Here is a 259,876-nt window from a genome sequence, read left to right as displayed (position 1 = left end):
ACTTGTCTGAACTTATGCCTTAGACTTGTTCCAGTTGTCAATAACTAGGAATTTGAATTGGTCAGGAATGAATATAAGAGCATAAGAATGGCCATACTGGGTCAGACCAAGGGTCCATCCAGGCCAGTATCCTGTCTGCCAACAGTGGCCAATGCCAGGTGCCCCAGAGGGAGTGAACTGAACAGGTAATAATGAAATGATCTCTCGCCTGCCACCGATCTCCAACCTCTGACAAACAGAGGCGAGGGCACCATTCCTTCCCCATCCTGGCTAATAACCATTGATGGCCCTAACCTCCATGAAGAACTGGGTCTCCCTATGTAGAATAGGTAAGAAAAATTTACATGACCAAAAATTTGGTGTCTATAGTCAGGTCCCTAATCCAATATTTAGTCAATTTAAGAGGGAGGGTTTCAAAGGTTCAGATGGGAGTTAGGCACCCCACTTCCACTGACATTCAATTATAATCCTCTATTTTCATACATGTGGAGCACCCAGCAGCTTCTCCTTGCAACAGAGGCAGATTATAGGTGCTCAGCCATTTTGGAGAGAAATATTTGGGCCCAAATATGAATTTAGCAACCAAATTCGAGATGTCCATTTTTGAAGATCTCACCAATATGATCCGGGTTTCAAAGAGGAGTTGCACATTTGAAAATCAGGCCAGCAGTGTTATACATATATGGCCAAAGCCTACTTACGCCTGAGAAAATATTGTATGACAATACAGACTGAAGCAAATAGAAAAAAAGAGTACCCATCCTGTGCGAAATTCTCAAATTTCTATGTTTTCCTCCTGATTTTTAGTATTTGGAAATTATTGTTCAAAATGTGACATTTTGGCATTCCTGGCTAGAAAAGTTTTATCATAGATTGTTGAAATACGTGAAACGTTTCCTTGAGGTCCTTCATCTGCATCCGCCTGAGAAGCTGCAATGCCTTCTGGGAATTGTTGTAAGTATGGATAGGATGAATGGACTGTAAGGTGGATAGAAAGCTGGCTAGATCCTTGGGCTCAATGGACTGTGATCAATGGCTCAATGTCTAGTTGGCAGCCTAAATATCAAGCAGAGTGCCCCAGGGGTTGGTCCTGGGAAATGTTTTGTTCAACATTTTCATTAATAATCTGGATCAGGGGATGGATTGCACCCTCAGCCAATTTGTGGATAACACTAAACTAGGGGAAGAGGTAGATATGCTGGAGTGTAGGGCTAAGGTCCAGAGTGACGTAGATAAACTGGAGGATTGGGGGAAAAATCTGATAAGGTTTAAGAAGGACATGTACAGAGGCCTGCATTTAGGACAGAAAAATCTCATGCACTGTTGCAGGCTGAGGATCAACAGCCTAAACTGTGGTTCTGCAGAAAAGGACCCGGGGATTACAGTAGATGCAAAACTGGATATGAGTCACCAGTGAGCCCTTGTTGCCCAAAAGACTAACCACATATTGGGCTGCATTACCAATAACATTGCCAGCAGATCAAGGGACACAATTATTGCCCTCTATTCAGCATGGGTGAGGCCACATCTGGAGTACTGCATCCAGTTTTGGGGGTTCCATAACAGAAAGGATGTGAATAAACTGAGTTCAGCGGAGGAAAACAAAAATGATTAGGGAGCCACCATACATGCCTTATGAGGAGAAGCTGAGGGAACTGGGCTAATTTAAACTGCAGAAAAGAATTCTGAAGGGGGATTTGATAGAAGCCTTCCACTACCTGAAGGGAGGTTCCAAAGAGGATGTAGACAGGCTGTTCTCAGTGGTGCCAGATGACAGAATGAAGAGCAATGATCTCAAGTTGCAGAGTGGGTGGTCTAAGTTGGATTGTAGGAAAAACTATTTTCCAAGGATGGTGGTGAAGCCCTGGAATGGGTTATTTAGGGACCTGGTAGAATCCATCCTTAGAGGATTTTAAGACCCTGCTTGACAAAATCCTTCCTAGGATGACTTAAGTTGGGGTTGGTCCTGCTTCAAGCAGAAAGTTGGACTGGATAACCTCCTGAGGTCTCTTCCAACCCTAATCTTGTGTGATTCTATGATTCATCCCAAAATGCTGGTGCTCTTCTTAGCTGTGAGGAAAACAATTTCCTTTCTTGGATTCCTCCTACTGTCTGTGATGGTGTATGACCACTACGTGATTATTTGTAGCTCATTGATATTCATACTCAATATACCCCAGAGGGTCTGTGCCCAGCTGCAATCTGGATCCTTCATAAGTTCGTTTGTGCACTCACTGATACACTTAAGTGTCACAATGAGATTGTCATTCCACGATTCCAATAAAAAGACGAGTCCTGTGACACCTAAAGACTAACAAATTAATTTGGACATAAGTTTTCACGGGTGAAACCCATGTCATCAGACACATTGGAGTGGAAACAGAGGCAAGAAGATGTCTCTAAAGAAGGGACATACATATCAAGTGTAGGACCAGTGTTAATATCCCCAGTTCTGTCAGGGTGGAGGTGAATTTCTCCCAGCAGAAGAGGTAGAGGTGTGAATACCAAGAGAGGGCAAATTCCCTTTGTAGTGAGACAACCATTCTAAATCCTTGTTCAGATCTAATGTAATTATGTTAAATTTGCAAATGAATTGCACAGTAATGAGAACTAACGCAAAGAGTTTGGCAGTGAGGGAGACTAACCAGGAAACAAATTACACACTGAGGTAGAGTCTCTGTTTCCTGAGGTCCTCACATCACAACTTGTTGTCCTTCTGGAGGATGCATGTTAGTGAATTACAAGACAGTGGGCTAAATATGGGGGTGCGTGTGCAAAATTCAGTGACCAGAGAAGTAAAGACCAAGTTAGGAGATCTAATGGTTTAATAAAATCTGCCTGTATGAGTTACTCAGTGTGAGGCCAGGAACAGACTCTGGTGTTTTACTGGGTAACCTGCTTGCTCCCCAATATTCAGGTGAGCAGGCTGTGACCTCACAGAGCTCCCTTGACATCAGCCTGGCAGGACAGGTGGCATGGCAGGGGAAACCTCAGAGACTCCTGTAGCCTTGCTGCCAGAAGCCTCCCTCTTGGGGCCTCTCTTTGAGAACCAAAAGAAAATTGGAGTAGAGGATCTTCTTTTCAAGATTTTGCCAATCTGTGTGGATTCTGTGGAAAGCAGACACCAGCTGTGTAGAAGGTAAGACTCCTGGCAAGGTTGGGAACCTGTTAGTCTGATCCATGAATTGCCAGCTGAGCTCTAGGATCGGAAAATACAAGGTAAATTGGCAGAAAATTGTGCCATCTAGGAATGTGCCCCATAGTAACTGGTTAAGTAATAGGTCTCCAAAAGTAACTGTAATGGATGAATCGTTTTCAGAGGAATGTCTGTCTCATAGGATCCTGCAGGGATTAGTTCTTGGTGCTGTGCTATTTAACATTTTGATTGATGACTCAGAAGCAAATACACAAATATAGCAGTAAAGTCTGCAGGTGGCAGGAAGATTGGGGGAGTGGTAAATAATGAAAAAGACCTGTCACACACACAGCCATAGGAGTTGTTTAGTAAACTGAGCACAGCAAACAACATGCATTTTAGTATGTCCCAATGTAAAGGGTAATAGCGGAAGGGACACAATACAGAGGTTCTCTGTAGAAGGTGGGGGACTCTACCCTGGGAAGCAGTGACCTCGGAAAACATTTGGGGTCATGGAGGATAATTCAATGACCATGGGCTCCCAGTGGGACACTGTGGCCAAAGAGGAAATGTGACCCTTGCCCCATCCATAGCAGAATGTCTGGCAGAAGTAGAGAGGTTCTAGATCTCAGTACTGGGCATGGGGGCAACCACTCCTGAAAGGTTGCGTCCAGTTCTGGGGCCCATGATTTGAGACAGATGCTGATAAATTGGAGAGAGTTCTGAGAAGAGCCATGTGAATGATTAAAAGATTAGAAAACCTGCCATGCGGGGACAGAGTGCAGCAGCTCAATCAATTTAGCTGAACTGAGAGTAGGCTAAGGGAACGAATATTTAGTAGTAGGCTCTTCACTTCAGCAGGTGAAGCTTAGCAAACAGTGGCTGCAACTTGAAGCTAGAGCAATTCACACCAGACATAAGGGAACATTCTTAGCAGTCAGGGTTTGAAACAGTTTCCCCAGAGCTGTGATGGATCCTCCACAATTGGCATTTTGTAAAATAAAGATGGGGGTGGATCCTAAAAGGTCCAATTCCTAGAGGAATTGTTTTGAGATAAATGCAATGGCCCGTATTACACAGAAACTTGGCCTAACTGGCCAGAGTGGTTCATTCTGGCCTTGGACTGTAGGAATCTGTGACTCGCTGAGGAAATTGGAATTGTCCCTTTCCCTTTCCTTCCTCCACCTGCCCTCCTGTCTCCTTCTTCTCGTCCCATTTCTCTCCGCTGCTCTCCTGAGGATGTGGTGCAGGGAGTGAGCCCTCACAAAGAGGTGAAAGTGGAACAGTGGGCTGACAGGGCTCTCCTGTGATGATTAGCCTCCAGCTGTGATTGTCTACACTGATTGGCTGAGTTTGGGGCTATTGCTGAGTTCATAGAGAAGAGGGCCAGGTCACTGCTGGCTGAGCGCAGTGAGGCCTCACACTCAGTTCAATGGCATTTCTTTGTCTGTCTGTAATGTGATAATTTTTGAAGACTGCCTCCTGCCAATTCAAAAGTTTCAGGGGATTTCTAAGTATCAGTGGGAGGAACCCTGTTGATTTTGGTGAGGGTTGGAAAAGAACACGCACCAGAAAAGTCCAATTTCCATCCTGCGCCCCTTCAGTTGGTATGTAAGGTGAAGGGCATTGTGACTTTAGAGTTAACACAGCCAATCAATGCTAACTCTCTTTTGGTGATTTGCATAATTCAACCCCATTAGTCAAAGGACTCAGCAAATGAACTTGCTGGTTTCAGTGGAAGGGATGACCAAGGTGGCAGGCAGGCTTAGAGTGTCTGCTCAGGCTCATTGGCGTGAGCGAGGGATGGGTGGCTAAGCGGCCTCTGATGTCCCAACGTCACTGCTCCTGCTGCTCGCTCTGCAGCACCACGTGGGCAGTGACTGGCAAGGGGACAGTTAGGTTTGAAACTGATAAAACAGGAAGAGCAGAGGAGAAACAGCTTAGTTGTCATGTCAATAAAATGGAGGATTTGTGGCAGTATCTGTGCATTTGCTATTGGTTCAGGAATGAAGGCAGGTTTCCTGCCCATCCTCCCACCCGTTACCTGCACCAATATCAACTAGTGTCCAGAACTTCATCAGACTCATGCATCTGATGAAGCAGGTCTTTGCCCACATAAGCTTAAGCTCCAAAATATCTGTTAGTCTATAAGGTGCCACAAGACTTCCTGTTGTTCTCAAAGCTACAGACTAACACGGCGACCTCTCTGATACTCGTGTGCAAAAGTGTCTCTTTGAAAACCAAGCAAATAACTCACAACAAATTATTGATAGGATGAATTTTGTTGCCTTCTTTCCTTTCACTGAGCATGAGCAGTGTATGATTCTCTTGCATGAAGGAGTTCTAAGCTCAAGGTGAATAAAAATCAATGGCAGTTACAAAACAAAACAAGCAGCCCTGTACTGCCTTAAAGACTAGCAACTTTAGTAGTTAGGTAATGAGCTTTTGTGGGTAAGAAATCTGAAGAAGCTGGTCTTACCCACAAAAGCTCATTACCGAAAAAATAGAATTGTTAATATTTAAGGTGGTACAGGACTGGTTGTTTTTTGTTTTTGTTTTCTCTTTTTGGTTTTGGTTTTTGAAGCTACAGACTAACATGTTATAGAATAAAAATTCCACCCCCCCCCAAAAGGAATTTTAAAACATTTTGATAGGATGTTTAAAATGGAACTTGAAATACAGATTATTTTGAAAAATCACATCCAGTGGGGGTAAAATTTGAAATGATGATAAGTTACGTTAAGGCTTATTGTTGCTATAACATCTGAAACTAATTTAAATGAAAATAAAATATTAAGTCCATGTTTGCTACCAAATTCCAGAGGAAGTCAAACCCCTGAATTGCTGAAAGTCACTGACTAAGCTCCAGGGTCCAGACTTTGTTGAAATATTAAGCCAGGTTTTGTCAGCAATAACTTCTGCAGGTGCATAAAAAATATTTTCTTCATGTCATTTGATGCAGCTAGTTCATTCAGATTTAAAAACCTGATTAGAAGCTGAAAAAGCATGAACTTGTCTTTTCCTCTTCTACTCTACACATAAACACTAGATAGGAGGAGATCTGACCTTTTAGTTCTAAATAAAAAATGTCTTGTGTATCCTGCAAAACCAGCAAGCCACACATTTTAATGGTTACCTATTCGGGAGAATCAATCTTTCCACAAGAAAATAACTAAAAAATAAAAATGAAAAACTTTAAAAATGAAATATATCCACCGTGATCTCACATGTATTGGGATCTGGGCCTTGTGTCTTGGGCTCTAGACTCATTGGTTGGGAACAACCAGGGAAATACTTAACATTCCAGCCCAAGCCTCACTAATCCAAGGAACAACTGATGGCAATGAGAGAAAGAGGGGTGCTGAGAATTTCTAACCCCTGACTGCAAACACAACAATGGGTTATTGGCTTTGTATGAGGGACAAGTAGCACATCAGTAGGGATACTTGCCCTCAACTCAAGGGCTGTAACACTGCTGACCTACTCAAATTTCTGTTCTGCCCAAAGTAAGAGAATTTTCTCCATCCCCATCATACAGAGGGAAAAAGAAAGGGAGTGACCTACCCAGGCTCACACAGTGAGGTCGTGCCACAGCTGGAAAGAGAAACATCAGGAAAAAAAAGTTTTGTTGCAAATGTTTTGCATTCAAAAGTACCTGATTTCTTAGACAAAGGAAATGCGATGTGCAGCTAGTGACCTGAAATGATACATTCGGGTCACCATGTGCTTCTAGATTTAGGAACTAGTAGATCTCATTCTCTCACACCCAGTTTTTATCCATGGATTGAAGGAGGAAAGCAAGCTTGCCTGTGACATGAGCTCCCAATGGCTGTCTTACATTTAAACAAACTAGTCAATTGGACTGAACTCACAACTCTGCATATCGTAATATGTAGCACCCTGAGCTATCCCATTTCTGTCTGACCGAGTGGCTTGGCTAAGTCACCTTGATCCTGAAATCAGCCTATGGAGGTTTCTGCACAACTCTGACAATACATCTAGTTTCACCCATTGTGCACCCTTTCCATTCCACCTGGGAACTGGCCATCAAATTCCTAACCCTGCGCCCTCACTACCAGTGTCATGAATGGTACAAGCCTTATTTTTTCAGCAGGTAGAACAAGTAGCAATAAATGTATTTTCAATTATGTTTCTGAGTGTATTTGTGACTGGATGTGCTCAGGAGGATTTTCAGATTTATGGACCGCATAAAACAGAGGGGAAAGATAAAGGGACTCACCAGCACATCCAAGACCATGGACACTGTTTGAAGAGCACATATGGGTTTCTAACTACCTCCTGGTTCAGGCAACATATCTGGTATTTTAATGACCTCCCCCCCACCCCCGCAACACGCACACATGCTTTGTACTTGATTTGAGGTTCAGAGTTCTGAGGAATTTCTATCCTCATATATTTGCAGTAAAGTTAGCCCTTAACCTGGGTTGTCAATTTGAAATTTAATTTAAGATTAATTTAATTACAAATCCAGCTGATATTTTGAAAATCATCTTTTTCTATCCACCCAGCAAGGGATGGAAAGGCTCCTTAAATCATTTCCCAACCCCAGAAGGGCTGTTCCTTTTCCATATTTTCTTGAGGGCGAGCCCTGCTCTCTGTACTGGATTGCACTGAAAGCCAGGATCCAAACACTCCTCTCTCTGGGATCACAGAATCATGGAAGATTAGGGATGGAAGAGACCTCAGGGGGCCATCCAATCCAACCCCCTGCCCGAAGCAGGACCAACTGCCACAAAATCATCCCAGCCAGGGCTTTCTCATGCTGGGTATTAAATGGTCCCTCTAATCTTTTCCATCCATGAGCAGAATAAATCTTTACATGCACCAAGGCACGTGCAACTCTGCACCACCTGTAGAAACAGAAAACCTGGTTGTGGGAGCTCTGCTAATAAACTGGGTGACATATGAATTACTCTGTAGCAGCCGCACAAGTGCACAGCTTACAGAGAGCCCTGCTAAAGATGGAAATTCTACCGTCCTCCAAGGAAACCCATTGCAGTGCAGGACGTGGGATCTGACCTCCGACGGCCCAATAGTGCAGAGCGCTCACAAGTGTCTTTACCTGGATAAATCTCACAGGGCTTTACAAGAATGGGTAAGACTTCGAGCCTCATTTCACTGCTGGGACTGAGCTGTAAAGAGAGGGAATGACTTGCCCAGTGTCCCTTAAGTCAATAGGAAAACCACCAGCGAAAGCCAGGAGTCCTGACACACAGTCCCCTGCCTCAGTCACTACAACAGTGGCTCTCACTCAGAGCCAGGAGACTGGGAACAGGGTCCTGCTTGCACTTGCCTGCTCTGGAAGGGAGCACTCCTCTAGCGCATGGTTTCCCAGACTGGGGGGTGTGCCCATGAAGAAATTCCGGGGTGGGGGGTGAGGCAACCCAGCACCCCCCCCCGAGTCATTCCCTCCACCCAAAGAAAAAGCCGGCCCTTGCTTCTGGCTCTCAGCTCCTGCCATTGCACGTGGGTGACCCAGCACAAACCACTATAAAAAGCAGGCAGCTGGCGAAGGCCCACGTGGAGCTAGCTGCCTCCTGCAAAGGTGAGTTACTGTGGTTTGCGGGGAGGATGGGGTTAGCTGAGGCCCTGGTGGTACCTGGCTTTGGGGGAGGGGAGGGGAAGGGAGGGGCTCGGACAGGCGGTTCACAGGCGGCTGGGGTGGCTAGCCCATGGTAAAAAGAGGTGGGGGGGTAAGAGGGTTTCTCAAAAATCAAAAGGGGGGGCATGATGCCAAAAAGTTTGGGAACCCCTGCATCTAGTGGTTAATGTCAGGGCCTGGACCCAGAACTCCTGGCTCCACACCTGGCTCTGTCACTGACTCCTAGGGCCACCCTGAGGCAGCGGCTGCTCCAGCTCAGGCTACTGCTTCCAGCAATGGGGTTGGGATCCCTCCCCTACAGCCCAAGCCCCAGGAATGTGCCTGAGGCACTAGGAGGCATTGAGATAGGAGGCGTCCTGCCTGCAGGCAGCAGGTCAGTGGTCTGGACCCCCTGTCTGCCACCTGAGCTCATCCAGCCCTTGGCAATAAAACAGTCTTGTTTTCATGGCTGCTGCCAGTCTCCAGCTTCTACACCAGCCCTGCTGGCAGGGCCTTGCGCAACACCTTCCAGCCCACCGTGCTCTGGGAGACTGAGGAAGAGTGCAAGGGACAGAGCGGAGCTGGGCATCTGCCCCCCAGCTGTAACCATCTACAGCCTGTGAGTGGACATGAGCGTCCCCTCCGTGGTCTCCTTGTTCTGTCTGGCTCTCCACACAAGCTCCATCTCCTGCCCAGGGTCTGTTCGGCCTCAGGCCTGGGAGGGGGTGTAGCCTGGTGGGGAGGAGGAAGCTGCTTGTCCAAACTCACTCAGACTCATGGCTGCTCCCCACTCAGTTCCAGGATGGAGGCCTGAAACCGATGCTGAGGTGGAAGGCTGGGCAGGTGGTCCAGGAGCCCAATGCCAGCACCTGCTGCTGTCCCTAGAAGAGAGCGGCTCCTCTGTCCTTGCTGGCAGGGAAAAGCTTTGCGGCTGCACACAGAGCTGGAGGTGCCTGGTGTTCTGGGGATGGAAGACACCAGCTCCCCGAGCAGGCCCCGAGGCATCTTCTGGGCCAAAAAGGAGGTGGCCAAAAATGCAGCTCTGCAGGAGAGACCCATCAGAGGGCAGGCGCCAGGCGACGTGGCTTGGGGGCTTCCTCTCCAGGAAGCAGAGGAGCCAGGAGGCTGGCTAGGAGCCATACGTCTTCCTGGCTACTCAAGAGCTGCCAGCCTGCCCGGAGCAGGAGAAGGGCAACCCCTGCTCCTCCATGAGCAGCTCCGCCAGCTCCAGAGGGGACAGCAGCACCTGGTGGGGTGTGAGAGCCCAAAGGCTGCTGGCGTCCCCTTTGCAGGTGAGGGGAGACCCCAGGGAAAGGGAGGAGGGCCTGGGGCAGTGGGGAGCTAATAACACCCTGAGCCCATTGGTTGACAAGGCATCAGGCCTGAGCCACCTGAGCCCCTGACATCAGTGGGACTGGCACAGCCACGTCCTGCAGGAGGGGATTCTGGGAGGTCACCAAAGAAGGGTTAATTGGGAAGGGGACCTCCCCACCCCCGAGGCCCTCTGACCTCCAGGCCACTGAAAGTCACTTGCAGCCTATCCCCACTGGCTGACCTGGAAGCAAGGAGATGGAGGAGCCTTGGCAGGTGCCATTGGTAGGTGCCAGCCTGTCCCCTGAGGCACTCAAAACAGCTCAACCCCAGCTCTCCAGCAAGGCTGTTTCCTAACAGGCATCACATTGACTGGGCAAACCACCAGCCCTCAGGCTAGGAGCTGCAAACTCCCCCCGGGGCCTCTGCCAGCCTCTCTTCCCCACAGGGTCTCAGGCTGGTTCCTAGAGCTCCAGTGTCCTTGTCATCCCGGTCCCTAACAGAACTGCCCCCTCACTGGCAGCTCTGCAAGCCCAGGATTGAAAGGGCCACACAGACTAACCCAGCTGGGCTGAGGCACGTGGGCCGCTGAAGCTTGCCCTGCAGCTGGCCAGGAGGGGCCTGCTCTGTGAGAACAGGAGGCTTCAGTAGGTAGAGGTGTCCCCAGGGCCCCATTCGCCAGAGACAGTGGCTGGGGGGTCACCATAGGGAAAGGGGGGTCCTTAGGGACACAGTGGCTCAGGGCTCCTCTCCCCAGCATTTGGCCCACAGTGGGTTTGCGACTGCAGAGCGCTGAGCCTCGTGAGCCAGATCCCGTGAGCCAGGGCCGGATCCAGCCCACGGGCTCTGCCAGGGCTGAGTAGAGCAGGACGTGGCTCCAGCCTCCACCACTGCTCACCACTGTTCCCCCCGCCAAGGAAAGGGGACGGGGGCTGACAGCTGCAGCACTTCCCAGAGGCTTCATTCCAACTGGCCAAAATTCCAGCAAGCTGCACCCCCATCACCCTGACCCCACCCCCTCAACTGCTCCTGCACCCCTCCCATCCGGACCCCAGCTCCAACCCCTCCCCTACACCCCCATCCTACCCCCACTCCCCACCCACACCCTGCTCCTGCCCCCTGCCTCCCAGCTGCCTTATCTCCACCCATGAACCCCAAACCTTCCTGCACCCCCCTCCCACCCAGGCCCCGTATCCCACTCCCGCATGGAAACGCTGCGGGCTCCAAGAGCCATTAATACCCTTGGTTACCAGGACTGTTGGAGTCTGACTGACTCCTTGTTCCCTTGCACAGGAGGATAAAACACTGAAAGTGATGGCCAACCTGTTCTATATCCAGTACTTGTGCCAGGAGCCCAAGGCACTGCAGGGCAGCTGTGACATGGGATGCCCCTGAAGGCTTCCCACCCATTCACAGCAGCTCGCACTCCTTGCAGCAGGTATGGCTCTGTCACACTGTGCATGTAGCAGCAGGGGTGGGGGTGTGGAGATAGAGCCCATGGCACTGAGAGAAACCTTCTCCCTGCTGGATGGGATGGAGTGGGGTGGGGCCTTCCCTCTGCTCCCAGATCTCCTTGGTCTGGGCATGAGGTTCTCCCCTTGGCTCCTTTTTCTTGGCCTTCCCTTGTCTCCCATCCCCCTGCTCTCAGACTGAGCTCTCTCTGCCTGGCCTCATGCAGAAGTGCCTGAATGTCAGGGCCAGGACTCCTGTCCCCAAGTGCAGTTCAAAAAGTTCTGCATTAGAGCAGGGGAATGGCTGAGCAGCTCACCTGCAGCACTCCATGACCGGCAGCCCCACCCGCAGGCTAAGGGGGCACAGGAGAAATGCACTGTCAGAGAGAGGGAGAGTGGTACCTTGATCTCCCCACCACACCCCAACCAACCCCCAGGAGGTCAGATATGGTCCCTGCCCCCATGCCTGGGGCCAAGCTAGGGAGACTAGATCTGGGAACTAGATTGGGTCCCTGGCTGTGGCCTTTCCCCCAGGGACTGCTTCACTTTCTGCCCTTTATTCTCTCCTCCTGCTAGAGGGGGTCTCTGACTGTGACAGTAACAGGCACTAGGGAAGAGGATGAAGTCCTGACACGTGGCCTGGTTGGGAGTTCCCCTTGGCCTGGATCCCACCCTAACACCAGTGACACCATTCTCACCCTACTGTCCTTTTATTCCTAGGAAATGAGTGTCCAGCACTCCCACACCTCATCTGTGCACTAAGGAAGACCTCTGCCCTGCTGCTGAGACAGTGTCCAGCTGGATTCTCATTCCTGCTGGCATGGACCACCTTGCTTTGCCCTCCTGTTCCTACTAACTGACTTCTGGCTTGACCTCCAGCTCCATTCTCTGTCTCCTGACTTTGGCACGTCCCTTGGATCTCGACACTGGCTCCTGATCCCAGCTCACTATTGTCCTTGTCCTACTCCAGCCTTGCTCCAGGCCCACCACCGACCTGCTCCAGCCTCACCTCCTCCTCCTCCTGATCCTCCCCAAGCCCTTAAACTTTGGCTACTCAGCTTTGACCTTCCGCCTGTATCTGGACTCTGGCTTGACATCGACTTGGCTGATCTCTCTCTGACCACCTGGCTTCGACCTCTGGCTCTGGATCTGATTCTGCTTTGTCCATGGACTCTGATCTCAGTTTTGATCCTACTGCATTCCTGGATTTCAATTCTAGCACTGTTAGCGTAGGTGCAGTCCCACACTCCAATGTCTCTCTGTAGACTGCCAGTCCCAGAACAAGGCGGCAGTTGGGAAACATTACCCCATGCTCTTCCTCACAATTGTCAGCTCACAAGACATCTGCACAGGTATTCCTCAAACTACATCTGCAAGGATTTACAATCTAATACTTATCCGAGCTGCAGATAAAAGAAAGAGCAATTTCTTTATGGACACTATCAGACAGTGAACATGTCCTTATGCCATTTGGATTGACAGATGGTCCTGCCCTGACCTTGCAGTAATGTATTTTGGGGCACTCTGGATAATGCACTGGCACCTATTTGAACGCAGACTTCTCTTTTTGGGGAACCTGGAGGCTGCACACACACCACACCAGAACCTGGAGAGGCTGCGGTAGCCTGGGCTCTATACAGAAATGGACAAGTGCACCTTCAGCCAACTCTCCACAGCGGGTTTTGGGATACTTCTTCACCCCAGCAGGTGTTAGGTGTAGTCCAAATAAGGTGGAAGCTGGTCACATCTGGGAGGAAGCTTGAAGTACTCAAGAAGATCAGCGCATCCTAGGGTTCACCAGTGTTCTGCTACCGCAGCCCAGGGTTCTCAGAACAAATAGCCCCCGCGATAGTTCTCTTCCACAAGTTCTCTGTTTGGTCGCCCAAGGCCCATCAAGCCTTCACACAGCTCAACTTCACTGCACCTCTTCTGATGCACCCAAGGCAATTGGAGCCTTCCTCATGGCGGTCGACACATTTATGATGACCATTCGGGCAATGCTTTCTCGGGCACGGGCCCCAGCGCCCTACCACACCCCTGTGCACACAACTCCTGCTGGGTCCTCCACAGATCACAGCTGTAGGATCCTTGATAATGAGTCAGTTCTGATGGAATCCTCATTTGAAGACTGGTGTCAAAAGCCGAAGGGGATTCATCCAAATTTTTACTGATCCCAAAAGCTGGCAGTATCTTGGTAAAGTCAAAGGACTGGGTCAGGGACTATGCAGCTACCCCTTCTTCTCCTCCTGCTCAGTTTCAAGATGACTTCATGGCCCACCTGAAACAAAGACTGGCCAGGCTGATTCCTCATCCCCTCATGGAGAATAGTACCAAGAAGGGGAGAAAGCATGTCAGGAACAGGCCTTCCTCCTGTGGCCTGCTTAGTGCTACCATGCCTCAAGCTCTACTCATGCTAATTTAAGCAGCCTCCTACAATGGCCTGCTGGCTAGGAAGTGGGGAACCCCTCGGGACAATCAGGAACCAAGAACGAGAAGCAATATGGCATCTGGGAGGCAATAACATTTACTGAGGGCCCAGGACAGGACAACTCCCTGGTAAGGCACTTTGGGTGCCTGAAAACCTCCTGCCTGACCTCCTGCTTCATTTGGTGGTGCTGGGTGTGTGCTGAAATTCAGACAGAGATCATCTCCTGTCACTTCTGCCCTTTTGACAAAGCACCATGTACTAAACCTCTTGGCATCTCCTCCCTCTGGAGCTCCCTGCCCCGGCCCTGGGCAGCCTTTGCCATGCATTTCACTGTAGAACCCCTGGAATCAAAGGGCGGAACTATGAAATGAACTGACCAAGATGACACCTTCACCCCCTGTGAACATGCACCCTCCGTGGAGAGGGAAGATCGGCTTCACCTTTCCAAACCCACATGCCAGTGAGAACTGTGCTTTTGCTAACTATCAATTGCCTGTGATTTCATCCCACACTACCCATGGCTATTCTGAACGGCACAGCTAGTAGTAGGCACCCTTCAGTCTATGTAGACTATGGATCACGCCCTTCGTAGTTCCATTTGGGATCATCATTTGCAGCATTGACTGTGACTGTGAAGGCCCACATGACAGTGACAGTCCTTGCTGCATCTGTTGCACATGTAATGGGTGTCTGGCAGGTCCTTACTGTGCTTTCTGTGGGCTCACTTCTCCTCTGCTAGCTGTCTGATCCTCATCTCACCCTTCTGAAGGCCCTTGTGTAGTTCCTGCCTCCGTCTGCTGTGATCGTCTGCCAGCTCCTCCCAGCTGTCCAGCTCGATATCTTCCTCCCTGAGGTCCCTCTTGCAAACATCTTTGTAGAGCAACTGGGGGTGTCCAGGAGGTCTTTTGCCAGAGGCTAGCTCGCCATACAGGATGTCTTTCATCCTGTGGACGTGGCCAAGCCAGCAGAGCCACCGCTGCCTGAGGCGGGTGTGCATGGTTGGGATTCCAGTTTGCTCAAGGACGGCAATGTTGGTCACTCTGTCCTTCCATGATATTCCAAGGATGCGCCTGAGGCAGTGCAAGTGGAAGACTTTCAGCCTCTTTTCCTGGTGGGCGTACAGGGTCCAAGACTCAGTGCCATAAAGGAGGGTGCTGAGGATGCAGGCTCTGTAGACTTGCATTTTGGTGTGAGTGTACAGCTTGTTGTTATTCCACACTCTCTTGCTGAGTCTGGACAGAGTTGTGGCTGCTTTTCCGATCCTCCTATTTAGCTCAGTCTCCAAGGACAGGGTGTCAGTGACGGTGGACCGGAGGTAAACGAACTCGTGGATGACCTCTAACGTATAGTTGTCAATGCTGATTGATGGAGGTTCAGCAACATCCTGACGAAGTATGTTTGTCTTCTTTAGGCTGATGGAAAGCCCGAAGTCCTTGCATGCACAGCTAATGACCTGATTTAAGACATCACTCATGTTAAAAAAAAACTAGGGGGCACCTCAAGGACAGTGGGAAGGGCTCTAACTAGTGTGCAGCCTGTCATTGAAAGGAGGAGTCAGGCGTTTCAGTCAGGAAGCTATTTTCTGAAGGGAAGTACCATGCCCCTGTCACTGACCAAATTCCTAAGCCCAGTCTGTGGCAGCAGTTCCTGACTCTTTGCCCTTCACTGACCTTATGATCCCATCCACCTCCTCATCTCCATGGCAATGTTCCCTACAATCTATGCCATCCCTGTGTGGATTTTTTTTCCACCCACATGTGGAATAAATTTTGTTCTGTGCATTAAGGCATGTGCAAATGTGTACCACCAGGAAAAATGCAAACCCAGCTGTGGCTGCTCTTCTAATCAGCTGGGCCTGGGGAGCAGTGACCTCACCCTGTGACATTGAGAAGTGATGGCTCTAAGAGATGCTTAGATGGGAAACTCCCCCTGCTCCACTGGTTGCAGAGGTAAGAACTATTTAGCTGGGTGATTGTGGCTCTTGGTCCCTAGTGCAGGGCCTGGCTAGGCACATCCCTTGCCCCTGGGACCAGGACATTGCTCTTACCATGCTGTGTTGATTTGATTCCTAGGAAAGCATCGATTAAGGATCTGTAAGAATCTGGTTCCCTATGGGCTGCAAGAAGCCTCACTCACCTTGACAGGTAAGTCACATCACATAGAGCTGAAAGGGACCTCAGGAGATCATCAGTTCCAGTCCCCTGCCCTCTTGGCAGGACCAAGCACCATTCCTGACAGATTTTTTTTTTTTTAACTCTATTTACCCCAGACCTCTAAATGGCCTCCTCAAGGACTGAACTCACAACCCCAGATTTAGCAAGCTAATACTGAAACCACCGTACTATCCTTCCCCTGTTATCTTTCACACCGTGTCACTAATGCCCGTTCTGCTCGCTGGGTCTTCTCCTTCCAGCCAGACACCCCTGAACTCCCAAAGTCCTGATTTTCTGCCATTCATGTGGCTGAGGGCTTGTACTGGCCTCAGCCCCACCATCGGATAGCACGGGAATCTCCATACAACAGGGGAGAAATCTCTTCCTCTTTTAAAATCCTTAGTGGGCGTTGGGAGACAGGAGAGGTTGGGCAGGAGAGACTGGACCCATTCCTTGCATCGCAAGGCCAAACCTCCTCCCATTAAGAGAGCTGTAGAAAGGACCATATGCAAAGACCCATCTACACCACCACTATCAGAGACCATTGCCATGGGTGAGAAGTGAATGTGCAGAGAACTTCCTGTGGGAATCCTAAGGGCTGCACACTTGGCAGTGTGTTCCCCTGGGGACATCTTCCTTCACTAACAAAGCGTTTCTGTTCTCCCAGGTCATCCACAGGTGAGCAGAACGTGAGAGAGCCGAGTGCCGATGGTGTACCAGAGACCAGGCTGTGCAGCAGATGCAGTCTCTGCACTCACCATAGGCCAACCCTGCACTCCAGACAACCCAGAATAAGGCTCGGTCTACACTAGGATTTTAGATCAAACTTAACCACATTGGGTTGATTTTCTTAAGAATGAGTCCACACCTCTGGGGCCATTCTGCCAACCTGAAGGGCTCTGAAGGTTGATTTTGATACTCCTGCTTTTCAGGGTTGACTTTAGGTTAGTGCACATGGAACACTGTGAAATTCAACATTCTTGGCCTCTCGGAGGTATCCCACAGTGCCCTGATGTGCCCACTCTGGCCAGAACTTTCAGCTCTGCTGCTCTCCAGGGGTGCAGGAAATGGCCCAGGAATGTTTGAATTCCGTTTCCTGTTTGGGCAGCGTTGTGGCAAGTGGAGCAGGCAGCACACCTCAGCCGCACATCTGCCCATGAATGCCCAGGGTCGCAGATGAACTCCAGCATGGGGCATGCAGCAGATCCAGGACCTTATTGCTGTGGAATGGGGGGATGAAGCTGTGCTGGAAAAACGACAAAGCAGCAAAAGAAACACTGATATCTATGCCCAGGTCTCACAGGGCACGGTGGAAAAAGGACACCAGGGACACTCAGCAGTGCAGCGTGAAAGTAAAAGAGCTGAGGCAGGTGTACGAGAAGACAAAGCAGACAGACATTCTAGGTCATCACTGCAAACATCCCGCTTCTTTGAGCAGCTGCATGGGATTCTGGAGGGGACCCACCACTGTCTCCAAGTTGTCCATGGATACCTCCCAAGAGATTCTTCCGAGTACCTCTGGCAGCAGTGGGGAGGACATAGTTGAGGAGGAAGAAGAGGAGGAAAATGATGGGTAGGTGAACAGAGCAGCTGATCTCACCAACAGCCAAGACCTGTTTTTAACTTTGGAAGCAATTTCCCCTGCATCCCCACCCCAGGACATATTGCTACTGGACCCAGATGGCAGGCAAGCCTTCGAATCAAAAGCACTGGATGTCTCCAAGAATGAAAGGCAGACATTCACACTCCTGCGACTGCAAAACACCCCGTGGCCTTGCTCACCCACCTCTGAAGCTCCTGCCCCTTTACTCCTTTACTCTGTGCTTCCTTTTGCTCCGTAAATAAAAATAAACGAGTTCTCAACAAAAGTATCTTTTTTGGCTGAGTTGCACACTTCATGGTGGTGGTGGTAGTTTACAGGGTTTAAAGGCCAACACACATAATACAGGGGGCACCTTATTACCAGCAACAGGGACGACTGTCATTTCACTGCCTGGTCATTCACAAAGCTGTTTTTTTCCAAAGCCACTCTGATTAGCAGTGCCCCGCGCTGCGCTCTCCTTATTCCCCTGGTGTCTGGCTGCTCATAATTAGTGGCCAGGCAATCTGCCTCAACTCTCCACCTTGGTATGAAATTTTCCACCTTTCTCTCACAGATATTATGGAGCACACCGCACACTGCTACAATGAGAATGTTACTTTCACAGAGTTCTGAGTCAGTGCTTATGATCCACCAACACCTGCAATACCACTGAGCAGTACCCCTTGCAGTTTATGTTCTCTGTGGCAAGGTGATCAGGTGCCGAGATGAGCATGTGTGTTCCATGTATCACCCCACCATAATCAGCAAACCCCATCACAGCAAAACTATCTACTATGTCTTGCATATTTCCCAGAGTCACTGTCCTTCATAACAGAAGGGTACTGATTGTCTTGGCAACCTGGATCACAGAAGTCCCCGCTGTAGATTTACCCACTCCAAATTGGTTTCTCATGGACTGGTACCTGTGCAAGCTTCCACAGAGCTATTGCCACTCTCTTCTAAACTCTTGGAGCAGGTCGCATTCTAGTATTGCTGTGCTTCAGAGCAGGAGGAAGCAGTTCACAAAGTTCCAGCAGAGCGGCCTTATGCAATGTGAAAGTTTTGTAGCCAGTACTGATCATCCCATACCTGCATAACTATGCGGTCCCACCAGCTCCAGCTCCTTCCTATGCTCCTTGTCAATTGCTCCCTTTTGCTCCCCAGCTGCAGTGCCTCCCCTGGGCTAGCTGGAGGCAGAGGAGTTGCTCAGAGGACAGTCTGCGTGGAAGTGCTGTAGCTGGAAGCAGCAGAGGCTAAAGCTGCCAAGAGCAAAGCCCTCAGCAGATCTAGTGCTGGGGAGCAGGATGCAGCAGCTGATGCCCAGCAGGCCAAAGAGAAGGTCCTATGGGCCAGATCTGGCCAACAGGCAGCGAGTTGAAGAACACGAACAAAAAATATTCAAGCAGTGTATCCAGTTGGTTTGAAACAGGTATTCAGTTTAGGCCTTAATATAACCTGATTTCACTGAACATTTCATTATAAACATATTTCCCTTAAACATGGAGTATAAAAATAAAAAAGTAATCAGTTTTATTAATCCTGCCTGTTAGTCATGACTCCAGACGTTAACTGCTGCATTTGCTTACATGAATAGCTATCCCACAATCCTCAAATGGATCTGATTTTGAAATCGCTTACTCCTGTTGGAATTGCAGAAAACTGCTTTCACTAATCCTGATCTTTAGATTGCGCCGGTGACATTTCAGCTCCTTATAAAAATGAGTAAGGAGAGGAACCTGCAGGTGGTTATACCGTAGATCCAGCTCTTTCAGGCAGTGGTTTGTATGAAAAACAGGCACTAAGTCTTTCTTAGAAGCATCTGAGAAATAGCAGCTACTCAACCTAGAGAAGACAACAACATTATTGCCTAGCGCGGGGGTCAGCAACCCCCAGCACAGGTGCCAAGAGCAGCACACAAGTTGATTTTCATTGGCAGGCAAGGCCCCGCCCCTCCTCCCCATGCAGCTGGGAGCTTGCTCAAAGCCAGGCTGCCTGTGGATTAACAGAGGAACCCCCCACCCCCCCCAAAAAAAAAAAAGAAAAGAAAGAAAGAATTTACCCCCAACTGCCAGATCTTCCACTGCCTGGACAGTCGCTGCTGCTGGAGCCACCATGCGCTTCTCCCACCAGGGGTGGGGTGCATACGTGGGCAGATGGCACTCAGGTACGTCCCCGCCCCCATGGGAGGAGTGCGTGGTGGCTCCAGTGGTGGCAGCGGCAGCTCCTGCAGCCACGTGGTGGGCTCTGAAAGCTCCAGCTGCACGGCTTGGAGCCCCCTACAGTCATGTGGCACAGGGGCAGCTCCAGCCATGGCGGGCAGCTTCTGCAGCTCTGGCTCCTGCCGCCACTTCTGGCTCTGGCCACGGCAGGTGGCTCCTTTAGCCACAGCTCCTCCAGTGGCAGTGGCTCTAGCCATTCTGGTGAGTGGCCCTTTCGGGGGGTGGGTGGGGCACGAGGAAGCCTGACTCAGGGGGACACTAGTGCAAATACAGTAAACCCCTGCATATAACGGACTTTTGGCATCAGTGGACAACTCTCTCCCCCATTAGTCCATTATTCAGAGGGCTTCCGGTACTTATCTGGGGCACAAAAATCCTCTAGTCTTTTGGGTAGCAGAAAAAAGCTGTCTACTCTCATGTCCCCACTGCAGCACTGGGGCCTCACCTGGGGAAGAGGAACAAGTTTTCTATAAGGGCAGCATGTGCGTTACATTATACAAGTACAGGAAGCCTGTAACAAAGCAGAGTCTGCTGTCAAGCACAGTATCTTGGGGAAAGTGCCCTGCCCTGAAAGACAAGCTCCTCTGCCAGTAGGCAGGGGCTTTAAAAAGATCTTGGCTTTTGTGAAAGTGAGGACAGCTGGGCTGGAGACTTTCAGAACCTCGAAACACTGGAACATGAATCCATCACAGTTGCACTAAACATGAAGTATGTTGCAGAAAAGCAAAGAAATGAAAAGCTAAGGCATTTGACAGATGTGCCTTCCAGACAGAACCGCAGAAAACACACACACAGCTTTAGTTCAGCCCTGAGGAGGACAGCAACCTTTCAGGCATTCCACATTCCCAAACATTAGAAAGTGTGTCCTTCCAAGAGCTGAACAATAGAAAGAGGGCTATGTGTGATCTGAGTCCCATGGTGGGGAGGTTAGGATGGAGTTTTGGAAGGCTGGCATCCTTTCTACGGCACAGTTGTGCTGTAATGGATGTAAGCAACATATCTTGAAAAGCAACCATTATGAAAGGGCAACAACCCTTGTATCTTTCAGTCCTTCACAAATCCATTCGCCCCTGAATACCCAGTTCACTTCTGTCCAGGCAAGATTCCCAAACTAGCAGCTGGGAGTGTGCAGTAAGACAATCTCTAGCAGTTTGAAATTTAAAACAGCATTAGGGTCTGAAATCAACTTTTTTTTATTACCTAAATGTCTGGTTTATTGTCTGGGTTGCTCCTGATGTGCTGAACCACTTAAAGGACTTGACTGGGCAATATATTAGACAATTCCCATGTCAAATCCTATAATCCTCTAGTTTGGAGCTGTTCACATGTATCTAATGCTCCTTACAAACAGGAGACTCTGGTGTGTGAATGGTGGAGGAGGAGGCATCCAACGCACATTCTGAATACCCCCAGATGAGGATTGTTGGAAGAAATTTTGCTCCTGCTTCAGCCACTGACACTATTAAAACTTCAACTTTGGCAACATTTGTATAGCTGAACCCATCGGGAAAACCCTTACAAGACTCTTACAAGTTGATACAACATGTGTCTGGACTGTTGCTTTTGCATAAAGCAGGTTAATTTCTGGTTCTGACCATGGAAATTTCTATGTCTTCCCTCTAGCTGTTCTTGGCAGGTCACTTAGGCCTAGCCTACACAATGCCACCCTGTTAATCGAAGATACACAGCTTCAGTTGTGTGAATAGCATAGCTGAAGTTGACATACTCACCACTGTCTTTCCTGCAGTAAGGTCAGCGGATAACGCTATCCCATTGACTTTGCCTACTCTCCTCATCATCTGGTAGCAGAGTCAATGGGAGAGCACTCGGAGGTTGATTTATCGCATCTAAGCAGATACGATAAATCAACCGTCAGTGGATCAAGCATTGCAGCATCGATCCACTGTATAGTAGAGATAAGGCTTTACATGCTTCGTATGGAGAGGAAAAGGAAGCGAAGTCTGGCCATGTTCCAGGAAATTCTACTGGATTTGACCTTGATCCTCATTGGCCATTTCTTTTATTTACTTACAATGTCAGAACAATGACATATTTTAAGTTACTGGTGTGCCCCCTCAGCTGTGCAACAAGACAAGAAGTATAATATGATGCCACAACCTCAATTTATCAGGGATTTCGGCACTGAGTGTTTCAGCCGCAAGAGGACTTATTTCCACAACTACACTTTCTGCACTTTTCTCAGTTTTTTAGCACCATTTATCAAATGGAACCCTTACCAAAGCGCAATATTCCACATGCTGTCTGTCGTGAGCCACAGATACAGAAACTGGAGAGCAAAGCAGAACTGCACTTACTGGAAAAGAGAACCGGCAATTAGCGACTACTCACCCCAGTCTCTGCAGTTTGCAGTTTGGATGTTTCAGTTCTTCGCACAGCAGCTGCAATCCTGAATTTATTTGCTTGTTGCCTGCCAGATCCAGCTCTTCCAAAGTTTGATTTGTACTGAGAACTGAGGCAAGATACTTGCAATCAGAGGCCGTGACACCACAGTATCCCAACCTGTAAAAGACAGAGGGAATCATTAGCTCGATTCTCAAATATCACTGTGTCTGTAGGATGTTCTTACAGGTAAGTTGTCTTTTCCAGAATTCTTGTGCTATAGTAATGCTATGAAGGTAGAGTTGGGGTGCTCCTTGCATTGTTGTTATAACCGTGTTGGCCCTGAGATACAAAGACAGACAAGGTAGATGAGGTAATATCTTTTATTGGATCAACTATTGTTGGTTGAAGGTACAAGCTTTCCAGCTACACCGAGCTCTTTTTCAGATGGGAGGAAGAAAACAGAAGTGTCTGAGGTAAATACGGGTGGGGTCAGATTGTTAAGCATAAGGGGTAACGCATGTGGTAGGAGGCCACATGAAATGGCTGAGGCCAATAAGGGTTGGATTCAGAGGTGAAAGTAGGGTGACGTACTGCTGTAAGAAAGGGGCCCACATGGCCGGGGGTGGTCTGCTGCAACCAGGCTCCTGCCAGCTCCTGGGTTTCCCACTATCCTGAGGCAGGCTCCGCTGTGCTGGGTTTGTGCTGTAGGTGGAGGCATGCGTGTTCCCAACCAGACACCTGTTGGGGCGTCCACATCCCAGCCTGCTCTACTGCCCCTCATGTGCTGTCCTGGGTGTGTGCATTGGTGCAGCTCCGAGGGGGAGGCGGGGAAGGGAGTGGTAGGTCAGGGGACCTATGCGCTGCAGCTGCCTGTTTGCCTGCATGCAGTGAGTGTCCTCACAAAGCCGCAGCTCCCTTGGCAGGAACAGGAGCGAAGTAGGACAGGAGCCACCAGGTAACCATGACCAGACTGCCACAGACCAGTCCCAGACCCAAACTCCCCACTGCCTCCACTCCTCCCTACACACACACACACACACGCTCTCTCTCTCTCTCTCTCTCTCTCTCTCTCTCCAACCCCTGGCCCTGAGATCCCACACACCGCAACCCCCTGCCTGCCCTAAGCCCCCTCCACCACCACCAGTGTTTCCACTAATTTGTTACGTCCATGTGAGGAATGACTTGTGTTATGTGAACCAGTGTGGACATGAAGGGTCATGTAACAAAAGTCAACCTGCACACAGACAGGATGGGATGGGATGGGGCTAAGAGGTTGGGGTGCAGGAGGGGGCTCAGGGCTGTGGCAGAGGCTCAGGGTGCAGGAGAGTGAGGGCTCCCAAGGAAGGCGCAGGCCCCGGTGTAGGACCAGGGATGAGGGGCTCAGGATGCAGGAGGGGTCACAGAGCTGGGGTGCCAAGTGAGGGCTGCGGCTGAGGATGTGGGCTCCAGGGTGCAGCAGCTTGGGGTGAGGTGAGAGAGACCTCTTTACAGCTTTCAACAGCTCTGGCAGGCAGGCTGGATGAGGGGCGCCTCATCCCCCAGCCAGGGCAGGATGAGGACCAGAGAAGGGGTACCTCTCCTCAGGCTGCAGCAGCTCCACTCTGGGGCCAGCTGGGAAGGCCCCTTGCACCCAGGCTGCAGGAGGTCCATTCTGGGCTTAGCGGGCAGAGGCGCCTCTCTCCCAGTCATGGCTGCTCTGTGCTGGGGCTGACAGGGAGGGACACTTCTCTCCCATCCATGGCATCTTTGAGGATTGGGGAAGACGCAGCTCTCCCTGCCCCAGCCCTGAGCCCCTGTGCGGGGCTTAATAGCTAGTGTGCAGGGCTGAAGAGGAAACTTACTAGTTAGCAGGTGTGTGTGTGTGTGTGTATGTGTTACAAATTGTTGTAATCAGGGCTGTCCCAAAGGCCGGGGTGAGGGGCGGGGGGCTGTGGCTGAACCCCAATAGGCCAGGTGTGGAGGCTTTAGACAACCCGCACCACAGGCCCCTCATCTTCCCCGCTTCACCCCCACCCTGACCAACCAGGCCAGGGATTACCTGAGGCATGCGGCAGGCAGGGAACTGCAGCAGCTGCAGTAGGAGGTTGCCTCCCTCCCTGTCCCCCACACTCACTACGTGGTGCTCTGACGCACTCCCCCAGCCTGTTAAGCCCCACTTCTCCATGGGTGGCCAGGAACAGGGGCCTCCCAGTTGCCCACAGAAAAGTGGAGCTCAGTGAACCGGGAGGGCACAGCTCAGTACAGCAGAACAGGCTGCCACGTGCTCCATGGGGCAAGTGGTGGGGAGGCCGAGGGGACGCATCCCCCTGTGGCTGCTGCTGCCGCCTGCTCCCGCTACTCCTCCTCCTTCAATCCACAAGACGGCTGGGGCGGCTGCCACCGGACCGAAAGCACAGGGCCTAGGGCAGCCACCCCAGTTTGTCCTATGGATAGGACGGCTCTGCTTGCAATAATCCATGAAACCACGTCACCTCCATGATTTTAGTGCCTAGCGGTGCTACAAATGCAAGTTCCTGGGCTCACCTTCTGAAGGAGTTGTATGGTTTCCTTTTGAAGCAAAGTACTGAAAGATCAGAGGAGAAATGATCGCTATTGTCCCATGGTAATACAGTGTTATTCGCCTGTCATTCATCTGTGTGAATTCACTCAACAGAGAGAGAGAGTGCACACGCGTTTTCTTATGCTGGGAAGTTGGGGATGGGGGATTGGAAAAGAGGCATCCTTCACAGGACAGAATGGAGACTGTGATGTAAAGAACTAGAATAATTGAAATGACTTGCCTGAGTATCTTCAGTTTGCAGGTTTTGTGTTTCAGTCCTTCACAAAGCTGCTGTACCCCTGAATCTCCCAATTCACACCTCTTCAGGTTCAGCTCTCTCAGAGTCTGATTGGTGCTGAGGACGGAGGAAAGATCCCCACAGTAAACAGCTGTGAATTTGCAACAAGACAACCTGTAGCAGTCAGATTTAGAAGAAAGTTAGGCTTTAAAATAACAATTTTTATTACCTAATTTGTGGGATAAAGGAAAATGAGAATTGTCCTGTGTTAACCAGACAAAAGAGACAAGCAGCAATCACTTCTGAATGGTTGATGCACAAAAGGAAAAGAAAATGGAATTCAATACATAAAATTTAGACAAAATAAACCAAGCATCTGCCACTGGGAACATAAAACATATTACAGGGAAAGCTTTCACAAAAATCACGTAAATAAATGTCCAAGTGGTGACTGTGACCGGTTGTGTCACAGAGATGACCCTTAGACTGTCACCTAATCTGCTGATCATACCTCTGAGCCTGCTGAAATGCCTTCTGGAGTACTCCACCACACTCATGGGCTGGGCCAGAAGCTCTTTTCTGACCCAGGAAAGGCACGCAGGAGCTCAGCATGCAAAGCGAGCAAACCCCCAAATAAATCTGTCTTATCTGTATAAAAATTTTACTCAGAGAAAACTCATAAAGTTTGCTCTCTTTATCAAAGGAAGAAATATGCAGAGCTGTTGTCCTCCCCCCGCCCGCCCCGCCCGCCCCTCCAGGTAACAAATAATTACAATGGGTCTGATAATAAAGCAAAGAACAAAACGTAGGATTTAAATGGTTGCAAGTGATGACAGATAGATCAAAGTTATTAAGCTAAAATAAACAAAACATTCCAGGTAAGCGTAATACACTAAGAGAAATGGTTACAAATCATAATTTCTCACTCTAATCCTTATTTCAGGTAAAGTGTCTCAGGCCAGAGCTGATCTGATCTCTGTCCTGGGCCCACTAGCTTTTGTTCTGCCCCCCCACACCGCCGCTCCCCCACTTAGAGTTCTTTGTTTCCAGATCTCTTCATGTCTTCTCTTGTGGTGAGGAGCAGTCTGTGAAGCCAGCTGGAAACAATCACTGTCTGTGCCCCATTGCTTAAATAGAATTTCCCCAAGCCAGGAAGTCTTTGCTTCTTTCTCCACTCTCCCGTGGAAAAGTACAAAGTTCAGGACGGATTCCTGTACTAGGTAGCATGGTCACCTGCCTTTGAATGACCAGCCACCATCCAAGGTTACCAGAAAAACAAGACTATTCATAACAGCAACAAAGGGTCCTGTGGCACCTTATAGACTAACAGAAAAGTTTTGAGCATGAGCTTTCGTGAGCACAGACTCACTTCATCAGATGATATCTTGACCTAGAGCACTGAACCATTAGTTCCATAACAAGAAGTCCTGAGGCACCTTATAGACTAACATGTATTTTGGGGCATCAGCTTTCGTGGGCAAAGACCCGCTTCATCAGATGCATGACTGGGGGTCGGGGGGAGGTTCAGAGGAGTATTTAAAGAGTGGGATCCCAGTAAAAGGGAGGGCCAGAGCTGACAAGGTCTACTCAGTCAGGGTGGAAATGGCGCATTATCAGGAGTACACAATGGACAATGGACCACATCCCCCTGACTGATCTGAACTGTTTTTTCTCTTCTCTTGATGTATACTACTGATAATGGGCCATTTGCACTCTGACTGAATAGACCTTGCCAGCTCTGGCCCCCTCTTTTGCTAGGACCCCACTCTTTAAATACTCCTCTCACCCCCGCCCATGCATCTGATAAAGCAGGTCTTTGCCCACAAAAGCTTATGCCCCAAAATATCTGTTAGTCTATAAGGTGCCACAGGACTTCTTGTTGCTCTTGAAGATACAGACTAACATGGCTACCTCTCTGATACTAAGTTTCATAAGTACCACTAATGGTTTCATTAGAAGACATAGATTAATAAACAAATTTACACTTCATATTTCTAACTTCATATAAAAGAATGATACAGACACCCACATAGAATATACACATTTTGAAGATTACAGGCTCTTGAAAGATGGTTGTCCTATGTTCTATAATGCAAATTTGAGTTATACATATTCATTTTCATATTCAAAAACATATTTCCTTAAAAAATATGGGCGCACAATGATGTTTCCCCAGCAGGTCCTGGGGACTGAAGATGAAAGTGATTCAGGTTAACATATTTGACCTTTCAAAAAAGAGGACATCCCTGTGAGGGAACGTATCTGTAACAGTATTTACAAACTCACTCTGTATTAAAACAAAAAGCAGTCAAGTAGCACTTTAAAGACTAGCAAAATAGTTTATTAGGTGAGCTTTCGTGGGACAGACCCACTTCTTCAGACCATAGCCAGACCAGAACAGACTCAATATTTAAGGCACAGAGAACCAAAAACAGTAAGCAAGGAAGACAAATCAGAAAAAGATAATCATAAGAACATAAGAATGGCCATACTGGGTCAGACCAAAGGTCCATCCAGCCCAGTATCCCGTCTGCTGACAGTGGCCAATGCCAGGTGCCCCAGAGAAGGAGAACAGAAGACAATGATCAAGTCATTTATCTCCTGCCATCCATCTCCTGCCCTTGTACTGAAGGCTAGGGCACCATACTTTACCCCTGGCTAATAGCCATTTATGGACCTAACCTGCAAAAATTTATCGAGTTCTTTTTTAATCAAGGTGAGCAAATCAGAGAGTGGAGGGGTGGGGGGGAAGATCGAGAATTAGACTGAGCCAAGTATGCAGACGCGCCCCTATAGTGACTCAGAAGGTTCCCATCATGATTTAAACCATGTGTTAATGTGCCAAATTTGAATATAAATGTCAGCTCGTCCACTTCTCTCTCTAAAACGGTGCGATAATTTCTCTTCAGTAACACACATATCTTGAGGTCATTGACAGAATGCCCCATTCCATTAAAATGTTGACTAACTGGTTTGTGGATCTGGAGTGTTTTGATGTCTGTTTTGTGCCCGTTGACCCTTTGTCTAAGGGAGTTAGAAGTCTGTCCAATACACAAAGCATCTGGGCATTGTTGGCACATGATGGCATATATGATGTTAGTAGAGGAGCATGAGAAAGTGCCCGTGATTCTGTGAGTAACCTGGTTAGGTCCAGTGATGGTATTTCCAGAGAAGATATGTGGACAAAACTGGCAGAGACAGACAACTCTCCAACACCACACTTTACAGACCTCTCTCTGCTGATCCCACTTTGGAATTCCAAAGGAAATTACAACTACTGAAGGAACTCCCTGCTGCTACTTGGGACCTCATTAACTCAGACACACCATCTGAGCCGCAGCCTAGATTATTCTATTTACTTCCCAAAATCCACAAACCTGGAAACCCTGGACGCCCTATCATTTCAGGTATTGGCACCCTTACCACCGGACTATCCAGTTATGTGGACTCCATCCTCAAACCCTATGCCACCAATGCTCCCAGCTATATCCGAGATACCACCGACTTCCTGAGGAAATTACAAAACATCGGAAAAGTTCCTGATAACGCCATCCTTGCCACAATGGATGTAGAGGCTCTGTACACTAATATTCCTCATAAAGACGGATTACAAGCAATCAGGAACACCATCCCTGATGCCACCACAGCCAATCTGGTGTCTGACCTCTGTAACTTTGTTCTCACACACAATCATTTCCGTTTTGGGGACGATTTATACCTCCAGATTAGTGGAACTGCTATGGGCACCGCATGGCCCCACAATATGCTAATATATTTATGGCTGACCTGGAACAATGATTCCTCAGCTCTCATCCCCTGTTACCACTCCTCTGCTTAAGATACATTGATGACATCTTTATGATTTGGACCCATGGTACAGAGGCTCTAGAAGAATTCCACAGAGACTTTAACAATCTACACCCCACCATCAACTTATGCCTCGATTACAACATGCAAGAGATACATTTCCTGGATGCTACAGTACTAATCAAGGATGGCCTGATCAGTACCACACTGTACCAAAAACCTACTGATCGCTATACTTATCTACACCTTCTAGTTTCCATCCTGCACACGTGACTAGATCCATTGTTTACAGTCAAGCTCTTAGGTACAATCGCATGTGCTCTGATCCAACTGACAGAGACCAAAAACTACAAGAACTTTACCAAATATTCATAAACCTGAATTACCCACCAGGAGAAGTAAAAAAACAAATCGACAGGGCCAGACACTTACCAAGAGACGAGCTACTCCAAGATCGGCCCAAAAAAGCCAAGAACAGAACACCACTGGTCATCACCTACAGCCCCCAACTCAGACCACTGCAACGAATTATTAAAGACCTACAACCTATTCTTAATCAGGATGCTACACTCCAGAAGGCCCTGGGTGACATGCCTGTTCTCTCCTACAGACAACCTCCCAACCTCATGAGGATCCTTACTAACAGCCACAGTCTATACCCCAGGAACACCAGTCCTGGAAACTTTCCCTGCAACAAAGCCCGCTGCCAGCTTTGTCCATATATCTTCTCCAGAAATACCATCACTGGACCTAACCAGGTTACTCACAGAATCATGGGCACTTTCTCATGCTCCTCTACTAACATCATATATGCCATCATGTGCCAACAATGCTCAGATGCTTTGTATATTGGACAGACTTCTAACTCCCTTAGACAAAGGGTCAACGGGCACAAAACAGACATCAAAACACTCCAGATCCACAAACCAGTTAGTCAACATTTTAATGGAATGGGGCATTCTGTCAATGACCTCAAGATATGTGTGTTACTGAAGAGAAATTATCGCACCGTTTTAGAGAGAGAAGTGGACGAGCTGACATTTATATTCAAATTCGGCACGTTAACACGTGGTTTAAATCGTGATGGGAACTTTCTGAGTCACTATAGGGGCTCGTCTGCATACTCGGCTTAATCTAATTCTTGATCTTCCCCCGCACCCCTCCACTCTCTGATTTGCTCACCTTGATTATCTTTTTCTGATTTGTCTTCCTTGCTTACTGTTTTTGGTTCTCTGTGCCTTAAATATTGAGTCTGTTCTGGTCTGGCTATGGTCTGAAGAAGTGGGTCTGTCCCATGAAAGCTCACCTAATAAACTATTTTGCTAGTCTTTAAAGTGCTACTTGACTGCTTTTTGTTTTGATAGTGTATAGACTAGCACGGCTTCCTCTCTGTTACTATTCACTCTGTATTAATGTATTATATATGCTATAACACATTAATACAACGTAAGCTGGAAGATACTGATACAGATACACACCCTCTCAGGGATGCTTGCTGATGGGATTGTTTCTCTCTTTGCATGGCTCCTTCTTGTCACACCCACAAGAGTGAGAATGGTGGGAGAAGACAGAGAATTTGCCTTCTCTTTCCTGCATGCAATATGGTATGGAATGTCCTAGCAATACTTCGGATCCTGGTGATCACACAAAGCAAAAGGTCTGGATTAGTGCTGTTGGATCTGGCCTAACTCTTCATTGGCTATTTCCATCATTTACTGAAGATTTTAGAAGAGTTACACATTTTGGGCTACTGGCACGCCCTTCAGGTGTGTGGTGAGAAAATAAATCTCTCTGTTGTCACCACAATTCTAAAGTACCAGGGATCATGTGCTTCAGACTCAAAAGCCACTTATTTCCATAATTACCCGTTCTATAACTTTCTCAGTTCTTTCTCATTTATCAAATGGAACCCAGAACAAAGCACAATATTCCACACGTCACCTATAATGAGCCACAGAAATTGGGGAGTGGAGCAGAACTGCACTTAGTGGAAAACAGAAAAGAGAACTGGCAACTACTTACACCAGTTTTTTCAGTTTGCAGTCGGGATGTTTCAGTCCTTCGCACAGGAGCTGCAATCCTGAATTTATCTGCTGGTTGCCTGTCAGATGCAGCTCTTCCAAAGTTTGATTTGTACTGAGAACTGAGGCAAGATATTTGCAAACAGAGGCCGTGACACCACAGTATCCCAACCTGCCAAAGACAAGAGAAAAACCAGAGGGAATTATTTGCTTGATTCTTCTAAATTAACTGTATTCATTAGTGTATTTCAGTGGGTTCTCTTATCCAGAATCCTAGCCCTATGGTAATGCTATGAGAATAGTGACAGATACACTTCAGCTATTTGCTGAGTTACACAATTCAGTTTAATAAAAAATACTTTTTTAAACTCAATGAAATTTTCTGCAGTAGAACCCCAAAAGAGCTCTAATCTGAATTAACACAAAGATAGCATGCACAGAGTTTACTGTAGCTGAAAGAAGACTAAACCACTCTTAATTTGTGCCATGATCCCACCCAGGCTCCACCCAGAGGCCCTGCCCTTACTTCTGCTCTCTCTGTAGCCAGTGGATGCATAATTTGGGCAGCCACCTGGAGGTCAGTGTGGTAAGGACCAGTGAGTGGCAGCCAGGGCTTGTGTCAGCCTGGGTATCAAGCCATTCCTCAGGGCAGCCAGTGAGCCAGGATTTGGAGCAGCTAGGCTGGTGCTTGGGGCAGGTTGTCTGCGACTGCACCATATGGGGAGGCAGAAGGGGAAAGGAAGGGCCAGGGTCTTCGGTGGGGCCGGGGGACTAGCCTCCCCAAGGTGAAGGTTCACTTGCTGCCCATGCGTGGAAGATCAACAAGATCAATAGTTAATGAATTGAACACATTGGCTGTGGCCACCCTGTTCTTGCAAGATTTCAGAATTAGTAAATCTCATCTTGACACATCTCACTTCTGTTTACAGAATCAAAGAGGAAAACAAACTTTCTCCTTTGAGTGCTTGCTCTTATCTACTCGAGTTAGGTGCATGGTTGTCACAGTTTTCTGTAGCAACTACTGGCTGCATGGACAGGGAAGCCCCTTGAAGTGGCACCTACGTAAAACCTGTACATAACCCAGCTGACCCAGAAACCCTCAGTTCTCTTCTTACTGCCCAGGGTGGCTGTTCCACTGTGTGAAGTACCTGTTGCTATGCCACAGCTCTCTAGCTCTTTCTGCACAAATAGTTGTAAATAGCTGTGTCTAGTACAACCATTGGTTTTGGTTCAGTTAGACTTCACTGTTCGTCGGGTAGGGAAGGCCTCTCCCCTTCTCCTGATGTTTCCCCTCTGGGGGTTAAGGGAATGAAAAAAATCCCAGGACTTTAAGCAATGCCCTGACTGCTTCAAGTCTGTGCCAGTGAGCGACCCTCACAACTCCTGCATTCATTGCTTGGGTGAAACTCATACAGAGAAGTGCTGTATCTGCAGGGGTTTCAAGCCTCAGACTCGTAAGGAGTGTGACTTTCAGCTCCAGTAACTCCTCATGGGGTCGGAACTCCCACCATCACAGCCAGGCTGCACACCTCCCTCCTTGGAGTGCAGCGCGCCGCCCTTGGCTCCAGGGTCTGCACCCAGAAGGCATTCCACCGGCCCAGAACCATCGGTGTGGCACCGGTCCCTCTCTGCTGCACGCTGTCACATGACTGGATTGTTATATTGAGTCTGGAAGCCATTTTAATGCCCATTGTGTCTATTGGCCCCTGTGATGGGATGCACCAACCCCGCTGCAGCCCAGGTATAAAGGCTGGGGAAGCCTGGCAGTTGGGGCTGGCCAGCAGTGGAAAAGGAGCTCCCGCTGGGGCCTGGGAGCAACAGCAACCCAAGGAGCAGCCACAGCAACCACCCTAGCAGCAGCAGCAGCATTGTGGCAGCCACTGCTGCAGTAGCAGTCCGCAGCAGGAGCGACAGGAGGAAGCACGGCCAGAGCAGAGATGACGGACCACCTCAGGAACGGAGTAGGAAGCAGCCCAGGCTGGGGAACTGGGAAGGTTTCCAGTGAGCTCAGCATGTTGCAGTGAGGATGCCTGTTGAGCTGGTGGCTGAGGCCATACACCCACCACCAACAGGGCCCTGGGCTGGACCCCGGTGGAGTGGGAGAGCTCAAGCTCCCTTACCCCAGCAACCTCCCTGTGAGCCTAAGGCAGGGAGAACCTAGGCCGCTGAAGCCTGACTAGGCTGTGAGGCCTGTGAACTGGGACTAGGCTGCTGAGGCCAGTGCAGGAGCCCTCAGGATCAGGGCAGGGCAGAAGACCCCACCACAGCCCCAAATATTTTGCTGGAGGGCTGTGTGGGGTGTCTAATGAAAGCTGATGATACCCTGAATCTGTAGCTACTTGTATGACCATCTCGTGCATGCAGGTAAAGTTATAGATTTTAGCTGTGTAGCTGTATTAGAAAACGTTCCAGTGCTAAGCTTCAGAATGGGGGTGTGAACTCAGCCCCAGCCAGGACATTGGGCTGAACAATAGGGTGGAAGCCAGGTGCTCAGACACTGAATCCACATTCCAGATGCTTGGGGCGTGTCAATGGGAAGTAGCCCAATGGTCAAGTGACCTGAACTGAAACAAAGGAACTGGTCCATTTCAGAAATTGGAGACTGTCTCCTGGCATTCATCCAAAGGCAGTTTGCCACATCAGCCCACCTGAGTCAGTGGGGGCAGACCCTCAAAGGACTATGGGAAGAAGAAGGGGCTTTGTCCCTAAACTCAAGGGACAACAACAGGTGAGAAAAATAGCGTGGACTTAGCAGTGTCTATCTTGGATCCTTTGTCTTTTGGTTTCCGGGGGTCCATGTGCTAGGATGTGGACCTTAGTGAGCCGGATCTACAATGCTTTGATAACTAAATCTATATAACTTGAAATGAACTTTCAAAGACATTTAAGAATCAGCAAATAACATCACTGTCCTGCGTCAGTAGTTATGACTGATGCATGTAAAGTATTGCTTTAACAATTCTTCTCTCTACCCCATTCTTTCTTTTATATTAATAAATCTCTCGATATTTAGATCTAAATAACTGGTTAGTGCATTGCTTGAGTAAGATCCAGGTATATATTGACTGGGGCAGGCTCTGGGCCCTTTGGGGTGTGGAAGAATCTGTGCGGTGTCAGGTAAAACAGGCTTAAGAACCTCTCTCCTTAAGCTCGGGGTTGTTGGTCTGGGCTGGTAAAGCAGCTAAAAAGTATATGGGTTTGATTGTGTGGCTTCTGGCTGGCCAGTAGGGCTGGCAGAGGTGCTGTTGTGGCTGATTGGATTTGCCTTGGTGAGAAGGAAATCCCAGATTCTTCCATTTTCCCTTGTGCACAAGGTGCTTCTAAAAGTTCTCAGGGACAAGGCAGACATAATCCTCATAGCCTGCTCATGGGCTCACCAACACTCATGGGCTCACCAACTCATGGGCTCACCAACACTTAGGCTGATGGAGCTCTCTGCACTTCCACCCATTTGACTTCCCCTGGTTCCAGACCTCATCAAGCAGAACTACAGTCACCTCCACCACCCAGACCTCCGGTCTCTTCACCTCATGGCATGGCAACTTCCTTGGAGCCAGTTTAGTGAGTACTCTTTGGGTGCTGCAAACTGTCTATGTGGTGGTCCTCCCCGGCCAAATGGATATGCTTCTCCTGTTGGTACAGTCAGTGCAATCTCATGCCTGTGTCCACCTCTGTCCCTCAGGTGCTAGACTACCTTGTTTCCTTGAAGCAGCAAGACATTGCATCTTTATCCGTCAAGGTGCACCTGGCAGCCATATTGGCCTTCCATCCTGGGGAAGGTGGGTGTTCCATTTTTGTACACCCCCGAGTGGGATGCTTCCTTGTGAGCATGGACCAACTTCACCCACTGATTTGCTGGCCAATCCCAGCCTGAGATCTTAACCTGGTGCTCCAGGTGCTCATTCCTCACCCCCTCTTGGAACCTCAGGCCACTTGTTCTCTCCTTTACCTCTCCTGGAAAGTGGCCTTCCTGGTGGCTAGTACCTCCGCCAGAAGGACATCTGAACTCCTGTCAGATGCGTCCACTATAATACTGGGGTAGGGGGCTAACCCGGTGAAGAGATGCAGGTTATACTATAAGGGCAGCATTTGTGCTGCTTTGTACAGGAAGGCTCTTGATAAAGCCATGTCTACTATCATGAAGACAAAGTATCTTCCTGAAAGGGCCTTTTCCTGAAAAAGGAGCATCTGCTTCAATGGAGATAGTTTCACAAAAATCCTCTTCAGTAGCCACTCATCAGCTAGAGATCCTTATTCCTTTCTGAACCTAAATGTACTGGCAATTGAATCCAAATCACTGCCCTGTGTGTATGTCAATTCAAGCTGCACTACATACAAAATACCTAGCAGAAAACCAATGGAATGAAAAGCTAAGGCATTTGAAAGAATGTACCTCCCAGCATCAGACCCACTGAAAATACACATTAAGCTGTAGCTCTGCCCTCGTGGGGATGGCAGACTTCAAGGAATCCCATTTCCAAACAACCATGAGCACGAGTTCCAAGAATTGTGTAGAAAGGATGTGTGTGTGCACGCAGACATGTGTTTGTGTATGCATCCTGTTTCTCACAGCAGGGACAGGGAATTGGAAGACTGGCAGCTCTACAGGAGCAGAGCTGAGGATGGGATGTAATGAACTAAAGAGTCATTAGCCTTACTTGCCTGAGTATCCCCAGTTTGCAGGTTGCATGTTTCAATCCTTCACAAAGCTGATGTATCCCTGAATCTCCCAGCTTATTTGCCGTTATGTCCAGTTCTCTCAGGGTCTGATTGGTGCAGAGGACAGCTGAGAGATCCCCACAACAAGCAGCTGTGAGTGTGCAGCAAGACAACCTGCAGCCGTCAGAGATTTAAAAGAGAATTAGGGTTTGAAATCTTTCCTTTCATTACCTAATTCCTAGCACAGTAACGGAAAATGAGAACTGTCCTATGCGGAGGTGCCGGAACTGGAGATGTTTGAGGTGCTGCAGTATCCTGCTTTATCCTCCAGCTTGATACGGTTTCTATTATATAAAAGGTTGACAGTTTGTATCAATGGATCTCAGCGATCACCTTGTAAAAATTGTTCCAAACCTCTCCCCAGGTCTATGTCACATAGACAAGAGAGAAATCAAGTGACCACTTGTGAATGTCAGAGTACCATTCAGTATGAGCAAAAAATGTTCCGTGTGTAGCAACATGAATTCAAGCAATGAGAACTAAGTAAGTATCACTGACATTACAAACACATTATATGCAAAATAATTATGAAAATCACATGAATAAATCTTCTTTGGCACCGGTGAGGCTGCATCTGAAGTACTGCATCCAATTCTGGGCCCCCTGTTACAGGAAGCATGGAGACGCATCCTTCCCAGAGTCCAGTAGAGGGCAATAGAAATGATTAGGGGGATGGCGCACATGACTTTTGTGGAGATGATGAGGGATTTGGGCTTATTTAGTCTGTACAAGAGAAGAGGGGGGGATTTGATAGCATCCTTCAACTACATGAAGCGAGGGCTTCCGAAGAGGAAGGAGAGAGGCTTTTTTCAGTGGAGGCACATGACAGAACAAGGAGCAATGGTCTTGAGTTGTGATCTCAGGTTGGATATTGAGAAAAACTATTTCACTAGGCGAGTGGTGAAGTGGTGGAATGAGTTTCCTAGAGAGGTGATAGAATTTTCTTCCCTAGAGGTTTTTAAGTCCCAGATTGACAAAGCCCCGGCTGGGATGATTTAGTTGGGATTGGCCCTGCTTTCTGCTGGGGGTGGGATTCAATAACCACCTGAGGTCTCTTCCAGCCCTATTATTCTATGATTCCATGTGGTCATGCCTCTCCTCGGGTTTTGGACACTGAAGATGGAAGTGATGCACATACAGGTGTTGTGAACTATTCACAGGTGGAGTGGATTAAAACTAAATAGTGCCCAGAATAACACTGAGACACCAAAACTACACGTCTACTTCACCTCCCAGCTATTATAAGGGAACAGTCTCAAATGCTGGATTTTGGCTCATTGGAAGATGTCTCTCCCCTTCAGGGGCTCCTCTGTTCCTGAAGAAACTCCTCCACTACTCCTAGAGCTAGAAGCAACTGCACTTCCTGGATATGGAGTTGCTTGTGAGAAGGGTTCCTGGAGAGGGACAGGGAAGGGGGCTGGGAGGGCACAGAATTGCATGTAATATCCCCTCTACAGTAGGGAGCACCCTGTTGTCTGAGGTGATATGGGACTATGAGCAATAAAAAGGGAATACTCTGGAGGAGAAGGTAAGATGGGGTATATCCAGTTGGTGACCCATCCTTAACTGCACCTCCAAAAGGTGTTTTAGACTGGCCAGACCCCCAGCTCGATGTTGTGTGTGCCCTCTTCCTGCCACTCCTGTTCCTCCTCCAGGAGCTGTCCTGTCAGTGCTGTTGGTAGAACCACAGAGGAGGTTAAGGCCTGAAGTGCCTGTTGAGTCATGGATATGAAGGTGGCTCTTGAATCCTTGAGGCTATGTAGCCTCTTGTTAGTTTCCTCCCTCCTGTCCCCCGAGAACAGAGTCACATCTTCAAAGGAGATGTCCTGTATGGCCCGCTGTAATTCATGGGGAAGACTGGAGATCAGGAGCCCCTCTTCATGGTCATACCTGTAACCATGACCATAGCGGCAGCATTGCCAGTGTCCAAGGCAGCCTCTTGAGCAGCTTGGGAAATTAACTTCTCTTCCTCGGCCAAGGCTGGGACTGGGTGAACAGAGCTGTGTTGCTCTGCTTCCCCCAATGCTGCTGGTAAGTATGGGATGGCGGTGCCCCCTGCTGTGGGTGCCAGCCGCTCACCCTGCTACTCTTCCCGGCCACCCAGAGGCTCTGGCCCCTCCCACCCACAGCATTTGGAGGGGTCATATGCCCTCTCACTTGTCGCCCACGTCCAGTGCGGTCTTCTGTCCTGTCTCCACCTCGACCGGTGGGTTGAACTCCTCCTGGGACGGTGGGAGTTGGACTCCAAGGTCTCTGAACTAGCAGACCACAGAAGCTCCTGGGCACTCAGTGATGGGATCATGGAGAACGAATGGACCCTCTGCCCAGGTGCTTAAGAGACAGGGAATGCCTGGCCTTCATTGCTGGCTTTCCTCTAGACTGCTTCCGGGGACGTTATGGAGCCTCCGGTGCTGAAGGATCTTTACTTGGCTGCATGAGGGGCAGTGGGGCAAAACGACGCCGTAAGATGCAGCACATCCTGAGTGGCGTCAAAGGTTTCTGGTGTTGAGGGAAGCAGAGACTGTTGGTCTGATGGAATGGGCAAACAAGGGAGACCTAGACTCACCTGCTTCCTCTGTGCAGCAGCAGACACAGGCCTTTCCAAGACTCTAACGCAGTGGCCCAAATGGAGTCTGACTTCTTTAAACTTAGTCAGGGTCTGCCCCTCTGGCTTCTTTCTGTTCTGAGGCACTGGCAAGTGGGATCAACATTCTCTCTGAACCAGGTCTTGAGACATCCCATGTTGGTGCTGGGAGGAGTTGTTCTTTGGCGCTGAACTAGAGGATGGTGCTGGGGCACTCTGTGCTGATGAAGAGGCACTCAGTGCCAGGTTCCCCAAGCCCGAGTCTGAATCGGGGCATAAAGCTGTCTTCATAAGGAGGACTATGTGCCACTGTTCTGTCTCTTTACCCATTCCAGGACAGAACTTGCGACAAATCTAATAGGGACTCCTTTGGTGACCCTCCCAGGAAGAGTGATGATCAAGCTTCAGCACGTGCTTAATGCAGACCAAACAGCTTTTGAAAGACTGCAGCATGCCACAGCTCCAGGGAATCAGAAGAAAATAAAGGGGAGGGGTTCCCCGATAAGTACACTAATTATACTTTTATAAACTACAACTGGGATTAAGCACATACAGATAGAATACAACAATAGAAGATGAACATACTTGTTAACGCAAGGGCTAAGGAAAGTTCCATTCTGCTGTCTCTGGTAAGAAGGAAATGACAGGGTGGAGGATCAGCAAGGCCCTATACTGGGGGTCATGAAGGTGCTACTGCAGGGGGGAACTGGACTGACTCTACGGATGTTGCGAAAGGGAAAATCTTCCAGCCACTATGTGCATGCACACACCTGATTGGAATCAACTCACACTCAATTACTCACCCGAGTTTCTGCAGTTTGCAGTCTGGGTGTTTCAGCCCCTTACACAACATCTGCACTCCAGAATCACCCAGTTCATTGCCAGACAGGTCCAGCTCTTTCAAGTTTTGACTTGTACTCAGAACTGAGGCAAGATACTTGCAATCATAGGCCATGATATGACAGTATCCCAGTCTGCAAAAGACAAAGAGACAGTGCTGGTATCTTGATGCCAACAATTCACTGCATTAATTCATGTGTTTCAAGTCAAAAGGTTCTGTTTTCCAGAATCCTAGCCTTAGGGTTATTCTATAAAGATGGTGTGGTAACTGCCCCACGGTTAAGATTGCATTACTCAATTCTTTTCAAACAAATAAATTACTGCTGAGCCTGAAGAGAATTCTAGTCTGCATGAACAGGTATGACAGTATGCAAGTCAGGAAGACAGAAACAGGAAATGAAAGCATGCTTGCATAGAATAGATAAATGTGGGTTTAATATTAATTCCACACACCTTAGTGTTCAGTATTTTTTGCGTAGGTCGGTGGTTTTCGACCAGTGTCCCATGACAACTGTTCAAGTGTGCTGTGAAATTTCATCAATTTTCTCTCACTATGGCTCTTTGCAACACTGCTACTTAGGACCCTCTGCCAGCTGGGGCTCAAGCAGTAAGGCTGCCTGAGTCCCAACAGTGGTGGGGTTTGTCAATTTCCTGCTCACCCATGGGGCTCTTTGCAGAGCCACCAAGAGCAAAAATGCTGACCCCACAGGTCCCCATGCATGCTGAAATGCTGCTTCCCAGCTTGAATGAGCTTGTGGGGAGTCTTCCCCTACTCCCTGCTTTGGCAAGAGGGAGGAAGGGCAGAAGTACCCCCGTGCACCCCGGACTCTGCACTTTGGGGGCTCAGGGTGGCCTGGGTGTCCTGACAGTGGCAGCAGGGGATGGGCCCATCCCTGTACTCACCAACAGCAGCAGCAGTGGGAGTTGCAGGAAGGGGAGAGACTATGCCCCAACCTGCTCTGATCCCCCCCAAAGCAATGCAATTGGAAGCCAGGCTCAGCAAAGCAGAGTGGACTGGGTCTGGGTTGCTCTGCCTCCCGCTTCTGTGGTGTATGCCATGGTCATCAATTCCTGCTGTTGGCACTAGGCCCAATCTCCCAGTTCATGTTGTTCACAGGAGGGGGTTGGGGGAAGAGTTTCATTGAGGGTAGGAGGGGGCAGAATGGGGGTGAAGTTTGGGGAAGAGGTAGAGTGGCGCTGGGTGAGGACATAATGGGGTGGGAAGAGTCAGGGTAGGGGCAGTATCTGGGGCAGAGAAGGGAGTTGTTCCAGGCCCTGCACCCCCCTAAGGATGGTGCTGCCAGCAAGTCACCCATCTGTAACACAAATTGCTGTGAAACTGCAGCCATTCTATGTGAAGGAGACAGAAGATTATTGCCAAGTCTCCACAATTATCTCCTTCTTAATATAGATTAAAGTACACTTTGAAAAAATAGTTCTCTCACACACAAAAGTACTCTAGTTGTTCAGAGAGCAGAACAATGATGCCTACTGTCACGTGCCTTCCCTGAAAAACTGGAGCCTCAGACACAAAAAGGAACACATTGAACTTATAGGACAGCATTTGTGCTGCTTTTTAGAAGAAGGCCTTTCACAAAGCAGTGTCTACTTTCATGAAGAAAGGGCCCTGCCTGGAGAGAGGAGATTCTGCACTAAGAGGGTAATTTCATAAAAGTTATTTTTCTTTTTCGGGGTGTTCTTTCACTACTACAGGTTGAAGCTGTCTCATCCAGCACCCTTGGGACCTGACCAGTGCTGGACGAGAGAATTTGCTGGACACACGAGGTCAAAATTGTCTAGCACACCACCAACAGTTCCACTGCTTATGGGGTCTTAGGAGACATTGGCTACGTCTACACGTGCAGCCAACATCGAAATAGTCTATTTCGATGAATAATGTCTACACGTCCTCCAGGGCCGGCAACGTCGATGTTCAACTTCGACGTTGCTCAGCCCAACATCGAAATAGGCGCAGCGAGGGAACGTCTACACGTCAAAGTAGCACACATCGAAATAGGGATGCCAGGCACAGCTGCAGACAGGGTCACAGGGCGGACTCAACAGCCAGCCGCTCCCTTAAAGGGCCCCTCCCAGACACAGTTGCACTAAACAACACAAGATCCACAGAGCTGACAACTGGTTGCAGACCCTGTGCCTGCAGCATAGATCCCCAGCTGCCGCAGAAGCAGCCAGAAGCCCTGGGCTAAGGGCTGCTGCCCACGGTGACCATAGAGCCCCACAGGGGCTGGAGAGAGAGCATCTCTCAACCCCCCAGCTGATGGCCGCCATGGAGGACCCAGCAATTTCGACGTTGCGGGACGCGTATCGTCTACACGGTCCCTACTTCGACGTTGAACGTCAAAGTAGGGCGCTATTCCTATCTCCTCATGAGGTTAGCGACTTCGACGTCTTGCCGCCTAACGTCGAAGTTAACTTCGAAATAGCGCCTGACGCGTGTAGACGCGACGGGCGCTATTTCGAAGTTGGTGCCGCTACTTCGAAGTAGCGTGCACGTGTAGACGCAGCTATTAAGGGGTAAATTACAGCTAAATAACAGCACAGAACACTGAGTACCAGGACTGGTGGCTGGAAACAAACTTTACAGGACTGCAGGGAAACTTGGCCACACCCATGATAAGTGATCATTCGGCTAACTCAAATCATGCTGGATTACGGAGTTTGCCAGATGAGAGTTCTGGATTAGAGATGTTCATCCTCTACATGCCTGGAGATCCTTTCTGAGCCCCAAAATACTTGGAAAATGAATCCAGCACCATTCCCCTGTGTGTATCAGTTCAGGAAATACTTCACAGAAAAGCAAGGAAATGAAAAGCTAATGCAATTGACATGACCTATCTTCCAGACAAAAAGCCACAGAAAATACACACATACACACAGCTTTAGTTCTGCCCTACTGAGAATGTCAGTCCAAGTGTCCTGTTTTCCAAAGAGCTGTGCAAAAGTGCACCAAAAGGACAGAGAGATAGAGAGAGAGAAAGCGTGTTCATATGTCCTGCTCCTCATGGCAGGGATTTGGGGATGGGACATTGGAAGGGGAGGGTAATGAACTAAAGAGTCATTAGTGTTACTTGCCGGAGTATCTCCAGTTTGCAGGATGAATGTTTCAATCCTTCAGAAAGTTGTTGCACCCCCGAATATTTCATCAGTAGCAATTTTATGATTCCAAGTTCATTTCTCTCCAGGTCCAGCTCTCTCAGAGCCTGGTTAGTGCTGAGAACATCAGATATATCCTTACAACAAGCCTCTGTGAGTGAGCAGTAAGACAACCTGCAGCAACCACAAATATAGAAGAGAGTTAGAGTTTAAAATCATCCTTTTCTTTAGTTAATTCATTACTGCAACCTCCTGGTAAAGGAAAATGAGAACTGTTGGGTGTTAAATGGTCAAGAGAGAAAACCCGTGATCACTTATGAATGGCAGAAACACACTTTAAAAACAGGCAAAGAAAATGCACCTTAACGAGGGACATGAGTTCAAACAAACAAAAAACCCCTAAGTATCTATCATTGCAAATATCAAACATACTATAAGCAAAATCTTTATAAAATCACTCAAAATATCCAGGTGGTAATGCATCTCATCAGGTTCTGAACACTGAACATGGAAGTGAGACTATTACAGGTGTTTGGAACTGTTTACAGATAGGGTAGATTAAATCAAAACAGTGACCAGAATTACCCTGAAACCCCAAAACTATATCTCTATTTTACCTCCCAGATGCTGTAAGGGAACAGTCCCAGATGTTCCTTTGCTGGTAATGGGAGGGTGTCCCGCCTTCTGTGGCTCCTTATCATCACACCCACAAGGGTGAGAAAGATGTGGGAGGGCATAGAATTGTCTCCTCTCTTTCCTACATGCCATATGGTGTGGGATGTCTTAGCAATATCTCCCACCCAGGTGCTCATGCATAGCACAAAGCCTAGATTAGTTCTCTTGGATTTGGCCTTAACCCTATTTCTATCATTTATTCAGGATGAAATAAACAACCGCTTACTAATTTTGGGCCACCAGTGTGCCCCTCAGACTTGCAGTGAGGAAAAAGACCTATCAAGTCAGCTCTTGATTGTTACCACAGTCTTCCATGACCAAGAAGTTCTGTGCTCAGAGCTTCAACTTGCAAAACCTCCAATTTCCATAATCACCATTTGGACCAAAACATCCTCTTTTAATCACACCCTACACTTTATTGTAATTATCTTTGTACGTAAGATATGTGGCTCCAGAATCGGGCTGGTCCGCCATCAATGGACTCACAAATAGGAGGGTGACATGAAGATGTCCTACGCCGTGTCTACACGTGCACGCTACTTCAAAGTAGCGGCACTAACTTCGAAATAGCGCCCGTCATGGCTACACGTGTTGGGCGCTATTTCGATGTTAACATCGACGTTAGGCGGCGAGACGTTGAAGCCGCTAACCCATGAGGGGATGGGAATAGCGCCCTACTTCGACGTTCAACGTCGAAGTAGGGAACGTGTAGTCGTTGCGCGTCCCGCAACTTTGAAATTGCGGGGTCCGCCATGGCGGCCATCAGCTGAGGGGTTGAGAGACGCTCTCTCTCCAGCCCCTGCGGGGCTCTATGGTCACCATGTGCAGCAGCCCTTAGCCCAGGGCTTCTGGCTGCTGCTGTGGCAGCTGGAGATCCATGCTGCATGCACAGGGTCTGCAACCAGTTGTCGGCTCTGTGGATCTTATGTTGTTTAGTGCAACTGTGTCTGGGAGGGGCCCTTTAAGGGAGCGGCTTGCTGTTGAGTCCGCCCTGTGACCCTGTCTGCAGCTGTGCCTGGCACCCTTATTTCGATGTGTGTTACTTTGGCGTGTAGATGTTCCCTCACAGCGCCTATTTCGATGTGGTGCTGCGCAACGTCGATGTTGAACATCGACGTTGCCAGCCCTGGAGGACGTGTAGACGTTATTCATCGAAATAGCCTATTTCGATTTCGCCACATCGAAATAGGCTACTTCGATGTAGGCTTCACATGTAGACGTAGCCCTAATCATTATCGAGTGACTGCCAAGAAGGGTCATGGAAGGTATAATTTGAAAACTCAGTTTGCTGGTCAGTATTTTCCTGGTGATGTGTGTGACAAATCATACATAAAGTTGTAAGATTTCCCTGTATGGTTTCATTAACCCACATGCCAAATCTAACAGACCTGCCCAAACAGAAGTTGGGAAATAGGTCTGTCTTAAACAATGTACTGTGTGCTCTACCTAATTTGCCTTAAAGCAAAAAAAAAACCTCATCAAGCAGAAAGGAAAGGCAAATAAAATGAAAAACAGCAAGGAGCATCCTTCCACAGAGACTGTTTGTTCCTTAGTGCCTAGCTGGAAATGTTTTCCAAGAGATGGACTGAACACGTGAAAAAAAGGGACAACCAGACTGAGATACTCTCTCCATCTCCCTGCCCATCTGATCCACTGCACCTGAAGTGTAGAAGGAAACATTCACTGAACTCTGGGACAAGGTGTCCTGATCAACAGCGTTTGGGCAGTTAGACTGCTGAAAGCATGTGTGGTGAGAAATTTTGCTTGAATCTGATATATAGGATAACCACATCTCGCTGTCCCAAATACAGGATAGGGAGATAAGGGGGGAAAGGAGAGATGGCTCCTCCTGGCTCCACCAAGCCCCAGGGAGCTGGGGAGGTCGTGACAGCCAGTGGTGCTCCCAGGAGGCCTCGGGGAAACAGCAGCCACCAGTACTCCCCCGAGCCCCAGGGAAGCGGCAGGGATGTGGCAGCTGCCGGCCCTCCCCCAGAACCTCAGGGAAGCCGCATGAACATGGAAGCAGCCCATGCTCCCCCGAGGTCAGTGGGGGACGGCCCAAATATGGGACAATTCATCCCTTTCAAAAAATAAGTCAGGATGCCTTTTTGGCATCCCAAATAGGGGGCTGTCCCGCCTAATACGGGACGGATGGTCACGTGACTGATATAGTTTGTTAACTTAGGTAAGAGTAAATCTCTTTTAGTTTCTTATAACCGTTTCTTTTATGCCTCACTGCTTGTACTCACTTAAAATCTCTTTTTGTACTTAATAAAGTTATTTTATTGTTTGATTTAAATAGAAGTTCCTGGGTAACTCCATATGTGGTGACAAATTGTGTCCATGTTATTCTACTAGAGGAATGACTTAACATAACTTGAATTGTCCAGGAAAGGGCTGGGCAATACAAGGGCATATTTTTCTGGAGGAAAATCGAAGACTGGGAGTGTGTTGAGGTCACCCAGTCACAAAGGCTGGTGCAAGCCAGAGGGTACCCGAAGTGTGTAAGCAGTTACACACAGACTCCCAGGGTACGGCTTACATGATGGAAAATAGTTTGTGAGCAGCCTACATGGTAGCTGGTTCAGCATGTAAGTCACCCAGTGCTGTAGAGCTGGGCGTGACACCTCCTTATTAGTTTGGATTGTATCCTGGTATGTCACACCCTTTCTGCAACTTTTTTTTTTCAGTTCTTTATCATTGTTTACAAATTGAAACCCAGAAAACGAACATTTTCCATGTGCTGTCTGGAATGGGTCACATATAAACTAACCGGAGAGCAACGTGGACTAGCATTCATTGGAAGACTGTAAAGGGACCAGCAACTACTTACACCAGTTTCTGCAGTTTGCAGTCTGGATGTTTCAGTCCTTCACACAGCAGCTGCACTCCTGAGTCTCCCTGTTCATTGCCTCTTAGGTCCAGCTCCTTCAAGTATTGATTGGTATGAAGAACTGAGGCAAGATGCTTGCAATCAGCACTACTGATACAACAATTTGTCAGCCTGCAAGAAACAGGGAAAAACAGAGAATTGTTTGTTTAATTCTCAAAATCACACTGAATTCAGTAGTGTCTCTCTTTCTGAATTCCAGTGCTATGGTAGTGCTATCAGAGTGCTAGCAGCTGCCCAAAGGAAAATTTCTTTCCAGCTCCAAATACAGCAATCAATTAGACAAGCGTTTCCCAATTTTATTTGGCCACAGATAGCTTTTAAATTTGAAAGAATTTTGCGGAACTCCTAGTAACAGTCTTGCACATGGAACTGAAAAAGCAGACAACAAACAAGTAAGGATAATAAAAAACCAAATGCTAAACTAGGTCATGAAATTAACATTTAGCTTAACTGCTCAAATTTAAAAATAAAAGTCACATTTCATGTGTTCAAAGAATAAAACTCGAAAACTAATATGCATTATTAGTAGCCCATCTGTCGCCCTGACATTTCATCTCAGGAGGTATGCTGCATGCCGGGGGCCCGTATCCGAGATGTTACGGAGGTGTTGTCGAGGATTATCAGGCCCTCTGACTACTATCCCATGCTTCTTATCCATGTGGGCACTAATGATACTGTGAGGTATGATGCTGAGCCGGTCAAGAGTAACTTCAGGGCTCTGGGGGCATGGGTGAAGGAGTTTGGGGCACAGGTGGTACTCTCCTCAATCCTGCCTGTCAGTAGTAGGGGCCCAGGCAGAGACAGGTGCATCCTAGAGGTGAATGCCTGGCTTCGAAGATGGTGTCGCCAGGAAGGCTTTGGCTTCCTTGACCATGGGATGCTATTCCAGGAAGGAGTGCTGGGCAGGGATGGTGTTCACCTTTCGAGGAGGGGAAAGACCGTATTTGGACACAGACTGGCTAACCTAGTGAGGAGGGCTTTAAACTAGGTTCGACGGGGGCAGGGGAGCCAAGCCCATAGATAAGAGGAGAACATGGAAATCTGGGTGATGGGTCAGAAATGGGAGGCAGCATGGGCAACAATGTCAGAGTAAAAAGAGGGTCAGAGCAAAACAGGGAGGCAAGATCAAATCACTATCTTAGATACCTGTATACAAATGCAAGAAGTATGGGTAATAAGCAGGAAGTACTGGAAGTGCTAGTAAATAAATATAACTAGGACATCGTTGGCATCACAGAAACTTGGTGGGATAATACACAAGATTGCAATGTTGGTACTGAAGGGTACAGCCTGCTTAGGAAGGACAGACAGGGAAGAAAGGGGGGAGGTGTTGCCTTATATATTAAAAATGTATACACTTGGACTGAGGTGCAGATGGACATAGGAGATGAACATGTTGAGAGTCTCTGGGTTAGACTAAGAGGGGTAAAAAACAAGGGCGATGTCCTGATAGGCATCTACTACAGGCCGCCTAGCCAGGTGGAAGAGGTGGATGAGACTTTTTTTAAACAACTAACAAATTCAAGCAGAGCCCCAGATTTGGTGGTGATGAGGGACTTCAACTATCCAGATATATGTTGGAAAACTAAAACAGCGGGGCACAGACTATCCAGTAAGTTCTTGGATTGTATTGGAGACAATTTTTTATTCCACAATGTTGAAAAAGCTACCGGGGGGGAAGCTATTTTAGATTTGATTTTAACAAATAGGGAGGTAGAGAACTTGAAGGTGGAAGACAGCTTGGGTGAAAGTGGTCACGAAATCATAGAGTTCACAATCCTAAGGAAGGGTAGAACAGAAAACAGCAAAATAGAGATAATGGATTTCAGGAGGGCAGATTTTGGTAAACTCAGACAGCTGGTAGGTAATGTCCCATGGGAAGCAAAGCTGAGGGGAAAAACAGCTGAGGAGAGTTGGCAGTTTTTCAAAGGAACATTATTAAGGGCCCAAAAGCAAGCTGTCCCGCTGCGTAGAAAAGATGGAAAATATGGAAAAAGACCGCCTTGGCTTAACCAGGAAATCTTGCACGATCTCAAAATAAAAAAGGAATTGTATAAAAAATGGAAACAAGGAAAAATTCCAAAGGATGAATATAGGCAAATAACACAAGAATGCAGGAGAAAGATTAGAAAGGCTAAGGCACAAAATGAGCTCAAACTAGCTACAGGCGTAAAGGGAAACAAGAAGGCTTTTTATAAATATATTAGAAACAAGCGGAAGACCAGGGACAGGGTAGGGCCATTGCTCAGTGAGGAGAGAGAAATAGTAACAGGGAACTTGGAAATGGCAGAGATGCTCAATGACTTCTTTGTTTCGGTCTTCACTGAGAAGTCTGATGAAGGAATGCCCAACATAGTGAGTGCTAGTGGGAAAGGGGTAGGGTTAGAAGTTGAAATAAAAAAAGAGAAAGTTAAGAATCACTTAGGAAAATTAGATGTCTGCAGGTCACCAGGGCCTGATGAAATGCACCCTAGAATACTCAAGGAGCTGATAGAGGAGGTATCTGAGCCTTTATCTATCATCTTTGGAAAATCATGGGAGACAGGAGAGATTCCAGAAGACTGGAAAAGGGCAAATATAGTGCCCATCTATAAAAAGGGAAATAAGAATAACCCAGGAAACTACAGGCCAGTCAGCTTAACTTCAGTGCCAGGAAAGATAATGGAGCAGGTAATTAAAGAAATCATCTGCAAGCACTTGGAAGGTGGTCAGGTAATAGGAAACAGCCAGCATGGATTTCTAAAGAATAAATCTTGTCAAACTAATATGATAGCTTTCTTTGATAGGATAACGAGCCTTGTGGATAGGGGAGAAGCGGTAGATGTGGTCTACCTAGACTTTAGTAAAGCATTTGATACCGTCTCTCATGATATTCTTATCAAAAAACTAGGCAAATACAATTTAGATGAGGCTACTATAAGGTGGGTGCATAACTGGCTGGATAGCCATACTCAGAGAATAGTTCTTAATGGTTCTCAATCCTGCTGGAAAAGTATAACAAATGGGGTTCCGCAGGGGTCTGTGTTGGGACCGGTTCTGTTCAATGTCTTCATCAACGATTTAGATATTGGCATAGAAAGTACGCTTATTAAGTTTGCAGAGGATACCAAGTTGGGAGGGGTTGCAACTGCTTTGGAGGAGAGGGTCATAATTCAAAATTATCTGGATAAATTGGAGAAACGGTCTGAGGTAAACAGGATGAAGTTTAATAAGGACAAATGCAAAGTGCTCCACTTAGGAAGGAACAATCCGTTTCACACATACAGAATGGGGAGAGACTGTCTAGGAACAACTACAGCAGAAAGGGATCTAGGGGTTATAGTGGACCACAAGCTAAATATGAGTCAACAGCGTGATGCTGTTGCAAAAAAAAGCAAACATGATTCTGGGATGCATTAACAGGTGTGCTGTGAACAAGACACGAGAAGTCATTCTTCCGCTCTACTCTGCGCTGTTTAGGCCTCAGCTGGAATACTGTGTCTAGTTCTGGGCACCACAGTTCAAAAAAGATGAGGAGAAACTAGAGAGGGTCCAGAGAAGAGCGACAAGAATGATTAAAGGTCTAGAGAATGTGACCTATGAAAAAAGGTTGAAAGACTTGGGCTTGTTTAGTTTGGAAAAGAGAAGATTGAGGGGGGACATGATAGCAGTTTTCAGGTATCTAAAAGGGAGTCATAAGGAGGAAGGAGAAAACTTGTTCTTCTTGGCGTCTGAGGATAGAACAAGAAGCAATGGGCTTAAACTGCAGCAAGGGAGGTTTAGGTTGGACATTAGGAAAAAGTTCCTAACTGTCAGAGCGATCAAACAGTGGAATAAATTGCCAAGGGAGGTTGTGGAATCTCCATCGCTGGAGATATTTAAGAACAGGCTAGATAGATGTCTATCAGGGATGGTTTAGATAGTACTTGGTCCTACTATTGGGGCAGGGGGCTGGACTCAATGGCCTCTCGAGGTCCCTTCCAGTCCTAGTGTTCTATGATTCTATGATTATATTGGAAGTTTTCAATGCAAAGAGTGGGTCTTCTTCTTTCCTGGGCAAATTCTTTTTGTATTTGGTTTAATACTGGAAAGTTGGATTCCCATATCCGGTGTAGCATTCAGTCCATTTCTGCATTTCGTTTTCGTTGCTGAGTAATTCAAGAACCCCGTATCGCACAGATACGTGCTGGCGAAGGTAACAACTGATGAACTGCATGTCTTGATGAAGCTGAATATGCTTGACGTAAGCCATCCCCAAAGTGATCCACACTCCCTGCGAGTGAGTACGGGGACTTATGGTGGTATCTAACAAGTGATCCCACCACTGACCGTGTGTGCAGCGCTGAGGAGCAACATCATCATCCCTGCTCTCTGGCTAAGCTGGCATGATAGACAGGGACACTATTGCAGCAAACACAAATTAAAACTGTATTTAATAAAATTCATAAATGCTTACCTATTTATTATTATTTTAATCATAAAATGTTATTGTAATGGAATTTTCTTGCAGAACCCTTGTTTTCACTTCACGGAACCCCGCGGTTCTGCAGAACATCAACTGGGAAACACTGAATTAGACACGGAGCTTGTGGGCAAGACCCACCAGGAAGACATGAGGGAAAGAATTCTCTGTAAGCACTCGGATACCTCCCCATCTAATGTCCCACATACAACAGTTGGGAATTTTTGCCACTGGCAGTTGTTGACGGGCCGCATGCTATTGCAAGTAGTTCCATGGTGCCATTCCCTTCATAAGCTTATCAAGCTCAGTCTTGGAGCCATTTAGATTTTTTTTACCCCCATAACTCCTCTCAGCCTTCTTGGTAAAGCTAAACAAGCCAAGTTCTTTGGGTCTCCACTCGTAGGTTTTCCATTCCCTGGATTTTCCTAACTGCCCTTCTGTTTCTGTTCCAGTTTGAATTCATCTTTCGTCAACATGGGAGACCAGAACTATGCACCATATTCCAGGTGAGATCTCACCAGTGCCTTTCTAACGATACTGACATTCGCAGTCTCTTTTGAAAATACCTCACCTCGTGCATCTTAGGACTACCTTAGCCTTTTTCACAGCTGCATCACTTTCACAGCTCATAATCCTTCTGTGATCAAGTACTATATCCAAGTCTTTCTCCTCCTCTGTCTCTTCCAGCTGATAGGTGTTCATAGCAAAAATTGTTGCTGTCAGTCCCTAAATGCATCACTTTTCACTTTGCCTATTAAATATAATCTCATTTGTATTACTCCAGTTTGGTCATGCAGATCTTCTTATATGATATTCTGGTCCTTCTCCACATTGACAATACCACTCAATTTTGTTTCATCTGCAAATTTTATTAGTACGTTCTCTTCATGAGCCAAAGTCAGTAATAAAAACATTATGGAGATATACCTATACATATCTTATAGAACTGGAAGGGACCTTGAGAGGTCAAGTCCAGTCCCTGCACTCACAGCAGCACCAATCACCATCCCTTACAATTTTTTTTTAATCTATTTGCCCCAGATCCCTAAATGGCCCCCTCAAGGACTGAACTCACAACCCTGGATTTAGCAGGCCAATGCTCTTAAGTTCCTCATTAACCTCTTTAAAACTTTAGCAAAGTATTTGTTTACATTTTGGAGTACACGTAGATGATTTTCAAGCTCCTTGCCATCGTCAGTTCTTAATGGTCCCCCTTCGTGGTTCCCTTTTCTCTTCTTATTTATATGGCTGTAGAACCTTTTACTATTTATTTTAATTCCCTTTGCAATATCCAACTCTGCTTCGCTTTTCGCAGTTCTCATTTTACCCTTACACTTTCTGACCTCCAAGAAGTAGCTTTCCCTGCTGATCCTTCCTATTCCTTGTAGGCTTCCTATTTTTATCACTTTTTTGAAAGGCTTGCTCATTTAGTTTGGTCTGCAATCCCACCCTATGAAGTTTTCCCCTTGTAGAATGTCTTATGCCATGCGTTGTCTAACAATAATTTAGATAATATGAAGAGGGGAAAATGTACCCATACTTCCCCTTATTTTTATTCTTTCAATGTTTGATTGATTACCATGTGTCCTACTGTAATCTTTGCTTGTCATAATTATACTTTCTGTTATTTTGAAGGATCAGATGGTCAGATGAATGCACACAGATTTGTTGTTTTGTTTTGTTTTTTTAAACACTTACAGCATTTTAAAGTTTTTGTCTTTTCAAAAAATCAGTAAAGCCTTAAAGAGAAAAATAACTCTATTAATGAAATGCTATACTTGAGAATTTAATTCCTTAAGTCTGGAAATTCAAGCATATAGTAAACTATCCCCAGTTCCGCCTTTGTATATCAACGTTGCAATCATGCTTTCTTTATATTGCTCATATAATACTGGGGAAGTTTGTCCCAAAATCTATCGGGGACAACTGAGAAGGAAGAAATGAGCACATGATAGCCAAAAACTTCCCGAGGGCACCTTTTCTTCCTTTCAGGATGCTCACTGGACATACCACCCCTTAACCACCATTTGATTATGAGCAGTTTTTAGGCTCTTTTGGGACGCATTGAGGCAGCAATAGTCTAGGAAAATCCCAGCTGTTTGCTACCTGGAAACTGCCCCAGGATAGGAGGGTGGTTGTCCCCATTAACTAACTTGGTGGTGGAAGTCAGCTGGGAGTCTTTCCACTTCAATGGGTACTGGCTTGAAGCCTAAAGAAATTAATTATCACACATGGCCACAGTTGCGGCAGAGCTCTGCCTCAGGAAGCAGGTCTTTTGTGGAACTCATGATATTTCCAGGAGCAAGCTGAGAGGAGAGAGGGAACCTGATCACATTCTGGACTTTTCCAGAATATTCCAGCATGTACATGACTACAGTGAGACAGACGGATGGATACTGTATAATATAACAGCATAGATAGCTCTATCTCTATTCATCCGTATATTATATATCTGTATAGCTAGGTAGACATATGTACAAATAAATATATAACACGCAGCCCTATGCACTCTGTCAACAGCTATTTTGGTTCTTAGTCTCTAACTGGTTCGCCACCAGGATCTAGTCCATGCAGGACAATTTTGACTTTGAGCTGCCTCTTGACTTCTGGGTTTGCCTTGTACAAGCAAGAGCAGCCTCTGAGCACTGCAGGCAGCTCTGCTGGCTTCCAGGATGCAGCGCACTATGATGATGCATTTTCCCCTCCATGCCTCAGAACAACCCCTCAGGTTAGAGTAAGCTATACTTCTATCCCTCCTAGGGATTTCCTATGCCAGAAAGAGCTACAACTGCCCTGTTAGAGCATCATTATGGCCCATTTATGCCACTGCAATTAATACAAAGGTACAAAACCAACGGCCAAAGATCTGGCTTCATAATTTTTAATATTTTATGTCTGCTGTGTGTGAATTCCCACTATAATGTTGCCATAGTGGTGTTTTGCGTTGAATATAAACCTGATTTTTTCAAACTGCAGTTTGTAAAGCATAATCATCTTTCTTCCTCCAGTGTAATGGTAGTAGATTCTAGGACCCCATATATAGCGGGAAGGCAGATCTCTTCTGCTGCATCCCTCCTATGTCATCTGCTAGCCTTCTGAATAAAGATGCAGCGTAATCTGTGTTGACAGGTGGCTTCTATTCACTCCAGAAAGGAAAAGAGGCCAGAATGTTTCCCTGAGGCAAAGGGGCCAGGGCCAAAGGGTCCTGTGGGAAAAAACCCTGGGAAAAACCAAAGTCAGGAAAAAGCTTAAACTGAAATTTTGTTTGCTGTTTTGTAAGACAGTAACAAAGGCAAACACCAGGAGAGTAATACATTTGGAATATGTACTTTGGTCCAAATTCTCTGCTGCTGTAAATGGGCGAAGCACTACTGACTTCACAGTTTTGCTCATTTGCTCTAGCAGAGAATTTGGCCCAGTGTGCATATGCGCTGCTCATGACGGGTGAGGAATTCTACTGACCTACCCGCGTCATCTCTCCTTCCAGTTCTACAGCAGTGATTCTTAAACTATGTTCCGCAGAACACTGGTGTTCTGTGAACAACTCGCAGGAGCGCCATGAGCATTTGGAAAAATAATTCCAGGTTTTCCAACAAATAACCCTTTGAGACAATACTGAAACAATTCTACTTCTCCGTCTCACAAGCGCGGTCGTAGTCTGGCAACGCAGCAAGGGTGACCCACACTGCTAGCCTCCGCTCTCCTCTAATCTTCTCCTATCTATAGGGTGCTGTAGCACCCAGCAATGATGTGTGCAGCACATGCTGTTTGTTTGGGTGGGGGCGGTAGTTTGTTTCTGTTTTTTGTTTTTTTAAGAAAATGTCTGTAGGTGCTCTGCATAATAATATTATTGTTTGGTGTTCCGCGGTCTCAAAAAGTTTAAGAAACATTGTTCGACAGCAGTGGCCACCAACCCCTCCCCAGAGTCTGGCACCTCTTCCTCCCTGAGATTATTCACTGGAGCCGCACAACCCACCGTAGGCTGAAGCCACACTGAGCAAGCCATGCCGCAGCTAGAGCCACTGCCACATGAGCCACCCCGTGGCTGGAGCCCACTGGGAGTCAGAGAAGCCACTTCTGCCACTGCCGCCACATGCTAGTCCCACCTTGTGGTGCGGCACATGCGTGGTCCAGCCAGAGGAATGCCCCACAGGTGTGGCTCTCCTGAGCTGCGTTTCACCACACTCCACCGCCCTGTTTGCCAGCATATAGGACAGCACAGTTCTAGAGGATTCTTGATGTTACGTGGCACCTCTAACATCAGGCAATATTTTGAGTGTGGCATTCAGAATATCGGGCAATATTTTGACCACTTGCTGGAGAACTATAAAGGGAAATAGCAGTTACTTACACCAGCTTCTGTACCATGCAGTTGGAATGTTTCAGGCCTTCACACAGGAGTCTCAGTCCTTCCCCAGAGGGTTTCATGGAAAAACTTCGAAAACTATTACCTCTCAGATCCAGCTCTGTTACCACCCGGTTTGCACGAAGAATTGAGGAGAGATTCCTATAATCCTCATAACTGAGTCCGCACCATAGAAACCTGGAGGAGATTCAAAAACCAGAGAGGTGATTGGCTAGTTTTAAACAATCTGGAAAGTTCGCTTTCAGGACTGAAGGTGAAAAACCCACTGAAATCAACATACTGCACAGATTATAGTTAGAGATTGTACCACACACTCTCTAAGAAACTGAGGAACCACCTGATCAGCATCCTCTGGACTCTCCACTTAGACCCTATGCTACCAGCACTCCTAGCGTTCTTTGAGATACCACCAACTTCCTCAGGAAACTACAGTTCACTGGTGACCTTCCTGAAAACACCATCTGGCCACCATGGATGTAGAGGCCCTTTACACCAATATCCCACATGAAGATGGATTTCAAGCTGCTAGGAACATTATTCCTGATGACACCAAGGCACAAATGGTGGCGGAGCTTTGTGACTTTGTCCTCACCCACAGCTATTTCAGATTTGAGGACAATTTATACCTTCAAACCAGTGGCACTGCTATGGGCACCTACATGGCCCCACAGCTGCTTGTGGTACCGTTTCTCCCACCATGGCACAAGCAGGTGTGTGCCCCCCAGCTGGGAGAAGCTAGGGGCTGTATAGCTGTCCCCCACTTCCCACAGCTGCATGCTCCCCCAGCCAGGGCGATTCTAGGAATCTCCCCAACCCCCGCCCCCCCCCCCCCCCCCCCCGCAATTTACCCAAAATTCGATTTATGCAGAGGTTGCCCAGGATATCACCTCCACATAAATCCAGCTACCACTGTGCCTATCTCTCAATGATAAAATGGGCTTATCTAATGAGCCTTCCCTGTGAAAATCTTTTGCAGAGGGGCGGAGAGAGAGATTTATGTGGGATTTTGATCTCTTCTGGGGACTGAGTTCCTGGATGCTGTGCCCTAGAGCTGCACCTACCCAAAAATGCTTAATTAGCACCTGCAGTGCTCTGCAGAGGGGTGGTAACTCCAACTCTGTACCTTCACTGGGGGAGACCAGAGCTTCTGGCTCAGCAGCACAGAATGTTGGGGAGACCCAGAGAACAGGAAGGGGGACATCAGTGACATGATCAGCACATCCAATGACAACTCCAGCATGATTTCTATGATCTAATCCATCACAGTCTTCTAACAGAGAATTCAGCTATTTGGATGTTTCCGTTTCTTGTTAATGTGTTTCAGAGAACCTAAGGTATTTGAAACTACTGAATGAACTTGTGGCACAGTATTTGAATATATAAGGGAATTGGGAGTAACTGGGCACCAAATTTTTGATTTTGTGAGTTGCCTCCATGTGTGTCTGCATGCAGAGGAAACCAACTGTCTGTTTTTTATGACAGGACAAATTCATAAGTAAAGGTAAATCTTTCACACTACTCACCCTAGTTTCTGCACTTTGCAGTTTGGATGTGTCAATCCACCCACCAGCCCTTTTATTATTGAATTACTGTGGTGGTCGTCTTCAGCCTTATCCAGCTGTGCCATAGTCTGATTTCTACTGAAAACAGAAGAGAGATCTTCATAGAAAATAGTAGTTTTGAGTCAGATTTGGGTTAATTAAAACAGAATATCAAGGAACCTGTTCATGTTGGAAGTTTCTCCTAACCTCAAGCAGTTTGTGGTTGATTCAAGACTGGAACCAAGTTTATATGAGGTGCTAGTAGTGACCCCTTTATTTAGGATATCAAACACTTTCCATCTCAAATATTTCTTCAACCTTTATTTGAGAAGATCTTAACTCCTTTGTTGTTTGCAGCAGCCTTTTGAAATCCACTAGGGAACCCTTAGCTTCGAGAAGGGCCTTCCCTTTATCTGATTAAATTCCATTCACTTGTAACTAGGCCAGTATCACTACTAAAGTAGAAGTACCATTACCATTAACGGTACTGAGAATGCCTGAAAGTGAGAGTTCCTCATTATGGAAGAGAGAAGACTGAGAAACAGTCCTATAAGGAAAACTATGGCAGCCCCAATCCAGGACACATTTTAAACAGGGATTATCATGGAAAATATATTGTGAGGGGGAAAAATGGAAAAGCCTCTTTGGTCTGAACTAATTTGGATTTAACAGTTATCATTCACTGTCTTCTATTGTTGTAGCTAATGATGACACAAGATTATCCAATATGACATAAGTCTTGCTATAGCTAAATGCAAGATAAGAACTGATTATCCATCTTTTCATAATGGTTGTTCTTCAAGATGTGTTGCTTATGTCCTTTCCATTACAGGTGTGTGTGCACCCACATGCATGGTCATTGGAGATTTCTTTCTAAGTGGTACTTGTAGCATGGGCTGCGATGGCTCCTTTAGTGGCAAGCCCAGGCATCAGTATATCAGGTGACATCAGCTCTACCCCTCAGTACCCCTCATTTCCTTCTTGCTGGCAACTCCAACAGAGGGTCAGGAGCGTGGCTAAAGGAATGGGCACGTGCAACACATCTCAAAGAACAAATAGCTACGAAAAGGTAGGGACCTGTTTTTTTCTTTGGTGAGTGCTTGCTCATGCCATTTCCATTCTAGGTAGCTCACAAGCAGAGCCCACGAAGGTGGGCTTGCAGTTCATGGCTGTGCAGTTTGCAAGACTCCTCTGCCAAAGCCATCGTCACCTCGAGCTCACCGGGGAAGTGCATAACATGATGAGAACATGTGGACAGATGACCAGGTAGTAGCTCTACAAATCCTTTGGGTTTATTCCTGAACCAGAAAGGCTGCTGCTGCTTGGGCTCCTCATCAAGTGTGCTGTACAAATGCTGGCAGAGGCACAGTTGCTAGCTCATAGCAATAGCAGATGTGCTTAGTGATCCAGGACAAAACCCTCTGAAAGCACACCAGGCCATCTTTTGTTCTGTCTGCCCCCACAACAAACAACTGCTTTGACTTACAGAACAGTTTTGTCCAGTCTATGCAGAAGGCCAACGCCTTCCCGTCTTGACAAGGTCCTGGCTGGGATGACTTAGTGGGGATTGATCCTGCTTGAAGCAGGGGGCTGGACAAGATGACCTCCTGAGGTCCCTTCCAGCCCGTGATTCTATGATTCTCCTGACATGCACCCTGTGCTCCTCATCAGCTGTACAAGGCTTTGGGAAGAAGACAGGTAAGTGCATGTCCTTGTCATTATGAAACTGGGAAATTACCTTGGAGAGGAATGCAGAGTGTGGGCAAGATACTACATTTGCTGGCACTCTTCAAGATAGGCCCAACAAGAAAAATAATGGAACACCACTTGTCACTACCTACAGCCCCCATCTTAAACCCCGCCAGTGCATGATTGACTATCAACTATGCATCCTAGAAAACAAACCCTCACCCTCCTAGACCTTTAGTGGCAGGACAGTCCTCCCCTACCGACAGCCGCCCAACCTCAAGAAAATACTCAATCTCAGCCACACATCTCACCACAGAAACACAAACCGAGGAACCTCTCCCTGCAACAAATCCCACTGACAACTCTTTCCACATATTTGTAAGTGACACCAACACAGGACTTAGCCCACATTAGCCACTCTATCTAGGGCTCACACACCTGCACATCCACTAATGGGATATACACCATCATGTACCAGCAATGCTCCCTACCATGTACATTGGACAAACAGGACAGTCTCTGCACCAAAGGATGAATGGACATAAATGCAACATCAGGAATGAGAACACATATAAGCCTGTAGGGGAACACTTTAGCCTTTCTGGGCATTCAGCAATGGATTGAAAAGTAGCCATCCTCCTACAAAAGACCATTACTACAAGATTACGGGGAAGACATCTGAATTGGAATTCATTTGCAAATTGGACATCTTTAGCCTTGGTCTGAACAGAGCTCCTAACTATCTTATGCATTACAAAGGCAATTTCCCCACCTATGATAGTCACAGGAATGAGACACATCTGACTTAATTCGCTTCATTAACTGGTCCTACTAGTGACAGGTAACTTCCTCCTCTCACCTTCCATTTTCCCCTCCCTGCTACATCAACTCTGGATTCTGTTTTTAGTCTCCATTTTTCAGCTGAGGACATGGGTTTTTACCCACGAAAGCGCATGGCCTAATAAATGTGTTAGTCTCTAAGGTGCCGTGGGACTGCTAGTTGTTTGCGAAGCCACAGGCTAACACAGCTACTCCTCTGAGACTACTGACCACAGTGAGGCTGTCAATGCCTGCGTTTGCTCGCTGACTGTTGCCACTGGAGGCTGGCACTTCAAACAGGAGGACTCATACCAGGGCGAAGGGGACTGACACACAAAGGAGACTGTTCCCCATGAGCAGGGAACAGGGGTCTGTGAGAAGATAAATGGAAGAAGGTTGAGTGATGTGGGTGATATGGTTATCAATGCCTTCCACTAAGTGATCCGCATGGAAAGGCCAGAGACTGCAAACAATGTGTTGGTGATCTAGTGTGAGACCCAGAGGATCTGGGCTGCAAATCCAGAGCTGTGTCCTAGATTCAGAAAGTGCTGCCTCAGTTCAGGGGATTAGTGATACTCTACTGCCTGGTAGGGGTCCTGATGGATGTCTTGCCTTCACAGGGAGCCTTTGCTGCTTGCAGTCTCAGCAGCACTGGTGGAAGCCTCTGCTCTCTAGGTGCCTGGAGGACTTGGGAAGGCATCAACCCCTCCAAAAGTCTAGGTCCTTTACTGCTCCTGGGACGCAGTGGCAGATTCTTGGGGGGCGGGGCACATTCATGTGGCTACAATGTGAATCTGTGGCCCAAACTGGGACCTTCACTTGATACCCCAAGGCCTTTCTTGCCCAGTACCAGGTAACTAAATGTTTGGGCCTTTTGAGGCACTAGCAATGGTGAGCAGTGCCAGAATGTGGTCAGTGCCAGAGGTGCTATGCACTGAGGCCAATGTAGTAGAGGGTAAAATCTAGCTGGGAAGGCTCAGAACAACAACAGAGAGAAATCTGCAAACCTGCACATGGATGTCATGCTCCTTCTGAGTCCTACGTTGAAAGTTTTTACAAATATGGCACTTTTCCTTCAAATACGATTCCCTCAAGCACCTCAGGCAGCTGTCATGGGGATCAGTAGTCAGCACAAGCCTGTTGCCATCTGAGCGGTGCTTAAACCCCAGAGACTCCCTGTGGTGAAACCCACAATGGGAATCTAATTTCTACATGCACCCAACAAATGATTTACATGACCTTAAGGGTCAAAGTGAAAAGAGACAAACCACTGGCCCTTGCCAGGCCAGGAAAGTCACTGCAAGTAAACATCACGGGAGATAAGAAGGAACTGAGATAGTGCAGGGCCAGATATTATAAAGCATGAGCACAGCACTCAAGGGGGTGTCACAGCCAATTCTACAGGCACTGCTCAGGTGAAAATTCTCTGACGACTATGCACAGGAGTACACACATCCACAGAATGGAATCAACATAAGCAAGCTCTTGAAGAAGAGCTAATTGTCATAAGAAAGTTATAATTGCTTTCTAAATAATTATTTCCCTACCTTCTGCGTTCTCTTGCAGTGATTTGAGATGAACAAAAAGACAAAACAAGCGACTGCATTCTCCGACAGTTCTTCAAACAGAAGGACAGAGTTGCAACCATCATTTTTGAAAAACCAGTCCGTGACACTTGAACACACGTGAAACAATCCATTGCACGTGTCACAATTTCTTCTTCTTGAATCTCAAACAAACAGTGGAACAATTCAAGGTGGAACCGCATTTCTGCAAGATCTTTGTTGGACTGAGCTGCCAGTGCTACACTTACTTCTTCAATCCAGTTCAGTAGTTTGCTCTTTGTTTCAAGTGAAGCTGTATAGCCTAACCTTTTTTCAATCTCCTTCATTCTATCTATATTTAAGAGACCAAATAGGAAACGTACCGTTAACATTAAATAGCCACTTCCAGGTTCTTCATAACTTTGTAATAATTTAGACACATCTTCCACAACTAACTCTTTGACTGTTTCTTCCCTTCCCTCCAATACATAAAACAAAGCAGCAAAAAACTCTTGAAAACTTAGATGAATGAAGCTGTAGGCATGTTCACAGTAAATATTTTTATGAAAAATGCTCTTGTTGAGAAAGAGGGACTGAATATTGGATACATCTAAACCATGTTTCTGGATATCATCTTCTTCAAACAGTATTATCTTTTGCCAGACTCCGTCTCTGGCTAAGGAGCACAACTTTCTGAGACTAATTTCTCTTGAGAGCTTTGACATGCAGCTATGATCCTTTAATAAACTGGAGAGAAAATACATATACACTGCAGTGGTAGTTTCTGAAATTTGTGTGAGCGATTCACCTCTTTCCATCTGTTGTTTCATCACAGTGCAGATAATCCAACATACAATTGGAACAAAACACATTGTAAAGAGAATTTCATTCTCCATTACAAATCCAAAAGCTTGTGCTGCTTGTTTTTTATCATCAAAGAACTTGTGGAAATACTCCTCCCGGTCTTCCTCAGAAAACCCCAAGATCTCTGCATAACGTGGAAATTTTAGACAGTGGTGGAGCTTCTCCAAAGCAGTTGGTCTTGTTGTGATTAGTAAGAATGATTTTGAAAGAACTTTTTTCCTTAATAAATTGCCCAATATGAGTTCCACTGGCTGCTTCTCAGAGGGATCAGTGCACCCGCAAGAGGTTTGTTGATCAAGTGAAAATTTCAATTCATCAAAACCATCAATTATAAAAAGGAGTTTTTCTGGATCCATCAAAATATCTTTAATTGGTGCATTTCTATCAGGGCAACTGTTTACAATCAAATCAGCAACACTTGTCTGCCTGGTACACAGGTTCATTTCTCTGCAGCTTATGTAGAAAACATAATCAAATCTGCCAGGGTACATTTTTCCAGAAGCCCAGTCCAACATGATCTTTCTTACTGTCATTGTTTTTCCAATCCCAGCAGCTCCCTGTAGCACAATGGTTTGAACTGGTTGTTTGCTCACCAATGGTGTAGTGTTTGTTTGTTCATCAATGTCAAATAATGTTTCTATTGTAATTGAAGTAGCTGTCTTAGCGAGGATCTCTGCATGTCTCCTTCCTGTTGCCATAATTTCATGTTGTTTGGCCTCCCAGTGACGATATTCTTTTACAATGAGCAGCTGTGTGTATCTGCTGTTTAGACTCACCCACTCACCCAGACGGGCATTCCTGTCTTCCATAAATTGGTATTCTTCCTGTATATGTTCTCTGTATGTCATCCTGTAATCTAATTCAGTGACAGGAAGCATGAGAAACATGGAGTATACAATACAAAAAACATTCAACAAAAGGAAAGGCAGTTTGCCATTACTTTGCTACAATGAAACCATTTAGGTGGACATGAAATCCCCAAAACAGTAAGCAACTGACATTGCTGACATCCTGTGTGACCACAGCACATTGTGGGGGATGAATAACCAGGTGGTTCTCACACCACGAAGTCGCTCCCTCGCTCACACAATTCCACTGTTGCTCAATCCTTACGGATTAGGCGACATCTAAACGGAATAACACCTACCATGTCCTGCTGTCCCAGATAATTTTGGATTAGGGTCCAGATCTGAAAAAGAAATCAGATGCTTAGAGAAAGTCACACAGTCAGCTGTCAACAAATGAATAGTTCCAGACTGTACTAATGAACTTTTAAGAAGAATCAAAAGAATGAGAACGAGACACGTGCTAAAAAAAGATTATTAACACAGAGGACAAAGGTGCATGGTGTGAACTGTGAGGCCCTGCTCAAGAGAACCAAATTTATGAACCACTGTATACTTCCTTGCCTTAGCATGAGAGAGAGTTTTTCTATTGCTAAGCTGTGTGTCAGCTCCCTGTGCGTCTGTCTGCCTTGTCAGAACACTTTTCAAGATTCCCAGTTTCCCTGGCCTTGCAGACAACAACCAGTGAACTCCAGCTCCTGCATTCCCCGTGGATGTTTCCTATCAGCACCCAGTACCTCCCACTGGACACACTCACAGAAATTGTTAAACTTTATTGCTGCCTCCCAAGAGACAGAGCACATACAACTTGTTATGTTAGCTGAACACTCACTTTATTTGCATCCACAACACTGAGATGGTTTGGTAATAAAACAAGAAAAAGTTGATTAACAAAGAACAGAAGTTGAAGAGATACTAAACAAGATACCCATAACAAGGAGGTCCCTCTTTACTGGGCCACCCGTATTTTCAAGAGAGACCCCACAAATCAGACAGACATGCTGCGAGAATTGTATTAAAATTGCCTCTAAAACAACTGCATGGACATGATTGTAAAGAAAAAAAAATATTGTTGGCAGGAAAAATCTCTCAGTCAGTTGAATGCCTAAGGATATGTCCCACACTTTCACCTTCAAGTGCTTCTTTGGGTTTGACGCTGTGATGTGCATTGTTTTTATCTCAGAGTGGCACGGTCAGCACCAAAGTGACATAGAAGATCATCAGGCAATCAGTAGATCTATAGCACCATAGTTTCCTGACTGGAGCTTCATCCATTCAAACTGTTTTAGTTTTGGTGGTTTCACTCCACGTGCACGCTAATGATGGGATACACGTTTCGTCTAAGGGCCCCCTCCTCCAAAGACAGCAGTGGCCTCCAGCTGTTTGGCCGTGTCTACACTTACAAAAAACTTCAAAATGGCCAGGCTAATGGCCAAATTGAAGAATACTAATGAGGCACGGAAATGAATATTCAGCACTTCATTAGCATGCCGCCAGCCACGACACTTCAAAAGCGCCGCTTTCAAACACGAGTGGCTCGGCTACACAGGGGTGCTTTTCGAAAGGACCCTGCACATTTCAAAATCCCCTTATTCCTATCAGCTGGAGCATGTCTATCATAGAGCATGCAGTCTCCATCCCCACCAGGCTGGGCACTCTGCTCGCTGTGTGCTGGGCTCTACAGAGTCCAGCATCCCCCAGTGGTGGCCAGAAATTCTGCAAAATTCTGCAGTGACACAAAATTCCCCAAGTGTGCAGTTGAAGATTCAATCAAATAATGCCAGGGGCATGACCAAGCTGCTCCATTAACAATCAGTTGAGAAGTTGGCAGAAATCAACGTTTTTTATGTGAGTTATAAGAAGCGTACGTGAGAAAGCAGGACAGCCCCAGGGCCGAGTGGAGTCTGGGCACCCCCCACTCACCCACACACACACACACTGTAGGCCCCTCCCTTCCTTCACTTCATCCCCACCCTTATCCCATCCCCAGCCAACCAGGCTGGGGATTACCTAGGGCAGTAGCAGCAGGAGGGGGTCACCTCCTCTCAGCCCTCCCCACACTGGCACTCATGTAGTTCAAGCTTCCCTCCACCGCGCCCTCCCAGTCCATTGGGCCCCACTTCTCCATGGGTGGCAGCAAGCGGATACCACTTTCTGCTGCTGCAGAGAAGTGGGGCTCAGTGGGCCAGGAGGGTGCAGGGAAGCCAATGGAAGCAGGCTGCCACTGGCACCACATGGCGAGTGGGGGGTGGGGTTGAGGGGAAATTGAACCCCTGCTGCTGCTGCTGCTGCTGCTGCCTCCTGCCACTGCCACTGCCACCCACACCCTGCCCTGAGTAATCCTCCCCCATCCCCTGGCTGTGGCTGCTGCTGTGGGGGCCCCAAAAGCATGAGGCCTGGTGCGGCTGCCACACTCCATCCTATGGACGGGATGGCTCTGTTAGAAAAGTTCTACTGTAGGCAGCACTCTGATGGACTGATAGGGTATATTTATTTACAGGAGTTGTAGCTCAGATTAAATTAACTGGTTAATTAACTGAGTTAACATGATTAATTTGTGCAGTATTTTTACATATTTAACTATTTTCAGAATATAGGTTTGCTAGCTTTGAGATGCTTATTTTGTCAAGGTAAAATTTAAAAACGGTGGGGGAGTTTTTTGAATTAAAACTTTCAAGACTCATAAAAATCCTACAACTTAATTACTTCAAACATTAAAAAAAATGTTAGTTCAAAGTCCAGGCATACAAATATGGACCTTCTGGAATGAGTTTTACCCTTTTATTGTTGGCATAAAATGCCCTGCTTCAGTTCATTGTGTGGTTCCTACATGGATTGTAATCCAGAAATACCTTAAACTTTTAATGAAGTTTGCAGTTTCCCCATACAATCGATCAGTACTGTCACAACGCCTTACTCTCTTGGGGAACACGGGAAAGTATAGGAGTTCATGGACACTTTGGACTTGTGTTTTACAGGCTTTGTTACTTCTGCATTAACATTTGTTGTTGCCTAAATTTGTCATTTCAGCATTAACATGTCTTGTAAAAGAAGTTCCTGCCTGGGACTTTTTAAAAAAATGTTAGAAAAGATGTTTGTTCATTTTGCTATTTTTGGTAACAATGACATGTGTACATCTTGGTTTTTAGGCCTATTGCTTTGGAATTTCTGATTGATGTCAAAAGCCTATTGCTATTGCAACTTCTTTTACCGCATGTAATCTGTGGACATTTAAGGGGAAAATATTTAAATGAGTTACAGAAATTGCACATAGTTTACCTTTTCTTTTTCCTTCTGTGAGTTTAGCCGCAAAATCTCTCAGATTGATCTGGTTGAATACAGCTATTGCTACATCTAATACAATGTCGTCACCATAGAATTTCATCAAGAGATTCTTCGTATCGATTTTGTCGGCATTCTCTAGTGGACCATGTGGGATGTTATCTCTTCCATCAAAATCAACAAAGGATAATTTATCTTTAAATCTTTTAAAATTTTCCTGAGAGAGTTCATCCAGTGAACGTAAGAGAAGGTCACTAATCTTGCTACTCGTGTTTGCCATCATCTGAAGACAGAAGAAAATAAAAATACAACAGTAGGACTGAGGATTAGAATCCATTTATCAGCATACAGTCACAGTCAGCATACAATCACATTTTTCCCAGAGAAAAGGAGGGCTAGACTAGCTCTCAAGACTCCAGGGTTCATTTTGCCAGTTCAGATGGTGACTGGCTACATAACCATGCTTACTGATTTCTCTGGGTCTTGATTATGTGCAAAATGGGCATAGCAACAGCTTCTGTGCCTAAATCACAGGTGTTTTTAAACTCAGTTAACATTTGTAGAGGGCTTGGAGAGCCACAAGTAAAAGGCAAACACAATATTATTATGTAATGGGTTGGAAATAATAAATTCAAAAGATTCATTAAATTTTACCACTCAGATACTTTGGGTTTCACACAATTTGTGCTACCAGGAAAGAATTTTAAACTGAATTTCTCACCTTAAGGGGAATTTGTTTATTACTATTATGTGCACTTGAGTCTATTGCAAGAAAGGGTGAATTGCATCTGGAGAGTAGCACATGACTTAATTTGAAACACACTGTGCCAATAATGTTCATACTTAATAATCGAAGGGGGACAAATTTTGATCAGTTTTGTATAAGGGGACAACAGTTACTTAGTGCCTGAGATCTTTCCACTGGCTGATCTCTACAAACATAGGATTATAGTAGCAACAGGGTAACTAAAAGTATCACTAGAAGACTATTGATCTCACAAAACTAAAGCAGAATGCGGGGATTGGGATAAGGGCTGTAAATCAGCTTCCCACCCACAAACAGGATTCTTCTCAAGCCATTCAACATCACTAGCATTATCATCTGTTGCAGAAGTGGTTTAGGAATATTTGTTCAGATGAGAGAAATGTGCCAATCAGGATATCACCAGAAATTGACATGTTCTGAAATCAATGTTTCCCCCGTTGGAATTAAATATCTACCTCATTTCCATGCATAAGCGAACTCAGTGCACGTGTGAGGCAGTGGAGGGGGATTAGATATAAGCCTCTATTAAAAATGATGATATCCTCAGTAATGCTCATTAATTCAGTTCTCAGAGTGCATGTGTTTCTCAAGGTGGGACAATTCAACACAAATCTACTATCCTCTTATGTCAGCAGAACTTGTAATTCTTATGCAGACTACCAAATTCCCTCTTTCAAATTTTGATAATGCATGGGCACTTTTAGACCCCAGAGACAAGAAAAATTCTTTAAAAGTCAGTAAACAGACTTTTTTCGTACATTGAGATTGCCTAGAATTTATTTTTTCTCTCCTCACTGTTTTAGCATTTTCACACAAAAATTAGACACTAGCCTTTCAAAGGCTACATGCATTTTCTAAAAGCTGGGCCTAATTCAAAACTCAGTTAAGTAAGTCAGTGAGACTCTTTCTACTGTCTTCAGTGGCCTTTGCAGCAGGCCTCTAAGGGCCACCCCATACTTTGCAGTCTGCCCAGCATAAGAACAGCCTCACTGGGTCAGAGCAAAGGTCCATTTAGCCCAGTATCCTGCCTTCCAACAGAGGCCAATGCTGGATGCCCCAGAGGACGTGAACAGAACTGGTAATCATCTAGTAATCCCTCTCCAGTCATCCATGTCCAGCCTCTGACAAACAGAGGCTAGAGACGCCATTCCTACCCATCCTGGCTAATATCCCTTGATGGGCCTAGCATCCATGAATGTATCTAGTTCTTTTTTGAACCCTGTTAGAGTTTTGGTCTTCACAACCTCCTCTGGCCAGGAGTTCCACAGGCCTGCTATGCACTGTGTGAAGGAGAACTTCCTTGTGTTAGTTTTAAACCTGCCACCCATTGTTTTCATTGGGTGACCTCTAGTTCTTATATTATGGGAACAAGTAAATAACTTTTTCCTTATTTACTTTTTCTACCCCAATGATGATTTTATATCTCTATCATATCTCCCCTTAGGCCCCTTTTTTCTAAGCTGAAAAGTGCCAGTCTTTTTCATCTTTCTTCATATGGCACCCATTCCAAACCCCTAATCATTTTTGCTGCCCTCTTACGAACCTTTTCCAGTGCCAGGATGTCTTTTCTGAGATGAGGTGACCACACCTGTACACAATATTCAAGATGTGGGCGTACCATGGATACATATAGAGGCAATGAGATATTCTCTGTCTTATTCTCTATCCCTTTTTTCGTGATTCCTAGCATTCTGTTTGCCTTTTTGACTGTTGTAATACATTGAGTGGATGTTTTCAGAGAACTATCCACAATGACTCCAAGATCTCTATCTTGAGTGGTTATGACTAAGTCAGTCCCCATCATTTTGTATATATAGTTGGGATTATTTTTTTCAAAGTGCATTACTTTACTTGTATCAACATTAAAATCCATTCACAATTTTCTTGCCCAATCACTTAGGCTATGTCTACACTAGTGTGATCTGTGGAGAGAAATTACTGTTGGAAGATAACAGCAACGAAGGGTCCTGTGGCACCTTATAGACTAACAGAAAAGTTTTGAGCATGAGCTTTCGTGAGCACAGACTCACTTCATCAGATGAGTCTGTGCTCACGAAAGCTCATGCTCAAAACTTTTCTGTTAGTCTATAACGTGCCACAGGACCCTTCGTTGCTGTTACAGATCCAGACTAACACGGCTACCCCTCCGATGTTGGAAGATAGCTTCTGATAAAACTTTTGTTGATGGATCATGGCCACATATGAAAGCAGATCACTCTGTCAACAGAGGTGGGCGGACTGCCCATCCACTCTTTTGACAAAATGTCCAAATGGAAGCTCAGCAAACAGGGCTGCCTGATGAAGTGGAAGCCCTGTCTGTCAACAGAGGGCCTCCTGGAGCATCCATATGGCTTTTTTGTCAACAGAATCTGTCAGCAAAGGAATTCTGCCTCAGGAGAAGAGGCAGAAGGCTGTTGATAAAAGTGCTGACTTTTAATGAAAGTATGTCAACAGAACACATTTTATGTGTGGATGCTATGGGGGTTTTGTCTACAAAACTCCACTTTTGTCAAGAAAACTCTCCAGTGTAGACACAGCCTTAGTTTTGTGAGATCGTTTTGAAGCTCTTCACAGTCTAGTGTGTTCTTAACTATTTTGAACAGTTTACTATCATCAGCAAATTTTACCACCACTCTGTTTACCCCCTTCTACAGATATTTTATAAATAAGTTGAACAGGATTGGTCTCAAAACAGACCCTTTGGGTATACTACTAGTTACCTCTCTCCATTCTGAAAACCTACCATTTATTCCCACTCTTTGTTTCCTGTCTTTTAACCTGTCTCTCAGTCCATGAGAGGACCTTCCCCTCTTATCCCAGGACAACTTATTTTACTTAACAGCCTTTTTTGAAGGCCCTTATCAAAGGCTTTCTGGAAAACAAATTAAACTATATTCACTGGATCCCTCTTCTCCACATGCTTATTTACCACCTTAAAGAATTCTAGTAGGTTAGTAAGGCATGATTTCCCTTTACAGAAACCATGTTGACTTTTCCCCAACAAGTCATGTTCATCTACATATCTGACAATTTTATTCTTTACTACATCTTCAACTAATTTGTGCAGTATGGACATTAGACTTATTGGTCTGTAATTGCCAGGATCACCTCTAGAGCCCTTTTTAACTCCTGGAGTCACATTAGCTATCTTCCCGTCAACACGTACAGAAGCTGATTTAAAGGACAGGTTACAAACCACAGTTAGTAGTTCTGCAATTTCACATTTGACTTCTTTCAGAACTCTTGGGCGAATGCCATGCCATAAGAATGAGCATGAAGCCACATCACAGCAGGAGCCACCCAGAGAATACATTTTGTCGCGCCATTATTAGTGACTCCCATTCCCTGCCTCTATCTATCTCCTGCTTGCCCATTAGTTCACAGTAGGGAGTATTGGACAAATAGCCCCTACTCTACCTTTTGTGAAGAAAGTCACAATATGAGTAGAACTGAGAAAGGAGAATCACCCTCCCTCTTACTCTCTGCGTGTGCAAGCTGGGCGTGCTAGCCCCTACTGACTACATGAACATTTTTGTTATGACATCCTGCTTGTACATGGCCTGGGGTGACCTGTAAGTTAGATATAATCAGTAACTTAATAATGTTAAAGATTAAGATCCAATAAAGCTTCTCTTCCCCTCTCCAACTCATGAAGTTTCAAACTTCAGTTTGCAGCTTACATACCATAAAGGATGAATCCAAAGCCCTAGTCCAACAAGGCTGCAATTTCCAAGAGACAAATTTACTAAAATGTAATGAGTTACAATAACAACGCACCCACATGGAAGTATCAAGTGTACATGCTGTTAGCCAGGAAGACGTTATACACAAGATGTAGTCAGTCTTGTGTACCTCCTTTCTTTTTCAATCTTCTCAGTGTTCAGACTCGTGCATAAAAAAGGCAAAAAGTGATAGTTGCAATACCGTCACCAAAAAGCTACATCAGCACCGCAATAAAAGCAAATTCTGTCCATAAAAGTAGCATGGGTAGCAATACCGCAGTGGTAGACAGCTCAGCAATAGCTGTTTTTCCTTTACGCATAACTGGCTTTAAGATAATGTTGGGAATTTGGACTCTTTTACCATTTTAACAATGGTAACATAATTATTCATCTTTATGGTATAACAGTTACCTCTGTATTTCTCTTAACGTCACACATCCGTCAAAAAGTACAATTGTCACTCAGCATACTGGTCTTTAAAATGAACAAGACTCACTCTGACCAGCTAGACTGCATTTCTTTGGAGGAAAACTTATTTGGAGAGCACCTAATGGAAGCCTTAAAAATTAGGAAATGAAATATTTGTAGTGAAGCTAGCTGCAAAGGAAAGTAAACAAAGAAGGGTTTTAAATTCCTGATGCCTGTAGCTTCCGAGTTCTTAGTGGTCCCTTCTCATCCCCCCTTCCCTGCTAAAAACAGAAATGCGACAGCTTTTTCTTCCAGCTCTTGAGAAAGACCACTGACTAGGTCTCTGAAACACTGCAGAGCTAGAATGGTACTGGGTTTGGCTCTGGCTCCAAAGTTTGTCTCTGTTTTGGGGGATTGCTGGGGCATGGATCTGATTTTCCATTGCCTTGTGGCAGCCGTGAGGGGAGAAGCTTGACAAAGTGACGTGGGGTGCTCGTATCCCTGGGACTCAGTTTCCCAGGAGGTTGCTGCAAAGCCAGAGCTGAGCTTGTTCTTTGCTGGTAGGCTCTGACCAAGTTTGTTTTTTTAGGGAGATTTTTTTACTACAGAGGAAAAAGTCATTAGGAGAGTTTTGTTTCAGTGCTTCTCCTCATCCTTGCACCTTCTGTCTCTGTCCTTTCGCTCTCACGCAGCCACTGCATTGCAATCTGCCTCTGGCACACCCCCATCTCTGCTTCCATCCATGCAGGGTGCAGTGCAGCAGGTGCCTGGCTGCAGAGGATGGTGTCAGCCAAGCATAGGTGAAAACAAAGCGATCCCAGCAGGGGGTGCTGATTGCTATTATTCCTGAGGATGGCGGCAAAGGGGCTGCATGACTGGCATTGCAAACCCCAAGCATTCAAAAACCAGGAGATCTGATTTGCAAACCAAGAGATTTGTAGAAAAATAAAACTTGGATTCTATTGGCTTTCTGGGCCCTGGTCCTTAGGGTTCCCATATTCAAGTTTTTTCTCTACAATCATAAAGGCTAATTTTTTTTTAAAAAGTAAATTATTATTTAACAGAGTGATTAATCATGATTCATTTTTAATCATGTGTTTAATTGTGATTAATTTTAATCACTTGACGGCCGTAGAGATTACAGAAAATTATGCCTCAAACAACATTAGCTCTGATTTTACCTCTGTGTGTCTCTTCCTGTCCATGCCAAAGATTCCAGCTTTCTTCTTATCATGTGAATATAAATACGATCTTACTAAATTAATAATTTATACAATGAATACTCACCTTCCTATTCATCTAGTTGGAGAGAGCTTATTTAGATTGAATTTTCATCATTTTCCCACCCAGTAAGTGAAGGAGAATGGTCTCGGAAACCTTTTGAGAGCTCAAAACACTTTCACTTTCATTTGGCTGGCTCAGGCCCTATTGCAGCAAGGCGTGGGAGAGCAGGGGAAAGTCAGGAAATGGCTGTGAATATGCACCATACAATTCAAACACACAAACTGGCTTTAAAAAACAGGTAAAATGGCGTAGCCCAGGGGTGAGGAAATCTTTTTTGGGTCAGAGGCTACCGACGTGGAGAAAAATCAGTCTGGGGCCACACAAGTGCGTAGCCAAAAATAAAACACACTAAAAAAACCCCACAAAAAACAAAAAACCACACACACACACACACTAACATGGTCCAGGACTAAGGTGACCATCCATCCTGTTTTGGGCAGGACAGCCCTGTATTTCAGGCGCCATCCTGGCATCCTGATTTATTTTGCCAAAGGGGCCAATTGCTGTGTATTCTACATTTCCCCCAGTGGCTGGCTCCCCCGTGGCTTCAGAAGCTGAGAGCTGGATGGGTGCAGCTGTGTGGCTGCCATCTGTCTTCCCACAGCTAGGGGAGCTGGGAGCCAGACCAGCACAGCTGCCGCTGGTTCCCAGCTCCCTGAAGCTGGGGGAAGCCAGGAGCTTTGTTGGCAAGGCAGCAGTCCTGTTCCCAGAGCCCCAAGTCATGGGGCAGCCGAAAGCCATAGCTGCCCCCTACAGCCAGTGAGCAACCCCCGTCAACAAGGTGGCCACCCCCACAGAGCAGCCACCGCCTGACTCAGACTTTACGTGACCATCTGTCCCATTTTAACCAGGACGGTGTCACTCCTCCATATCCCATGTCTGGCTGGGGGAGATATGGTCACCTTACTGACCAGTATCACCTGAAGAGATGGACAGGCACTGACAACAGAGAAGCCAGCAGAAAGACTTGTCAGTGGGGCTTCAAATGGACTACTCTGTGCACACAAGTCCTTGTGCAGATTCGAAGGCCCTGTTGCCTCACTTTGAGCTCTTCAGAAACTATCACCAATGTTGCCAAGCTGATTCATGAAACACACACACCATGGGCTAGAACCCTGAGAATGCATGGTGTTCTAGAACATACTGAGCCACTGTACAAGTGATTATGAGTTTCTATGACAGTTTCATGAAAGTTCTTCCCAAGTCCACATGGAGGGAGAAACCTAAGCCTGCCCTGCCAGCATTCCACCTTCTGCTAAGACTCTACAGTTCTATCACTGAAAGAAAAGTGGGAAGACAGCAGAGGACAGAGTTTATTTGCATATAATTAGGCTTCAAAGGACAAGAAAGGTGAATTATTTCCTATTTATCTAGTTGGATATTTCACAGCATCTTCATATCTGTACAGCTTTTAGTACTGTAGTTATCAATATTGAGCCCAATTTAATTCAGTGACAAAATAGGAGTTTCTAAAGGAGCAGGATTGAGTCCAGTCTTCGCACTTTACCGCAAGCCGATTGTAACAGGGTCATTCAAACAAATCATATACGGTTTAATATTTCTAAGCTGCTATATTTAAAACTGTTTTTTAAAATTATGCATTGGTATAAAATAGTAACTACAACAAGGTGTGGCAGAAGGTAGAAGTCATGGAAAGGGTGTAAAACTGCTATACCGTAAGAACTGTCATCTGTCCTCTTGTAACCAGCTGTAATTTGCTAGGAAGGGTAATCTAAAAAAGCATAATTAAGTCTGCATTCACTAAATTCAAACCACAACCTTGCTAACTTCTCATGTTTCATTGTGCAGACTAGCATTATTATCCCGGACATTGTCTGCATCACAAAAGTAGCTCTATAACAGCTGTAAAGTATTTGTGGTCCACAAAAACCTCTTCGCTGGTCTTCAGTGCTCCACCTGAAAAGCAAGCATTGCACTTGACATATTGAGATCTTTTGTGGATTGCTGGTGCTTCAACAGCAGTGAGACAGCATTAAATAGAATTTGGAACAGTCCTAGGCTACGTCTACACGTGCACGCTACATCGAAATAGCTTATTTCGATGTAGCAACATCAAAATAGTCTATTTCGATGAATAACGTCTACACGTCCTCCAGAGCTGGCAACGTCGACGTTCAACTTCGACGTTGGGCAGCACCACATCAAAATAGGCGTTGCGAGGGAACGTCTACACGCCAAAGTAGCACACATCGAAATAAGGGTGCCAGGAACAGCTGCAGACAGGGTCACAGGGCGGACTCAACAGCAAGCCGCTCCCTTAAAGGGCCCCTCCCAGACACAGTTGCACTAAACAACACAAGATCCACAGAGCCGACAACTGGTTGCAGACCCTGTGCATGCAGCATGGATCCCCAGCTGCCGCAGCAGCAGCCGGAAGCCCTGGGCTAAGGGCTGCTGCACACGGTGACCATAGAGCCCTGCAGGAGCTGGAGAGAGAGCGTCTCTCAACCCCTCAGCTGATGGCCGCCATGGCGGACCCCGCTATTTCGATGTTGCGGGATGCGGATCGTCTACACGTGCCCTACTTCGATGTTCAACTTCGAAGTAGGGCGCTATGCCCATCCCCTCATGGGGTTAGCGACTTCGACGTCTCACCGCCTAACGTCGATTTCAACTTCGAAATAGCGCCCAACACGTGTAGCCGTGACGGGCGCTATTTCGAAGTTGGCGCCGCTACTTCGAAGTAGCGTGCACGTGTAGACACGGCCCTAGAGGGGCATGTGCTTCTCTCAGACTCTTCCTGTTGAGCATTCCCTACAGTTACATTAAACCGGAAGTAGCAGAGGGGTAGCTGAGTTAGTCTGTATCTTCAAAAACAACAGAAGTCCTGTGGCCCTGTATCAATTAACAGGTATCTTGCAGAATAAGCTTTCGTGGGCAAGGACTCATGCATCTAACAAAGTGGGTCTTTGCCCACGAAATCTTATGCTCCAAATACCTGGTAGTCTATAAGGTGCCACAGGGCTCCTTCATAAGCTGGAAATAGCTTTTTGCCTCTTACATATTGAATTTCAGTGGTTGTGACATCAGGATGAGAGATTAGCATGTACTATTTTAGTATGTTCTATTCTGAAAAGTGAATGGAAAATAGCACGAGAGTCTTCTTTGTTTAAGGCCTCATCCTTCAATCACTCTCCACGCAGGAGGAGTTCTATTGAAATCAGTGGGAGTTATAAGAGAACTGCAATGGCAGAATGAGGCCATTATAGCCAGTGGCTTTCACAGCAGATTGACTCAGCTTACCACCCCAAAGAAGAATAACTTTATTAACATTCAGTGCTGCCTCCTCCTGTACAGCATGGCCAGTATCACAAGATTCTGCAGTGGGCATGTAGCTAAGTTGGAGAGGCAGGATAACCTTCAGCGCCTTCCTCTGTAACTGCACTGGCTCCAAGATGCTAACTGTAGCAGACTTGGAGATAAAAATCAAAAATGGACAATTAGCAATGGTTGTCATTCTTACATGTTCATATTCTCTTTGTAACCACATTTTAAGGTGTGTAATGCATGCACAATGTATGGGAGGCGTATTTAATCCTCTTCAACCTATGGAGAAGAGGAAAACTGGACTTCTTATAGAACAGCTGAATCCCCATTTGAACATAAGAATGGCCATAGTGGATCAGACCAAAGGTCCATCCAGTCCAGTATCCTGTCTGCCAACAGTGGCCAATACCAGGTGCCCCAGAGGGAGTGGACTGAACAGGTAGCAATCAAGTGATCTCTCTCCTGCCATCCATCTTCAGCTTCTGACAAACAGAGGCTAGGGACACCATTCCTTACCCATCCTGGCTAATAGCTATTAATGGACCTAACCTACATGAATTTATCTAGCTCTTTTTTAAACCCTGTAATAGTCCTAGCCTTCACAGCCTCATCTGGCAAGGAGTTCCACAGGTTGACTGTGCGCTGTGTGAAGGCGAACTTCATTTTATTTGATTTAAACCCACTGCCCATTAATTTCATTTGGTGTCCTCTAGTTCTGATATTCTGGGAACAAATAAATAATTCTTCCTTGTTCACTTTCTCCACACCACTCATAATTTTATGTACCTCTGTCATATCCTCCTTAGTCTCCTCTTTTCTAAGCTGAAGAGTCCTAGTCTCTTTAACATGTCTTCATATGGGACCCATTCCAAACCCCTAATAATTTTAGTTGCCCTTTTTTTAACCTTTTCTAACGCCAGGATTTGTCCGGTTAATTCCTTATTTTAAGGCTGCAAGTACATTGTTATGCTAATGCTATTGATATATTTTTCATTCTTGTATCCAGCTGGGTTGCAGACACCTGTGTCAGTCCAGACAAGGAACTGTTTTAAAATACATTTCCTGAGTCGTAGCATATTTTAAAAGGAAGAGCAATAGACCAGTGGTTCATGACTCAAAGCACAGCAAGTTTTGCTGCTGATACAGAGGAAAAAGAGCCACACAGCTGATGCTTGAAGCACCAAAGCAGCAAGTAAAGGTGAAATTCAGGTAAGCACAGTGTCCAAGAAGTGAATACAAGCAAGTCTAGTAACTACTCTGCAGAAAAAAGAGGTGCAGCAAGTTCTTTCCTAGAAATTCCTTCTTAGTGCCGAGGAGCCCAGGACCCTATTGTGCTAGAAATTGTACAGAGAACAAAAAGAAAAGAAATAACCAGAAAGCTGCTGACACAATTGCCAGGGCCCTAGGCAAAGTGGGGTGAGACAGCGCCGAGCCCCTACAAGAGGCAGAGCCTCAGGCAGGAGGGGGATGGCTGGGGACAAGCCTCCCCATCAGCCCTTCAGGATGGAAGAAGAGGCTTAAGTGCACATAGCAGTGAATGGCTGAAATACTGGCCCATTGAAGACAATGGCAAAAATCCCCCTGACGTCAAAGACGAGAGGATTTCACCCCAAATTTAGGGAGAGGCCTATAGCATGAATCATTTCCTATGATTCTAGAACAGAACTGCAGCCAGAGTGATTCTGGGCTCTGCTGAGACACTAGCTAATGAGCAAGGAGGTGGTTTTTATTAAGCCCAAATCTTGACAAGACACTCTCAGTGGCAAAGATAGAGTTGGGGATGGGTCCCACAGTTGCTGTGGATGCAGAATGTGATGGTCACAAGCAGTAACCCAGTAAAACCAAGGAACTGCTTTGCAAAACTTCTCTGATAGTATAGAAAAGCAGACCCCTATGAAATGTCAGAGAGGTACTTGTTCAGGATTCAGGGATTTGTCCTGGCTACCGCAATGAAAAGATCCTTAATACCACAGGAGTCAGCTGTCCTGTGGCTATTCCCAAGAGGAGGCACCCTCTGATAAATACAAGTCACACATCTACCATGTCCTTTCAAACAGGAGTTTTATTGCTTCAGTAACACCATGCTACGGGTAGTGGCAGACACCAGACACCAAGAGGTTTCCCAGATACTTCTAGCACATCACTGACATGCCAATAACTTTGTCAACATTTGCATTAATATCTCCTGCCCCCTATCTATTGCTTAAGGTATTGTTTTTACTCATTGAACCTCTCTAGTCTGGGACCTGACCGGTGCCGGATGAGAGAATTCTCTGAACCACAGGAGGTCAGTATTGTCTAGCAGCGTTAACAACACTTCCACTGCTTACTGGATTGGGGTAAATTACAGCTAAATAACAGCCCAGAACACTGAGAGCCAGGGCTGGTGGCTGTCAACAAAACTTTATGGGACCACAAGAAACTTGGCCACACACATGATAAGTGGCCATCTGGCCAACGCAGATCATGCCAGATTACAGATGTTGCTGGATGACAGAGTGCTGGACTAGAGAAGTTCGACCGGTACATTAGAGGTGACACGCTGGGTCACATTGTTGATCTAGTGCATTTAGCTGAGTACATGTGGAGGTGTGTACATGCACCTCCCCACCCCACCCCGCATATTAGCATATTTCACCCGCCACTGTGCAACGCTGCAGATGGAAGAGGTACTGACCTGAAGGACTGCTTTGCATCCAGATGTCTCCCTGGTCCTCATTTAACCATAAACAGGAGAACAAGAAAATGCAAATTAGCAAACAAGCAGACCAGCGAATTTGAATGCTTCAGTATCAAAGGCCTAAAGAAGCAGATTTTATACTAGCTACGTACCATAGGAGCAGGGTCCTTTATTCCTGGCACAATGCAAGTCTTAAAGTCACAGGCAGAGACGGACAGCTTTTATCAACAAGCATCTATAAAACATCATGGCTGTGTCTACACGTGCCCCAGACTTCGAAATGGCCATGCAAATGGCCATTTCGAAGTTTACTAATGAAGCGCTGAAATGCATATTCAGCGCTTCATTAGCATGCGGGCGGCAGCGGCGCTTCGAAATTGATGAGCCTTGCCGCCGCGTGGCGCATCCCGACGGGGCTCCTTTTCGAAAGGGCGTCCTTTCGAAAAGGAGCCCCGTTGGGACGCGCCGCGCGGCGGCAAGGCTCGTCAATTTCGAAGCGCCGCTGCCGCCCGCATGCTAATGAAGCGCTGAATATGCATTTCAGTGCTTCATTAGTAAACTTCGAAATGGCCATTTGCATGGCCATTTCGAAGTCTGGGGCACGTGTAGACACAGCCCATGTCTCACTGCCATTAATGTGAAAGCTGGATCCAGCCCATGAGGCTGGGGGTGTAATGTAATCACAGGGCCAGACTGAGAATTTTTCATAGAAATGCGAACAAGGAGTAGAATTCTGCTTCTTTAAAAGACTCCACTATTAACCCTTTTACTTTCCATTTAGGCTTTGTAACCAGCTCCAGCCATGGGTGACCGCGCTTGGGTGGGGACCTGGAGGCCTCATCATCCAAGAGGCCCAATAATGGCCCAGTTTACCAGTCCAGGACCGAAGTACTCAATACAGGGAACAACAGGTAAAAGGGCAAAGCTACAGCTTTTCAAGCAACACAGCCAATAACATGAACTTAACACACTATAAACATAAATCATCTCAAAACAATTCGGTACAAACTCCATATTCCATTCAAACACCTCCAGCAGTTTCACACAGGAAAATCAATGTTTTCAGTCCTACTGAGAATTACATTTACGAGACAGCATTTCTGTGTTTGTCCACAAATTATTTAAAAATAGTATTTCAAAACAGATTTTTATTTAGGAGTTAGTCTTCTGTGTAATTGGTAGTGATTTTTAGAATCTCTTAGATTACAAAGGCCTTAGAGTGTGTCTTTGCTTAGAAATGTATCATAATAGCGATTTCAGAGATTGTTATTTCAGTATAAACTCCAGAATAAGAGCATCCACGTGAGGATGTATAGTGAAAGAACTACTAGAATAATTATTACCAGAATAGCTGTTTGGTAAGTTTTTGATGTAGACAAGCCTGAGTCACAGTCATAAGAACAGGATAGTACAGCTGACTTTTGCAATCCTAGGGTAAAATCCTGGCCCCTCTGAAATCAGCAGAAGTGTTGCCATTAATTAGTGTTTCAGATTTTTTGTCCAGTGACAGAACTGCTCCGAAAACCTCAGTTTAGGCTTAATTATTACAAGAGAAACCTCTGACGTACCTGTAAATGGAGATGGATGTGCAATCATGGCAACCATTTGTCCGTCCCAGAAACCAAAAGTAAAGCCACTGTCTTGGAAAGAACCTCATGGCCCAACAGCTCTCAAACAACTTTAGCAACAAGACCCAAAGGGGGTGTAAAATAAAACCTGACACATGCATATGAAATGTGGCCCTTCTTCTCAGGTTACATGAAGCACAACCCCACCAAAAGGAAAGCCCCTGCCTACACATTTAAGGGAGCAAAGTCCTTGCTTCATGAAGCCTGTTCTCCGGGGCCTTGTTACTATGTGAAACCTTCAATGACCAGGAGTGGAAAGGAAACGGCGCCAGCTTATACCATGTGTGGGCGCCCAAAGGTGAAAACTGAGGTCACACCTGGCCCAAGTGAGTAACATTTCTCTCAGCAGTTTATTTAAGGTGAAGATAATATGCTATTGTTATCCTGTGTTAAGGGAATATAAACCTATTAACGCACACCAGAATGAGATATTCTCCTTAACCTCTGATGACAGGATAAGAAACAGTGGGCTTAAATTGCAGCAAGGATGGTTTAGATTGGACGATAGGAAAAACTTCCTGTCAGGGTGGTTAATTACTGAGATAAATTGACTAGGTCGGTTGTAGAATCTCCATCATTGGAGATATTTAAGAATAGGTTAGATAAATATCTGACAGGGATAATATAGATGGTGCTTGGTGCTGCAGGCAGGGGACTGGACTCAATGACCTTTTGAGTTCCCTTCGAGGTCTAGTATTTGATGGTTCTATGTTTTCAAATGGGGGTCAAAAAACAGCTCGTGCATTTGGGGATAGGATGTGGGAGGAACAGTAACATGGCTCTTTGGCTCAAGAGTCAAGAAAGGGCAGTGTAGGACCACAGGGCTGGAAGAAGGAAACGGCTGTGCAGGGTGTAAGGGGATGGATGGATGGAGAACTGGCAAAATAGGATGATGGGGCTGGGATGTGGGTGAAATGGCAGTACAGCCTGGTTGAAGCACTGCAACTTTGCACACACTGACCCTACAGACCCAGACACATTTTTGGCATGAAAAGGGAACATCCAAAACATTCATTGTTGTTGCTTTGCTCACCTCTTGGCTAGGCGATTATTCACCAGAGAAGTCAAAAAAGCATGTTTATCGAACCGCTCCTGCGCATACCATGTCATTCAGGACCAGCAGCTTCAGAGTCGACAGCTCTCCAGGTACAATCCAGCCGCGAGGAATCCAGTCTGATCTGTGTGTCCTGTAGTTGCCACTTGGCCTAAAGAAAGTGGAAGTCCTGAGCCTAACTCAACAGCAAACTACAGTAGGGTTGCAACATTCATGAGGGTTCCATTTGAGAACCCTTGTGAGTGTTGAATTTTGCAAATATCATTTTATCCTGGCTGGGGGACAGAAACTCCATGGGCTCCTAGACAGACAGTGGGGAGACAGAGAACGGCTGGGTGGCGGGGAGCCACTCAGTGGCCGTGCCGTAGCCCTGGCTCAGAGCCCTGGAGAAGCAGCCGCTGGCACTCCTCCCGAGGAGCCCCGGGGAAGCAGCAGCCGCCAGCACTTCCCGCCCCAGAGCCCTGGAAAAGCAGCAGCCACTGGTGCTGCCTGCCCAGAGCCACGGGGAATTGGCAGCTGCTTGCAAATAATTGAATTCACGAGCATTAAACTCATGAATGTTGCAACCTTGCTGTATTCAAATGAAGGAAGAACGTCTCATGTGCAGTTTGAACTTGGGACTTGTAAAAGCAGTGAACTAGATAGGGTACTCAGTTTAATATGGTTGTCCTCTGTGCTGGTTATAATAAGGTTCCATTCACACTACAAATTGGAACTACAAGTGTGTCCTGTAGCTGGGCTTAAGCCTTGCTCACAACCAAGGCTTTAGCTCAGTGGTTAAGGACAGTCTTGTCTACACTAAAATGGAAATCGAGTCTTAAATGCATCAATATCCATCCCCTTTGTATTTGTAGTGGAGATGGGCTTTTCGAGACAGTGCCAAAAGGGATTCAGTGTCAAAAGAAGCGAAAGCTGACGAAAACCAAATTCTTCCTTTCAATTCACAAGGGGTAATGGACCTATATGAATATTTCCAGGGGAGAAGGAATACTGAAATGCTCATGCACGTACGACAAGACTCAGAGTCACTAGACATTGGTTCCATTGCCAGGTAGCTTGTGTCTCAGAAATGAGAGGCACTCCTTTGGCACAGAGGTATAAAAGCTCGCAAAGTCATGGAGATATACCAAAGGCCTTGACAAAAGCCAGTGCTACATACAGATATACTATCATCAAGATCAGGAGGCCAAAATATGACCTAACTATCTTCTTAGGTCTGTTTGAAATGCATATGCAATACCTTTTAACAACAGTTTACAAGTCAGCAAATAATTAGCAGCACAACTATAAAAAAAATCAATAGGGGCCATCAATATGAAAAACTCCACAACGTGTCTTCAAAAATGAGCATAGATTTAGAAAAGAATTGTAGTATTCTTTTATGAATGACTGTCTGGAAAACCCAGGCCCCTACAGAGGAGTTAGGTTTACACTATTAGCAAGAAAAATATCAAATATGCAGAGACAAGACAGAAGAGATAAAGATTGATCAAAAATAATGGGTCTGGAAACAATCTCTCAGACAGATTCAAAACAATATAATGCTTATTGTTGTATAGCTTTCAGAGCAATATCTACATCATATCACTGTGCAACTGTTTCTCTTCTCCTTCTGGTTCTGCCAGATAAACACCCTGTCTACCATCACAACAGCGTTTGTGTGTTAGCTGTAAAATAGATGTGCCCAAATCTTGTAAAATACAGTTTGATTTTCTTTGTATAGACGGAACCAAATCATTCCTGGGATAGCAGCTAAGAGCCCAGTCATGGACATTCTATTGGGTTAAATACTGTACAAACATAGAACAAAAAGATTGTCAGCTTTTTAGGCAAGTGACAATCTAAGTATAAGACAAGAGACAACAAGCGGAGAGACAGAATGAGGAGCACAAGCAAACATTAGCGGGCGTAACAGTTATCACCTCAGTGTACCAGCTGCCCATCCATTATCACACTTTTTGTGGGCATAAAAGTAAAGGAGAGTTTTCTGGATGGATCTGAAGAAGGAGAAAGAGAAGGAGTTGGCTTTGTAGAAATTCACAGACATCTCCTCATGCTTGATGAGCAGACTGGTAGAAAACACGAAAGTGCTTGTTTGGAAATGCTACAAGTGAGCAATAAAGACTCGTATAATTGGCAGAGCAGAAGCAGGCATTATTAGATAATCTCAGTAGTGTACAAGAAATTACAGGGAGCATGGAGAAAAGCCACAAACAGCCTTGAAACTGAAGCAAGACGTTTGTGTTTCACATGATGGACAAGGGGGAGCGAGCAGACAGGTGGAAAAGAGAGAGGTGGCAGGCACAAAGCAGTAAGTCAGAAAAAATATCTGTGCAATGGCAAACATATTATGATCACGCTATTTGAACTATGCTACAGACTTGAAAAGATAGAGGTAAGTTCTGTTCACAGAAGCAAAAACCAAACCATGTTACAGCTTCATGAAAGCATAGTAGGTTTGTCATTTGCTGCCCCAACACAGTTCTGACATTTGTGTAGATGGGACCTGAGATTTGTGGTGGAACATTTAATAATGATTGCCTAACATTTGTAATACTTTCTCCTTAAACTATGTACTCATTTTTCAAATGAGTACATCCTTTTATACCCAGATAGTTATTGGAGCAGCCTTAAAGTACCACACTGCTCTCAAAAGCCACTATAATGTCCCAGGGATGCCAGTATAAATTAAATTAAAAAGAATTAAAATGTGTTTTTTTAAATTTGTTTCTTTTTTTTTTTTTAATGTTTGTTTTAACTGCTAGTCATACACTCACCTGAGGTCTGAACTTTGAGTTGGACCCTTGTCTGGAACAGAAATTTTTTCTCCTCCATTATTCTCCTTGGATTTTATTCTTATTGCACTTGCACTCTATGCACATGAGAGCAGATTATTTCCCCACCCCCCCGGGCCATTTTTGTTAAAGCTGCACATGTGCATTGAGTTCCCTTGTATCCCTAGCTGCAGGGCATGAATCTTAAGTGGTAGATCAGGTCAAACAATCACTTCCTTCTTATCTGTGGCAGTGAAAATAAATGCCCTGCAGCTTCCACTTGTGTCACTGCAGCTTTGTGTTTGTTTTATTGCACATTGACAACATACATAAAAGTTGTGATTTCCATCGGGTTCTGTCTTTTCGGCACCGCTGTACTGACTGCTAAGACAGCACCAATATTAGCCATTAAACCTGCAGGGAGCATTTCTCTTAGTAATGATCCTTGCTTCTGTACAGGCATTCTTGGAATCGCATTCCTCGGTGCCCAGCACTGGCACCTAGTATTCAAGGCATTTATAGTACTGAGTGATTTTTTTTTCTTCATCTGGCTTGGTACCCATCTCTTCTCCTTGAACTGTTGAGGATTCACCAGCCACTGACGCATCAGCACAGCAGGTGAAAGAGAAATTTGCAGTACTGACTTCACCCCTATCTAGCTAAAGAGAGCACAACAGAACCTGATGCTCCTGCCAGTAGAGCCCCTCCTTTGGAAGAAATTTACTCTTCTTCTTCATCCCCATCATGGCATAACATTAAATACTCTATGTACTCTCCTTCCCCTGTGTAAGAAATGCAATGGGAGCCATGAAGAAACTTTAAGAAAACATGTGTAAGAGTCAGCAGGAAATGACAATATTCCTGGTGCCATGTTCTCCAGAATCTATATGCATATCAGGATTAGTTCTACTGGACGCTCCTTCAGGATACATGATTTAGTTTGCCACATTTCACTTGTGCTCCATGCAAGAGTATCCATCCAATAGATACTACATGATTCCACAAGAAGACCTCTCCTCATTAAACTGGTGAAAAGACTCAATATAGCTATGCAAGGGAGTACTCTGTTCTGCACCTCTACCTACCAGGACATTAGCAAAAAAATATCTTCACTTGGGGATGGAGGACTCATCTAAATCATTCTCAAACTGAAGGCCTATGAGATGCCCCCAAGAAGCTCATCTTCAGATAAATATCCTAGAGCTATCTGCCTGGCATACAAAATACATCTACCACTGCTCCATGAATCCATGATCTGAACACTAACAGACAACACACCATATAAGGGGGAGCAAGACTGTCCTACTCTAGATGTTGGTGCATTCTGGATCAAATCACACCAGAGATAGTGCACCTTCCTGGCCCTTAAAACACCTTGGCAGATTGACTTATCAGGCTGTTCTTAAACAACCAGGAGTGGTCTGTCAAAGACTCACTTCTTCAGAACATCTTTTGCATGTGGCAATTCCCAAAAATGGGCATATTTGCCATGGACCAGAATAACAAAACATCAGGCACTTTGCTCCTGAGCACATTCAAGTCCAGGTTCCGTGGCCTTGGGATGAGAATGTACCTTTCCATCCATTCCTAAGATACTGAGGGCTCTGAGAAAATTGCGGCGAGATTTGTCGTTAATTATGACAGCATCTTGAAGAAACACAGTTAGTGTAAGGTAAATAATCTCCTTTTCTGTTTGTTTCATTCCCCATGCCAGGCTCACCACGCATGAGCACCAGCAGTTCAGAACCTGGATGCCCATTCTAATTCCAGCACAGAAAAAGGACAGGAGATTTGAAAAAGAACTATCCCTCCTCCTCCTCCCTCTCAGCCTCTGTTGAAAGTCTCTCTCCATTATGATATTCCTTCTAATCCCTGCAGATTCAGTGTCCATAACTATGATGGGTTTTTTTCCCCCAAGGTCCTGGCGCGTACACTGTCCCTGGGGTGATGGGACCCAACACAGTGGACAAAACTGCTAGCCCGTGTTATTCCATGAAATGGAAGAGTAAGCTTGGGCGTTTTGATGAGGATCTCCATCAGGTAAGCTGCTTTTCTATTTCTTCCCCAGCTGGTCTCCTTGACAGTCAGTGATCAGTCATTGCTTCCAAGACTGAGGGAGCATTGGTGGGTCTTTCCCAGTACAACAACAGACACAAGTGTTCTGCAACATGAAAAGATACATATGCTGCAGCTGAAGACTGGCTGTAAATAGGGCTCTTCTTAGTAACTGCACCATTGGCTAGGGAGGACACTAACTATATGTACAGCTAGTACCTGTCTAAGGGCTTGATCCAAAATCCATAAGAATCAGTGGGAATCTTTCCAGTGACTATCATAGTTTTCAGCTTAGGCCTTCTGTGCCTAAGCACCATGTTGCCTGAATGCCATCTGGAAAAGGATTTGGAACTGGAATGTGGCATAGAAATGCGTTAAGTAACATGTTATACGAAATTTCACATAAGGACACAACTATTGCAACATATCTTTTACATTCTAGAGAAAAAATCTTTTACTCCAGTGTTAGCGTAGAAAAGCAATATAAGATGTCATGGGAGAAGAGGGAAAGTCCTCTCATGGGCTGATAACGAGTTCAAAGACAAGAAACAAAGGGTAGGAATAAATGGTCAGTTTTCAGACTGGAAAGGGTAACTAGTAGTGTCCCCAGGGGTGCATACTGGGACCAATCCTATTCAACCTACGTATAAATGTTTTGAAGAAAGGAGTAAGCAGTGAGGTGACAAAATTTGCAAATGATATAAAACTGTTCAAGATAGTTAAGTCCAAAGCAGACTGTGAAGAGCTTCAAAAGGATCTCACAAAACTTGATTGCCAGGCAATAAAACAGCAGATGAAATTCAATGTTGATAAATGCAAAGTAATGTATATTGGAAACCAGAATCCCACCTACGCATATGTATATAAAATGATGGGAACTAAAGAGAGAGAGCTCTGCATCATTGTGGATAGTTTTCTGAAAACATCCATTCAATGTGCAGCAACAGTCAAAATGTTAGGAATCATTAAGAGAGGAATAAATAGAGCCCAGCACAGATATAAGGTTTGTATTCACATCTGTATCTTTTAAAATGAACTATGAATATCCACATTCACACCTGCAGGTGCAGATAACTGCAGATATCTGCAGACATCTGCAGGGCTCTAGGGGTAGAGAATAAGACAGAATATCTTATTGCCTTGATATAAATCCGTGGTATGCCCACATCTTTAATATTGCATGCAGATGGGGTCACTTCACCTAAAAAAAGATGCCTTAGCATTGGGGAAAGTTCAGAAAATGGCAACCAAAATTAAAGTGGTATGGAACAACTGTCATATTAGGTGAGATTAATAAGGCTGGGACTTTTTCGTGTCGGAATAGGGATGACTAACGGGGATATGATAGAAGTCTATAAAATCATACTGGTGTGGGGGCAGTAAATAAGGAAAAGCTGTTTACTTGTTCCCATAACACAAGAACCAAGGTTCACCAAATGAAATTAATAGGCAGCAGGTTTAAAACACGCAGAAGGAACTACAGTACTTCTTCACGCAATGCACAGTCAGTCTGTGGAACTCCTTGCCAGAGGGTATTGTGAAGACCAGGACTTTAACAGGGTTTTAAAAAGGATGAAATAAATCCATGGAGGATGGGTCCATCAATGGCTGTTAGCCAGGATCAGCAGGCCTGGTATCACTAGCCTCTGTTCCAGGCCAGACTGTGGGGTGGGCTGTGAGGGCCCCTGCTTAGGACACCCTGCCAAAGAGGGTGCTGTGAGCAGGAGCAGGATTCCCACCTGGCCTGTGGAGAGGACCTGGGGCTGAGCAGGTGGCAGGCAGGCAGACAAGCAGCAGCACTGAGGGGTTTGGGGGGAAGACCAAGCTGCAGGGCACAGCTGGACAGCCAGCCACCCAAGTCAAGTGACTCATCCGGAGCACGGACACCTCTCCTTCCTCTGCTCCATGCGTGCAGCTCCTGCTGTTCCTGACCTCCCACTTCAAGCCCCCACCCCTAGCTGTCCCTGAACACTCTAGACGGGACCATTTCCCCACTGCTCCTGTCTGCTGCGGTGGGGTGTGGCGGGGGGGGCATGATCTCCTTCTCAGTCCCTCCAAGCTGTGCAGATGATATAGGGGAGGTCTGGGTGTGCTGCTGCCTTGCTCCAGCTGAGGCTGCTCTCTCTCTCGTCTGTGGCCGAACACAAGCCTGCAGGTTTCTGCCCTCCCTGAGTGCCCCCAGACAACACACTCATATATCTATTTAGTCATTCCTGCTTTCTCACCCTCTCCCACCACACAACCACCAGGCTCAGGGGCGGCAGGTTTGTGAACATGTTGGTGGTGCCCAGAATGCCCACGTCCTTCCCTGGCCCCTGCCTAAGGCTCTGAGAAAGGAGTTTGAGTGGGGGGAAAGGCGTGGGCTCTGGGAGGGAGTCTGGGTGCAGGCTTTGGACTGGAGCAGGGGATTGGGAAACAGGAGGGAGACAGGCTCTGAAAGGGGTTTGGGTGCAGGAAGGGTGGAGCTCTGGGGGTCTGGGGTGCAGGATCTGGGAGGCAGTTTGGGGGTGGGGGGAACGCATGGGGCTGGAGGGAGAGGAGTGCACTCAGGGGTGTTAGGGGAGTGGCTGGGGATGCCACATCCCCCCCGTCCTGGGGCCCCACCTGCCATCCCAGGGGCACTGCCAGCAATACAGCAGGGTTAGAGCAGCTTCCAGATACTTGCTCACACCAGCTGCCAACATGTACATCTCTGCTGCGGGGGTGGGGAGGAGGGGCACAGGTCTCTGTGCCAGGTGCTGCTCCACATCCTACCACAGCCCCTCCCCCGCAAGATCTGCCCCTCCTTGATAAACCCTCTGGCCCAGCTGCCCACGTCCTACCCCATCCATCCCCTGAAGGATCTGCTTGGGTGAAGGAGCAGCAGTCCCATGTGGGAGCTAGCACTGAGGCCAGCTGCTTTGTGCATCCCAGTGGGTCAGTTTCCCAACATGGATGCAGGAGGAAGATGCAGGGGTTAGGGGCACAGGAGGAAGTGTGGGGGTAGGAGTGAAGACGGCACAGTGCAGGGGTTGGGGCCACAGGAGGTGCAGGCATTAATGTGGGGCAAAGAGAGCTCAAGAGATGCAGGGGGTAGGAGTGCACAAGATAGGGGCACTGGGGACACAGTGCAAGCTAATTCTCCTGAGAGAAAATGATCCCTCACGGGAGAAAGTTGTAGCAACATTCCTAGTGCCACCTACCAAACTAAGCATCAGCTTTCATGCTTATTATAACGTCATACTAAATGGAATAAGACTGTAGCTGAATACCATGTAACATGTTACATACTTACAACATGATTACATATGATAAAAACGATCATGTACTTATCTAAAACCTACTGAAAATGCTGGGCTTTTAAACAAGTCTTATATTAAAAAGTATTGAAGAGCATCAGTGCCTAAAGCATGCAGAGACCAACCAAGGGCACTTTCATTTCCTTGTGAACCACTGTCCCTTTGCGGTCTGTCAAAAGTGAAGTGGTGCAGGCTAATAAGACGTCACACATCTATCTAGAGCAAATTCCTAGAGCGGAGGTTCCCAAACTTTTCAGTATCATGCCCCCCTTTGGATGCTTGAGAAACCCTCACGCCTCTCCATCTCTTCTTTAGCATCGCCCATCCCCCTTTTAACAAAAAATTCAATTCGTAGTTTAAAATAAATACAAAAATTGATTAGAATGTTATTTAAAAATAAAAATAAGCACAAGTAGTTTTTACTGGCCCAAAAATTTAATAAAAATGTAATTTAATATCAGAAACATCAGAAACAAAATGAATTTAACATGAAGGAAAATGAGCCCTGGCCACCCACCCGAGCTGTGGGACCAGTGGCCCGAATGCCACCAGCCACAGGCCCAAGCCCCACGTGCCAGCTGTGGGCCTGAGGCACCAGAGCCCCTCAGGCCACAGGCCTGAGCCACCCTAGCTATGGGCCCACCACTGGAGTCCCAGTCAGCCACCTGAGCCACAGCCCTGCCAGCCCGAGCCCCACCAGCCACTGGCCTGAGCCACTGGAGCCCCAAGAGCCACAGGCCAGCCTCCCAAGCCGTGGGCCAGTAACCCACCTGAGCCACGGGCCATCCCCTGCTGGGGCCAGCTCCCTGAGCTGCGTGAGCTGCCCAGGCCAGAAGCTTCCCCCATGTGAGCTGCCTAAGCCAGAGCCCCCCGGCCATATGTGAGCTGCCAGCGTCCTCTCCCTCCACCTCCACCATGCGAGCTGCCTGCCTGCCAGCCTGCTCCATGGTCCAGCGGCCAGAGCCCCTGCCCTCTTCCCAAGCCAGGCACTCCCAGACACCTCTCTTACCCCAGCCACCCCACCCTCCTCTCCTCTCCTCTGTCCCTTCCCCTTCCCCCAACCCTCACTCACTCACGTTTGCCGGAGGGCACTCCCCGTGGCTCTTTGCAGCTGCTTCCTTTTTATAGTGGCTCCAGGGTCACCCACATAAAACGGCAGGGGCTGCTCACAGCACCCCTGCATGCTGAAAGGACGACGACTCAACTGGTAGTTAACCAACTGAGTCCATGTTTGAAAGCAGGCTCTCTCTTGGGTGGGTGCAGGGGTGAATGGTGGGGAAGGCTGAGTCACCTTGTGCCCCCCTAGAATTTCTGCATGCCCCCCCAGTTTGGGAACCCATGTCCTAAAGGGTATGACATTGTTCAGAGGGAACCTAGCCCTTCTGCAATAAAATAAAGTTTAAAAAAAAATAAAATTGAGCGTTGCTGATAGTGTTTTTTCAGTCCCTCATGATAAACCTTTGCAGTTCTCATAGCAAACTGATTATATTAAATATTGCCAGTCTTAACTGAAAGTTCCATTGACTCTATTCCAGACGCCAGGCCCAGCTGCATATAAAAAGGTAGATGTTGATGTGTACAAAAAGAGAGCCCCCAAGTACAGCATGGGCACCCGGACTAAGGCTACAGGAAATGTAATAAATCCCGGACCTGGACACTATTATCCTGGAAAGGTAAGGCAGAGAGACATCCTACTTACCTTCTCCTCATTTCAGCAACTGTCTTCCTGGATCACCCAATTGCTTTTTGAGATCTAGAGGAAAACTGGCTGAGACAGAGGACAAACAGTTGCAAATCACAGGGCTGGTTTGTATTTAGACTCCTTGAATTGAAAAGTCTTGATTTAGATCTATTGCAAAATCTAGTTTTTTCCTTGAGAATTCAGCATATAAAAATCCAGATTCAAATAGCCAGGACAAGATCTTTCAATACAGGTTGAACCCCTCTAACCCAGAACTCTCTCATCTGGCAACATCCATAATCTGACATGATTTTAGTCAGCTGGATGACCATTTACTATGGATGTGGCCAAGTTTCCCATGGTCCCATAACATTTGTTTAGTGCTGGCTTTCAGTGTTCAGTGCTGTTATTTAGCTCTAAGTTACACATAATTTTCTTCTAAGAGCCCAGTAAGCAGGGGAAGTGCTGGTGATGCTGCTAGACAAAATTGGCCTCCTATGGTCCAGTAAATTTCTTAGTCTGGCACTCATCAGGCCCCAGCGGTGCTAGACTGGAGAGATTCAACCTGTTATTCAATTAGTTAAGAGGACTATTGGTAAGAGAGGATATCAATTGGCATGGAAGAGCTACTATTACTGTTTAGTATTACTACTCAGAAGAGGCGACATTTGAACAAATCCAAATAAAGTTTTTTAAAAAAACCTACATCCTACAATATTAATGCATTATTGAGTCTGAATAATTGCTGGAGATCAAGAAATTGGACTTTTTTATTTAAAAAATCCTTGTGGATGTCAGTTCCAGCAAGACTGTTCATTCCATCCATCTAGGTATGTATTTATGGCCCTTACTGTTCCATCCCAGCTCTGAGATGCCACATATTTCGTGTATCTTTCCAGTTCTTTGGTCACCACAAAGAGATTCCCTTCAACAATAGTCCTCACATTCCATGTTTCTACTCTGATCATTCATTTACAAAGGCTGAAGTCACTCTTCCGTGGTGCAAATTCATCCTCCTGAAGGATTTGGTACAGTACCATTATAGCAGCAACCAGTACTCTTAATTGCCAGAACCTCTTCCCCAGTGTAGTTTGTGGTGTCTTCTGACCTCAGAGTCTTGCCATCCAGCCCCACAAGAAGTCAATGTTTCACCTTTGTTCTAGCATGAAAGTACAGAAGATGGCTCTCTGCCGACTCCCCAAAACACTGGCACTTCCTGAGGTGTGCCACATTACTTGAATGGCACTCTGCACCCAGCTTCAGTTAGCTGGATTGTTTTTTGTCTGGTCCCTACCCTCCAACTTGTCCATCTTGAGTGGCTCTATCAGGAGATAAACCTGGCCATGTTGTTGGAAATCAACAATTGTAAATTGATGTCCTTTGGTCACAACAGGTATAGAGATGGAAATAACCTGTATAAAGTTATCACACACAGAAGGAACGGTGGCAAGTCCTCATAGAGAGGATGACTGGGAAAGGGATGGATGGATGGGATGTGGTAGATTAGTGGTGGGAAGACAGCTCTGAGTGTTCCAAGCCAATGATGGATTGAGAAGGCTTCTGAAAAATCTGCTGTGATGTCACCAGTATTCAGACATTAATAAATGGACTTTATTTTTTAAATAAGTTTATTTACACAAGCATATTTAAAGTGCCCAAATTAGCACAGCTTCTTTTGCCTGTATTGATTTTTTACAATTAGAAACACACTTGCTTATATACAGAAGGTGCCTGACGTTCCCTAAAATGACAGCATTAGAAATCAACAAATTAGTTTGGGGATCAGTTTAATCCACCACTGCTGTCCCCTCTATGATGAAATGTTGCAGCTATTTTTACAGCATTTAGTACTGTATCGATGCACAGGAGTCAGGAATACCGTAGCCTATTGAAACAGCAAGGAGGAAGGCAGAATTACCCCACTGCATATTAGCCAACAGACTACAAATTGCAACTTGTTTCACAGAGCACCATGGGATTTTCAATAACCACACCGAGAAGAGTGCTAGTTCAAGTTTCACCTGATAGATGCAGTTGGGCAATTACTGTGTTACCCTGCCTTGCGTTGTGTCATCACCACCACCACCACCCACCCACCGTCCTGAGTCACACAAGTTGTATGTACAGAAGGACATAATTAAGAATAATTTAAAATATTTCCGTTAGAAGCAAGCTTGAGATGGCATACAGAATTGGAAGCATTTTGAGATTTGGGGAAGCACCTACATAGACTAGAACTTCACAGCTCATCTCTAGTGCAAATTGTGGGGGTAAGGGGATTAAATTAAAAAAAAAAAGCTGTTTTTAAAGGGGCGGTTGAAGTAAAAAGAATAGATTTTACACCAGTATTCCTAAAATACTCATCGCTGGTCTAAGGAAAAAGCACAGGTGCGCTTATCCCAAATGGTAGTGATGTCGGAAGATACTACAGAAACAACAGATTAGGGCTTGGAACAATAGGAACAGTTAAATGCATTCTAGAAACAGTGACAGCTGAGGAGCATAAGGTGGACAAGGTGGAATGCAGAGGAGTATCAGTGTAAGTAAACCTTGCAAACTATTATCATTTACAAGAAATCTATTTCACCAAGAAACTGATGCAGGCTGTGTTGCATTCAGAAGCAACTGAACTACTTATCTAAGGTAAGTCTGTCTCAGACTGCCAACATCCAAGTTTAAACAACCAATTCCCCTCATCTATTAGGAAATTTTGCAACTTTTCTCCCAGAGTTCAGAGAAGTTGACTACTCCTCAATCATTTTAATGTGGCTCTATTTACTCATTCTGTGCACCCACCTGCTTCTTGAGTTACAAACTCTTGTTACAGAGAGGAAGCTAGTAAAAGGGGAGCATGAGTTACAATAGGGGACCTGGACAGTTCAGATCTTGTACATGATTGGGGAGGCATATAGAATAGTAAGTTTAAACTAAAAATCCTGACAGTGAATATTGTAATTTGTTGTATTTACTTTTCCATCTCCAGATAACACTGACCAAACCGTGTGCCCCTGTTGTTACCTTTGGAATCCGACACTCTGAGTATACAATGCCTTTGATAGTGGACGTCTGTTGACCATCACACAAGCTGCCTGACTGAAACTAAGTTTGTTTTCCTATATCATGTTGCTTTATATTTTAAAGCTGCCAGTTTTTATACAAACTATCTTATAATTAATGATCTATCATCAGACAAGTAGTAAGTTTCTACAAGGTCTATCACTAAAGGATGACATTCAGAAAATCACTCAATATTTTAACTTGCCACCGGCGGGGAAGGAATTTTCCACATCTCCCCTTAATGAAGAGGACATGCTGAAGCTAGCAGTATTACCCTACCATGTGGATCTTCTTGTAACCACCAGCTGAGAATATGAACCCTGGCACTAGTGCATTAGCTCATCTGTTCTGTTGTTTACTCCGTGATGCCCCTCACTGCGTATGTCATTTATCCCTTCTATTATGTTCTATTGGAGAATCAGAACATAAAGAAAATGAACCAGGGAGTCAATATTTATTATGTTAAACTAGCTGAATACACAACCTACCTTTAGCTGGTGCTATAGACAAATGTCAAGGGACATGGTGTGGTTAAAAGAAGTTCTTACACATTACACCTTCAGATTATTAAAACAAAACATGAAAAATTTAAGTTGGCTTTATATCACTCATCCTTAGTTTACATCTTCCTCTACGCTATTCTTGGGTAATGGGAGAAAGAGGGATGATTAGTGAATTTCTGCTTCTGATTCTCATGCCTTTGCAATTCTAACATAGTAATATTTTGCTAGAAAATGTTTAAATCCAAAATTAAATAAACCTTTTATTAGATTGAAGAACAAAGTTGCATTAGACTTTTTAACAATAAAGTAATCCTACAGAGGGGGTTCCCAACCTTTTCAGTAACATAGCACACTTCAATGAGACAATTCCATGGCACATCCACTTTTTTTTAGCTGAATTGATTGCTCATAAATGTCACCCCTCCCCGTCAGCCTGTTAGAACTGGGACACAACTTTTAAACCAGATCCCAGTTCCAATAGTCTCCTGCCGTTCCCTTCTCCCTCATTGTCACAGCAGGGAAGGAGGCAGGTTCTCTGCCACCCTGTAAGGCAGCATTTCAGCTGCTCCCTGGCATGAATGGGCTCCTGTGGGGTCCACAATCTGCAAAGAGCCACTGTGTGGGAAAAGTGAATAACCCTGCACCTGTTGGGACTCAAGCAGCCTTACTGCTTGAAGTCCCAGCTGGCATGAGGTCAACAATTTCTCTGCCACGGTAGCTCTGTCAAGAGCCACTGCAAGGAGAAATTGACAAAATCTCATGGCACACTTGGACAGTTCTCATGGAACACCAGTTGAAAACCTCTGGTCTAGGTTGCCGAACACCATCCCGTTAACCCAAGGCCATATACTGGCCAACCATAGCTTTAGGCTGCACTCACGTAGCACAGAACTATTCCCTTCATATGCCCCCAGAGAAACATACTGCCCCAAAGAGGTGGTGAGGCAATGGAAACACTGCTGCTACACATCACCCCTTGAAGAAGGCCTGACAAACAGGGAAAAGTCTCCTGTTGAAATGGTATAGAAGTGGCTATTCTCCTCCAAAATTAGAAGGTGGAGTTCTGTCTCTGGGAGGCTTCCTCCCCCCAGCTCCATGCAAAAATGATGCAACTCTGTACCAGCTTTTGCTAAGAGTGATGCCCCACTGCTACAACTGAGCCCAAAGAAGGCTACCACCCACAGTCTCCCCAGTCATTGTGCTCCAAGTTTTACTTAGCTTTACTCAGTGTGAAGATGATGGGGAAGTGAACAGCGGGACTCCAAAGGACAATGCTGACCTTTATTTTAAAAAATAATTAAGCTAAAATTTCAAAACAAGAAGTCATTTTGAACCAAAATTCAAAGAACTTCATTCCACAAATGAAAAAAATTGGAACAAATGTGTAAATCTGCTGGAACCCATGGGAAGTTTTGGTTTTGACAAATTGGCATTTTCCAACAAAAATTGTTTCAAAATTCTTAACCAGCTGTATTATTGACTCCTGAGCAAGAGGTGGGGGGACTTGTTCTTCGGTGGTCATTCTTCCTCTTCATCCCATAAGTGGGGGGACTGTTTCTTTTATGCTATAAGGACAGGTGCAGCTCTCATAGGGCTCTGTCCTGTTACCCCTTCCGGTCTAATGCGTATTAGTGCTTGGCTGTAATTGCTGCACTTTTAATTGTAATGAGTGTTCTATCACTGATACATTTAATGTTGTGCACCCATGCCAGTCCCAAGGCAACAGGATCTATCCAAAGTGACAATGTACTATTTGGAAACTAGCAGGTATAAATAATACAGCTTTAGACTATAAGGTTATATATACATATATACAGTATTACATAAATATATTGATGCAGCATATTAAGACATTACAACTTTATTCACACCATAAAAAGCAAAATAAAGAGATAATTGCACTAACAAGAATTCGAGTGCTTTGGAGGTCTTTGGTCAGCAATGATTTGCTTGAGGAAAGCAGACAGGAGACAAGCGAGCCACGCAAGCTTTTACAGAATATAAATGGTGCTTGGAACAGCCAAGCGTCACCAAAGACAAAAAATCAAACAGGACTGAGTCCACTGAACCAAACACAGATCATCTCTCCATCTTTCTCCCCACATCCGTATTGCACATTCACCTCTGGAACATGATAAGGACATAAATTAAAACACATAAACTAGTGCATTAGAAGAAAAAAATTAAAGGCAAGAAGCAGATTAAGGAAACCGGATCTAAACCTGCAAAAGGATCAATGTTCTGTGCTTGTACAAGGAATCCTTCACTTTTACACTGTCATTTGTCAGGGCCAGAAAACACACAGAGAGATTAGGAAATATGGGTTTGTCTGGGGAGAAGAATCAACTGTAAAAAGGATATGGTCTTTGGTTCTAGAGAGGTGGTTATATCAAGAGGAGTAAGAGACAGCCAATCATCAAGCAAAGGAATTCTTACAGGAAAATCCAAAACAGAGAAGCCCTGGAGACAAAAAAACAGATGCTACATAACAATTATGATAGAGTTGTTTTGTACCATAAAAGTCTTTTAAAATAATGTATGGAGTTGGGGTTTTTAAAACAATAATATTTTTAGAATTGTTTATTATAGTGAAGGCAAATATAAATAACTCGGATAGGGCAACATACCTTGGTTGGAATGGAATGGAAACCAACAAATTGAATGAAAGGAGAGAAGGGTGATTTGGGATAAGCACTCCTAACCAATGTACTGTACAGGATAAAGATGCAGTGCTGAAAGACCACAAACATCCTTTATCCACACAACATTTTAATGCATAAAATTAAGTAGAATAGGGTACACACCGTATATCTCAAAGAGCTGCAAGCTCTGGAGGGATGGCTTCACAAACAATAGATAATACTTGCTCAGGTATGTATTCCAAACCATAACACAGTGACATGCAGCCTATCTACCGATGTAATACTGTAGAAGGGACAAAGAATTGAAAATTCTAAGGTTTCCTCCTGTTTAAAATTATGCCTCTGATCAGACCACTGAAGATGAGATCCGAACTCCATCTTCACCCATGGAATGGAAATGTCTTCCCAACAATACCAATGCGCCATATTACAGGAATACTTAGTATCAGTTGTACAAAAAACTTTCTGTTCTGAATCCTTTTAAACACCAAGGCTGTGTCCACACTAGCCCCTCCTTTTGGAGGGGCTATGGTAATGTGGCACTTTGGGATATGCTAATGAGGTGATGTCATGAATATGCAGTGCCTCATTAGCATGATGGTGGCCACACATACTTCCAAATTGCCAGTTTCAAAGCATGTGTGGTGGTTATTATGCTAATAAGGTACTGCATATTCATGATAGCACCTCGTTAGCATATCCAAAAGTGCCACATTGCCATAGCCTCTCCAAAAGGAGGGGCTAGTGTGGCCACAGCCCAAGAGTTTCCAAGCTGTTGTAAAGTAACTTTTGAACTCCTCTTCAGTTTTCCAGCATTCTCAGGTCTCTAACAGCTGCAATTGGGCACGTGGGTACTCGCTATAAAACTCATGATATTTGAGCTACAGATAAATTACTGCCACCAGACATCTGTTTTCTACGTTCCCCAGCCTCTGCTATGAGACTTGCAGAGTCAACAGAACTGAGCTATCCCAGTAGTAACACCCTGCTCTCATACAATGAACGTCTGATGTATTTTAGTAATAAGCAGCAACTACTCAACTCAGTACCTACCACACAGTTTAGTTCTTCAGAGCAGCATAAACAATTCTAGCCTCATGAGATGCTGTTTATATTAATGTATTTCCAAACAGAACGAGATTAACTGACTTCCCAAGGCCACAAAGACAGCCAATGACAGAGCTGGATTAGAATGCAACAAGTCTCTGCCTCCCAGTCCCACACTCAGACTTCAAAACTGTGCAGCCTGCGCACCTCTGTTCATTTATGAATAGAGCACAGGCACGTTTCTATCATGGGACAGCTCAGACATCTTCACATTAACAGCGCAGCATGGCACTGAGGTGCACATCACATGGTTATGAGCCAGGCAACAGAGGAAAGCTAAAGGTCATGGACGACAAAGCAGTAAATGAAAGCTAAGCGCTAGGAAGAAGATCAAGTTGTGGTATATACATTTTAAAAGGTCAGAATGAATTATATTCATTTTGTGAAAAAAGGATGAATATATCCAAAACTGACTAGAAACATGACAGTAACTTGGAGTCTAGAGATATTATGTGGTCCTCCAGGAATATTCCAACAATCCTTAACAGGGTAGACTAAGGATACCTTTGAGCAAGTCTCTCTCAATCTTGACCACAGCTTTTCTCCTTCCATAAAAATTCCAGCCTGAGAACCACACTCAAGTCCGTGCTTTTGACACCAAATAATAGAGGATGAAAAAGACAACCACCAGTCCACCAGAAACATAACAAAGCAGTCTGCGATTATCCCTTCCCGATCGTGTCATGGTGGAGAAACGCTTCACACTTCCAGTCAGCAGGCCTGTTACGCTCATGAAATCTGTGTCCTGAGGGAGACAGAAAGGTGAATGGAAAAATCATAAAACAAATGGAGCATTCCCTAGAAAGTGCCCTTCTCTCCCCCCCACCCTGCCCCCAATAAGCAGAACCATTTCAGTCTCCAGTTGCCTGGGGAATTAACTCCTAAATCTAAAACGATAACATCACAAAAGCAGCAAGCAGACTGAGAAATCAGTGTCTGCTACTCAACGCTCAAGCTCTAAGGACAGATTATCACCGTCACTTCATTCAACACAGTCAGATATTTGAAGAGCAAGTAAAGTTCTATTAAATGTTATGCACACCCTCAAAATATAATGATAACCTATGTCTCTGTAACTTTACATACGTTCATTGCAGAGAAACCAGAAAATGAAAAATTACGGGTCCTCAGCAAAACCGTAGCATAGTCCTATTCTATCTATGTTTTACAACAGGATCCTCATTTATGTTACTTTACACACCATATACAGAATAGCTAGTGATAAAAATACTGTTTATTCTATCTTTAAGGGCTTATTTGTACATGGAATTAATCTAACGCCAGGTGTGGAAATTCTTATTCTGGAGTAAGACATTCCACACATGCAGTTAACCAGGGAAAACTCCAAGCACAGGCAAGTTCTAATGTTTTAAAAAAAGATGCAGTTTCTTTACTTTAGATTGGTGTTTCCCAAACTTAAAACATTGCCATACCCCTTTCAGGACTTTGGCCTTATAGGCGTACCCCCTCTCCCAGTGCCATCCCAATGATTATCTCCTAATTTTTAGTAACTTATTTTCTGCGGTGTACCCCTTGAAATCCTTTTGCATACCATCAGTGGTACATGTACTGCACTGCGAGAAACACTGGTTTAGACTATGTTATTTGAAGAACAGAACAACATGTTGCTCAGTGCTGTGTCATCAGATAAAGACAGACCCTACAGTAATGCAAATTCTCTCCTCTCAAGCTCTCCCTTGTTCTAGCTTTTGTTTCTGTCTTCCCACATCATTACCATTGTTAGCAGTTCATTTTCCTTACCCAAATCTCTAAAATCTTCCGCTGTTCACTTGCCCAAGTAAAGCCTCTCCTAACCTCCAACGTTGCTTTTATCTAAGTGTTGGAGAAAAGGCTATTCTCCTCAGTTACCTCTCAGAGAACCTTACTCCTGTAGTCTAGACTGCAACTATGGATAGAACACAGAACGTACCTTCCCTTGATTAGCTCAATGGCTGTCTCCTTTCTCATTATAGCTACCTCTTTTTTCCTCTTCACCTATGACTTTGATGTAGACTTTGGACAGGCCTTTCTTGCTATACCACCTCCCTAGATGTGTAGGCATCTCCAAGTTCCTTGTTTACCCAACTGCAGTTCATCTCTAGTAGTGGTTTCACTTTTGCATCAAGAACTTAACAGGGCTCAGTTACCAGCCATGTTTTCTTCCATCTACTTGCTCCCTTGCCATGATGATCTTAGTGCTATAATGTTTACTGTTTGCTACATCTTTTTCAGCCACACTCACCTGAAAGTGTTATTCAACACTTAAATGCTGCAGTCTTCCATAATTGTATAAAATCTGCGGCTTTCAAGTTTCTTTCAAGATATTTGAGACACTTAGATAAAAATACAAATTCATCTCCTGAACGTACCTTCCTGATTTAATAAAAAGGCCCATAATCTTGTTGCTCATCTTCACCAAGCTCCATTCTCCTCTCCTTCCCCATTCTAACTTTGTATGTGACTGTACAGATCCCACCTCCGTTGAAGTATTTAAATACACCTTCATCTTATCTTGCTTTCAGTCCTGCAGTTACCTTTCTTATGGCCTCCATGTTCTAGCTTCAACACATGCAGAAAAGCTACTGCCTAATCCTTTTCATCAAATAACAAGCATGACAACCTCAGTCCCATCCTCAGACACTTGCCTTGGATTCTCTTCCTTTCAGAATTTCTCCAAAAAATGCAGTAAGCACTAAGTTACAGATTTTCTCTCTGTGTTTCTACTATACAATATGTATATCAATTTAAGACAGCAATGAGTGTCTGAAATTAGTAGAAAATTAAGGTCTTTTTTCCTAGACTGATAAACGTGGGCATTGCACTGCACAGAAATGTCAGCCTTTCCTCAATTCCCAAATCATCCATCAGCAGCCAGAATTTAGAAAGCATAACCAGACTGTACTTTCAGTTTACAAATGACATTTGTTTTTCACAATATCTGCAGAAGTTAAGGTGGGAAGTGGAAGGTGTAGGATATTTGAGAACATGAGCAAAGGCCCATTTGCACAGAATCCCAGCCTCAGCACTTTCAAAGAGTGGTGAATACAAAAACCCTGATTAATTCCACGTGCTCCAAAAATTATAGGAAGTAATCCTGACATATTTATAAATACTTGCAAAGTTATAAACAAAAGTGACCAAGAAAGGCCTATATGTAAGTATTAGCTTTAGAGACAGAGCTTTTAACCCCAAAAGTAAATAATTTCCACCTGTATGTCTAATGGTTCCTGTTACTAGTTGCTGCCTGTGCTAGTCTGATTAGATGCAATGATATTAACAGCAGATAGGTATCCTTTGGATTATGTACCAAAAAAACCCTGCACAAAATAGCTTCACATTTCTTACCCAACATTTGGGGACCACTGCGAGGCCTAACTTCTACAGTTTTATTTGGGACTCTTTACTGGGCTGCTCCGAAACTCAAACAAGTACAACTGTGCTCATTCTCAAGACGTAAGGGATGAAAACTTCATGGGCTTCTATCAACTTCTTACCGTGCCATCCAGGTAGCGGGTTTGATCCTCAGCATCTTTGTCAATATCCAGCGCCAGCTACTCAAGACAGAGGAAAGCAAGTGTCAGTGTCTCCAAGTGAAATGATCAACTCCTAACATAATAGAAGCTGGTGAAATTCCAAGCACACAACCACAAATCCATCACTCCTACCATCTCCCACACATACACAAGCAATGTGTTTGTTCAGTCCAATGAAAAATTTGAATGTCAGTTACATGGTAGTAGCTGCAGTAGAAATTCCTGAGATTCTAGCATCAGAAGAAATTCAGTTCCACAATCAACTACAGAAAAACTTTTGTATCTGAAGTGACTGTGCAAATACTGGGAAAATGAAAATGGAAAAACAGATTCCAATATTCTGTTAGCACCATGGTCTCTGCATTAAGAAATCTACATAAACGTTTTTCAAACCAATGGAACTAATTTAGTCTTGGGAATATTACCCTGAGGAAATACAGTACACACAATTTTTTCCCCCTGAATATTTTTAATATGGCTTTATTGAGACTTTGCACAGAAGGCATCCTTAGCAATATGTCTTTGCATATCCTTGCTACTGCCCTCTGCCATCACTTAACAAAACTAGTTCCTTCTCTGGATTCCACAAAACCCACATTATTTTGTACCCTGCAACACGGTTAAATCCCAAACAGGGGATGGGGATTTCAATAAATTCCCCAGGCCAGTCTAATAGCATTGACAGTGTTCTACTCAAAAGAACCTGAAAAGCTGAATAAATAAGCCAGTCTCATGTAATCTACCACATGCTCTCAACATCCAGGGTCCAAGACAGTAAAGAAAATGAATGATGTGAAGTTAGCAACTAACCGATTTCAGCCTGGTGACCTTGGTGGCTAGATTGTCTGCCATGCGCTTGTTCTCCACATCTAGCATATCATCCACAGCACTTGGACTCTGACCTAAAAAAGTCCTATTGGTTATGATACAACAAGTGGCAGTGTATTTATTGGTTAAAACTGATGAATGAATTCAGGATTACTAATTTCTATTTCCAGTCCTACCACAGACTTGCTGTGATACGTTGGACAAGTCACTTAGCTTCTCTAGCCTACATCTGAACATTAGTTTTTAAAATGGGAATAATAATGCTTATCTACCTCATGTGGGTATTGTAAAGATCAATGTCTGTGAAAAGCTTTGCAATCCTTTAATGAAAAGCTATAACAGAATGCAAAATGTTACTACTAAAAACCTTATCAGTGAAGCTTGCAAGAGTCAGTTGCAAGGAAGTTCTGAAAACACCACCAAAGCTTTTGAGAAAATGTCCTTTTTAAGGCTGCTTTTCAAATGAAGACTAAATGGAAGGTTATGCAACTATGAACAACAGTATTTCAGGAAACTGTTTCTTTTGCCCCTGAACTACTGTGCCAGGTATCATTGGTATGAAGTGAACAGCAAACTCATCAGGCACTTGACAGACAAAGACATTTTTGACATCTGAGTTCCTGCTCTAAAAATATGTAACTCTGCTCTCAGCTGCATAGATGTATCACTTGGGAAAACCTGGGCATATGTGCACGTGTATATACGCAATAATGGATAATAGTTTGTTTTTCTGTAATAACTTCCATATGAGGATGGCTAAGAACTTTTTGATGATTTCAACCCCAAAACCTGCATAGAAAAAAAACCGCATGCTAGCTTACCTAACAAGATAGCATAAACCACTGCAAATATTTATGCCAAATAAGTCATCTCTTAAAAGGAGTATTACAGTGCTCAAATGGAGGAACCACTGTGTGAAATCTTGACGTGGCAGGAAGCTTGTACTTCACGATCATACTGTCATATGCACGTCCCAAACATCCCCACCATCCCTCAGTCTTTCACACAGCTACACTTCAAACTATGGGGATCCAGGTAGTATCTGTCTAGCATTAAGTAGCCTGAACCCCTTACATCCAGATGGAAGGAAGCAGAATGAACAACAGGCATCTGCAGTTACAGGAGACGGATGGACCATTGTGTGTCCTCACAAGATGACAAAATTTAGGGAGAAGAAACACTGGGGCAATCTCCATGGCAGTGGTTGCAGAAGAGAGGGAGATGAAGGAGTAACCAATTTCCCAATATACTAACTTTAAATTTGTTTTACAAAATAACTATTTTGAAAACCTCACGTGCACAAGATGCTAAAACAAAAAAACAAAATTACTACCACATCCTAGAGTTTTATGCATTTTTCAAAACTACCAGCAAATCAAACCAACCCAACCATGCATATTATATACTGCCTTGCAAACCTTGCTGCTCCGCAGACCCAAACCAACCACCCATCCCATATTTACTGACATGGGCCTTGCGGTCCTCCCAACTCACTATGCTGCTGCTAAGTCCCTCCCCACACCTTACTGTCCCATACATTGTTGTCCCCCCAGCCTCCCCAAAAAACACATCAACACACTTCTCCTAGTTGTAGTGCCAGGCCACTCCCAGCCCGATTCCCCCTCAAACCACTGCCGGCCCCCCACACCACAGCCTCTGTGCCATCCAGCTCACTGCTAAGCTGCCAACCACAGCTCCCCACCCCACAGCTCAGCGCCAACCCCCCAAGCACAGCTCCCTGCCCTACAACTCACTGCCAACCCCCCACAACTACAGCCCCTGGCCCACAGCTCCCTGCCCACCCCCCCCCAAAGCACAGCTCCCTGCCCCACAACTCACTGCCAACTCCCCACAATTACAGTCCCCCTGCCCCACAGCACCCCACAGCTCCCTGCCCACCCCCCAAAGCACAGCTCCCTGCCCACCCCCCCCCAAAGCACAGCTCCCTGCCCCACAACTCACTGCCAACTCCCCACAATTACAGTCCCCCTGCCCCACAGCACCCCACAGCTCCCTGCCCACCCCCCAGAGCACAGCTCCCTGCCCCACAACTCACTGCCAATCCCCCACAATTACAGTCCCCCTGCCCCACAGCCCCCCACAGCTCGCTGCCAACCCCCCAAGCACAGCTCCCTGCCCCACAGCCCCCCACAGCTCGCTGCCAACCCCCCAAGCACAGCTCCCTGCCCCACAGCTCCCTGCCCACCCCCCAAAGCACAGCTCCCTGCCCCACAACTCACTGCCAACCCCCCACAATTACAGTCCCCCTGCCCCACAGCCCCCCACAGCTCGCTGCCAACCCCCCAAGCACAGCCCCCTGCCCCACAGCCCGCCGCCAACCCCCCAAGCACAGCCCCCCACCCCACGGCTCGCTGCCAACCCCCTCACAGTCCGCCGCCCCACAGCTCCCAGCCAGCCCCCCTGCACCTAAACCACCGCTCCCTCTGCCCAGGCCCGGCGAGGCGGGGGCAGCGCGAAGCCCGGCCGCGCTCACCTCGGCCCCAGTCCGCCATGGCTGCGTCCTCCCTGCGCCGGGAGCCGCCGCACCTCCCTCTGCGGGGCGGGGCCTCGGGCTGCTGGGGGCGGGACCAGCGGGGACGCCGGCCGGATGTCCCGCCCCCTCCCCGCGCGCTCGGGAGCAGCGGGCGGGTCAGACACGGCCGGGGGTCTGGGCCACGCAGGGGCTGCGGGGGCTCGGGTCAGGGAGGGCACAGCCCCTTCCCCGCCTTGGGGCTTAACACTGAGCGCTGCTGCGGTGCGTTTGGCAGGGCCGGGCCGGACCCGACCCCAGCACGAGGGCGGCGGCTGCCCCGGGCCGGGCGCTTTTGCGGGGCCCCACGGGGGCGGCCGTGAGTGGCAGGCGGGGAGCGGAGCAGCAGGAGGTCACCTCCCCCGATTTCCCCGCTACCCGCGCGGCCTGCGCGTCTAGTTACTGTGCTGCGCTCTGCTGGGCCCGGTTGCTCGGGAGCGGCCTCCGCTCTCCGCAGCTCCCGGGGAAGCGGGGCTGGGAGTAGGACCCGACAGTCCCAGGGCTGGAAGTTCGGGACCCCAGGAGGTCATCGAGTCCAGCCCCCTGCCCAAGGCAGGGCCAGTCCCCCACTAAATCATCCCAGACCGGGCTTTGTCCAGCCGGGACTTGAAAACCTCCAGGGATGGAGATTCCACCTCCTGTCTCAGTAACACACATCCCAGTGCTTCACCAGCCTCCTGGTGAAATAGCTCTTGCTAATATCCAACCTGCACTTCCCCCACCACCACTTGAGACCATTGGTCCTGGTTCTGCCATCCGTTACTACAGAAAACAAACCAGCAGTCAGCTAGCGCTTTAGAGACTAACACAATCGTTTATAACAACAAATTCTTGTGTCAGTCTCTAAAGTGCTGCCTGGCTGCTGGTTTGTTTTGATAGAATACAGACTGACACGGCCACCTCTCTGTTACCACTGAGAACAGCGTCTTGCCACCCTCTTTACAGGCTCCCTTCAGCAAGTTGAAGGCTGCTGTCAAATCACTCCTCGCTCTTGTCTTCTGCAAACTTAAGTCCAAATCCCTCAGCCTGTCCTCCCAGCTCATGTTCCCCAGCCGCCTAATCATTTTGGTTGCCCTCTGCTGAACGCAGATTGCCAGTCACGCTGCATGGCGAGAACAGTGCAGAGGCAGAGGGAGGGAGAGTGGAAGTGACCCCCTGCTACTGCCAACATCACCCACCACCCTGCTCCAAATAATCTCCAGCCTGTTTGGTACGGGAGGGAGTAAGGGACGGAATGGGGGATGAGGGGGAGTTGGCTGAGGTGCAGTACTTGGGGCATGGGGGAGGATTTTCTGGGGTCTCATTCTGCCCTTGGGACAGCCCTGGGGTTTGGTTTGGGGTTGTAACATCTGAGGAAAAACAGGAATGTTTACTAGGGCTGTCAATCAATTGCAGTTAATGCATGTGATTAACTCAAGACTTAATCATGATTAAAATAATTGTGCTTAATCACAGTTTTTATCTCACTGTTAATCAGTGGAACACCAATGGAAATTTATTAAATGTTTGTGGATGCCTTTCTACATTTTCAGCTACAATAAAGTCTTTCATATCCAGCATTTTATTATCCAGAACTCTCAAATAACCATCATCTTACACATTAGTAATTTTTAGTTATGTTTTCCTTAAGTACACTATACTGAAAGTAAATACAAATAAATACAGCAAATGCAGTATAAGTTTACAGTGTACAGTACTACTGTTGTTGGTAAATAAAGTACTCTGCATATGATTTTGTTTTTCTTAATATCTAATTTTGTTTTTCTTTAGTGTTATGCATTGCTAGCCATACCTCTCTATTATCCAGAATATTTGAATATGTTGCAACCTCCTGGTCCCCGGGCAGCCGGATATGAAAGAGTTTACTGTATATTGGTTTTGCTTGCAACACAAAACAAGTACACAATGCTCGTTTTATATTAATTATGACAAATATTTACATTGTAAAAATGACCCAGCACATTGTTTGTTTTAAGAACTTTTTCCCTGCAGATTTGACAAGCCACAAAGAAGACACTAATGTGAGATTTCTAATGATCACTCTAACACGCAGTCTGAGCTTTAAGAATCTGAAGTGTCTTCCAAAATCTGAAAGGGACCAGGTGTGGAACATACTTTGAGCAGTCTTAAGAAAGCTATGCTCTAGTGTGGGAACTATAGAACCCAGACCACCAAGAAAGAAAATCAATGTTCTGCTGTTGGCCTTTGACTCAAATGAAGAAAGTGAACATGCCAATGCAGCAGAAATGTAGCACTTTATAACAAAATTATTTATTCGGTGATGAGCTTTCAGGGGACAGAGCCACTTCTTCAGATCAATTTCATTTCCAGTGCAGACTGTCAGTCTACACTACTTGGTATCATTATGGAGCAGAGCCTGTCATCAGTGTGGACGCATGGACTCTAGACTGGTAGTTCAAGCATAAAGGGACATGAAATCTGGCACAGTGACTATTAGAGTGCTACTTGAGTGTCTTTTCTCATTTTCAGGTGACCTGAACAAGACATGGACAGCATTTCTCATGCAAATGTGAACAAACTTGATTGAATGATTGGCTGAGTAAGAAGTAGGGCTGAGTGAATTTGTAGCCTTTAACGTTTTACATTTGTTTTTATCATAATTTTTGCTGTTTTTTCCCTCATAGCTTAAATATTACATAACAAATATTGTTAAAAACTAATATGAGAAAAACATAGGCAAGGAATAGGTTTGCCCAGCCCAGCTGGATTATTTTACTTTAGGATTTTTTTCCTCTGCTTTTCACTCTCAAACAATGGGGGAGGAGAAGGTTTATTATTGTTTCTTATTAACCCTGCCAGAGAAGTAACAGAAAGGTAGCCGTGTTAGGCTGTAAAAGGACGTTCAGCATCTCTACGATATTTCTAGGCAGCATCCATTGTTTGATCGTCTGGTGCCTGATTCCCGGAAGTTAACTCTGCCCCTCCCCCGATCTCCAGTAATACAGCTTTTCTTTTGTCTGTCCTGTATCTTCTCCCCTGCTCTCCCTGCAGCTGCCCCCCTTCTGAATCGGCTGTCGGGTACGGAGTTAACAGCGGGGGATCCTAACTTCTGCGTGTTACATACACCCTTTCCCGGCAGCCTTGGACCCTGACCAGGGGGAAGAGACATGAAGACCTTCCTCAGCTGGTGCCCCTGCCCTGCACCGTAGGAAGAGCTGCCCAGCAGAGGAAATGAGATCACATTCCACCCTGCCTCACGTTCCAGCTTGAAAAAACAGGGAGCTTTACAAAACAAAACAAAGCAGCTGCTTGCATTGGAGGGATGGGGGAGGGACAGCTGCAGTGTTCAGGAAACGAAGCAGGAAACCTGAGCAAGGAAAATTGAAGGTAACATGCTTAATATATATATATATTACCAGGCATATATTCGACCACTCTGTTTGCTTATACTCTTTTGCATTAACCTGGAAGGTAGAGGTGTTTCAACTGCTTTAACAACATTTTATCATTTTAAAATAAAGTGAAACATAATTATTATAGCGATTAGTGTCAATTGTAGCAGCACATTTTGCTTCTGTGACCATCTGTCTATATACCGAGGAGGTACAGTCTCTACTTTTAGTAAAATCAGTAATTACCATTGCTCCCATTCTGTCCCTCCAAAGTGATGAGGATTTCTGGAAAGGCTGATTTGTTGTGAAAGATAAAAGACGCGTGTAATTTGCTTAAACGAAGACTAAGAAAGGCCCTGAGTCTGCAGAGACATTACCCCCATGCTAGGCTTTAGGAATAGTTCCATTAATTTCAAAACACAGCTCACAACTGAAGTTAAGCTCAGGCCTATGTCTTTGCAGAATTGGAACCAGCAGGAGCAGCACAAAGCCATACATTTTGTTGGTTGTGTATAGCAAGGGGAGAAGGCCCTGAGTGGCATAAGTTCCTCATGAGCTGAATGCGAGATGAAAAAACAGGGCGAGAATTCCAGATAGTGAGGTCTAAGGGAAAAGTTCTAGTCCCAAGGGAAGTGGTGGTAACTCCAGCACACTGGCCTGGAGGGAGAACCTGCACTGGCCCAAAGGACGTGGGTTAGATGAGCTGCCTTTTTCAGCTTTAATGTCTACAGCTCTGGGGCACGTGTTATGGGGTTTGGGTCTTCGGGGGAGGGAGAGGCAGGGCTTTTTGAGAGCTGTGTTCCTCTCTGTCTTCCCCAATGGCCCTAGTAGTAGCTTTCAAATTTCGGGGTGCACCTCATGCCAGCTTGGTCAGCAGGCACCCTTCAACTTTATTGTGGTGATGCCATAGAATTGATGCCTGCTGTGCAATGAGCTCCAGGAGGAGTCTCACTAGATTTGGGGGGAGGGTGGAACTGGGGGTGTGTGTGGGACCCATCACAAGATCATGGCCTGATAGTATAATTTTGCACAACTAATATTCAGTGCCCAGTCGAAATCAGACTATAAAATATATAAATGTATGCAAACTTTATGGAATCATGTTCAATAATTTATTATTATAATAAGCTCTCTTGGTGGTGTGCCTCAACGTAGTGGTTTGCAAACACCCTTAACCACATAGCTAGCCCCAAAGAATCTATGAGAATTATTTGCATATAAATGCACATCTAATTATTTAATATAATTGTCTCGTGGTAGGGGGTAGCCATGTTAGTCTGTAGCTTCGCCAGAAAAACAAAACCAAAAAAACCAAGCCGTCCAGCACCTTAAATACTAACAATTTATTAGGTAATGAGCTTTTTTGGGCCAGACCAGTTGTCACTATTTTGGCCGACAGAGGCCTTGTATCCATCCTCAAGACATTCATATTTATATTGCATTTGCAATATCCTCCCACCTCCCCTAGTTACAGACCCACACAAGTGCCTCATTGTGCTGGATTCCTTCATGAACAAAACCAAATCCAAGTGACAGAGAGATAGCTGTGCTAGTCTATATACTATCAAAACAATGAAGGACTTCTTCGTGCTACCTTAAGGGGCAGCTCCACCTTAACCCAGCCAGGACAGTGCTTGTCTGTCTGTCTGTCTCGCTCTCTTGTGCATCTCTTTTATTCCACAAGGACATTTCTGGGGTTTTGCTGTGCAATACCAGAAATCAGGACAGTGGGTGGAGGAAGGCTGCCTGGAGCTGCATTTGTCTGTTCCGTGTTAATCTTCCAGCTGAGGAAGGGAGGGAGAGTTTCTATGTGCGTTAGTGGGAGGGTATTTATTAAACATTGGAAAGCAGAGCGAGAGAGAGAGGAGGAAGAGGATTAAAGGGAGAGTGAAAGAGAGGGAGTTAGCGCCTGCTTTTACTGGGGTCTTCCATCTGACCTGCCCTTTGGATGTACTAGAGTGAGCCATTTCACTTGCTTTTCTCAGTTTTCCTCCTGTCTCTCTCCCAGTGGTCTGTGTGTCACGGTCCAGGGCATCAGTAGTTATCTGCGTAATTATCCTGCAAGGCTGCCCCCTGTGCCCCATACGTCTTCAGTCCTTATCCAAGCTGCCAGGGCAATGGAACTCAAGAACGTGGTAGAGACCGTGGAAAATGGGGAACAAGACACTATACTCAAGGTGCTGCAGATCTACAATCAGGAGGTGAGTGTTGTGTTTGTGTTAGGCCTGTGACAGTCTTCAGCTTCCATGTTTACGTGTCTGGCAGCAGGTTGGCTGGAGAAGCCATGCTGTGGGATTTCTTGCCATCCAGCTGGCCCTGTCTGTCTCTCCTCTATCTACATCTGTCTGTCACTTCAATAAAAATGCCATTAACCTGCTTTTGTTTGTAGCATCAGTGGTTCCTGCATGTAGGTTTTGATAGTGACTGTTTGTGAGCATATAATAAACACCACGCCTTTCTGCTTCCCTTGTGTATGGGAAGTAAAGCACTTGGGCCGGATTTTCAGCATCAAGGGTAACATTGCAAGGAAATGAACATCTGTTGAGGGGATAAATAGTGAGAGATAGGAAGAACCCTTTATGGGAAAAGAAGATTTGGAGGTAATATGTGAGGCCTAAGGAGGAAGCTATGGAGGGAGTAGAATTACTATTGCCACATATGCTTCATCTGAAATTTGATGGTAAAAGGAATCAAAAACAGAATGTGCAAAGAACAAACCAGTAGGAATGAGTGATTGCTGCTACCAGCTTGGAAATGTTCCAGACATTATACAAAGTGATTGCCCTTCACACAAGACATTTTCGTCTCTGGAACCAATAAGCAAGGGCAGGTGAAATTCACTTCAAAGAACTTACCTTAGGAATGAGTTTGGCCCAGCACATCTACATGACTCATTCTGCATCATGCTGAAGTAGGTGGAAAACGAGCAAAAAAAGCTGCGAGTCTAGCTGCACATGTGTCATTTTCAAGGAAAAAAAATGGTGCGTGCCACGTGTTCCCACCAGGCAATTTTAGTACAATGAAAGTCTCAACTAAGACAGCAAAACTTCATAAAAGTGACATACAGCAGAAATAACACAAACTATGGTAGATGAAATATGAGAGGAATTAAGACACTAAGAGGAAATTTGAAGAGCAAATAGCTAAATATAGCAGAGCAAATACCACAAATTTATTTGTGATTATATTGGACACAGGAAGCATGAGAGATAGTTGGCAAACCAGCTAGACACCCAGGGAGCAAAATGAGCAATCGAGGAGGATAAGTTATTGCAAAGATGCTAAGGCAATGTCTTTGTGTCCATCATAACCACAGAAGATGATGGGAGATTCCTGCCCCAGACGTATTCTTTTAATAAAAGGGAGTTACCATTAGGGTGCTGGAAGAATTCATATTGGACTGTTTCATGTATTTATAAAGGACCTGGAAGATGTTGTGGACAATGGAGGAGGCCAAATTTACAGATGACAGAAAATTATGTGGTCTCTCAAGACTTCCCGAAAACATTAGGAATTCCTGCGGGACCCTACACAGACCAGATTCCCCAATGGCAAAAATGTCACTGACTTCAGTGGATATTGAATTGGGTGTCATTAGGCGATTGAGAAACACAAGGCAGTAGAAGTTCCCTATGGACTGGTGCAAGAAGATGTACATTGGAAGGAACTATTTGAGCTATTCATACACATTGACAGGGGCTAAATTAAGTATAATCACTCTGGAAAAAATCTTAGGCCCCCTCTGTAGGCAACACAATCAAAACATCCAGGCAATACACAATATTGGTCAAAATATTTGGGAGTATTAAGAATGTAATGGAGATTATTAACAAAAATATGATAATGCTGTTATGCAAGCTGGTGAGGCATCCTCAATTTGAGTAGTGGGTCAAACTCTGGCGTAAATTGGAACTGGTCCATTAACTGCAATGGAGCTGTGCCAGTTTATACCAGCAGAGAGTTCAGGGACTATTATAATCTGTGCTGGTTGCTGTATTGCCAAAGAACATAACAGACAAGTGATTACAGGCATGAAAGTGGTTCCATATGAAAAGAGGATAGGACTATTTAGCTGAGATGTGACAAAGGTCCTATGTATAAAATAATGAGTGTTATAGGAAATAGGGATGTTAATGGTTAACCAGTAGGTGCTGTAGCAGCCCTCCGCCTGCTGCAGGCAGGGGACTGCTCTACCCCTGTGGGGCCTGTCACGAGTGGGAGCGCTCCAGCCAGCATGGAGCAGCGCTTTTCCATGGCAGGCTGCAGGGGGTGTTACAACCAGGCTATATACATTCACATATTGTAACATTAAATTGATATGTTACATGAGGTATTTTGTTTAAAGCATCTTTGAGTTATTCATAAGCCAATTTGCCTAAAGCAAGGGGGGTGGGGCATGACAGTCATAATAGTCCCTTCTGACCTTAACATATATGATTCTGTAACCCAGTGAAATTAAAAGGGAATACGTTTAAAACTGGTAACAAGAAATGCCTCTCTCTCTCTCTGTATAATTAACCTGTGGAACTCACTGCCACAAGGTATAATTGAGACAAGTAGTTGAGGGTACAAAAGAGGATTGGACAACTATACACCAAATGAGGTATTTGATATTATATTACATAGGATAAAACTTAACAAAGATTTTAAATCCTCATCTACTGGTGCATAAATTGTAATTTCCCCCATGGGAATATTAGTGCACAATTATCCATTATACCCCTGCCTCTGAAGCATCTGGCATTGGCCACTGTTGGAAGCAGGAAGGCAGAGCGCAGGTCTGATCCATGATGGATCTGGTGGAGGGGCTTCTCACTGCTCTCCAGCCTTTGCTCACTTGCATAGGGTGCAGCTTGCCGTAGTTCAGGTCTGTAGTGTTTTCCTTTAGCTATTTCTACAAGCCCTGCCTGATTTTAATAGGACATGGATTGAGCTCATCTTAGTATCTGGTATGAATCTGTGAAAGATCACGTTGGGGTATGAACATTGTTTCATTCTTTAAAAGATTGGATTTGAAATCCCGTACTTCGGACATTCAAGAGAGGAATCCCTCTAATCTGTCTGCCCTGGTGAGCAGTGAGCCAAGCCCTTTGATCCTTCCTCTGTTACTTCTTTCTTGCGTATGTAACACTCCTATGTATTTCAGCAGAACTTGGCTGCAAAATGACTGAGAAAAATCTGAATAAAACCTTTAGATTTGGCCCTGTCTTATGGAGCGACTATGTGAACAATACCAAAGACTAGATGAAAACGTTTGCTGGACAATGCACCCAAAAACTCTGCCGTGTATTGTAAAGCTGATGTGATATCCCTGTTGATAGTTGATGTGTAATTTAAAATGAGTCGAGGTAGTAAATACACAGCTGCAAGAAGCTGTAGAGTGAGGGAGTGTTTTCACATTCTAATCATTTGTGTTTAAAGAACATGTGGTAAATAACCGACGAGCTCAGATACTATTGTAATGAGAACCATGTAATACTGAGATAAGTAGACTAGAGAGTAAATGGGTGAAATAGTACAGTAGTGAGCACTGAACATCAAGAAGAAGAAAGTCTGTGAATAAGATGTGCATGATTTGGGGCGTAACTGAATACTGCTATGGCTGGACATACAGTATACCTGGATCACAAATATTGACTTCTCTGCTATCGTATAGTGTAATGCTGACAGACCCAGGTTGCTGGCACCAGGGATAGAACCTGTGAGCATAGGGTCTAAAGCCCTGCACTCTACCACATGAGCTAAATGTCAGGTGGCACTCAGCTGAGGCTGTAGAGCAGAGACTTCACTCACCCCAGTGGAGGTCTCAGTGCCTCTGGGTACTACAATAGCAATCTTTTAAAATAAGTCAACTGTTCAGATGCGCAGTTAGATATGTGTTCTACACGGTACTAGGATGAAATGACTAACCCATAGTTTGAAAATCAAACAGACATATAGACATATATGGGCAATAAGCAAAACTAATAAATCAGAATTTTATGGCATTATTATTCTGTAGCACCCCCCCCATGCATCTGATGAAGCGGGTCTTTGCCCACGAAAGCTTATGCTCCAAAATATCTGTTAGTCTATAAGGTGCCACAGGACATCTTGTTCTTGGATGACATAGAGTCAACTCGGGCAGCAGTGCTGCTTCACATGTTCGTGGTAACACCTTCCAGAGCAGAGGAGTCTTGACAATCTTAGACTGACTGAACTGTCATTAGAGAAGCTCTGGACCTGCTCTAATTTGCACCAGAGACCAGAACAGTCCCCTGCTGCCTCCAGGAGTAGGGACAGATGTGGAAAGCCACATGTTACACCCACCCACCCACTCATCACCCCTTTCAGAATACTCTGGAATCTGGTTCAGGCCCCAGCTTCAAAGAATTGGAACAAAAATAGATAGTTTTGAGTAGGGCTTAACTGGAGTTACATGGTACATGCACAAAAATTGGATATACAGATTCAACAGATTATAACTTTCAAAATTATATGTTGCATTACCTGTTTTGCGTAAAGCATCTTTGAGTTATGCATATTTATAAGTCAGTTTTCATAAAGCATGGGGGTGGGCCATGACAGGGAAGTTCCCTTGATCGTAGCATTGGGAACCAAGACTGAGACACAGATCTATAAGCTTTATTGATCATATCTGAATTGTGTGGACTCCAAGGGAAGATGATGACACACTGAAGGAGTGGCTTGGTGATCTAATTACTGCATTTTGAAGTCCTAGACATTGCCAAGCCTCCTCCCACTTTTGTGCTGTGTACTGTATGATGATGATTTGCCTGGAATTCTTCTTTTACCCAGCTGTGGTGCTGCAAATTTTGTCAAGACTTTGGAGTGAAGGATATGTATTAAATTATACTGAAACTCAAGATCACGTCCAGAGTAGCTAATCAGGAATTAGACCGTATGAAAGCTCAGCAAACCAAAGGATATGGACAGGATCAAAATGAGGATAACAATGGAAGTGAGGCAGGGAAATCTATGGTTCTATATTTTAAAACTTTTGAAAATAAAGGGGCTGGAGAGAAGTTAGTATAACAGTTGTATTAAGGAAACCAGAGCAGATAGAGGAAACTGTCAGATGTGGCTTTGGAGGAGATAATGAAAATAGTAATCATGGAAAGGGAGTAGGGCCAATACCAAGAATATTTAAGCTGAAACAAGGTGTGTAAATTCCTAAGTGACTGGTGCTTGCCTTGGCTGCCTTATTAAGACCCAAAGCTTCCACCTCGCTGCCAAGCAGCCTCTGCATTAGGTGTGGAAGGTGTTTCTACCTTTCCCAGCTTGGGAAGATGACCCTTCACACCTTACATGTTTTTAAACATTGTAGACATAGGCTTCTTCTCAGTCTCTGCAAAGACATATGTGCAAAAGAAGAGCCTGCTCAGCTCCTGGCATGTGTTACAGCCAGTCCACATGCATCAATGGGGCTTACTTAGAGAGCTGGAAGAACAGAGCAGAGTAAGGCCATGTCTACGTTACAGTTTTCTGCTGGCTTAGCTAAATTGATTGAGGCAGGTGAGGAAGTTTGCTACCTGACTGACATAGCAAAAGCCTCTAGCATAGATGAAGCTAAGCCAGGAAAACTGCACTTCTACTGGTGTTTTTCTCATGGAGAGTGTTTTTACTGTTTGTGTAAAGTGCAGCTTTGCCAGTATAAGTGGTGTCCATACTAGTAGCACTTTGTCAGCGTAGTGTACTGGCATTTCTGTCCTGGTCTCTGAGAGACATTGGTATAGCACTTCTAGGGCAGACACAGGCTAAATGCCCATGTCCCTTGCAATGTTAAAAATGCCCTTTCAGACAGACCTCTGACATTTCGGATCCAGTGTAAAATGGGCTTGTGAAGAGGGGAGGTGCTGTGCTGTCCGGGTGTGGTTTTTGTTCAGGGTTGCAAATCAGAGCGGGTCTGCACTTAGGGAGAAAGTGGAGACTAGTGCAGCTGGAGTAAACGTACCTTAACACCTTGTAAAGAAGACACAATACAGGAGCCACCTGCATATACAGATTGCTAAGCTCAGCAGTCTGCAGAGAACAAAAAAAAAAGAAATCTCCGTCCCGAGATGTCATCCTACAAAGGTATTTACAAAGCAGTGACCTAAAAGAAGGAACATGCAGTGAAGGGATGAAACTTGTTAATGCTCCAAAACTAGAGCAGCTGTAGGAGACCAGGGGCTGATCGGTACAATGGGGCCTGCAACTAAATCTCAGAATGATTTGAATAGATGAAGAGCAGGATCAGGGCACAGGGTAAAAGAGCGAAATGCAAAACAGTGAGGTGGAATTAATGAGATGGATCACAGACACTGCCCCCATATGTGCTCCAGGACTGGAGCAGCCACCATGAAACATTAGTGGGTGTTCTGCAACTACCAGCACCCAAGCTTTTCCTTCCTCCCAGTGCCCCTGACTTGCTGTTGGCCCTGTCACTTCTCAACTCCCACTCCTTCTCAGCCCCTCCCAGCAGCTGCAAACAGCTGTTTCAAGTTGTTTGGGACATTCCAGGAGGGAGGAGGAGGCAGAGAAGAGGCAGGGAGGAGGATGGAGCTTGGAGGAGTGAGGGGGAGTGGAGATCAGTGGGGCAGGAGTTTGAGGAAAGGGATACAGTGTGGCTGGAGGCCAGGGGTCAAGTATCCCCTCAGCTAGAGCAGAAGTTGGCTCCTATGGGACATATGGCAGAAAGCAGGATGGCCAATGACAGGGAACAGAGTGTCTGAAGAACAGTTTGAGAGTGTAAATGGCCATTTGAAATGCAACACAAACGGCAGGAAGTAGGGGCCACAGCCAAAGTGCACTGAAGTCAATGGGAGTCTTTCTATTTACATCAGCAGCCTTTGGATCTGACACTAACTCTGAATTAAAGGGCTTGTAAAGTTGCATCCAGTTCTTGTGACTCCTGCTTCACCTCCATTGTTTTTAATTGGAGAGGAAACAGACCATGTGGACTGCATGTGTGTTGGCTCCTTGAACCCCAGGTAGCTTTGTTTTGCAACACACCTGGGTTTGGATACACACACGACCATGCTCCTGCCACCACTCCCCCAGGTAGACCACCGTGTGCAGGCCTGTACACACTGGCGCACAAACATCACCGAAACACACATGCCATACAAGAAAATGCTAGCGGAATTGTCTCCTAGGCATATAAGAACAAAAGACCATCATAATGGATAAGACCACTGACCCATCTAGCTCAGTGTCTTACCCCTTTCAATGGCTCCTACATGATACATCAGAGGAAGGTGAAACTCTCCATAATGCATCTGGTCAACTGTGTTATAGCCTGAGGAGAAATGATTTTTCTGAGCTCTTCAGGCAATCCTGAATTCTCTGTTTGCTTTTTGCTTGGTTTCTTAGTGACTTCAGCTACTTATGCTCTACTTGTTATGTAAATATTGTAAACCCTTCTAATAATCTCTGATAAACATTGCTATACTGATTTCCTGCAGCAGTGAGTTCCAGGGGATGGCTATATGCTGCAAGAAGAGTGACTTCCTTTCTCATTGCTGCATTTCACTTCAGTTACTGGCCTTTAGCTCTTGTATTATGTGGATGGCTAGGCAGAAGCAGCCCAATGGCTGTCCCTGAACTATTCCTTGTGTACCGTAGAATAGATTTATTTTCTCAGTTTGTTTTTTGCCTCTTGCAGCTGATAATTTCTGGCTTGTTTTTGCAGAAGTCTCAGTGTTTCACCTTCGAAGATGAGGAGCGAGAGGAGAGGAAAGTACGTCTTTTGTTTCTTACTGTGGCCTTGCAGAGGCACCTGAAAGCAGAACCATGAATGCCAAAGGGCTCGGAGAGAGATGGCAAACCCCAGGGAGAAGCTGGTGCTCTCTCACTGGGACTGGGCCACAGATGGAGGAGCACTGGTTTAGAACAGATTGTCAGTAGAGTCCATGCCTGATCCAGGGGCAGGTTCTACACAGCACGAGACCATGTCTGCTGTCACTCTCCTTGCTCCCCAAGCCAGGCATGTTATTGCTCAGTGCTTTTTCGTAACATGTCTTTTATGGTTTGTGATAATTTGAGGAAACATCTTTTTCATACTCTTGTATTTCAGCCATTGAACTAGAAAATCACTGTCTATCTCAGAGCCTCCTCTGTCACATCGCCTGCATGTTCTCTATTCTGGGTTTGGGTACGCACACAGCCATGTTCCTGCCACCATCCCTACAGGTAGACAAAATGTCTATCATGTGCATGCATGTAAACACAGCCACACAAATATCACATACACAGACCTACCATACGAGAAGATGCTAGCCACCTGCACGACCAAACTCGTGCCTCCTTTCATTCCACTGTAGTCTTATGCCAGAGTTGAATGTAGCTTACAGAATCTGACATACACAGAGGCGCCTCTCTGCTGCCACCTCGATAGCCAAAAACATAATCCACATCTGCATAGACACACTGATGCCTTTATCTACAGAGGAGAAAAGTATTAATGCAAAATGATTGTACTCTCTCAACTGATGGAAATGTCTTTTGTGTCTGCACATATGTGTTCCATAGATAGTCAGGGGTCAAGAAATATATAGCAAATACACTTGGGTTTGGTAGCATTAAGCAAGAATAAGTCCTGTGGCAAAGAGCTTTTAAAGGCACAGTCAGATGAGCCAGAGACAGCCCCTTAGATATATCACCCAGTCTTTTGAAAGGCCAGACCATTGGACCCAATGGAGAGTCAAGCTGCCTGCAAGAGCAGTTACTCCATCTGAGAGGCCCAGCTGTCCTCTGTGGCATTTTTGATACTAAATTATTTTTTGGGAGGTGGAGAGGGGCATTTTTTACACTAATTTGTTTTTATATCCTTAAAAATATAAAATATAAAAAACGCCAGTGCTTCAAGAACATTGCCTTTTCTTGGGTGGTGGGAGGATCTTGACTTTGGAGTTTGTGACTTGCCATAACGCATGAAGTAATCATTATTCTTCAGAGACGTTCTCTGCAAGGTGCCCTTCTCATTCAGTTCTCTTTGGATCATCCCCAGAAAGGCTTAAGATTTACAGCAAAACCCCACTGATTCGTGCTCCACTGATCCACAGTCTCCCAAATTCACTCCCACAGCAGCTGGCTGTCTCACCCTCCCCTCTCATTGCAGATTGAATGGCAGTGAGCAAGCAGTAGTCAAATCTTCTCTTTCTGTGACACCCACTACTTACGTAACACAGACGGAACATTAACTAGGGTCATATGAAGTGCTGTTATGCATTGAAACTACACTGGGCACGGTTGTGCGATGCATTACCTTGGCTCTTACCATTGTTTGTTTTCTTACTTGCTGATCTGCAAGAGATCAGCAGATCACTATGGGACTGATCCTCACCTGATGTAAATCAGTATTGATGGAGCCATCCCAGTTTACCACAGCAGGGAGCCTGGGCCTATGATTTCCCTAGTCATTAGTGGGAATTAGTGACATTCTACTACATACCTTCTCAGATCTTTTCCCTTCTATCCAACCACTTCTCAACCCAGCTCAATTCCTCCACCACCCACCCTTCCCTTAACCTTGTATCATCCTTCCCTCGGTTCTTCAGCCTGCTCTCCCATCCCCAGTGCCATCTCCTCTCTGACCTTGAGCCTCTCATTACACCTATTTCCACTTAGTTCTGTACTCCTTCCAAGGCATTATTGCTAGAAGTGGGTTGATATCCTGAGTATAATGATACCCTGAGTTATACTGAGCAGTTGCCATATGCTGCGCAATTGAGAGTTTTTAGAAAGCTGCGTGATCTGCCAAAATCAGACCTGTTTGACCTTTGCTTACATGCCCTCTGATTACTTTGGCTGTAGAAGAGTCCACTTGCAGGTCCCCCCAAATGATGGTTTTCAGTCTTAATGCTCCAGCTCCTCATATTGCTAGAAGTGGGTCAGAACCCACGCTCTGGAGCCAGACACCCACGAGCTTTGGAAAACTCACTTTTCGATCAAGGCCTATCTCTAGAAAACTGCTTAGCTGTTTCAGTGCCATGCTGTTGAAATGTAAGAGGTAAGGCATTTTGCTGTGTCTTTGTTTTTCCCTTCCAACTCCCCAGAAAATGGCCCAGCTGCTGATCAAATTCCTGGAGAGAGAGCTCCAGCCTTCATGCCAAGTCACATGTTTGGAAAGTATCCGCATCCTGTCCCGGGACAAAAACTGCCTAGACCCCTTTACCACCAGGGAAAGTTTGCAGACCCTGGCCAGACATGCTGGCATTGATTACTCAGAGGAGCTCATTCGAGAGGTCCCAGACCTGGATGTAATCCTAGAGGCTCTGAAATGCCTCTGCAACATTGTCTTCAGCAGTCCCACAGCACAGGAGCTGACAGCTGAGGCCCGGCTTGTGGTGGGTCTGACAGAGCGCATCAAACTCTACAATGAGAAGAACCTACCCCATGAGGTCAAGTTTTTTGACCTGCGTCTTCTGTTCCTGCTGACGGCTCTGAGGGTGGACATCCGGCAGCAGCTGGCCCAGGAGCTGAGGGGCATCAGCCTGATGACAGACACCTTGGAGCTGACACTAGGGATAAAATGGCTGGATCCCCATGAAGTAGCCAGTGAGGGGAGCCCTCCCTTACCCCTGCCACGCCAGGAGACAGAGCGTGCCATGGAGATCCTTAAGGTGCTCTTCAACATCACATTTGACTCCAGCAAGAGAGAGGTGGATGAGGTAAGTTTCCCAGAAGTCACTGCCCAGGCTTTGATTGTTCAGCACCTCCATTTAGCAATTCCTCCCTGTTGTCTCTGTGGAGGGTGCATCCTCCAGTCTGTGAACTAAGTTCCATACACACATGTAGGAAGAGAAGCAGACCATGGGGCCTTGGCTTCTAGAAAAGTTTGACGACAACTCTGGTGTCTTTGCCCTATACAGTGTTAACACATAACAAATGGTAGCATTTTAAAACCTCTTAATTTTTTGTAAACTTTCTTATGACTTTCAGAATAATTTTTCTATGCTAGAGGAGAGAGGAACTCCCATGTAACTTTCCTTTGGGGATGGCCAAGACATGGCCCTTTTCTGCCTTCTATATTAGCTAATGGGTATGATGGAGGTTGCAGATGGCTAACTCTTGGGCATGTCTGTGGCCTCTGCTGACTCCTGGATTAACCCTGTAGTGTGATGGAGGACTCAGGAGGGATATGGAACAAGATAAAGAATGATAAAATGTGTGGTGGGGCAGGAAGGAGAAAATTCTGGGGACATTTTAGTGATTTGAATGTCGCTCTTCTTACTCCACTTTACTAAGATTTGGATGTTCCTGGTATCCATGTCCATAGGTGTTCTGTTCCCCCAACAGCAGCTGAGAGGCAGAGCAGCAGCCAGACTCTGGGATTTCACAGGCCGCAGACAAGCGATTCCCTTTCATAATCAGATCTTTTGTTTTCTGTTTTGGGGCTAGGAAGATGCTGCTCTGTACCGACGACTGGGTGCTCTTCTGCGTCACTGCCTGATGATTTCAGCTGATGGAGAGGACCGGACAGAAGAATTTCACAGGTGAAGATCACTGTCCCTAGCATAAGATCTGAACTCACACAACCTTCTTACCAAGAGAAGAAGGTGCTACCCCTCAAGCCCTCCTGTACCAAGGACCAGATCTGATACCCTGACTCCTGCTGAATGGCACTTTTCCCCAGAAGTGGTCCTGTGAAGTGAAAGGGACTCATTGTTGGAGCAAAAATCACTCACTAACTTGAGAGAGATCTTCACAAACTGGCCTTAACTAACGATATCCTGAGTTATACTGAGCAGTTGCCGTATGCTGTGCAATTGACAGTTGTTAGAAAGCTGCGCGATCTGCCCAAATCAGGCCTGTTTGACCTTTGCTTACATGCCCTCTGATTACTTTGGCTGTAGAAGAGTCCAGTTGCAGGTCCCACCAAATGATGGTTTTCAATCTTAACGCTCCAGCTCCTCATATTGCTAGAATTTAGAAATTAATTTACTCCTGGGGAGGTAAAAGGATCTACACTAACACAGAGCCTTGGATGTCTCTTGGTTCTCCCTCTCCCTGTCTTTTCAGCCACACAGTTAACCTCTTGGGCAACCTCCCTCTCATGTGTCTGGATGTCCTGCTAACCCCAAAGGTACGGCCAGGCTCACTTGAGTACATGGGCGTCAACATGGATGCAGTCAGCGTCCTTCTGGATTTCCTTGAGCGAAGACTTGACAGGGTAGGTAGAGGACATGCTGTTTAGCTGGTCTATCATTCTGTGAAGGACATTTCCATCTCACTGGAGGGCAGATTGGCTCTCACCTCCTGCTGAGCAGTGCTAATTGCTCCATGAGAAATCCCCAAGCACACCTGACCAGGAGACCACAGGAATGTCAGAAAGTGACAGTTGGCTTGGCGTTCACCAGAGTTGTTTGTAGCTATGTCTTTAATAGAAGTGGCAGATAATTTCCTGACGAAGGCAAAAATAGTATGGTTGGTGTTCGAGTAGGTTCACTGGTTGACTGGCTGGTAGGGTAGTTAACTTGTTGATTACCATGTTTGCATGGTAAGATTCATTGGATGGGCATAAGTTAACTGACTGATTGGGAGAGGGAGAAGGCTGGTTGAATTGGAAGGCCTGGAACTGGTTAGTTACCATGTATGATGGACAATTGTGTGAATTGTGTGGCTATGACAGTGTATGCTGCTGTATGGTAGTCTGTTGAAAGACTGGGTCCCTGTTTCTTTCCCAGGACTAACACCGCAGGTCTGAGGACTGATTGTCACTGCTCCCACTTTGGGGTCATGAGTTGGTGGTGGCTTTTTGTGAGCTTCATGAAGGCAAATCAAGGGGATTAACACCAAACCCACTCCCCTCAAATTCCTGCACTTTCTATGCCAGCAGCTTAAACTGTACTTTTCCTGAATCCAATTTGTTTGTAAGTCCTCACTCCATTTTTGACACAAAGGTGTTACATGGAGGAAACCTCTTAACAAGTCACTAACTCAAAGGAAGGTTGAGTGTGGTCTTCGGTCTCCAGATATAGTCTGAGATTTTCTCTCAGGGCGACTGCATGACTTCCCAGCTCTTTCTTCTGTCGCTCCTGAGTTCTGGTGTGTTTCTGGCAGTCCTGTGCCACGCAGAGAGGCTTCCAGCTCTAAGCACTGACACAGTGAGAAAACTGCTGTGGTGCAGAACTGGAATCCTCCATCCTCATCACTTTCCACACCTGGGCCTGTGCTCTCATGATCAGTCTGTGCTAGGAATGGGACAATGAGAACTAGATGAGTTTGTGATGACCTATTGTTGTTTCTTGTGGGCTCTTTCACAGGGTCACAAGCTGAAGGAGACCCTGACCCCTGTGCTGAACCTGCTGACAGAGAGTGCCCGTGTCCACCGCCAGACGAGGAAGTTCCTCAAAGCTAAGGTACCATATTGGTGTAAGGAGAATCCAGATGGTACTCATTCCTGAGGTGGGAGAAGAGTAACACACACTTTATAAATACCACCAGCTTCCAGATAGACACACCTTCCGTATAGGTTCTGCTCTCCAAGGCCACGAGCACCACAGGATCTGCCTACACACTTGCTGCTTTCTCAGTAGTTCATTCATTTAATTGATTTGTAAAGCACATTGCGACACAAAGGTATTCTGTATATCCCAGCGGGGTTCCATCCCTCTTGCTGTGGCTCTGCAGGTGCTGCCTCCACTGCGGGACGTGAGGAATCGCCCCGAGGTAGGGAACTTGCTGCGGAACAAGCTCGTGCGTCTGATGACGCACATTGACACCGATGTGAAGCACTGTGCGGCTGAGTTCCTCTTTGTGCTCTGCAAGGAGAGTGGTGAGTAATGGAAACCTCATGGGATGGATGGGAGTCTCTGGGATCTTATCGGAGGGGGACCCATATTAGTCTGTATCTGCAAAAACAATGAGAAGTCCTGTGGCGCCTTATAGACTAACCGATTTTTTGGAGCGTAAGCTTTCGTGGGCAAAGACCCATGTTGTCAGATACATGTAGTCTGGGACCTTAGCGCCAGGACAGCAGGACATGGAATCCAGTGTCTGGTACAAGTCCATTAGAGCTTAATCCACACCAGACTCTCTGAGGCTAGAGGGTGGTACCTTGCCACCCTCAGATGTGCTGCCCGGACATCAGCGCTTGAGGGAGGGAGTACAGGAATGCACTATGGGAAGATAGAGATGACTTTACACCTCACAGACACACCATATAAATGAGCAGTGCCAGCAGCGAGAGAAACACGGTGAAAGGAGACTGCTGCTTCCCACCTCGCAGACACAGTAGGCCACATTCAGACACGCCATCAGCAGATGCAGATCCACTGATCCATTGTCCAGCCTGGCCCACCCCCCAGCCCGGGGAGACAGCTGATAAATCCGGTATTGTTGCTCACACATTCCAGGGGCAGGGTTGGTGCCTGGGGATTCTGTCAGGGGGAACTGGACCTGGAGCTGAACTTGCTGCTCAAGCCCTCAGGAGCAGTGTAATGATTATCAATGCCACCGGCTGCATTTCCCGCTTTCCTCTTTCCTGTGAGGATTTAGCCAGTGGATGTCTGTGCTGGCTGGTGCCTCTTGTTTGCTTTCTCTCAGCCAGCCCAGCCTTTCCCCAAGAAGGCTGGTTGGCAGGTGGGCAGCCCAGGGATAGGCTGACTCTCCTGTCTCTCTCACCATCAGTATCTCGCTTTGTGAAGTACACGGGCTATGGCAACGCAGCCGGGCTCCTGGCCGCACGAGGCCTCATGGCAGGAGGACGAGCAGAGGGAGAGTATTCTGAGGATGAGGACACTGACACAGAGGAATACAAAGAAGCTAAGCCCAAGTAAGGACCCCTCCCACCTCCCTGCACAGTCCCTCTGTCCCTACACACTCACAAATCCCTTTCCCCATGCCCAGCCTTTGCTCAAAAGATCCCTTCCCCCTCCTGACCCTGTACCCCATTACCCACTTTTTTCACGCTGCTCCTTTCTGCTCTTCCCCATCCTCTCCCTGTGTCCCCTTGCCACGTCTTCAACTGCTCCCTCCTCTTCACCACTCAACTCACTTGATGGCATTGCATCCAAAAATTACCTGCTTCCTACTCCTGTGCCCCTGCCCACCAGGAATGGCTCCCCTGCTAGCCTGCCCATATCCAGTCACTGGCAGCAGGGCGCATCCTCGGCAGAGAAACAGATTCCTTTGTTGCACCTCTCAGGAGAGGCGTGGAGAATGGGAGCGTGTGCAGTGAGGGCATCCCTGCTTCCAGCTGCTGAGTCCCAGTCTGCAGCCAAAGTGAACGGTTCCTCCCTCTCCTTAGCAGTGCCCCTGTGACGTGCTGCGAGGAGGGGATTCACCAGCCCCGCTGAACTCTGACTGAATGTAGGATTGGCTGTGTCAAATCAGGCCACTAGTGAGCCAGTTCTGGAATCACGGGGACCACGTGTATGTGGAAGAGGAGGGAGGTGAGGTCTGTACAGATGGAGGCCACTGGAAGGAAGCGATGAGGAGGAGTATGGTTTCACTGCTGTGGCCAGAGAAGGAGGGGAGGGCATGGCAGGAGAGCCCTGCCTAGAGAGTTTGGAGTGATCAGTGGAGCACGGGCAAGTGCCATGAGCACATGGCTGTCCCCTGTGATACCATGACTGCTCGTATCCCAGGGAGAGGAGAGAGCATTTGCTCCGTGGCCAGCTCTGCCCTCCGGCTATTGTAGTCATAGGTGCAGCCTGATTTTTCAGTGAACCTGTTTCTCTCTTCTGTCTCCCTCTTTTTCTCTCTCTACCTCCTGCTCCCATAATTGTATTTAGCATTAACCCAGTGACAGGTCGTGTGGAGGAGAAGCTCCCCAACCCCATGGAAGGGATGACAGAGGAGCAGAAAGAGTATGAAGCCATGAAGTTGGTTAACATGTTTGACAAGCTGTCCAGGTACCGGAATAGATAATGGAGTGTGCATGTGTGTAGTTTGGGGATGTAGTGAGTATGCACTAAGAGAAAAAGCCCTGGCTAATATAACTCAGACGCTGAGGAGACCCAGGTTTATCGCAGAGTTGTGACAATGGGTATGTCTACACTTATCAGCAGATTGACCCGTTCAGGGTTGATCTTCCAGAGTTCAATTTCGCGTGTCTGGTAAAGACGCATGAAATTGATCTCTCTGGGGTCCACGGTTGACCCCCTATACTCCTGCTCTCACAACTGCCGTAGCTACAATTGCGTATCTGCAGTTGACTGTAATGTCTAGTGCAGACCAACCCTCTGGCAGGTCAGTAGTGTAGGATGGTTTCAGTGGGCACACAACACATGCCTTGAGGAGGAGGGAATCCGAGCACAGTGCAGTGAGCATTTAACAGCAGTCCAGGGCCATGGAAGGCCACAGGGGATAGATTCAGGGTGGTGGGTGGGAAAATTAAATATATGAATAAATTTAAGAGCTGAATTCTCTTATCCCAGAGAAAGGAATTCAGGGGCCTTAGCTAAGTCTTGGTGAGACTGCAGCAGATGAAGAATCTGCCACATAGACGTGTTCTCTGTCTCCCAGTGCATCGGGAGGTTGTCCCTTCACCAAAGCTGGCCTGGGAGCTCTCAAGCAGATGGTAGCATTGCCCTGGCTGTCTGCTGGTTGGAAGTAGCATTTCAGACACAGATGGCAGCCAAGGGCATCAATTCTCTTTCCCCACAGGAGAGCTTTCTCCAGTGGGCACTCATCCATCATTCAGAGGCACTGGAGACAGAGATCCAGGATCTACCTAGAGAGTTCAAAAGGCACCAAGCTGGGAAGGAAAAGGGCAGCAGGGCAGCCCATTTAATGCATGTGTGTGTCAAAAGGAGAGAGAAATTCAACCTGGTGCTAGTACTGACATTACATTACATTCAGCTAGCTCTCCCTGCCTCTGCCCAGTGCTACTCCACATGGGGTCAGGAATGCCCAGGAGAATCTAGAATCCAACCAATGTAGCAGGAGCCAAAAATGGGGGCTTCTGGGGCCTTCAGTGCTAATTCCAACACAACTGGGGCTTTGGGCCCTGGACACCCTGCTGCAGGGGTGGCGCTCTTCAGGTTCCTTGAAAAGAGGAATCAAGCTGTTCCTCGGACTTGATATGCTGGGCTGTAGGATCTCTGCTGCTGCCTTTTGCAGGGTTGCAAATGGAAGTGCAGGACCTGCTCGTCAGAGATAAGTTCAGTGTAAGTTCTGAATGCCCAGAACTTCTGAAAATCAGCCCCTCGTCTTTTCCACGGGTTTATTCCTTCCATAGGAGCAAGGGAATGTTATTGCTGGAATCGGGCCTGTTCCTTTAACTAGGGTACCTCTCCTGCACAGGTATCCCACACAATATGCTCCCTAGCAGTGATCGGAGGTGCCCACACATCACTCAGGAAGGACATGAGTATGCAGGAATATAAGCATTCACCAGTCTCTGAGTTCCATAGCCTCTCCAGTAACATTATAGCTACGTCTACACGTGAAGCCTACATCGAAGTAGCTTATTTCGATGTAGCGACATCGAAATAGGCTATTTCGATGAATAACGTCTACACGTCCTCCAGGGCTGGCAACGTCGACGTTCAACATCGACGTTGCTCAGGACCACATCGAAATAGGCGCTGCGAGGGAACGTCTACACGCCAAAGTAGCACACATCGAAATAAGGGTGCCAGGCACAGCTGCAGACAGGGCCACAGGGCAGACTCAACACCAAGCCGCTCCCTTAAAGGGCCCCTCCCAGACACAGTTGCACTAAACAACGCAAGATCCACAGAGCCAACAACTGGTTGCAGACCCTGTGCATGCAGCATGGATCCCCAGCTGCCGCAGCAGCAGCCAGAAGCCCTGGGCTAAGGGCTGCTGCACACGGTGACCATAGAGCCCCGCAGGGGCTGGAGACAGCGTCTCTCAACCCCTCAGCTGATGGCCACCATGGCGGACCCCGCTATTTCGATGTTGCGGGACGCGGATCGTCTACACGTGCCCTACTTCAACGTTCAGCTTCGAAGTAGGGCGCTATTCCCATCCCCTGATGGGGTTAGCGGCTTCGACGTCTCGCCGCTTAACGTCGATGTTAACATCGAAATAGCGCCCAACACGTGCAGCTGTGACGGGCGCTATTTCGAAGTTAGTGCCGCTACTTCAAAGTAGCGTGCACGTGTAGACATGGCTTATGTGGTTTCTGCTGGGAATGCCCTTTGCCAGACTAATTCTGCTCTTTCCCTCCATTTTGTAGACAGCAAGTCATCCAGCCCATGGGGATGACTCCAGGTGGCATGCTCACCTCTCTGGAGCATGCTGTGCAAGAGATGGTGGAGGAGAGGTCATCGTCTGACTCTGACTTGGGGTTGGACTGATTCACAGCTCTCCAGCCTCCCAAGGACTGTGGGCTCTCCACTCTCCCTCCAGAACTGGTGCTGCATCCAGAGAATAGTACTGTTTGAGGACACTCCCAGTGAGATCTGAAGTAGGGCTGGAGTCCACTGCCCAGATGGATAGAAAATATCTGCCTCCTCCGGTCCCATAGCCAGATCTCCTTTCCCAAAGAGCTTGCCACAGCTTGGTCTCTTTCCCTCAGTGTCCCTAAGGATCTCAGACGCCAACCCAAGCCTAAGGTTGTCCAGTAGGATTTTTATAAAGGAAGATTGGGAAGCGGGAGGAGGGACTATCTTATTACACCAACCAGGTCCAGTAGCATGTGGAACATTGTGTGCTCACTCCTGTGTGGGCAAATGACTGTGTGTGTATGTATCGGGGTGAACAGTTATGGGGTGTGAGTGTGTTTGTGCACGTGAGGCACTTTTAAGAGCACATGAGGGTGTGCCTATGTGACAGAACGTGTGGGACTTTGGGACTATAAGATAGCTGTGTGTGTGTACAAGTGGAGCGCAACCCTGTGACATATGTGTAGTGATTAGAAGAGCATAGGCATTACATAGCTGCATACGGATGGTATGTGGTCGTATGGTGTATATGCAGTTGTGTGTACACAGATGGGCACATGCCCACATGTAATATTTTGGGTACAAATCTAGGTAATTGTGGGCACGTGAGTGGCTGTGCCATTTACAGGTAGGGATCTGAGTGATATTTAAGCAGGTGTGCCTGTGGTGACTCATGTTGGTCATACGTGTTCATTCTGTGTGGGGGACACACATGGCAGTATAGGTGTATAGCTCTTGGGAGGACCTATCAGCACTCCCTCTGACTGTGGGAGTGACGTTTGCAGGTGACTGTTTGCCCACAAGGCTCTGATTTGTCATCTGTAGCACTGTGCAGTGTTCCTAGTTCCACCGCATTCAGTTTTCTCGACTAACTTCTCCCATGCTGCTTTCAGAAGGAAAGGCAGAGACCCTTGCATGGTTCCTTGCTAAATCATCTGCTACAACTCCGACAGATCCCTAGCTCTTTGTGCTCCCAGGCTGGTATCAAATCCCACCCTGCACTTTGGCATTAACTTTCCTGTTTAAAGAAGAAAATCTCCTTTCCAGTTTGTCTCGTCCATCAAGAGTTTCAGAACACATTAGCACAAATAGAAATAATGTCACTAGAATAAAGGACACATTGACAGACAAGCGCATGTCTATGATTTGTCTGACTGATGCACAACTCAGGCAAATTAGAAAATGGCCATTGTTTCTGTAGACTCCATCATATAGCCATGATCATTCCGAACATTAATTTTATTCCCAAATAAAATGCTATATTAAGAAATCATTAAGGCTGAAACTATCTCTAGACTTATCCAAAAAGCCCAAACACATCACCAAATGTTTCAGATTAAAACATCTGAGCATCTCACATTCAGGAAATTCTAAACAAAGATTCCATTAACCCCTTACCCCTGTTCTCTGTACCTCACTGCACCTACTGTAACTACAGGAGCATAATGAATATTCCAGTAACTCTACAAAGGGGTGTAATTACTAAAAATAAGCGATACATTATCCACATGTTAGTTCCCTTTTCTGCTCTGTGTAGAAGATCTAAGGGCATATCCTGAATTGCAGAATGAGGTTCTCAGCCAGTGTTTATAGAATAGATCTGGGCTCAGTGTAGGCAGACAGTGGGGGTTCTGACCCATACTGAATGAATAGGTCAAACATAGCCGTGGTTTTTTCCTACACAGAGAGGATGGAAAGGAAGGGATGGGATCTGTGGCTAATCACTGAACAGTTGTGGTTCAGGAGATCAAGGTGTGGTGGGAACACAGGTGGTCAAAAGTGCAGCTGTGGAGGGTGGTTGAGGGGACTGGAGAATCTGGAATTGTTCCTAAAAATGCCACCACCTGTGAATTTTTAAGGGAAGAAAAAAATTCTAAATATTTTTAGCAATTGGCTTACATGAATGTGGCTGTCTTTGCAAGGGACAAAAGCTGGAGGATTGCTTCTTTAAAATGCACGTTTAGTTCTTCACCTAATGATTGGCCAAAAAAAAAAAAAGTAAACTTTCCATTCATGATTTCCAGTGCACACCTCTGATCTTTTCTAAAAGTGGCAGACACCTCGCCCAATCAAGAAGTTAAAGCAAAGCATGGTGTATTTAACTCACCTCTTGGCCATTTCTTTGTCTTCAAATTCCTCAGAAATAGGCCATGTTTAAAACACAAGCTTGCAGTGGACCTAAGCACTGATGCTACAAAAGCCACACATGTGTGCTTACCCTTTAACACAAGCGTGGTCCCACTGACTAATAGGGCTGCTTACATATGTAAATCCTGTGCATAAGGGTTTGCAGAACTGAGGCTCAAGTCAGGACAAGTACCCTTGATGTGTATAATGAAATATGGCTGAGAAGCAACATTTGCTGCTTTGTAGTAAAATATTAACTGTGTGCAAATAGGCAGAGCTCCAGGTATGTTAAGTGGTGCAAAGTGAAATAAACAAGTCTGCCTTTATTTAGGCTATAAATTCAAATGACATTTATTTGAGTGGCTGATCCCACAGCCATGAAGGAACAAATACATTTGAATCACACATTCAGATAAACAAGTCTGTTCATCTAAATGTAAGTTCCATCACAGTCCTCATTAAAAAGAAGTGCAAGGGCAAAAAGCTCTGTTACTGCAATGGTAGGAACGACAAGGCCAGATCCTCAGCTCGTGTAAATCAACATACGTCCACTGAAGTTAATGGAGCTCTCTTGAGTTAAGCCAGCAGAGGATTTGGCCTGAACTTTCTAAATGCACAGAAGACAGATAATACAAAGCTTGGTTTCATCCAGGAACCATAAATTAGCCACATTGCACATACATATTGGGGTAACACAATATAAGGCAATACCAACGTACGAAGATGCAGAGTTGCAGAAGCTCTGGAACCCTTAACATTCAAATTCCTTTTGTGCATTTCAAAATGTTAACCATAAACACAAGGATGCAAGATGTTTTGCATCTCCTCTTCGTTGGTTTTTTTTTCAGTCCTGATATTGGCCAACGATCACATTCAGAAAAATCATTGTAATAGACAAGCTAATTATGGCTGCTTTTTTATCTGTAGGCCAAAAGAGTGTGATTTCAAATCCTACACTGGAATTAGGCTCAGCTGCAAGGATGGCATTAGTGTGAGGGAAAGGAAGACATTAAACATTTCCCATTTAACTGTTTGTGATGTGCAAATTAAATACCCCCTGGCACCTTTTGAAAAGAGCAGGAAATAGTCCCACTGTCCTGGCCAACATATTCTCTTTAGGAACATCAGTGAACAGACGGTCCTGCTCCATCTAAGTGGAGCATTTGGGGAGCTATAAATCTGTGCAAGGATCTAAGCCAGAATTTCAAGGATGAATAAGTAAATAAGAGAAATGAGGAATAACAAAGGGCAGATGAACAGAACTGGGGAGGTGTAATCAAAGCCCTGACAGCTAGAAATGTGTAAAACGAGACATTGAAATACCATGTGTAGACAACACCAGCAAAAAATATTAACACTTATTAGTATTGTTGTTATTGCTGTGCAGATATCAAACCATGTTCATTCAAACAGCAGCTGAAACTGGCCCACAGATTTATTTGCTCAACAGGAGTGCGGTTTCCAGGCATCATCTCTAGACTGATTGATGTCTTCCACTTCTCAATTAGCAGTGATTTCATCCACATAACAAACACTACACATTTGCAACAAATAAATTAAAAAGAAAAACCTGTTTGCATCCAAACCCTGTTCTTTCGAAGAGCTAGATCAGGAGGATGGACAATTTCCTTGAACCTGTCTGCTGGACCTCAATACTTATCCCAGTAGCATTAGAATGAGAGAGATGAACTACCATTTTCAAAAGTGGACTAGTGACTTTGGCTGGCCAACGTGAAGTACTACAAATACAACGGGCAAGATGTTCAGGACATTCTGAGACGTCTGACAGTCAAGCTGCTCCAGGGTACTTCAGGATTGGCACCTAAAACTTAAGACACCCAGACTCACAAGACTCTTAAGAAAATTTGATCCTGAATTTCTGGTGTGAGTCCAGAATGCCTGGTGAGAGGGAAATGAGTGAGCCTTACAAAGTTGGATGATAGTTTATAAAGAGGTTCAAGGATCTATGGGACAAAAAAGGAGAGGCAAAGTCTCCCCTAAACGTGTGATACGGAAGACAGGAAAGGTGGAGATCACAGCGTTCATTTGGCACATATGTCATGCTGAGGTGTCAGATTTGGAAAGTCTCCTGCAATAGCCAGGCCACAGCCTGACATTCAGTTTTCACTTGCTAAGAGTCTTTTTTATATTGGGGCAGGGCACTCAGACACAACAAAAAGGTTTCTCAGAGAGCCCAAAGTTCTTAGTTCCAGTCCATCTGCAAAGCTGGAAAGCATCTTCCCCAGCTCTCTTCTGTCTCTTTTCCACAGCTTGCTGGGATGACACCTACCTCTTTTCAAGGTTGCTATCATTTCCCAGAAGCTGGAGGGCAGCTGTCCTATTTGTTTTTTGCATCCAGCTAAAAATAGAAAGAACATTTATGGCTCATGTGTGCCAGCACCTATCTGCTCAGCTGGTAACACTTAGGCCAAAAGTCTAGGGTGAAGAGGATGCATGCCACAATGAACTGGATTTGCTTCACTGAGTTACAGCAACACTGCACCCTAATAGGAATGGCTGTGCGTGCTCATGTTACCCTCTAACAACAACGAAAAAGCCTGACAAATGACTAATTGTCCTTTCTGTAGACAACCCATAACAGGATAGTGAAAAATGAAATAGCAATATTAAATGGGGTCTGGGTTCTCCATACTACATCGTGCTCTCTGACAGCACTATGCTTAAAAATACAGGACAAATGCTCTGCTGGTGCAAATGTGCAAAGCTATGTTGACATCAATAGCACTTTATCCATTTATTCTACCAGTGTGACTAAAATAAAATATTACTACTAATGATCCCTGTTTTATGTTAGTGTCAAATAATAACTTGCTCTTTCATGATACCTCTTCTAAAGATCTCAAAGGACAACCTGTGTCAATGGGACTTCTCTGAGGAGTACAGGTTTGCAGGATTTGGCACTTAGCATTTCCTCACTACTGGACTTGGTGAATGCTTTCCTCCTGCTAGGAATAGGGAGGACTGCAGAACCTCACTATTTCATATGAATGACTGAGAGAGCCATTGCAAATGAACTGATTTGATAAATCAGCAAATAAGAGAGCAAACCCATCAAATGCAAAGATAAAACATTATTCTGGCAATTCTAGATTTAATTGTAGCACTTCAGAAGGAATCAGTACAATCCCAGAGCCAAATCCTCAGCTGGCACAAAGCAACTTTAGCTCTACTGAATCCCCACTGAAACCAAGAAAGCAATGTTGGTTCATACCAGCTGAGGATCTCACCCACAGTGAATACTCTAAAATTAATGAAGTTTAATACTATGAGACCCTCTGCTCTGAAAACTAAGAAGAGGAAAAAGGCCACCACTTCTTTGTATTTATAATGTGCCCAGATTAGTTTGGCACAGGTAAGATGTATTTCTCTTGGCATGGAGAGTAATCCTGGTAACTTTCCAGTCCTTCGGACTCTCTCTGTGGAACTTTTGTAGTCTCCACCGAGAGTACATGTTATCCTGGACTCGAGATCTGATCAAAAGTATATTGAAATCTAGCCTTTGGATCTGGCCTGTGTTGATTTGTCTTTTAAATGCATCTAATCCTAAACCTTTCTGGGTTTTTTGTACACTTCCTAGCTGCACATGTCTTGTCAATGTAAACTGATCTCTGACTTAGACAAGTTGGCATCGCCCTCTTCACTTCTTTAAGGTTGAGAAGTCGATCTGAATACACATCAGTAAATAAACAGAACAGACCAAGGGGTCAAACGATTGCATCTTTATGGGGGTTGATACCCCACTGTCTCAGCTTTCTCTTTGGTTGGTAGGAACAAGTCTGGAGCTGACTGAAAGTGTATTTAACAACCCTAGCTAACTCCTTATCTCATGATATACACTCCCTGTGTTTGGAATTTGTTCTCCCTCCTTCCCTGGAGGTACAGACTGGTGACATGAAGATGGCTTCTCTATGACTTTCTGGTCTCCAGAATTCCTATTAACTGTTAGCACTGGGACATTTTTTGACACAGAATGATGAAGTTCAGAGAGGGAGGCTTCTATGAGCCTTTTGTACCTTTTCTGTTTCTCTCCAAATTAGCTCCTGCATCTCTTCCTTCCAGCCCATCAGCTCCACAAACTTCTCAACCCCACTGACCACGTCTTCCAGCAAGGCCACATCGTTGTTCTGTGGCTGATACGCAAATGGTCCCACCAAGTCTCGATTGATGAGCACACGAGGAATAGAGCTGCGGACTGCATCGGCCAGACTGGCAAAGGGCTGCACCTAAAACAATCACCCAGTGCCCACGAAGGAAAAAAGAGAAACAGCTTCATCCCAGAAGAGATCAGCAGGGGAGTCCACACCGCTCACAAAATGAATTCAATGCACCCCACAAACTGACCCTCAGGGACTCAAAATGCAAGGTCTCAGAAGGCTCTACCACACCAAGGGCCCCAAACCTTGCAGTCTTATTCTTCCATATTACACAAACCCTATTTTTAGTAATACTGCATCTCATAGCCTGGACAAACTGGCCAACAGGAATATCCCTAACAAAAGGAATTATCTACTGTATCCCCTGATGACCCATCACTGAATTGGCAGGGGCATCTCTCCAGCACAGTCCACCCCGGTTATTAATGTTACCTCCTCAAGTGGCCACAAAACAAATCTCTGCACCCCAGACGTCCATCCACACACACTTATACTGAGCTCCATGGATCTTATCTATCTTCCTTCCATTCCCAAGTACCCACACACAGAGTCTGAGCTCTCCGCTTCTCACCCAACATGCTCAAATTCCTCTTCATTTTCCTGCCCCTGAATCAGACCCTCACAATTTCACCCAATGGCCTGTTCAGTTTTACGCTGCCCCCACATTTTATTCGATTTTGCACTGTCCCCAACATTCCTCCAACATCTGGTTCAATTCTGAACTACTTCCCCAAGTCCCACCGTGCGTTGTCCCTGTACCCCTCTCATGAGCTGTGTCACCGACCTCAAGGGAGGTTCCAATGATAAACAGTACATCTGCCAGGGGGAAATCTGTCACGTGCAGAAAAAAACGGTGTGGGAGCTCCTCTCCAAAGAACACAATGTCAGGTTTGATGAGTCCAGTGCAGACTGGGCAGTGGGGGATCTTATCTGCCATCACATCTCCCTGAAACAAGAAAACCCATCAGCAGCCAGGTGCTTTCCAGGCAGCACACCACCACCACCATATCTTCTAGGCATCCCACAAGCACACATGGATTTGTCCTTGTCTTCTCTTGGCCATGAGGACAAGGTCATTGACTTGCAGCTGCCCTTTGAATGTACTTCTGTTGTCTCCTGCAATTACCACTCACCCTGAAGTCCTCCCCTGGGTAGGATCGCCGACAGACAGTACATGTGGCAGTGGCGAAGGTGCCATGAGCTTCCACCAACTTGTCAGGAGGGATCCCAGCAACTTGAACACAAGACGGAGAGAAGAGTAACTCAGTACAGGGAAATTGAACCTACTGGCCTCAAATTCATCTGACGTATCAACAGTCACAATCTCATATTCCACCCCACCTGGTGTTTTTGCTGTACTTCATCAATCAGAGTCAGGAAAGGGACACTCACCTCTTTCCAGCCCGTCAATGTTCTGGGTGTACAGACGCAGAAGGAGCCCCTTGTTGTGCAGGAGTCGCAAGAAGTAATGGGCATAGTTTGGCCTGTAATTGCCAGGATACAGCTCCTTGGCCAAAGTGAAAAAGGGCTTAGGATTGTGGAAGAAATAGGCAATTTCAAAGATGGCTTCCGGATAGGGAATGTTGTACTGTTGAAGGTTACTGTACAGGCCACTCCCAGGGGACCTGCAGAGGACACAAAGGGAGCTTTATCAGTCAGAATACCACGGGAAAATAAACTCGGCACAGATGCTTCTAAAGACACTGACCCCTAGCATGACACATGACACCTCTAAGAGAGAGAAGGACCAGATTCTTGGGCCCTCTTTCTGGTTACATTCTGCATCTGAGGCAGATCAAAAGAGCCTTAGCTGGACAGCTGAGGATTTCCTTTGCACGTTCAGAGAAACCCCTCAGGTGATGTCAAACTGGCACAACTGGGTCTACAAAACCAAATTCCAGACCCACGATGTAAGAGGCATCTTCAGAATCTCCTGGCAATGAGAAGGACCACAGCAAGCGCATGGTGCTCCAGTGATCCTGGGCTGGCAGAATATGGCCCCTGTTCCAACTCTAGCTTACGCGCAGCCTAGACTGGCTTCTGGGGTGCTGCTGGCATGCCACAAACTAGCACTGATTGGAAGGAGTGCTGCTGCAGCTGGGATCAATACCCTAATACAAGCTAGAGAGAGAGGACTGGTGAGTGGCAGACCCCTGGTGTTATTAGATTTGGAATATCACCAAGTGCAGCTCCGGCATAGCTCCAATACACCTCTGTGAGAGGGGCGAGGTCTTACCTAAAATCTGGGATGCCACTGGGAGTACTGATCCCAGCTCCAGCCATCACAACTATCCGGTGACACTCCTTCCTCTGAATTAATTCTGCCACGTCCTGCAGAGTGAGCTTCTGGTTCCCACTGCCGTCTCCTCCTCTGCCCAGCCCAAAGATACCTGTGGCAGCCGTGGATAAGGAGACAGGTCTGGCCCCTTGGATCCTTCTAGAAGCAGAAAGGAAACACAGCAGATAACAAAAAGACTCAAGCAGCTCAGATAAACATCCCAAGTGTTTCTTAGAAAGCCAGGAGCTGATCTTTTAATTGTACATTTGTGTACTTCTGTCTAGTAATAAAGGGGAGAAAACATATCAGCAATTAGTACAAAGCCCCCAGGAGCACAATGTATTCCTTTGCACTTATAGCCCCTTTCACCCGAGGATATCAAAGCACTCAATGGTCAGTTATTTATTGTTTTATTGTAGTACATCCAGGAACCGCAGTCCTGGATTAGGAGCCTGTTGCACTTGGTACTGTAACAACACAGAACAAAAGGCCAGTTTCTACCCCAGAGATGTTTTCAATCTAAATAAAACAGTAAGTATCACAGCACCACTATGTGTGTGGGTGGGTGGATTACAGACAAGGCACTGGAGCTAACGAAGCTTTGAATCTCCAAATTAGTATTCAATTCCCCTTGGCTAATGCACAGAGAAGCCCCTTTTTGCATCCTGGACAGCCATCAAAAAGCATTTAGAATCTTGTTTCCATGCTGTTCTGATGCAACTGGACAGTTCAAGAATTGAAGAAAACTCAGCCCCGCTCCAAATCCCATCCGGGATTCCCCTTTAGCAGAGTCCTTGTGCGGATGGCAGACTCCTAATCAAATCACAGCTCAGCCTTATGTGCAGATGAGCAAATGAGAATCCACAATTCACCATGGAAGAATACTGCCCCAAACAACCTAAGCAATGTTTGCTCATCCAGGGCACTGACACTGATTGAGGCAAAACCCAGACATGAGAGCAGAGCCCCAAAGTTCTTGGTGATTCATGGTAATGATTCTCCACATGAGCATGGGTTTTTGCAGCACAAGACCAGACGTCTCATAATTAGCAGTGACCAGTGTTTCTTTTCACAAGCCTCTTTGCTGTTTGATGCAGCAGATACTGCCCCTGCATGGCTCACAGACAATGTTCCCTCTACTTTTTCTATCCATATGTGGATTTTGTTCATCCATGTGCAGAATATTTTTATGCGCACCAACGCATGTGCGAATGTGCACCACCAGCAGAAACACAAAACCTAGCTGTGGGTGCTCTGCTGATCAGCTGAGTAGCATCTGAATTTCTCCTGAGTGGCCGCACTAGCACACAGCTTCCAGGGATTACTGCTCACAGAGATCACAGGGATACTGCACACAGAGCCTGTGTATTTTCATGGTCTCTCTGTTCTCAGCTCCAAGCTCTCAGCATTTTGTACAGTATCTGGTGAATGATAACAGCCTGATTATCTCCATTCTTGAGATGTGTGTTTCTGATAGAGTGAGTCTGACAGTCCATAAAACAACAGAGCCCTGGTTTGGGGAGAATTATCAGGACTGGGAATAACAGGGAACAGCAGGAAATGAGAACACAGCTGTACCTCGGTCCACGGAACTGCAGTGGCTCCCTGGAGGAAGGGATGATGCCAGATTCCAAGGAAGCTAAGGGAAGATATCCTCCCCCAATGGAGCCAACAGGTCTCTTGGGATGATCTCTCTGACTGCATATCCAGGAATTCCTCCAGGCTGAAACAAATGATAACCTGGACCGGCTGACAGTGGTCCCTTATAAAACACAAGGCCAGAGGTGACTGATTAAAAGGAAACTATCCAGAGCCGTGGAAAGAAAAGCCAACTCCATGCATTTACCAGGAATTATGACATTAGCAGTGACATCCCTCATACATGCTGTAGCCATGTTAGTTCCAGGATATTAGAGATACATGGTGGGTGAAGTGATATGAACTTCTGTTGGTGAGAAAGACCTGAAGAAGAGCTCAATGTGGCTCATAAACTTGTCTTTCTCACCAACAGAAGTTGGTCCAGTAACAGAAATTACCTCCCCCACCATGTTTTTCCATCACTCTTACATCTCATCCAAACAATAGCACTTCCAAATTCAGTCTCCTAAAACCACATTTAGTACAAAAGAAACTAGCAGTTTGGCATGCTATGCAGACTTAGCAACTCAGTGCCTGACCCCTATCTCCTAAAAATCCTGAGTCTCAGGTAAAAAGCCTAAAACCAGACAGGTGTGGCTCCACATTTAATATATATAAGCCCAACAGAGATACAAAATATGTATCCACATCCACATTTGCATCCACAAAAATGAGCCACAGATATCTGCACTGACATCTGCAGATGCAGATATCCAGGCATATAAAGTGGAAATCTGTAAATTTCTAGATACAAAATTTGTATGTCTATCTGCAAAAAAGAGCCATGGATATCGGCATTTATATTGGCAGATACCTGCAGATATAAAGCGAGTATCTGCAGATTTGCAGGGCACTAAACATTCACTCTGCTGTATACAGAATATCACTGACCTCCCCCAGCCCTACTTTCAAACTGCAAGTAAGCTCTTCCCCACATTCCACAAGCTCATTTCCTGGATATTGCTCTCCCCAACCCCTCTGAAAAACTGCTGCCCAATCCACTCTCCCTCCCGTCAACTCCGAACTTTGCCAGCCAACTCACCCTACCGTTCCCCTCCCTCTCATGGAAAGTCTTCCCAAATCCACCTGTCCCTCATCCTCTGATTATTTTCAATCCCCTGGATATGCTGTTTACCTGTGAATCCCTGAAGATTTGCAGCAGGAACCACATTTCTAAGAGCAGGGACTCTGAACCATAAACCCAGGCTCATTCTTCCCCTTCACTTGCCCTGCAGCAGAAAGGGAAGACTATTAAACTGCAGAAGAGAACCAGTGAGGTTGCTGTACCTGCTTTTCCCTTCACAGACCCTGATGACTAAATGCCTTTCTAACTGCAGAGATCATGGCAAGGAGCTGTCACTATCTTTCGTACCCTCTTGCACTTGCTGCACTAAAGACCAAAGTTGGAGAAGAGGAATCTAGGGCACAAGGCAAAGCACCAGTCTGTTTGCTTATGATCCTCAACCAGCAGAACAGCTGAAAGACTTTTACCACAATGTACATAATAGACGAGTCCATTTTCTTACACAAATTGTGCAGGGAGCCACCATGCATCTAACCACTGAAACTGAGCACAGCACAGCAGCCTTCATTTCTAGCTATAGTACATAATATTTTTAGCTCAAAGAATGACCATCGTCACAACTCCTATGATTTTGTTGCAAGTCTCATGATATCTGAGCAGCTCCAGCTGTTAGAGACAAGTGATGAGGTGAAAATTCATTTTTTAAGTCTGTTTCTGGCCCTTATGGTAGTGGAGAAAGGCTTGAAAGACAGACCTGAGAGCACCTTAAAGGCCCCAAAAGCAGATGGCAATTAAAAAGAAACCAAAATGGTTTGGTTTTAATCTTATGATTTTGGTGTCCAAGTTTATGATTTTTTGAACATGTACTGAATATAGGATCTGAAAGAGGCAATGTTCTGGGTGAGAAAATGGCCAGGACATTGTAACTAGCAAAAATTTTTTCAAAATTTGCCACAGATCTTTCATGACCAGCCTGTTCTGAATCTTTGTTATCTAAGAGGTGACAGCTCCAGCAATTTAAGTGCCCTCATACTGCAGCATTCGTTCCTCTCATCCAGATACTGGTGTTACAATTCCTAATTCAGCTCTGTAACTGGGCAGCCCATTGACCCATTTATCAGTGCACCAATAGCTCCCCTCGCATTGATTCCTATCCATTTTATCATCTAAAATCACTCTGAGATCCCCGCTTATAATTCTACTGATGAGCCCTTATTTTCCCACTGTAAACCTGTGTAGCTGATAATTCCTTTCCACGTGAAATTGCTGAATCTCTTTTTACTGATTTGATGCCGTTTTTCAAATTTGTTTAGCCCTTCCTCTATTTTGTCTCACAATGCTATTTGCTGCCCTTTCAAGCGTCTTTGTATTTGCCCACTGATGTCACTCGTGTGCTCTCCCCTGTTCCCTCTGAGTGGTTAATCGATGCGACAGGCTGGAAAGCAAATCAGTTACCTCTGGGTGATCACCCCCAAAAGTTTGGGAACTGTGAAGATTCAAATCAGAACACTGCAGGTGGTTTTTGTTCTTCTTTCCCTTATCTCCCAGGCGGCCTCTAGCCTGCAGAGCAGAGGGGTGGGGAGAATAGGGTACTCCGGGAGTGCCTGGAGCTTGCATGCACCTGACGAAGGGTCTCCGCCCACCGAAGGTTACGCTCCAATCTAGCTGTTAGGCTACAAGGTGCCGCAGGACTTCTCATGGTTTTTGAGCTGAAAGAGGTCTGAAGAAACCGGGGTTCTCATTGGCTGGAAGCATCAGCTCAGGTAAAGCAGCCTGTGAAGCGCCGCCCTGTCACCCCCTGCCCCCACTGCGTCACAGTTTGCACGGGGGGCGCTGAGGCGGCTGGCACTGGGACACGCGCCCCCCGCGCTATGGCGCTGCCCTGCACCGCGCCGCCTGACGGGCTCCGGCGCTGGGAGGAGAGATGGGCTAGAGGGAGCCCCCTGAACCGCCCCCTCGCCGGCTGGCTTGTGGGGCCCGCGCCCCCTGCACCCAGGACACGTGCTGTGGGGTCAATGCCTCCCCGCGCTGGAGGGACTAGGCTGTTACCATGGTTACCAGGGAGCTGCCTGGATCCCCTCCCCTCCGGCCGCGCGGGGCGGAAGGCTTCTCTCTCTCAGGGGCGGGCTTTCGGGGCTGCGCTACGCGAAGGTCCATACGGTAACCGGCATGCTCCGCGCGCGCACGCAGGTAGTTACCGGAAGTGAGAGTGCATTTCCGGCGGCAGCGGCGGCGGGGTGGCCTGGCCTGGCCTTTAGGTCCTTGGGGGTCTCCGTGTCTCGTTCCCCGCCCGTCGTCATCATGAAGGACGTGCCGGGCTTCCTGCAGCAGAGCCAGAGCTCGGGGCCGGGCCAGGCCGCCGTGTGGCACCGCCTGGAGGAGCTCTACACGAAGAAGTGAGCGGGCCGGGCGGCGGGGGCTGCCCCGTGGGATGGGGATGAGGGCGGCGAGGCTCTTCCGCGGGCGGCCGCCGGGAGCAGGGGCTGCGCTGTGCTCCGGGCTGGGTGACCCGAGCACTTTGTTTGAGGGCTGGGGCTCTGCTCCTCCCCAGCCCGCCGGTGGAGACTCCGTTCCCCAGCGCCACCCCGGGGGCGAATTCTGCACCTCTGTAAACAGACCGCGTCCCCGCGCCGTGCGCTTACCGCCGGGGTTCGGTACAGCGTCAGAAACGCGCCTTTGCTCTGGCATCTCCGCTGTCAACGGATTACACAGGCGTTCTCCAGGTCGGGACCCCGAAGTGGTGGCAGTCCCACTTTAATGGGGTTGCCAGGTCTGGTGTTAGGCTTCTTGGGCACCAGAGCTGGGACCAAAGGGCAGGGGTTCCACTTTTGCCCCCCACTCCATAGCCCGGGGTGGCGGGGCTGTGGGTGGGTTTGAGCTCCAATCCCCTCTCTGTTGTCATTGCAGTGAAGTTAGAGTATCGCTGACAGTAGTGCTCAAGATGGGAAATCCCTCTTGTAGTAATGTGATGCAGTGTTCTTCAAAACAGAGCAAAGAAGTGGGTCTATCGCACAAAAGTCTTTAAAGGGCTACCTGACTGCTGTTTTGTTATCTTAGCATACAGACTAACATGACTACCTCTTCGTCCCCTGTGCTCTTCAGTTTATTTCATGATGAAAAGATATCTTTAACTTAAGTCCCCCTATTTAGCTGGTGTCTTTTTACTTACAATAGCTATAAGAAACAGCTGTGATGATACCAAATTTAAAATGTTTTTCAGAGACAGTAGTTGTAAAATATAAGAAAATGCAATTGTTGAAATCACAAATGTCACGGACTGATGAATAAATACATAAAAACCCTGAAACCATACTGCAGTTTGAAAAAAAATAATTTACAGGATTTTTAAATAGGCTAAGTGCTGCTGTTTTCCCTGTGATTTCTTGCTGCTTGTTTCTTCACATCTGTAAGATGAGGAAAATTAATTGCAGTGTTGTTATGAGGGTTGATTTATATGGCAAATATGGTTTGAGATTTTTTTTCATAATGTAGCACTTCCTTTTTATTATTTCTTGAGGAAAAGGTTTTTAAACTGAAGTGTGATCTAGAATAGTTTTAAGGTCCATGGTACTGGCTTTGGCCAGTTGAGGTCTAACTTTTTCAAAACCAGAGCTGAATTGAGTCCTAAATGATCCTTTTGTAGTGGTCCTTACAGATTACCTGAAATTAGTGTTATAAAGTTTGCCTCTGTTTCAGTAGTTGTCCATTTTATAATTTTACTTACTACATTGATTCTTACTAATGCCAGGGTCCTCTTTGTTTTTTGGGTTTTTTTCAGACTCTGGCACCAGCTGACTCTGCAGGTGTTGGACTTTGTGCAGGACCCCTGCTTTGCTAAAGGAGATGGACTCATCAAGGTGAATTGGTTGATTCTGAAACAAAAGTCAGTGCAAGGATGAAAGTGTGTATGTCCTTGGGCTGATCTAAAATGTGTGCAAAGGCCTGCCAAAGCATTGTGAAGTTGGAAAAGGTGCTTTAAGACATTAGTACTTCATCCCATTTACATCTGGCAGGTTCAGAATGTTTATCAAAAATGTCAAGAAATCGATAGTTTATCAGTAACGGAAGTTTGTGGACTAGATCTTATGCAGGTTTAGGGCATAATATGCCAATGTTTTATAAAAATTCTAAAGCTTGAAATGGATTAAATAAAATGAGGGTGCTGTAATCTGAGGGATGAAATGAGATGAGTTTCAGGTCTTCACAGGTCTGGGTGACTTATTTTTTAAAAAGGCCAATCTTCAGTCTGGTCAACAAAGCTTAACTGTATGTGCACCCAGAGTGGTTCTCCTGAGCGTTCACAAACTCGGGTATCGGTGCAGATTTAATTTCTCTCTCCCAATTTGGGCTCATTATCACCAGTGCAACACACAAATAGCTGAACTTTTGTTAATCTAGGTACTCTTGTGATTGATGTCTGTTTATTTCCCTCTCCTTCGCTTTTTTATATCCGGTTATGATTCACCAAAAAGACAATGAAATAAGTGAGGAAAGCCCTGGGCTTTTGTACATGCTATTTATGTGTACAGAGGGCTGTATAGAGAAGACAGAAAGAGCTAGGTATTTATTAATTATATGGATGCTTAGTGGAAGGGTGGCCTCATAACAAAGAGTAATAAACACGCTAAAGTAGTCCACTCTTGATTAGAGTTTAGTCTTGAGGTAACTTGTCATTCAGGAATCTATTAACTAGTGAATCACTCTTCACAGTTGTTGAGAGGAGGTCCGGGGGATTGCTGCATATAAGACAAGCAGTTTTTAAACGTCTGTAGTCTGCTGTCAATATGTTTTAGACTTATTCACCTCTGGGTACAAAATTACTTTGTTTGAGGGAGGGGTTTATATGTGATGATGGGGGCAAGTGGAATAAAATATTCTCCTGTCCCTAATTGGCTGTTGCAATTTTTTTAATGTCTGCAGCTTTATGAGAACTTCATCAGTGAGTTTGAACACAGGTGAGATTGACCGCTTGTATGTAAGTTTGTCGCTTATGCCTTCTTAATTTTAATTTTTCTGATACCATGTTGTTTGTTTCAGGGTAAACCCTTTGTCCTTGGTAGAGATCATTCTTCATGTAGTTAGACAGATGACAGGTGAGTAACGTTTCTAGTATTGAGGGTGACTTTTTTTTTAGGGGTGGTAGGTGTAGGTTTTTAAAAGGCTGATGACAACAGCTAAGACTTCAATGTGAAAATGAAGCAACTGGTTTGCACAGTATTGAAAGTAAAAAAATAAACTCATAGCATTTTACTAGTGGTCAAATTACTGCTGCAGAAGGGACCTTGCTGGAGAGATGGCCGATGTCTATGGAACCAGAATTTCAGCTGGTCTGAATCGCCATAATGTGTTTACTTCAGTGGTGGTATGATGGCTTTTACCAATTGAGAATCTGGTACTGATTTCTGTCGAGCAAGATAAGGTATATTTTTTTTTCAGTATGTTCAGATATTCTGCTGTTTAGATCCTTAATATGATTTTGTTCTTGCTCCATGTTAGATCCCAATGTGGCCCTTACTTTCCTGGAAAAGACTCGAGAAAAGGTATTTGGGAAATCCAAGGTGGTTTTTTGTTGGAACAGTTAAGTGAAATGGTTGATGAATTTTCCATGTATATGTACGTCTTTGTAGACCGACACATTTACATCTTTGTTTATATTGGAGAAGGCATATTTTCAGTTCATACAATTCTCTGTGAACAAGCCAAAATGTATTTGGATGTGGGAACACAGCAAGAAACAACCTCACTAAATTAAAACAAATAGTCCTTTAAGTGTCGGTAATTGCCTGCATAGCTGGAACACTTATGTTTCTCTGATGTGTAACTATGTTGTGGTTGCAGGTGAAAAGCAGTGATGAGGCTGTGATTCTATGTAAAACAGCCATTGGTGCTTTGAAGTTAAACATTGGGGACCTACAGGTCACAAAGGTGAGATTATGTTGACATTTAGGTTTTGTCTGAGCACTCGCAAGTCATCTGGATGCTTGTATATTTCAGCACTTGCTTAACTTCTAGAGGCAGCCCCTTTTTTTGTGTGTCTGTTCTCAATTTAAGTACCTCTGTAACTTCTCTTAGTTAGTATGATCGGGTCTCCTGGAAACCTAGCTCCGTTTGGAAGACTGGAAAGCATTTGCTTAGTTCTGATAACACTGGCTGGTACTTCTAGGCCATGTCTACACTGGTATAAATCTTCAAAATAGCCATGCTAATGGCCATTTTGCAGATTACTAATGAGGTGCTGAATTGAATATTCAGCACCTCATTAGCATGAGCACACTTCCATCCACAGCGCAGCATGGCTAAATCCCCTTATTCCCTTCAGCTGAAGGGAATAAGGGAGTTTTGAAAAGGACTCCCGTGTAGCCGCGCTGTGCCGCGGGCGTTGGAAAGCAGTGCTTTCAAAGCACTGCAGCCAGAAGCATGCTAATGCTAATGAAGTGCTGAATATTCAATTCAGCATGTCATTAGTAATCTTTGAAATGGCCATGCTAATGGCCATTTCGAAGATTTGTGCCAGTGTAGACACAGCCTTAGTATTATTCCTTTAGCTGAGATGCTAGTGGCATACACATGCCTATCACCACTAGTGACGAATAGCCAGTCATTGATTTTGTCTGTGTAAAAGGCTTGACAAACTCTTGAATCAGCCCATCTTAGTGTTTCTCTGTCTCAGACTGTAACTTCTTGGTGATTCTATGAATTTAGCGTTATGTATATTGTTTGGCATGTAGCTCGGAGTATTGTCTATCTCTTTAATTGCTTTCTTGGTTTAACTTCATTATAACTGGGAGTAGGCACATTTGAGTAAGATAAACCCACTTTGACAGATGATTTTTCCAAGGGAAGTTTTTAAGAATAGGCTGCACACAAATGCTGTCAGGGATGGTTGAAATTTACTTGATCTTGCCTCAGCACGGAGGTCTGGATTTGATGACTTCTAAAGGGCCCTGCCAGCCCTACATTTCTATGATTATTAGGCAAAGTTACAAGTCATTATCTTCATCAAGGTGAGCTGAGTGGGGTGCCTTATTTGTTCATGTTCTAGTATTAATGGATATAATAAAGTTTCAAGGGTCATGAGGTGCACTCACCAATGTTTGTAAATATGCATGAGACGTTTAGGATAGAAGGGGTTTTGCTTTGTTTCAAAGGCTTATTAATGTTCTCACTACACACTCTGACACATCCTGGATACAATTTCTGTACCAAGCATGTTAATGTAATTTGTGATAAGCTTTAAATTTCAAAATGGGCTAAAATTGTACATGATGCAGGTGTAAAGTGTGGTTGCATATAAAATGTCTGTGCGCCAAGAGTTGGAATTCCACCTTTTTTTTTTTTTTTTAAGGAGACCATAGAGGAAGTTGAGGAAATGCTCAACAATCTCCCTGGGGTGACATCTGTTCACAGCCGTTTCTATGACCTTTCCAGCAAGTACTACCAGACAATTGGGAACCATGCTTCTTACTATAAGGATGCACTGCGGTTCCTGGGCTGCATTGATGTCAAGGATCTGCCAGGTGAGGCTTCCTCCTTCTGCCAGATATTGGGAACTGCAGTTCTTTGTTTATTCAGTCCAGGTTTGTTTGTGTTGTCCATCTGTAGGCAATGAAGGAAGCCTATGTTTCAGCATTGTATTATATAACTCTCCCATTATTCTGGTAGAGTCCACCTGAAAAACCATGGCAGGTATGAAAAGGTGAATAAGGAAAAGTTATTTGCCTGTTCCCATAACATAAGAACTAGGGGTCACCACATGAAATTAGTAGGTAACGGATATAAAACAAACAAAAGGAAGGCTTTCTTCACAAAGCGCATTGTCAGCCTGTAGAACTCTTTGCCAGAGGATGTTGTGAAGGCCAGGACTTTATCAGGGTTCAAAAAAAGACTTAGATAATTTCATGGGGGTTAGGTCTGTCAATACTTATTGGCCAGGGTAAGTAGGAATGGGATCCCTAGATCTGTCAGAGGTGGGAAATGGATGACCGGAGAGGGATCAGTGACTGACTGTTCTGTTTACTCCCTCTGGGGCATCTGCCATTGGTCACTCTTCGAAGACAGAATAGTGGGCTTAGATGGGCCTTTGTTCTGACCCAGTATGGCTGTGCTTATATTATTTGTTTGGCCTTGCAGCTGGAGTTGTATTCCAGGCAAGTGTGTTCCATTAAGTTTTAGAATTTATTTGGGGAGAGGTATTGGAGACTGTTAAAGCCAGGTTTTTGCTATCTGGTATAGTTCTAACTCTTCAGAGTATGCCTATTAACTCATAAGTAGTAGGTGCGGTGCGAGGTGTTTTGTAGAATGAAGATCTTACTTGCAAGCTGATCTGTCTGCAAACTCCCAAGTGTGTTAATGTGCTCCAGGGTGTCCATTCTGGATTTTTCAGTTGGTGACTCTCAGTCTCAGTGTGAAACTTTCAATCCAGAGCTTTGCCTTTTTCTACAAGGATCTGTTGCACTTACTCAGCTTGGGTCTTAAAACACTCATTTGAAATACTCATAACCAACCATTTGATGTTTTATTTCCCTTCCTATTTTCAGTGTTGTCAGTTGTCTGTGACTTTGTATGCTGTCTGTGTCGCTTTATTTTTACTTCTCTGTGTGTGAATTATTAACCAGATTAATAGTTGACATCCCAGAGAAATTGTATGTCTGATTGAATGCCTTTTATTCTCTTTTCCAGTATCCAAAGATATTGTATTAGTACATGCAATGAAAGCCTGAATATTTCTAATTGTCTCATAAATTTAGTATCTTAACTGATCTATGGGCATACCTAATATGCGTACAAGAGGGGTAGCCTGTAGTATGCTAGTGTTTTGGTGAATGCTTCATTTTTGGAGAGCAGCTTTCCCTGAAGGTTTAGTGGTCAGACTCTGATAGAAATTGGCTATTAAACTGGGATTTTGCTGCATATTTTTTATGCTTTTACTTCATGGTCAGTTTTCAGTTTGCATCATTTTGGTATGTCTGGGAGCTTGAAGCTGTTAGAAAGGATGATAAAATACATGTACTTCAAGAGTAGTGTTAATCTTTTTATTTGATTGCATATTAAACATCTTAAGCAGTGCACTTTAATTATCCCTTCTTTTAATGTTTTTTTTTTTTTTATTTTTCCATACTTAAGAATTGCTTAAAGTATGCATTATACTTAGGGGTTTTTTGGTTATATTGTGGACATCTACACATGACCTTGATTTTGATGCTGCACTTGAACACAAAATATTAGCGAGAACATTGCTTGGGGCTACTGTACCCAAGGTGTTTGGAGGTGTGGAGATGCTGTCATAAGGTAGAGTAAATGACTATTTTCCAACTTCTTGTGGTCTCCTTTGTATAGCTGCTGTGGTTGAAGAGAAATGAAGTCTTGAGTTAAAGTGGAGGTGGTGATGACAAAATCTGAAAGGGATCAGATACATGTGCTGAAAGAGGAAGGAGCAAAAAGGTTGAAGCTGTTGCGTTACCCACACTATTTTTCATTGCAGTGTCAGAGCAACAGGAGAGAGCTTTTACATTGGGGCTGGCAGGACTCCTTGGAGAAGGAGTCTATAACTTTGGGGAGCTGGTAAGTAAACTCTGGCTTGTCTCAACTGTTGAATGATGAAAATTGTTTATAACTTGTCAGTAACACTGTCCTGCCTGATTTTATCACAGCTCATGCACCCTGTACTGGAGTCTTTGAGAAACACTGACAGACAGTGGCTGATCGACACACTTTATGCCTTCAACAGTGGCAATGTAGAGAAATTCCAGGCACTGAAAACAGCCTGGGGCCAGCAGGTGTGTGAGGTGTGAAACGCAGCACAACTTCATAGTGCTCTGATAGATGGACGGACATGTGCCAGAATAATAAAATACTGTGGGAAGTACAAAGGGACAGAGTTCAGGATAGCATGGAACCCATAATGCTGGTTTTCCAGAGTTCAGTCCATATAAAATCTTAACTATGCCATTTCTAGCACCACCTGCTAGATTGATTAGAATAAGTACATGAAAGTAAATATGACGGTTGGAAGAAAGAGAAGTCATCTTGTAAGCAAGAAAATGACAGCAGATTTCATAGGTCTGCTGGGGCTCTTGCTGCACCATTCCAACTTACCCAGGATATACTGGAATATCCTTCGGAACGCGCTATGGAAAACACTAAATAGAGTGCCTCTCACATTTCTGAAACACTTGCACAGTAATGATTGTTATGCTAATACTTTAGTGATGATGCAGGAAGCCATCAATACATAATTAGCTCCCAGAGATCGTTATTGTTCATCTAGTTAGCCCTCAGTTAAGGATCTTGATTTTGCATATCATACAGAATATGGCATTTAACAGTACACCACCTCTTAGCAGTATGTGGAGTGATCAGGCAGTATTGGGTTTGAATGTAGGGCTTTTTGGCACAGTAGAAAGACAGATGAGAGGCTATCTACACTAGCACTGCACTTTCAAAAGAGGAATGCAAATGAGGTGCATATTTACATATCTGGTGCCTCATGTGCATATTCTCCTTTGGAAAGAGCTTCTTTCAAAAGAAAAAGAGCCGTGTCTACACTGCATTTGCTAATGTAAACCCTGTTTTCAAAAGAACCTTATTCCTAAAAAAATTTAGGAATAAGCTTCTTTTGGAAATGGGGTTTACTATTGAAAGAGCCATGTCTATGCTGCTGCTTTTTCTTTTAAAAGAAGGTATTTAGAAAGGAGAGCATGCAAATGAGTTGCCAAATATGTAAATCTGCACCTCATTTGCATTTTCAGTTTCCCTCCTTTGCATGCCTCTTTTGAAAACGCAATGCTAGTGTAGACACAGCCAGAGGCTATTTACTCTGTGTAGCTTGTTTCTAGTGCACAGAATATAACTTAAAAAAAGTGACTGGATTAAAAATAACTTTATTCATATACAGCTACTTACGGTTTTTGTTATCTCACAGCCAGACCTGGCTGCAAATGAAGCACTTCTCCTGCAGAAGATCCAGCTGCTGTGCCTCATGGAGGTAAGCTGCTAGTTGAGACCCCAATAGTTGAAACATCGCTTGATGCTTGTATGGGTTTGGAAACTGTCACCATGATTAACTTCCCTGTAATGTCCAAGTAGCTTCTGTTTCTGAGTTGAGTCACGTGCATGGTGCTTTCAGTGTACTGCTATTTTGTATAGTTGCTCTTTAGATGCAAATGGTGGCATTACATGATTTAGCCTATTGATAATGCTCAGAGACAATTGCTGCTGGAAATGTCAGTGGAGACAGCAAGCACTGAATTAGATGTTTCCAAAGACTGCATCTGAAGGGATGATAGTTGAAGTGTGTCTTAACATAATGCTAGAACTGCCTAAGACTAGCCCAGATTCTATTCTCGAATGGACAAGGGTTGAAAACCCACCCCATGTAAAGAAATTCTTCGTCATAAGACATGGAAATGCTTGCTATGTGTATGAGGCTTGGTTTCATTGTCACTACTGGGTATGCAGAGTCTTATCACACTAACAGTCTGACTCTTCTCTCAAAAGCTGCAGTTTAAGTGTAAGCTGACTTAAACTTCAGACAGATGGAGCTTAGTTAATTGTTTTACACGTGAAGCGCTTTAATCGTGAGATGCTCTTGCGGCCTTTAAGCTCTTGCAGTTGTGCCAATAACATGGCATGGGGAAATTCAGTCTTCAGAATTAGAACTCCCTTTGCCATTGGGCGATTGTTTCCCAGGGAGCCTACTGTTTGGAGAGCTAGGGAAGGGAGATGAATCTTCTTCTTCCATTAGCATCTTCAGTAAAACTCTTTTTCTTTAAAAGTAGAGGGAGAGCTAGCTGCTATTGGTTCTATTGTCGGAGCCTTTTTTTTTTTCCACGGGTAGAGATGAGGTTTGAGGCTGCGGATCTGTCTATACTGGAACAAAAGACCTGTAGCATGATTGTGACTGGCCCAGGTCAGCCAACTTGGGCTGTGGCGCTAAACATTGCTGTGTAGACATTTTGGCTTAGGTTGGAGTCTGGGCTCTGTGACCTTTCTCCCTCACAGGGTCCCAGATCTTGGGCCCCAGTCTGAATGTCTGCGTAAGATTTTGCAGCATGGGCCCCTGGAACTAACACCAGTTTGCCCGGGCCAGTCACAGTGTTTAATTGCTGTGTTAGTGTCCTGTAGCTTCTGTAGGACAGTACTAAGGAGACTCCATACACCTTGGGAGAAGAAATCTTAAGAACACTAACTTTCTGCTTGCCTTTTAGATGACTTTCACCCGACCAGCCAATCACAGACAGCTCACTTTTGAAGAGATTGCTAAAAGTGCCAAAGTCACTGTGAATGAGGTTTGTTGTATGACTGTTTTAATTAAACTAACAGTGACGATAGGTAACTTGAATGTGAGATTTTTAACAGCATTTGCTGAACAGGTTCATTTCTATATGTTATAAAATAGTGATGGGGGGAAGTTTGACTAATGTTCTCAAATTAACTGTGAAGAATTCTCTGGTGTAGAAGAAGAATGAATTGCCATCTCCTGTCATCGGTGTCTGATACAGGGGACTTCTGTTTTCCTTAGTAGAACAAGCTCACACAATATTAATTCCTGTGGATCCAAATATTTGTGCAGTGTAATCTCTGGTTGAGATAGTTGTCTTGTGCCACTCTTGAGTTCTGATTTGTGATGTGCTGCACTGAAATATGACTGGGCTGTAAAATGACTCAATTTAAAAGAACCTGGGAGTCTTTGGAAAAAGTGAGTGGAGGCTGATCCCTTTTTTCCTATCTTCAGGTGGAACTGCTGGTGATGAAGGCTCTGTCAGTAGGCTTAGTAAAAGGCAGTATTGATGAAGTGGATAAGAGAGTGCACATGACCTGGGTCCAACCGCGTGTGCTGGATTTACAGCAGGTAAGGTCAGCCGGTGTACTTAACTAAGGGTAATTCAACTTCCTTTCTGTGATTGGCCTGAATACTGACATGAGCTGTCAAGACGCTTGTAACTCTTAGACTTTGGCTCTGCCTATTTCTTGCAGTGGTTTGGGGAAGACGGAGCAATGATTCCCCCACTACAGGAAAGTCCTATTTGAAAAGTTCTCCCATAGGGTTAAACCCTCACAGAGTAGCAAGACCTTGTTTCAACACAAATAATCATAACAAAGCTTTGCAGTCGTATTCGCAAGCCTTCCTTGGGAGCATGATGGATGGACTAAGTGTCCAAGATTCTGAGAATAGGGCCACGCAAATAGGCATCTAAAACACATGCACACACACGAGTGTGTACATGTTGTATGTCTATAAATTTATAAAAACTTGAGTTAAGGTAACAATGAAATATAAGTTTAATGAAATGACAGCTTAAGGTTTCAGGTAAATAACTATGGCTGTTACATGTCATGTGTATCTGAGACCTTGCATCTAACAGATCAACTTTGGAAGACAGGTTAAGAGCTGAATAGTCTTTCAGTTTTGGAACCTCATCAGCTGGGGGGCCTATGAGATGATAGCACAAGCTATAGAAAATAATCTTGCTTTAATAGAGGGATGGGGTAGAAGACCATATGTCTGTACAGTCTCTCCCATCGATGACTACTAAATTAGTTTTTCCCATAACAAATGTGTTTACAATAAAGTAAGAATTCCTTGAATAGCTTCTCCCAGGTATAAGACCTTTAAACCAGTGGTCTCCAACTTTTTTAAACACAAGATCACATTTTGACTGTAAGTGCACTCCATGATCTATCTCAAACCCAAACACCCTTGCCCACCTCCTTCCCTGAGGCCCAGCACCTGCACCACCCCTTTTAAGAGGCCTCGTGCTACTCACTCCATCATCCTTTCCCCATCATCATGCACTTTCATGAGGTGGTTGGGATACTGAGGGCAGTGCAGGCTCTGGTCTTCGGTCTGGGGGTTCGGAGTGAGGAAAGGGCTATGGTTTGAGGCTGGGGCAGAGGGTTGAGGTGCCGAAGGAGGTTTTAGGGTGCAGGCCCTGAGGGAGAGATTGGGTGCAGGAGGGACTCGGGGATTTGATAAGGAGATAGGAGTGCAGGAGGAGGTTCAGGCTCTGGGAGGGAGATGGGGTGTGAAGGGACTCAGGGATGTAGCAGGAGTGTTGGGGTGCAGTCTCTGGGAGGGAGTTTGAGTGGAGGAGCTCAGGATTGGGGTTCATGTAGGGTTCAGGACAGGGGCAGGGGTTCTGAATATGGGCTCTTGCTGGGCACCACTTAATTTAGGCAATTCCTGGACAGTGGAACAGCAAGGCTCAGTGAGGCTTACCCTGGCTCTGTGCCCCTCCCAAAAGCGACTGGCATGGTGACCAGGGCTTTAAACCATGAAAAACACTTGGTCGGGAAGGGGGAAATAATACTGGACTTTGCTTTGAGTGAAGCTGAAATGCATCTTGCTGTCATAGTGACACTTTATTGCAGCTGATAGAGTTAAAATGATTCTCCCTTTAAAGTTTGCTCCCTCATGCTCTTTGTTTTCTCAAATCTTTCTCAGAAACCAGTGTGCATAGAATCTTGGGGTCCTATCGCATCATGACTTGGTTTCACTCTTGGTAATGCTTTTCCTGGGAATCTGCCTCTAATTAGCCATGTTGGCTTTCATGTTCCACCTTCAAATACCAAGGTTGTGGTGAGAAATCTAATCCAGATTATTTGAGTTCAGTGTTCATCATGCCCAGTCTCACTCCAGTGCCCATTCCTGGGAAGGTGCAACTGCTTGTCCCTTTCCATGACTTGGCTCATAAAGCTGTTGTGTGTTTTCTTTTCAGATCAAGGGGATGAAGGACCGTCTGGAGTTCTGGTGCACAGATGTGAGGAGCATGGAAATGCTGGTGGAACATCAAGCCCACGATATCCTAACATAGAAGACCTTGTGCTGCCTGAGTGAATAACTCTTGCTGCTGCTGAAACTAGTGGTGCTCAGACCACTGACTCTGTACAGAATTATATTAAAAGGGGGCTAGGGGAGGTGAGGCAGAACTACTTTTTGATGCTTGTACAGAGGAGTATGTGGCCTTTACCGTGTAACCCTTTGGTGCTTAAATCAGGAATTCCCTGTGCACCGACAGTCTCTGAGCACTGACCACAGAAGCTCCAGTCCTACTGTCACCAAGGGGGATAAGGGCTCCAAAATGGTGGTTGAATGTCTTAGTGTCAAACTATTGAACTGTACACCGCTGGTGGTGGCTACATGGTAGAGTCATTAGCCCAATTGTCCTAAATTGTGCTAGAGAGAGGGTGAATATGGCATCTCTCAGGCATTGCTGATGTGATAATTGGACTTCGGAGAACACAATGTTCTCCCCTGTAGCCTTTCCTTCCAACAGCCCAAAGGCAGCGTTACCAAGCCTCTCCTCTCCTCCCCCCAGCTGGCAGTAGAGGGAGCTGCTCACTTCCACAATGGGTTTCCCAGGAATAAAATCATTACTTTAGTGCATCTAGGGAATTTTGGGTTTTATTCTTGGCTTTCACGAAACACCTTTATTGTGAAGTATGGTACAGCAGTATTGCTGGAATAAACTTCTCTGCCTTCCCTCTTCTGCAGTTCTGTCCACGTGCTCTCTTGGGCTAACTCTTGGGTCATATCCTGTTTAAAGGGAAACTGAAATACTCTTTAAAATTTAACCAAGTGGCTTACACCCTTACACATCATGCCACATAGTCTTCATTACAGGTAATACAACTTAACAATGAAGTAAAATATCCACTGCCAAGAGCCAGCATTCATTTCTTGACATCTGTCTCTGTCACCCTTACTTTTGTGACAAGTATTGGAAGGGTAGCTGTGTTAGTCTGTTATGAGAAGTCTTGTGGCACCTTCTAGACTAACAGATTTATTAGAGCATAAGCTTTTGTGGGAAAAGATCCACTTCATCAGATGCAGGCCGGTTCCACATTAAGGAGGTGGCAGCTTGCTGCCTTAGGCTATAACGATGCATGTTCCAGGGGATGCATGGTCTGTGAATATAAACATTTGTTAGGATGACACTTAAGCAGGTCTGTAATCTTTGCTAGGTGGCTGGGGCTCTTTTGAATGTTGCACTGATTTCTGTGATTGCTGTTTCAGACAGCAGATGAACCTCTTTCTCACCCATAAGTTAGGCAGATGTTGTCAAATAAGAAACAAGTTATAGGGACAAAGTTTTATAAAGTTAGCTTTAAACAGTAAGGTCCAGTATTTTATTCTTGCCCCATATGTTTGGGTCAGCATCCCAGCATTGGCTTATTCGAAAAGCTGACATGCTGTTCACCAATCTTTATACACATAGTTTGTCAAAGTCTGATTTCTTCTCTAAGGAAAAGGCTCCAGTCAACACAGTGGGATTTCTGTGTCACTTTGCATATGCTCTTTCAGTGTTTTCCTTATACTTGGGCCAAGCACACCACAACAGACCTCATGCTGTCAGTGTAACAATGGGGAGCAGAGGTAGACATGATCAGAAGGTGAGAGACTTGGTTAGATGTAGTCAGCCTTCACCAGCTTCACCTGTGGAATTTGGTTATAAAATGATTTAACTCTTTTTACTCTTACTTCCGTGCTTGCTTCATTGACCTTGCAGGGCAGGGACTGCTGTCATAAATAGTATGTCCTTTATAGGTTAAATTTCAGCAAGTGGCTCCTTGTTTTCACATTTATAAGCTTGTTTCCTAGCCACCCCACTCTGTTGAATGCTATTTGAAGAGTCTCTGAATCCTCCCTTGTTTTAGCAACTGAAATAATTCTGTGAGTCTGCAAATTTCATGGTCCATTTCCCACTCCCAACCTTGTGCAAGCTGAGAATTTCCCTGTTTATGCTCCGTGACTTTGTCCAAGTTAGTAATTTACAGAAGGCTGCACCCAAACCTCATGCCTAAGACACCCTCACTACGTACTACCTCTTCTCATGATTTAGTCTATGATGCAGAGGCAAGGAGCAAATAACCATGGTTAGGAGTACAGTAGGGTCTCAGCATTTGCAAGGGGTCTGAGTTCAGGAGATTGACTGAATGTTGATTTTTCGTAAATGGGTGGGGGTGGGAGCCCTGGGAAGCTGCAGCATGGGCACTCCCAGACCCAGTGCCCCAGAGAAACAAGGCCACTCACAAATAATTGAATTTGTGAATGCGGCACTTGCAGATGTTGAGACCCTACTAGATATTTTTCATCATATTTCAGGGTTGAGGTAAGCAGAGGACTTTTAAAAATAAGGCGGGACCTCACTAGTTCAGGCTGGCAAAGCCACTGCAGGTTATAGAGTAATGTAATAAACACAGTAAAGCAGAGTTAATGTATCACTTGGCAGTTTAGTTTTAATTGCAATACTTAATAGTTTCCTAATTTTCTTTTGGGGCAGTGGAGCCCAGGAGACCTCATTACAGCCCATTCAGTAGTATAGAGGAAGTGCTATGTTTTGTGTGAGATAGGGGTCACGGAGCTACATACATGAATTAGAGTATTTCCACTGGCCTAGTGAACTGAAGGCCTTTATTGTATTAATGTTAATTCTGGAAGGCTTCATAGACATTATATTCACTAAAGAAAGTAATCGGTTTGAATGTGATTGGGTTACAATGATGGAAGCTGTGTAACTATCCTCTTTTTGAATTACCCTTGCATCTGTCTTTCCTGGAACAACTTTGGCTGTGTTTGCCTGGCACTAATTGGTTGTTTTCTTTGAAAACTCATAACTATTGGAGGAGGTCCCAGATGACTGGAAAAAAGGCAAATGGTAGTGCCCATCTTTAAAGAAAGGGAAGGAGGAGAATCTGGGGAACTACAGACTGGTCAGCCTCACCTCACTCCCAGAAAAATCATGCAGGGGATCCTCAAGGAATCCATTTTGAAGCACTTGGAGAGGAAAATGATTAGAAATGGTCAATATGGATTCACTAAAGGCAAGTCATGCCTGACCTACCAGGTTGCCTTCTGTGACGAGATAACTGGCTCTGTGGATCCAGGGAAGCCAATGGACATAACCTGGACTTTAGCCAAGTTTTTCATAGGGTCTCCCATAATATCCTTGCCAGCAAGTTAGAGAAATATGGCTTGGATAAATGGACTGTTGGATGGATGGATGGATGGATGGATAGATAGAAAGCTGGATAGATTATTTCCCTGGAGGGCTCAATGGGTAGTGATTAGTGGCTGTATGAGTGGCAGCCAGTATCAAGTGCAGTATCTCTAGGGTCATTTCTGGGTGGGTTTTGTTTAACATCTTGATTGAGGAGCTGGGTGGGTTGCACCCTCAGCAAGTTTGCAGATGACCCTAAACTATGGGGAGAGGTTGAGATGCTGTAGTATGGGGATGGGGTCCAGGGGAACAGACAGCTTTGGAGGACTGGTCCAAAAGGTATCTGATGAGGTTCAACAAGGCCAAGTGCAGAGAACTGCACTTAGACCAAAGAAATCCCAAGCATCATTAGAGGCTGGGAACTGACTGGCTAAGTAGCAGTTCAGAAGAAAAGGACTTGGGGAATTATAGCGGATGAGAAACTGGATATGAGCCAACAGTGTGCTTTGTAGCCAAGAAGGCTAATGGCATACTGGGGTGTTTTATTAGAAGCATTGCTATCAAATCTAAGTAAGTGATTATTTCCCTTTAGTTGGCACGTGTGTGGCTGCATTTGAAGTATTGTTTCCAATTTTTGGCAGTGGTCTCAAATTGTGATGAGGAACATCCTAGGTTGGATATCAGGAAAAACTTTCACTAGGAGGGTGGTGAAGCTCCGGAATGGGTTACCTAGGGAAGTGGTAGAATCTCCTTCCCTAGAGGTCTTAAGTCCCAGCTTGACAAAGCCTTGGCTGGGGTGATTGGTCCTGTTTTCAGCACAGGTTTGGAATCAATGATCTCCTGAGGTCTCTTCCAACCCTATGATTCTATAATTCACCTGGTTCCTCTTCAGCTATGTTGTGCAGGTGGGTGGGACAGAAACTAGATGTGAATCTAGAGTCACAAAAGTATTTAGGTTCCTAACTTAATGTATTTCAGTGCTGGTTAGGAGCCTGTATAACTGGGGATCTGGCCCAATAGGCCTGTTTTTTCACAAATGCTAAGGACCTACAACACCAGCTAGAGTCAGTGTGAACTGTAGATATGCAGCATCCCTAGTAAGGAGCCCCTACTTAATGACTTACTAGTCCCGATCTACAGTTAATGGCCAAATAGCATATTCTTCCCGGTATCTGTGCTCTAGTGCAATTTACTGACTGGGCCGCCATATTGAATGTGCTTGAGTGTGTTTAGTTGCTCCCTAACCTTGATCTGGGTGGACTTAAGTCTGCATTGTGAAGTTGGTGAGCTGAAGTATGCCCCAAACCTCGTGCTTAGGGGGAAAATCAAAAATGCCCTAGTCAGAGCTGTGAGAGATGGGTGTTTGTTTTGCAATAGCATCGAGAGCACTGGATCCTATTGTGCTGGGAGTGGTGCAGATCAGGTTCTACCCTAACCAGCATACACAATACACTTAATATCCCTCAGCAAAAACCTGCTCATCCCATTGGCTTTTAAATGGTGTTTTAATTATAAAATCCTTAGAAGGCTGGTGGCCATGAAGGAACTTGTTCAGTAGTGTCCTCTTCCCATTCTCCTAAACTAGGCTGGATGCTGCTCCCTCCTGTCTCACTCGCTAGGCTTGCGCTTGTAGTCCTCCAGGTGCGCCAGAATCCAGCCCGGGGGGATCAGGAAGGTTGCAAGCAACACAGTCAGCGCAATGGCTTGATCCTGCCAATAGGAGAGAAATGAGATCATGTAGGGTCTCCAGCAGCCTTGTGTGTGTCAGGACGTCTGTATCGTGGTGGGACATCTTATTGGGAAGTCTAGCTGGAGCTTACAGGTCTCCATTCTGCACTGTGTGTGAATGCCAGACTCCTACTGAGGTCAGTCAGAAGTGTGGGAGTGCAGGGAATGCAGGAATAGGTTCACAGTGAGTACAGGAGCTTAGGCCAGCTAGAGGTGGGGGGTTGGGGAAGGAGGAAGGAAAGAGCGAGGGTAAATGCACTGATCCTACTTGTTCTGGACTAAATGTGGTTTGATCTGTCAGCTGATTTGTCACTGCCTGTTTTGCGTTTGTCTGCATCTGAATTTGGGTACAGAAATCAAAGTTGCCCAGATCCTGCCTTTAGCTGAAGCCTAGTTTGGCACAACATGGCTCACAAGCACCTGCTTTCAAAAACGGGACTCTTCCTAGCCCCACCTGTTGGCATGGAGCAAGCTCTCCTCTTCCAGTTGGGTTAGTTCCCATAGTTCAAGATTTCCCAGGCCAAAAAATTCAATCCCACGCATGCAAGACTCGCCCTAATGTATCAAGGTTCCAGATGTAGGACATACGCAACAGAGCCCAGCAATGACTGCTCGTTCACTGCCCTCCAAGGTCACCGATCGCTGCCTGTGCATAATGTGTTCCAGAAAGACACAGTGACAATCAATGTGACTTTCAAATCACTTGGAGGTGTCAAGAACAGCAGCAAGGGCCTGGATAAAGTTTTACCTATTAAGTTATCTGCGCTGGCTGCAAACAGTGTTAAGTTCACTTTGCGTATGGCTGCATTACATTCACTCTTTGTATTCTGTTCCTGAGAGCAAAGCGTATTAATAGAGTCAGACTTTGGACCAAAGTGTGAGGTGCTTACTGAGTTTCTATTTAGATCTTAGGAAATATTTTGAGACTCCTGAGTAAGGAACAGGGCCCTGAGTAACAAGACAGCAGCTCACATTAGGCGCCTGTGTCTCAGGTCACACTCAGTCTCTTGGAAGAGGAGAGGAAAGCCGGAATACAAGGAATTTGGCACAGCCACACATTTCAGTTGAGCAAATTCCCCTTTTAAAGGCTTGATTAAAATAAGGGATTGTTTGGAGGTGAGGTGTCTGTGATCTGACACAGAGGGAGGGGTTGGAAGGGGTCTGTACAGAACTGCACGCCAAGCCAAGAGTAGAGAGTTGCAAACTGCGACACATCACCTGGTGAGGTGCCCTGATGCCCAGGCACTAGATCTCAGGGCTAGAGCTACGTGTACTACTGGACTCAATGGAGTGGTGCACAGAGGCAGGGAGCTTACTGGGGAATGGGAGTTGCAAGCATTGCCTGGCTCGGCCCCCATGGCAAGGGGAATGTTTTTTAGAGCCAAACTGAGACAGTGTCTTATTTCCATATGATTTGTTCAAAATGTCTTTAATTGGCCCACTGGGAAAGAGGCACCCCTGTTCATGTCTGAACACAGCTCTCCTGGCAGGCTCCACCAAACGGGGCTGGGTTATTTCAACAAGAGGAATGGAGTGTAATTTCTGCCACTGGTTGTTTATAGTTACACCATAAGTCAGCCTGCAGGTGACTGATCACCGCTGTTTCCTGGTACGTGTAACAGCTCAGAGCAGTGATGGCTTCTGACTTAACCACTGTCCTAGCCACCCGAGAGACTTCTTTTGTTAACCTGGCAGATGCCAAACATCTTAACTGAAAAGTCGCTCGTGATTTTTGTCTCTGTTCATGGAGTTTGTTCATGGAGGGAGCTCGCTGTAGGCAGCTCCCTTCATCTGTGCAGTGCTCCATTGGTTCCAATATCACACATGACGATCTCTTCAGGATCCAGAGGTCTTCGGATGGGGGCTTCACCTTACCAACTATGCAAAGCTGCTCACAAAGCAGGGGCTTGTCTTTGCAGGGAAAGAACGTTCCCTGTCAAAATCAGGAGCAGCGTTAGAGTCAATGGCCCTGAGTGGAGCAAAGATGGGTTCAAACCACATTAGAGTCTGGGTCCCACTCTTCCTGGGATTGGAAATAGGAGTGCGGTTTGGCCCGTCTCCCCCACAGCTGAAAGGGGAACAACACAAGGCTGTCTGCCCTGCGCAAGGTGAAAAAAGGCCTCTTTCCGTCATTGGACGGGAGAAGAAAATAGCGTATTAAAAGTAGCCCTGGGGAATCACAATGAGGGAACCACTGTTGCAGCCCTGCAGTCCCACGGCTTTCAGGGGAGTCACTGAGAGCACAAGCAGAGCCATCATGTGACCTAACGGGCAATTTCCCAGACAAGGGTAAGTTTTACTCCTGAGCCTAACTCGCCATTTCCCTCCTCTTTATACTTCTACTTTCACACCCCAATGAAATTCAACAAGTGGAAGAACAGGAGTCACAGTTTCCTCAACCTGCACCCCAAGGAAAATTTACCTAAACTGCTACTTTTTTCGAACAGTGTCAGTATTCGCATTTTCCCCTGTATTATTTATATCCTCCATGAGAGCCCCTTTTTGCTGTCTCACACAAGAAATACTTGTCATGTTAGGAGATTCCGGTATTCTCAGCTATATTTAAATCATTTTTGATTTTAAATCATTTTTGAGTGCCCAGAAGACAAACTGCTACATTTACAATAACAGATTATCACTTTTCTCCCAAACAAAAGGTTACTCACAGCTGGCGTGACAATCTCCTCAGGCGCTCCAGAAGCAATTCTTGCTCTGGGAACAATCTGATTCCTGAAGGTTGCATTGAGCAACCTGAATGCACGCTGAAAACCCAACATGGCCCTTTTGCTGTGTTCACTTCCAATCCCAGCACTGTACCCTTAGCAAGGAGTGTGACTTGTCCTGGTCTGTGGGCTGAGGCTACAGCTGTCGGTCACAAGTTCCTTCTCTGCAAGCTGTTTGCAAGTTTTTGCTCTGGTGCCAAATGTCAAAGTGATAAACAAGTTCAGTTGCTTCATGCCTGACAAATTAATTTAGCACTACTTGTTTCCAATTGGCTGGGGAGTTGGTTGCTCACGCCCTCTGATAAGAACAGACTGCCACATATGGTTTCATTAGTTTAGCACAGGGGGACTTATGGATGACATTGTCTGAGCTTGTTTCTCTTGTGAGTTTGCCTGTGCGAGGTTAGGGCTATATCACAGCTGAAAAGGAGACAATGCCACATGATGGAAACTTTCAGATGCATCAGAGCAGCGTATTGAAAAGTCCTCTGTGAGGGAGAGAGCTGCTGAAGGAAACATTTCACTGACAGCAATCAAGGCCTTTTAAAGAAGCATCAGAAAAGAAAATTAATGTTTCTGAAGTAAGAGAGCATTGCCTAGCATGGGGTCAGCAACCTTTCTGAGGCGGAGTGCCAAAATGTGACCTTTTGACCTCTATGTAGGGGCTGAGTGTTTAAAGCCACTAATAGTCCTACTTATAACAACTTCATTAATAAATAAATTAAGATGCAGAGCTTCACCATTTAGGTGGAGGTTGGCAGCAGAGGGAGAAAAAGGACCCAGAAAGTTACTTGAGTAAAAGTGCAGCTGCTTTCACTTCTAGATACTTGAATACAATTTAGATGTGACAAGTGTGTTTGTACTTTTTCTCAAATCGTTTGCCAGAGGAACACCAGTGACTTGTACTTAAGTACGTGGGCCCCCCCCACACCCAACGCAGCTGTACTTTTACTTAAGTAACTTTTGGGGTACTTTTTCCACCTCTGGTTGGTAGCATTAGCTGGTCTTTTGTTCATCCACAGGCGGCAAGGCTTTGAGGAAGCTCCTGGTTGCATGGGGGAGGAGGAGTGGGGCTCAGCTCCTGCCTCGTGTGCTGATGTGCTATCCTTGGCACCCATGCTTGGGGTTGCTGACCCCTGGTCTAGTGATTAAAGTGGGGAGACTCAGAGTCAGGAACCCTGAGTAATGGTGTGTTGCAGGCCTTTGGGTATCTGAGTCTCATTTTTTCCCACTTGTGAGATGGGTATAATCCTATCTGGCTTATGGGGTGATGTGATGGTTAACTAATGTTTGTGAACTCCTTGGAGCTCCCTAGATGAGGGTACCAGAAACAAGCCACACCTGAGCCTGTTTCAGATGGAAAAAGGCAAAAGAAAACTGGCCAGACCTATGGATTTACTACGTTGCTTCTGTGCCATGCCCAAATGTAGCCCACAGCACAGTGGAGCTCTCTGAAACAAACCCCTCTGTTAGGGGCACGTCACACAGGCATGCGTCTGAAGCATGACTTCCGTAAACGACTCACCAGGGACGCACATGGCAGGTGCTGCTTTGGGGAGCGGGGAGCAGATTCGGGGAAATAAGGGCTTAGATGTTGCCCACAGCACGTGCTGAACCAGAAGCTATTCTCCTCCTGCCCGTGCTGCTGGGCAAGCCGCGGACTGCAGGGGCTTTGGAAACTCCAGTGCTGCTGGCGTGGAGCCTCTCCCCACGGAGCACAGTGGGAAGAGCGCTGCTGTCTGTCTAACACACTGACCGGAGGTGGAATAAAGCAGTGCACCTGATGTGCAGCTCTGGCAAGAGCCGGCTGGGGGGCTCTGCTGAGACCCAGTTGGCTGGCAGTGCAGCTTGTGGTGTGCTCTCCTAGCCGGGCTCCTGCTGCGGGCTAGCGCTGGGGACCTGGCACCCTGCAGCCAGGTGAAGGCAGGCAGGTGTGAAAGGGCCCAGCTGGGGGTGCACGAGAGGGAAGGTGGACACGCTTCCAGCAGGCGCTGGGAGTGTCTGCGCCTGTCCTGCTGCCCCTCTCAGTGGACGCCAGGCAGTGTACATGCAGTCTGGGGCGCACACACTGCTGCTGGTGACCTCTGGGAAGACACCAGGGAATGCATAGCAGGCCAGGGCCTCTTGCACCCCTACCAGTTTCCCTGCACCAATGCCCCCACACAGCCAGCCAACAGCTCCCTTACAGCAGTGCACCAAGGGGGAGCAGCAAGGCTGGGATCCCTCCACCAGACAGGAAAAGGTAACCTGGCAGCAACCGGGACTGCCCAAGGCCCCCACCTCCCTTTTACACACACCTCCAACCCTTGCCCTGAGCCTTCCTGCACATTCCTGCTCCCTGCCCTGACTCCTGCAGCCCCCGCACCCCAGGCCCCTACCCTGAGCCCTTCACACTCCCCAACCCTGACTCCTGCAGCCCCCAAATCCCTGACCTGACTCCTGCACTCCCCACCCTCTGTCTTGAGCTCCCTCATGCTCCCAGCCCCTGCCATGTGTCCTGCATGCCCCAGACACCCCAACCCCCTTCCCTGAGCCCATCATACTTCCCAGCCCTAGCTCCTGTAGCCCCCATGTTCCCATGCACCTGCCCTGATTCCTTTACCCCCAGCCCCACTGCCCTGAGCCTCCGCTCACATTCCCAACCCCCTGCCCTGACTCCCGCACTCCTACCCTTTATCCTGAGCCCACCCACCCACACTCCCAGCCCCCTGCCATGTGTCCTGCACTCCCCCCACACCCAAACCCCCTGCCCTGAGCCCCTCATGCATCCCAACCCTGACTTCTGCAGCCCCCAGGTCTCCAACCTCCTGCCCAGACTCCTGTATCACACCAACCCTCTTCCCTGAGGCCCCTGCACTCTTAAATGTCTTACAGTTTTGTTGTATGGCAAATCCCTCCCCCGCCCAGAGTCCCCTCTGGGTGCGGGGGCAGGTTGTGACCGGACAGTATCTGTAAGAAATGTAAGTTACTTTTGCCCCTGATGCTGACACAATAGCCTGGCAAATGGCACTGCAACCCTGGCTGGGCTGTCGTGAATGTGCACTGTCAGGGGCCATTCAGCAGTTTTAAATGTGGCTGGGAGGAGGCTGTGATTTCTGGCCAGCCCCAGTTTCTATGTCCAGCAGCATGTGGAGACCCAGCCTTTGGGAAGTGGTGGACTCCCCCTGCCATTTCCCTTCCCACCCTGCCACAGAGGAGAAACGTGTTCTCTAACCTGGCCCGCTGCCCGGGGAGCAGCCGTACCACCCTTCCTCCCACATTCCCTGCTGCTGAACTTTGCTTCCCCGATGCCTGGCCAGCACGCTCAGTGTTTATCCATTGAGCAGGTGCTTCCAGAACTGGAGGTGGGTAAACAAGGAGTAGTCGGAAATCCAGAGTCCAAGGCCAACCCTGTAGTCGCAGGAAAGCAAGTGGCTGTCGCTCCCCCGGTGCACCCAGAATGGCTTCCTTTTCCAGGTGTCCTCTTGTAAAAAGTGAGATTTGTGCTGGACCGGAGAAATCACCGAGAGGCCACAGCACCGAGGTAGCTGCAGTCTGGGCTCCAAGCCCGCTGCTCTGTAATGCCCCTTGCCGCTGACCTGCAGAACCACTGGGTGGGCGGAGAGGGTAGTTCTGTTTCCAGGCTCGTTGTGCTTTTATAACAAGGGAGCGTGGGAGTGCCAGCGGGGCTGGGTGTTACTGACCTGGCACAAACGTCTCCATGAGTTAAAAATGACCCTGTTAACTCTTTGCTAATGGCCAAAAACCAACCACGGGCTGGTAACAGACCTAGAGGCTTTCCTCGTGGTCAGACCCATCTCTCCAGGAATTGCTTCCAGCAGGGACAGGTTCCCCTGAGCAGCCGTGCTGGCCACCAGTAACCATTCCACAGACCAGGTGCTTCCCCTTGTGTGTGCTTGTCAGGCGTGACACTCACGGTTATCATATAAAAAAGAAGACGCCCCTGAGAGGGCGTGTATCTGTTGTCTACCCACTCATGTTGTATCCATGTGTTATAGTATATGTAGTCCATTAATACAGTGTGGGTTGGTAGATACTGTTATAGGTACGCTGCCTCTTAGAAACAACAAGAAGTCCTGTGGTGCCTTATAGACTAAGAGATATTGTTGAGCATAAACTTTCATGGGTAAAGACCCACGTTGTCAGATGCATGAGTAGGGGTTTTCAGAGGAGGATTTAAAGAGGGACTCTCAGTAAAGGAGAGGGCTGGGGCTGACAAGGTCTATTCAGTCAGGGTGGAAATGGTCCATCATCGGCACTTAATGTGGAGTTGTGAACATCAAGAGAGGAGAAAACAAGTCAGTTCATCGGGGGTGGGGAGGAGATGTGGCCCATTATCAGTAGCTTCTTTGGAGGTGTGAACATCAAGGGCAGGGAAACTGCTTTTGTAATGGGCCAACCACTCCTAGTCTCTGTTCAGTCCTTGGTTGATGGAACCAAATTTGCAGATGAATTGCAGCTTAGAAATTTCTCTTTGTAGTTTATTTTTGAAGTTTTTTTTGTTGGAGGAGTGCTACCTTCAAATCTGTTACTGACTGTCCAGGCAGACTGAAGTGTTCTCCTACAGGTTTTTGCATGTTACCATTCCTGATAGTGCTTCTTAGGGGTGTCCTCCAATTTGAAAGGTCAAATATGGTAACCCCCAGCTCACTGATGGCTCCCTGTGTGTATGAGGCATTGCTCAGTGCTCCTGTCATCACCACCCTGCTGGCACCAGCCCCCTTCAGACCCCTGTGTAATGAGAGCTCAGACTGGACAGGAACACAGGCTGCTAACCTGGCAAAGCCTGCTCTGGGAATCACGTTTAGCCTGGCAGTGGGGTGATTGCAGGGTCAACCCCACTCTGCTCCCCAACCTACCTGCAGAGGTCCCCCATGCTCAAGCCCAGTCCCTGGGCAATGTTTGGATTAACAGAAAAAGCTCTACACTTAGAAATGACCCCTGGGAAACAAGAAGAGCAGCTCTGTAACTTTCAAAAGCCAGATGTGTGCATGATTATCCAGAGCCGTCCTCAAGATTTATGGGAGAGGTGCTCTGGGAGGGACTGCGCTCAGGGCTGCAGAAGCAGCAGTGGGAACAGGGTCGGGGTGGTGCTGCAATACCTCTACATTTTATATGTGTTCTCAGCTGCCACTGGCCCCGTGCCCAGGGTCCTGGCTGTTTTCTGGGGCTGCACTCTCAGCCCCATGCTTGCTCCCAGTCTCAGCCCTCCTCTCTTCCTCCACCCCTGACTCCCACAGCCCTGCATAGGTCCACTCTTGGAGACATGGCCTTGTTCTGGGCTCCTGCAAGGCAGAGTGGGTGAGCGTCGGCCGGGTGCAGCCCATGGGAGCTCCGGGTGATGGGGCAGGCTTCTGGAGCCAGCCCTGCCTGTGCCTTCCTGGCAGTGGTGGCCCTACACATATGCAGGACCCAGGTGCCCCACACTTAGTGCTGCCTTATGCAGTGTCTCCTCCTCCCCCCCCAGTTCCCTCCATAAAGCCGGTGTTAAAGCTGCCCTTTCTGTTTAGCTCTGCAGAGGGGTGAAGGCATTTATACTGACAATCCACAAGGAGCTGTCCCCTCTGGGTTCAGGAGCGCAGCTGGTTTTCCACTTTGCACAGCTCTTCCATCTAGCAGCTGCTAGGAGTCCAGTTCTGATATAGCATCTAGCAGATTGCATACAGCTCTGTCTCTGCAGCGTGTGGGACATGTATGCACGTTGTCTTTGGGGGAGAGAAAGAGCTGCTTTCATAGAGCTGTCACTGGGAGGCTCAGCTGCCCCCCCAATAACCCCCACAGACAAATTAGAACAGAGAGCTGGTGAAAATTATTTTTCATTGAAAAATGCAGATTCACCTGGGCTCTCATCTCTCTAGCATGTGGGTAAACACAGTGAGACTGAGCCAAAGTCTATAGAAATATCTCTTTAGTTCTCATTTGCATCATGTTCCCATTACATATGTGGCCTTTAAGGCTGTGATGAAGCTCCTTCCCTCATGTCTGTTTTTGGCAAGGCTTTCAATTGTCTTCCAGCTGCGACCCAGCTTTTCCAGCTTGGCTTCCACAACTCTTCTCAGTGTTGTACTTGAGTTGCCTTGTTTTCACTTTCCTTCAGCTGCCCATCTTATCACTACTTTGGTGATGGAATCTGTTTCCATCTGAAGCACATGGGCAATCCATCTCCGGTGTCTCCTGGCAATGATGGTGCTCATATCTTCTTAGCTTCACTCTGTAAATAGATCTTGATTCGAATTGCTGTGGGCCAAAAGATACAGAGGATTTTTCAGAGGCAGGTTGTATGGAGTAAAGACAATTTGGCTATGTCACACTTTCTCACTCCCCAAACACATCTCACTATATAGTAGCGTTGGAAGTACACAGCTCTGAGAAACATTGAGTTTGGTTTTTGATGGTTTCCAGACTGCACTTAAGCTTTTAAAAGGACCTCTGCCTTTAGTGACTTGATTCCAGATGTCCTGGCTTGTTTCATGACCCTGGAGAATGCTGCTGCCCAAGTATGTGACTGTTTCTGCATTGGTGGAGAAGTACAAGCTGGTTTTTGGAAAGGGTGTGGATGCACGGACCAGACCTTCACTCTACAAAACATAATAGAACAATACTCAAAATAGCAATAGCAACTCTGTACACTCATCATAGGTTTGGAGAAGGCCTTTGATAGCAATCACAGGACCAGATTGTGGTGCACTGTGCAAGCAAGTGGAATCCCTCTTTGCATAAGCAACATCAAAAGCTTCTATTTCAACTTCACCTGCAGTGTTAATCACAGTGAGCTCAGTTTTGAAGTTAACACAGGAGTACATCAGGGTGTGTCACGTCTGCAGCCCTCTTCGCCATTGCCTGGGTAAGGCAGTGTACAACAGAAGAAACATCAGGTGGCAATAAATGAACACCCTTCTCATCCCTTGAAGACCTTGCAGGTGACCCCACTCTCCTATCACAGACCCAACAGCATACATCAGAAAAAAACAACGTGGCTCAGCACCTTCCATCAGCAAATGGGGCTGAAATTCAACCATAGTAAGACAAAATCATAAGCTTTGATATTGTGCCCCTGTCACCAGGATGTATGGATACAGATTAGTTTTACTTTGGAAAAAAAAAGACGGGGGGGGTTCCCTAACAGTGGCAGAGCAGATGATTGTCCATCTCCCTTGCTATATGATTCCTCAATGGGAGATGGTTACACTTTTCTTACAGCCGCTCCATACAGTGCTGAGCCCTGGTGATGGAAGGAACATGGCTTACAGTTATAGGAGGATGGCTGTTCATTTCAGCTTCCATGAAATGAGTGAGTTGGGTCTCAGTCCAGTGGCCAGCAGACTGATGGCCATGCTGAAGGTACAATTATTGCAGCTGGCATCAGCTATCCCCCTATTTTAATGCTCTTCACAGAAAGAGCAGGTGTCATGGGGAATTGTAGGGTCAGTTCTGGTATAATGTTAATTCTGTAAATTAACTACAGGTCTTCAGTCGCTGGCAACTGTTCATCACCACCGAACTCCCTTCCATGGCTTATTGTTCTCCTCCCCTGCAGTTAAAGCTCAGGTGGCAATCTGACCATGACTCAAGTCCTAGTTCATCCATATCTGTAAGGAGCAGACACTTTCATTTGCTGTATGTTTGCAATGTGCTCGGCACAATGGGGCCCAGGCCTGTCTGGCTTCTAGGTGTGACCATACTATAGATGTAAAATAATAAAAGCAGGTTCCTCATGATTTAGCCATAGGATTTTTTATTTATCCATTTTTTGTGGTACTTAATCAATTGGTTGTTCCATCTGAGATGCAATACAAAGGGCAAATTGCACCTGGCAGGAGAGCAGGTGTGCATACACTGATCAGTCATTATTATCTGTTGCTGCCGGAGTTCCTTTGTAGAAAAGACTCTGAAATGATGATATTTCCTGGCAGTGTAAGACTCAGAGTACCAGGCACACTTAAGAGTAAGCCAGACTGTGCTTGTCCCTATGTATGTGCCTGGCCCCTTGGGCGACAGAAGCACCTCACTGAATGAATTCCAGGTAACTCTTTGTGATTGTTTTAAGGGTATGTCTATACTTACCCTGCATTTGATGTGCCATGACTGATCTTTCGGAGTTCGATCACAGATGTGCAAAATCGATCTCTCTGGGCTCAGCCATTTGACCCTGGTACTACACGCTATCCACGCATTGACGCCAGAAAGACGGCAAACTCAGAGAAAGCTGAAAAGTTCAGAGAGACCCTCCAGGAAAATCTGCGCAGTGGCCCTGGGGGGAGCTGATGCAACATCCAAATGGCAACATCTGAGGGATACAGTTTACAACACGGCCTTGTCGGTGTTTGGAAGAGCTAGAAACATGAATGACTGATTCGAAGCTAACTCCGATGAGATGATTCCAGTCATTGAACAGAAGAGCGCTGCACTCCTGGAGTACAAACGCTCACCAAGCCAGAGTACCCAGCAAGCACTTAGAGAGCCCAGAAGAACAGTACAGCAGACAGCCAGGCGCTGTGCCAACAACCACTGGCTCCAGCTATGCAGCAGCATCCAGACCTGTGCCGACTTTGGTAATCTCAGAGGAATGTACGAGGGTATGAGGAAGGCATTAGGACCCACCCAGAACAAGATGGCACCTCGGAAATCCAAATCTGGTGAAGTCATTGCTGACAAAGCCAAACAGATGGAGCGCTGGGTTGAGCACTACTCCGAGCTGTACTCATGCGAGAACGTTGTGGTTGACGCAGCCCTCGATGCCGTCGAGCTCCTTCCAGTAATGGACGAACTGGATCAAGAACTGACTGTGGATGAACTGAAGAGAGCCATCAACAGCATTGCAGCAGGAAAGGCCCCTGGTCAGGATGGTATACCACCAGAGGTAATCAAATGTGCCACGGACACACTCCTGGAACCCCTACATGAGCTACTGTGCCTGTGCTGGAAAGAGGGCGAGGTTCCACAGGATATGCATTTTGCTAACATTGTAACGTTGTATAAGGAGACAGAAGCGACTGCAACAACTACCGTGGAACCTCCCTCCTAAGCATCACTGGTAAACTGTTCGCTCGCGTCATCCTTGGCAGACTCCAGAAGACTGCTGAGAGGGTGTACCCCGAAGCGCAGTGCGGATTCCGCGCAGAGAGGTCTACCGTTGACATGGTCTTCTCTCTAAGGCAGCTGCAGGAGAAGTGCAGGGAGCAGAGAAAGCCACTCTACATAGCCTTCATCGACCTGACCGAGGCCTTTGACTTGGTCAGCAGGGATGGTCTGTTCAAACTGCTCCGCAAGATAGGCTGTCCTCCACGGTTACTCAAGATGATCCAGCCGTTCCACGAAGACATGAGAGGAACCATCCAATATGACGGCGCATTATCGGATGCTTTCAGAATCAGGAGCGGCGTCAAACAAGGATGCGTGCTTGCTCCGACATTGTTCAGGATCTTCTTCGCACTCCTCCTGAAGCATGCCTTTGGATCTTCAACAGAGGGCATCTTGCTGCACACAAGATCTGATGGGAAACTGTTTAACCTTGCAAGGCTGAAAGCTAAGTCTAAGGTGTGGGAAGTCCTCATCAGAGACATGCTGTTCACAGACGATGCTGCTGTAGTGTCTCACACAGAGGACCAGCTTCAAAAACTGCTGGATTAGTTCTCCAAAGCGTGCAAGGACTTTGGGCTTACCATCAGCCTAAAGAAGACAAACGTACTCGGTCAGGATGTTGCTGAATCCCCGTCAATCAGCATTGACAACTACACATCAGAGGTTGTCCACAAGTTCGTTAACCTCGGGTCCACCACCACTGACACCCTGTCATTGGACACTGAGCTAAATAGGAGGATCGGAAAAGCGGCCACAACTCTGTCCAGACTCAGCAAGAGAGTGTGGAATAACAAGCTGTACACTCACACCAAAATGCAAGTCTACAGAGCCTGCATCCTCAGCACCCTCCTTTATGGCAGCAAGACTTGGACCCTGTATGCCCGCCAGGAAAAGAAGCTGAATGTCTTCCACTTGCGCTGCCTCAGGCGCATCCTTGGAATATCATGGAAGGACAGAGTGACCAACACCGCCGTCCTCGAGCAAGCTGGAATCCCAACCATGCACACCCTCCTCAGGCAGCGTCCGCTCCGCTGGCTTGGCCACGTCCACAGGATGAATGATGGAAGGATTCCAAAAGACATCCTGTATGGTGAGCTAGCCTCTGGCAAAAGACCTCCCGGATGCCCCCAGTTGCGCTACAGAGATGTCTGCAAGAGAGACCTCAGAGAGGTAGACATCGAGCTGGACAACTGGGAAGAACTAGCAGACGACCGCAGCAGATGGAGGCAGGGGTTACACAAGGGCCTTCAGAAGGGTGAGATGAAGATCAGACAGCTAGCAGAGGAGAAGCGAGCGCACAGAAAGCACAATAAGGACTTGCCAGACACCCACTACATCTGCAAGAGATGCAGCAAGGACTGTCACTCTCGTGTGGGTCTTCATAGTCACAATAGACGCTGTAAATGAAGTCCTCAATTGAAACTTTAAAGGGCGCGATCCATAGTCTATGCAGACTGAAGGACGCCTACTACTACTACTACTACATGCGGAATAAGGGATGACAATCGAGCCTGGCGATCCCCAATTGGCACAAGGGCAGGAAGATGATCCTGATTTGTTGATTCTAGCTATGCTAATAGCGTAGCTAGAATTGCGTATCTGGGATTGACTTTTTGCCCTTGGGTAGACCAGGCCTTGGAGGGGTAGCCATGCTAGTCTGTTTCAGAAAAACACAACAAGGAGCCCTGTGGCACCTTAAAGCAGAGAGAAGTGGGGAACCTTTTTTGGATCAAAAAAATCAGTCAGGGGCTACACACAAGTGAGAAGGGGACGAAAAACCCTGTAAACCTCACTGACCTGGCACCAAGTGAGGGGGTGGAGGGAACCCTTCACAAAGATGGTGCCCAACTGAGAAGCGGGAAAAAATTATGTTCACCTCACACCCCTTGAGCTCTGCCTCTGAGCCCGGGAGAACCAGGGCTAGTAGATTTTGTGGGGCCACTCTCAGATTTGGGATGGGGCTGGAAATGAGGGGTTCAGTGCACAGGAGGGGGCTGTTGGGGCCCAGGCTGGGCTGGGGATGTGAGGTCTAAGCAGGAGGTAGGGTGCAGGGGTGCCATGGGGGTGGGGAGCTCAGGGTGGGAAGGAGGACGTGGGAGTACACTGGAGGTGCAAGGTCTGGAAGAAGGTGCAGGAATGGTGGGTGGATGCAGGGTCTGCTGAGTAGGGATGGGGGCGCCTACCTGGTGCAGCTCCCAGGGGAGGGGCACACATGGCTGTGTGCTGCAGGGAAGTGCTTTCTGCAGGAACCACCGCCCAACACTCCCATTGGCTGCAGTGCTCAGCCAACTGGAACGATGTGTGTGGGCAGTGCCTCCACTGACTAGTGCCCTGAAGGAGCTGCTTTCTCCTCCTGCCAGACAGCTCATGGCTCATGGATCCAGTCCTGGCCTGCTTGGATCAGGCCCATGCAGCTCAGAGTTCCACCCCACCACTCTTCACAGTGGGGAGCTCCCATGTGGCTGTAGTGCCAGTGCTGGCTCCCTCCCCTGGGGGGGGATAAGCCCTGAGCCTCACAGGCTGGGTCCGGCCTATGGGCTTTGGGTTCCCCACTCCTGCCTTAAACACTAACCTATTTATCTGGGCATGAGATTTCACGGCCTGGAACCAAAGATTGTTTGAATTACTTCTTATTAAACCAACCCTTCATGAGGGGGCCACAAGAGAGGACCGCTGGAGAGCCCTGTGAGATGGGCTAACAGAGGCAGAATGCCTGCACAGCATTGCTGAGCCACAAGGGGGTGCTCAGTCAACACGTCATTACTGTCATGGTATACTGTATTGCCACATTGCGTGTGAACGTGTAAAACTTCTGAGACATGTTCCCAGTTTAGAAAAGATATAGTTATCTCACAGAGCTGGAAGGGACCTCCAGAGGTCATCAAGTGCAGACCCCTGCCCTCACAGCAGGACCTATCGCCACCCCTGACAGATTGGGTTTTTTTTAAAAATCTATTTGCTCCAGATCCCCCTCCAGGATTGAACTTACAACCCTGGGTTTAGCAAGCCAGTGCTCAAATGGGTAGAAAAAACAGCCACAGACTGGGTCTTCAGAGACATAGGGCAAAATGACACCTCAGCCAGGTATCAACAAAATCAAATGGACAAGTGGCCATTCTTTGGCAGGAAAAGGAGGGGTAGTAAGAAATCTGTATCTGAGCAAATTTCTTGATGTATTACTAGCTGATCTACACCCCGGATTGGGTTAGTTTAGCTATGTCTCTCAGAGGAATGGATTTTACACATTCCTGTGAGGTATATCCAGTAGGGCATCTCGCCTTCCTCCCAGCCCAGCTGGGTTCAGCAGGTGAGGCTGCTGAGGGGGTGCTTTGCTGTGGGGCTTGGGGTCTGTGGGTCCCAGTCCTGCTCTGCTGCAGGGCACAAGAGCTCCAGCCACACGCTGCTGTAGAGCTCTCAGCTCCACTTTGCCATGTTCCTGTGATGCGACGGGGGCTCCAGGTCTACCCTGGGAAGAGGTGACGGTAGGCCATACCAGCACGTATTGTCAGAAAATTTAAAAAAGCCCTGGCTATAATGAAATGAATTCCTAAGGCAGATCAGCAGCTGTTTGTGTATCACAGTTTTAAAAGTGCTAACCAAACATCCATTTGTTGCCGCACATCCTGGGATTTTTAATAGCTGCAAGATCAGTAGATCCCAAGTTCAACATTCCCTAACTGCTGGGCACCCACCCAGTTAACCCTGTGGGAAGAAACACATTCTGGTGGTGGTTGATTTTGCCACTCACTACCCTGAGGTGGTGGCTGTGTCCTCTGTTGAAGCTGACACCATGGCAGACGCACTTCTGTCCATTTTCAGCAGTGTCTGGGTTGAGCCGTGCCAGGGGGCTCTCTGTGCGCTGAAGGAGGAATTGGTCAGGGCCCCAGTGCTGGTAAACGCAGACTTTGACAAGCCGTCAGACATGGAGCTGGGTGCAGTGCTAATGCAGGTGGATGAAAAGAGGGAGAGACACCGCATTGCACACTTGAGCAACAAGCTGCTGCCCTGGGAGCAGAACTACACAGCCATGGAGAAGGAGCGTCTGGCCACAGTGTGCTGAAGTCATATCTCTTTGGGTCATGCTTCACTGCGTACACTGACCACTATCCCTTGATGTGGCTGTACCAAATGAAAGGGGCCAATGCCAAGTTCCTGAGATGGCATCTGCCCCTGCAGGATTATGACATGGAGGACGTGGTCCATCTCCTCACCATGGACCACCTCCTCCACGTCATAATCCTGCAGGGGCAGATGCCACCTCAGAGGTTAGTAGCTAAGTAACCCCGCTCAGTACACTCTTGAAGGTGGGTGGTTCCTTGGTACCTGCAGCTCTCCAGGTTACTCTGGGCACTGGTTAACACCACATAAGTAAAGTATTAATTCCACTTTAAGAACGTTTCTTTTTCTCACTAACCTTCCTGTTCACTAGTAACAGAGAGGAAGCCATGCTAGTCTATACACTATCAAAACAAAAAGCAGTCAAGTAGCACTTTAAAGACTAGCAAAATAGTTTATTAGGTGAGCTTTCGTGGGACAGACCCACTTCTTCAGACCATAGCCAGACCATGTTCTGGTCTGGCTATGGTCTGAAGAAGTGGGTCTGTCCCACGAAAGCTCACCTAATAAACTATTTTGCTAGTCTTTAAAGTGCTACTTGACTGCTTTTTGTTTCTTCCTGTTCACTGTTAGAGAAAGGGGCAGAGCTAGTCCTAACCATGATTGCTTTCAAAGAGAGCAGGAATTGCAACAGTCTCCTGAAAGTGAAACTGTTTTTTCTGTTCATTGCATGTTGCAGAAATGACTTTCCTGATCATTAGGCCGAAGAAACATTCTTAAAATTCAGTGTAAAGAAGCTCTCCTTAGAGCCTCGAGGTGAGTCCATAATGTGTAATTATGTTTATGATGATAATGATGATCGTAATGATTGCAATCAATAAAGTGCTGTGAAGAAAGCTAATATCTGCCGAGCAGATAGAAAAGGGAACATAAAGTACTCTGCTTCCACTGGAAATTGAGCGTGTATGTTCTAAGGATCATGTATTTGCATAGTTTATATATTTGTAGCAAAATGAGAAGGGAGAGTAACATTTATTTGCTCTAGTTTCAAAATGTCTTGCAACTCTCTGGATCTGCATAGTGAAAAATGAGAATAAGTCACTGGGTCAGGTTGGTGCTGTAATATGAGCCTAGGACGTTAGGCAGATAGGAGCTTGGAACACTTCCAGTGTGGGCCTGAAGACTTTTGGGACACTTCAGACCATCTCCTGACCAAGCCGGGATCTACCAAGGCAGTTTTGCTCATCACATTTTTCCTCCTTGCTCCTCTTCCCTTGCACAGCTGCTGCTGTAGTCTGACCGCACCACTTCATGGAACTGCAAGCACAAATGCTTCTGCTAGCACTCAAACAACCAACCCCAAAGTAGCATTCCGAAAGCAAGTCTGCACAGCAGGTGGGAGGTGCAAATCCCCACACAAGTGGTCAGATGGACACTAGCTCTGCTTGAGCTACTACCGTAGTGCAATCCTGCCCAACAGTCTGGATGGCTGTTCAGGTGGCCAGCTCTAGCTGCTGCTCATGGCCAAGCTGGTATTTCTGCCTGCTAGCTTGAGCAGAGCTTGCGCGTGTCTGTCTATCTGCCCTGGGAAACATCTTGAATCAGACTCTAATTATCCCCTTCCTCCCTACATTTCCATAATCCAAAAGGATTGCGGCCATGAAAATCCTCCCATTCCTCTGCATAAGGAGCACCACGTGGAAAATATGAAAGAGGAACAGAGCACCGGGAATGTTTCTCTTTCACAAGTTATCAACTAAAACTGAGGTGGGTTTATGTCAAGCTGAGTGAACAAACAGGAAACGGACTGCTTGTGAACATGTTTTCCACTGCAATAGTTCTGAGCCACAAGCTCCCTTCTGGCAGTGAGTTTAGAAGCCTAATTCAGCCTAAACCAGCTCTCTTCAGTGACTCAGAGACTGTATTATATTTCAGTTGAAATAGATTGTATTAGCTGTGGCTTTATGAAGGGATTCTAAATTTTGTATTATGGCAGAAGAGCAGGTCTGAGTCATTCATTTTTTCCTAGAAATAGAGTGGCTGCAATTTCCTAACAGTATATTTATTTCATCACCAGGTCTTGTATATAAATCTTAAGGGAAACATTTGCTTTCGTTTGCAGATCTATGTGTGTGAAAGAGACCACTGGAGTCCTAGTGTAAACATATGGAAGAAGTTGGCATTGAGATAATAACTTACAAGAGTACTTCAGTCCCTCCACTATGCACTTTATTGTCTGAATTCCCTCTTCAGACAGAAGTCAATGACTGTCCTTAAGCAGTTGAAATTTTCCATATTTGTTTTTTCCTAAACTATTTAGTACAGGTTGACCCTCTCTAATCCAGCACTTTCTTGTTCAGCAACATAGGTAATCTGGCATGATTTTAGTTAGCCAGATGTCTGCTTACCGTGTGTGTGGCCAAGTTTCTGATGGTCTCATGAAGTTTGTTTACAGCCGCCAGTCCTGGCTCTCAGTGTTCTGTGCTGTTATTTAGCTGTAATTTACCCCTACCTGTCTTCTAAGAGCCCAGTAAGTGGTGGAAGCAGTGATAACGCTGCTAGACAATGTTGACCTCCTATAGTCTGGCAAATTCTCTCGTTCAGCACTGGTCAGGTCACAAGGGTGCCGGACTAGAGAGGTTCAACCTGTAACATGTTCAGGGAAGCATTTAAAAAAGTTATTTTCATAAGTTTTGATGCAACCTTTGTTTTACCTCTCTGGCTTCAGAACTGCAGACACCACAAAGGCCCAACTTTCACCCACATTTACAGGAATCTGTCAGCCATGGGCCACTGTCAAATTTAAAGCAAAGGAATTGTAAAGTGATTTCCCATTGTTAGTCATAAATGAATATTTATGTTCCAACAAAGATGGTGAATAACCTCTCAGCAGCAGCTTTTCTAGGGTATAGGGATTTATTCCAACTCAGCCAAGGAACTCGTCTGCACTAGGTTCCCTGGGTGCCTTGAAGGCAGTGGAGGTGGGGTTCATGTGATTGTTGACAGGGCTGCCTGCCAGTGACCAAGCTATTCTCGACCATACACCCCCGGTCAACTTAACCCCTGGGTCAGCACTGTCATTTGTATCCTCACTGTGCCCATGTGGCTGCTTTGTCTTGTCACTACTGGGTAAGGTGAAAAAGAGGCAACCTGGACCGGCCTCTGTCCAGTGAGTTATGCCAAAGCTTGTCTAAAAAGCTGCTGAGTGTCAGCCCAGAAAGCTGGGGCACTAGTTAACACTTCTCCTCCCCAGAAATGGAAAGATTTACACAGACCTGACACAATTTTCACCAACCCTGGGTTTTCCCAGCTCTGCTGTCTGCCAGCTTTGCTCACAGGCCACTCAGCCAAACCTTTTCCCCTGTTCTAAGTCCTAGGCTGGCACCATCTGCTTTCCATTTTCCCTGTGTCCCCATCCTTTGTCTATTGCTCACTGCCCACTGACTGGACCAGGTTCTTCATTAATTAGAACCCCTCCATTTGTTTGTCTTCTCCACTTTCCTGTGGGGGTAGGAGCCTGAACAGCATGTAGGGGTCACAAGAGCAGATGGAATCTCTCCATGATGCACCTGAGATATGAAGAGAGAGCATGAGTGGGGCAGACGTTCAGAGGGAACGTGAGAATCTGTGCTGCCTTAAAACCACCTAAAATGCATACTCATGCATGTGGTATTTCAAACATTTCCAGGAGAGAGTCTCTGAAAACCAGTTATATGTTTATAGTCTCCCCACAGCAGCTTCCTCTTCACGGCCTACAGTCCTGAAATCCTCTGAACAGAGCCCATTTAACTGGTTACATGCAAATCTTTTTTTGATTTTATAATTGCTGGATGTTTCCCTGTAGCTGGTCCTGGAACTTCATTATTCCAGTAGCTGCACAGAGCTATGCCCCTGTATTGCTCTCTGTGTGCTACAGGGCTGCATATGACATTAATTTTTCAACAAAGAATAACTAAAATAAATTGTCTCCATCTTATTTTAAATCCTCCAAGTTGCCATTTGAGATCTTTCTGAGTATCCATCATGAGCAAAGGGAAGTCCCTATCTGATGTCTTCTTGTAGCGACTTGGCAATATGTTCAGAGGCGGAGCCTTGTTAGTCTGTAGCCACATACACTCTCTCTCTCTCTCTTACAGACTAATAATTTTATTAGGTAATAAGCTTTTGTGGGTGATAGAATGATAGAATCCTAGGGCTGGAAGGGACATCAGGAGGTCATCGAGGCCAGCCCTCTGCCTAAAGCAGGATCAACCCTGACTAAATCATCCCAGCCAGGACTATGTCAAGCCGGGACTTAAAAATCTCTAGGGATGGAGATTCTACAACCACTCTTGGTAACACATTCCAGTGCTTCACCACCTCCTGATGAAATACTTTTTCCTAATATCCAACCTACACCTCCCCTTCTGTAACTTGAGACCATTGCTCCTTCTTATGCCATCCATCGCTGCTGAGATCAGCCTCTCTCCATCCTCTTTAGAGCCCCTGCTTCACGAGTTGAAGGCTGCTATAAAATCACCCTCAGTCTTCTCTTCTGCAAACTAAATAAGCCCATGTCCCTCAGACTCTCCTCATGTGCTCCAACCCCCAATCATTTTTATTTCCCTCTGCTGGACCCACTCCAATGCATCCACATCCTTTTTGTATTGGGGGGCCCAGAATTGGACACAGTACTCCAGATGTGGCCTGATCAGTGCCAAATAGAGGGGAATAATAACTTCTCTAGATCTCCTGGAAATGCTCCTCCTAATGCACTCTTAGCCGATGGCCGGGGGTGAGGTACCACGTGTGCCCTTATTTCATCTGAGTCTTTAACTGCTAGGACAAACAGTCCCTTTGGTGGGCAGCCAGGGGTGGTTGACAGATGCCCCAAGGATTTATCACCCGAGTCTTTAACTGCTAGGACGGAAAGTCCCTTCGCAGCGGGCAGCCAGGAAGGCTGACGGGTGCCCCAAAAGTTGCACTGAGAGCCTCCTTCACCCAAGTCTTTGACTGCTAGGACAGAGAAGTCCCTTCACAGCCGGCAGCCAGGGAGGCTGACAGGTGCCCCAAGCGTCTGCCCCGTGGAGGCGGCACAACTCAGCACTCAGCTCTCAGTACGCCTCACCAGTGGCCACACTAATACAGCCGAAAAACCAGCTGGGTTCTTTTATTTGTGTTCGGTTTGCACAGTAACAGGAGGAGTCAGGTTAAAACTTAAACAGTTACTATTTAATTGATAAGAAAAAGCTTAACTTTTATGGTTACGAGGCTTATTTTTTACTTCTTTAGTTACAAGCAGCTAGCATACAACAAAAGTACTTTAATTCATAGATCTATTATTAAATGCGCGCAAAAGCAAAACACGTAGCAGGTCTTATTCTCACCCCTGCGTTACCCAACATGGTGTGGCCAGCGTCTGTCACTCAATCCCTCCGGAAGAAGAGTATGAGGAGGGTGTCCCCTGGGACCTCGGGAGGCAAAGACCTTCCTAACCGACAGTAGAGGTAATTGGAGCTCAATTAGAGGGGAGTGCTGGGTCCTACTTTATACCCATTGGGTCATGTACACTCTTCCTTATCTTTAAAGATGCCAATTGTGTTAGATCGTCTCGTGATGCTAGTTCTCACAGGGAGTTTCAAAGGCTTAATTCACACCTGCGAGGTGGAGATAATTTAGACATTCTTTTCTTATGGGCGGGAGATTCCTCTCCTGGGACAATGTGTAGGCGTATCAATCACCAGTATTAGCCAAGGGCAGCCTGAGGCCCTGGTCATCAGCTAGCCCGTTTGTCTTTTGTGGTCTGGTTTTGGTCCGTTCAGGGTCATGATGAGACAGTCCATCTGTGCTCTGAGGCATCAAAGACTGTGCTTGAGATGAGCGTGTCTGTGCTCTCAGGCATTCCAAGACTGGGCTGTTTCTTTTGTGCTCTGAAGTACCTAAGAGAGGCAAGATGGAGTAGAGCAGGGGGGATTCTGTCTGGCTACATGCACCCCAATATGCAGTTAGCCTTTTTGGCTACAAAGGCACACTGACTCATATCCAGCCTCTCATCCACTGTAATCCCCAGGTCCTTTTCGGCTGCACTGTTTAGCCAGTCGGTCCCCAGCCTGTAACAATGCTTGGGATTCTTCTGTCCCAAGTGCAGGACTCTGCACTTATCCTTGCTGAACCTCATCACATTACTTTGGGCCCAATCTTCTAGTTTATCTAGGTCACTCTGGACCCTATTCTTACCCTCCAATGTATCGACCTGTCCCCCTAGCTTAGTGTCAGACGCAAATTTGCTGAGGCTGCAATCTATCCCCTCACCCTGGTCATTAATGAAGATATTGATCAACACTGGCCCTAGAAAGCGGTCCTTGGGGCACTGCACTTGAAACTGACTGCCAACCAGACACTGAGCCATTGATCACTACCCTTTGGGCCTGACCATCTAGCCAGCTTTCTATCCACCTTACAGTCCATGTATCCAATCCATACTTCCTTAACTTATGGGCAAGAATATTGTAGGAGATTGTATCAAAACCTTTGTTAAAGTCAAGGTATAATCACATCCATTGACTTGCCCATGTCCACAGAGCCAGTGACCTCATCATAGAAGCTAATTAGATTGGTAAGGCATGATTTGTCCTTCGAGAATCCATGTTGATGGTACTTGATCAGATTCATGGGAGGGCTGTTAAAAAAAATCAAGAAAGCATTGAAGATCAGCCTTAAATGGGGTGTTTTAATTTCTTTGTTGAGGAAACAGTCATTTGCTAAATCTTTCCCATTCTCTCTCCTAGATGTTTATGGTGTGCGTCTGTGTTTTGATCACTAAGAAAACTGAGGAAACAAATCAAAGGCAGGCCACCAGCACTAGTTTGAAGCTTTCTGGCTAATGGTGAATTCATCACTCTCCACATTTTGTGCATTTAGCCTTGGGAAGGGCTAACTTCAACCTGCAGTAGTTATAGTTTATCCATTCAGCTTATGGGAGCTGATCACTGAGAGAAACTAGCCTTCTCTTGCTACACTGATGTTCCAAATGTCCTTTGGATTTTCTAGGTAACCCTGGTTCTCAGAACACAAGCCCTAACACTCCAGGACTCTGATGCATAGATTCCAGACTGTGCTAAAATATTTTCTGAATCAGGTATCCCCCCAACCCACAATGTCTGAAAATACCGTGTATGCTAAAGACACTATTTAATGGCTTTCATCCTAAAATGGCATCTGGCTTTACAAACAGTAACTAAGCTGTATGACATCTCTATGAGTTGGATGAGCACGATTGTCCCCATTTGAAAGGTAAGGAAACTGAGGCACCAGAAGACAAAATTATCTAAGCTATCCAATGAGTAACTTGTGAGGAAAAGCACTGAGGAGTTATAAGCCTTGGTGACCTGTCACCACTGGACTACATTTCCTCCCTCTGCGTAGGGCTAATATGTTATTCCATATTAACTAGTAACGGTGGGACTTTTCACTGTATTTTAGTTTTTCCCTCTGACATCTGATGATGGAAAACAAGCTCGATAACCTGCTTTACCATGCCTTGAAGAACCTTCTCCAAGAAGAATTCAAAAGATTTAAAGACAAACTATCCCATTGTAGCTTTAAGGGGAAAAGGCCCATACCCCGAGGTCAGCTGGAGAACGCTGACTGCATAGACACAAAGAACATCCTGATGCAATTCTATGGTGGAGAAGTAGACGCAGTAGAGGTAACCATCAAAGTTTTCGCTCATATCAATCTCCAAGATTCTGCTGCAAAACTCAAAGACAACAAAGAGAAAGGTAAGACATCTAAAGCTGCTCGACAGCCTGGGAGTCTCCTCCAGGGCACCAACAACAGGCTAATGGTAGCTGGAATGGCAAATTCTAAACCCCAGCAGGAAGCCAGGGGGACTCAGACAGAGATGCCCCCACCACATGTTCTTACTTGCTCCACATCTTTTCTCCCCCCCTACTCAACTGGCAGAAGGGGCATAGAGCCAGCCTGTAATTCTCCATCTGAGCAAATCTTTAGAGGTCATAGACACCAGTGGCTCCTCTGTAAGGCATGACAGTTGCTTTCCCATACAAGTGCTGTTGTGCTATCATAGAGAGGCTTAGTCTGGGATTTGAACCCAGATCCTCTTGTACCCCCAAATGAAACACCTCCCCCTAGACTAACAAGCCACCCTTTACTGCAGAGTCTCCTGCTGGTTCCCTGCTCTTATGTTTCTATTGTGGGTCGGGCAGGTCCTGGAGCAGTGGGGAAGGCTGCGTAGCAAGATCTTCCTCAGCTGTCTGCCCCAGAATCTGCACGGAACATATGAAATCATATTTCATGCAGGAGGGCCCCAGAGTGCTTCCTGCTGGGCCCTAGTGCCTGATGTTTGGCTCTTCTGTGCTTGGAGCGGGCCCTCCTGTTTTCTGGGCCTGCAGTGGATCTGGGTAGGGCAGTGGGAATGGGGGAAATTAGGGAGGCGAGGTGAGAGGAAGAGGTAGTGGGAAAGGATGGGGAATGAGGCCAGGGGTATGGAGGAGAAAAGGGGATGAGGGAAGCAGAAGTCTGGCATGCAGTGTTCCCTCAGCAGCAACTGGGGCTCCCTTTTCCAGAGGGTGGGGGCAGAAATTCTGTCCAGCTCCAATAATCTCCCATGTGTGCTGCTCCTGCTCAGCAGTTGGGTGTGGAGGAGAACAGGGTCAGGGTTCTACCACCTCTCTGCTTTTCACAGACCCTTTGGGGTGCTGGGTTCCCCAAGGATATGCTACCTCGGCTTCTCTCAGAGCAGGTTCTCCAAATATCCCTGGTTCTTGTGTGTGAATTACAAGGGTGTGTGATTAGGACCAGGCCTTATCCTTATGCATGGGCATAAACATCAGGTACACTCTACCCCTATTCTAGCAATAGAATCAGTGACTCTGTAGTTATGGGTGAGGTGTCATGATACGACCCAGGGTAGGACTTTCTAATATGTGCCTGTAAAACAGAAGGTCAGTCTGGTAGTGACTTTGGTTTTATTTTATCCCCTCTGCAGTGTGTGGATCACTTGCCAGGATCATGTTGAGTGATCGCTGTCCGTTCTCTGCCATTGCTGGTGCCTCGATCACTGGTGCATCTCAATCTTTCCTATGCTCTGCCTGTGGGTTGTAATACTCTGGTCTCCTTTTGGTTGTGGGGTTTCATATGCAGGCATTGGGGGTGTTGGTTGCCTGTGATGTATGGCTTGTACATGATCTGATGGTTCCCCTCTGGCCTTAAACTCTGGTGTTGTTGCAGTTAATCTCCCTTGTTAGTTCTTTCAGAGGAAAAGGAGCAAGCAGCGAAAGCGAAACACTATGCCCAAGAGCAGAGAGAAGATCATTCCGTTCTGAAAGGCTCAGGTAAGACTGCACTTGGAATGCTGCAAACACTTCTTTTCTCAGTTATGCCAGAAAGAAGCATCTCAAAAGCGGGGAGCTCAGAGAACAACAATAAATACAACTAATGGACAGCACTGTTGACTATGAAGAAAGACTAGATATATTAAATTTTTATGCCCAAAATATAGGGGGAAATTCCACACAGACACCTGTAGGGTCACTTCCTCTGAAGAAGCCATTTGCTGTGCACTGATTGGGTCAATTTCAGTGGAGCCAACAGCTACCCCGGGTTCTGGGGCAAAGCAGGAGTGGGGTCTGGAATCCCTAGAAGGGGCAGGGCCTACAGCGGTCAGCCCTTAGCACTGTCTGGACCACAGCAACCCCCTAACCCTCTGCCCAACACACACACCCACACAGCTGCATGCAATGGTGTTGTCATGGCTGTTCAAAGGGGTCTGGAGCTCCAGGCCTCTGGAATGCCCTTCCCCCCAGCAATTGTGTAATGACTATTTGTAGAGAGGCTTCACTTGTGAATACTGCTGAGGTACTGTTCTGAGGAAGGCCAGACCTACAGGTCTGAGAGTTCCTATTCTGTGTTCAGTGCTGAATAAACCCTTCTGTTTTATGCTGGCTGGGAATCGCTCCAGTTCAAAATGGTCTGGCTGAGAGTTGCTCCCGTCAGAAGAAGAAGGCTGCATTATTCCCTCTGGGAAAGGAGGCCCTGGGGGTCCAGAGTGAGTGGACTCCTTCAGAGGGCCCATAACTGAGACAGGCAGGTTTATGGCTCTGGGAGAGACAGTCCTGGAGGCTGAGAGGCTACCCTAGTGAGAGCAGACTCCCTGAAAAGAGGCTGTCATACTAGCATGGACTTCCCGAGCAAGGGCTGTTGCACCGAAGGTGGGTACCCCCCTGAGACCATACAGGCCAAGTCTGGACATGACCTATGAGTCTGTGACAACCTCATACAAGCACTTTTTTGTTCAAATTTGAGTATAAAAGAGAGTTCAGCAGCCTCTCTTTCCAAACTGCTGTGAAAATTCCTCTTCAGTAAAATGCAGACTTTCAGGTCATTAACAGAATGGCCCACTCCATTAAAGTGCTGGCTGACAGGTTTGTGAATCAGGATTCTGATATTCAATTTGACACATTAACATGTGGTTTGAACCAGGATGGGCATTTTCTAGCTCATTGTAGGGGCTCTTTTGCATACTTTGCTTTATCTAATTCTTGACTCCCCCTCTCCCCCTTCTGCCCCACTGATCTCTGATTTGCTCACCTTGATAATATTTTTCTGATTTGTCAATCTTGATTAATATTTTTGGTTCTCTGTGCCTTAAATATTGAGTCTGTTCTGGTGTGACTATGGTCTGAAGAAGTGGGTCTGTCCCACGAAAGCTCATCACCTAATAAATTATTTTGTTAGTCTTTAAAGTGCTGCTGGACTGCTTTTTTGTTTTAATAGTATATAGACTAGCATGGCTGTCTCTCTGTTACTTTAGTCGAACGGATTAATGAGTAAAGGCTATCCTTTTCCTGAAATGTCCAGTTAAATATTTATAATGCCTTATGCCACTAATTTAGATTAGAGGGGGAAGTATAAAGATTTTAAATATAGTATGGTCATAAAATATATTAACATACTGGTGAGAATATGATTCTAAAAATACACAAAGTTGATTATTTCAAACAATTGACATACAAAGGAGAGAGAACATAAACTTTTGCATGTGGCATTCTCCTCCATTTCATGTCCTCATTTGTTATGTGGTGTTATGTCCAATGTTAGATAGTTAAAAATTTTTGCCTTAAAAATAGCTGCATTTCAGTGGTGGGTGGAGTGATTACCACAGATTTTACTCACAAGTATAATTTCAGTATTGGCATCAGGATTAGGCCTAATGAACCAGAAATTTAAGGCACTATCATTTTATAAATGTATAGTTTTACTGTAACAGTTTAATTTATATTCACGACTTCTGGTGCTTCAATATTTCTAACACTTGATGTCACTGACTTAGATTTCAGGGTGAAGTACAGAGAATATGTACAGAAAAAGTATTGCAAAATAAAAGACAGGAACGCTCGTCTTGGTGATGATGTGAGACTAAACATCAGATACACAAAACTGATTATTGTTAAAAATTCTGCCAATGAAAAAAACCGAGAACATGAAATAATGGCCACAGGATGGAAACATGCAGAAGCCATGACTGAGCGAGCTAGTTCTTCAATTACCATAGGCACATTATTTGACCCTGATGAAGAGGGACAAACACCACAAATCGTTGTGCTGGTGGGAGCTGCAGGGATTGGAAAAACAATAACCTCAAAAAAGATAATTTTTGACTGGGCAACTGGGAAACTTTATAAGGAAAAGTTTGATTATGTTTTCTACATACATTGTAGGGAGATGAACCTCCTTTCTGAGGAAGTAAGTGTGGCTGACCTGATTTTAGATGATTTTCCTAATGATGAGGAATCAATTAATTACATTTTGAGGCAACCAGAAAGACTCCTATTTATAATTGATGGATTTGATGAACTGAGATTTTCCTTTGACCAGCCAAAAAAAACACTGTGCTCTAATCCCAAAGTGAAGCAGCCAGTGGAAGTCATACTGAGAAGTTTATTTAGGAAAACAGTTCTTCCTGAATCCTATTTAATAATCACTACAAGACCAGCTGCCCTGGAAAAACTCGAGAGTTGTGTGGAGTGGCCACGTTATGCAGAAATCCTGGGGTTCTCTGAAGCTGACAGGAAAAAATATTTCCACAAGTTTTTTGGAAATGAGAAACAAGCAAAACAAGCTTTTATATTTGTGAGACAAAATGAATTTCTCTTCACCATGTGCTTTGTCCCCATTGTATGTTGGATCATCTGCACAGTTTTGAAACAACAGCTTGAAAAATGTGAGGATCTTGCAGAAATGTCCAAAACAACCACTGGAATGTATGTGCTCTATCTTTCCAGTTTAGTAAACCCTCCCAAGAGCAATTCAATGCAATGCAAGAAAGCTAGCTTGAGAGGACTTTGCTCTTTGGCTGCTGATGGAATCTGGAAGCGAAAGATACTTTTTAATGAAGAAGAAATCAAGGTATCGGGCTTAGATCAGGCAGACTCTCTCCCTCTCTTTTTGAACGAAAACATTTTTCAAAAGGATATTGACACAGAATGTCTCTACAGCTTCATTCACTTAAGCTTTCAGGAATTTTTCGCAGCTTTGTTTTATGTGCTGGAGGAAGATGAAGAAATGAAGGAAGATTCAGGAACTCCCAAGAAAGATGTGAAAACATTGTTGGAAAACTATGGAAACTCCAGGAGTTACTTTATGTTAACAGTGCGTTTCCTATATGGTCTCCTAAATGAAAAAACTATAAAAGATGTGGAGGAAAAATTTGGGTGTAAAATTTCACGTAAAATTAAGCCGGATTTACTGAAGTGGATTCAAACACAGAAACAAACAGTGCTCTCTGTGCCTTCCCTGTATGATAAAATGATTTTTCAGCTTGAGGAGTTTCGCTGTTTGTATGAGATTCAAGATGAAAAATTTATGAAAAATGCTTTGGAGCCTTTCACTAAAATAGTGATAAGTCGAAATAAACTTACTCCAATGGATCAAATAGTTCTTTCATTTTGTGTAAAAAAATGCCAAAGCCTGGAGTCACTTGGGATGTATGCCTGCACATTCAGATTCGAAGACCGTAAGGAAGAAGCACCTCTAAGACTTGAAGAGTTAGATGAGTGAGTATATTTGACGCTCTAAAATGTATAACTTCTTTAATTGATGAAACCTGATTAGGCCTCTGGTATGATACCTAATGAATGACTGAATGACCCTCCACAACATAATTTTATTTCAGCAGGCTAATGAATTGTTTTGGAGATTTTCTTGGGTTCACACTACCAAAAAGGGGGTTTTCCTTTTTCTTAGCATGATTATTTGGTCTACTCTGTGTCACGCAGTGACTGAAATGTTTGCGATAGTATTATGTATATGGGTAGTAAACAGGGGTGAGATGAGACCAAAGAGCTGGGGAAGCAGACATGCTTTGTGTCAATAATTGTACAAGGAAGGTAGAATGCTACTCAATGAGTCTTTAAGATTCAGAGACACTGAGACACACTGAGATCTTTACAAAGTCCTTCATCACAGAGCAAGGAAATCATAAGAAAATAGACCCATATTTCCATGCCTCCAGCATACAATTATACTCTTCTCCTCCATAAAGATGGAAAAAAACATCATTGGCTTTTTCAAATTCTTTTTATCAAATTCAAGCTTTCTTATTTTCCCTGCCTTTCTTGTTTAAATTTATGAAGCTCACTGACCTTAAAAGGTGGAAGGTTCAGTCTAATCTCAAGGAATATCAGGGAAATAATGATCTGCTTGCAAAACACAACAGACCTAATTCCCTGCCTTTCATTCACCACAGCAGCAGAGTAAAACTATATGCTGGGTATAAGCTTGGCAGTGCTCATCATTTTTTCGTAGTTGTCAGAGCGCCATCCTTGGATGGCTCTATGCTCAAATAATGCACCATACCGTTCCTTGTCATCTCCCAATCTTATTCCCAGACTGTTGAAGTTAGTTTGAATAGTAAATTCATTGAGTCTGATGAATTCAACTACTCTGTCATTTAGCAACAGAGAGAGAGCCATTTTCTAGCATTTGGAGAGAAAGATGATGTCTGTCTGGATCTGGGCAATTTGTTTCATGTAGTTGATGGATCTCCATTCCAAATGGCTAAATGTAGTGCCTGGCATGTTGAATAGTAACAGAGAGGCTACGTCTACACGTGAAGCCTACATCGAAGTAGCCTATTTCGATGTGGCGACATCGAAATAGGCTATTTCAATGAATAACGTCTACACGTCCTCCAGGGCTGGCAACGTCGATGTTCAACATCGACGTTGCGCAGCACCACATCGAAATAGGCGCAGCGAGGGAACGTCTACACGCCACAGTAGCACACATCGAAATAAGGGTGCCAGGCACAGCTGCAGACAGGGTCACAGGGCGGACTCAACAGCCAGCCGCTCCCTTAAAGGGCCCCTCCCAGACACACTTGCACTAAACAGCACAAGATACACAGAGCCGACAACGAGTTGCAGACCCTGTGCATGCAGCATGAATCCCCCGCTGCAGCAGCAGCAGCCAGAAGCCCTGGGCTAAGGGCTGCTGCACACGGTGACCATAGAGCCCCGCACGGGCTGGAGAGACAGCATCTCTCAACCCCCCAGCTGATGGCTGCCATGGAGGACCCCACAATTTCGACATTACGGGACGCGGATCGTCTACACGGTCCCTACTTCGACGTTGAACGTCGAAGTAGGGCGCTATTCCGATCCCCTCATGAGGTTAGCGACTTCGACGTCTCGATGCCTAACGTCGAAGTTAACTTCGAAATAGCGCCTGACACGTGTAGCCGCGACGGGTGCTATTTCGAAGTTAGTGCCGCTACTTCGAAGTAGCGTGCACGTGTAGACACAGCTAGAGAAAGCCGTGCTAGTCTATATACTATCAAAACAAAAAAGCAGTAAAGTAGTACTTTAAGGACTAACAAAATAATTTATTAGATGGACTTTCGTGGGACAGAGCCACTTGAAGAAGTGGATCTGTCCCATGAAAGCTTATCACCTAATAAATTATTCTGTTAGTCTTTAAAGTGCTACATGACTGCTTTTTTACTCTGTCATTTGTAATTTCTATTTTGCTTATTGCCACTTTTAAGACTTTTTTAAATTAAGGTTTAACCATCTTGTTAAATTGAAAATGTTTGTTCGCTGTCAGTCAGTCAGGTATACACAAAATGAATTCTTCGCTTCATAAGAGTTATCCTGTTACAGCTCCAGTACTAACATCTCAACAGGACTCCAAAACAATCTTAACTATCTTTGCCAGTTGTCTCACATCTTGCATGACATATATATACAGGCCTGTCACCCATTTCCTTATGGTGAGTGAAATATATTGAACTGCCAGGCTATGTCCACAGCTAGAAGTGTCCGTCTACAGAAGTTACTGTTGGGAGGGCTGTTCTGACAAAACTTCTGTCGACAGATCATATCTGCACATAAAAGCGGATCGATCTTATGACCCACTCTGTCAACAAAAGGGGCCCCAGAGTGTGTACACAGCTTTTCTGTCAACAGTCTGTTGACAACACACATTTTGTGTAGATGCTCAGCAAGTTTTCTGACAAAACCCCACTACAAAACTCTCTAGTGTAGACATAGTCCCAGTGAAGAGGCCAAGACTTCTAATTCTAGCTCTTCTATTTGCAGCTCTTAATATTTCTATGCATGTCACAGCCCTTGTGCACCAAGGCCTCAGACCCCTTGCTTAGGGGAGATATAGTTGTCATTCATGCATTTGACAGTTGAGATAACTAAAGCCACTGAACTATGAGTAGAATCCAGGTTTCTAATAGGACAGCCCCCATTCTCTTGTACCCGATTGCACTATATGATTGTGCAATTGGTCTCACATATTGACCCCTCTGGTGCATCGGTTGAAGTGGAGCAGGTACATATATTTCTTTTGGGTCTTCTTTCTCCCTAGGATTAGGACTTTGATGGTTCTTTTGTCGTTGTGTCATCTCACCTCCGAGGTGAAAGGGACCAACATACTACCTTGAGTAACCTTTGTAACACACTGAGGCTCTTTGCTCCTCTCCCGTGGCTAGATCATATTGAGGTACATGAGTCTGGGACATGCTTCCCTGCTACAAGGAGTGGTCCTTCAACTCCAGTGGGTGAAGCTCATGTTTTCAGTTCTACAGACCCTGCAGACAACCCAAATGAGAGGATCTTTATACTTACCAATGCTGACTCTGGCTAGTAGACAATAATTTGATCCCAGCCTCAGGATCAGAACGCATCCTAAGCATCTTGATACCGAACATTCCAGTTCTAGTTCATAAATAGCCACATGGCCAGCTATCGGCTATTCCACACAGAAGTTAACACTACTGCTCCCATTCAAGAGTAACTCCTGTAGCTGAAGTGATAGAAGTCTGCGCTGAAGTCTGTCAGTTCAAACCAAGCTAATAACCCATATGTGAGAAAATATGTAAGCCAACTTGAGGACTCTTGATTAATCATGGAATCATACAATAAGCACTTAGACTAGAACGGGAAGGAACCTCAAGAGGTGAAATCCAGTCTCTCGCAGTCATGGCAGGACCAAGCACCATCTAGACCTTCCCTGACAGGCGTTTGTCTAATTTGCTCTTAAAAAATCTCCAGTGATGGAGATTGCACAAAATTCCTAGACAATTTATACCAGTGCTTAACTACACTGACAGATAAAAAGTTTTTCCTAATGTCCAGACTAAACCTCCGTTGCTGCAATTTAAGCCCACTGCTTCTTGTCCTATCATCAGACGTTAAGGACAATATTTTTTCTCCTTCCTCCTTGAAACAGGCTTCTTAGGTTCTTGCAAGCAGTTATGTCTCCCTCAGTCTTCTCTTTTTCAGATCAAACAAACCCAGTTCTTTCAATCTTTCCTCATAGGTCATGTTTTCTAGGCCTTTCATAATTTTGGTTGCTCTTTGGACCTTCCCCAATTTGTCCACATATTTCCTGTAATATGGTGCCAATGCTCCAAGTAAGGCCTAATCAATGCAGAGTAGAGTGGAAGAATTACCTTTTGCATGTGTCTACACTAGGAGCTAACTTTGAAGTTAACTTTGAAGTTAGGCATTACTTCAAAGTAGCCAGCAGAGAGTCTACACACATTTGCCCTTACTTCAAAGTTAACTTTGAAGTAGGGAACCCAACTTCAAAGTCCTTACTCCATTCCCAGGAATGGAATAGTGCCCTACTTTGAAGTGTAACTTTGAAGTAGGGTGTGTGTAGACCTCAACTTCAAAGTTCTTTGAAGTTGTACTTTGAAGGAAGCAGCTTTGAAATTATTTTTTGGAGCGTAGACACAGCCCTTGTCTCTTACTTGCAACACTTCTATTAATACATGCCAGAATGAAGTTTGCTTTCTTTGCAGCAGTGTCACACTGTTGATTTACATTTAGCTTGTGGTCCACTATGACCCCCGAGATGGCTTTCTGTCCTCCAAAGCACTTGCATCCCCTCCCAGCTTGGTATCACCCCCAAACTTTATAAGCAAAACTTCTGTGCCATTATCTAAATTCAGGAAGAATGAGGCACATTAATTTCTTTCAAGGAGACTTATGGAAGACAGATCCCACAGCAGCGGCAGTAACAGCTAAATTGTGGAGGAATCCAAAGAGGTGACTGACATAGTAAGAACAAGACAATAAGGTTATCTTAACAGCGACATTTTCATGGACTTGAGGTGGCAAGACTTCATTTGTCAAAGCCAAAGATGAGGAGATTGTAGAGGTGAAAATATAAGAAGATGAGGGCCTGGATTAGAGTTGTAGCTCTGTGACCTGAAATGAAAACCAGAATTTAGAATGTTGTTCGGAAAGAAGGGGTTAGACCTACGTTTCCAGGGCGTATCTAAATCTTGAACGAAAACTAAGTAAAAATTATACCCATGTTAGGAGCATCTGCTACTGGAAGGAAGATGGCGCATTCCACAGTGATTGTGAACAGGGAAAGAGTCTGGTAGAGGGGAAGATCAAGAGTTTAGTTTCGGCCATGTTGAGCTAAAGGTGATGGCTAGACCTAGGTGAGGAAATGTCAGAAAAATAGGACAAAATTTTAGTCTGGATGGATGTAGAGGGGGATATAGATCTGTGAGTTATCAGCATAAAGAGGATAGTCAAACCCATGGTTTTAAATGACATTGTGTGGTGACATAGTGTAAGTCATTGGTGAGCAACCCCAAGCATGGGTGCCAAAGGTGGCACATGAGCCAATTTTCACTGGCATGCAAGGTGGGAGCTAAGCCCCGTCCCTCCTCCCCCATGTATCTGGGAGTTGGCTCAAAGCCAGGCTGCCTGTGGATTAACAAAAGACTGTCTAATGCTACCAACCATCACGTAAATGGTAAAGCTCTGCATCTTAATTTATTTATTAACGAAGCTGTTGTAAGTAGGACTATCAGCGACTTTAAAAAGTATTACCGGCTCTCGGACCGTACATAGAGGTCAAAAGGCCAAATTTCGGCACTCCACCTCCAAAAGGTTGCTGACCCCTGGTGTCAGTGGACATAAAGAGGGGGAGCAAGCATGGAGCCCCATGGAGCCCCAATGCATGTTGGAGGGGAATGAGGAGGACCCATCAAATGGAAACCTGACTAAAAGAGAAAAGCAGGAAGGGACAGAGTCACGAAAGCTGAGGGAGTAAAAGATTTCAAGAAGTGAATGGTTGGCATTGTCATGTTGTACAGTGGAAGGACTGACTAGAAGCCCTGAGATCTGAGTGCATGGAAGTTATTAGAGACAGACCTTGGTAAAGGAACTTCTGTGGAGAGAATGCCAGATTACAGAAGGTCTAGGATGGAATTGGAGACAGGAATATAAGTAGCGAGTTCAAAGAACTGGGAGATGAAGGGAGAGTAAGCAATAGCTGGCAAGGAAAGTAGGGTCCTGGGTAGTGTGTGTGGGGTTTTTTTTTGTTTTGTTTTTGTTTTGTTTGTTTGTTTGGGGGTGGGTAGGGTGGGTTAGGGGACAATAGAGCAGAAAGGGAAAAAGCTCAGTGGAGAGAGAGCTTGGGGGAAATGAGGAGGGAAGGAGGAAGGAAGGGAGTTTGGAGAAATGCTAGATCATGAGACAGGAGGGGATGGTGTTACTGGAGCGTATGGAGGGGCTAGAGGAAGAGAGTGGGCCTATTTTTGTGAATGCCAAGAATGTGAAATCTGTAATCAGCAAGTGCGCCTGAGAATTATTAGAGCTGTGCCTACAATTGATAACTGACTGAATTAAAGTTGCTTTATTATTCACAAAATAGCTCAACAAATTATGCTTTTTGTTTAAAAAATAGACTTATCTATTGAATTTTGGAAATGACCTAGTCATTAGATCTTCATGAAGACACTGGCTTCAGTCCCATTTGTGTGACTGCCTTAAGCACTTACCAGGTATCAAGAATGCAACTTCAAAAATGAATCAATAGCACCTTTTCTAGTTCAGGCCGTATATTTACAGTACATTGAAGTACATATATTTTGGAGGTATGGGGGTTTACAGTGGACTGGAATGATAGAATAACTCATATGCTGTGTATGGCCTCACCACCCAGGAGCTATTTTAACATTCAGGAAATAGAATTAAAATCTGACACCCTGACAGAACATTCCTCTTCTCTCTTTCCAGAGAACCACATCAGGATGAACTGAAGCATTCACGTGTTTCCCTACTCTGTGAAGCATTGAGGGATCCAAGCTGTAAATTAAAGATACTATGGTAAGACATTATGCTGCCCTTTTAAAAGTCCGATTCTTCTTCTCCAGTGATTGCTTACATCCATTCCAGTAGGTGTGTACACGCACCGTGTTCACAGCCATCAGAAAGCCTTCTCTAGCAGGACCTGCCAGGTCAGTTGTGGTTCACCTGGGAGTGGTGCTGGTACGGCAGCAGATATGTGTCACTGTCAACCCACCCCCTGCTTAGTTCCTTCTTACCACAAGCGATGGTTGTTGGAGCTATCTGCTCTTGCTTTGCAAGTATGCAAAACCTAGCATTAGCTATCTTTGTTTCTTCTACTTATTAGTTGTTAATTAATTAATTCGTGTTAGTTACTGTTTGGACGTAGGGTTTTTTCTCTTCCTCATGTTTCCTTCCCTGGGGGGCATGCCCGTGGTCTCAGGAGTTTAAACCCTGCATGAGCTGCAGGAAATCTATGCCCACCGGTGATCCATATGGCTCCTGTTTAAAGTGCTTGGGAGAAGGGCATCAAACAGACAAGTACCCCATTTGATGGAGTTTCTGGCCAAGAACAAAAAAAAAGAAAGAGACGATCCCCTCAAATGCCTCTTATTGGAGGTGGTGCTTAAATCTCAATTGACAGAGCCGGCACCGGTGGCTTCCAGCACCCCAGACTCAGTGTGCACCCCCCCTCAGTACTGAAGGAGGACTTTGCCAAGGGGCAAAGTCATCACTCCCCATGTATGCACAGGGTGCAAGTGCTTGACACTGGTTGCATTCTCCAAGGCCACTCAAAAAAAAAAAAAGACACACACAGGATGATCCCAACTAGACCCATGTATAACGGCTCCACAGTGCCCTACTTTGGGGTCCTCCAGACCCAAGTGCTGGCTCCTGGCACTGGTGGCTCCAGGAAGGAACTTGTTGAATCTGATGCAAGTTGAGGTATTGGAGGAAAACAGGGATCTCCCTGCCACACCTGCCACCTTTGAAGCCATATGCAACCTCATTGAGCTGACAGTTCAATCCCCTCCACCAGAGAGACAATCTTGGTACAAGTGGTACCACCAACACAACCCTCAGCACTGGCTTCAGCCATAGTACAGCCTACAGCACCAATACCAGTGATGACTATGGTAACAGCAAGCGCCCTTTGGAACCACCTCCAGTGATTTTTTACAATGCCCATATTGGCATCTCCAGTCCAGCACCGAGGAAAGCCATTCTTGATGTAACAACACAGTAGCCTGCATCCAAGTACTCCTCAGAGTCCGCTGAGTTGTCCTCATTGGGCCACAGCAGCTACAAATCATGTTCTTGGCTCTCATCTCGGCATTGTTCCCAGCACCATGAAGAATAGAATAAGAAGCATAGTTATGATTAATTTTAAAGGGGTACTTTATAAAAAAATTAAAAAAAAAAAAAGGTTGAGGAACTCCGCTTTAGATATACCCAGAGAGAGTGTAGCGTGGAATCAGCGTATTTTAAAAAATCGAGACGTCAAGATCAGAGTATATCTCTGTGTGATTGCTATTTAATGGGAAATATTCCATAGCTGGTTCTTTGATTTTGGTGAGGGACTGCAATCCTTGATCCTGGTCCACAGGTCCTGCTTGGGAAACAACTGCCACCCACTAGCTCACCTGAGTAATTAGGAAAGTGAATGAGTGAAGTCCTAGCTTGCGGAGGTCCCTCCACTGAAGCCCTCAATTGAGGGAAAATGTCCAACATCCCCAATGGGCTGAACAGCTTCATATAAGCCAGAGAATAATGTAGGAAGCTGTCTGAGCAACCCTGATTGGCTGCTACTTTGGACTCCTCCTGCTTCTCTGACACCTGCCTTCCCACCTGTTCCTGTTTCCTGTCCTCTTATCCCAGTCCCCTCTGTACCCCCAGTTACTCCTTTGCATTTCAGTTTTGACACTTAAGTAGACATGAAGCAGCAAGCCAGAAAACAGGCTGCCCCATGCATGTGCTTGAAATATACCTCCCCAATGAAGCACCATTTTCATATTTCCCAGGAACTACCCTTTCTTTTCCTCCTCCTGCTTTGTACCTTCTCCTCCTACAAGGAGTATTGTGGTGAAGTTTCTTTTTAGGGGAGGTTGAGTGTGTCTGTGCTTAGGGGATTGTGACTGAGACAGGGTGTGTATTAACCTGAAAAGTACATGTTGAATCTACCATGTACTTGAGACAGTTTATGCACCTCTGTGTGTGCGTGTGCGCGCGTGCACATCCATAAGTCTTTCTGTTCAAGAACTGCTCCTAAACTGTAAGAGCTACGGCCCCCACATTTGCTATGCAGCTTCCTGTTATCTTAACTTGAGGCAATGAATGGGTTTGGTCGTGCCAGGACAATGGGTGTGCATGGAATGCAATTTTTTTTCTCATCATAAGCAACAAGAGGCACAGCAGGGATGGTTATATGCCCGAATGATCATGTCCTAAAGAGCAGCCGCAGCTGGACTGTGCAGCCCCTGCCACCCTGGGCCAGCCCCTGGGAGCAGCAGGCAGCTGTCCACCTTCCCTGACCTGAACCACCCCTCTCCTTGCCAACTCCTGCACCCCTGCTCCCTGCCCTAAGCCCCACCTCACCCCCAGTGCTGATTCCTGCTCCCCTCACATTCTCTGCCTAAAGGACCCAATCAGTGCCAGGCAAATCTTCTGGTATAGAATAAACCAGAGATGCAGGTGAATCAGAAGCCACCCACCATCTTTACAGTGAAGTTTTTAGAGCAGCTCAGCATCCAACGCACATCCAATATCATGTCTTGATAAAGTCAAGTTTCTACAGACTCTCTGACAACCAGGGAAGGAGTGGACAGAGAGAGCTTCTCCCTTTCTAATCTGTGCTTCTGTCCCTTTAGCCTAACATCTTGCAAACTGACAGCTGCTTGTTGTGAGGACCTCTCCTCTGTTCTCAGCACTAGCCAGGTCCTGGTAGAGCTGGACCTGACTGGTAATAATGTGAGAGATGTGGGAGTGCAGTTCTTGTGCAAGGGACTCAGCCATCAAAACTGCAAATTGCAGAGACTGAGGTAAGTACTGATTGATTTCCTTTATGTGAAGAACCTGGCAGGGTGTGTGGCAGGGATATGCTGAGCTGCCTGCAGGTACATGGTAAGGGTAAGGCTGCAAACCTAGGCACGTGAGGGCAACAAAGAACTGCCACCTGTCAGGGCTTTCACATTTAAAAAAAAGTTACTTACAATCCGAGATCATTCTGATTCATCTCTTACCAGGATGAGCCTATGTTGGGCCCCACTTTTTGTTCCTGCAATTAGCTGCGCCCCCACCCCACCTGTCTAATGTAATCCAAACCGATGGAAATTTTGGTTATGTTCATACGAAAAAAAACCCTTTCAGCACATGTAAGAAAATAAGTCTGTAGAATATAAAATCTTTATGAATCGGTATTTAAATGTGAATGCACAGACATAAAACCAGTAATACATTTCCACATTTTTAAAGGGATGGATGAGCCTGAGCCCCAGCAGATGATTGTGCTGTGTCCCCTTACAAAATTCACGCCCCGCTGCAAGGGGTCCCATGCCCCACTTTCCGCACCTCTGATCTATCGGCTATTCTCCGCCTTTTATGCAGCCATCTCTGTAATTTCATCCCCTTGCTTGCTCTTCAGGGTATTCATGAGCTGCAGCCCCCCCGCTTCAATGCAGACAGAAAGATAAATATAGCACTGGGAGCCAGCTGCTGCCTGCTCCCTGACTAACCACTGATCACAGTGGTACAGTGTGGGGACTGACTGCCCAAGCACCAGTTCTGCAGGAAAGGACCTGGGGATTACAGTGAAGGAGGAGCTGGATATGTGTCAACAGTGTGCCCTTGTAGCCAAGAAGGCTAATGGCATACTGGGGTATCTCAGTAGGGTTGTCAGCAGGTCTCAGGAGATTATTATTTCTCTTTATTTGGCACTGACAAGGCCATATCTGGAGTACTGTATCCAGTTCTGGGCCTCCCACTACAGAAAGGATGTGGACACATTGAAGAGAGGGTGACTAAAATGAATGGGGAGCTGGAGCACGTGACTTAGGAGAGGCTGAAGGAGTTGCAGTTATTTAGTTTGCAGAAGAGAAGAGCGAGGGGAGATTTGATAGCAGCCTTCAACTACCTGAAGTCGGGTTCCAAAGAAGCTGGAGAGAGGCTGTTCTCAGTGGTGACAGATGGCAGAACAAGGAGTGATGGTCTCAAGTAGTAGTGGTTGAGGTCTGTATTGGATATCAGGAAAAACTGTTTCACTAGGGCTACGTCTACACATGCACGCTACATCGAAATAGCTTATTTCGATGTAGCGACATCGAAATAGTCTATTTCGATGAATAACATCTACACGTCCTCCAGGGCTGGCAACGTCGACGTTCAACTTCGACGTTGGGCAGCACCACATCAAAATAGGCGCTGCGAGGGAACGTCTACACGCCAAATTAGCACACATCGAAATAAGGGTGCCAGGAACAGCTGCAGACAGGGTCACAGGGCGGACTCAACAGCAAGCCGCTCCCTTAAAGGGCCCCTCCCAGACACAGTTGCACTAAACAACACAAGATCCCCAGAGCCGACAACTGGTTGCAGACCCTGTGCATGCAGCATGGATCCCCAGCTGCAGCAGCAGCAGCCAGAAGCCCTGGGCTAAGGGCTGCTGCACACGGTGACCATAGAGCCCTGCAGGGGCTGGAGAGAGAGCATCTCTCAACCCCTCAGCTGATGGCCCCCATGGCGGACCCCGCTATTTCGATGATGCGGGACACGGATCGTCTACATGTGCCCTACTTCGATGTTCAACTTTGAAGTAGGGCGCTATTCCCATCCCCTCATGGGGTTAGCAACTTCGACGTCTCGCCGCCTAACGTCGATTTCAACTTCGAAATAGCGCCCAACACGTGTAGCCGTGACGGGCGCTATTTTGAAGTTGGCGCCGCTACTTCGAAGTAGCGTGCACGTGTAGACGCGGCCTAGGAGTGTGGTAACAGAGAGGTGGCTGTGTTCATCTGTATTCTAACAAAACAAACCATCGCTCCTTGTTCTGCCATCTGTCACCAGTGAGAACAGCCTCTCTACAGCTTCTTTGGAACCTGCCTTCAGGTAGTTGAAGGCTGCTATCAAATCTCCCCTCACTCTTCTCCTCTGCAGACTAAATAACCCCAAATCCTTCAGCTTCTCCCCATAAGTCACATGCTCCAGCTCTCTATCATTTTTGTCACCCTTTCTTCAATGTGTCCACATCCTTTCTGTAGTGGAAGGCGCAGAAGTGGATGCAATACTCCAGATGTGGCCTCATCAGTGCCAAATAAAGAGAAATAATTAGCTCCTGAGATCTGAGCTGAGAAATTTTGCTGGAGCAGGGGCACTGTGCAAAGTTTCTCTGCACAATGCAGAGAGGCACATGGAACAGCCAGTGGGCTGGGACTACTGCAGGGCAGGAAACCTGTCTGAGAGAGCTGCTGGCCAGGAGCTGCTTAGGTAAGCAACTCTCAGCCTGAGCCTGCCTCTGGCACCCTACGCCCTGGCTCACCTGAACTCCCTTGCAGACCTTGCACCCCCCATGTGCCTCCCCCAGACCAGAACCCTCTCCTGCACCCATACTCCCTCTCAGACCTGGCACCCCAATCCCTTCGCTCAGGTCACCACTCAAACTCTATGCATCCTCTTCCTCCTCACACCAGGTCACAACCCACTCTCAGACCCTGCACCAGCTCCTACATCCCTACCCCAGGCCAGAATCCTCTCCTGCACCCATACCCCTCCCATACTCTGCACCCCAAAACCCTACCTCTGGTCACACCCCCCTCCTTCACCCAACCTCCCTGTCAGACCCCACACCCTCTCCTGCAGCCCAGTCCTCTACCCCACCCTCCGTCTGCTCCTAACCTCCATCCCAGACCCTGCACTCCCTCCATAAAAAAGTGCAAACAAAATCTTGGGGTGGTCCCCTATCAAAAATTATTGTCCACTCCTGCTGTAGGGGTAGAGATTGGGGACCTAAGGCAGGATTTCCCTTTCTTCACGGACAAGACTGGTAGGCAGTCATCTGCCAGAACATCTGTGATAAGCCCTGTTTGCACTAGGTCACTCATTTCTGTTTCTCTGCTTCAGGTTGAACGATTGCAAGGTCACAGATGATGGCTGTAGAGACCTTGCTGCTGTTCTCAGAACCAGCCAGAGCTTAACTGAGCTAGATCTCAGTTTTAATCATTATCTGCAAGATGAAGGAGTGAAGTTCCTGTGTGAGGGACTGATACATCCAACCTGCAAATTGCAGAGTCTGAAGTAAGTAGCATTTGGTCTCATCTGTGTATTTATTTGTGTCCTTTACGTAAACGAAACAAAACGTCCTGTGGCCGGTGACTGTTCCCTGCTGGCACATGGAACTCTGGGCCCATGAGGGGAATACATGCATGCCTGTGTGCATATGTCTGCTTGAGTTTTAAACCAACACTTACTAAAACGCATTTTATTGAAAAGAGTTCACTCTTACCCTTTAGCTCCACACCTGTAGCCTTTGGGGAGTAAATATTTGTAACATTTTAAACACACCATTTTTAATAGAGATCATTCTTACTTTTCAGCTCAAAGCTTACGTTATGGGTCACTGCAACAGCTTTTGCTACCTTGATTTCCTATTTTAAAACTAATGAAAGCGAAAGAAGTCCCAGGTTTCAAAATTCAAAAGAGGACCTGAGGATTCAAAATCTCCCCATCTAATCTGAAATAGTCAGTCAGGGTTTCAGCTTGGCTACATCTACACTAGAAGCATCTGTCTATAGAAGTTATGGTTGGAAGAGATGTTCTGGCAACACTTCTTTCAACAGATCACATCTACACATAAAATCTAATCGAGCTTTTGATCTGCTCTGTTGACAAAAGGGCCCCCGCCACAGAGCCCTTTTTTGTTGATACTTTCTGTCTAGTTTCCGTACTAGTAGTGCCATTGCAGTAGCGTGGGCTGCTGTGAATGGTGGCACAGGATCACCACCCCTCATACGTACCCATAGTGTTCACGTGTTTTTGAACTAAGAGCTAAGAAGGTGAGCTAAGAACCAGATCTCCTGACTTCTGCTCTCAGCCAGGCCCAGCTGCCTTGGGAAGGGGCTTTCTGGCCAAACCTCCCTTTAGTGCTGGGCCTCCTCTGACTGGGGCCACTCCATTCCAAGGCTGACCCCTGCCAAGTCTTGACTGGTCAAGAGCTGAATCAGCAGGACTTCAGGGACCTCATTTTCATCCTGGATTCTGGTTTGCCAGTGGAAAGGGCTGGGGTGGTGATTTGGGAGGAAATCCGGTCCCTGCCTTTTTATTTCTCATTGGTCATTGGCAGAGATTTGGAGTTTGAAATGTCTGGGGAATTGTCAATGCTGATTGGTCAGGCAGAAGGGTTGATGGATGGGTTGCCTGTCAGGACAGCTGTGATGTCACTTCTCTGCATTTGTTCCCTGCAGGTTAAATTATTGCTATGTTACACATGCTAGCTGTATGGATCTCGCTGCTGTTCTCAGAACCAGCCAGGAACTGATAGCACTGGAGGTGGGCATTAATGAACTGCAAGAAGCTGGAGTGAAGCTTCTGTGTGAAGCGCTGAAACAGCCAAACTGCAGACTGCAGAGACTGAGGTAATCAGTGTTTGGCCTCCTTGGTATTTATAAGCAGGTTCGACACATGTGGGGGGCATGAAGGGTCATGTGCCCTCCTAAATGCCATCGGTGGAGGGGCAAGGGGCCAGCAGCTGGTGCCATCTCAGGCCCTGTGGTTTGGGGGATTCTGTGGGGTCCGTGGCAGCCTAGAGAAGAGGAAGAACCAGGAGGGGGCCTGACACCAGCAGTAGCAGTCAGGCCTGCCCCTCTGCACTAACAGACAGCGGGAGGAAGTGGAGGGATCTGGCCTCGTGAAGACTTGCAGGATGAATGCTGAAGTCACACAGCACCATTCAGCCTGCCCCTCTCCTCTGTTTAAAGATAGTTAATTAGGCTCCCCTGAGGGTCTTTTGTTTTGCTAAGTGATCAGTAGAGCTGCAATACTGAGTCGAAAAAATGCTAAGCTTTAGACCTGCTCTGGGGCAGCATTTCTGTGGAAGAGACTGCCCAGCCTTAGGTTCCCCCACTGGGAAGTGAAATTACTGGGAGCTACTCCATTGTGAGAGGATTGCTTGTAACGTGAATGGCAATTCTTGACTGACAAACGGCTTTGATAGGTTCCAGTCCACATCTAAGGAACTTTGCTGTGAAGGCTCACGCCAACATGGGTGGTAGGCAATGCCTGCAGCCTGAGAAAGGGCTGAATCATACATGGACAGGTGACTTGTTCATGTGGCAATCTCCATCTTAGAGTATACTCTTACGCAAGAGAACAATGGAATTCCCTTCACATGGGAAGGATGTCAAGAGGGCCACAAGGGCTGTCTTCAGCCTACTTTGGAGTTTGCCTGACACACCCTAACTAAAAGCAAAGGACCACGCGTTGCTGTTGATCCAAATCAAAGAAAAGTACTTCTTTGGTTTGAGGATGTTACCTGACATGAGAATAGCGCTTCAGGGAAGAGGAAAGAATCTGTATGAAATAAAGTCTTAGGGAAGTTAGGACTTGCTATTCATTTTCTTTGGTCTTAATTTGTAACTCACTTTTATCTCTCTGTTTTTATGTATAATGACTTAAATCCTGCTGGTTTTGATTAATAAAAACTTTTTTGTTTATAATTAAGCTCTGCGAAAGTAATTTTTACTTGGGTTGGGCTACCACTGTGCATATCTCCTTTTTGTTGATCAAGGGGTCTTACCTGCTGACCCCTCCCTGTGCAAATCTTTTGCACAGAGGGAGACAAATCTGTTGGGAGTTTTGATTCTTTCTGTAGGTTGATTTCCTGGTTGCTGTGCCCTAACACGGCATCCACTCAGAACTGTGGTTAAACAGTGGTTAAACATTGCTCTGCAGGGGGCAGTAACCCCAACTCTGTGCCTTGGCTGGGGGAGACCAGAGGATCAGGCCCAGCAGGACAGGGCAGTGGGGAAGCCCCAGAGAGTAAGAAGGTGGGTGTCAGTGACATGTTCAGTACACCAGGGAACATCCCAACGGGCCTTCCGTGACCACATCCCATCACAGAGTAACTCATGTAAGGGACAGGTTGAGGTCTTAGTCATTATGGGTGCGTCTACACTAGCCAGCTACTTCAAAGTAGCCAGCACAACGTCGAAATAGCGCGTGTCACATCTACACGCACTGTGTGCTATTTTGACGTTGAAATCGACGTTAGGCGGTGAGACATCGAAATCGCTATTCCCATCCGAAGATGGGAATAGCGCCCTACTTCAACATTCAGTGTCGAAGTAGGGTGTGTGTAGATGATCCGCGTCCCACTACGTCAAAATAGTGGGGTCCTCCATGGCAGCCATCAGCTGAGGGGTTGAGAGGCACTCTATCCAGGTCCAGCCCCTGCGGGGCTCTATGGTCACCGCATGCAGCAGCCCTTAGCGCAGGGCTTCTGGCTGCTGCTGCTGCAGCTGGGGGTCCATGCTGCATGCACAGGGTCTGCAACTGGTTGTCGGCTCTGTGGATCTCGTGCTGTGCAGGGCAAGTGTGTCTGGGAGGGGCCCTTTAAGGGAGCGTCTTAGGTCTTTGCTGGCCCCTTATTTCGACAGAGAGCTCTTGTGTGTGTGGACGCTCCGCATTGTCTTCTGGGGCGGCTCCTTTCAATGTTCTCCATCGCTACTTTGACGTGGAATGTCAACAGCACCAGCCCTGGAGGACATGTAGACAATACACGTCGAAGTAGCCTATTTCAATGTCCTTACTTTGAAATAGGCTACTTCGACGTAGTGTGCTAGTGTAGACGTAGCCTATATGTAAGTATATCTCTCTTGCTGCCTGTGGATGTACTCCAGAGTTACACTAGTGTAAATGAGAGCTGAACTTTCCCCAATGGTTGTACATGGAAAAAATCCACACGAGGGATCATTCACACTTATATTACAACTGCCAAGCATCAGAATGCTGTGAGCTCGCCCTGCATTCCCAGAATATATAATCTTTTTAGATGCACACAGGTACCTGTGAGGGAACCAGAGAGCGAGAGTTCAAGGAAACTATCTTAATCTTTAGTATCTCTTATAATTTCATACAGGATGGCATCCTGCTATCTCAGGACTGCTTGTTGTGGGGCTCTCTCCTCTGCTCTTAGCACCAGTCCAGCCCTGAGAGAGATAAATCTGCAGGATAACAGCTTGGGAGATTCAGGAGTGCAGCTACTTTGTGAGGCACTGCAACATCCAGACTGCAAACTACAGAAAATAAAGTGAGTACAAGCTAGTCACTTTTAGTCTGTGTTGTTTAGTACGGCAGCACTGTAAAACCAACAGGAAGAGCTACCACGCCTGCACTTTCCAGTCTCTGGACCAGCCAGGGCTATAACCAGGGCAGGGTGAGCTGACATCTGCCCAGGGCACAAGCCCCCAGGAAAAATAGGGTGTGGCAGGGGCCGGGTGGGCCAACCAGAGTGTAGATTGGAATGGGTGTGCATGGGGTTTGCCTCCCTCACCCCCAAACTCTGTACTGGTCTTGGTGCTTCCCCACCTCAGCAGTGATGTGCATGGGATCAGTCTGCTACAGCCAAGTCCCCTGCCTGCACAGTGGGAGGGGAGGGCAACCAGGTCTCCAAGGGCTATCACTCCCGTGCATCCCTAGGCTCCTCTTAGAGTGCACCCAAGTAAACTCCTGGGGAAGGGAGGGACACATCTTGCCCAGGAGGGTCAGGTGGCTTGAATGCTCCCTGGGAATTCTTGGCAGGGCACCAAAGGCTCACAGGAGACCAGCCCTAGAGCAGGAGTGAGGGGAAAGCTTAGCCCCAGGCTGCCCCAGGCTGAGTGCTAGCTCTGGAACCAGGCAGCTGCCCTGAACAGGGGCTCATTCAGCTCCTCTGGACGCTGTGGCACATACACAGGAACTTCACCCAGAAAAGACAACACCCATGCAGGAGACCCTGGTTCAAGTTTAGATAGCAAGTACCACTTCCATTCACTGGTTTAGCCAACTTTGTGCTCCAGTTTCCCTTGCAAAGATAGCTAGATCCTGAGAGCAGAGGGGCAGGTTTGTGTAATTTTTGGTGGTGCCCAGAGCGGGTCCAAGCCCCATCTGCCTTGTAAGGAACTGGGTGGGTGAGGAGTTTGGTTGTGGGATGAGACTCGGGATGAGGGGTTTAGGGTATGAGAAGGGTTCAGGCTTCGGGCAGAGCATTGGAGTGAAGGCTCTAGGGTGCTGATGAGAAGTGTGGGGTATGGGAGGGCTTAGGGCTGAGGCCCCATCCCCTCTCCTCTTCTTTCTGCTGCTGTCCCCTCTCCTCCCCTCACCTCTTCTTCCTACATCTGGCACCTCCACACACATACACACACCCTCAAGGCCCACATGGGATGGACTCCACTCGGAGTTCCTGGGGAAAGGGGAAGTGCCACCTGCCTCCTCCCTTCCACTCTCAGCAGATGCAGCAGTCAGCTCAGCCTGATGCTGGGGATCTTTCCTATAGCCAGGCTTCAGCAGCAGCCAGCCATGGAGAGCCCTTGGAGCAGAGCTGTTTGCGGCAGACTGTAGAAAGGGCAAGTCAGGTCTCACAAGAGGCTGCTGGGAGGGAAGCTCAGGGGAGGTGTTCAGGGGCTGGCAGCTGGGGCCAAGGCAGAGACCCAGCCTGACATTGGTGGAACTGGGATCCCAGGTAGGGTGACCATTTCTCTGTGGTACAGGGAGATATGGGCAGGAGGGGCACTTCCTCCCAGCTGCATCAAGCCCTGGGGAGCTGGTGCTCCCAACCCCAGCACCAGAGAAGTGGCAGCTGTGGGTGATCCTGCCCTCACCTGCAGCCCCCAACAAGGCCTAAATATGGGACAATTTGTCCCTTTTAAAAAATAAGGTGGGACACCTTTTTGGCATCCCAAATACAGTATTGTCCCACCAAATACAGGATGGCTGGTCACGTACTCCCAGGGCCCTGAAATTGGCGGAGCCCAGGCACTGCAGGCCCATACAGCTTGCCACCTATGCCTGAGAGGCGCTGAATCTCCAGCAACCTGACAGGGAGCTCAGCGCATCTTCACCCAAATCCATGGCCTGTGTACTTAGCCTACTCTTGGCAGTGCAGAAGTGAAGGTCCCTAAATACAAGTAGAATGGATGTTTCCAGCTGATTCATTCCATGCAACCTGTAATTGTCGATCAGGTCACTGTGATCTGTGAAGAGAGATATTTTGCTTGCAGAGACTTCCTCTAAAATCTTTAAATTTCTACCTTTTCTATCATATCCAGAGAGTGGCTTAACATCAGTATATTAGAAGGGGCCTTTTATTTTATGTTATTCTTTGTCCTTCATAACAATCTTTTTCATATATCCTTTTCTAAAAATAACAAAATCCAGCTAATCAAACCAAAAATAAAATCAATGATATAGCTAGATATAGTTACCAGTCATAGGCTGAACTTACTCAAGATTAAAATAAAACACCCTATTTATTTTAAAACATAGAGACTAGGATGGCATGCAATTTAAAAATAGAATATTTAAATTAGATCAGGCAATTAGATAAGTATGAATCTTTGCCTACCGGAATTTGGGTGTCTTTTCAAGCAATGCAATGTTATTTATTTTATTGCAAATGCGTCATAGGTGTTAGTATACCTATATAAATAGGGTATTATTATTATTTATTACCGTAAAATGGGATAGAAAAGACAGTAAATATTATAATGTCATTATATAAATCCATTGTACTCCCACACCTTGAATATTGCATGCCATTCTGGTCACCCATTTCAATAAAGACACATTAGAATTGGAAGAAGCTCAGAGAAGGGGAACAAAAATGATGAACCGTATGGAAAAGCTTCCATATGGGGGTAGATTAAAAAGAGTGGGACTGTTCAGTGTGGAAAAGAAGTGACAAAGGCAATGGAGGTTATGACAAAGGTCTATGCAATCATGAATGGTGTAGAGAAAGCGAATAAGGAATTGTTATTTGCCCTATTACATAACAGGGGTCACTTGATTAAATTAATGGGCAGCAGCTTTAAAACAAACCTGAGGAAATACTGCTTCACACAGTGCACAGTCAAACCTGTCAAACTCATTGTCAGGAAGGTTGTGAAGGCCAAAAAGCGTAACTGAGGGCAAGAAAGAGTTAGGTAAGTTTATGGAGGAAAGGTCCATCAAAGGCTACTAGTCAAGATGACCAGGGATGGTCTGAGTGTCCCTTGCCTCTGATTGCTGGAACACTGGGATAGATCTCTCAACAATTGCCCAGTTCTGTTTATTCCCTCTGAGGCATCTCGCACTGGCTAGTGCTGGAAGACAGGATAGTGGACTAAATGGATCATTGGTGTGAGCCAGTATGGACATTATTACAGCCTTAAGGGCCCATTGTCTAGGTTGAATTTGGCTTTATTTTAAGAAGCCCTTTACTGCTTGAGTAGATCTATTAATCGAGGAGTAAAATACTACTCAACATAGGAAAGAGTGGCAAAAATCTGGTCCTTTATCTTTGTGGCATATTGTTTCTCTTGCCCTGGATGATCTGACACATCACAGAATCTTAGAACTAAGATATACAAAAGAACTATTAGGCTGTCTTATCCATTTCCCCATGCCAGTGCAGGATTGACCTTTTCAGTATATTCTTTAACACTTTGTCAAATGATGAGTCTTGCACAATTTCCATTGGCTGACTACTTCACAGTCTGATAAATTTCACTGTTAGGAACATTTTCCTGATATTCAGACCGCAACTTCCCATGCTTAGTTATTTCTCTTTGCTTGGAGAATTCTGGACAATTCCTCCAGCCAATGTTAATAGAGAAAACATACCTTGGTTTATTGAAAAAGGTTCAACCCTTCAGTACTTATCCCATCCAGACTCTCATTATTATAATTTTCCAGAAGTAGAACTATAGTACTGATCTCTTAAAACAAGGAAGGGGAAGCTTTCGCCTGTGAGGGGCCATTGACTCACAGAAGAAAAACAGTTGTGAGCCACTCTCCCACCTGGGTGTGTGTGAAGGTTTGGAGCTGCCCCCCTGAGGTGGGTGGAGCTACCCCCCTGCTCATGGTTCCAGCCCCATAGGGATGCTATCCTCCCTTCAGGCCATCTGAACATTTCCCTGGATAGCCTGGGGTCACTGACAGAGCAGGGGCACATGGACGAACTCCACAGAGTGACCTTTGGTGCTAATAAACCCACAGCCTCCTAGCAGACCCTGTGATTGATCTGAATGAAACATCCCTTTCTAGAAAGCCACTGACATCAGCAAGATAGTGTCACAAGGAAGAAGAAAAGAAGTGATCATTTCCCTCTGTATGATTCCATCTCTGCAGGTTGCGGGGTTGCCGTCTCACAGCTGCTTGTTGTAAGATGCTCTCGTTGGTTCTTAGCACCAGCCTGACCCTGACAGAGCTGAACCTGAACTATAATAAAGTGGAAGATTCAGGACTGAAGCTGCTGTGTGAGGGACTGAAACATCCACGCTGCAAACTTCAGAAACTAAAGTAAGTAACAGTTAGTTCCATTAGTTTATGCCTCTGCCATGTACAGTGGACAAACCTGGCAGGCTCAGTGCCAAAGGATGAATGGCCATAAATCTGATATCAGGAAATGGTAATATGCATAAACCTGCAGAGGATCATTTTAACCTCCCTGGATTTTAAAGTAGCCATTATTCTACAAAAAAAATTTACCACATACTTACAGAGGGAGACATCTGAGCTGGAATTGATTTACAAATTTGTTACCTTTAACCTTGTCCTGAATAGAGATTTTAACCTCTATGCATTACAAGGGCAAGTCCCCACCTTTTACATTCACAGGAATGGGACACACCCTACTTAATCTGCTTCATTGACTGGTCCTGCTAATGACTGGTTACCCTTTTTATTCCTTCCCTGCCCCTGCTATATAAACTGTGGATTTTATTTTTCCTTTCCATTTTTCATCTGAGGAAGTGGGTTTTACCCTTGAAAACTCATGATCTAATAAATGTTTTAGTCTCTAAGGTGCCACAGGACTGCGTGTTTACTGCTATTTTAGTTCAGCATCAACGTTTGCAAAGCACCAATTATCTTCCCAAAGAGTGTGATAGATGTCCTTTGCTGTGCACATTTATCATGTTTTACTGGATAAGCAGTTGGATCACACAGCAACTCTAAATGTAGCATATTCTACCATATTTACTCAGATTATTTTATTCATGAAGTGTAAACGAGAACAAAATTCTAGGAGACTACTTTGATTAGGATAAACTTCCTTCATTTAAATCCTTTACCATCATCAAAACAACTAATCCTGGGGCAAAGCCTTAAAAATAGACAAAGGAGTGGAGAAGGGGCTGAAAAGGAAAGGGAAAAGACAAAAAGAAGAAGGGAAGCAGATATAAGCATTAGAATCAGAGGGCTGGAAGATACCTGGGGCGTCACTGAGTCCAAGCCGCTGCCCAAAGCAGGGCCAATCCCAATTAAATTATCCCAGCCAGGGCTTTTGTCAAGTAAGGACTTAAAAACCACTGGGGATGAAGATTCCAGCACCTCCATATGTAACTCATTCCATTGCTTCACCACGCTCCTAATATGCAACCTAGACCTCAACCACCGCAACGTGAGACCACTGCTCCTTGTTCTGTCATTTGCCACCACTGAGAACAGCCTCTCTCCATCCTCTTTGGAACCCTCCTTCAGGTAGTTGAAGGCTGCTATCGAATCCCCCCTCGCTCTTCTCCTCTGTAGACCAAATAAGCTGAAATCCCTCAGCCTCTCCTCATAAGTCATGTGCCTCAGCCCCCTAATCATTTCTGTTGCCCTCTGCTGGACTATCTCCAGTGCGTCCACATCTGTAATGCGGGGTCTAGAATAGGATGAATTACTCCAGGTGTGGCCTTATTAGTGCTGAATAAAGGGGCGTAATCACTTTCCTAGATCTGCTGGCAATTTTCCTTCTAATGCACCAAATATGTCATTGAAGTTCGTGGCTACACAGGCACACTGTTGGCTCATACCCAGCTTCTCTAGCACTATAATCCCCAGGTCCTTTTCTGCCAAACTACTGCTTGGATTCCCAGCCTGTCTTATTTATTAGTTATTTCGAGATAGGGCTACGGTGTAGCCCTAACTTCAGAGAACGGGCAGGTAGTCATTCTACTCCTTGTATGTTTTTATTTCCGGTAGGTTGGCGAGTTGTGATCTCACAGCAGCTTGTTGTGAGCATCTTGCCTCTGTTCTTAGCACCAGACAGACCCTGACAGAGTTGGACCTACGGAATAACAAACTGGAAGATTTAGGGATGAGGCTTCTGTGTAAGGGACTGAAACATCCAAACTGCAAACTGCAGAATCTAAGGTAAGAAACAGCTTGTTTCTTGTCTGAGCCGGTTAACATTGTAGTGTTGTGAGCTACAGTCTTTTAACCCAGATTACAATATCCTACAGCAGGGAGTCAGCAACCTATCCGAGGCGGAGTGCCAAAATGTGACCTTTTTGACCTCTATGTGCGGTCTGAGTGCCTGTGATACTTTTTTAAATCACTAATAGTCGTACTTACAACAGCTTCATTAATAAATAAAGACACAGAGCTTTACTGTTTAGGTGCTTATTGGTAGCATTAGCTGGTCATTGGTTAATCCACAGGCGACATGGCTTTGAACAAGCTCCTGGCTGCATGGAGGGAAGAGGTGGGGCTGAGCTCCAGCCTTTGCAGGCTGATGTAAATTGGCTTGAGTGCCATTCTGGGCAGGGGTTGCTGACCTATAAACCTCATTTTTTTCAGGAATAAGCGTTCTTTTGAAAAGGGAGGTTTTGTTTGTTTTTCGAAAAAACCCCATCTACGCTGCTTTTTTTTCAAAAAAATCTCATCTAAAAAAGTGATCAGATGAGATTATGCAGATAAAGCTTGAGATTTGTAAATCAGCGCTTTTTGTAAATCAGAATGATTTCCCTCATTTGTATTCCTCTTTTGAAAGAGAAATGTAGTGCAGACATAGCCTTTGTGTGTAGCTGTGGTATTTGAAATAAAATATTTTGAAATATCTTATTTCGAAATAGGGCTGCAGTGTAGATGTAGCCCCTGTGTCCAGCTGCTGTTGCTTCTAGCCCCTGCCAGGCACAGTCTGAGCAGCTCTGTTTCACACCTACTTGCCCTGGCTGTCAGAATACAGCTCTGGGGCCTTCTCTCCTTACTGCCTGCAGCCTGCTGCTCCCCCTCCTGCACACTGGCCATCTGTATGTCAGCCAGATGTCTGCAGGTTGTCACTGTGCTTTCCCTGCCATTCTGCTTCACATAGCATTCACTTCTGGATAGGTGGTGATCTGGGGTCCTTGCGTGGTCCAGAATATCCCAGAGCCCAGCCCTTTCTCTCCAGCTCATTATAGATAGGGGGTACCGGCTGCATGGGGACCACTTGGGGACCAGCAGCTCGTGACAGAATGTTGTTAGGTCTCTGCAACCCACTAGAAATGGTGCCTCAATCTACCTCTCCTTTACACTCTGATGAACATTCCCTTGTGGAGTACACAGGAAGAGACACAACCGATGCACACAGAAAGGAATTCCCTCAGGAGGTTGTCGTGCCTATGGGAGCATTGTGATATTTCCCTGCATGTCCAGAGCAGAGCATCTCCTTCTAGACATCACTGACAGCAGTGAATGGAGCAAAAATAAGCAGCCCTTTCCTTTTGGTATCTTTGTCTCCTGCAGATTGAGTGGTTGTGACTTCACAGGAGGTTGCTGTGGAGAGCTCTTCTCTGCTCTTGGTAGAAACCGGACCATGAGACAGCTGGAGGTATGTATGAACAAATTGGAAGATTTGGGAGTGAAGAAGCTATGTGAAGGACTGGAACACCCAAACAGCAGACTGCAGAAATTGCGGTAAATCACTTAATTTGTAGGTATTAAGTGTCGGGATTAAGGTCTTTTTACGAGACTCAAAGGGTTACTGACAATGTTCCCACTAATTTTTCCCATCCATCTGCAGAATAAATTTTGCTATGTACACTGAGGCATGTGTGGATGTGCACCAGCAGTAGAAAGACATGCTGTTGGCTGCTGCCAGTTGTAGGTGTTCTGCTAATCAGCTGGGCAGCATCTTAATCTCTCTTGAGTGGCTGCCCAAGCACACAGCTTACAGGGCACGCTCCATGCCTGTAATCTGAGAACTGGCTCCATTTTTCTTACTTCTGTGCTGATAGGCTGCAATTTTTTTAGTAAAAACGTGGATAATATAGTGTCACTTAGGGCTTGTCTACACTACCACCTTCCTTTGAAGGAAGGGTGGTAATTAGGGTGTTGGGAGTGCATATGGGAGTGCTGCCGTGCATATGGAGCACTTCATTAAGCAAATCCCTGCCCGCGGCAACTTTTGCCTATGCACGGCAGCACTTCATTAGTAAATTCCCAACACCCTAATTACCATCCTTCCTTCGAAGGAAGGTGGTAGTGTAGACAAGCCCTTAGTGAACTTTAAATCTGCATTTTGTGAGGTTAAAACCTCAAGTCCTTCCTCTTGATAAGCAGGAACGAGAACACAAGTCTGAGATCCTTTCACAATTTAATTAAAAGAATCTTCCTTTATTCAAATAATTTACCACCAGTACCTCAAATAATCCTGGGACAAAGACAAACAGAAAAAGAGAGGCAGAGTGAAAAGATGCAGAAGAGAGCACTAGCTTACATGTCATTTGCAACTTAGATAAACAACCTACAAGTAGGTGTTGTAAAATATCCAGACCCAAGACTGAAGGGGAGAAGAAAATGTGTTTAAACAAGTCATAAAGAATGAGTGGGACAAGAGAGCAAACAAGGCTAGGGAAAATGAAAGGCAGGTAGGAATGAGCAGAAGCAAATTCCACGGCCCTTTGGAATAGCGACCGAATTTTTAAAATGTACAGTTCTTCAGACAGTTTGACATCCTCCACACAGTCTGTGGCTCTGGAATATTCTGCTTCAGAAACAGAAGCGTAGGGTAGGAAGAGACTCAGGAGGTCATTAATTCCAAACCCCTGCTCAAAGCAGGAACAATTCCAACTAAATCATCCGAGCCAGGGTTTTGTCAAGCTGAGACTTAAAAACCTCTAGGGGTGGCAATTCAACCACCTGTCTAGGTAACCCATTCTAGTGTTATAAGATCTTCTAGTCTCAAAAGCAGCACACCACAAGATATCCTTGCATAACGGTGGACAATGTGGACTGGACTAAACAGATACCATCACACACCTTTTGCCTTGGGCTTGAAAGGCTGCTCTGGAGAATTTACCTGATGAATTCTTATTGCCAGTGGATTGCATAAAGCCACAAAACCCTTCTAAACTACCTTGGAGATGTCCAGCTTTCGGAATGGTACAGATTTAGAATAATTCAGGGAAGCCCTTTAATGTATGCTACACAGGAGATCAGAGTAGATGATCACAGAGGTCGCATCTGGCCTTAGGGTGTATGAATAGTCACTCTGCAGATTTATTCAGCTTTTTCCTGAGGACCTGCTTGTGCCAATATTGACCTGCAGCTAACAGATCCTTCTCAGCCTTGCACTTCCTGTCACGTTCCCAACATATCAGTACCGGGGCCATCAGGGATCATGATAGTCCTTCCTACTGCTGCTGCTGCTGCAGTGGCAAGGAATAAACAGGGGGCATTATGGGAGGGTAGCTACAGGGCTTGCATTTCTGCCTCCTCCCATTATTGAAAGGAGCTTTTGTCTAGATGAGTGCATTTCTAGTGCACATCTGTTAGAGATTCAGGATGGTGAGAGTAGGGGAATTGTTTCCCAAGAAAGTTGCACAAATTTAATTAGTTATTAGAGAGGAAGGCTGGTCCGAGGATTAGAGCAGTACCTTGTGACACCTGGGTTCCATTCCCTCCTCTGCCAGATTCCCTGTGTGACCTTGGGCAAGTCACTTAGTCACTCTGTGCCTCAGATATGTAAGTGGGGCTGGGAGCTCTGTCCTATCTCACAGAGGCATCAGAAAGAGAAATATATTTAAAAAGATTGAGTTGCTTAGGTACTATGCACCTCTGCCACTCTTTGTAGAACATCTCATAGATTCTATTAACATATATTGGCATTAATTCACAGACATATTGTCTGTTTGTCCTACCCTCACACTGCGTGAATTCATTCCCGCCATCTCAATTAGAATTCATTAAACATCATTGGGTCAAATTTGGGCACAATCTGGATTTTATCCAACTGTCCTTCATGGTTTTCCCTTTGCCCCGCTCCCAGACTGCCCTCAACTGCTTCTTCTTGCTGTATCTTCCTGTCTCCTTCTTTGGCTACGGTTACACTAGAGAGTTTTGTTGACAAAACAGGAGTTTTGTCAAAAAAACTTGTGGAGCTTCTACATACAAAATGCATTTTGTTGACAGAAATGGTCAACAAAAAAGCTGTATAGATGCTTTTTGGGTGGGGCCTTTTGTTGACAGAGCAGATTAAAAGATCAATCCGCTTTTATGCGTAGATGTATCTGTCGACAGAAATTTTGTCAGAACATGTCTTCTAACAGACACTTCTGTCAACAGATCATTGTAGTGTAACCATCATCTTGCTGGTCTTGTGTTATGGGAATCTGGCCCCTTGTTTCTTCTCAGATGCTTCGCACTGTTGGAGAAGCATAAAGCAACTGTTGATGTGTCTTGGGCTACGTCTACATGTGCACCCAACTTCGAAATAGCTTATTTCGATGTTGCGACATCGAAATAGGCTATTTCGATGAATAACGTCTACACGTCCTCCAGGGCTGGCAACGTCGATGTTCAACTTCGACGTTGCTCAGCCCAACATCGAAATAGGCACAGCGAGGGAACGTCTACACGCCAAAGTAGCACACATCGAAATAAGGGAGCCAGGCACAGCTGCAGACAGGGTCACGGGGCGGACTCAACAGCAAGTCGCTCCCTTAAAGGGCCCCTCCCAGACACACTTTCATTAAACAGTGCAAGATACACAGAGCCAACAACTAGTTGCAGACCCTGTATATGCAGCACGGACCCCCAGCTGCAGCAGCAGCAGCCAGAAGCCCTGGGCTAAGGGCTGCTGCCCACGGTGACCACAGAGCCCCGCAAGGGCTGGAGAGAGAGTATCTCTCAACCCCCCAGCTGATGGCCGCCATGGAGGACCCCGCTATTTCGATGTTGCGGGACGCGGATCGTCTACACGTCCCTACTTCGATGTTGAACGTCGAAGTAGGGCGCTATTCCCATCCCCTCATGGGGTTAGCGACTTCGACGTCTCGCCGCCTAACGTCGATTTCAACTTCGAAATAGCGCCCAACACGTGTAGACGTGACGGGCTCTATTTCGAAGTTAGTGCCGCTACTTCGAAGTAGCGTGCACGTGTAGACGCAGCTTTGGTGTGCACCCACTTACACCAAATTTAACAGGACTGTTTCATACTGAGTGGGGGCCCTATCAGAGGGAGATGGTTCCTTTTCAGGCTGGCCCGTGTTCCTGGAGGTCCCTTCTAAAATCTATCAAGTTCTTGCCTTTACCTCATTTGAATATTTCATGGAAAGAGACATTCTGCTACAGAACAGTCTCTACACTTTAAACTGTAATACAATTAATAAATATCAGAGGGGTAGCCAAGTTAGTCTGTATCAGCAAAAATAACAAAAAGCCCTGTGGCACCTCATAGACTAACAGATATTTTGGAGTGTCACCTTTTGTGGGCAGAGATCCAGAGTCAGGTCTGAATATACAGGCTCATGAAAAGAAGGGAGTACCAATCAAGAGGAAGCCCAGAGCTTACAAGGTCAATTCAGTCAGGGAGGATGTGGCCCACTTCCAGAAGCTGATGTGGAGCTGTGAACACCAAGAGGGGAGAAACTGCTTTTGAAGTTGGCCAGCCACTCCCAGTCTTTGTTCAATCCTGAACTGATAGTGTCAAATTTGCAAATGAATTGTAGCTCTGCAGTTTCTCTTTGGAGTCTATTTTTGAAGTTTTTTTCATTGCAGGCCCACAGTTCTGCATTTCTGTACTTTACAAAGTTGTCTTTTTTTACAGAAACTTTAATATGAACTTTCTGACATATGTGGTTTTAAAATTGCAGTGCTCTGTTAAGATTTATTTTTATTAAAGTGACTGGTAAATATATACAAACTTGACTCTAGCTCTGTAAAGGTTTCTGGCAATTGTATTTTTAAGCGTACAGTTAGAATATATTGCTCTGTAGCAATGAATTTACATGTTTCAGGTGGCTCTCCTAGATAATTCCTTATTGAATACAGGTGTGCTGTGTCTTTTGCTTCAGATAGTTTGTAATCTCAGAGTAAATGAAACTGATGGTTCATTTTTCTTTTCGCAGCTTGTCTGTCAGTCACATAAATGAAAATACAACAGAGGACCTGAAAGTTTTGCAGAAGATAAAACCAGACCTGTTGATTGTGCATGATGGAGAAGTCAACCACTGGACCTTAAATACACAGGCAAGCAGTCCTGAGTTTCCTCCATGTCAGAACCATGCATTCATTTGTAAATTATCATGCAGCGCAGCAATGACGAGGAATATTTTTGAGAGTCACTGGCTTGTTTCTGGACTTGTTCTGGTGTTAAGCATTGTTGTATGTTGTCTTCTGTGGATGATGAATATATAAGTCTGAAATCCAAGGTCTTCTGCAAGGTTCTTTAAGCCTCGTGGAGCTTTCTCATTGGTCCAAAAGTTCCTCCATGAAAGGAACCTGTTATCATGCAAGATGTTTGAAGAGGGAATTGATATAGATCTGGCTGCCTTTTCAACCAAGAGTGTCAAACTTCTTGCCTACATAGTGTGACCATTTTGCTGGAGGAAGAGGCTACATCATCAAAGTGTTCATTGCTTTTAAACATTAAGGCTACATCTATGTGGGCAGCCTCTGTTGACAAAACTCACGGAGCATCTACACAGTCAAATAGTTCTGTTGAGAGTTTGTTGACAAAACTCAGCTGTTCATCCGGCAGTGTTACACCTCTCCCTGTTCAGGTATAACACCTCTGTCTCAGGTATAACACCTCTGTCCCCAGTGTTTCGTTGACAGAGTGCCCCTGTACATAGTTCTATACACAGAAAGGGCTTTCAGTTCCCGGGGCAGCCTTGTTTGCAGCCATTTGCAGCTCTTTAATGCTGCCACATCCAGCACTTATCTCTATCAATAGAGAAGCAATTACACATGACAAAGACAGCTTCTCCACCTTTGATATTCATAGTCATCCCAGGCAAGCCACTTAATAGCCTCTTGTAGTAATTTTGCCCCCCTCCTCCCTTCTCCCCATTTGCCCCCTTTGTGTTCTGTGTAACTGATTTCAGTTTTTATTTTTTGTTTGAACCTCCACCAATCCCTGAGTGTGACTCCTGCCAGCACCCCCAGCCCCTGAGTGTGACCCTGCCAGCCCCCACGTGTGACTCCCCCAGGCCCTCCAGTCCCTGAGTATGGGGTTTAAGCTGAGGGTGTGGGAAGGGATCAGTTTGGGGATGAGGGTCTTTCCCATACCACAATTCAGACCAACTGTAATAATGAAGTATCAGAGGGGTAGCCGTGTTAGTCTGGATCTGTAGCAGCAACGAAGGGTCCTGTGGCACCTTATAGACTAACAGAAAAGTTTAGAGCATGAGCTTTTGTGAGTTAACTCACTTCTTCAGATGCATCTGAAGAAGTGAGTTAACTCACGAAAGCTCATGCTCTAAACTTTTCTGTTAGTCTATAAGGTGCCACAGGACCCTTTGTTGCTGTAATAATGAAATAATAATTAACTATAATAAGTGTGGTGTTATTATTTTATTATTAATAATATATTTTTCCTTTTTCTATGAAATAACTACTACGGAAGTATAAATACGAGGGGGTGCAATTTTATATTCTTGCCTCAGACACACAATTAGCTAGTTACAGCCCTGCTCCCTGCATTTTGAGTTGCCTTGGGTCACCAAGGCTGTGGCCACACTAGCAGCTCATTTCGGAAAATGAGGGGCAATTTCGAAATGAGCAGGAGAGCGACTACACAGCAATTGCTCATTTTGAAATTAATTTCGAAATTAAAAGGCCGTTCATTTCGAAATGGTTATTCCACTCCCGTGTTGGGAATACGCCTCCTTTCGATGTTAATTTCGAAATTAAATGTGTGTAGCCGCTCCTTGGCTGCCATTTCAAAATGAAATGTCCTCCACAGAGCTGACCCCTCCCACCAGCAGCCAGAGCTCTATGGCTGTCAGCTGCGGGTGCCTTAAAGCTGCAGGGACCCAAAAGCCCCGTGCAGGGAGCTGAGAGTGTGCTGGCAGCCGTAGGAGCACAAGGTGGCCAGATGACACTCCCTAGCACCCCCAGAAAGTGACACCCCTCCATGGCCGGATGGATGGCCAGCAGCCAAGACCCCCAGGATCCCCGTGCAGCCAAGGGGTCGAGGCGGCATGGCTCCCAGGGCTCTGGGAAGCCCCCAAACAGGAGGGGGGCCCTCTGGATGGAAGCTGAAGTCTGGGACCTGCTGGTCATCTGGGGGGAGGAGGACATCCTGCTCAGGACAGATGGGTGGAAGAGGAATGTGGACGCCTTTGCCTGCTTCGCCAGCAACTTCGCTGCAAGAGGCCACCCCCGCCAGATCCCCAACCAGGTCTACTCCAAAGTGAAGGAGCTGCGGCAGGGCTATGCCCAAAAAAAGAGACCATCCAGGCAGTCGGGGCAGCGCTGGCCACCTGCCCCTACTTCAGGGAGCTCCACCAGCTGCTGGGACCCAGGGAGGCTGCACCACCCGAGGAGACCCTGGACACGGCGGAGCCAGAGGGGCAGGGCGAGGAGCCCCAGCCAGGACCCTCGATGGCCCCCCCACCACAGGCCCCAAAGTACCTGCTGGCACCGGGGACAGCGACAGTGGGAGTGAGAGACCACTGTGGACTGCCGAGCCCTACAAGGTCCCTAGCCGGGCTACCTCCATCCAGGCCTCCCCTGAACCACCTGAGGAACAGTTGGGTAGGACCAGGCGTGGGGTGCCCTGGTCATGCGGGGGGGGGGGGGGCGGTCCCCGACACAGCCAGTAAAGGCCTAGGCACATGGTCACAGCCAGGGACCTGGGGATGGCCGTCGTCGCTGCTGGGGGGGCCCACATGGGGCCATGGGCTGCCATGAGGGTCAGAAGCCCAGGCGGGCTGGGGCAACCACTCTAATGGCCCTGCACTGACGGACCCCACAGAAGACAGGCCACCCCAGAGCCCCTCACCACAAGCAGGGTTGGATGGTGGTGGGGACAAGGCCACTGGCCCATGGTACCCAGGCTCATGACTGATGGGGCACCACCCTCTTGCCTTATGTCTTCACCAGCCACCCTAGCCCCCAGACGTGCCTGGGAGCCCCACAGCAGCAGAGGAGGGTGAGGGGGCGACACCTCCCCAGTCTGGGCGCTGTGGTGGGAGGAGCCGCTGCTGCAGCTGGGCAGATGATCTGGCGGCAGCCCACACAGCTGCATGGCGGGAGCAGAACCGCATGCTGCGGGAATGGCTCTCCATGGAGCGGGCGGCCTGGGACCGGGTGGCTGGGTATCTCAACACCCTGACCCAGGCCGGCGCCAACCACCTGGCCCAGCCGCACATCCCTTGGTTGGCCTTTCCTGCAGCCCCCCCACCGCTGCCCCAGCCCCCCCTTCCTCCCTGGTCTCCTCCTCTTCCCTGGCTCCCCCCCACCCCAGCCTCCCCCTTTTCCCTGGCCCTCCCCTGCCCCAGCCTCCCCCTCTTCCCCACCACCCCACTCTTCCTCAGCTCCCCCCTCTTTCCCAGCCCACCCCGTGCCCCTTCCCCCCCGCCTCCCTTGCAGCTCTCCTCCCAGCTGACATGACCCCGGCCGAGCGGTGGGAGCTGGCTGTGGCCAGGTGAGCCCTGCCCATCTCCTCCCTGTGAGTCCGAGCCCCTAGATAGTGGTCCAGCCCTTCCTCCCCATTCCACCTGCCCCATCCTGGCCCTGGGGCAGTTGCGGCTCCAGGGGCCATCCTGGCTCCTGACCAGCCACTCCGATGGAGGATTGAGGCCCCCTGCCTCTTCATGTATATAGTTCACCCCTGCCTCCCCCATAAATAGTCACGTGTTCTTTGTGTTCCAGAAATAGCAGTTGCATTTATTTAACGGTGATATGTGTCCTGCCTTGGGTCGAGGTGGCAAGGGTGGTGCTGGTGGGGCAGGAGTGAGAACTTGGGGGGGGGTGCATGGAGTGAGCCGGGTCAGGTCATGGGGGCCCCCAGGCAAAGGCTTCCTGGAGGGCCTCCCGCACACGCACCCGCTCCTGGTGCACCTGGCGACACAGGACTGCACCTGGCTGCTCATAGTGCGGCACGGCCTCAGCTGCCCAGTGTGCCACAGAGAGCTCCTGTTTGCTCTCCACGAGGTTGTGCAGTGCACAGGAGGTGCCCACGACTGCGGGCACGCTGGGCAGGCCTACCTCCAGGCGCATCAGGAGGCACCTGAAACGCGCCTTCAGACGGCCAAATGCCCGCTCCACGGTGTTCCTGGTGTGGTTGAGGCAGGCACTGAAGAGGTCCTGGCTCTCATTGGTGTGTCCTGTGTAGGGGTGCATTAGCCAGGCCTGGAGTGGGTAGGCAGCATTGGCAACAATGCACGGGGGTGCATGGTCATGTCCCCCACCAGCAGCTCCCGTGGGGGGATGTAGGTGCCCTCTGCCATCCTGCGGCCAAGCCACAAGTTCTGCAGGGTGTGGGCATTGTGGGCCCTGCCCGGCCAGCCTAGACAGATGTTGGTGAAACATCCTCGGGCATCCACGAGTAGCCATCGTTTCTCCAGGGGGAGCGCGGGCCACACGCGTGTGTCCTGGTGGTGAAGTGCTAGTGCCAGCCAAGGGCATAGCTCGATGTAGGTGGCCCAAGTCACCCGGAAGTTGCAGAGCCACTGGGCATCATCCCACTCTCCGAGGATGATGTCGTCCCACCATTCCCCGCTGGTGCGGTACCGCCAGAGGCAACGGTGGGGTTGGAACAGGGGGTGCTCCGGATGCACCGCGGGGGGAGCCTGCAGGAGGCTGACACATGTCGGGCAGCATGTAACCTCAGATGGCATGCTGTCAGGGTAGCTCTTGGAGACATGGAGTGAAACCCACAGGCTGAGTGTTATGTTTGTAACCCAGTTGCTCACATGGCCTACTGGCAGCGCTCCAGGAAAGTGAGAATCATAGACAGAAGTTCCTGTTTTTCTTGGAACCACATCCCTATCAGTTTCTACTCTGTGTGTGTGTGTGCGTGCACTGTTCAGGAACCTGCTTCTGCCTCACACAGAAAGGGATGCCCAGGACAGACACAGAATTCCTCTTACTCTGAAATGGGACTCCAGACGTGCCCCCTGCCATATGTAGGAATAAGACTCCATCTGTCAGTGGAAGCTGGTAGGCTCTGGTAGAGGATTTCTGGTACAAAAGGGTCAAAGATTATTTTTAAAAATTGAATAATTGGATAGACTAATGTTTAATTAATTAATTTCATTTTGTCGTGGATTTGGCTTCAGCCACAAGCATTAAACTAACTATAAATTGAAAGGAATTTAAGATATCCACAGCTGTAGGGAACCATGACACTGTGGAGCGTAAAGGGTTAAAATGGCTGTTCACCTCTCTGTGTCTAGCATTAGAGAAGCATTAGTAGAAGAGGTAGTTGAGGCCTATGTCTACTCAGAGTTACCAATTAGCAAAATCACGATCATCACTGCATCTATCTGCAGCGTGGGATGGGGCACGTCTTGTCAAGGGAGAGCCAGCTGGAGGATGTTTGGTGGGTGACATATACTGTGTGTGAATGTTCCCTCTGATCTTTGCTATCCACGTGTGGGATGCATTTTGTTATGTGCAATGAGGCATGTGCAAATGTCCAGAAAGGGCCTGAGACCTCCCTTGGCTTTCAATATGGGGAAATACTGGGAATAAAGCTCTCAGCCCTGTGCTCCTGCAGAACCTTCTCTACTGCCCTAGAGCTAGGAGTGACGTCACCTCCTCCTTTCCTGCCCTGGCCCATGCTGCTCCTGAAAGTGGCTGGTATGACCGTGTGTGGCAGGTGGAGGGCACAGTGGGGTCTCCATGCACTGTTTCTATCTTAGGTTCTGCTTGTCTAGCAATGGGAACTGTAGTCAATGGCAGCTGTGGTAGGCAGTGTGAAGATCCACGTGCCTTCCCATCATTGCCACAGAGAAGTGCCAACAGCTTCCAGGAGCGGCCTGGGGCCACTAAGAGCTGCCTGAGATAAGTGCCGCCCAGTGGGAGCCTGCAGCCCAACTTCCTGCTCCAGCCCTGAGCCACCTCCTGCGTCCAAATTGCTTCCCATAACCCGCACCCCAACCTCTTGCCCCAGGGCCTGGGTGGAGGGGTGGGATAGACCCTGGGCTGTACTAAAATTCAGAAAGTGATCTTGTGCTTATAAAGGTGGAACACCATGGCAGGAAAGTCTGAACACATTGTTCTAATTCCTTTCCTTCCAAGAAATTATTGCCACATCCATGAGGGCGAGATTTTTTTTTTAAATTAATGGACACAGATTCTTTCAAAGCTGCAGGACTTCAGGAGCAGTGACTATAACAAAACAGTCAAATATTCTGAGACTCACTATGGAATTGCTGCAGTTGGCCACCTACATTCATCCAAGTGATTTGTTAGTGCTCTGCAGCTCTGCAAATCAGCTGGTGTTTCTGAGGGCTTGTCTGGCCATCCAGTTAGCGTGCAGCAAGCGCAATCGACGGTGACTAGAGTTGTGCTGTGATGTATGGCGTGTCAGAGTGGATCCTGCTTTGGGTCACTAGAATTTCGCTCGTGTACTTTGATCTACTCCACCTCACAGCAGGAGCAGATCAAAGGCACTGGGGAACTTTTAGTTTGCAGTGGCAGGTCCATGTAGAGCGTGCAGGGCAGGCTAGCGCAGGGCAGTGCAGGGCAGGCTAGCGCAAGGTAGATTTAAACCTCAGCTTGCCACGTACTAACTGGTCACCTAGATCGGGGTGAGCAAACTTTTTACACAGGGCCTCTTTTTTTGTCCTTGCAATTAGCAGCCCCCACCCCACCCCAACCTGTCTAATGTAACCCAAACCAATGGAACTGTCACTTATGTTCACAGGAGGGGGGAAAAAATACTTTCAGCACATGTAGGAAAATAAGTCTATAGAATGTACAAACTTTCTAATCAGTGTATAGTGTGAATACACACACATACAAACTAACATATTTCCACATTTTTAATGAGCCCCAGCAGCTGATCGTGCTGCACCCCACTGATGAAATTTGATACCCCTCAGGGGTCCCATTGCCCACTCTGCCCACCGCTGACCTAGACAAACCCTCATTTTTTACCATCCAAGTCTGAACATTCAGGACAACGTGAGGATGATAAATATGTAACTACACTAGCTCAGAGTATATTACAGCTTGCCACGGAACTTGTTGATCTCTTTAAAATGTGCTACTGTAGCTGTGCATTCCTGGCCAATTGCTAGGCAATTCTTTTCTGACGTCTGTTTTATGGCTGCTCTGTTTCTTATTGCGCAGTGTTTTGGGGGGGGGAGGTGGCAAATATTTTCTTTGCCCACAAAAGGGAAGCGGAAATTAGGTGAATTCATTATCCAGGGGCAGACAGGAAATAAGCCTGAACTACTTTTTGAAAGTGAAACTTTTGAATTTTGCCTGCTCATGGAAATCGTTCGCTCGTTCTGAGATGAGGAGAAGGTTATAATTCAGATCGAGTGACCTCTCTTCAGTGCTGCCTGGTGAGCAAAACGGGGAGTGCTTTTCCTGGCAGGTCAGGTGAGTGATTCTAAAGGACAGTCAGGTCTTCTGTTAGGAGTGAAGAACATGGGGAAAATGCAGCTCTCTTGCGCAATGGCCAGGTTGTGAACAAGGAGCCAGGCCTTCCAAAGGAGGCATGGGAATGTGTAAGGGGGGCACAATCTATGTGTGAGATTTTATAGTGGTGTTTTTTAAGAGCTGTGTTAGCCTGGGGTGGCTGTGGCTGGTGCAGAAGGACTGTGCAAACCGAAGAAAGGGATAAAGAGGTGTGACAGACCCAGGGCACCTGGCTATAATAGTTTGGTCCTACTGGGGACTGAGAAGCCCACCCACAGCTACAAGATCCCCCCTATGTAATAGTTTGGTGGAGAGGAGACATAGTGGGAGCTGGGTGAATGGTTTTCTGTTCCCTGAATAACTGCCAGAGACAAATGCCATGTAATACAGGCTGGCAGGCACCTGAGGCTACTTATGAGCTAGTCTGAAGCAGCTGGCTCATCACGCACCTGCAAGCAAGTAAGGCCTGAGGAGCTACTTTAAAAGTTCCCCTCAGGTGAGGAGTTGAGTGAAGGACTGAGAGGAGGAAGTGTGTTGCTGCTGAAGGAAGGTAGTGTTGTTCAGGTACTAGGAGAGCGTTTGGGGAAATGCATAGGGGAAAGGCTGGAGTTTTGCCACAGAGTTTAGCTGGAACTCTCCTACCCCACTTCCCAATCCTAATTCCTTCTCAGGAGGCGTTTGGGCTCAGTTTCTCCTCCCCAATCCCTCTGCTGTAGGCAGTGGGGTCCAAGCTGGCAGCCCTGAGATGGTGGCAGCTGCAGCAGTGCAGAAATAAGGGTAGCTTTGGGGCACTAAGTCTGCTGTGAAAAGTGATATTGGCAAATATCATTTTCATATTACTTCCATTCTGCTGCAGGCACAACACTGCCTTCAGAGCAGGGCAGCTGGTCAGCAGCCACTGCTCTATGCCCTGTTATCAGAGCTGGGGGCAGGGGATGGGGAGGAAGGGGATAACTGATGCCAGACACAGGGAAGTTGTGGGAAGGGTTGCTCAAATAAGTTTGCAAACCACTGCTCTGCTGAATTATCTACTGTGTCCTGAATTGGAGCAGGTCTGATTCCAGGATTGTATCTTCTGTATTGACACAAGTTGCTAAACCAGCAAGGAGAGGAATGCCAGTGCCTCTGTGCCCCTTGTAATCTGAGAGATGGCAGAGGACTGGGCTTGGTGACCTCTCGAGGTCCCTTCCAGTTCTAGTGTTCTATGATTCTATGACTTGGGGGAACCCTGACACAAGAGTTAACGTTTGTGGAACACCTGCATTGAAGACTCTGGCAGATATTGTAGTGAGAGGGCTGTGGAAGCCAGAAGATGAGGTAGGAGTGTGAGGAGCTTTTCTGGGCAAGAGCAGGAGCATAGTTTGTGTACAGGTTGCAGCCCCCCCCCCCACCAAAAAAAAACAAAATAAAACCTGGGATTCTCTAGTCTGGCAGCATCTGTGGCTCATTAGGACTACGGATGTTACCAGACCAGTGAGCCCCAGGCTGGGAGGCTAGCAGAAGGGAAGGTGGCTGGGAGCCCAGTGATGGGAGGGACCCAACAGGGCTTGTGTCCTCGGGTCTGGGGCTACATCTGGCAGCCCAGCCAGGGCAAGGCTACATCCAGCAGCCTGTTTCCTTTTCTCTTTTAAAAAAATTGGTAAAATGTAATCTGACTGATTTTATATCTAACCACTTAACCCCTACTGTTTGGCTTAATAAAAACTTTTTGTTTACAATCAAGCCCAGTGTAAATTATTACCTGGAGGGGGCTACCGCTATCATCTGCTGCATTAACAATTATTCTGACAATCGCTCTGTTGATGGCGCTGAGCACTGCTTAAAGTTAAGCATGAACACGAGCCTTTGCAGGGCTGGGGCTAAACGAGATCTGGTCAGTTTCCGCATAACGCTTACATCTAAAATAGAAATAATACTTTGCAGAATGAGGGCTGTAGCGTCACTGCTGCACGTCTATTGCAAACTGCAACAAGCTGCTGTGTTCTAGAGTTTTTCAAACATGTTTCCACTCCCTCATTCCCTGCACAAACGTGATCTGCACATTCTGCTGACGGCCCTGTATCGCTCACCTCAGCTTCCAGGCACTTGTCGTTTTAGCAAATGTAAAAGCCGTGTTCTCTGTAATGCAAAGTCAATTAAACCATGAGCTGAGGACTTCAGTAACTCAGATGGTGGTTGGCAGTGGTCTATGGGAGAAGTGCCTGGATGAAGCTGTGTGCATTGTGATGAGCAGGAGGTCAGACTAAATGATCATGATGGTCCTTTCTGGCCTAACAGTCTATGAGCCTAAAACATTAGGCAGGCTGGAGCTTGGAACACTTCCAGTGTGGGACTAAAGGCTTTTGGGATACTTCAGACCATCTCCTGACCCAGCTGGAATCTACCAAGGCAGTTTTGCTCATCGCTTTTTTCTTCCTTGCTCCTTTTCCACTTTCACAGCCGCTGCTGTGGTCTGACTGCACCACTTCACTGAACTGAAAGCACAGCTGCTTCCACTAGTGATCAACCAACCCCAAAGCAGCATGCTGGAGGCAGGATTGCACAGCAGCTGGGAGGACCAAATCCCCACATGAGTGCTTAGACGTACACTGGCTCTCCATGAATTACTACCCGAGTGCAATCCTGCCCAACAGTCAGGACGGATATTCAGGTGGCCCACACGAGCTGCTGCTCATGGCCAAGCTCCTATTTCAGCATGCGAGCTTGAGCAGAGCTTGCACATGTCTGTCTGTCTGCCCTGGGAAACATCTTGAATCACACTCTAATTATCCCCTTCCTCCCTACACTTGCATAGTTCAAAAGGATTGCAGCCATGAAAATCCTCCCATTCCACTGCATAAGGAGCACCACATAGAAAACACGGAAGAGGAACAGAGCACTAGGAACATTTCTCTTTCACAGGTTATCAACTAAACTGACGTAACCCTTCTGCCAGAAGTTGTTGGCAGCAACCAGGGCTGGGTTCAACATCTAGGGGGTCCTTTTCATCCATGTCACACAGAACCAGCTAGAGCCCCCACCCAGTAGCCTGGGAAATTCACCCCCCCCCCACCCCGGGCACCTCAGAGAGGCAATGCTTCCCCTCACAAGCACAGAGTCTGAGTGCAGAAACTTTTAATGAAAGAGGCAGAAAAGTCACATGACATTAGCTTGGGAAAAATACCATGCCCGGGGTTCATAAGTTTCATGAAGCGAGAGCATGAGTGGGGCAGACATGTTCAGAGGGGACATCAGAATCCATGCTGCCTTAAACCAACTTAAAATGCATACTCGTGTATGTGGTATTTCAAACTTTTCCAGGAGAGTCTTTGAAAACCAGTCACATGTTTATGGTGTCTCCGTAGCAGCTTCCTCTTCGCAGCCTCTTTGTGGCCTACAGACCTAAGATCATGAGATCTTCTGAACTTAGCCCATTTAACTGGTTACATGAAAATCATTTTTTGTTTTTTATAATTGCTGGTCTTGCACCTTCAGGATACTAGTAGCTGCATGGGCTATGGCCATGTATTCTCTGTGCCCTAGAGGACTCCATATGTTATTAATTTTTCAACAAGAATAGCTAAAATAAATTATCCCCATCTTAGCTTATATCCTCTAACTTGCCATTTGAAATCCTTCTGAATAGCCACCATGAGCTGAGGAAAGTCCCTTAGAGGTGTCCTCTTGTAGTGACCGGGCAATATGTTCAGAATGATAGCCATATCAGTCTGTAGCATCACAAAAAATCTAGGCTGTCTTGTAGCATCTTAAAGACTAATAATTTTATTTATTAAGTATTGAGCTTCTGTGGGTAAGACCCCCCATTGTCAGATTCACAGGAGGACTGTTAAAAAAATCAAGACGTTTTAATTATTTTATTGAAGAAACAGTGATTTGCTACAGCTTTTCTGTTCTCTATCCTAGATGTTTATTGTGTGCATCTGTGTTTTGAGCACCAAGAAAAGGGAGAGGAAACCAATCCAAGACATATCACCAGCTCTAGTTTGTAGCTTTCTAGCTGTTGGTAAATTCATCACTCTGCACACTTTGTCTATTTTACCTGGGGAAGGGCTAATTTCAACCTGCAGTAGTTATAGTTTAGCCATTCGGCTTATGGGGACTGATCACTTTGTCAGAAATTAGCCTTTGCTTGCTGCTGTGATGTTCCAAATACTCCTTTAGGTTTTCCAGGCAGCCCTGGTTCTCAGCACACAGGCCCTGATACTCCAGGACGCTGAAGCACAGATTCCAGACTGTGCCAAAATATTTTCTGAATCAGGTATCCCCACCTCAGTGTCTGAAAATTCTGTGGACATTAAAGACACTATTTAACACCTTTCATCTTAAAATGGCAATTGGCTTTACAAACAGTAAGTAAGCTGCATGACATCCCTGTGAGCTGGATGAACACAACTGTCCCCAGTTTAAAGACAGAGAAAATGAGGCACCAGAAGACAAAATTCTTAGCTATCCAATGAGTCACTTGTGAGGAAAATCACTGAGGAGTTATAAGCCGCGGTGGCCGCCTGTCACCACTGGACCACACTTCTTCCCTCTATACAGGGCTAATGTTATTTCAAATTAACTATTAATAATGGGACTTTTCACTGTATTTTAGTTTTTCCCCCTGACATCTGATGACGGAAAAACAAATCAGTGCCCTGCTGGCGTGTGCCCTTGAGGACCTTCTCCAAGAAGAATTCAAAAGATTTAAAGACAAACTATCCCATTATAGCTTAAAGGGGGAAAAGCCCATCCCCCATTGTCAGCTCGAGAATGCCGACATGATAGCCACAAAGAACCTCTTGATGAAATCCTATATTGGAGAAGATGCAGTAGATGTAACCATCAATGTTTTCACTGAGATGAACCTCCGAAATTATGCTGCAAAACTCAGAGACAACAAAGAGAAAGGTAAGAAATCTAAAGTTGCTCTACAGCCTGGGAGTCTCCCCCTGACAAGAACAGCAGCAACTGGCTGATGGCAGCTGAAATGACAAATTCTCAACCCCAGCAGGAAACCTCAGACAGAGAGGCCCACAGGCTTTTCTAACTTGCACCATGCCTTTATTCCAACTCAACTGGCATAGAGCCAGCCTGTAACTCTCCCTCTGAGCAAATCCCCCGTAGTCATGGAGCCAATGGAGTGATATAGAGAGACGTGGGTGGCTCAGCTGTAAGGCAGCTGCTTTCCCACAGAAGTGCTGGTATGCTATCAGAGAAAGGCTTGTCTGTGATTTGAATCCAGGACTGCTTATGCCCCAAGTGAGGCTCATACCACTAGGCCAACAAACCACCCCTTCTGGTTCCACACTTCTATGTTTTTATTATGAGTCAGGCAGGTTCTGGGGTGGTGGGGAAGGCTGCATAACGGATCGCCCTCAGCTGCCTGTCCCAGAACCTGCACAGAACATATGAGATCATATTTCTAACACAGGAGGGCCCCAGGGTGGCTCCTGGCTGGGTCCTAGTGCCTGTTCTGCCCTTCTGGGCCTGCAGTGGAGCTGAGTAGGGCGGTGGGCATGAGGGAAATGAGGGGAAGAGGTACTGACGAAGGATGGGGAAAGAGAACAGGGGCATAGAGAAAAGGGGATGGGGAATCGAGGCGGGAAGCAGGGGTTGGGGTTCCCTATTTAAACAGGTCCATCTACCCCTCACCATGACAAGTACTGTTCCCCTACACACGGACCCATCCAACAAGCCCTCCAAACCCAGACCCCCACCCCACTGAGCCCCAGAAAGCTGGACACCACAGAACACTGGGCAAGGGGGGCTGCTCGGAGTCTGGGACCTGGGGCTGGTGGACATGGCAGTGAGGTTAGTCCTCAGGTGCAGGAAAGCTAGGTACAAACCTAGGGGTGCTGCAACACCGCCCACACCCCTACTTCCCACAGCTATGCCTGCCTCACAGGGGTTTGTGTAACGTCACTGGTCTGAGTCAGGTGCTTTGAGGTTGGCTGGTGGAAAGTGCTGAGAAGTGCAGTTTTGCAAAGGTGTTTTTTAAATTTATTTGTACACTTCCAAAACTTTTTTGCTTCATTCCTGCAGTCGGCCTTACTCCTGGATAACAGGAGAATTCCAGTTTGGGACTTTATAGGATGACTCCTCCTCCCATTGTGTGATGCTGGAGCAATTGCCAGAAGGGGCTGGGGTAGTGAGATCAGGGCCTCAGCCAGCATGCCCCATCCTCACTTTTCAAAGGTCTAGAGCTAGACCCAGGGCAGCACATGAGCCAATTTTCTCTGTCACGTGGCAGGAGCTCAGCCCCGCCCCTCCTCCCACACATGCAGCTCGCCACAGTGCTTCCCTGTCAAGGCCCATAGGGTGTGTCTACACTAGCCAGCTACTTCGAAGTAGCTGGTGCAACATCGAAATAGTATGCATCGTATCTACACGCTCCATGCGCTATTTCAACATGCAAATCGATGTTAGGTGGTGAGACGTCGAAATCGCTATTCCCATCCGAAGATGGGAATAGCGCCCTACTTTGACGTTGAATGTCGAAGTAGGGCATGTGTAGATGATCCACGTCCTACTACATCAAAATAGCGGGGTCCTCCATGGCGACCATCAGCTGAGGGGTTGAGAGACACTCTGTCCAGCCCCTGCAGGGCTCTGTGGTCACTGCCTGCAGCAGCCCTTAGCCCAGGGCTTCTGGCTGCTGCTGCTGCTGCTGCTGCAGCTGGGGGTCCATGCTGTGTGCACGGGGTCTGCAACCGGTTGTTGGCTCTGTGGACCTCATGCTGTGCAGGCCGAATGTGTCTGGGAGGGGCCCTTTAAGGGAGCGGCTTGCTTTTGCCCCAGAAGGGCTAGTCCAGCCTGTGACCCTGTCCGCAGGCTTTGCTGGCCCCTTATTTTGACGGGAAGCTCTTGTGTGTGTGGACACTCCGCATTTCCTTCCGGGGAAGCTGCTTTCGACATGCCCCATTGCTATTTCGATGTTGAACATCGATGGCACCAGCCCTGGAGGACGTGTAGACGATACACATCGAAGTAGCCAATTTCGATGTTCTGACTTCAAAATACGCTACTTTGATGTAGTGTGCTAGTGTAGACATATCCATAGTGTCTGTCTGCCCAGGGCTCTGCCCCCTGGCTGTCGGAGTCCTTCCATCTGGGACCAGCAGTTACTCCAGCGCTGGACCAGCCTGCGCTCTGTCTCCCTGGATGCTCCCAGGCCACCAGCCTAGACTGGCTAGGGCTGCCTGCCTCATGACCCATTTCTTCTCTATGTGCCAGGTTGCTTCCCATATTGCCCCTTATAGGTTGCTCCATGATGGCTCACCAAGTGAGAAAATCATCATGCATTGTGGAAGATGTGGTCAAGCTGGAGGTCTTGTTCTCTAGAGGAAAATGGGAACATGAAGTAAACAAGCTACAATTCTCATAACTTTTTGGCTTTCAGGGCTTTTTCCCTATCAAAAACTTAAACTTTTCCAGAGGGTGGGGTGGAGAAATTCTGTCCAGCTCCAATAGTCTCCCATGTGTGCTGCTCCTGCTCAGCAGTTGGGTGCTGAGGAGAACAGAGTCAGGGCTCTATCTCCTCTCTGCTTCTCATGGACCCTTTGGAGTGCTTGATTCTCCTAAAGATATGCTTCCTCAGCTCTCCTGGGAGCAGGTTCTGCATATATCCATGCTTCTTGTGTGGGAATGTCAAGGGTGTGTGATTAGGACCTGGCCTTCCCCATGCACATGGGCATAAATGCCTGGTACACTCTACCCCTATTCTAACAATAGTCAGTGACACTGTAGTTGTGGATGAGGTGTCAAGAGACAATCCTGGGTAGGATTTTCTGATGCGTGCCTGTAAAACAGAAGGTCAGTGTGCTATTGACTTTGGTTTTATCTGCAGTGTATGGATCACTTGCCAGGATCATCTTGGGCGATCTCTGTCAGTTCTCTGCCATTGCTGGTGCCTCAACCACAGACGTATCTCAACCCTTCCTATGCACTGCCTGCGGGCTGTAGTACTCTAGTCTGCTTTTGGTTGTTGGGTTTCATACGCAGGCACTGGGGATGTAGGTCTGCTGTGATGTTGGGAAGTCAGACTACACGATCTGATGATTGCCCTCGGACCTTTAACTGCAACAATATGACAGGGTTTATCTCCCTTGTTAGTTTTTTCAGAGGAAAATGAGAAAAAAGTGAAAGTGAAAGAAGAAACAAGAGGGAATGACAGACAAAATTATCTAGAACCATGTGCAGAGACACACCTTGCCAAGGAGCAGCGAGACGATCATTCCTCCCTGAAAGGCTCAGGTAAGACTGCACTTGGAATACTGCAACCACTTCTTAGCTTAGCTATGCCAGAAAGAAGCATCTCAGGGGAGCTCAGAGCACATCAATAAATACAACTAAAGGTTGGAACTGTTGACCAAATATAATAAATTATTATAGTCAAAATAGTGGGACAAATTCCACACAATCATGCAGCGTTGCTTTCTACGAAGAAGCCATTTGCTGTGACTTACTGATTCAATTTCAGTGGAGCCAACAGCCACCACAGGCTCTGGGGCGAAGCAGGAGAGGGGCCTGGGTCAGCACTCCTGGAAAGGGCAAGGCCAATGGCAGAATGGGCAGGGCCTAGGGCAGTCAGCCTTTAGCACTGCCGGGGCCATGGAATTACCCGTCACCCACATAGACACATGCAGTGGTGTTGCCTTGTCAGTTTAAAGGGGCCTGGTGCTCAGTCTGCTGATGCTGCTGCTGCTAAGTGGCAGCTGGAGCTCCAGGCTTCTTTGAAATGCTGGGCCCCTGTGCAGTGGCCCTCTTCCCCTCCAGCAATTTTCATGACTGTAGAAATACTTCACTTGTGAATACTGCTAAATAACGCAGTTCATTGTGGCTGGTCTGTGTGCTCCTACTCAGGCTGGAATACACTTTTGTTTTTTCTTAAAGCATGGTCATATGGTCTGTCCCTAGGCACATGGTCTGTAGCCTGCCTCAGTGGTGATAATGGTTTAAAACATTTTAAAGGATGTTTTACACTTGTAATGAAGCATTCTGAAATGCTACTGGAATGCTGTATGGGAGCCACAGTTCAAGCGCTTCATGATTCCTTCTCTACGGGCTAGGCTCCCTTTCTGGACTGTATCTCCCACAATGCACCATGCAGCTCAGTAACAAACAGAACCAGGGTGCATCATGGAAGACATAGGGTATGTTTTCACTGCCCAGAATATCAATCCGGTCAGAGTCTATCTTCTGGGGGTCGATTCCCCGTGTGCAGGGGGGCCACATGAAATTGAACTATCAGGTCGACAGTTGACCCTGTGCTCCTCAGTCTCACGAGGAGTAAGGGAGGTCAGTGGGAGAGTTTTTCCGATTGACCTCCCTCGGGGTATGTCTGTACTTAGTGGGTCAAAGGATCAGTCTCCTGGAGTTCAATTTCATATGTCTGGTGAAGATGCACGAAACTGATCTGTCTGGGTCTGCTGTCAACCTGCTGTTCTTCTGCTATCACAAGGCATAAGGGAGGTTGACATGAGAAATGCTCCCACTGACCTTCTGCAGTGAGGACAGACCTCACAGCTGACTGCAGATATGTTGATTGCTGTAGCTGGAATTGGGTATCTACAATTGACCTTAAGGTCTAGTATAGACCTAGCCATAGTCAAGATGCAACCTGCAGCCGATTCGGGAGACAGGGCCCTCATAAGCAAGTCAGCTGTTGACTGACACAGTGGTGCTCCACTTCCCATATTGACTGAGCCTAAGTACTGCTGTCCTACTCCCGTCCTGCAGTGTTTGGAGTGACAATAGCAAGGAATGGTGGCGCAGGATGAACCAGAGGTGAGAATAAGAGAAGGGTCTGGAAAAAGCTAGCAAACAGGAGAGGACAGAAAACAAAAGGAGCGGGAAGAGAAGCATTTAATATATATATATATTTTAAAAAGTACCAAGGCAGGGGTCTGCGACCTGCAGCTCCAGAGCAGTATGTGGCAAAGTATAATTGCAAAGTAAAAAAAAAAAATCTTCCTGATTACTTTTGATAAACAGTGAATGCCCAACAACAAACAACTCATATCTAAATAGCAAACAATATGTGATCTCAAAACTTTGGATGACTCCTCCTTTATATGTGCAGTGCACTGTGGGATGTGATACTCTGTCTGTGTTTTGATTGTGTTGCTAATGAAGTCTTGATTGTGAAAAGGAAGCTTGTGGCATTCCTGCTGGAAAGAACAGCATGCTGTTTAAGGAAGAAAACTGAAATTAAATGTGAAGTAAAATTGGCATAATTAAAGTGGGTTCAGGAGTGAAAGTCCAGAAGATAGTAGTACAAACACACACAAAGTGTGAGAAAACAAAATATGTAAAAAAGTTTGTGAATGTCCTGCAGTAAACATGTATCACATTACAAATGATTGTGTGTGCTCTGTTCTTAAAATAGGGTTTACAAAAGGTACGGTTTGATATTAGCCAAGGACCATCTCATATGCACATGCATTGCGACTCTTGAATTGTTGAATTTTTTTACTAAATTAGAAAAAAATGGCTCTTGCTATTTTAGTTGCTGACTCCTGCACTAGCGGGAGAGGGAAGACAGGAGAGAAGTAAGACAAACTGAAAAAGATCAGAAGAAACAAAAAAAGGAATGAGCCCAAATAAGTGCTGTTCTGGAAAGCACTTAATCAAATTTTTAACTTAAAGCAGATTCGCAAATCTCATTTATTGTATTGGAACTTAAATCTGTGTGCTTAAATGTATTCGTGAAGGAGAACCAAGATCGGGGTCAGCAACTTTTCCAAGACAGAGTGCTGAAATTTGACCTTTTGACCATTACGTAAAGTCCCAGTGTCAGTGATACTTTTTAAAAGTCACTAGTAGTCCTACTTACTTCATTCGTAAATAAATTAACAAGCAGAGCTTTAATGTTTAGGTGGTGGTTTGTATCATTAGCTGGTCTTTTGTTAATCCACAGGTGGCATGGTTTTGAGCAAGCTCCCAGCTGCATGGGGGAGGAGGGATGGGGCTGAGCTCTCACCTCACATGACTATGAAAATCAGGTCATGTGCCACTCTTGATTGCTGACCCCTGTGATAGAGGATCAATGACAAAGTAATGAAACTATAAAATATGAGACTATTTTTAACGTGCAAAAAAAAGCTAGAAAATGTCAAGTGACATGATGGCAGGAATGTAAGCTACAGAGGAGTGGGGAAAAAAGAAAGAATGTCAGCAATATTTGGTCCTGTCCAACTTCTGGATATAACCAATGAGTGGCACTTCACATGACCTTTATTTGAACAAATATACTCAGTATGTCTAATGCTTCATGCCACTCTCATTCAATTAGATTACGAGAAGAAGTACAGAGCCCATATACAAGAAAAATACCAACACATGGAAGATGGGAATGCTCGCATGGGTGAACATGTGGCTCTAAACAACCGGTATACTGAACTGCTTATTATAAAGGAACATCGGGGGCGAGTGGAGAAAGAACATGAAATCATCACCAGAGGAAGGAGACATGCAGAGTTAATGGCTCAACAAACTACCTTCACTAAGATTAATGCTTTATTTGACCCTGACAGAAATCAACAAAGCCCAAGAACCATTGTGCTACAGGGAGCTGCTGGAATTGGGAAAACAATGACAGCAAAAAAGATCATGTTGGATTGGGCAGCTGGAAAACTCTATAGAAAAAACTTTGATTATGTTTTCTATATAAATTGTAGAGAAATAAATAAAAATACAGAGAGAAGTGTTGCTGATTGGGTTTTAGACAACTGTCCTAATCGAAAAGGACCCATTAAAGAAATCTTCAAGAAGCCTGAAAAACTCCTGTTCATCATAGATGGGTTTGATGAATTGAATTCCTTGCCAGATGATAATAGCCTGTGCACTGACCCACCTGAGAAGCCGGTGAAAACCATCCTCTGCCGTTTATTGAGAAAGGAAGTTCTTAAAGAATCCTTCTTACTGATCACTACAAGACCAACTGCCTTGGAGAAATTAAAACAGAATGTGAAGTTTCCACGTTATGCAGAGATAATGGGATTTTCTGTAGATGAGAGGAAAGAATATTTTCATAAATTCTTTTGTGATAAAAATAGAGCCACGAAAGCCTTTAATTTTGTCAAAGAAAATGAAACGCTCTTCACCATGTGCTTTGTCCCCATTGTGTGTTGGATTGTCTGCACGGTTATGAAGCAACAGATGGAAAGAAGGGAAGAGCTTACACAAACTTCAAAAACAACCACATCAGTATATTTGCTCTTTCTGTCCAATCTACTTATTCATAATGGAAATGAGTTTGAGAAAATTTCAACACAAGAGTCTAAAACTATCCTGTGGAAGCTTTGCTCATTGGCTGCAGATGGAATTTTAAAACAGAAAGTACTGTTTGAAGAAGGTGACCTGAAGAAATATGATTTATCCTTGTCCAACGTTCAGTCTCTCTTTCTAAATGCAAGTATTTTTCAAAAAGATACAGAATGTGAAAGTGTCTACAGCTTCATTCACTTGAGTTTTCAAGAGTTTTTTGCAGCTATGTTCTATGTTCTAAAGGAAGATGAAGAGCCAAAGAAAAAATCATTGACTTTTAAGAAAGATGTGAATCATTTGCTGAAATTGTATGGAGAATCCACAAATAATTATTTGATGCTAACAGTACGTTTCTTGTTTGGTCTCTTAAATGTAGACAGACTAAATGACTTAGAGAAAAAGTTACATTGTAAAACATCATCTGACATAAAGGATCATTTAGTGGAGTGGTTTAAAGCACAAGCTAAAAACACCTCCTCACTGAACTCTAAGACCCGTGAGGGCTGGGATAACCAGCTTGAGTTGTTTCACTGTTTGTATGAAAATCAGGAAGAAGAGTTTGCAAAAAGAGCAATGAATAACTTTCAAGAAATTAGACTGGAACATACCAGGCTCACAACAATGGATGAAATTGTTCTTTCATTCTGTGTAAAGAATAGTTGTAGTAAGCAGTCACTTTACCTATGTAATTGTACCCTTGGGATTGGAGAACGAGAAGAAGGATGGATAGCAAAGTTATGGAAATGGTTATTTCCTCTGTAAGTATTACAGTTTAGTATAAATTTTTATAGTGGCATATTGTCATGCCACCATTATAAAGCCCCCTTTTTAGAGACATAAGATTGTTCTAGGTCTTTCCCAATGAGATGAAGTTATGCTATCCCTCTGGGCCTGGTCAGGTTGTGGTAGATGGGCTAGAAAACATCATGATTCCTGGGTAGGGAGGAATAGGGAGGTACGGGTTATGCAAAAGGACCCCGGAACAGCTGGGGCTCATTAGCTTCCTGGAAATTAGTTTGGATCAGATAGAAGGATGAAGAAGCAAGTTGTTTTGAATTGGCAGAGGTTGCATAGATAGTTAAGTAACTGTTTGCACTGAATGAAATCAGCTTCCTGTTGAAGAGGAATTCCTAAGATCATTTTCACTTTGCTTCTTTGAATTTAAGGGTATGTCTATACAGCAGCCTTATGTTGAAATAACAGTGCTACACACAAATGCATTTCAAAATAGCAGTTAGCAATTTTAAAATACATCATCTATACACAATGTATCTATTTCAAAATAGAGCCACTGGATTCATTATGGCTTATTTCAAAATAGGCACTCTCCCTTGTGAAATGAGGCTTACCGATTTCGAAGTAAGTCAGCTTCTATTTTGAATTTATTTTGAAATAGCAGTTGTGTCATGTAGATGCTAAGATAGTTATTTTAAAATAATTGCTGTTATTTCAGAATAACTTTGCTGTGTACACACATACCTTCAAAGTCCATTTGAGAGCCTCTGAGCTTTCTGTCCTAAAGGGAGAAATAACCAGAGACTCCTTGTTTGGTCCTGAAATCATGGGCTCTTGGACACACACATAACCGTATGTTCAGTTAAACAATACTGTTGGCTCAGCTGCACACAGCCCAGAACTGAAACTCAGCCAATACCATCTGAACTGAGTTCCTAGTGCTACATGGTTTAACAATTTAGTGATGCTTATCATTTCAAAATTCACTGACTTTCAGTGAAGTGATTGAGATGGTAAGCTTCACATTAAACAGGGAAATAAAAGTAAAAAGTTGCCTTCTTCACTATCATCACTGCAGCAGCTCTCTTCTCTGTCACAATCCTGGTAATAACTGATTCATGTTTATAGATGTTTGAGGTCAAGTAAGCCCATCAAGATCATCCCGTTTGGCCTTATGCATAACACAGGACATTTCATCCAATGATCTTGAGCTTATCTTCTAGGAAGTCCTCCAGACTTATTTTAAAGATTTCAAGTGATGGAGAATCCCCTGTGTTCCTTAGGAGTTATTTCAAAACACAGTTAATTAACAGCATGTACCTTAGTTTCAGTTTAGCTTTATCTTACACCTATTGTATTGCTTTCTTCTGCTAGATTGGATCCCTCTCATCACATAGCTTCTCCCCTGGCTGGTGCTTATAGACCTCAGTCTTCTCTTTGATAAGCTTGATAAAGCTTCTATAAGACTTGTTATATTGTTTGGGGTCACCAAGTTACACTGAAAACTTTTGCTGGGATTGAGACCAGTGTAATCTTCTGCCAGTTGTTACAATTACTCAAAAAAATTGAGGGAATTTGATTAAGAACGCTCTTTTCCATTCTTCTGGAATATAGTTCTCCTCCCATACCAAACCAAAATGGCCACGCAGGATTTTCAGTGAAAGCAGCAGTCCACCATAACACTCCTTTACATGGCTTAGCCACTAGGGGGTGACAAATGTAACACAAAGTTAGTGTGGGTAACACTGCTGTTAGTAAAGAATAGCTTGCATCGCACCGCATAATGGACTGCAGTGTCTTCAGATGCTTCTCTTTGTTAAAAGGATAACAGCTGGTATGGAATACACCCTATCCCACCATCTTCAGGAAAAGATGAAGTGTCTGTCCCTGAAAAATGTTGTTAAGAATTTCCATTCTCTCTTCTAGAAACCCACTGCTGAAAGATTGGAGAACTTCAACTGCACCCTCATTGTGTCAAAGACTGAAGGATCCCAACTGTAAACTGAAGACAATATCGTAAGCAAGCCCTTTTGTTACTGCAGCTCTGGCAGGAGTTGGGCAGCAATTGTTTTCACTCATAATCTGTTTTCTGTCACAGAGCTGCAAATCACAGTAAACATCTAAAGCATCACACTCCATTTGATGTGAAACCACTAAGCTCATTGTGTGGCAGGCCCTCTTCTCTGCTCCCAGCTGTCGGTAGGCCAGGCGCAGGGCTGATGCTATCCATTGAGCCCAACAATCTAGCCAGCTTCCTATCCATCTGGCACTCCATTTATCCAATTTATACTACTTTAACTTGCTGGCAAGGATACTGTGGGAGCCTGTATCAAAAGTTTTGCTAAAGTCAAGGTGTATCAAGTCCACTGCCTTCCCCGTATCCACAGAGCCAGTTACCTTGTCATTGAAGGCAATCAGGTTGGTCAGGCATGACTTGCCCTTGGTGAATCCATGCTGACTATTCTTGATCACTTCCCCGCTTCCAAGTGCCTCCAAATATGGATTAATTGAGAACCCCCTCCTTGATTTTTTCCAGGGACTGAGGTGAGGCTGAATGGTCTATGGTTTGCTGGATTCTCCTTCTTCCTTCGTTAAAAGATGGACGCTACATTTGCCTTTTTGCAGTCATTCAAGATCTCCCATGATCACCACAAGTTTTCAAGATAACAGTCAGTGGTTCTGCAATCCTATCAGCCAACTTCCTTGGCACCCTCGGATGCAGTTGATCTGGCCCCATGGATTTGTGAATATTCAGCTTTTCTAAATAGTTCTTAGCCTGCTCCTTCTCAAGTGAGGGCTGTAACATTCTCCCCATACTGTGCTGCCTAGTGCAGTGCTCTGGGAACTTACCTTGCCTGTGAAACAGAGGCCAAAAAAAAAAAAAAGCATAGAGTACTTCAGCTTTTTCCACATTATCTATTACTAGAACAACAAGAAGTCTTGTGGCACCTTATAGACTAAGAGATATTTTGGAGCATAAGCTTTCATGGGCAAAGACCCGCTTCATCAGATGCTTGAGTGTGGGGACAGGTTGCAGAGGGGTATTTAAAGAATGGGATCCCAGAAAAAGGGACGGCCAGAGCTGACAAGGTCTATTCAGCAAGGTGGAAATGGCCAATTATCAATAGTAGGTATCAAAAGAGGAAAAAACAAGTCAGATCAGACAGGGGGATATGAGCCATTAGATTCTGACAATGGCTCATATGCCCCTGTCTGATCTGACTTGTTTTTGTCTCTTTTGATACCTTCTATTGATAATGGGCCATTTCCACCTTGCTGAATAGACCTTGTCCGCTCTAGCCCTCCCTTTTGCTGGGACCTCATTCTTTAAATACCCCTTTGAAACCCGCGCCCCGCCCCACTCATGCATCTGATGAAGTGGGCCTTTGCCCACAAAAGCTTATGCTCCAAAATATCTGTTAGTCTCTAAGGTGCCACAAGACTTCTTGTTGTTCTCAAAGCTACAGACTAACATGGCTACCTCTCTGATACTTATCTATTACTAGGTTACCGCCCTTATTCAGTAAGGGTCCCATAACTTCCCTGACCAACATTTTGTTCCTAACATGCCTGTAGAAATCTTTCTTCTCCCCTTTCACATCCTTTCCTATCTGCAACTCCAATTGTGCTTTGGTCTTCCTGATACAATGCTGAATGCCCTATCCTAGTCATTTGTCCAAGTTTCCAATCTTCTTTTTTGTATATAAATTCACCAAAGCTTTCTCTGTTAAGCCAGACTGGTTGCCTACCATACATGCTTCTTTTACTGCATATTGGGATGCTGCGTTCCAGTGATTTCGGTCATTTCTTTAAAATACAGCCATCTCTCCTGGACTCCTTTTCCCCCCTCATGTTAGCATCGCAGGAGCCCTGCCCGTCAGCTCCCTGAAGGAGTCAAAGTCAGCTATTCTAAATTCCAGAGGCTGTATTTTGCAGCTCTCCTTTCTTCCTTTGGTCAGGATCTTAAACTCGACCATCTCATGATCACTCCAGCTCAGGTTGCCACCCATATCTACTCCCCCTATCAATTTCTCCCTGTTCATGAGCATCAGGTCAAGCTGATCCTGGCTTCTGGTTGGTTCGTTCTGCACTCATACCGGGAAGATGTCTCCACCATTCTCTAAAACTTCCTGGATTGTCTGTGTACTGCTGTATTGGTTTCCCAACAGATATCAGGATGGTTGAAATCCCTTCTGAGAACCAGGGCCTGTGGTCTGGAAGCTTCTGTTAGGTTATTTGAAGAAAGCCTCATCTACCTCATCCATCTGATCTGGTGCTCTATAGCAGACCCCTTTCATGACATTTCTCGCATTGCTCTTGCCTCTAAGCTTAACCCAGAGATGCTGAATGTGCTTTTCTTCTGTTTCATACTGGAGTAAGGAGCAATAATACTGCTCTCTTACATACAGAGCAACTCCACCACCTTTTCTCCCCTGCCCGTCCTTTCTGAACTATTTATACCTTTGCATGACAGTGCTCCAATAACGTGAGACATCCCATCAAGTGTCTGTTATTCCAATCACACCATAGTTCCTTGACTGTGCCAGAACTTCCAGTTTATTCCTGCTTGTTTCCCAGGCCTCTTGCATTTGTGTACAGATACCTAAGATTGCCCTATTTTCACAGTACAGATAAGGGGTCCTCCTCTACACCTTCCTTCTTCTGTTTCTTCCCAGTATCCCGCCCCTCCCCTCATACCACGGGACTTAGGTCACTGTCTCTCAAGTAACCTAATTGAAAGCACTCGTCGCTAAAGTTTGCAAGCCTGCCAGCAAACATGTTCTTCCCTCTCTTTATTAGCTGGATGCCATCTCTTCCTAGCAATCCTTCTGCCCAGAATATCATCCCAGGGTCAACAACTCCAAAGCCCTCTCTCCAACACTACCTGTGCAGCCATGCATTCATTTCCAAAATTTGACGATCCCTACCCGAGCCTTTTCCTTCAACAGGCTGGATGGACGATGACACAATTTGCACTTCAAACTCCTTGATCCTTCTTCCAATGCCATATAATATGCAGCAATCCATTCAAGGTCCTTGTCAGTATCACTGGTGTCCATGTGGAGAAATAGGAAGGAATAGTGGTCTGAGGGCTTGATCAGTCTCAGAAGACTCTCAGTGACATCCTGAGTTCTAACTCCAGAGAAGCAGAATGCTTCTCAAGTTTCCCAGTATGGACAGCAGATGGATGATTCCATCCCCCTTAGGAAGGAGTCCCTGACCACTACCCATCTTCTCCTCTTGGGAGTGGTGCCATCTCTAAGACAGTGCATCCTATGCCTTCTGGTTGTGCCTCCACCTGACACCTTTTCACACGTCTCTTCCAAAGCCTTTTCCACCATCGTACCTGTGCAGAGAACCTGAAAACAGTTGTGTTACACTGGGGACACCTGAGTAGCATTTCTTCTCGAAGAGGTCAAACGCTCCCAGTTTTCTTCCATGTTCTGCACTGCTGTCTCTGGGACCTAGCTCACACGCTGGGTATATTGCAGGATTCAGATGAATCCCGAAATAACACCAGCTGTGTAAACATAGCCTTACAGAATAGTTAATAACATGAATGGCAGGTATAATAGGCCAGGGGAGGCTAATCTTCCCCCAAACTCAGGTCATGGCACTGCCTATGCTCTGCCTTGAGGTCCTGCACTCATTCCGCCTCTCACCAAAGCTAGTGGGGGCTAAACTTGTGCTGGTGGCAGGGGACCAAGGAGGAGGCTTGGGCTGCAGTGAGTGACCTGGGGGTGCTCAAGCTGTAGTGGGGAGCTTGGGGCAACTGTGGCTCCAGTGGGGCTGACGCAGGGAGCAGACTTGAGTGGGGCAGGGGGCTACCTCTGTGAATGGGAGGTTCCCTCACCACCCGTGCTTCGTAACTGTTTCATATAGCATGGAGCTAACTTGATCTGTTTGTTTCTTTCCTTCAGGATGTCCAGCTGCAAACTCTCATCTGCTTTCCCTGAGGAACTCTCCCCTCAGACCCTTTTTACTAACCAATCCCTGGAAAAGCTGGATCTGAGCGCTAACAGACTGGAGGACTCAGGACTGAAACATCTGTGTGAGGGACTGAAACAGCCACGCTGTAAGCTGCAGGCACTGCTGTATGTAGTTTGTTAGTATGTGACTTTTCACCAATCTGGGTGTGTTTCACCGACTTACTAGGCCCCATTTTTCAGCCTGTTAGGACTTCAAGAAAAAGACTGCCATGGCAAGGACAGTACCTGGGAATACTGAGGGCTAGACTTCTACCTTTTACTGCAGTCAGGTACTAGTTAATCAGAAATAAATCTAAGTTGAAACTTCATTATCCGACACTCTCATCCCGCAATATCCCTCAGCAGGACAATGAATGTTTCTGAACCAGAGGGTAGCCATGAGACCTCAGCCATGGGAAGGGAGAAAGCCAGCAGCCCTGTAGCTGGGTGGGGCCTGGACTCCTGCTGGCAGCCTCAGCCACAGGAACCAAGCTGGGGCTAGGAGAACCCTGGCAGCCTCCAGCTGGTGGCTGGCTGAGGTACAGAGCTTCGCTGGGCCCTCGCTGGTGGCGGGAGAACCCAGCAGCACTGCATCAGGGAGCTGGCTGGACACTGAACCCCAATGGCAGTGCCATAACCATGAGGACCCCTGCTAGACTGGGGTAGCCCAGCAGCCCTGAGGGGAACCTGCAGGAGTGAGGGCTCCCTTGCCTGGCAGCCAGCCTGACCTTCCCTCATCTGGCAAATCCCCTTATATGGGATCACTCAGGTCCTGAGGGTGATCTCTCCCCCCACCACAGTAGCCACAGAGCTGGGACTGGGAGATGTGTGTCTCTCCATGACCACAGCAGCCACCAAGTTGGGACTGGGAAAAAGTCGGGGGGGTCTTTCCCCAGCAGCTGCAGCCCTCGAGCTGGGGAAAATCACCTCTTTCTCTGGCCACCACAGCCCCGCACTTCCCAAACAATCTGCAGAATGTTTGAATGGAGCTCACAGACCACAATCTGAGAACCTCTGTGATATGCAGATGTTTAGGATTGGATCACAAGGTGAAATTCCTGATGCTCCTAGTTAATTCTTTGAATTGTATCATACCAAACACGAAGGTGCCTATTTTCCACGTTTTCTTACGGCAGAGGTTGAATGACCTGAAACTGCCTTTCCACAGGAGATTTTTGGCTGGTTTATACTTCCAGCTACATTGGCATTGCTGTGATCTATGCAACAGTGTCATTTTTGTGGGTCTGGTGAAGACAAGCTAAATGGATGGCAGACCACTCTCCCATCAGTGTTTGTACTGCCTTTCAGGGAGGCAAAAATGGTAAGCTGGTGGGAGAGTGTCTCCCTTCAACAAAGGGTAATATAGACAATACTGTGAGTCCACCTAAATTACCTCAACTTCAGTAATGTAACTGACATAGTGTAACTTAGATCAACTTACAGCATTAGTGTTAGTCAGCCCATCATCTTCTCTTCCTCGCATTCTTCTATGCAAGATCAAATGGGAAACTTCTCTACAAACGTGCCTCATTGGATGTTCAATGTCTAAAGTGGCTACACAGCTCGGCAGGTGAGAGGACTTGCACAGAATAGTGACAGAGAGGGAGTCGTGCTAATCTATATACTAACAAAACAAAAAAGCAGTCCAGTAGCACTTTAAAGACTAACAAAATAATTTATTAGATGATGAGCTTTCGTGGGATAGACCCACTTCTTCAGATCATAGCCATACCAGAACAGACTCAATAGTTAAAGCACGGAGAACCAAAAATAGTAATCAAGGTTGACAAATCAGAAAAATGTTATCAAGGTGAGCAAATCAGAGAGCAGAGGGGCAGAAGGAGGAGGAGGAGTCAAGACATGCACAGAATGTGTGTGTCAGATTATCAAATGATTATCCAAGTTCTGTATTTTTGTGGGACACTATCTGAAATATTCTGAAAATCTTCTTGTGTTGTGTACAAGTAAAATCTGTATCAGGAGCTCATTACATAATTAATTTTAATAACTGAAAATGCACTGGGTGATGTGAATACATGCTTATAGACATTGACACTACCAAGTTTACCAAAAGGCAGGAAGCATCACAGAACTAACTGAAGTAAATACCAACATCTTTATGGAAGGAGATAGTTATTTTTCTCTCTGTTCCCTTTTCAGGTTGTGGCAATGCAGTCTCACAGCTGCTGGCTGTAGGGATCTCTCTGCTGCCCTCAGGATAAACCAGTCCCTGAAGGAGCTGGAGCTGAGTGGGAATGAACTGGGAGATTCAGGAATGAAATTTCTTTGTGAAGGACTGAAACATTCCACATGTGAACTGCAGAAACTAGTGTAAGTCATTGCTGGGTTCCCTGATACTTTCCTTGTTAAACTAGCCTTTTCAAATGAGTGTTTTAATTTTGCACAGATAATACAAAGATTATGTTTGCATTGATGAAATCACCTGCATTTGCTACTGCAACTGGATATGCTATTACTTGTGTGCATGGACATTTGGACAGAAAAATATGGGTTTTGGTCATTCAATCGTATGTTTGTACACAAATGTTCGTAACAGCCATGTGAAAATCCATTTTCTGCAGGACACAGCCTCAGACATTTGGACTTTCCCTATAAAACTAGGACATCTGGTCACCCAGCTCTCTGTTCACTGTGCTCCATCCCTGCAGGCTTTGGGATTGCCATCTCACTGATGCTTGTTGTGAAGATCTCTCCTCTCTGCTCAGCACAAACCAGTCCCTGAGAGAGCTGAACCTGAGCAGTAACAACCTGAGTTACTCAGGAGTGAAGCTTCTGTGTGAAGGACTGAAGCACTCAGACAGCAAGTTAGAGAAGTTGGAGTAAGTGACTTATGCTTTTCTATATCAAAAGAATCCAACACAATGGCTACGTCTACACGAGCACACTACGTTGAAGTAGCCTATTTTGAAGTAAGAACATTGAAATAGGCTACTTCGACGCATATCGTCTACACGTCCTCCAGGGCTGGTGCCGTCGACGTTCAACGTCGAAGTAGCAACGGGGAACATCGAAAGGAGCTGCCCCAGAAGGAAATGCAGAGCATCCACACACACAAGCACTCTCCGTTGAAATAAGGGGCCAGCAAAGCCTGCGGAGGGGGCCACAGGCTGGACTAGCCCTTCTGGGGCAAGAGCAAGCTGCTCCTTTAAAGGGCCTCTCCCAGACACCCTCGGCCTGCACAGCACGAGGTCCACAGAGCCAACAACCAGTTGCAGACCCTGTGCACACAGCATGGACCCCCAGCTGCAACAGCAGCAGCCAGAAGCCCTGGGTTAATGGCTGCTGCAGGCAGTGACCACAGAGCCCTGCAGGGGCTGGACAGAGTGTCTCTCAACCCCTCAGTTGATGGCCGCCATGGAGGACCCTGCTAGTTTGATGTAGCAAGACGCGGCTCATCTATACATGCCCTACTTTAACGTTCAACATCGAAGTAGGGCGCTATTCCCATTTTCGGATGGGAATAGCAATTTTGATGTCTCACCGCCTAATGTTGATTTCAACGTCGAAATAGCGCATGGTGAGGAGACGCTACGCGTGCTATTTCAACATTGCGCAAGCTACTTCGAAGTAGCTGGCTAATGTAGACACACCCAATGTGTACGAGGCATTCAGTAACCCTGACTGTGCATGGACTTCATGAACCAATGAGGGCTAATCTAGGGTATGAGTGTGTTCTGTGTCTCCAGGAAGCAGTGCAAACAGAAGTGCAACACAGGGCAGGGGGCCAAAGTAGCTTAAAGCCACCTTTGTCCCATGCTGACTCCAGGCTGGTCAGGGCCTGAAACAGCCAACCTCCCCTCTCCTACACTGGGGCTTGCACAAAGCAGCCTGTGACTGTTTGGGAAAATGCTAGCTCTGGAGGAATTCCCCACCAGCTAAGGAGTTGTTACTGCTGCGGCAATGTACAGAGGGTGTTGAAGGAAGGAGAATTCTCCCATGTGTGTGTGATTTTTCAGGGCAGGGACAGGGTCTCCCCCAATGTTTGTACAGCACACAGAAGAGCTGATCTGGAATTTCCCACTAATGTCATTTTTTGATAGAAAATTATGGTTTCTTCAGAATTTGAATTTTTGATGGGAAAAGGTTGATATTTTTCAACACTCTTTTGACTTTTAATTTTTGTTAGTTAAATCAAACTAAAACATTTCATGTCAGGTTGACATTCATCATTGTGCCAGTCCCCCTTGGGAATTGTAGTTTGGATCCCCAGTTGTAGTTTAATGCCCCATTCCTACTTTTCAGTCTTCCAGTAGGCATCCTCTGTGATGGGTTGGCACTGCAGAGGTCAGTCACAGGAAGAGACTGTGAGGCATCACAGGGGCCAGTCAGGCCTTGGCACTCACACCAGGGGAGTGAAGTGGGGCAGAAGAGCTCACAAGAGACACAGCAGCCACTCTGGCAGGTGTGTATCAGAGAGGTAGCCGTGTTAGTCTGTAGCTTCAAGAACAAGAAGTCTCGTGGTACCTTATAGACTAACAGATATTTTGGAGCATAAGTTTTCGTGGGCAAAGACCCGCTTCATTGGATGCATGAGTGGGGGGGTGGTTTCAGAGTGGTATTTAAGGAGTGGGGTCCCAGTAAAAGGGAGGGCCAGAGCTGACAAGGTCTATTCAGCAAGGTGGAAATGGCCCAGTATCAACAGTACTTCTCAAAAGAGAGAAAAACAAGTCAGATCAGACAGGGGGATGTGAGCCTTTGTCAGATCTCGCCATTAGACTCTGACAAAGGCTCACATCCCCCTGTCGGATCTGACTTGTTTTTTCCTCTTTTGATAAGTACTGTTGATATTGGGCCATTTCCACCTTACTGAATAGACCTTGTCAGCTCTGGCCCTCCCTCTAACTGGGACCCCACTCTTTAAATACCCCTCTGAAACCACCCCCCCATGTGTGCATCTAATAAAGTGCGTCTTTGCCCACAAAAGCTTATGCTCCAAAATATCTATTAGTCCATAAAGATGCCAGAAGACCTCTTCTTGTTCTCTGGCAGGCATGTCAGCCTGAGTTGACACAGAAAGATTTGGTGCAGCAATGTTGGTAGGTTTCATTTAGATGGAAAAGTGGAGCCTGCATTTAAACATCCTCAAAACAATTTTAGGAACCTTTTGTTTGTGAAATGTTTTAGTATTTCAAGTGCAAAAGTTTGAAATCTTAAAGAAAATGTCACAATGGTGGAATTTCCTAAAAGATGAAAGTTTGATCACAGTTTCCCAGATATCCTTGATGATTTTGTTCAGCAACACAGGAATGTGTGCTGGTTCCCAGGCACCATTTGAAGCCTCTAGCTTGTGCCCATAGCTGTCTGTGTTGTATATATAATTACATTTCTACATACGATACTGATTATAGGGAATGGTCTTGAAATTGGTGCTGGTGTTCAGCCCATTGCTGGAAACACTTAGTTAGCACCTCCCATTATTTCTTTATTTGCTGATTGGTCTCCTCTCTGGTTCTCCTCCTTCCCATTCGGCCCAGTTCTCTTCCATGCCTCAACTCCTTGTACATGTGTGAGTATCTAGTATGTTTTGGGCCTTTGTAATCAGTGTGCTGTGGGGAGGTGTTTCTTTTGGACTTGGAACATCTTGTCTAACTAATGTCTGGCCAGCAGGTGAGATTGTGAACTAGCATCTTTGAGTTATTTCCAGTTCTGTTGTGACTGAGAACAGTACCAGTCTGGGAACATGGGACTCCTGCTAGGGCTTTGAAAATTCAGAATGAGCAGCTGTACTCTTAACCACACCCTGTTCTCTTGTTTTGTTCCATATGCCTACGAGACCCCGATATAGGACCAATGCCACCACTTCTTTTAAGCTTCACTTTGAGGTTCCAGAGGAACTAAAAGGAAACACTTGTAGTTGCCTAGCCTGCCAGCTTTGGCTGCAGATTCTTTGGAAAATGTAATCTCTTATCAGGCTATGTCTACAGTGCAGCCCTATTTTGAAACAACATCTTTCGGAACAGCTATTTTGAAATAACACACTAAGGCTATGGCCATGCTACCCATCCCTGTGTAGCCTGGGGCCTTTTGAAAGGACCCCCGGCTTCAGAAGCCTCTTGTTTGTAAAACCAAAACTAAAACCTAAAACCATCTCTTGATAATACCCATGTAGTAGCCAGAGGTCCTGAGAGCTTATCTGGGGTGAGTGACGTTTCTGCTCTACAGCCTTGGCTCAAAGGCAGTTGAACTTTAGCTCATGTGGTAGAGTGCAGGGCTTTAGACCCTGTGGTTGCAGGTTCTATCCCTGGGGCCAGCAACCCATATCTGTCAGCATTACACCTATTTCAAAATAATGCACCTGCTATTTCAAATTTATTTCAAAATAGCACATCTGTAGTGTTAGACGCTAGCAAAGTTATTTCAAAATAACTGTGTAGAGTAGGTGTAGCTTTATTGCTTATGTTACTTCATCTCTTAAAATGGGGTTACCTCATAGGTGTGTCCGGAAACTAGCTTCATTCACCAAGTCTAAAACTGGTTTTTTTTAATTGTAATTTTAACATTAACTTTCCTAGCATCTGTGGCTGTAAAGTTGAAATGCTCTATTAGGCTTCTTTTCTGCTAATTTTTTGATAAATACTTACAAACTTGGCACTATATTGAGAGACTTTTTGTCATGTTTCATTTTGTTTTCGCAGCTTGTCTGAAAACCATATAGATGAAGAAACAACCAAGGAACTAGAAGTTTTGCAGAGGATAAAGCCTGATTTGTCTGTGTGCATAGCGCAGCATTCAGCCATCAGAACCTAGGTACAAATACAAGGAGGATGACATGTCTTCTACATCAGTGCCACACATTCATCTGCAGACTAACATCATGGAGTGCAGACATGGCATGGAATATTTTTGTGGCATACTGTCAGGAAATTGTACTTGTTCTTCTGTTAAGCATTGCTATATATTATCTGTGTCTACCCTAGTCCCTTACTTTCAGAAGAAGCATAGTAATGAGCGAAGTCAGAAGAAGTTAATGAGGCGTTACTATGAATATGCAGCACCTCATTAGCATAATAGTGGCTGTGGCTATTTGAAAGTGCTACTTTCAAATTGCACGCTGCCCGTGTAGGTGGGAGCCTTTCGAAAAGACCCCCCACAGTCTTCGAAATCCACTTATTCCTAAGACCAAATAGGAATAAGGGGCTTTCGAAGTCCGGGAGGTCCTTTTGAAAGGACCCCGTCTCCATGGGCGGCGCGCAATTCAAAAGCAGCACTTTCAAATCACCACAGTTGCTATTATGCTAATGAGGCACTGACTATTCATGGCAATGCCTCATTAGCATCTTCTAACCTCGCTCATTACCATGCCCCTTCCTAAAGAAAGGGGCTAGTGTAGACATAGCCATTGTCTTCACTGGATCATAAATATTTAAGAATCTGAAATGCCAGGCTCTATAGAGTATTAACAACCCTTGGGGCAGTTTTTAATTCCTTTAAAGGAACCTGAATGGAAAAAGAGGTTTTAAGGAGGAATTGCTTTGCCTTTTAAAGCTAGAGTGTTAAACTCCTGGCCCATGTGATATATGTTTGTTGCTGCCTCACATACTCAGATTCTGTAATATCTAAGGTTTCCTTTATTGACTTTTTTAAAATAGCATTTTCTTCATAACTATGAGGCCAAGGATTTTCCCTATTAAAATGAGTGTCACTGATGCAACAATCTCTGGCTGAGTCTGTAGATGGCCTGAAGTCTGTGAGAGGTGTGACTCTAGTGCTAACCCGGCCCCACATGAATCTTTGAGGGGTATTAACCCAAATCCCCAATTCAATGTTAACATGAACTATTTCATTGGGAAACACAAGTGAGATGGGACTACTATAAGGTGGATGCATAACTGGCTGGACAAACGTTCCCAGACAGTGGTTATTAATGGGTCACAATCATGCTGGCAAGGCATAGCGAGTAGGGTTCCAATATAGAATGGTACAAATCAATGCTTGTCACATAAACACCACTCTATACAAGAAACCCACTGACCACTCTTCTTACCTATATGCCTCCAGCTTCCATCCAGGACACATCACACAATCTATTGTCTACAGCCAAGCCCTAAGATACAACCATAACTCCTCCAGTCTCACGGACAGAGACAAAAACCTGCAAGGTCTTTATCAAGTATTTGTAAAACTTAATTACCCATCTGGGGTGGTAAAGAAACTGACTGACAGAGCCAGACAAGTACCCAGAAGTTACCTACTTCAAGATAGGCTCAACAAGTAAAATAACAGAACACAACATTCCATCTCCTATGACAGGCTATACAGTACCCAAGGAACTGATGGATTCTTTTCCCTGGGCCTGTTCATTTACGCACACCCCATCCATGGCCCCAGGAAGTCATGAGACCTCCTTGTCAACTTCTTCCTGGCCCTTGCTAAGATTGCAATCTATACCACCAGGAAGAGGATGTTGGATGGGGTTGGGAGAAGGCAGGTGTTCTGTGATTGTGGGACCTATTTCTGCTCCTTCCTCACCTCACATATCCACGCAGAGTTCCTCTGGGGTCTCACCACTGTGTCTAGGTTTGAGCACCACACATTAGGAAAAATGTGGCCAAACAGGAAAGAGTCCAGAGGGGAGCAGCACAATTGCTAAAGAATTTTACAATTCCTAATCTGTGAAGAAAGGGTTAAAAAAATCAGAAAAGGCTTTGCAGTTTTACAGGGTAGCCCACTTGCTCTGCAGAATGAATAAGAAACAAGTGCTATGGTCCTGACAGCAGTTCAAACATCCACCTGAACTGGCCTGGGGCAGCCATCAGCCATGCAAGGGAAAGGTGGCTGGGGCAGGAACTTCACAAGGGCCTTTGATGGGAACTCAGCCTATTGGGCAGAGGTGGCAAGCAGGTTATGATCTCACACAGTTCCCATGACAACAGCCAACTACAACTTGGGGGCGGGGCAGGAGGAACCTTGGAGACCCCTTTAGCCTGGCTGCAGCAATTACCCAGCTTATGTTCTCTCATTGAGGGCCTAGAGAGTGTTGGTGTGGAGGAGTTTGTTTGGGAGTTTCATTGTTTGCTGTGGATTTTGTAGAAAGAAGAGGACATCTGTGCAGAAGGTTAGAAAAAATATCAGCCATAGGTACAAGTTGGGTGGCTCTAGCCTGAGAATTCGTGACCCTGGAAAAGATGTGGGGTCCTGGGGTATACTCATATGACCATAAACTCCTAGCAGGAAGGGCAGCTGACAGCCTCTGCAGGCCCTAGGTGAGGCAGGCTCTGTGCTCCTGGAAGGGGTGGAGCCACAGCAGGAAAGGGTGAGGCTAGCAGCAACCAGTCCTCTGCACGGCCTACAGCTCCCCCCATGCCCCACTCCGCAATCTGCAGAGATACACAGAGAGCATGGGGCAGTTCTCCAGTGGCAACTGAAAGTGCCCAGGACTCCAGCCGTGGCTGCAGTGACAGCAGCAGTGGTTGGGAGCCCCAGGCCCCTTTGAATTGCCAGGCCATGGGGCAACTGCGTCCTTTCCTATTCCCCACCACCACCAGGGTGGGCCTGCCAGTGGGATTCTCTGACCAAAAGGGCAAATGTCACCCTTGGACCCATAGACATGTCTTGTCTAGATAAAGCTGATTACAATCTCATGGAGACTCCCCTTGGCAGTAATGTTACAATCTATGGGTCTGTCATGTTTTGATCAGCAGGAGAGGGATGGCTTCTGCTGGAATTCCGCAGAGGGACTTCAGTTTTCAAATTCTGGGCACCCTTTTTATAATGTGATTCTGTCTGCACCTACTTTCAGCATCCGTCCATAAAAGCGTCCATTCTCTTTTCTCTTATTGGTTTGTGTCCCCTGGGAATTTAAAGGAGTCCAGTTTTCCATTGGCTGTGACCTTTATTCTCATGCCCCCCACTCCTGTATCTGATGAAGCGGGTCTTTGCCCATGCAAGCTTATGCTCCAAAATATCTGTTAGTCTATAAGGTGCCACAGGACTTCTTGTTTTATTCTCACTGGAATTCATGCACAACTGGTGTCTTGTGACTAAGAAACATGTCTGAGACAGATGTGCCTTCACAGCATTTTCATGACCTAATGCTCACATTTTGGGTAATTTTGCACAGTATGATCACTTGGTGCCTCTTTTCTCACAATATTAGAGCATCAGGTTATTTTCAGGTCACTTATGTCATCATTTCCTGTCTTTAAGGCCTAAAGTAGCTAAACTAAGATCTTGCAGGGTTCAATCTACAAGTGTTTGAATTTTCACTTGTCTTACTCATGCGTAGTACATATACCAGTTACTTCTTCATTGCTATGATACCTGATTAAATTACTTCATTTCGGTTTTGCTGTATATGTTGCTGGGTTTAGGGGTTTTTTGTTTGTTTTTTGGTATTACAATTTTTTAAAGAAAATTTTCCATAGATGTTCCACATAAAAAATAATATTGTTTGGTGGTCTCAAAAAGTTGAAGAAACACTGATAAAGAGCACATCACATAATCATAATATCATGCAATAAGTGAATAATAACAAAAATAATTGGCTATGCATAGTAGACTCTCAGGGAGAAGAAAACAGGTTCTTATATCTTTCTACTGAGCACTGATACAGCCACTCCTGCACTATGTCCATTTCTGATACCCAAAATGGGAGACAAAAGCTGATGTATTAGAGAGTTCAGAGAAGAGTTATAGGAATGATTAAAGGATTAAAACACATGTCATGTGGTGACAGGCTGTAATATGACTGCGGGGGAGGAGGGTTCTGGGCACAGCTGAGAAAACCAACCCCGGGTTATTTGCTACAGCCCAGGCTGTGAGTTATGTACTGCTATTTCAAATATTTGCTTCTGGGAGACATTAACAGGCTTGGCCAAACTCTTGTGAAAGGGCTGCTAGTCAAGTGACTGGGAGTATTTGACTGACCATGGGCCTTAATAGATGCCAATCAACATCTAATTCCACATGGGCATGGTTATTAAAGGGCACCACAGGTTCCTCCATTTCTCCCCAATCTTGCAAATCACTTTTGAATTTCTGCTATGAACTGAAGAATGAAAAGATTGATGATGCATGATGGGCCTATTGGTAGATTGGTCCAAAAAAGCCAAGAACAGAACACCACTGGTCATCACCTACAGACCCCAACTCAAACCACTGCAATGAATAAATTATTAAAGACCTACAACCTATCCTTAATCAGGATGCCACACTCCAGAAGGCCCTAGGTGACAGGCCTGTTCTCCCCTACAGACAACCTCCCAACCTTATGAGGATTCTAACCAATAGCCACAGTCTATACCGCAATACCCGTCCTGGGATTTTTCTTTGCAACAAAGCCCGCTGCCAGCTTTGTCCACATATCTATTCTGGCGATACCATCACTGGACCTAACCAGGTTATTCACAGAATCACGGGCACATTCTCATGTTCCTCAACTAACATCATATATGCCATCATGTGCCAACAATGCCCAGATGCTTTGTATATTGGACAGACTTCAAATTCCTTCAGACAAAGAGTTAATGGGCACAAAACAGACATCAAAATATTCCTGATCCACAAACCAGTTAGTCTACATTTTAATGGAGTGGGCCATTCTGTTAATAAGGTAAGAGTTTGCGTCTTTTTGAAGAAGAATTTTCAGTCTGCTTTGGAAAGAGAAACTGATGAACTGTCTTTCATATTCAAATTCGACACATTAACATGTGGTTTGAACCAGGATGCAAATTTTCTGGGACATTATAGGGGCTCTTTTGCATACTTGACTTAATATAATTCTTGACTCCCACCCGTCTGCTCTCTGATTTGCTCACCTTGATAATTTCTTTCTGATTTGTCAACCTTGATTACTGTTTTTGGTTCTGTATGCCTTAAATGTTGAGTCTGTTCTGGTCTGGCTATGGTCTGAAGAAGTGGGTCTGTCCCACGAAAGCTCATCACCTAATTATTTTGTTAGTCTTTACCGTGCTACTTGACTGCTTTTTTGTTTGGATAGGAGGAGATCTTCTTATGCTTGTACGAATCACATGGGATCTTTTTTTAGGGGAAAAGGCAATATGCCACATTTATTGAGAATACAGTGGAAAGGCAGTTAGCATATGTTCACACACACATTGACTTGCCAGTTGATGTTACAGTTACCGGTCTGTTGCTCACTTTCAATTAGTTGATTAAGCAAATAACATACAATGATGGATTTAGACCAGGCTTCCTTCAGCCTTGGCTGAGATCCCAATGGAATTGGCAGATGAACCCAAAGTCTGTGGCAGAGCAGCCCCCTTCTTACAGCAACATTGGGATCAGTGGATTTTGCATCCTGTTAGAGAGCGCTTGTGATCTTTCGAAGTTTCTTCATATTTTCTTAAGGTAAGGGCAATACATAAACCGCAGTTTATGCTCAAATTTGATACTTTCACACTTGCTCTTACTACAGATAGCAATTACCTTACGCATTACAAAGACAGCTTTGCCATCTTTGATATTCGTAGTGATCTCAGGCACCATGCTTACAGTTAGTAGTTTCCTGTCCCCTCCTCCCCACCTTTCACCCTCCCATTCTGTCCTCTGTATCTGATTTGCCAGTTTTTATTTCAAATTTTTTAAGCTCTGTGTTATATAACTATCATGCCTATTCACTTTCAGCAACATTTCCAGTACAGCACTGTCTCCAGATCTGAAGTGGGTCTGCCCCATGAAAGCTCATTACCTAATAAATTATTTTGTTGGTCTTTAATGTGCTACATGACTGCTGGTTTGTTTTGTTAGGGTACAGACTAACAGGGCTACCTCTCACTTACTTTTCTGAAGTCGTTCTTCTCATCTCTCATCTATTGTCCTGTCATGCTGATTCTAATTGATGACTGCCTGTCTTGTTCTCTAGAGGTATCACTGTGCCTACTTCTCACCTTTTAATGAGGATATGCAGCAAGAAGGGTCTGTCCTGGCCCCTTCCTGGAACATCTGGTGGAGCTCTTGAATACATACATTCTCATTCACACAGTAAGAGGTTTTTATTATCATAGAGACAATATCAGCATTTAGACGGAACATCAAGTTAGTTTTAACAAACACTCATTATGCTTTTTTACAGTCTGAGTTCAACATCAAATACAGGTGAACTATTACAATGTTGTCCTAAATTACATGAAACAAAAATAGAATTTTATGTTACAGTGTGGCTTCTAAATCTAAGATTTTCAAAGACATTTGACCAGTAACAATCAGTTCAATTCACTAACTACAGATACTTTTTCACCTCAGTTTCTTCTAAAAGAAAAAGAAAAGTTTCAATTGACATTTTTCTTTGTATGTTTCCAGCAAAACCAGCAGGTCAAAGTTTTAATGGTTACCTACCTGAAATGCACATTCAGTACCTCCTTAGCATGCCACCGGTCACAGCTCTTTGAAATTGCCATTTTTCGCTCCCAAGCGGCTCGTCCAGATGGGGCTCCTTTCCGAAAGGACCCCGCCATCTCTGAAATCCCCTTATTCCTATGAACTCTTAGGAATAAGGGGATTTTGAAGTTCCTGGGGTCCTTTTGAAAAGGATCCACATCTGGACGAGCTGTGCAGGAGCAAAACACGGTAATTTCGAAGAGCCATGGCCAGCAGTATGCTAATGAGGTGCTGAATATGCATTTCAGCACCTCATTAGTAATCTGTGAAATGGCTATTTGCATGGCCATTCGAAGATTTGTGCTAGTGTAGACATAGCCAGAATGATAGAAGATTAGGCTTGGAAGAGACCTTAGGCAGTCATCTATTCAAACCCATAGCTTTAAGCTGGACTAACCCCAAGTAGATCATCCCAGCCAGGGCTTTCTGAGGCTGGGCCTTAAAAACCTCGTAACTATGATGAATCCTCTACTTCCTAGATAATCCATTCCAGTGCAGGAATTTGGATATCACCTTTGATAGTCCAGTATTGCATAGCACCCACAGAGGGGCTTATTTCTGTGTCCTTTACATGGTGCTTTACAATAATGGGTAAACTTTAGATCCCCATTTCACTGCTGGGGAACAAAACCTAACATCCTTTAAGTCAGTAAGAAAACTACCAATAAAAGCTAGGAGTCCCAAATCCAAATTTCCTGCCTAAGTCACGTCAACAGGTCACACTCAGAGCCAAGAAGACTGGTCTTAGGGTCCCAGTTGCAATTACCAGCTCAGGAAGAGAGTGTTCCTCTAGTGGCTAGTGTGGGGCCAGAACACAGAACTCCTGACTGCATCCCTGGCTCTTTCACTGACTCACAGGGCCACCCTCAGGTTATGGCCTCTCCTGACCAGGTCACTGTTTCCATCACTGTGGATGGAGTCACTGCCATACAGCCCAGGGGTTGCCATGGCACAGGAATGCATGTGAGGTATGAGGAGACCTTGAGATGGGAGGTGTGCTGTCAGCACTAGGTCTGTGTTCTGGGCCCCTGGCTGCTAGTCCCATTTTATCCATCCCTTGGCCATAAAACCTCACCTTGTCTTCACAGCCACTGCCGACCTCCCAGCTTCTACACTGGGCCCTGCTGGCAGGGCAAGGCCTGGTGCAGCGCCTTTACAGCCCCGGTGCTGTGGGAGATTGAGGGAAAAGGCCAGAACTCAAGAAGATCCAGCACCTGCGAGGCCAGCTCTACCCTCTAGAACATGTGAGTAGCATCTGAACATTTCCTCAGAGCTTTTCTGTGCTATTTGGGGGCAGGGTAGAAATGGGGGGAGGGAATCTTATCCCAATGAGGCTAGATTTCTTAACATAGCCCCCTGCAGCCCTTCCCTTGGTCTGGACACCATTTCTTGTAGGCAGTTCTCCAGAGCTGTCTCCAGTGTGGTGGGAAACTCCCAGCCCTTTCCTCCTAGCAATCATCCCAGAAACCAAGTCTTTCTAGCAACCACCCCAAAAATGGTATCTCCTTAGCAACCACCCTGGCAAACAAGTCACCCTCATCATCACCCCAATAACCAGGAGTTGGGGACCAGCACAATGTGCCAGCTTCTGAACTCCCGCAAGCCCAACCAGTGAGCTCTGACGGGGGCACAAGCCTCCTATTGTTGGCACCCTGTGAACTTTACCTGGGGACTAGCTTGCAGGCCAAGCTCAGACTGCTTCCCAGTTACTGCTCCTTCTCAGGCCTGGGAGGGAGTGAAGCCGGGCGGAGCTGCTCAAACTACCTGATAGCCCCACTGTTGTGAAAGGATGAGATCCCACCCCTCATTGCTACAGGAACCCAGTGGTGACAGTAAACCTTGGGAGCAGCTTGTCCCATGAGCTGCTGCCAGTGTGTGCAGGTGGCAGTCTCTGTGCCCTGTGGTGGGCTGTGTGGGGAGGGAGGATGAGGGCAGAGCAGGCAGGGCCATTAATTAGTGGCTGCCTTGAACCCTGACTTTTGGCTGTTCCCACTTAGTTCCACCATAGAGAGGCTGCAGCAGTTGCTGAGGAGGAAGGCAGGCCAGGTGGTCCCAGGACCAGATGGAAGCCACAGCCAGCTTCCCCGGGAGGAGAGCAGCCCCTCTTTCCCCGCGGGCAGGGAAGATGCGAGGGCCCAGAAGAGCTGCAACTTTCTGACCCTGTGGAGGAGGAGGAAACTGCCAACACCTCCCTGAGGAGGCCCTGAGGCACCTTCTGGGACAACATGGAGGAGGCCCTGGATGAACATATTCAGGAGGGACCTAGTTCAGGGTGGGAGCCTGGCAAGGCAGCTCTTGTGCTTCCTTCAGCAGGAGCAGAGGAGCCAGGAGTCCATCCCCAGGGCCCAGCAGGAACTATCCACTTGCCTGGCTGCTAAAGAGTCCCCAGTGTGCCCTGAGCAGCAGACAGTGAGCCTGGCTCCTATTCCACCAGCAGCTCTGCCTACTGCACAGGGGATAGCAGCAGCACCTCTGTGGGGTGAGAGCCCTGAGAATGGAGGCTCCCCCTATACTGGGGAGGAGAGCCCCAAGGCAGACAGGGCTGGAGTGTTAAGGGGCTAGTAACACCTTGTGTCCATCAATTCACCAAAGCATCACACTGAGCCATGTGAGCCCCATGGACACCAGCGGGCATGGCAGAGCTATGTCCTGCAGCAGTGATTCTGGGTGGAGTTACACCCTGCCAGGCCCCTTGTGGTGCTGGGTGTTGGCCTGACTGCCATGGGGACCCGATGCTGAGGGGGCTGAGGGCATATCTGGGAGAAGCCCTCTCTGCCTGGGATCCCTTACAGAGGAGAACATTCAATCTACGCTCTCCCCTGCACCGCACAGTAACAGCCATCCTTCCCCCTTCTGTCCCTGGCACAAGGACACCCAGTGACCATCTGGAGGAAGAGAAAGAGAAGGAGGAGGAGCTGGAGAATATGTCCTCACAGGATGCTGCTGTTCAAGCCATCCAGCAGCATCTCCAGGGCAGGGCTGAGATACAGAATTCCCAACTGCACTGGTACTGGGTCTGTCCTGCCCTTGGTCCCTACCTACTGTCATACCTCCCCCTTATGGGGGTCACTTCTCCAGAGTTATCTGGGACCCCGCAAGAGGGGATATTTTCCCCACACAAGCTGGTTCCCCTCTCCCGACAAGCACTGATGGAGGTACCAACCCTGCCAGTGCAGGAGACTGTGGTTTCGGGAAGGGGGCCAGGTTCCTGTCCAACCGCAGGAGGGCCTGAGCCCTTGCAGCTGCTGCAGGTGAGGTGGGGAGGTCTCTATGTAACAGGCTGTCTCTCTTCCCTACTACCACTCCCAGTGGGAGCAAGACAGGGCCTGACAGCTCCATTTCCTGCAGGCAATACCCACCCTCTGCTTCACTGCACAGGAGCAGGGACAGAACACTCTGGAGCCACACTGCTCCAGAGCGGCCCTCGTGGAGAGCATTGCAGTGAGTGGGACCCTATGCCCAGGCCATGTATGGGTGGAATAGAGCCAGTGGGCCTGTGAGGGAAGCAGAGGAACAAGCTTCCTGGGGCTGGGGAGCAGGGAAGGGAGAAGTTCTGACTCTGCTCAGGAGTCGGCACTGGGCTGGTCGGGAAGCTGGGGTTGGAGGTTTGGGTGCAGTAGGGAAGTTAGGTTGAAAGGAGGGAGGAATGGGGTCAGCTGGTTGGAGGGTGATACTGTCTGTGTCTGCAGTGCAGTTTGGCCCCTTCTTGGGAAGCACCTGTGAGCCAGTGGACCCTGAATCTCGTACGTGCTTTTGTCTCCTTGAGCTCTCCCAGGAGCTGATTGAACATATGCCCCTGGAATCCAAGCCCAGCTCCAACATCGCCAGCTCCATGT

At 46.2% G+C, this 259,876-nt stretch overlaps 8 protein-coding genes and 1 long non-coding RNA gene across 22 annotated transcripts; 5 read left to right on the top strand and 4 right to left on the bottom strand.

Moving 5' to 3' along the window:
* Positions 1-17,943: 17,943 nt before the first annotated feature.
* LOC142014012 (NACHT, LRR and PYD domains-containing protein 12-like) lies at positions 17,944-71,313 on the bottom strand. The gene is made up of 13 exons (XM_074996009.1): positions 71,230-71,313; positions 65,044-65,329; positions 60,059-61,775; positions 55,986-56,102; positions 54,448-54,639; positions 45,596-45,766; positions 42,067-42,261; positions 38,937-39,107; positions 35,493-35,663; positions 30,832-31,002; positions 25,006-25,176; positions 22,232-22,402; positions 17,944-19,505 (listed from the first exon to the last, which is right to left on the bottom strand). The coding sequence occupies exons 1-13, from the start codon at positions 71,239-71,241 to the stop codon at positions 19,298-19,300; spliced, it is 3,753 nt and encodes a 1,250-aa protein (XP_074852110.1). The 5' UTR covers positions 71,242-71,313; the 3' UTR covers positions 17,944-19,297.
* Positions 71,314-77,996: 6,683 nt separating this feature from the next.
* CIMAP1A (ciliary microtubule associated protein 1A) lies at positions 77,997-94,346 on the top strand. 2 transcript variants are annotated; one of them, XM_074997983.1, is made up of 6 exons: positions 77,997-78,105; positions 78,948-79,148; positions 79,867-79,968; positions 84,569-84,690; positions 89,519-89,656; positions 92,648-94,346. In XM_074997983.1, exons 1-6 carry the CDS (start codon positions 77,997-77,999, stop codon positions 92,735-92,737), a joined length of 762 nt encoding a protein of 253 aa, XP_074854084.1. In that variant the 3' UTR covers positions 92,738-94,346. The 2 variants fall into 2 exon arrangements, with proteins under 2 accessions (XP_074854084.1, XP_074854085.1); XM_074997984.1 differs by lacking the exon at positions 89,519-89,656.
* A 145-nt stretch (positions 94,347-94,491) lies between these two features.
* Positions 94,492-103,886, bottom strand: BET1L (Bet1 golgi vesicular membrane trafficking protein like). Of its 3 annotated transcripts, none has more exons than XM_074997985.1 (5): positions 103,829-103,886; positions 101,317-101,408; positions 100,468-100,524; positions 97,602-97,718; positions 94,492-95,684 (listed from the first exon to the last, which is right to left on the bottom strand). In XM_074997985.1, exons 1-5 carry the CDS (start codon positions 103,845-103,847, stop codon positions 95,535-95,537), a joined length of 435 nt encoding a protein of 144 aa, XP_074854086.1. In that variant the 5' UTR covers positions 103,848-103,886; the 3' UTR covers positions 94,492-95,534. The 3 variants fall into 3 exon arrangements, 2 of the variants coding, with proteins under 2 accessions (XP_074854086.1, XP_074854087.1); XR_012646053.1 differs by having other exon boundaries at positions 95,573-95,684; positions 97,478-97,718; XM_074997986.1 differs by lacking the exon at positions 94,492-95,684 and having other exon boundaries at positions 97,414-97,718.
* Positions 103,887-103,964: 78 nt separating this feature from the next.
* RIC8A (RIC8 guanine nucleotide exchange factor A) lies at positions 103,965-128,690 on the top strand. 2 transcript variants are annotated; one of them, XM_074997970.1, is made up of 12 exons: positions 103,965-103,983; positions 106,877-107,212; positions 109,226-109,418; positions 116,891-116,938; positions 119,256-119,870; positions 120,601-120,695; positions 121,222-121,372; positions 122,466-122,561; positions 122,833-122,977; positions 123,832-123,976; positions 124,938-125,057; positions 127,352-128,690. In XM_074997970.1, the coding sequence occupies exons 3-12, from the start codon at positions 109,335-109,337 to the stop codon at positions 127,470-127,472; spliced, it is 1,620 nt and encodes a 539-aa protein (XP_074854071.1). In that variant the 5' UTR covers positions 103,965-103,983; positions 106,877-107,212; positions 109,226-109,334; the 3' UTR covers positions 127,473-128,690. The 2 variants fall into 2 exon arrangements, with proteins under 2 accessions (XP_074854071.1, XP_074854070.1); XM_074997969.1 differs by lacking the exon at positions 103,965-103,983 and having other exon boundaries at positions 106,837-107,212.
* A 1,318-nt stretch (positions 128,691-130,008) lies between these two features.
* Positions 130,009-140,956, bottom strand: SIRT3 (sirtuin 3). Of its 9 annotated transcripts, none has more exons than XM_074997979.1 (10): positions 140,851-140,956; positions 140,257-140,521; positions 138,913-139,006; positions 137,718-137,862; positions 136,098-136,298; positions 135,254-135,486; positions 134,995-135,095; positions 134,646-134,807; positions 133,721-133,930; positions 130,009-132,045 (listed from the first exon to the last, which is right to left on the bottom strand). In XM_074997979.1, the coding sequence occupies exons 3-10, from the start codon at positions 138,986-138,988 to the stop codon at positions 132,025-132,027; spliced, it is 1,149 nt and encodes a 382-aa protein (XP_074854080.1). In that variant the 5' UTR covers positions 138,989-139,006; positions 140,257-140,521; positions 140,851-140,956; the 3' UTR covers positions 130,009-132,024. The 9 variants fall into 9 exon arrangements, with proteins under 9 accessions (XP_074854080.1, XP_074854074.1, XP_074854076.1 ...); XM_074997973.1 differs by having other exon boundaries at positions 137,718-137,901; positions 140,851-140,955; XM_074997975.1 differs by having other exon boundaries at positions 137,718-137,901; positions 140,860-140,899.
* A 38-nt stretch (positions 140,957-140,994) lies between these two features.
* PSMD13 (proteasome 26S subunit, non-ATPase 13) lies at positions 140,995-154,465 on the top strand. Its single transcript, XM_074997971.1, has 13 exons — positions 140,995-141,197; positions 142,580-142,658; positions 143,722-143,756; positions 143,839-143,894; positions 144,298-144,341; positions 144,640-144,726; positions 146,147-146,318; positions 148,283-148,362; positions 148,452-148,577; positions 149,723-149,785; positions 151,008-151,088; positions 151,535-151,651; positions 153,519-154,465. Exons 1-13 carry the CDS (start codon positions 141,103-141,105, stop codon positions 153,612-153,614), a joined length of 1,131 nt encoding a protein of 376 aa, XP_074854072.1. The 5' UTR covers positions 140,995-141,102; the 3' UTR covers positions 153,615-154,465.
* Positions 154,466-158,226: 3,761 nt separating this feature from the next.
* Positions 158,227-161,407, bottom strand: LOC142014816 (uncharacterized). Its single transcript, XR_012646052.1, has 2 exons — positions 161,135-161,407; positions 158,227-158,450 (listed from the first exon to the last, which is right to left on the bottom strand). It is a non-coding gene; the product is annotated as an uncharacterized LOC142014816 (long non-coding RNA).
* A 20,401-nt stretch (positions 161,408-181,808) lies between these two features.
* LOC142014809 (NACHT, LRR and PYD domains-containing protein 12-like) lies at positions 181,809-216,416 on the top strand. The gene is made up of 12 exons (XM_074997965.1): positions 181,809-182,088; positions 183,577-183,663; positions 185,661-187,383; positions 193,885-193,974; positions 196,803-196,973; positions 200,047-200,220; positions 201,387-201,557; positions 204,059-204,229; positions 208,285-208,455; positions 210,124-210,294; positions 211,648-211,732; positions 216,252-216,416. Exons 1-12 carry the CDS (start codon positions 181,809-181,811, stop codon positions 216,273-216,275), a joined length of 3,318 nt encoding a protein of 1,105 aa, XP_074854066.1. The 3' UTR covers positions 216,276-216,416.
* A 7,116-nt stretch (positions 216,417-223,532) lies between these two features.
* Positions 223,533-249,596, top strand: LOC142014811 (NACHT, LRR and PYD domains-containing protein 3-like). 2 transcript variants are annotated; one of them, XM_074997967.1, is made up of 9 exons: positions 223,533-223,686; positions 228,323-228,618; positions 231,823-231,963; positions 235,004-236,735; positions 238,639-238,728; positions 242,634-242,807; positions 244,842-245,012; positions 245,351-245,521; positions 249,338-249,596. In XM_074997967.1, exons 2-9 carry the CDS (start codon positions 228,342-228,344, stop codon positions 249,447-249,449), a joined length of 2,868 nt encoding a protein of 955 aa, XP_074854068.1. In that variant the 5' UTR covers positions 223,533-223,686; positions 228,323-228,341; the 3' UTR covers positions 249,450-249,596. The 2 variants fall into 2 exon arrangements, with proteins under 2 accessions (XP_074854068.1, XP_074854069.1); XM_074997968.1 differs by lacking the exons at positions 223,533-223,686; positions 235,004-236,735 and having other exon boundaries at positions 228,489-228,618.
* Positions 249,597-259,876: the final 10,280 nt, after the last annotated feature.

Source organism: Carettochelys insculpta, chromosome 6, assembly GCF_033958435.1.
Source record: "Carettochelys insculpta isolate YL-2023 chromosome 6, ASM3395843v1, whole genome shotgun sequence".
In the NCBI taxonomy this organism is placed as follows: domain Eukaryota; kingdom Metazoa; phylum Chordata; order Testudines; family Carettochelyidae; genus Carettochelys; species Carettochelys insculpta.
This window is presented reverse-complemented; position numbering and strand designations above follow the sequence as displayed.

Bases quoted from the DNA above. Each gene is read 5' to 3' on its own strand.
- LOC142014012 (XM_074996009.1), bottom strand. The intron at 61,776-65,043 runs GTAAACTATGTG...TCACTGAATTAG, and splicing joins CACAGAAGGAAAAAGAAAAG to ATTACAGGATGACATACAGA. The intron at 31,003-35,492 runs GCAAGTAAGGCT...TGTCTTTGGCAG, and splicing joins TGCAAACTGGGGATACTCAG to GTTGGGATACTGTGGTGTCA.
- CIMAP1A (XM_074997983.1), top strand. From the start codon at position 77,997: ATGGGTGACCGCGCTTGGGTGGGGACCTGGAGGCCTCATCATCCAAGA. The intron at 78,106-78,947 runs GTAAAAGGGCAA...CCTTCTTCTCAG, and splicing joins CTCAATACAGGGAACAACAG to GTTACATGAAGCACAACCCC. The intron at 89,657-92,647 runs GTAAGGCAGAGA...TTCCATCTCCAG, and splicing joins GACACTATTATCCTGGAAAG to ATAACACTGACCAAACCGTG.
- BET1L (XM_074997985.1), bottom strand. The intron at 97,719-100,467 runs GTAAGAAGTTGA...TGTCTCCCTCAG, and splicing joins CCCGCTACCTGGATGGCACG to GACACAGATTTCATGAGCGT. The intron at 95,685-97,601 runs GTGGTTGTCTTT...TTTTGTCTCCAG, and splicing joins GTTATGTTTCTGGTGGACTG to GGCTTCTCTGTTTTGGATTT.
- RIC8A (XM_074997970.1), top strand. From the start codon at position 109,335: ATGGAACTCAAGAACGTGGTAGAGACCGTGGAAAATGGGGAACAAGAC. The intron at 119,871-120,600 runs GTAAGTTTCCCA...TTTTGGGGCTAG, and splicing joins GCAAGAGAGAGGTGGATGAG to GAAGATGCTGCTCTGTACCG. The intron at 121,373-122,465 runs GTAGGTAGAGGA...GCTCTTTCACAG, and splicing joins TTGAGCGAAGACTTGACAGG to GGTCACAAGCTGAAGGAGAC.
- SIRT3 (XM_074997973.1), bottom strand. From the start codon at position 138,988: ATGAGCCTGGGTTTATGGTTCAGAGTCCCTGCTCTTAGAAATGTGGTT. The intron at 135,096-135,253 runs GTGAGTGTCCCT...CTTGTGTTCAAG, and splicing joins CATTGACGGGCTGGAAAGAG to TTGCTGGGATCCCTCCTGAC. The intron at 134,808-134,994 runs GTGAGTGGTAAT...TTCTTGTTTCAG, and splicing joins ACCCAGGGGAGGACTTCAGG to GGAGATGTGATGGCAGATAA.
- PSMD13 (XM_074997971.1), top strand. From the start codon at position 141,103: ATGAAGGACGTGCCGGGCTTCCTGCAGCAGAGCCAGAGCTCGGGGCCG. The intron at 144,342-144,639 runs GTATTTGGGAAA...TTGTGGTTGCAG, and splicing joins TGGAAAAGACTCGAGAAAAG to GTGAAAAGCAGTGATGAGGC. The intron at 151,089-151,534 runs GTTTGTTGTATG...TCCTATCTTCAG, and splicing joins CCAAAGTCACTGTGAATGAG to GTGGAACTGCTGGTGATGAA.
- LOC142014809 (XM_074997965.1), top strand. From the start codon at position 181,809: ATGATGGAAAACAAGCTCGATAACCTGCTTTACCATGCCTTGAAGAAC. The intron at 196,974-200,046 runs GTAAGTACTGAT...TCTCTGCTTCAG, and splicing joins TGCAAATTGCAGAGACTGAG to GTTGAACGATTGCAAGGTCA. The intron at 200,221-201,386 runs GTAAGTAGCATT...TGTTCCCTGCAG, and splicing joins TGCAAATTGCAGAGTCTGAA to GTTAAATTATTGCTATGTTA.
- LOC142014811 (XM_074997967.1), top strand. From the start codon at position 228,342: ATGACGGAAAAACAAATCAGTGCCCTGCTGGCGTGTGCCCTTGAGGAC. The intron at 242,808-244,841 runs GTATGTAGTTTG...TTCCCTTTTCAG, and splicing joins TGTAAGCTGCAGGCACTGCT to GTTGTGGCAATGCAGTCTCA. The intron at 245,522-249,337 runs GTAAGTGACTTA...TTGTTTTCGCAG, and splicing joins AGCAAGTTAGAGAAGTTGGA to CTTGTCTGAAAACCATATAG.